General features: G+C 41.4%; 6 protein-coding genes and 1 long non-coding RNA gene across 15 annotated transcripts; 4 read left to right on the plus strand and 3 right to left on the minus strand.

Moving 5' to 3' along the window:
* The first annotated feature begins 3104 nt into the window (after nucleotides 1–3104).
* mvb12bb (multivesicular body subunit 12Bb) lies at nucleotides 3105–37319 on the plus strand. 3 transcript variants are annotated; one of them, XM_063896382.1, is made up of 10 exons: nucleotides 3105–3218; nucleotides 4982–5081; nucleotides 11750–11845; nucleotides 13600–13690; nucleotides 14674–14803; nucleotides 14921–15031; nucleotides 20922–20980; nucleotides 32363–32418; nucleotides 32975–33034; nucleotides 36921–37319. In XM_063896382.1, exons 1-10 carry the CDS (start codon nucleotides 3157–3159, stop codon nucleotides 36960–36962), a joined length of 807 nt encoding a protein of 268 aa, XP_063752452.1. In that variant the 5' UTR covers nucleotides 3105–3156; the 3' UTR covers nucleotides 36963–37319. The 3 variants fall into 3 exon arrangements, with proteins under 3 accessions (XP_063752452.1, XP_063752453.1, XP_063752454.1); XM_063896384.1 differs by lacking the exon at nucleotides 3105–3218 and adding an exon at nucleotides 3230–3487; XM_063896383.1 differs by lacking the exon at nucleotides 32975–33034.
* A 12431-nt stretch (nucleotides 37320–49750) lies between these two features.
* lmx1bb (LIM homeobox transcription factor 1, beta b) lies at nucleotides 49751–93681 on the plus strand. Of its 2 annotated transcripts, XM_063897744.1 has the most exons (9): nucleotides 49751–49952; nucleotides 50267–50389; nucleotides 50852–51038; nucleotides 86617–86849; nucleotides 89123–89295; nucleotides 89788–89865; nucleotides 90207–90273; nucleotides 91262–91420; nucleotides 92521–93681. In XM_063897744.1, the coding sequence occupies exons 2-9, from the start codon at nucleotides 50320–50322 to the stop codon at nucleotides 92676–92678; spliced, it is 1125 nt and encodes a 374-aa protein (XP_063753814.1). In that variant the 5' UTR covers nucleotides 49751–49952; nucleotides 50267–50319; the 3' UTR covers nucleotides 92679–93681. The 2 variants fall into 2 exon arrangements, with proteins under 2 accessions (XP_063753814.1, XP_063753813.1); XM_063897743.1 differs by having other exon boundaries at nucleotides 49756–50389.
* A 27028-nt stretch (nucleotides 93682–120709) lies between these two features.
* zbtb34 (zinc finger and BTB domain containing 34) lies at nucleotides 120710–134721 on the plus strand. 2 transcript variants are annotated; one of them, XM_063897443.1, is made up of 3 exons: nucleotides 120710–120888; nucleotides 126489–126633; nucleotides 127666–134721. In XM_063897443.1, the coding sequence occupies exons 2-3, from the start codon at nucleotides 126610–126612 to the stop codon at nucleotides 129223–129225; spliced, it is 1584 nt and encodes a 527-aa protein (XP_063753513.1). In that variant the 5' UTR covers nucleotides 120710–120888; nucleotides 126489–126609; the 3' UTR covers nucleotides 129226–134721. The 2 variants fall into 2 exon arrangements, with proteins under 2 accessions (XP_063753513.1, XP_063753514.1); XM_063897444.1 differs by lacking the exon at nucleotides 126489–126633 and having other exon boundaries at nucleotides 120774–120888.
* Nucleotides 134722–138147: 3426 nt separating this feature from the next.
* Nucleotides 138148–187141, plus strand: LOC134873646 (uncharacterized). Its single transcript, XR_010166974.1, has 3 exons — nucleotides 138148–138223; nucleotides 184737–185008; nucleotides 186243–187141. It is a non-coding gene; the product is annotated as an uncharacterized LOC134873646 (long non-coding RNA).
* On the minus strand, nucleotides 144520–154968 carry angptl2b (angiopoietin-like 2b). The gene is made up of 5 exons (XM_063896299.1): nucleotides 154456–154968; nucleotides 149178–150079; nucleotides 146889–147082; nucleotides 145713–145983; nucleotides 144520–145578 (listed from the first exon to the last, which is right to left on the minus strand). Exons 2-5 carry the CDS (start codon nucleotides 150058–150060, stop codon nucleotides 145379–145381), a joined length of 1548 nt encoding a protein of 515 aa, XP_063752369.1. The 5' UTR covers nucleotides 150061–150079; nucleotides 154456–154968; the 3' UTR covers nucleotides 144520–145378.
* Nucleotides 181440–226742, minus strand: hmcn2 (hemicentin 2). The gene is made up of 81 exons (XM_063897429.1): nucleotides 226484–226742; nucleotides 224814–224884; nucleotides 224136–224294; nucleotides 223525–223647; nucleotides 219811–219982; nucleotides 219600–219706; nucleotides 219394–219514; nucleotides 219037–219300; nucleotides 218782–218926; nucleotides 218252–218373; nucleotides 217727–217999; nucleotides 217174–217315; nucleotides 216758–216885; nucleotides 215895–216008; nucleotides 215654–215812; nucleotides 215365–215559; nucleotides 214823–214918; nucleotides 214531–214658; nucleotides 214297–214441; nucleotides 213247–213359; nucleotides 211534–211693; nucleotides 210819–210978; nucleotides 208020–208147; nucleotides 207571–207822; nucleotides 206407–206490; nucleotides 204406–204597; nucleotides 203959–204089; nucleotides 203660–203804; nucleotides 203146–203272; nucleotides 202904–203061; nucleotides 202181–202459; nucleotides 201962–202104; nucleotides 200991–201141; nucleotides 200666–200881; nucleotides 200460–200573; nucleotides 200177–200364; nucleotides 199989–200085; nucleotides 199715–199876; nucleotides 199488–199601; nucleotides 199090–199286; nucleotides 198287–198368; nucleotides 198074–198205; nucleotides 197845–197988; nucleotides 197572–197731; nucleotides 196879–197003; nucleotides 196611–196794; nucleotides 196413–196510; nucleotides 196032–196310; nucleotides 195753–195943; nucleotides 195328–195409; nucleotides 194518–194654; nucleotides 194276–194417; nucleotides 194039–194183; nucleotides 193522–193649; nucleotides 193222–193378; nucleotides 193004–193125; nucleotides 192758–192922; nucleotides 192518–192625; nucleotides 192261–192395; nucleotides 191912–192046; nucleotides 191490–191759; nucleotides 191206–191396; nucleotides 190900–191113; nucleotides 190583–190717; nucleotides 190307–190497; nucleotides 189587–189668; nucleotides 189161–189331; nucleotides 188771–188923; nucleotides 188161–188298; nucleotides 187662–187783; nucleotides 187307–187547; nucleotides 187145–187204; nucleotides 186931–187050; nucleotides 186671–186805; nucleotides 186336–186455; nucleotides 185762–185887; nucleotides 185088–185216; nucleotides 184708–185001; nucleotides 184501–184620; nucleotides 184052–184178; nucleotides 181440–183957 (listed from the first exon to the last, which is right to left on the minus strand). Exons 1-81 carry the CDS (start codon nucleotides 226740–226742, stop codon nucleotides 183579–183581), a joined length of 12603 nt encoding a protein of 4200 aa, XP_063753499.1. The 3' UTR covers nucleotides 181440–183578.
* A 1418-nt stretch (nucleotides 226743–228160) lies between these two features.
* Nucleotides 228161–241922, minus strand: ncs1b (neuronal calcium sensor 1b). 5 transcript variants are annotated; one of them, XM_063897432.1, is made up of 11 exons: nucleotides 241690–241922; nucleotides 240887–241007; nucleotides 240035–240174; nucleotides 239768–239908; nucleotides 236583–236607; nucleotides 233601–233739; nucleotides 231315–231393; nucleotides 230747–230835; nucleotides 230589–230666; nucleotides 229861–229968; nucleotides 228161–229388 (listed from the first exon to the last, which is right to left on the minus strand). In XM_063897432.1, exons 4-10 carry the CDS (start codon nucleotides 239829–239831, stop codon nucleotides 229870–229872), a joined length of 573 nt encoding a protein of 190 aa, XP_063753502.1. In that variant the 5' UTR covers nucleotides 239832–239908; nucleotides 240035–240174; nucleotides 240887–241007; nucleotides 241690–241922; the 3' UTR covers nucleotides 228161–229388; nucleotides 229861–229869. The 5 variants fall into 5 exon arrangements, with proteins under 5 accessions (XP_063753502.1, XP_063753501.1, XP_063753504.1 ...); XM_063897431.1 differs by lacking the exon at nucleotides 240035–240174; XM_063897434.1 differs by lacking the exons at nucleotides 240035–240174; nucleotides 240887–241007 and having other exon boundaries at nucleotides 241690–241873.
* Between the last annotated feature and the right edge of the window lie 1871 nt (nucleotides 241923–243793).

Below are 243793 nucleotides of genomic sequence, written 5' to 3' on the forward strand. Positions count from 1 at the left end.
ACATTTGGCAAAGCCATTATGTTTCAGGAGATTTTTCAGGCAAGGCAACAATAAGACTGGACCAAACTGACCTTTAATTAGAAAAAAAGTATGATATTATAGAGCCTTGCAAGGGCGTATCCTATGGGGGCACTAAGGGTATAGCTTCTTAAGCTTGTTATTATAAGCTATTCAGGAGACACAGGGATTTCTTTATGTGTAGACAGAAAAGGGAGGAGGAGGGGGACGAGGGTCATATATGAAATGAGACCTGCAGATTTCTACACAGCCCATAATGGGTTCATACGGGTGACGGGGACATTGGGGCGCAGTAGATTTCCCAAGTTGAGATAGGGATATTATTACTCTCGGGGTGGCAACACAGAAATCTCCATCTTCGGTCCCTAGACTAGTGTCAGCAAATTACCGAACACAGTGAATGACCTTTACACACAAAAAGAAAACCTTTGCTGTTTTTTTCTATCATTTGGGTGCAAAGTCGTCACTAAGGTATCATTTTGGTCCAGGGGCTCTTCTGTCATCCACTGATTACCAATCACAACTACAACACTGTTACCAGAATAGGTGTGTGATATTTTGTATGTGATCCGATGATCCAGTGTTTATGGGGTCGACTTTAACTGAGATGTGTCATAAAGCATGCATGAAACAATGCGTGAACAAAGAAATCACAGTTTTAATGAACCTTTTCCAAATGCCAGCTGTAATGCTATGCATCCCACACTGGCTGCTCCCCCACAGAAATCTGCCACAGCCATCATTCATCTTTCCCCACAATCCTCATTGTGCAATGTGCCGCACATTAAAACACTGTAATAGCTGATGGCTTTCACAGTTAGCATGTGTTGCTGATATCTCCAGACTCTCCACGAGTGTTTCATCACCTATTCCATAATTAGACCATTACTTTAGCAGGTGTGCTCCTTCTCAGCTGGAGCATGTGTGTGTGTTTTTCTTTTTTTTTTTAACTTCTTCATCATTTCTTTCCACTGACACCTTAGATTTTATCTGATCAACTTCAGCACTGCCTCAAATTCAACACAAAATGAGCATGCATGTTTTAGTAGGTTGTCAACACCTTGATGTAGAAGCATGTGTTTGTAGAAGTGTGTGTTTGAGGTGGGTGTTAGTGATGAGGGGGTGTTACACTATCCAAAAACAACAAAGTCTACTATCGTGCAAAACATTTTTATTTCACGTTTGCTTCAATAATTTGTAACTGATATGGAAACACATCATACATCCTGTGCTGCTATGTTACAATCTGAATATCACTGTTTAGTGGCAGGTTATGTGTCGTCATAGTTGTTCTGTTAATCATATTTAATAATCCTTGGTTTCAATAATTAGACTGACAATGCACATAAAAGCTAAAGAAGCTTGTAAAGCTGTAAGCTATCACTATCTAATAAGAAAGTCCTAAATCCAAAAAAGCTTCTTCCTATTCTTCAACTAGATACCGATGAGAGAGATATATTGAAATGAGGTTTTACAAAGGACAAACATTCATAATCACAGCAGGAAGGTACCGTATACTCCAGTTACTGATGCAGCTTGTTTCATGAAGGCCTGATGTTTAAACTGCATAGATATACTGTAGCTGTGAGACAACCAACACATCTGAATATAACATACAAAGGCTGTTAAAACAAGCAGTGCCATGTTTGCCTACTCAGACTCTCCAAATAAAAATGAGAAACCAACACTTGTCTGCAATAACAGGCATATTTTGCCTTTTTAATTAACAACAGTAAGTGTGGAGGTGGTGAAAGTTGCCGATCATAGAAGGTGGCGATTTCCATCTGAACGTCTCCTCCCTTATTAAGGAGTGTTACAAAAATGTAAAAAAGGAAAAACTGATCACATCATGGCAGCCATGTTAGCCCATAAATACATTTCACAGTGTGTGGCCCCAATGAAGACGCCTGCTGGCATATGGCACCATGTCACAAAAGAGAGCAACAAGTCTTTGATTAGAATAAATTAGGTTAATACTAGCACAATGAAATAATTTATTTGATTAGTTTGATAGGGGTAGAAATAATAACTCGCCAATGGGAAAGCATCTGTCGCCCCTTGGTGTTTTGGACGGTCTACAAAGAGGCATTCAAGTTTTTTGCTCGGAGAGATGGACATCCTAATGTTACAGCTAAGCTAATACATTGCTCTTTATCTTACATTTATCTGATTACAGTAATGACATGTGATGATTAGAGAGACAACTAACTGTCAGAAGGCGTGACCCATAGATACATCTACGTAATGATAGTCATTCAGTGAAGCACAACCTTAATTTAGTTACCATAGCCAAATTGGATCTCAAAAGTTATTGCAAAGAAATACACCCACGAGTCAATGTGGCATTGAGGGCCCAGGCCTTTATTCTGTGTGTGCATAATTCACACTGACAAAGTAAATTGTCACATTTAGCATTCATATAGCTATCTGATGATGCTTTCATAAGATGTTCTCGTCTGTTGCATTAGACATCAGGAATCCAGTGTTGCTGTGCTGCACTCATTGAGCAGCATGTTGCGATTTTTTATCAGCGACATGTTCTAGCTATAAGCGAAAGCATTACAATTATATTCAAAAACCAACTACAGTGATTACATTAAAATAAAGAATTTACTGAAAGGCATGGCAATTTTCAACAATACAGACACAAATGAGGGTCAGTTGTGGACAAGTGCCAATACTTTACTTAAGAAAAGTAATTTTAAACATACTCTGACCTGAGTTCAAATGCTACTTAAGTAAAAGTACAGACGTATTATCAGCTAAATACTCAAGTATCAAACAGTTGAAGTAGTCATTCTGAAGAACGTACGGCTCTTATAAATGTGTTGTATTATCATACAATGTTATATTCTTCTGTTTTAATCATTAGAAAACACAATATTTCCCTCTGAAATGTAGTGGAGTAGAAGTACAAATAAGCAGAAAATGGAAAATGGAAAGTAGAAGAACCTCAGAACTATACTTAATTCCAGTACTTGAGCAAATGTACTTAATAACATGCCACCACTGGTGAGGTTCCACTGTAGTAAGTAAACTAGCTAATACAGATGTTTCTTTCTTTCACGACAGAAGGTGACTCCACCTGTGGTTAATCATTTATTATCAGTAATACCCGGATGTACTTACTTCCGGTCGATGGGCGGGGGGGTGAAGAGGTCCAAAGTTGAAAAGTTAACAGCAGGAGTCCTTTCAATCAGGTAAACAAATGCCAAAGGATTAATTTTGTGGGTTTTGGATGATCTTGTCAACAGATCTTTCTAGAGGTCTTACGTAAATAATTTGTCATTGGTTTACTCAAACAAACATTTTTATTAACGATAATGCTACAAAGGGGGACCTCCGTGAAACATATCTCACAGTAATACAGAGTAATGTCATGTCACTACCGTACCTGTAATGAAGAGGTTTTCTGACCGGTTGACAAAGCTTTGCGAACATTTCATGATGTTGGAAATAAAACATAAAGGTAAGCCATATGGTTCCTTCCGCAGATCTCAACGTTAGTTACCACGCAACGCAATTGAGAGCCTTGCTGCTTATTAATGAATTAGAATTAGCATTAGCTAAGGCTAACTCAGTGGCAATATGGAAACACATTCAGTTTAATATCAGTTAATGTGTAGACCGCTCCTGTTTAACAGCATATTATTATATGTGTATTGGTAGAAATAGTTAAAGATGAATGTAATTATAATAAGTACATTTTGAGTTATGCTCCGAGCTTGTGTATATTATATAGCCATAGTAGATGTAGATAGCTACCTACTAAACAGATATTGTGCCTAAGTGTAGCTCAAATACTCACAAATGACATGATCACTGCTTTACTTCCACCAACATGCATTTATGCCATATTTTCATCACGATGGCAAGGTTAGGGTTAAGGTTGATGAACACATTTGTTGTTCTAAATCTATAGGCTTACATTCTTGTACTATCCTATAGATTTTTAGATAAAGTGACATGGTGTAGTCATCCTTTACCCAGAATGAAGTATTATAGACATACCATTAATGTTTGTAAACCATGTAGGAAACACAGTTTTACTTGGGAGCTGGAAATAAGTTTGGATGGATTTTTCTTTGGTCTGCCTGGATGAGCCTTGATGTTGTGCTGGAAAACAAAGCTCATTTTGAACAAATTAATGTTACAAAGAGATCCTTCATTCTATTAGCTAATTTGCTATCCTGTTTCATTTGAATAAGTACGGCTATCTAGCATTTGTTAAAGAGACAGCTGTTTCTGGAGTAAATCCTCTAATTTGATCAGCTTAATTGCAATAGATTTCGTAAACATCAAGATTGAATGCAGCAACTTTGTCAGTTAGTACAAGAATGCTTTAAACCTAATCTAATAAAATTGCATAAGGGAACCATTGCAAAGCCACTTACCCTGTAAAAGCCTTGCATACCCATTAGGGAAAAATTCCCTTGGACAGGAATAGATAGCAATTGATTGGGACTTCCTTGAAAATATGTGATCACTCCCCCTAATTTGTGATTTGGTGAAGCCATTGGGTGGTCTCCAAATGCTGCTTTTGTCATTGGTCTCACTTGTCATTTGATCCCGGATTAAGGGGCCACTTTTTCTTCTAGATCCTAATAAGCCTCATCAAGAAGTCAATAATGTGGTCATTTTAGCCAAGAAAAACCTTGTCCGTTCTCCTTTTAATGACCCTGAAGGGTGCATCCTAATTGTGTTTCACTATCTGCATTTTGTGATTTATTTTAAAAGTTTATATATTTAAAATACTCCCTGTACTTTATGTCGTAGAGTGCAGTCTATTCGTCCAAATTTCCTTTGAGTATTTATGAAAATCACGAGGTGTCTGTTACTACTGTATGGTATGGATCATTCTAAAGTGTTTATGTAAATGTCCTCTTTGTGGGACGAATAAAGGTATTCTGATTCTGGTTAAATTCAAAACATGTGATAAGGCTCTTCTGTTTCTCAAACACAGCTTTGACATGTCTGAGGTGAGCAACCAGCTGCCCAAATACCCCATTTCTGCAGTTGGAGTAATCACTTCCCTCAATAAGGCCCCTGACGGTTACTATGTTGTGAGTATTCAGTTTTATAAGTGTGGATGTGCGTAGTTTGATTTAATGTGCTTGGATTAGGCTTCTTGAGTGTTTGCATCTCCTTTACTGTAAAAGCCAAAGGTAAAAGAAAACATCTGAGCTGTATATATTATTTTTATCATACTTTTTGCCATCATTTTTACATCAAAATCAAAAGTCTAATCTGAAATTCCTTGTTTCTTTATGAGCTTATTTGTTTTGTTTCATTGTTGCAACTGATTTTAGGCTAAAGCATAACTCAGTCAGGATGTTGGCAGCCTTCCAAGGTGTTTTTGTTAGAGCTGTTGGATGACTTATTCATAAAGATTACTTTGATGATTATCAAGATTCCCTTCCTGCCATCGTTGCTATTTGCCACCAGAATTATAGACACACCAGAGGCAAAGATTTAATGATAGTTGGTTAATGCCAATAAGAGTCATCTAAGTGTACCCCCATTTTTCCATTTTAACCAAGTGATAGCAATATGCAAGGATGTGGTACAGAATCAGCTGCTCTATTCAAACATTTCTTGTTTGTGAAAAAGTTAGTGAGGGGTTAGAATTAGACGTTAAACAAAGCACAAAACAACGTCAAGGGCATATCTTTCTTTCTCTCTCCTGCTTCCTGTTCAGACTTCTTCTTCTAGCTTTCACTCCTCGCCCATAACCCCCCCGTCTTCCCCCAGTGTTTATCTCTTCCTGCTCCACCCTACATACCTAGCTTGTTCTAATCTCAGGCAGATGATGGTGGGTTGGCATCAGAAGGGAGCCACTGGCAGGGATGCTGCGTACACACCACACAGTAGTGACAAAGGGAGATAAACCCCATCAGACTTCCTCCGCTGCTGCTCCAGTGCGCCAATATATTTCAGCTGATGTGCAAATACTGTGCATGCTCTGCAGGGCTAAAAGCTAGTCAGTGGCTGTTAATGACACTGGTTTATCTCAGCATTAGATGCTCAGCAAATGTGATTACTTTTTTTTGTTAACCCAGGCAGTACACTAGCGGTTTGAAATTTGGAAATAATGTGTGCTCAAGATAATGAATTTAAGACAAGTGAAGGCAATCAAATGCAAAGGAATGAAATGCCTCATTTGTATCACCTTGTGTCACCATGTACATCAACTTCATTATGTTTTTTGGATCATGATTTTGGATTTAGATTAACTGCTACAAAAACATAGACGATTAGTGCATAGCTTACACAAGTGTACATACAGTGGGGCAAAAAAGTATTTAGTCAGCCACCAATTGTGCAAGTTCTCCCATTTAAAAAGATGAGAGAGGCCTGTAATTTTTATCATAGGTACACTTCAACTATGAGAGACAAAATGAGGAAAAAAAATCCAGGAAATCACATTGTAGGATTTTTAATGAATTAATTGGTAAATTCCTCGGTAAAATAAGTATTTGGTCAATAACAAACAAGCAAGATTTCTGGCTCTCACAGACCTGTAACTTCTTCTTTAAGAGGCTCCTTTGTCCTCCACTCGTTACCTGTATTAATGGCACCTTTTTGAAGTCGTTATCAGTATAAAAGACACCTGTCCACAACCTCAAACAGTCATACTCCAAACTCCACTATGGCCAAGACCAAAGAGCTGTCAAAGGAGACCAGAGACAACATTGTAGACCTGCACCAGGCTGGGAAAACTGAATCTGCAATAGGTAAGCAGCTTGGTGTGAAGGAATCAACTGTGGGAGCAATTATTAGAAAATGGAAGACATACAAGACCACTGCTCATCTCCCTCCATCTGGGGCTCCACGCAAGATCTCACCCCGTGGGGTCAAAATGATCACAAGAACGGTGAGCAAGAATCCCAGAACCACACGGGGGGACCTAGTGAATGACCTGCGGAGAGCTGGGACCAAAGTAACAGAGGCTACCATCAGTAACACACTACGCCGCCAGGGACTTAATCCTGCAGTTCCAGACGTGTCGCCCTGCTTAAGCCAGTACATGTCCAGGCCCGTCTGAAGTTTGCTAGAGGGCATTTGGATGATCCAGAAGAGGATTGGGAGAATGTCATATGGTCAGATGAAACCAAAATAGAACTTTTTGGTAAAGACTCAACTCGTTGTGTTTGGAGGAGAAAGAATGCAGAGTTGCATCCAAAGAACACCATACCTACTGTGAAGCATGGGGGTGGCAACATCATGCTTTGGGGCTGTTTTTCTGCAAAGGGACCAGGACGACTGATCCGTGTAAAGGAAAGAATGAATGGAGCCATGTATCGTGAGATTTTGAGTGAAAACCTCCTTCCATCATCAAGGGCACTGAAGATGAAGCATGGCTGGGTCTTTCAGCATGACAATGATCCCAAACACACCGCCAGGGCAACGAAGGAGTGGCTTCGTAAGAAGCATTTCAAGGTCCTGGAGTGGCCTAGCCAGTCTCCAGATCTCAACCCCATAGAAAATCTTTGGAGGGAGTTGAAAGTCCGTGTTGCCCAGCGACAGCCCCAAAACATCACTGCTTTAGAGGATATCTGCATGGAGGAATGGGCCAAAATACCAGCAACAGTGTGTGAAAACCTTGTGAAGACTTACAGAAAACGTTTGACCTCTGTCATTGCCAACAAAGGGTATATAACAAAGTATTGAGATGAACTTTTGTTATTGACCAAATACTTATTTTCCACAATCATTTGAAAATTAATTCATTAAAAATCCTACAATGTGATTTCTTGGATTTTTTTTTCTCATTCTGTCTCTCATAGTTGAGGTATACCTGTGATAAAAATTACAGGCCTCTCTCATCTTTTTAAATGGGAGAACCTGCACAATTGGTGGCTGACTAAATACTTTTTTGCCCCACTGTATATCTGATGATCCCAAAGCAAAAATACCAATGCTGTTGTTTGCTAAAATAGATCCAAAATGTTTTAAAGCTTGGCAGTTTTTTTGCAATAACTTTAACAATACTGGTGGTGTGACTTTAAGGATGTTAAGTTTAGTTATGTCCAGGACAGTCAGTTATACCTCGGATTGAGATGTGAGTACCTCTTCATCTTTCTGCTAAATTGATCACTTGACTTCTTCTCTTGTGCCTCCCATGAAGTTGATATTTAGTTTCAAGCCAAGTCAATTGTGTCAACAGATTTTAAGGCAAATCGGTGCTATTGGGCTATAGCCCAATATATCACAGATTTGCCTTAAAATCTGTTGACAATGTGATACTCTGTTTTTGTACTCTTGATTTGGATAAGGAAAAAAATCCCCTACAAAATATAGGGGGATTATATATAACAAAACATTGGATGGTTTTCCATGACATTTGATACAAATATGCTTTTGGCCCAGGATATGAATATGTGAATACCTTCAGCTGTAAGCTACTTTGTGTAACTCCTAACAAGCAAATGTTTGCATACTCACAATCCTAAACTATTGATAATTATGGTCAACATGCTACACATTAACAAAGCCTCACAAAGCCTTTCACACAGACATAAACCTTAGACTGTGTTTTGTGTGATAGTAATGTTGCATTGCTTCTTGTCTGTGACAAAACAGGTTGACACTGCAGATAGCTTAAAGCCTTTACTGGATACTATCACATATTGTGATATATTCATGTCTGTTTTAGATTTCCTTTTATAAATTATAAGAAAAGAAAAGAAAATGTCCTTCAATGTTATAAAACGTCTTAGTCTTATCCAGGAATGAAAAGTCAAGTACAAGTTAGCCTCCAAGAAAAAACCCAAGGCCTTTCAGACTCTGAAGCACTCTTTCAAATGCATTTGTCCCAGCTTCAAGAACATCTTTTGAACACCACTACATGGTCTTTCATCTGCACACTCGAGATACAAACAAAAATATCAACAGTCGGCATCAGTGTGCTAATGTAGCGCTGAGCAGGGGAAGTCTCAGCATATTAAGCTGTATTGATCCCCCCCCCCCTGCTTTCTCACTAGACTTCTTTTAGAAATCCTCCTTAAGACTGCTTACCATTCTTAGCATACTTTTTATACAGCAGATCAAAGGGCTGATTAACTCTTTTGCTCTTACTTGAGCAGGTTGTTCCAACACAAGAGAGCACAGGCCCAGATCAAACACTGCTCCACTGGGATCAGGAGCTGTGCTGAAGCACCAGCAGCCACCCAACATCAAACACCATGAGTAGATTCACACATTCTCCCACTCTGTGCGAGAGGGTTGCAAATGGGATGTGTGTGCATTTCAGATTCACCTCAGAGTTTGACATGTTACCCATCAAAAAATCATTTAATTAGGGTTCATTTAAAGAAGCCTATACTAGCTGATGATTAGCTTGAAGGCCCAGGCATACAAACCCAGTAGCTGCTTGTCTGTTTTTGAGTGAGAATATTTACTTTAAAGGTATAGTTTGCCATAAGCTCATTCGCTTTCTTGCTTTCTTGCGAAGAGTTAGTAAAATAGATTCCACTCTCAAGTCTGTACTTATAGTCCAGAGCTTTGGCAAAACCACTCTAAGATTATCATGAAGGAAAAGCAGCTAGTCTAGACCTAACAAAAAAAAAGTTGTTTTATTCAACAATATACAGAAGTGCTAGACAGCACACAAACAGATAACAATATTCAAGTCCCAAGTGATAATAGGTGAGTTTTAGAGTTACTTTTAGCCATATGGAGAGAACCAGAGTTAGCTCTCTCTCTCAGCGTCCAGTCTTTAGCTAAGCTAAGCTAATAGAGCCTCAACTCTAGTGTTAGCTTCTTACTTAATGCACAGGCTTTTCATCTAAATCACAGAGATTAAGCCAATAAGCACTTTTCTGCAGATCTAAAAACTGTAACTCAAAGTCAAGGAACTTTTTCCACAGTAGCTGCTGTTGTTCTTTCATATATAGTGAGTGTATCTATTCCCAGTTTAGAGAAATTAACCATAACTGTTTTTCCTCTTCAGTTTCCCGTTCTCTTTGAAAGAACTAGCATATTTCCCTCTTATGTCTTCCCCACCTGCTCTCACTCCCCAGAGGTTTTTGATTGTAGGCCTTTTATATCTTTTTATTCACAGCTGTGCCTCTCAGTGCATCGTAGTAACTTGCTGGCGGTGTCTGTCTCCAGAGATTCTTCATAGGATTCTTCAGCAGCCCCTGAAGACTTGTTTCATAGGTGGGCTTTTAGATCACTGCCAGCTTTAGATTTGAATAAGTGGCAGTTCAATCTGTCATAGCATTTTAAATCAAATAATACAACCATTTTTCAATATCAGAGCCATGACATTTCTTATCATACGTGTGGCATCCTTTTATTTGTATTCTGTTTAATGGTGGAGCCATACAGTGCCAGTTGCATTTATTAATGAGGCGCCATAGGAACTTTACACTGTTTTCGTGCCGTGGCTCAGCAGTTGCCATTTCACATTCAACCTGCGTCTCATCCTTGTTGCCGGCGGCTGTGGCAGGATGATGCCTGAGGTGCCTCCGAGGAGGACCGTGCCCTCGTTACTCCTCAACTTGACTTTGGGTTTCACAAAGCGAGCCCTTTGTTTACGCTGACAGGATGCGCTGGCTACTGACCTGGAAAAAGTGGCCAAGACGGCTTGTCTTGTAAAGAAAAGAGGGAGGCTGGTGATGTATAGGCTCCTTCTGGGACCTTTCATGGAACTGCTGTTGGAGACGCCCCGCAATCCCTCTCTCCCCTCATCTTCTGCTCTTTCTCTCTGTCTCATCCCACTATCTATCTGTGTTCCCCACTCTAGCCGCCGCTCTCATCCCAGCTAGTCACTGGTGGTTTTTCATGAATCTCCCCATGCCATGTTTCCCCCACCCAGTCACCGGGGTCATTCATCATTATTGTCAAGGGGGTAATGTGTGTGGGTGGGTGCAGAGATCTATGACTTCTTCATTTGAATGAACCTCATTAGATTGACTCTTCTTTGTAAAGGATCCATTTAGAAAATAACCCTGGCAGTTATTTAGGTGATTCTCACATGATAGCCAATGGAACATGACGCTTCAGCCGAGCATATTTGCCGGAACGATGGAAGAGGTTATGTTTTGCTTTATCATTCTGCCCTGCATATCTACATTAACATAGCAATGTGCTGTTGGACCTTGAGCTTGAATTGTGGTGCCTACATGCTGTCAATATGATGCAATCTTTTGATTTTCACTGATCCTTTACATCCATGAGTGAATCCATTGCACAAGGCTGAACAGCTTAGGATTTTTACTTATTAGTCATACACATGAAGTAGCTTTAAATCCTCTGTAATTTTTTCTTAGAAGACTTGTCTGATTAAATGATAGAAAGAATCCACACAGGGAGTAGAGCAACTCAACTATTTACGGTGCGTGTGCAGTGTTATCAGTTTACCTGTGTGTTGCTTAATGTAAGCTTTAAAATAAAATACATTAATAATAATATCCCGGCTGTTTCCCACAAAAGAACATTGAAGTTAGGTTTCCTTATTAGAGCAGATCCTTCTCAGGGTATCTTTAATCAGCCTGGTCCCGAGGGATGATATTTTTAGCCATCTTTTTGGAGGCTAAGACTTCTTTACCCACGCAGAGCACTAATGAGATGTAGCGCTAGTGTAGGCAAGCGTTAATTAAGGCAAGTATGCAAGGGAAGAGGCAAAAGCAACACGCTCATGGCATACATACATTAACTTTATCCCACCTCCTGCATGTTTTTTTCTCTCCTTGTTTTTTCTTTGCTCCTTTTTTTTTCCACGTAGGTTGCACAAACACCAGATGGCTCTGACGCCGACCTGTGGAAGGACGGCTTATTCAAATCCAAGGTCACTCGCTACCTCTGTTTCACCAGAAAAACTGTAAGTGTAAATATAAACTTCTCCCTTGCGCTGTGCATTCTGCACCAACACATCGTCTGCAGCACCTTTTCTGTTTGCCAGCAATTATCAGCAGCACTTTCTGCCGCCTGAATATCTAAATGCACTTTGCACTTTGATCAGTGAAAGTCCTCTTTTAAAAGGCCAACGCTGGCAGTGCAGTTTTGAACTTTTACATATAATGGATTTGCATGCATATTCCAGATGAATAATACCTCTGTGAGATATTTTTCATGTTGCGTGTCCTCCTGAGGATATTATTTATGTTTATTCATGAAATAACAATGAGGTTTTTTTGAACTATTCCAATTTATTCTATCAACATTGTCCCTGTAGAGAAAATGCTAACCACCAATCAGTGATTCCTGAAAGCGGATGCAAATATAACTGTGAATATGAAAACACTCTTTATTTATGTAAGAAATTCAACCACATAAAGCACTTATTGCTGTTCTATATATAGCATCATTTACTTGTCTGTCTCTGATTTGATCTTTGAATGTTACTTACAATACTGTTGGGTCAATTTGTTTGGAAAGCTGATGTGTTGTTGCCTGGCTGTCAGCTGCTCCTTGCCATAAATACACCTTCCTGTTTAGCTCATGCAGCTTACTATTGGCTGTCTATTCATTTCCATGGTTCTGCGGGAAGACAATGCAGAAGGTGCAAACAAGACCTGCATTTTGTTATCATTTTGCATCAGCTCAATTTTAGGACTTAATCAAGTCTTTTTTTTTTTCCTTATAGAATGTCCTCTAAATGCCAGGTATCTTGGCAGCGGCTGCCTCGTCCCCGAGTTCAATCTGGTCTTCAGTTTAGTATACAGCATACAAATAGCCTTCCCAGAGTTCCTGTATATTATCTTAAAATGCGTGTCCACATTGTTTTAAGGACTTTGACACAAATAAAACATGACAGAGCCATCAACAAAGGCTATTTTGTCTGCCACTCAATGGAGCTCCTGCTGTAATTGTCTATGACAAAAACAGATTCTGTAAAATTAGCCCCTGAATTATGCGGGGGGAAGTAAATAGTTTGTGATTTATCATACTCTAGGCTGGGGGTGGAAATCCTCTTTTGTCAAGCCCTGATGGAAGAAATCTCTCCAGTAAAAGAGGAAAACACACCAAAAAAGAAGCGTCCATGCATAGTAATAACATTCATCCATATTCCTCCTTAAGTCAGTATAAAAACTATGAATAAAAAATGTGTAATGGTAATGACTGTCGGGCAACAGTAGCAGTGAAATCCAGCCTTTTCGGACGCATCAAGTCACGCCTGGCTCGCCCCACTCTCTACTGCCGCTGTGTATTATTGCAATTTATTATGGCAAAAAATGAAAATGTAATGGGAGGCAGGGAAGAGTCATGCTTGAAAATGTCAACTACACAGTCCCTGATTGTTTTTAACCAGTCCCATTCTGTTGATTAGACTGCCTGCTCTGTCTCCCATCATCCCACTGCTTCTCGCCAAAAGGTTGAGAATGATTACAAGTTCACAGATGCATTCTCTCATTGCAAGAAAAAAAAAGCTATTAGAGAGTAATTACTTCAGCTATCTTGTCAACCCTTCTCTTTAGAGACTTCTCAAGCTTTTAGTAAATCATTGACTCTATTATCTCCACATTTTCTCTCCCCAAAAAATGAATAACCTTTTCTTTTTCGAGCTCTCTGTCCTTTTAAGAGTTGGATTTGCATACATAACTTTAAATGTCCTGCCTGCGCTCTATGTTTTAGGGGGCTGACGTTGTTGTGGACATGAAGCTGATTGACATTAAGGACGTGTTGCCAGAGGGCTTCACGCCTGTGGAAGAAACATTGGACACAAGTAAGTAAACAGTCAATACCGGCTGCAGACCCGCTCCCCTCCTCTTGTTTTTTCACTCTCCGACCAGCTTATGTGGAGGTCCTCGGGGGCAGCTTTGCTTGAGATAGTGAATGTTTTATGGGTGCAGGTTAGCTTAATTTATGGCAGACTGTGGGAATAAAATAAACATTTTGCCCTGGAGGTACAAGAGAAGAGAATCATGAGTCATTGTTTATCTCAGCTGGAGCTGTGCTTTTCTTTATGAGGGGCTTATTTATTTATGTATTTATTTGGGGAGAGGACGAGTGGATGGGGGTTATCTAATATTAATGAAATGCATTCCCCAATGCTTTAGTGCTTTTTGAGTGCTATGTATTTCCCCCTCACTATCCATGCCTTGAAATGTAATAATATTTTGGTGTGGGGAGTGAGGACAGCTTGTTTATTATTTTTATTATCATTGCATTTACACTGCACTTTCTAGTGTTGCAGGGGAAATAAATGAGCCAGGCACAGATGCAATATAGGAAAGCATGGCAATGTTTTGTTTTTTTGCCAGAATGAAGAAAAGAGATTATGTTTTGTTTGGCTGCGGTGTAATTTAATGTTTTATTACTTTATGTGAATCCATGTTTAATGTATACATGTGACATTATGTATGAGGTTCTATCTAGAATATCCTGTTTAAATCCCTGTTGTGCACTAAAGCTGATGGAGGATTCACTTGCCTCTGTCATTTTACCTACTAAAATGATAAAAATTATAATAACGCATGTGATATTGTGGCTTTCTGCTGTCCAGTTATTTCCCTTTAAGCACAGCAAGTCACCCAGGAGCTGATATTAGCTCATCTCTTATTCTAAGACTGGGGAGGTTGTGAATATATGTTTATTCCTCTTAAGGTTCAAAATGTGTACAGATTTCATCTTTTGGCATGGAACTAATACATGATTACGCAACCAGCAATTCCTGTCTGACATCCTCATGTGTTCCTGACTCATCAGAGGAAACTGCCATGAGAAAAAGGAGGCTCTGCGTGAAAATCATCCCTCGTGCGGCAGCTGTGACGGCTGTGTGTGACATCCAGATCGTTGCCAAGTCCAAGTACCATCTTGTTAACTACACCAGTATAGGGTGAGCTGTTTGGCACTGGACATAAATACATTCATGATGTTTTGTATCTTCTTGCAGGATTACTTGCTGTTTAAAAGTGGAACACTATCAGTGTGTCTCTTCTTCATCTTTACACAGTGAGATCAACAGTATGGTGATGTGGTACCGAATGGGTGACGCTCCTCAGCATCAGTCGTCCCAGGAACCGTCCAGTGAAACCTACAGCGCCGCGCCAGACAACACAGTAAGGTAACATCAGGCCACTATATTCTGCTGTGCCACCTGAAGTTCAACTTTCCTCCTTCCTTCCTCTCTTTTTTTATTTCTTGTTGCGCTTCTGTACCACATGTACGACAAAGAAGACACACGCAATTGATCACTGCCGGGCAATCTGCCGTAAAAGGTTGTGGCTGGACAACGAGGTAGCGAGAGTGAACAGGAGAGACAGGCTAACTAGACAGGAACCCCTGAACAAGAACATGAGTTCAATGAGGGCTAAACTCCTGCTATTTGCGGGTCGTCCCGGGAGGCGGAGGCAGGTCGCTCCTCTGACTGCGGTGACAGGAGTGTTGCTCTGTGCAGACAGAGAGGAGGAGATGTAGCCCGGAGAGCGAGCGACAGCTGCAGCGGAAGGGAGGAGAGCTCCAAGATCTCCGCCATGCTGGAGCGCGTGCGTCCCCTTCCTCTGCTTATGCTGCTCAGGCTTCCTCCGCCTCAGGCCTCAGAGTGAACGCAGCAACCTCTTTGTACTGTGTCCAGATCAAACAGCTCAATTATTCATCGCATTGAAGAGCTGGGGATTTCCACAGCAAATTGTAAATAAACAATCGAGACTCCTTCAGCGTGGCGGCGCTGCGGAGAGCGGAGCTTGGCACGGGGCGCTGATGGGTTTGCCAGCTTGAAATGCGATGCTTTGCCATCCTGTGCTGGGCTGAGTAAAAGCCACTTAAAAGCCACAACAGGCCGGAGTGGTGCTTGCCAGCAGGCATATTCAAAGCAGAGCTTCTGTTCACACGGCCACTCAGCAGGATGAGAACATTAAAATGGACAGCCGTGAATCCAGAACCAAAAGTTAAAACCGAGCAGAGTTGTGTGAATCGTCCATATTTTGGAAATTGATGGTCAATAATCTTTGATGTGTCAAAGCGATGGTGAGCTCTCAGGCCCATGTGTACGCCTTAGCGACTCTTACCGGTAATCCTCCGTCCTTTTGAAGCCCACTTTCAAGTTGGCGAGGCTCAGAGGTTGGAATAAATTGCACCTCGAAGCGACTCACACCCCCTCCTGATGCCTGCTGAGATCACAGGCGGCTGTTTTTGTATTAACATTAAAATTCATTCCACAGTCAGAGAGTCTTCTTTTGAGAGTATTTCCATCCATAATGCACTGACACATAAGGACAGGACTGTGGGCAATTTAGACAGCGGCAGTGCTTTGACTATTTATCTGGCATCCTCTCCGTGTACTTACATGCACTTTAGACAACCATACACACAGATATAAATACATCGGTAGGTTCTTTAAAGTCACAGATTAGATAGTTTGACACAGTGATTTATAAGCAGCTCCTTAACACTCCCTGATTGCTCAAATAAGTACAGTATTGTAACTGTGTGTGTGGTATCACGCCACTATACTTTATTCATATTCAGCAAAAGAAAATTCTCTCCTCCATGCCTCCTTCAGGCTATCTATAACAACTTTATGGCCTTTGGAGAATAGCACCTCTTAAATTTAACTGCTCTTTACAGTCAGTGGAAAAGATGTTTTAAATACAGTCAATAATGTGTACATTTTTAATGACCCTTATCATTTTGAAAGCTGCAGTGATCCCTCTCAAATGTTACGTTGCCTCAGGCAGCGAGAGCTTGTTAGAGTTGTGTACAAACGTTCACCGCAAATCAGCTTTTTTCAGGAGTGCAGAGCTGCAGAACACAGCTCACTGCAGGCTGTTGCATCATTATGGGATGCACAGATTCTTTGCATCAAGGCTCAGGTGTTGTCTTTTAATTGTTTTTGTATTGTTTTGTCAGCTGAAAAGAGGGTCCCTGTAGCTCTGTAGGAAAGTTTTTAAAAAAGTAAACTATTTCCCAAAAAGGCTTAGTAGTGCATAAGATAAAGAGTCAAGGATTTGATTTACAAAAGCCTGAAATATATTCTTGATCTGGAACAACTATAGTGTGTAAAGTGAAAAGTAGGATCGTGACAACAACTTGAAGCAACTATTGTCACTACTGCTAGCTACTGAACGTAAGCAAAAATATAAATTAACTTCAAAGAACTATGTCTGCAACTACGAATAACTTTCCCTGTAGATTAATCTATTTATCATAAGTCAAATACGGCCAGGTGAAAAGCCAGCGGTCAAGGTGATATCATCAATTTGCTTATTTGGTCCATCTAACACTCAAAGGAACCAGCTGATCATTTTATAACCAGCAATGTTTGCTTTAATAGAGGCTAACATGAACATGTCCTATTTTCTTTCAGTAGACGGATTGATTGATTGACTAATTGATTAATTAGTTTAATTGGCTGATCTGTCTGTCCCTCTATCCATCTATTGCCAGCGTTTTTCCAGATCCAAGTAATTGAATTGATTCAATCATAAAGTAATTACTGTAATATACTGCTGGGAAGTACTTAAAAATAATATTGATATAATAATAAAGAATTCTTGACCCTAACGTCCCCACTAGTTTTCCATCATACTTTTATGCTTTGACTGGTATCAATGGGAAAATGGTAATGGACCTAATGCTGTGTGTTATTAGAAGTGTCTGAGGGCGTTTTAAACTCAAATTGGTAGACGCTGGAACCTTGCATACAGAATTAAAACAGGAATGATTATTTTATCAAGTAGGATCGAGGATAAAAACTACACAGACAATACTTATTTCTTATTGGCTCCTGCTGTCTCCCCTTTTTGAGCCACTAAAGCTGTTAGGGCAGATGAATTTGAACCTTGTGTGTTTAATGTCCCTTTATCAAGTTTGTGTAAAGCGCCTCAACCAGCGAGCGCATTCTGTTTTGATTCATAGCTGCAGCTTGATGTCAACCACTTTGGCTTGTTCTCTGTCAAGACGGAGCGTATCAGCCGACTTTATAATGTGGGAAACCTGCGCCATCCGGTCAGCCTTTTAATATGTCCAGTAAAGTATCCCCCTCCTTCCTTCTCCTGGCCAACGCTGCCATTTGTTCTCCTGATAAACCTGTCATTGCTGAGGCTGATATCTGACCTCTACAGTGACTGCTAGCATAAATTAGCCTCGTCCTAATATTGCAATTCCTTTTGCTTCACTCAGAATCAAGGTTTTTGACATTTCTCTTAGAATAATAGGCTATTGTACACACGGACACTTTTTAAATCAAACTGTACAGCGATAAAAATGTCAAGGCTGAGTATCTCTCTTCTTTTTTTTTTATCATTGCATACTTTAGTTGGCTTTTCCTTGAAGCATAGAGAGTCATCAGTGTCAGAATTGGCATGCATATCAATATGTTTCAGATAGTGCTGTCTTTTACCTGTGACACTCTGCTGGAGGATTGTATCAGCTTTCATTGCTTGCTGGTTAACCAAGACTTCCCACTGAACACGACTGTTGCGGAGAAAGAGACACCGCGACTGTCAGTGTGCGCCTGACACATCTCAGAAGTGTTGAAGAACAATCACTCCCCCTTCAATCTTACTCATTACTTTATTCTGTTCAGAAAAAGTTGTAGAAAAAGTAGCGTACATCAAGCGAACGGATGTGACGCGGTGCCAAGAATGATCGAATGATCAGCTGAGATCTGATGGGTGATGTTCAGTGATTTGCCACCAAATTCAGAGAGATCCTCTTTTCAACACCTGACACAGAGCTTAAAGGAGGATAATGATGGGTGAGAAAGCGGCTCCCACAAAGCAGCACTGTCGGCACATAGAGGAAGGTGTGGAGATGTTGTCACGGGAAAGGCTGGATGTGTGTCAAAACAAGAGCTCCCAGCTTTCTGTATCGCTGCGCCGATATTACTCTCATCCTCATCTTACCTCTGCGCTGACTACCGCTCGTCTGTCCCCGCTGACTCTCCCACTTCCTCTTCCCCTTTTTTTTTTGTAACAGAGACAACTCTTTTCCTTATCCCGCATGGAACAACTTAAAGAACAAAAAATCTGTTGAACTGTAATTCATGTTGTCAAGTAATCCTTGGTGTCAAGGTTTGCTTTGCAGAGCTAATATGATTTTAACTGCGGCAGATTTCATGGGAACATAAGACTCTTGATCTGCGTCGTAATTGTGTAAATCTTTCAGGCCGTGTTCCCAGTTTTACTATAATTTGATGAGGAACTACTCTATAATTGAATATTCAAATTAGGAATATGTGTCAATATGGCTCTCCTTGCCTGAAATGAGGATTAATTGTTGTCAAAACTCCAGTGGCCGACATAATACGAGCCCCGACACTGCTGTTGATTAGCAAATGCACTTGCCATGTTTTTGTTTTAAGAATTAGATGTCTAATTGATTTGCCATATGTTACCCTCTCCAATGCACCTAAAATTGTATTTAGAAATCAGCAATTTGGATTGAGACAGTTTTGTGTTTCAAACAGATGGGAAAAGAAACCCTAGAGGTTGCCTGTAGAAATTCATTTCATGAACACAATTCCCCGGTTTTACATCAAGTCTTTGGGGCTTTAAGTACCACTTTTTTTCCCCCGGATGCATAGATAAATCGCTAGACGTATACTTCCTCTGTTCTCTTTGTTTATTCTGGGTACTAATTTAACAAAACAGACCAAAAGGACATTTAACCCCCCCCCACACACACACACACACTGTGTCAGTCAATGGGATGTCTCTGTACTTTGAAAGATGCGTACCTTTCTTCCTGAGCAGTGGAATCAACCTTTTGAAAGGTAAAAGAAGTCTGCGTTGAATATGGCAATCGTTCCCACAAGATTGATGCCAACCTTTTAAAAATTCACCATTGGCCTGGATTTAACATGGCCAAATGCTGATGTAAATGAGGAGGGGAAAAGTCGACCCTTTCATTGCAAATAAATCTGAGTTGCAGGCTTCAGCTCATAAATACCACTGCCTGTCAGAAGTCTTGTTTTATTGCTCTTGATGGAAATTATTGCATTTATTTATCTCATGCGAAGAGATAAGGCCACACAACTCATGCATGGCACTCGTGGAATATGCAGATCTGTCTTTAGTTTTACATTTCAAGAATTTTGCACCCCCCTGTAAGAGTTATTATGTTTTCCATAAACCGACCAAATACAGAACATGATACAGTACACAAAACACGGCTCATTATTCCTAACTCCACACCTGCTCACTCCCAAAATCTGTTGTGTCTTCTCATAATTCAACACCGTCTTATTCTTGTTCTCTGTCTTCAACAACAATCCCTTACGCCTGCATGTCCTCCAATCAAAGCAATTCCCTTTTTAATGATATTGCCAACTACTTTGCATTATCATTATAAGATCATTTGTTTTCTAATGCCATCCCGGAGCTCATTTTTACCTCCAGAGCATGTCATGTTATGCAGCTCTCTCCAAGCTGTGAATAATTTTTTTTTTTCCTGCTTGCTGTGGATTTATCGATCCGTAGGGGTGAGTCACAGGGTGTAATTCATGATAGCTTGATTGATGAGGATTTCAATCTTATATGGTTTGTTAACTTCAACTGCCCACAAAGTGCATTCTGTGCTGTTTTCTGTAATACAAGGCCATGAAACGTAAAGAAAAAAACACACTTCCCTTGAATAATGGAATCTCTCAGTTCCTCCAGAATTTACAAGATCCTGCTCAAATCCCCCCGCTAAAGGTCTGTTCAAGCCCTTGGGCAGCTGAGGCACGCTTTAACTTTTACCATATTTCTCTTCTTTAGATTCATCCTGGTATTTCAGTGCTCTGTTTTGATTTTAGATATAAAAAAAAGCCTTTGTGTAAGGAGGGAGTTCAAGGCTTCCATACTGAGTACAGCCTCTTGCATTATATTTTATTGCATGGGCAGTATGTCTGGGAACTTAATAATGCTCATTAAATTGAAAGTTTACATACATTGTGTATGTTTTAACAAAATGGCTGGTAAAATAACGCTGATCTGTTTATTGAAACAGTGTTGTTTTCTTTCTGGCAACAGGAACACCCCGAACCGGCCTGAGTATGAGCACCAGAGCAGTGGGAACTACACCATGACTGGTAAATACTTCACACTCTTAATGTATTTAGACAGTGTTTAGAGAATTGTATATTTAGGTATATTGAAGTTTAAAAATGAAAACACGTTCCAGGGTAACAAAAGCTCTCTCTATTTAATAACATTAAAAAGTCCAAATGAAAATGATTGCTTAAAAACTAGCAGATGTCACTTTGTGTCTGTTCATTTGACCACAAATAGGTTGAGATCTTTAGTTCAACTTTAAAAACATTGGTTGTTAAAATGCTGACTTTTGGCCACTGGGCTGAAAACAAATGCTTTGTTTTTGAAAAAAAAAAAAAGATTCAACTCTTGTGCTTTCATTGTACACTGAATGGCATCTCCACGTGAACATAAAGGCTGCTCCTCTGGCGCTTTATCTACAAACGCTTTATGTCTAGATCTCCTCACTGATGGATACTGTACAGAGCTTTGCTTATCTGAACGAACGTGACTTCCCAAAGCAGCTCGGCATTACACTCAAGAGAACATTTAACAGATGTCAAAGATGATCCATCACATGCCATACTTACATATGTACCGTGCATTGCACTGGACGAATTTCCTTCTCTTTGTCAAGGAGAGAAACTCAACTAAAGCACAATGCTGCAGGACTAAGAGAGAGGAGAGACTAATTTGTTAGGAAGCAGAGATTTAGCCCCGGCCGCTCAGAGCCACAGAGTCAGAGCCGGCTGAGATGCTCTCGCCTTAAAAGAGCGTGTGATCTACATGAGGTGAACGAGGCAGGCAGCTTTTTATCCAGCTGGAGAGAGACACCATGTGGTGAAGATTCCTCCTGCTGCTCAGGCAGAGGCACACCCAGGCTATGGCCATGTTACACCCTGCCTTATTAACAAAAGCCTAGGTGTTAAACAATAGCTGAAGTGCACATAATTGAACTGCTAAATAAATGTTGTTTTTTTATATATATATAAAAATACATAAGAATTTCAAATGATCTCTAAACATTTTTTTTTTTTCTTTCTGCTCTTTAATGTTGTATGCGGCCATGCGAAAAGTGCGTTAAAAAATGATTAATACATCATTTTGTTGCTGTGACAGTCATAGTATAAGTTAGTCAAGACAAGTGTGCAAAGTGTGGCCCTGAAGGAGCACACATTACCACACAGCTGAGTGCTTTGTGGCATCGGGTGTGCGATCCATCCACAGGGACGGGGTTTGAGTGACAGTGGGGAACATGCACATACTGTACAGTGTGTTGCCAGCAGTCATCATTTACTTCCAGAAAACTGTCCTTTGCAGCTGCTTCCTTTACCTTCATGTGTCCCTGCATGATTTAAAAGAAGAGAGGATAATGGAGTTAGCCTGAGATGGTTCTTGGCTTGAATTTTTTAAGACGCTGTACTCGTCAGCCTCACAGCATCACACTGCGAATGTGAGAGAACACAACTTCCCTTCATTAACAATGTGATAGCCTGCGGACCAAGTGTGAGGTCGTACCCGACAGCCTATGTGTGTTAATTGTTAGAGCTGGTAGCTGTAGTGTGTGTGTGTGTGTGTGTGTGTGTGGATGGGGTTGGGGGGGTGCGTGGGTGTCTGTGTGTGCACGCGTGTGGGCTGACAGCTGGCCAGGTTCGAGTTGGTCTAAAACCATGTGCGCTCTGTCAGGGTTGTACAGGCGCCTTCTTTAGGATTGATGAATTGCCTGCTTTCTTGATTAAACCCTCCGTCACTTCCCAACAAAACAAAAACCCCAACAGAAAAAAAAGAGAGTTGAGGGGAGGAGAGGTAACATGTCTGGGAAATCTGTCATCCGCAGTCACATCATGTACAGATGTGATGTGCAGGCGCTTTGACATTTATTACCAGAATATTAAAAACTAATTCACATTTATTTTGCAGCCCTTTTTCACTTGACAGTTCAAGCTCATTTGAAAAGTTATCAACTTTTCAGAGCCGCTCCAACCTTTTGCTTTTCCCCACCACGTTGCTTTGATCCATGCCAAGTCCCTCTGCCAATTAGGTCTGTTATTTATACATTGGCAGAAAAACAGGATAGTTTAAAGGTAATTAAACGTGCGTCATGGAATGTGTCTGAAAGGCATATGTTTGATAAAAATAAATGTGATAGTGTTGAACAAATTCTGAACCTCTAAAATAAACCTATGTGACGCGCTGCTTTGCAGTCTCACGCCATTACCTGCAAAACAACATATAGTATTCAGCAGACATCCACCTGATAAGAAGGTAAACGTAATAAAAAGTAATACATTTACATATCTATTGCATTAATCAAAAATAAATCCTGACATTGGCCCTGATCTAACGTAATATGGAGAGCAATTATTTCCATATCCATTAGAGGAACTTCAATTAACAGACACTAGACAGTTCATCCTTCAGAGGGAAGGAGGCGGAGGAAAAAAATAGCAGGCTCAAAATTAACTTGGGTTTGCAAAATATCTTGGCAGGATGACAGTGATTTTTTGATTTTCAGGAAACAATATTAGAATTCTTATTAAACTATGTGCATCTGCTTTTAATTTGCTGCAAATAATTGGAAAATGCAATGGAGCTTTCCAATTAAAGCTCCACTTTATGCTGTTTAATAATACCCTCATAATATTATAGCTTATGAAATGACAGGTGAGTTGGTGTATGAATAAAACATAAAGCCCTGTAATAAGAGACAGGAAAAAACGGGACAGTTGTTGGGGGGCTTTTAAATGCTCGACATAATTTGCATATATTAATCTCCTCTTTTCAGCCTTATCAAGTATTCCACTGTATTTGAAGTTAAAATAGTCGTGACAGGCAGGGGTACGCTTAGTTTTTCCAAGGATTTATTACTTGTATAAATCTGGATCTTTAATAAGCCAATATGACTGATCCTCTGAGTTCTGTGGAATTTGGTTAATTGTTCCAGATGGTGCTCACTGATTATGCAAAATTACTTTCTTTCTCCTCTTTTTCCCCCCAACTACACCAGTTCTTGATTGACTAACATGGAGAAAAAAGATTATTTTTGGCGACGCACTTTCATTAAGAGGGTTCTCATCAGGTTTCAAACAAAAGTTCCATCTTATCTCCCTGTGTAGTTCTGGGCGAGGCTGTGCAGAGGGAGGCGATCCGCCGGCTCTTATCTCACACCGTGATGGATCTCAACTGCTTCTGCACCGCTGGGGTTATATTTTAGAATAACACAATTCTTTAGGCTGAGGGATTAAAAAACACGACCTCTGAATAGTGACACAAAAGTTATTATTAGTGTACGCCGTTCTCTTCTTTCTCCTTTCTCCTCTCTTTTTCTCCCAGAGATTGATGAATTTACTAAGCAGCGGGGTTGGTCCTGCTCTCGCAGCTCAGGCTCCATCCACAACTCACTAACATTCTGTTTTGCATCAGCTAAACCGAGCTGAATGAATCATTTATGGAAGTGTTATGGGGGAGTATCGGCAGATTTACTGCCGAGCTTTTACTTTAGATGGAATGGGATTTCTATGAAACCGATCTTGATGTCTGAAGTAATGCCAAAGCTTACATCAAGACATGAAAGGAACGCTCTTAAAACCCACGTTTTGCTTCTTAATTCCCCTGGTCAGCAAAAGGCGAAACACAGAGAGGGGGGGGGGGGGAGGGTCTGAAGGAGAATAGTATTTACACCTAATGTAAACTGATGTACACACACCAACACAAACTGGTCCTCACACAGTTTACTACTCGCCTCAGCTAATGCTATGAAGGAGGAGGGCTGAATTTCTTCTTCTTAATATTTTGATGGCTTTGAGATTTTGCAGTGTTTGAATTTACCCTAATTTAGATTTAGGTTTGGGCTGCTTATGCATTATCCCAATTTAAATAGCAGCTTATTGTCCTTTTTTTTTTTTACAGCAAAACTGAATCAAAGGATTGACAAAAAACCACACCAGATGTGATTGGTCAGAAGAAAACACAAAAAATTGAGGAAGGCGTTAGGAGAGTTATTAGCAGTGTCATTCAGTGAAATTCTCTCAAAGGTCTTATTGTGCAAAACATTAATGCTCATTCTTGACTGTTAAGATTTGATCGGATCAAAAACAGACTCAAGACAAACTTTTTTTTCTTGTTAATTTGGGAGAGATTGTTAAAACAAACGTGTTTTTTGTAATTCTGGATTCTGTGTGTTTTCCGGATAACTTGAGTAGTTGAAAGGAGAACATCTGATTTGTAACTAAAGTACCTACCTGTTTACTTGTGTTATTCGTCTATGTCTCCTCAGTCAAAAAGCACTTTCAGATTCAACACATTTAACACCCTTACAAAAAAGTCCAGTTGGCATTCACCCCGCCAATATTTCAGAAATCCGATTAGACTATCCAGGTTATTTTGGAAACATGATCGATCCTAGTGTGACGGTGCCATTAAGTATTTGGGGATCAATCCTGAATGAATCGTAATGGAATTTTTGACTGGAGCCTTGAGGCCTTTAGGCATTTTTTGAGCCTTTATTACAGTCAAATAAGAGACTTTAAATGAGTGCATTTGCAGGCCGGACTGGACTCTGGAGTCTCATCCCTCATTGCTTTCTATCCATCCCTGAGATAGAAGCAGTGCTCCATTAGTTTCAGTGTCCAGACGTGGACAGCCTCAATGGATGAGCCTGTCATGGCTCCCTCATTTGCCCCATGTACAGCAGGGTTTGTTATCACATGTCTAATTAGAACTTGATAAAAAATATTTCACAAAAATCCAGTCATTAAATATAGTTTAAGGAGATTTATGGTCAAATATGCCTTAAAGATCTTTTAATGGCTCTGCTGACTTGTTAAGTTTGTAATTAATGATCTTCTAATACATACTGTGGTATGATTTAGAAAGCACAATGAGATTCTGGGAATGAAGTCGTTTTGGAAAAGGGCATCTGGGGCTTTCAGAAGCTATATTAAATAGTTCTGCTCAGGCTGGTCTGCTTAGAGCCATGAAGTCTGCTGTGAAAAAGTTCACACACATCAGTGTCTACATATTGTTGGGATCTCTTTTATGTTCAGGTGCAAGGAGTAATGCATGATTATTAGATAGTATCTATGTCATTTTATCATACTCCATTAGTGTGTTCAGAAAGGTCTCGGCCTCCGTGGAGTTCTGCTTGAATATTTTAGGGGATAGGTGTAAGGTTTTTTTTGTTTAAGTAATGCAAAATGTCTCTCTTCCACTAATCCACACAATAAGCAAATGCATATGTATCAAACTGTAAATGCATTATACTAATAACAGTGGCCTGTTTCATCAGGAGAGTAATGGTGTCCTTATTAGCATAATTAATGACAAATGGCAGCGCAGCATTGGTGGATTGGTTCTAGGGGATGATAAATTGGTGGATGCCCAGGTTAGTGGCTGCCAAGGAGGCCTCTTTGGCTGTCATCCCTCCTGCTTCCACTCTGGCACAGTTCATTACTCACCGTGTGAGATGCCACTTTACATTGCCTGGTACTGTGAGCATGGAGAACTTAATAATGCCACCACAACCACATAGGGCCTGCTGCTTTACCCACAGTCCAGAGGGCAAGCAGCTCAGCGAGGGCTAGGGGTGGAGGGGAGCGGGCGGACATGGGAATCCTCTCCTGCAGCTGCGCTGATCAAAACAGATCACAAGTCAGTCGCAACTTGAGGGGAACCGGGGCCATATGACCCAGTCTCCAGTGCTGGTGAGTGTTTCTTGTTAGGATTTCTGGGGCTCGCCACATCCCTCGCATCATTACGGGTTAGTTTGCCCACAGAACCGCTAATTAAGAGGGGATTTGTGTAATTGTGCCTTCTGCTGTGTCCCATCCGGCACATGCAATTTACTGTCAGCCCTCTGCCAGCTTTTACACTTGTCCAGAGAGGCGTACCCCATTTATACACACATTCTGCTGCACATTTACCAGCAGCCACAGCTGGGGATCAATGCCAGTGCCATGGCAATGTCTTAAAAGACACTGTGCTGCTGATTACAGTCTGATTGTCCATTTAATTCCACGGGAGCGCTCAATAGCTAGCCAGTGAGAAGCCCTATCCAGCACAGGCCACTTAAAAAAACAAGGTAATTTGGGTTTGGTATTTATACCAGATCACTGAAGACTTTTGGTTTTGAAATTAACAAGTGGCATATCTTGCATATTTGCATGACATATACACTGCTTGTTTTAGAGAAGTAAGCAAACACCTCCTCGGAGCATTCTGTGTTATGCAGCAGTGTTTGTGGCCAGCTCACCATAGGTGCTGCTGGCTCTGCCCACTTTCTGGAAGACTGATGGAGCAGCGCCCGACTGGGGCTGCCTCCTGGCTCCCTACCCACTACCACATTTCAAGGAATGCTTGTCACAGATGGAAAAGTAAGTGGGTCATTCTACATAAGCTTGCCATTTTGCTTCCCTCTGTGAAGAAGTTTTTTTCTATGTTGGATTTTGTTTTTACTGTTATTGCCATCTATTGTTTTTTCGTTGAGATTTTATGTTGAGATTAGGGTTACCTGTAATATACAACGGAACTTTTTGTTTTGTTCTGCTCCTGGTAGTGCACAATAAAATAAAAAAAACAGATTCAGAGTAAACTATTTACCCACCACTGAAATGTAGCAAAGCGCAGAAAAAATCTCATCTTGGCTGACAGATACGCAAAACCTACATAAACCATATAAATAGATGGTTTGACAAAAACAGTTTCTTAACATGTAACATAAGAAAGAAAATGAATCCAGAGTCGTGCACAACTACAATTCTAGCTAATTTAAATGTACAGATTACTGCAGCTTCATAATTGAAAAATAATTAAAACCTTTTAAATCATCATGTAGACAATTCCTCAGTTTGACGCCAACCAGTGAAACGCACATCTGCTTTAAAAGTAGTCTCTGAACACTACTGCTTACAATCTAATTCCCTTTGTCCTCTGACCTAAAGGCAAACATTGTTTGTTCACTTTGTGGTAACACTCTGCTTTTGCCCTGCAGTTCAAACTAGACTGTAGAGAACATTTGATATGGCTATTGTTTTTTCCGCAATGGTGATGCATCTGTAACATTTCCAAAACAAAGTGAGTTAATATCTCTTAAGAACTTACAGCACCTTTTCTTTTGAAAAATATTCAAAGTGGACAAACGGCAAGCTTGTGTAAAATGGTTCAACCTCTTTCTAGTCCCTTGGTGCTGCTTTTTCTGTTTTCGGTCCTCAGTTTCTCTCTGTAAACATGAGTGTGTAGATGTCCCAGCCTGCAGTTTGTAAATAAACCCACATCCATCCGCTAGATGTCTTGCATACTACTCTTGGCATTAGAAACATTTAGATTTGTTTACATTTGGATGAGATGAAATTAATATTTAAGTATGAACCAACTGACTCGCTGTCAGGAGAATTTCAACAGAAGCTTGCACACACCACAGAGTCAGACCGAGAAAACAAGCTGCGCACACCCGGCAGAAACAAATAAAAATAGATGATCAGAAACCCTCAACATCATTTCAGTGCAAGATTTATTTTAGTATCAACGTATTGCGCTTTTTAGAATGTTAATTGACTCGCCAGTAAACATTTAAATAATTCAAAAGTTACATTTCCACTTTTGCAAGTGAGAGTTTTAATGCATTGAAAAGTTTTTTGTTTTTTTCATTTCCCTCTCGTCTGTCGAGAGGGCTTGAAAAAGCAGGGAAAAAGATAAAAGAAAAAGAATGGGTTTCATAGAGCCATAGTCATTAAAAGAATCTGAAAATAGCAACTCGCTATCATCTGTTCTCATAGCACGGGTCAGGAGCTCTGACACCTCCAAAATTCCTCCTGTCAGGGTAGGGGGCCATTTGTATTCTCTCTCATTAGGCAATTTGACTAATGACCTGCCGTGGCTGCAGAGCTACTGAGGGACCCGGAGCCTCGCGCCCTCTCTCTTGCAGCAGCCTGAACACACACCCTCTATTGGAATGGCACAGATGGCATGCCCGGGCGACAAAATAAACTACAATATGTCTCCGAGATGCTGTCAGGCCTGGGCACTATTTCTCATGTCAGAGAGGGGCTAAGGGCTGTGAGTGGGCAGAGGGGGTCCTCCTCCAGCTCTCTGTTCATCTACTCACCATTATCTGCCGAGGTGACAGAGAGCAGGGTCTGCAACTAGAATAGCATTTCCATGGTCTGCATAAAGAATCCGCCTCAAATTGAGAGTCACGCCGACAGGAAAGGTATGGCAATGTCTAGCCTGGCTACACAAAGAGAGGAGACAACATCCAATTGTTTGGAATATAAAATACACCAGGTTCCTGATAGAGCTTGAACCAGTTGCTTTACAAATTATTTCTTATTATTTTATCGTACTTAACAATAGGAATCAGCTCTTCATGAGATACACGTAAAAGAGGCTCATTCGCCTGGCCGTGGCTTTCTCACTTATCTCAGGTGCGAGTCAGATACGCCCTAGTAATCAAAGTAGACAGAGATCAATGCCATTTTGCTGAATTAGTGAAGCGTACAATAAAAGTTCATCAACATTCCTAAAGTGTCACTCTTGAGTTCAGGTAAAATGGGGTACGCTTGGTCACCCGTGCATACTTTCAATAAGTCATCAGTGTCGGGAGCGCACCTCGGTGTAGTTTGTGTGTGTGTGTGTGTGTTTTGTATGTACGCCTGTGTGCGCGGCCATGTCTGGTAGAACCCTGGAAATGCAATGTATGGCGCTGCTGAAGTCCTGGGTGACAGTGCATCCAACAATGGAAGAGTGAGGGATTAGTGCTCAGCCCAGCGTACGAGGGAGCCCTTCCCGCCCTGAAACAGCCATTCATCTGTGCCCAGGGGCTGGAGATGACAATGCAGCCATTGCTCATCGCACCTGACGGAGCCATTAATAAGGCAATGATCCACACGGGGCCTGTGCTGACTCCGTTCTTTACACTACAATCACTCAAGCCACAGGGTCCTCCTTACTTAACGCCACCTCTGCGTTCGCCGCCGCCACCATCATCATCATCATCATGATAGTCATTGTACCAAAATTCCTGCCAGATGTTTTCATATTCTCTGCGCTCACATACTCCAAACCACCCAATTCCCTACACTGCAATACAGTCATGAGTTAATGGACTGTAGCCTGGCCATTTGAGCAGCTCGAACATGCTTCATAGTGGGATTCCTGGTCAGAAGATTGGATTTACATTATTTTTGCCCTTTGCACCTCCGGATTTCACCATGGTATCCATTTCTTACCACCAAGTCATCACCTGCGCCTCTCCATTTATCTGGATGTAAGATAGCCTCTCTAGTATAGATGGTGGTGGAATACAAAGTGAGATCTGGTTTTAAATGTAATCCTTGAGCAATAAAGAAACTCTGTGGCCTTCAGCTCTGCATTCATCTGTCGGCGCCACGCAGATCCATCAGCAGCTACAATCTCGGCTTCCCATTGCTGGCTATTGATTTAAATGTATTCTCCCTGCCTGCCTCTGCCTGGCTGTGGTGCTCACAGCGACACGGTAGTGCGTATTTGTTCACTTGTTTTTATGACCTTAAACAAGTCATTGGACCCACCTTGGTTTGCTTGCTGCTTTAGATAGCCACATATCCAAAGGCTTTACAGGGATGTGGTTGTCAAGACTGGGGCATTGAACAGCCTTTGGTGGGGAAAACAGGAGGCTAAACATTTCACTACTAGCATTTTTTTAACCATGCTAGTAGCTATAAGGATGGGAATGTCAGTCTGTTGGTTGGTCCACCTCTCCGACCCAGACTGAATTTTTTCAACAGCCTTTCTATTGATTGCCATTAAATGTCCTGCAGGCATCAATTGTTCCAAGTCGATTAATTGTAATGATTTCGGTGATCCCCTGCCCTCGGGTTCAACCATGATGTTGATATTTGTGTTTTTTATGTGAAATATCTTATTTACTATTTGATGGATTGCCTTTAAATTTGGTACAAGCTGACTTTTCCCCCTTTGGATGAATTGTGATAGCTTTGGTGATCCCTTATTTGTCATGTAGCGCCATCATCAGGTCAACATTAAGATTGGTTCAATACTTTAGTAGTCATAAATACCTGCAAAACTAAAGACATTCTCATAGGTATGAGCTGTCCTTTCTTGGGGCTAATTATCAAATAGTAACAACCTTAAGTGACACGGTAAACATGGTTATAATCATGCAACCTGCTTAACATGTTAGCATTGTTGTTATTGACATTTTCATTAGCTCAAAGCACAAGTGTAGCCTGTTAGAACGTGGCTGTAGACTCCTGTTACGACTATCTGTGGGAGATGAGTGGAAGCCAAGAAACTAGACAAGCTTTCCTGTGGTCATGAGGGTGAGGGTCATGCTTTGATTACAAAGATCACATTGTACTACACTTGTGTGGAAAGTACCAAACCATGGATCTGTGTAATAACCAAGAAAGGAAAGCAAGTCACATACGTGTCAAAGTGAGGGATATTTTAGAATGTCATACTTTGGAATATTTCTTTGAACAGGAAAGGCCAAAAGGAGTGTCGGCTCCCAAACGATGACTCATGAACAGCTTCGGCTTACATTTATGTGTTCCTTTTCCTGTGCCAGCGGCCTGATGGACTGTGGGTAAAAGAACACCAGTTGGAAGCTTGGCCTCTTGATATTTGGGGCTCCTGTCGAAGCCAACGGCAGCAAGTTTTGTGCCTCCAGATTTGGGAGTTTTATAATGAAGCCAAGCAGCTGCAGTTTTCCCTTCAGTCTGGAAACGGGAGGCTTTGTGTCCCTTGTCACCCTGTGTTAATTTGGGCCCTAATGTATTTTATAAACAAAGGGCTGCTCTCTAGCCTGACAGTCGTGACACCTTGATTCCAGTGCAGGATGCATGCAGTACGGGGTTACACCATTAATAATCTACTGGCAGCCATCACACCATTTTAACCACGATCATTATGATAAAGGGCATACACTTAATTACAGGCCTGCTTAATTATAGCTCTGTTGAAGCTCGTTTGTTTGGTCAAATGCTAATTATACCACCACGCTCTTGGCAAGTCCTCATTTCAATCCACTTTTTGCCGGCTGAACAGTGTGGCTTATTTTCATGCAAATTTGATATCTGGTGAATGTTTTGTCTCTCTTCTTTCCGCTTTTCTCTGCCTTGTGTGAGTGTGTCTTTGTTTCCGAGGTGAACATCTCTTAGACAAGACAGAATCAGGAATAATCAAGAGTAATTGAAGTGGAGGAGGGTTGGGAAAGGGCTGGGTTGGAGGAGAGAGTGGAGGTACTCAAATACAGCACAGAATTAAAAAAAAAGGCTTTCATCTTCTCTCTGTAGACGGAGGGAGGGGAGGTGACGGGTGGATGGGGCTGTTAATGGCTTTGCTGTTTTATAAACCTGTGCTTACTTTTGTGGAATAACTAAAGAATATGAGTAATATATATACATTATCTCGACCTTAAACTCTGTTTTCTTACATTTTTGCAGCTCTGGACAACGTGCCCTTTGTGATCGCTGAGAAGTTTTGTGAAAATCCCAAACAGGTAAAGATTATTTGAGGAACAAAATGCCAAACGATTGCTGTATTCATATAATATGAGAGGGGTCATGAGAGTCACTGTGCGACTACTTGTTCTGCAACCTGTTGTGTATTATGGTCATGATACAGTATGTGCTCCTTGCTTACAGTATATAGCCCTTAATTCTTTCCTTTCCTGTCCTCCCCTTTTGCTTCCTTTCCACTCCTTTCCTTCCAATTCCTCTCTTTCCCTTTCCTTTCTTTTGCAGTGCTTCTTTTTCCTTTCCTATTCTTTCCTCTCCATCCTTTCCTTTCCTTTGCTCTCCGTCCTTTCCTCTCTGTTCCTCCAGACTGAGTGATGAATGTGTGCAGTCAGGCAGAGCTGGCTCAATGCAGTCCATTTGGCTGGCTGGCGGCGGTTGTCACTATAGCCCCGTTTGTATTGACACGGAGAGGGAGAGGATTAAAGATTTTAAGCATGCTTACTTAGCCATGAGCCTAACCGCCATGTTTCTTGTGTGTGTTTTTTTTTCCCTTCTTCTTCTTCCTCTCCCTCCTCCTCTCCCTGCTTTTGATTTCAGATGCAGCAAGTCAATTTAATGGGCATTACGATCAAATCCCTGGCAGAGATCGAGGAGGAAGTGAGTAGAGGCTGCAACGCTCGGCTGCCACTGACGCCGCTGGCCCAGAATGCAAAGCAAACGGTCTTGGGGTTGTAATTAAGTGTCTGAGACAGCGAGGCCCTGTTGGCTCCACTAAGCCCCAATTGAATAAAAGCATGGCCAGGCGAGGCAGCCATTCTCTCCTAAAAGCTTTGTCTCCCGTTCCAAAAACACTTGACTTTTATTCCCCAATTCTTCTTTCAAACAGCTCAATCTAGCACCTCGCACAGTGCTGTAGGTCTTAGGGAGCTTTTTCCCGGTCAGATTTAGCATGTTTCACTTTTCAAGTTTCCAATCGGCTTCATTTTCAATAGCGGAAAAGTCCATGCAGAGCAAATAAAAGCTCCACAACGTCCTGCCCATTTCTGATGAAACACTGTAGCCTGCAGGCATCCGTAGGAAGAAAATCTGTGTGCAGCCCGTGTGTTTGGGAGAGCAAGAGAAAGAAAGGGGGTGCGTGTGTGTGTGTGTGTGTGTGTGTGTGTGTGTGTGTGTGTGTGTGTGTGTGTGTGTGTGTGTGTGTGTGTGTGTGTGTGGTGTGTGTGTGTGTGTGTGTGTGTGTGTGTGTGTGTGTGTGTGTGTGTGTGTGTGTGTGTGTGTGTGTGTGTGTGTGTGTGTGTGTGTGTGTGTGTGTGTGTGTGTGTGTGTGTGTGTGTGTGTGTGTGTGTGTGCTTTAAAGAGTGACAACCCCCCCTTCTCTCTCATTAGCACGGTATCTTGGTATCAGAACTGCCAGGAAGTGACAGACCACTGTAAAAGAACAGGTGCTGTTGGGTTTGAGATGTGTTACAGAGCAAACACTCCCTCATCAAACCGGGTGTCTGTTCTGCACTCTGCCTCTGTCTTCTGTCACATACTATCCAAATCACACAGAGTCGCCATCTTGTCATATGGTCATCTGAATGAAGCTCATTGTCAGTGAAGGTATTAATGGCGTGTACGTGTTTGAGTGTGTGTTCCAGGGTGGGAGACAGCCAGGCTGCTCATCCTATATGCTCTTGCCTTTTCTCTTTTTTCCCTCCTTCTTCCTCTCCTCTCCTTCTCAGGGAGTGTGATTAGCAGGAGGACACATGGTGAGCTGAGCTGGGGAAGGGAAGGGAAGGGGCATGAGAAATCATTAATTACAGCCGCGCTGGAGCTGATGAAGTAAATGTGAGATAGTGTAACACACAGGATTTAGTGAAGTGGACGACAGCACAAGATTAATGGTGGGGCCAGGCTGATGAGGATGAAGTCACAGCTTAGCTTGATAATTAGTTTCCAAGTGGAAGCATCCCTCACCATTGTGTTATTTTTACTTCTCTCCCCTTGTTATTATCCCTCGATGATATCTGCAGAACAAGAGGCGAAATATAGTCAGGGATATTGTAGCAAACACGTTGGACAGCAGAGGTTTTTCTTGTCTGGATTCTTTTTTCCTGTTCTTTGTTTAGTTTTGCTTGTTTTTCTCAATCAAATTCACACTGTAAACATAGTATACACACTTCTCTCTATTATCAAGGCCTCTGCAGAAGTAGCACCACATGTTTTAATGTAAAACCACAAGATAGAATATCAGTTAAAGCTGTTTGAGTGTGAAACTCTACTGTACCCTTATTTCTAAATATTGTTGAGCATTTTCTTCTCCTGTTGTCCAGAAGAGGTCACTGTCCGTGCTCAAACTGTGGAGCTCTTTTCCTCCTCTTCAGAAACCGTAGGCACTTTAGGCACAGAACTTAATTGCCTCTTTCCAAACCCATTAAAAAATATAGATTCATGAAAGAGATGTACTTTCAAGAATTATACATATGCACATGTAATTGAGGAAAACTGTTGTAATCACAGCCCCAGTTGCAGATAAGACCATTTCCTAACAGGCATCACTTAAGCCATGTCTCAGATGATGTTGGTTCCAGCAATTAGGCATTCTTTTCATTTCCCAAATGACTCACAAAACTTGCGGATATTATAATTGCTTTTAGCCACGCATATCTAATTTGTGTCTTTTTAAGTGTTAATTAGTACGCGATTTAAAGTGACATCTTTATGTAGTTTGCTCTGCTGAAAAATGTTGTTGGCGGCTGGCTAATGATTTTCCGAGGGAGCATGCTAGGGTGGAAAGAAGTGCGTATGCACACATGACAAGATTTTCATTAGCACCTATGTATGATGGGCCTTCAGTGTTTGTAGGGAGTGTGTACAGTGTGTGTGAATGTATGGAGGGGCAGTGGTGTACAGGGCTGTGTGAGAGGTGTGAGTGGGAGAGCTCCAAATAGAGGTGGAATTAATGAAGACAACATGTCACATATTTTTGGCAGTGGAGCAGGGACAGGAAATGAAGCTGGGCTCGTCTGGGTGACTGCCGCCCATGTTCTTCTGTGTCACTGTCCTGTCAGCCTGTGTATAAAACTGGCAGACATTGATACATGCTCTCCCTGATAACACCCCATTCCCCCATCCATCATCAGCACACACACAACCACGTGCACATAGGATTATTTATTTACCGTGCCAGATGTTGAGACGGAATTTTTGCATGGTGGGGGCAAAATCTGTTATCAGCTAAAGGTCTTGTGATACCTGACAGGCTCCTGGGTAACTTGCAGCTTCCGCTAGAGTAGATGAGAATCAGGATGGTGGTAGTGTGATCGAAAGAGCCCGGTCCGAGATTTTGTGGCTCCATGGCTTCTGTTGGAGATTTGGAAACTTATTTCAGTGATCATACAGCATCACCTAGTGCTGTGTTGCAGTAATACAACTTTTTAAGTTGGTGAAGTTTGCACTACTTTGTTTCACAAAACCTCACTGTTCAGCAAGTGGAACTACACCCACATCAAAGTCATTAATGTGAAGAGTGAATAGAGTTTGATAAACATGTAATCAAACATTATACTGTTAGTTATTGTCAAGCATTCAATTTCCTAAGTCACTTGCATAATAAACTGGTCTTTTTTCAATCTTTCTAATTTAATTCATAAAGTAGATTTGTATAATTTACAATATATCAGATAAAGGTCTGAGTACTTATTGGAACTGCTAATAATGTTGGGCAATCACTGATACTGCTTTCTCTTTGGATTCTGATTGTAATACATCATTTATGATATATGAAGTACCAATCCACTACCATTTCTCTAATTTTCCCAAATGTAACATCTCCGTTGTCGTCACTGTTTAAAACTTGAGAATATTTCCATTGTGATGAAACTTGAGGCAAGCAAAGGCTTTGGATCCAAAGTGAGTTCTGCTGAGGCAAAGCCCTGCACTTTGTTAAAACATTTTTTTTTAAAATACAATTATCTGTCACACAGAAGCGTGTTTCATATACACTGTAGATCTGTTTCAGGACTAAGAGCAATTGTGCGTCATTTGAATAATATCAACAACATTTGTTATAGAGTAATTGGGTTAATGACAAAATATACTTCTGACACCAAAGTTTATCATTTAAATGTAGATAAGTAAAATAATGATTTATAGAATCCACTATACACCTTTGTGCTGTTAATGCCACATCAGTCAAGCATTGTAGTTTGAAACCCTCCTGTTTATTGGAGAGTAATGCCCATGCTACGCCAGAGGGGGGCAGTGTTTGTCAGTTTTGTCATGTAAATTCTGGACGACCCTCTCACGATCATTCTGCTGTAGGTATAATTGTTGACCAATAAGAGAGTAATATTTAATCATACATATTCAAGCTACAGTTCAACTTAATATCAGTTAGGATGATTCACAGAGTGTTTTAAATGATTGTGCTCTCTTGAATTTTTAAGCATTCTCTAAACATATATACTTTTATTTATTTGGTATTAAGATGGTGCAGGTAAATTCTGTTTTATGCTTTTTTACCATGTTTTATTGATCACGTTTTCTTCTTCTCCTACAGTTTTACTACAACTTCAGTACAGAGCGAAGTATCGCTGTGTGACCTTCCACGATGTGTTCACCCCCTGACACACAACGACTGAAACACCACTGACTGAAAGGATCATGCGTACTTGTAAAATACTGTGTAATTCAAAAGAAAAAAAAACAGCTATATTATGTAATTTAAGACAAAAAGGTAGTTTTATCTTAATGGATTTTATTTAAATATGATTCAGTACTAAATGTATTTTTTATAATGAGGAATGACTTTGAAAATTACATTTTAGAGGATTTTATTATTTATCTTGAAATGTATTTTTTTCTTTATTTGTGTTTTGTTTAAATTTACTGAAATAGTGTCAGGCCTAAAACAAATAAAGCTAATAAATGTCCCTAAACAGATTAATTCACAAAAGTCTGTTGGCTGTGACTCACATTTTGCTTATCATTAAAACAGGACCGTGCAGACAGTGAGACGCAGACATGCAAGACAAAAAGAGCAGCCTCATCACTCGCAAACAGGTCCCTCTGATGTTCATTTTCCAATAGAAGCATCCTTCCATCACAAAGTTCGTCATGAGCAGCGTGTGGCATCAACGAGCAGAGCTTTGAGACGCAGGAGCCTTTTCCCCCCGACGCACGCCCACATCAGAAGTGACTGCTCTCCTGAGTCAGGTCTTTAAGAGTAGAACAGATCAGCTCTGTGAACATGTTATTAGTGACTATTGCATTTGTTATTTTACACCGGTATACAGAATTGTTTTTGAAGGAACAGCAGAAAAAGTTACCCTTTCCTGGAGTTGTTTCTCACTATTTAACATTCACAACCCTTCATTTACTAATTACCCAAAATTACGTGCACATATTTCTTTAATTAGGTGATTTTTTTTTAACAAACCAAACGACACTTTGCTGCCACTTTGCTGCCAGACTCAGAAGCAGAATTTACACTTGGATACCAAAACATCACTTTCTTCTCACTCCAGCTCACATGTGTCATTTGCAACTAATTAAATTGTCAGAATCCATTTGCACATTTTCGCAGGTGTAATTAGTATTAGAAACTCATTAATGGATTAATGTCCCCGTTGTTAATTACGCTCTCCTCCTGCTCAGTTTGTGAACTTATGGATTCTGCTAACAATGCAGGTATTTGTTTTCCTCCTGACCAACATTCCTAATGGCGTTTGGTATTCACAGGTGTTTAATGAAGCGTAGAGCAGATGACAAGCCTCCAGGAGCGCTCGCGTTAACTCCTCTGTTCTGCCGCTGAAATCAGAGCGACGGTCTGAGGAATCCTGTGCAGAGGGAACAGCTTTCACGCTCCTTCGTGAAGGTGACACTCATGTCAGTGATGCCCTAGAGCACAGTGACAGCCTCCGACAGGCCTCCTCCCCGCTGCGCATAAAGTGCATATATACAGTACGCCATATGTATCCAGATACACACCCAGGCTGCACAAGCAAAAATGCATATTTCACCTTGGCTCCAGAAAAACTTTGCAAAAACTGAAAATATCACTATTATACTAGAAGTTAAATCCCTTTTAAATGTGTTTAGATTATAGTTTCACATCTCGAAGTGTTACAACTGGGTGAATTCATAGCATACAGTATATCATTTTCAGTTAAAACAATATTTAGAAAAGGTGCACAACTGTATCATGAAGGATGAGACAATATTCAATTGTTATTTTATTATTAAAAAATCCCTCGGAAAGTCTAAAACTAACAATGGAGGGATCTTAATACCACATATTTTCTAGCCATAGTGTGATACAGAGTGGCTTATTCCTCTGTGTGAGCTCCATTGTTGTCCCAACAGTATTAAAAGCTCACCAATAAGAGGGAGTTTCCTGTGTAATTTCACAAACTTATTCCTCTGTATTCCTACAGCAAATTTGCAGCTCATAATAGTTCCCCACAAATATACAAATATATATTTTATTTTTTTGTATTATTTTATTTTTTTTTGTGTAATGTTTGTTTAAACTGAAATGACCAGTTTAGAAATCATTTGTGTAAGAATATATTCCTGGTCCCTTTTTTAAAAGATTTACGTCCTCAGTAGGAAAAAATGGTCTTGGGGTTGAGTGCTACCTACAAGTGCAGGTTGAAATGTATTTAGATACGGACAACCACATTGTTGATTTTGGTCTTTTCATGAGAAGTGTTGACAATTAAAAAAATATAGAATATTCCCTGCTTCACCCTGAACATTTTTCCGCAGAACCTACTCCATAACCTTAGTATTGTGTTCAATGTGAGCAGCGTTGAAGGTATTTTTGCTTGTTAGCTCTGCAGGTCAGATGTTTACATAAAGCTAATCACCGGTTTTGCCTTAATGCTCAGAGAGGCAGTGTAGCCAAAGTCTCCAGATGGGCAAAGAGCTTTGTGAACCACAACTCCCTCATGAGCCCTGCCCAGCATCACCCTTCAAAAAGCTGCCTCACATGGTTTCACTTTCACTCCACTTTACGATATGGAAAATAATAATGATTTTCAGAGACTACATTTTAAAATTAAAATGGAAACAACAATTTTTTTGTCTCTAAGCTTTGTTGCAGTTTAGAGGCTAGAGGAGTTGTTAAATGCTGTTGTGTGTCTCTCAGCGTTACCCATATGTTGAATCTGTTAAGGCATGTTTTAAACTCCCTTGCTATCTCTAAGCTATCAGGCTCTTCAGTCAGCAGAACTGCGTTACTCAACAAAGTTGAGCTGAACTGTAGAGCAACACATCAAAGCCCCACCCTCTGTGAGTCGGCCAGATGTCCCGTGGTCATTTTTAAACTCACACCCCGGCACATGACATGGAGCAGTGTGTAAGCATGTAGACAGAGGTGGATGGGCCGCTTGGAAATTGGAAAAGGAAGCCTGTATTTATGAGGTGGTTTGAGGTGCTGTGTTAAGACAGGCTTAGCCTGCCACTCTCCCTCTGACAGCCCTGTTTCCCCCTGAGCAGGGGTGACCAGAGAGAGAGAGAGGTGAAGGAGTGAATGCAGGAAACCTGTCAAACAGACCAGACCTGGACCCGTGGTGAACAGACTCACAGGCAGGTGATGCAGCAAATCACATTGACAGAAGATGTAAAGCCTAATGTTCACATTATTCCTATTTTCATAACAAGAAAAAACAGGAAACGTATTGTGATTCCTTCAGCCAAGTGCATGCTGGGACAGGGTAAACCTTCCATGACCTTAAACAGGAAAAGTTTTGTATGAAATATCAATATTCAAAGACCTGAGACACAGGCTGAGAAACATGTACTCTGCCTTTTACCAGTTACCTCCTACAGTATGTTGTTCTACGCTGACATCATCAAATGTCGGAGCGCCCCGTTGAGATTTAAAAGCGGGAGGTTGGACGTGTGGTCTTCTCCGTACCCTCCACCTTAACCCCCCCTGCTGCGCTCCAAGGGGAGCCTCACATCAAATCTGTCTTTGTGTACCACGGCTAGTAAGGTAATATCAGTGATCTCCTAGAGCAGGGATCCCCTCTCCTCCCCCACACAGCGGCTCTCCTCCCCTCTCTTTCCGCCATGGCGGCCTGCCCATGTGAGTCAAATTATTGTAATTGAGCAAGGATGGAGTCGGGTGTGAGGTGATCTCTCTCTTCATCCCCTCCCTCCCTTCCCCTCTCTTTCTCTGTCAGATATTCCTGCACATGTTGTGAAATGACCAGCAACCATCTCTCTTTTTTTTTCTTCCCCTGTAACACAAAAATCAATTAACTCCTTTCAAGTCAGATCAAAGGCCCAATACACCGTCCAGGTCTCGCCACAACCTGCGGGACAATTAACTCTCCCTTTGGACAGCGGGCAGGCGGGGCAGATGAAGGGAGGCTGCTGCCACTGTTCACATACGTGTGAAGTAGTCGTAAACAAAAGGGAAGTGATTGGGCATAATTACAACTAGCATCCCCCTAATTTACCAGTTAGCTGTGCATTTATTCAACAGGATGAAAGGTTTGGAATTAATTAGATGGGGACCTCATGACAACAGGAAAATTGCCTTTAACTTCTGTACATGTTTAAGAACATATTTGTGCTCATGGCAATGGACAGATTTTGAGACAATGGGCCCCTGGGAATAGACAAAGCCCCCCAGCCCACCTACAGCAAGGCATCGGGACAAAAAAGAATTGCCAAACAACTACAAACATGGCTAACGCTTGCTTGTAGTTTTTTGTGTCTTGAGTAGTATATTTTTCTGTTTCTGCATTCAAGTTTTTTTTGTGATAGATTGTTATTGTCTCTCTGACTTTGCAGCCTTTTGCCTCTTTTCTGGTCATTTTGTGACTTTTTGTGATGGTTTTGCATCAGGGTTGGGTCAGTTTTTGTCTCCTTTTGGTTGTTTTGCATGTCATTGTAGTACTTTTGTCTCGCTTAGTATATCCTTCAAGTCCTTTTGTCTTCTTTGCTATGGTATTGGGTCTCTTTGCAGCAATTTGTGCCTGTTTTGAATCTGTTTTTGGTTGTTTTTATATATTGTTTTGGTCAGTATGCATCTCTACGTGATTGCTTTGGCTCTGGCTTAGTCCCTCATTGGCCCCTTTGCCTGCGGCCATTAGGCCTGTTCAGTAATGCTTCCTTGGGCATGATTGTGGCACAACACAGTGCAAATTGTGACATCAAACTGATTGGACAAGAGGGAGCGAGGGCAGCTTTCGTCCACAGACAGGTGCACTGACCCTGTCCACCCCCGAAGGTGCCACTTGCATTTTATTGGACATTTAGGGCCGGCTAGATTTTTTTTAACAGCCACCTGGATGCAATAAAGGGCCAGCTCCTGAGTTCTGGCTGCCCAGAGGATTTCCCAGCAGCTCCCGTGGGACCTCTGGCTAGTTAAGATGTTTATTAAGCTGAAAGTGGTCCAGTGGGAAAACACAGCACTTCTGAGAGATTCGGGCCAGCAGTTTTCTTGTTAGTTGGAGCGCTCCCCGGAGGGTTGGGTTTCTTTTTCTTTCAAACCTCGGAGGGAGGACAGGGTCAGTTCACAGGGCACGAGGTTGACCAACTGGTAACTAGGCACATGAACCCAGGAAGGGGGATATTTAGAGACCATCAAGGTCAGCTGGGAGTGATTCCCACAGTTGCCTAACTGAGAAAGTCAGCTTAACACATCCAAGGTTACTCTGAAACGCAGCAGTAAAGCAATGTTTCAAAACTAAACTTCCAAATGTTTAAGGAGTAGCTTGTGGAAGCAGTAACAGCTATTACTAAATATGGAGTGACTTTATTAGGTTGCATCTTGTGTAAACAGGTTTGATATTTTCAAAGTAAAAGTCTGTAGTCGGTCCTTACATGTTGAAGCTATGATATAAATAGGAGTGCGAACGGTAGCTCCAATACATATTGTTTCTTTTTATTTAATGCACAGCTAAATTTCTTTGAAGAAAACACCCGTCCAGAGCAGTGAGATGTTAGTTCTGCTTGCTGTGTGACAGATCTTGACCTCACTAAGCTCTGCTGGACCTCCAGTTCAAAGCGCTGGTCTTTAGCCTCAGGCACTCTGCCCTAATAACTTCAGTTAGCCCTCGCTTAGCGTTCTAAACGTTTGGCAGCCGCACTCAGGAGAAGAGTTTAGAAGAAGTACAGAGGAATAGTTAGAAATTATTCTTTACTTCATATTTTTTATAAATATTTATTTATATTTACTTTTTTTTTGTTTCATTGTTCACTTTCTTGGGGCCAAACTGCAGAGCCAGTGGGTAGCACATTGTGAACTGAGCGGCACATGCGGCCGGTGATGTTTTTTAGTGCTCTCTGCCTAATGTTCAGGACAGATTAGAAATGTTGGCCTGTGACAGATGCTGTCTAGATCTTCACTACCAGATCCACCCAGCTGCAGAACATCTGGCTGGATTTCTACCTTTTTCTCTGAAGTGCAGCCGATTAATGACACACAAGCATACTCACGCGTTCAGTACACACAAAACACATCCAACGTGTTTGACGGAGGACAAAAATCACACATATACAGATGTTTGATTATATTGAGTTTTTTTATTGCTTCATATTTCTTTTTATTATCCGTGTCATTGTTCATGCAGCACATGGATTGATGCTGGAACCAGGTTTTATTGATTCTCCACATTTTGTTTGCGATGAAAACCATTCAATTTCAGCTCATAATCAGCCAGTATATGCATGGATGTATTTAGAAAATCTTTCACTACTTCATCGGCAATAGTCTGCGAGCACATGCGATTTATTCAGCAGCCACAGAACTTATACATTCCACATGAGGAGCGGCGAGCGAAGGCCTACGCTTGTTGTTAATGGCACGCATCCTAAAATCATGCTCATGGCCTCCTGAAGCCTCCACTTTCCCTTCCGTCAGAGGAAACATTAGTTTTGCGGAGACAAATCCTCTGAATAACATTCATCTGATGAAAGGAGCTGCAAATCTTGCAAGTCACTTTTCCTAATGATGGAAGCAGTCATTTAACAACAAATGCCACGTATCCGCTGTGACATGACGCTGTTATGTCAGTCGCTTTTACACACTCAAACCAAAATTGCTTTAAATCCTTTTCTCAGAGGCCAGACTATTGTTTTGTGTCTGTGTCGCTCGTCCGCTCAGCACCTCTGTAATGGACATTGAATAGTGCGTGTTGGGAAAGATTTAATATTATTTTGCGGCTCATTGAAGAGATAGAGAAAGTTGCAAATTCATGTGGGTGAGTGACATTTGAAGAGCATGGTTTAATTTACTTTAAAATTCCCATGCAATAAGTTGTTCCTCATGTGTCTAAAGAACTTAGGCACTCATGCAGACTTGTCGGGCCATCGTCTGTGTGAAGTGAAACAGAAGGGAAGGGGAGATCCCCACATCACAGGATCAACAGATTGTGTTATTTCTGGCTTTCATAAAGTATCATCTGTTGCCATCTGCAATCCAACTTTGAACCACTTTCTTTAAATGTTTTGAAGATAATCCCTTGGAAAAAGAAAAGTCTTCAATGGGTTTTAAGAAAAACATTTTATATTTGTTTGGTTTTTTTATTTGAATGACACAATTTAGAAAATACCCTCATTTACATTTTAGTTTTCATTACTTAACCACAAGAAGCTGTGGTGGAAAAAAATGTAATTAACTGCAAGTCCTAGCCAATGAAATATGATAAGGAGACAGTAAGGTTAATGTTGACATTCGTCTCATAATATGAAAATATTGAATAAACACAAACAGTTATTACAATAATAGGATTTAACATATAATGATGATATGAAAATAAATGTCTTGTAGTTATTTATTTCGTCAAGATGAAAAATAAATGAAAAATAAAATAAAGTTTATGTTTTTTAATCATTAATTTATTCTTTTTTTATTGCAAATGTAGGTATATTATTTTCTAAAGATGGTTGTAATGACCGATTTTAGAATACCGAACCAAAAGTGAAAAGGCGTTGAAAGATATTGCAGAAAAATTGTCATCTCATCTACAGTCTAATATGAGAGGATTATACACGTATATTTAAACTATGATATGTACTTGTTTTTTAAATCACAGAACAAAAATGGCACAATGCAACTCATGATAAGCTGGACAGATAACAAGTAATTGCAAACAAATAACACTATCACACAACATGAGAGGAAAAATACCTCTAACTATAAATGCAAATACTCTGATGAGCAACATATGGTAGTCGTACATCGATTATTACACTGTGTAAAGACGTTTTCTTTTCTTTTCAATGTAAGAGATGTCTAACAGGTTTAAGAAAAAAATAAGTGCGTTCATAATAAGTAGGAAAATGTTCTGACTGATACATAATTTAAAAAAAATGTTGGATGACTTCTTATAACAGCAAATACAAGTCAGGAGTGGAAATCCAAGACATAGTGTTTCCATTATTATCAACATAAAAAATGTGTTGCGTAATAATTAAGCGCAGAAGTTAATTTGTGTAATACAAATGATCTGAATTTCTTCATGCAAATGTTACGGTGTTTGTATAAATAAACAACAATCCTAAAATGATATGAATTGAATCATAGAGTAATTGTTTATAAATATGTGTACATAATTTAGTAGTACATCTCTCCCTTTTTCACACAATTGTATATCTTCGTTTTGTTGTATTTTTAAGTTATAATAGAAGTTTTTGGAGTTATGTGTACTGCCTGTTTCTTTCCAGCAGGGGGTGGTCTTGTAATTCAGATAGTGGTTTTCTCTGTTTCGGGTATCATCCGCAAACAACTCTGAAGTAATGTGTTTAGACTGAGTCAGGGGAGCAGGAGCATTAATCTGGCTGCATTCCGGATTAGTGTTTCTCAGGAAAGTGTGTTGTTGTTAAGAGTATGTGGATGATGATCTTTACCAAAATGGCCAGAAAATGTTTAACAAAAAATGCCTTTTAACCAGTTTACTTTTGACCAGATTTTAGTTAAATTATGATTTATTTATTTTTTAAATAAGCACTTAAAACAATTGAGGGATTTTTTTAAATTCCTTGATATCACCCTAAAATATATAGATTACATAAACAGGAGAGAGAGAGAGAGAGTGCTAAACATGTGCTCTCTTTTGTGATACTCAGGGATTAAGGTAATTTCTTGTAATACAATAGGAAAAAACCCACTAAGAAGTCAATTAAATCTATGAGATTAAATGTATTATCATACTATGTATTATGTATCAACTTTCAATGAATAACATTCATTTCATTTCTTTAAGTCATTTATTTTAGTAAATGTAGATGGTTTTCAATTTAAAATTATTGATTGTTCATACTTATTTAAATTACATTAGTGGTGAACATAGGCTACTACAGTTTAAGGCTGGATTGTAAATGTTTTCTTTTTAAATTAGTGTTATATAGTCTAGGCTCTATTATTAAATCTCTTGTAAATTAGATTACAGTTCAGTCTTGCTTTGCTGTGTCTTTAAAGAAAACTCCACAAATAGGTAAACAGAGTTCTCAGACTCACATTTCAAACCTGTATGTCAGCTTGCTGTCACACAGGGCTCTGTCAGGCTATCTGTCAGGAACTCAATAAATTTGTCAGTGGGGGAAAAAAGGGGGAGCTGAATCCAATAAATCATAACATAAACAAATCTAGCCATGGGTTGACAGTGCTGTATTATACTTTGGCCTAATCCTGGGGGAGTTGGGATTATCCTGAAGTATCATTTTTTTTGGCTGTCTCAGTAAAATGGGCCGTGTGGTCCAGGCGAATAAAAGCAAAAGTGTGAGTGCAAAGAAGAGGATGAGATTTCCCCAAAAAATGTTTATCTTGTGTGCATCTGTGCATTCAAGATCATTCAAATATATAAATAACGCTTAAAAATGTACATAATAAGATGGACCAAACTTGTGATTTAAATTAAAAATCCAAACCAGTTGTTGTAGGCTACTTTAGTATTCAGGGCCCCTTAGGCCTGTGGGGCCCTGCATCTCATCCCATATTTGTTATTACAGCAGTGCACCGCCTGTTTGCTTCCTGTCTGAAATCACAGTTTGTATAGCAATATTCGGTTTTAAATATAGGACAGCAACTGTGCGGAAAACACATTAGCACTTAGTAAAAGAAAAAGAAAAAGAATATAACATTACAGTTAATTTCTCGCAAATAGCCGACGTTCAAACCTTCAATGAGCGTCACTGCTGATCCCGGATCGGTTAGCGGCTCCGATGACTTCACGAGGAAATCTCTTTTTACACAAACGTCCATATGTGCAGGCTAAGAGCGGAATAATAAACAATACTTCCCCTGCATTCGTTAAATGTAGCATGAGAAACTGCTCTCTGTTTTTTAAGATGCTCAAGTGCAACTCGGCAAACCAATGAAAGGAGCCTGTGTTTTTCCTTTCTTTCATTCGAGCTTTAAAACATCAGCATGGAGAGCTTAGAAACACTCATTAAAAGATCAAAGTCAGTTAACTATCAAAGTCCTCTACCCATGCAATTTAGGGAGCCATTATGTCTTTGCTTTGCTCAGTTTCTCCTTTGAGGATTTCAAGAGTTCTTCCCATTTTAAGGTATATTTAAAAAATGCTTATATTTTCGCTCTTTTAAAAGAAAACGCTTATTTCAGCTCAAGCATCAACACAGAAAGTAATGGCATCAATTCAGTGATTATTAAATCCCACGTATTTAATCTGAAATATTATGGCTTTACGTTGAGAATGATTATTATTCTGTGATTTGTAGTTATTTATTGTTGCAATGCATTGATTATATATAGCCTGCGGGCGTGTTTGAGGCCTGACAGTGTGAGTTGTTCTCTGGGTTGGAAAATGAATGGATCCTGCGTGGCGTATACACAGCGTGATGTTAATGTAATTAAAGTTGAAAGATTGTCTATATGTTTATACACATAATTCAATTTGATTGATTCGTATGTTCGGTTGAGATTTAAAGTAACGAATCCACTAAACAAATTGGATGTATTTATCGTATTAATATATTTAGTTTCAGTTGTATAATTATTTATTTTTTCACAACAGGCCTACATTTATTAATAATGACGAACTACTCTAAATAGGTGTTTTAATATAAACAGCTCTGAGGATCACTGATAGTAGATTCCTTCGTTTTCTTTTTGCAATTTCTCTTAAACTTATGCCTCCTTAAGTAAAATCCGACATTTTTGCAGGGAAAACTGTGCGTAAATGTTCTCAATTATAATGTCCGCTCAAATGCAGGACCATATTCTCGCTTTTTCGAAATAAATTAACTTTGTTGCATTTAAAGCCTCATATTTCTGTCCTAATATCTCGAGTAAACACACTCACTATGGAAACTAATCTAAATCACAGCCTGTTGCAGGAATGTGCATTGCCATAATGGCGCATTATAATGGTCTCTTACCTTTCCGATGGATGCAACAGTTCTGGTTACTTTAAAGTAAATTGGTTAACTTTAGGAGACCATTGCTTTCTGTACTGCACACCTGCTGCAACGTTTGTCAGGCGAGGGAGGGCCTGTCATGTAGAGGCTCATTAAAACACCGCCGGCTAAAAGTTGGCGGATTGATTTATTGAATGAATGTTTGATGTCCTCATTCACATCAGTGACCCGGCCGAAAACTGCAGAATGAACGGGGGAAGGGAGGAGAACAGGGGGGGATACGAGCTTCATAATATGTTTATGAAAGTTTATTGATTATTTTGTATTGATAGTGTTCAGCTCGTAATGCTTCTTAGTGGGAAGATAATCCAATATAGTGCGAGGCGGAGGTAATTGACCCCATGCTGATAGAAGTGCTGGAAATAGAAGAAAAACAGCTAAACGGGGGTGGATGACTTCATGACTGGCAGGTATGGACTGATTTAAACAGACCAATGTTTCTTTTACTGAAGCAAAACTATTATTATAACTGACTATTTATAAAGCTTTAAGGGCGTTTACGTGATAGTAATATCATTCTAAAAAGGTGAGTTGAAAATGTCTATGTGGCCCCTATTTATCTGTTAGATACCCTCAGCTATTCTCTGAGTGAACGGCAGAGGGCAACGCCAACAGTCTGCTGTGTGTTTTCCAAACTGGGCTACAGGTCATCGCCTGGATGCTCCACAAAGGACATCAAAAACAACAGAAAGGCCTTTGGATTGGAGTTAAACGCTGCGCAGAGCGATTTGGATATTTCTGCAGGGAAATTGTATTAAACGTAATGTTGTATTACTTTCAAAAATCTTACAAGAATGTAAAACTATAGGAATTTCCTTAATATCGTTTCCAGTAACTTGTTATAATATTTAATATTGATATTATTTGTGTTTATTGTTGTGATAATTACTGTTGATGTCGTCTCTGTCTTTACCTGGCCAGCAGGTATAACTATTGTATTAGAATTAAAAGGAAGGCTAGCATGAAGTTATCTGGTCATACTGCTTCATGTGTTCATGTCCCGTGTTATTAGGTGGCCATCCCTCAGTCTTTAGCTTTTTATATACATTTTAATAGCAATGTGTCTCTCATGCAGCAGTGCACAGTGCCATTAGCAGCTCTGTGATATCAGACAGGCCTCAGCAGTCCCCTGCACCTTTGCAAACATCTAGAACATGTATTTATTAAACCTCCAAAGCCGATAAATGATGTATAACCATTTTAAATGTTGTTTGTGTATTTATATCTTACATAAATTATTATTATTTTTTTGTATTGGGTTTATTTTACAATCCCAACATAATAAAATATATAGCTGCTGCTAATTAAATACAGCAACACCTGTAAATATAATTATTTTGTTGTATGACTATAATATTTTGTCATACTATTATTGATGCTTCCTCCTGCCCTAAAGATGGATGGCCCTGACTCGTGCTGTTATCACCGCTGATCGCCAGGTGCACCTTCTGAAAGGGACAGCAGCGTTCACAGGACACAATACACAAAAGAGCAAGCAGGGCATGTGATGCCGATCTGTATCCGTCACAATGTGGCGGAAATATAACCATTAATTCCTGATTAATATATAAGGTTTATCCCCTTAATTCAAATTTAGTTGTAAGTGAATTGTTGGCTAGAAAATCACATCACCTTCCTACAGACGAAGAATGGCAGAGTTCGCTTAATAAATCCTACTATGTGGGTTATTATTAGTTGTTGCTTTTTCTTATTTTTATTGTCATGTTTAATTGTTTTGCGGCTTTGATGTGTAGCCAAAACCTCTGTTATATATACATGTGCTGTCTCTGTTCTTTTTTTTTACTCTTCTCTGCATGTGTGTGTTGTTATTGGACTGTGTGCAGCGCACTGTACTCTTCTCCAATAGCATCCCAATGGCAGCGAAAGGGGGAATGAAAAAAGTGTAGCCATGCATGCAGGAGTGGGAGGATCCACTCGCTTCAATCTCGATCTCAGACTTTTGAAGCGACAGGGCACAACCAGCCAACCGCCTCTGTTACTTCCAAAGAGTTACAGCCGGGACATCTACATACACACACTGTCCTATTTTTGGATTTGTTGTCAAGTTTGGGTGCTTCTTCTTTTTGCCTTGAACCAAACTATTATTCCGTGAAGACATTGTGCAGCTTTCTTTCTCCCGTCGGCTCGAGGGTGAGCAAATAAAGCTTCCTCAGTCCTCTGATCATAACAGGTGACTGTCGAGAGTTTTTATCCACGTTAATTGTGTCCTTTCTCTCTCTCCACGGTTCTTTTGACACATCGAGGATTTCTGTGCGCTTCCTTTACATTTTTAACTAATGCGAGCATCTCAGTCGAGATTTTGCATTTCATCTAGTTAGGCTCATTTTCTAGTTTTTCCTCCTCCGAGCTGAGTGTCACACGGAAACTCAGACGGTTTCAACAAGTTTCAGCCCTCCCGTCTTCTCTGTTCCTGCAGACAGCTTTGTGTTCCCGGGATTTCTCTTGTCAGGTCTGACCGTATTCTTATGGATCATATTGCAACAGGTCTGGTGTCATTGGAGCGCCTCTCCGCGCGACAACCGCCCGAGACGTGCATCATGCTGGACGGCATAAAAATTGAAGATCATCCCCTGCGATCGGGACAAGCCACGCTCGGAGTCATGCTCGGTGAGTCTTCGTTTTACTGAATACACTCCATCAAATCACTGTGAATTATGCAGTCAAAAAGGCAACACTGTTATTCCTGTCTGGATGCCATTACGATGAATGCCTACTGCTGTTTTATTTCCTGACATCATGCAAAGTTAATTTCTACGCATACAAAGGGATCAAACTACAGATAATGATGACAGTTATAGTTTTATTTACTTTTTATTTTTATTTTCAAGTGAATTGGGATGAGCATCTAAAGGCTGGAGTAGTGTTGTGATCTGCACCTTTATTGGAAAGAAAATCCAAATGCGTCCAATAAATCCTGCTTTTTGATTTGATTAAACACCTACCTACACATACATCCCGGTTTATTTCTATACTACGCAGTCCTTTCAGAGTTTTTCAAGGAATAACAGTCCTTGACTCAGGCCTTCTCTGTTTTCTGACGGGCCCCAAACTCCTCTTCCGTTTTTCCAGGGACTGACTGTCACCATCCCTCCATGTGTGAAGGATGCCAGCGTCCCATCTCCGACCGCTTCCTGATGAGAGTCAACGACTCCTCATGGCACGAGGAGTGTTTGCAGTGCACCGTGTGTCAACAGCCCCTCACCACCAGCTGTTACTTCAGAGAAAGGAAACTTTACTGCAAACACGACTACCAACAGTAAGCACAATCTCATTGCTGTCCCTGTCTGCATTTCTTCAGATTGCTTTGGTTGTTGTGCAGTGATTTAAAAAAAAATAAGAAATCCCCCAAAACATCGTGATTTGGTTATCCTGGAGGCCTTGTGTGTCATTCACATTGCAAAAAATGCAATGTGAAGGCATGTTTTCATTTTACAAGGTTTAAGCTGGTTTCAAAAAAATATATCTACCAATATAGAGGTATGATAAAAAATAACCTGTTGACATGCTTCTCGAGCCGGAGTTAAAGATTAGTTGTACAATTCTAAAAATAATTGAAAGAGCAACAGGAATAGGTGAAATTAAATCTGGGTTTTTTATTATTTCACTTTGTTCTACCCTTGGTATAATAATTGTGAATAATGGAAATGTCTGCCGCACACTGGCTGGAGGACGCTTGACATTACCGGTCATGAACTAACGTCATAATGCTTTGTTATTGTCACGTTGGCCCACGATATTTCCACGTTGGTGTCCCCGCAAAGAGCATATTTCTGACAGAAAGTTGTCATTCCACTCAGGCCCGAGAATGTGCAGGCGTTCATTCTCGGGTCTGTATTTTTTTATTCCGCCCTCTGTCCGGTATTTCCTGGTTTCATTAGCCTATGTGGCCTTTCCCCATCACCATCATCCGATTTCGATTCTTTCAAAATATGGAAACTTAATTTTTTTTGAGTTTTTTTTTTTTCATGGTGCTTTTAGCGCATTTTAGATTTATTTACCTATCAGCCAAAAATAATAAAAAATCCGTTGCCTCTATTTGCCTTAAATGTTTAGAGTTGGCTAAACCTATTTTACCGTTATCATTTTCTCGCGTTTTTCATTTTTGTTTTGGGCTTTTTTAATTTCGTTTGATGCTATTTTGTGTTTCAGGATTTTTTATTTTATGGGTCAAGAGATGGTTTTGCGTGCGGCATAAAAGACATGGCAACAATTGAATGGCTCAATGAAAAACAATTTGCGCTTTTTACTTCCTTTGAGTTAAATGTACCTGCGAGCAAAATACGCAAACGCGGATTTATTTACAATAAAAAGAAGAAAAAAACAACAGATTATTTATTAGAAGTTAAGGAATTTGCACACGCGACTGACCTAAACACACACACACACACACACACACACACACACACACACACACACACTCCAACCATTTCAAAGGCATCAATAATTAAAATTAAAATTTTAGTTTCACAGTTTGAAAACATTTAAAGAAAATTAAATTTATTTTGGGTTAAATGGCTGGAGTGTATTTGCGATGAGTTTAGGTGAATATTGTTAATTTGATCCTTTGTTCTATTTCAACACAATACATACAATATTATTATTAATACAGTCACTAAAATAATAATCCCGTAAATTATAGATAAACAACAATGAAGTAGAAAGAAAAATAAGGGCCCTTGTGATTTTTGCTTGATAGTAAATTACAACATTGTTTTAAATTCAATATTAGGCATGCAGAAGCATTGCAGGAATTAGCCGTGGAGCAACATAAATTAGTAAATTGAATTAGTAAATTATCACATAAAACCTGGAGAGATGGCAGGGTGAGGCAAATGTTGAGGCTAAGTAAAAGAACAACAATGCTGAGGGTTGATGTTCGGGCCCTTGAGGGACCCTGGGGTGCCTTGTGTTTTTCATTGCATGAGCGCTTTTCATGCTTGTCACTACATTTTCAGCTTTTTGTGTCCGGGCTTTTAAACAATTCTACTTCGATTAACGGGACATTATGGCTCTCTGCTAGATACCTTGCACGCAACAAAGAGTTACATCTATTGCCATGCGTGCCATTCATCCAGCTTTGTGACGGGAATGTAGTCGGCTGATAACAATGGAAAATTCATAGCAGTAACTATGGGATACCAGAGCCTCGGCGTCATGGCTCAGAGGTGGCTGGAAGTTGACACAGTCCGGCACAGGGAAGGATCTCTTCCTCATGCATGTTACTGCACTCTCCATTTGTAGGTTTCTTTTTTAATGTGTGCAAAGAGAAGACATAAAAATACAGAGATCTTTTTTTCTTCTACTCTTTCCTGGCATTTCTGATGTGCTTTTACAGTGCCATATTTGGCATATTACTGAACAGTTTCTCTGCTTTATTTTAAATGCTGTGAGCTTGTGTGTGGCAAGTGCGATCAGGCCAGCCAAACACAACAACCTGCTGGGCGACGTCCTGCTTCACACACTGTTATTCATCACATCTTTTAATTCTTCACCCTCCTTCCCCCTACTCGTTTTTTTTTTCTACCCCTCCCAGGTTAAATGCTAGCTGCAGGGTTTCTCCATCACACAGACACAAGTATCCCCTTTTTTCTTGTTTATTCCATTTGCATTGATGGGATACTTAAAGATGTAATTGGCACCTTTTTGACTTTTATGACACCTATTTAAGATGCATTTGTCAGCCCACAAACTGCTCTGGGCTGTGAGGAGAGCTCCAACCCTTACAGAGGTCTCCGTGCCTAATTACATTCCTACAGCAACTGATTCATGCCCCGTAATCAGCTCTCACTAGCTATAATAAATCAAGGAATTGGCAAGCAGTGTTTTTTCTCACCTTTGGAACAGGTTTAAGTGCAGACAGGGGAAACAATTGTGTACTGTGTTATTAAAACTCCCACCAACACAGTTTAACGCATCTCGCTCCATACAGTGCAATTATATAGTAACAAGATTGGATTATAGTGGCTTCTTTTTTCCCCCCATGCAGCTGACCTTTGTTTATCATCCCTGTCGTTATCTGAATTTGCAATAAGGAATAATTTACATGGTTTAAAGATTCAGGGACAAAAAAAATGTGATACATTTCTTTTAGAGGGGGAAATAAAATGTAATAAAGTTTAGAAGAGGGGGAATACACAAATATCAAGCTGCATTTGCATGAATATTTGAGAACAAGTCTTATAGATTTGAAGGCAAGTAGACAGAGCTGTCAGTTGGACGGGAGCCATAGCCGTAGAGGAGGAACAAGCTTGAACGAGACGGGCGGTATGTAAAAGGTAGAGTGGAATTACACCACCCTGAGAGAGTTTGTTGTGCCCTGGTGTTGGGAGGTCAATTATACATCATTAGGAGGAGTGAGATCTTTTCCCCGGGGAGACCTTTCCTCTAACCAAGCAGATGCTTTGAAAGGAGCTATGTAGTAAAGCCTCTCATTGGACCGAAGTGTTCGACAACACCCCTGTAATGGACTGCTGGTTAGAAAATGCCATGGGCTCCATCTACAAAACATAACATTAACTAAACTACATTACGCACCACACTGTCTACTTTTGGGTCCTGCTGATGCATAAAAACCTCACATTCCACACCTGTTTTTTTCCTCAATGCTTTACAAATCTTTATTGTCTTGTAAAATGCTATTTTATAATCCAAATAAGTCAGCATGGAGATTGTTCTAAATTTCTTAAATCACATGCCGTAAGCAAAATTCAAATTCAGGTCACGGTAGTGTGAGTAGCAGAAAAAATGCCAGCAATGATGAAGCCATAAAAAGCCGAGCTCCCAGAACCTGTCTCACCTCCCATGTATGCGGGTCGATCCCCCGGTGTGCTGAGAGGTGCTTTTTAGAACTGTTTGGAGTGCCCTCCTGTGAAATTGTTGTTTTTTAATTAGCTGTGCTTGGGACTCTGCAGCAGTGTGTGCCGGATAGATGCTGACGGCTGGGTTTCTGTGTTAGCTCACCGAGTGTGTGTTTTACTCTCTCTAGGGCACTCCCGTGTGGCCTGGTACTTTGTGAACGCTCATACGCACACCAAAAAATAAAAAAAGGATGTACTTTGTGTTGTCAATGCACCCGAGTAGTTTTGCAGTTAATTAAAGAGTGTCCTCAGTCCTGCTAAAGTATTCAGAAGCAGCTCTGAACTCAGGGTGTACGTTCCTCTCTGCAATACTTTCAGCTATCCTTTATTTTTTTTCCCTAAAAAGGATAAAAATGTGTCTTTAGCCACTTCTCTAGGGTAAATAAAAGAAGGACCTCTACAGAGAGACACATCTAATGTTAGAAACACTAAGCCGGATAATATTGCTTCAGCTTGCTGGGATTTTTAGTGCTCGGCAAGGAGCTAGCTGAAGCTGGCCCCGTTCCTCGGTAAGGAAGTATTGGGTTTTATGTCAACATGGCTCGGCCTGTCCCAGCAGCGTACTAGGATGCATCATCTGTCATCTCATGGTTTGCTAACTGTCCCCCCTCCCTAGCATATTTAGACCCTTAACGGAGCTGTTGGAGTGGTATTTATTTGCATCACTAGCCACATCTTGGATTCTCAGTTTTTTGTCATTTCCGGTGCCTACAAATAGCTCTTTGAGTAATAAATATTTGATTTAAACATATCGTTTTACACCAATGCTTGTATGTATGAATGGTGCCGTTATAAATTGTACACCATCTACATCTATACACGTTTCAAAAGCCTTCAGTTTGCATTCACATAATGATTTTTGTTAAAGTGAAATATCATGGTATGGTATCAGCTGATTTCATCATGTTTTATATTATTAAAACATTTCTGCTGTGTGTTTTAGTAGAAATTAATGGTTTGTTTGTTTGTGTGTGTGTGGGGGGTGGGGGGGGGAGTAAGTATGGTAGTGTGTCTTCGATGTAGCAGCAGTTGAACACAAAGCACTTTGCAGGATGCTCAGGGAAGCCACTGAGGCTCAGCCACGGTAATGCCCATCACCACTTTAGAGGCCGGACTGGTGGCGAGGGATGTGGAAAGAGGTCTCTGTGGCTTTGTGTGGGGGGGCTGTAGTGCATGGGAGGAGAAGGAGCTGCACAGGGATCTGCCTGGTGTGCTCACATTACACTGGATGATAGCAGAGGGGTGCAGAGGAACTCAAGCATGCAATTTGTTGGTAGCCACAATTTAACCTCATCTCCTAAAGCCGGCTGTTAGGCAGCCAGTGGGACTTGTCAGTCAATGGGGAATGCTAATCAGTGACGGTGGAGAGAAAGCCCTCGGCTCGGCAATGTAGTGATTTTCATTACTGGCACCAAGTCCACGGGCCTTCAGGTTTATTTTCACAACATGACAACTCTTCATAACAAAAAAGGGAAGGCAACCACAAGCCATTAAATGCAATTTGCAAATTAGATTTTGGCTAAATCTGTGAAATACTGTAAAAGCTTTCCTAAAGTAGCCAGCTGAGGAATACACACACTCAGCAAATGTTTTCAATTTCAATTTGCCAAATTACATGTTTAAATCACATTTCTTTTACTGGTTGGATTTCTGCTGCGCTGTAATTATTCATTCCGAATATCATTTACGGTGTGTCCAATAAAACATTTGAATAATAATTGCACATATTCCCAGGATTTTGATCACATTTCATATCTTTTTCTTCTTATTCTACTTCTATGGTTTGGAAACAGCCCACACTTGTTCCTCCAGGCAGCCTGGTCGAACGTGCATGAGAAATTGAGACATGGCCTCTACTGCTGGCTCGCAGTATCGCTGCTGGCCCCCACTGTGTATATGTGATCCCACTCTGGAATGTTTTTCCAACACGTAGGCTTTTCACAGATACACTAGAGAGGACTGGCATCATAGTGGCAAGTGCTGCATTCAGACTGTTGTGTGCCCAAGGCTTACTCTCTCACTCACGTCACACATTCTAGCTGTACATGGGAATGGGCAGAGCTGTGCTGTTTGTCTACATACACCCCAGCTTTTTGTGAGGGTGTGGGCGCATGTGTATGTGTGCGTGTGTGTACACTTGCTTCCTCTCTCTGCTCCTTTCTTTCTTTGTCTCTAATAAAAGCCTTTTTTCCAAAGCCTCATTTTAATGATACATTTCAGCACCTCATCTTAGTTGCTGCATGTCTGCATTTCAGCAGTATAGATTCTTGTACAGATAAGTCAAAACACAATTCTTTGTCTCTTTTTTACCCCTTTTAATCTTCATCAAATGAGATTAGCCCCCAAATACCGGTATTCCTGCCCAAAGTGACTGACAGAGATTTGCACTTTTATCATTAAGTGTGACACTAAGCTGGTCAGAGCTTTGTCTTCAATGGAGGGTCTGACGGAAACGGGGGCTCCTAATCCTTTTATTTGTGTCAGGCCCAGAAAAAGGGAAGAATAGGGCCAGGGTGGGATGGGGCTGCAGAATGCCACGGCCCTTAGTCCCCTCCAGACTCGGCCTCCACAGCCAAGTGAGCATGAGACTCAGCCTATGTGGTCTATACACTCGAGCGGACCCATACACACTCATGCGCACACAGACCCACATTTGTGCATCTACAGTATGTTGAAATGTTTGCTCAAGCAAATGCACACAATCATGACTACACCGTCTCATGTACAAATACATATGTTCTGCCACTTTGCGCCCAACCACACACACATGCACATTTCAGAGTGAGTACCTGCCCACAGCAGAGCAGGTCTGCGAGTGCATGGGACTGCAATAGCAGGAGGTTCAGTCTAGGATGAGATTAATAAAGTTTGCCGGTTCCCTGGTCGAGGTCCAACGCTAGGCTTTTGTCCGCGGCTCACATCGGGTTGTGGGACTTCAGCTCCTTTTGTGTGTGCACCCTTGTGGTAATCCATCTCCAGCGGGAGTCCCCTGGGGCACTTTATTTACTCATTCAACTGTTTGGAAGTCTGTTAGACTGCAGATCAGATGCAGTGAAACCAATGTGATTACTTTAACCAGCGCTTGCAGATTCCTGCCCAGCATTCTCCTCTCACCCTGAGCTGGTGTGCTCTGCAGGTGGGAGGGAGGGAGGGAAGGTCTTCAGTGGCTCATCCCGTTCTGTCTGTCCTGTTTACCGGCCTGGTTGGAGGGCTTATGAACATTCTGCATTAGTTATTGAACCTCCTGTGCCCACACACTGTAGAGCTGACTTGAGTCTTTTATTATCCTCGTGTATTTGAGTTTGTTATTATTCATCTGAAATATACAAGCTCCAAAACTGGTGACTGGCTGAATTTTGTCGCTGATCGTAATTCCGCACCATGGCAAGTGTGGCTGCACAGTGTAAAAACTAACATCTATGTTTTATTGCAAACAATGAGATGGATTTGGTTATCCATCCATCAACATAAACCCAGAGCTATGTATTTGGGGCTAACCCCCATGTTAAACCGTTGCAGGCTGTCAGGCTCTCTGAATTTACTCTCTGTCTCTTCCCCCTGGCGTGGCTAGGGAATATGGTTGAAATCAGCTGCCAGGACCAGCATCCACAGCGAGAGCTCCCTAAACTCGCTGTTAGAAACCCGCCGCTGATTGGTGATGGCTGTCTTGGCAAGAAAAATAACCCCGAATGAAAACAGTACGGATTGGGTTTCTATGCGTTGGACTCACTCTCCTCCTCTCTGACCGGCCCCCCCACGGCAAGCCAGCGTGATTTGTGCATGAGGTCCCGTGACCTATGGAAGCTTCAAAAAGCAGTGAGGGGAAATATTTGGATGATCCTGATGGGGGAGTGGAGACGTGGGAGGGAGGCAGAGATGATGGGGGCTTGGTAAGTGCAGAGCTGAGAGCTGAGAGGTGTAAGGCAAGGCAGATGTGGAGAATGTGCAGTGCAGCCGTGATGACAGGGGAGTGTGTGCAGAGAAGATGACTGTCCATCCCAGGGTCTTATCCAGACACCCACCACTAAAGTCCCACAGGACAGCTGTAACACACACGTCATGTTCTGCATAAACCGGTGGCAAACAGCAAAGGATTTTTTCATCAGGTACCGTGCCCTGATACTGATCGTCTGTAGCTCACCCCCCCTGCTGTACACCCCTGATCCCCTTCTCCTCTGCCTTTGCCTTTCCTCTGCACGTTGGATATTAATGTTTCCCAGAAAGCTGCTACAATACGTCTTCTTGGGAAATTCCACGACTCAAAATGATCAGGTATCTTTGAAAGCGGTTAAAACATAAATATGTTTTGCAGTTTCGGTGCATTTCACAGCGCTCTCAGAATGTAGATTTCTATTTGGTTGCTTTGATAAGAAAAATGTGTTGCTGCAGGTGAGGCTCAGTTGTTCGCCCCATTCATGTAAATGTTCTCCTTGAGTGTAGTATTGTTTGATTTAACCTCATGGCCTCATAGCACATCATTCATGCACAGAATCTGCCTCTTGGGCCAGTTGGCTGGAAACCCCATTGAACAGAAATAGCTGCAGCACGACTGAGGCTTCATGCAAACCCAAACTCAGCGGTTAAAACAGCAAAGCTTTGGTCAATCAGTCTTTGCTCGCCTCTGTGCTTGTCGCTGCCTCCTCCTGAGAGTTGGTGGGTTGACTGACCCCTAGCGTGTCTGTCTGCCTGAACGTTGGCCCTGCATGCCCAGCCTCACAGGGGAGCGCCAGCCCCGGGCCGGAGTCGTGCTCTGAAACCAGAGCTCCAACATTGTGTTGTGATCCCAGCTGGAGAGACAGCCCTGGCTCTGAGCGGAGCCCTCTCGCAGCGTGCAGCCGGGGTCACTGGTGGCCTCTCAACCTTCATCACTCCTCTGTGCTCCTGCACAGCACGGCCTAGGACTACATTATTTATTGACCTGCAGTCTTCGGTTCTTCTAAGACTCGCAACAAATATCAGAGAGCTGAAGTTTTGATGGGGTCATGTTATCAATTACATCTCGAGAGGCTAAACTACACGGAATCTTAGGTCTGCCTCCGCAATTTTACTAGATGAATGTTTAAGATGACTGGTGCTGTCAGTAATAGCGCTCTGTGAAATGCAATGTCATATGTTATGTCTGAGTTGAATCGTCTCACTTTTTAGTAACCACAAAATCTGGTTTTAGGAAAAATGTCCCTTTGATTGTTTGTGGTGTGAAAGTGTCCTCATGGCTTTGTTGTTTTTGCAGTTTCTCAATACAATTTATCGACTTGAATCTTATAGCACCGCTAAGCATTCAATCGTGTTTTTGTTGCGTTCCTGTGTGAATGTGCTTCTATGTGCAGCCATATGTGTGTGTAGCATGCCCGCCTGCATGTGTCTAGTGGGTCTGTCACTCAGCCAAGCATTGGACATGCTGTTGGCAGGCGACGCAGTCTGTGGATTCTCCTCTTGGTCGTGCTGCTCTGGAGGCAGAAAGCAGTGCGTGCCACCCAAACCACCAGCCGCCCCCTCTTTCTATCATCAGCAGACCGGCCTTCTCCCTGCTCTCCGTGCTCTCCTTTTCCTGGGCCCCAGAGCTTGGGCTGTGGCCTGTGGATGAGTGCTACATCCTGGCTGTCAGCACAGGGGTTAGCTGGGGATTGGCCTGTGGTGGAAGTGCAGTATCAGACCCTGTCTGTCAGCTCCTCGTTCTACTTCCACCCGCCCCTCCGCGCAGACTGCAGTCAGTGGCACAAACATACGGCGAGCTGTGACTGACTCAGATCCCTTGTCTGAATATGAAAGGATCACTCTCAGAATAGGCATATTCATAACCATGCCAATGAAAAGGGGCTCTTTAAAACCCTTAAGTGCTCGGGTGTTGTGTTTTTAAACAGACCGCGAAGGCTTTGACAGATGGTTTACTATTACACCCAGTATTTCATTTCAGGTACTTTTAACTGTCGCTTTCCGACTTCCGAGGAGCGGCTACTCAGCCACAGCGCGTCTTTGCATTCAGTTACAGCTCCCTTGCAACCATTTCTTACTGGAAATTCCAATTGCCATTTATCATACTGATGAATGTTTGAAAACGTCACTCAGGTCAATTTTTAAATCTTGTGGGTGATATATTTTCTGCCAACATTCTGATTGTGAGCATATACATGGAGCCATACCTTCATTCTCCATCTGTGGATCACATTATCTGATACACACACAGGTACAAACATGCTTACACACACATGGACACACATCTGTACTGCACATGGTTGCAGACAAGCTTACACATGTCGGAGGATTTGTGACTATAATCAGATTAATTGGTCCATCTCTCCATGGAAACTTCACATACACACATGAAGGCCTCTGGTAGCTTTCAGATGGATGCTGCTTACACTAACCAGAGGCCAGGCAGCAGGCGCAAGGTCAGCAGGGTCAAAGCACGTTCTCTGGCATCACCCTCTTCTTTATGGCATACATGTTTGAAAATTATTAAAGCACTTTCAGCCTCATTCTGTCTGACAGAGAAGGAATTTCTATCTGTGCCCGGTTCCCGACTTTTTTAAGCAGCACTTTCTTTTAGTTTTAAATTTGACACAGAGAATATTTTTTTCACAACATAAACATGAAAGTTGGTGTTGCTTGGCAGAAGCTCTGACCTCATCAAAGACAGTGGCAAAATACCCTTGGCCTTTGAGAAGTATATTATAAGTACATTAGCCATAATCCTTATTAACATTCTCCTAGCTGCATGCAGGTTTTGCGCCTCAGTACGCACTGTATGTTTTTCTTATTACCCACAAGTATGTCTATGTGAGGGACTATCTACACACACTCTGCCATTCATGATTTTATTATAGGTTTTAGCCTCGCCACAACTCATACATAGGAAAGAGTTATGCTTTCTCTCTTTCTTTTCAAATTGTGTAATCTCCATTTAACTACATATACTTTGATTTGCTTGTGTAATAGTGATTATGTGTATAGGGCTTCTAAAGAGTCATATATTATTATATATTATTGGCGGTAAACAGTGTTAAGTGTTATGTCTTGGTGCTTTAGATCAGTGATTCCCAACCCAGGGGGTACTTCAACAGCTAACAGAGGGTATGTGGAAAAATGAGTTGCTCAATGCAATTTAAAAAAAGAAATATAGAAATCACAATTTCTATTTCCGCATATTAAGAAGCTTCCACATGTTAACACCACATTTTGTAAAAACTAGTTGCAGAAAAGCTGAAACAGTTATCTAAACGTAATAGTTGAACAATTAATATCTATAAGCATTACAAAAACAGTGGGAAAAGTTGGCTTAAAGTAGTTGAAAAAGCTAGCTTATTGTAAACAGTTGAAGTAGTTAGCTAACAATAATGTATAAACTGTTGGGAAAAAAGCTAAAAATACTGTATAAACTAGTACAATTGTTGGCTAAAAAGTAATGTAGTAAAAACTTCCTGCCTACTTCATGCCAATCACAAAACAGCTCAGTAATGTGAAAAATAAAGTACCGCCAATTTTATATCCACTCTATCATTAATAGTTTGATAATATAGCATTTAAAATGTATTCATAAGAACACATTTGAAGCATGATGGCTAATGTCACTGACGGGGTACAGAAGTTCATCTGAAGGGGCTGAGCGAGTTTTAAGAACTGCTGATTTAGGGGTTAGTAATATGATAGCCTTACACACAAGCACCAACTTCCTCCCCAGAATAATGGTTGTATCAAGTTTGTTTAGTGTCATTTATTGTATCCAATCCAAATAGCGGTGTGATGTGGTTTACCAGAACAGAAAAATGAAGATACGTTTAGGTAAGCTGTCGATCACAAAAAAAAAACCTTCTTTGTAATTGTCCAAAATGTTCTGCCTCATGTGGTAAACCCCGGGCTGCTGACACTTAAGACCAACGAAACAACCCATAAAAACCTATTTCGCAAATAGCGTTTCGCCCAGCTCTGGTTTTTTCACACATTCTGGCGCTAATAAGCTCTGACACACCCTAAACAACCCGCCTCTCAAAGACTACATCCAGTGTGGAGCGGCGGTTTGGTGTCCAGGGGAATCCTGTGGTTCTGGAGCCAGAGAAGGAGTCGTGCCCTGCCGTCCCACTGAGATGACAGGAAGATAAGAAAGAGAAGTGGCCTCTCCTCACAAAAACATCCCACCAGGAACTAACCTAACCTGGGGGAGAATTGAAGGGCTTCAGTACTCTTGTCAAACTCTATCCTTACTGGAAGAAAATACAGAGGAAAAATAAAAACTGTTTCTGGATCAGAATGAGGATTCGCTGATCAACGTTGACTAGGAACGTTAGTCATGCAGTAGCCTTCAGAACCCACTGTAAGCTGCTCTTGCGGTATCACAAATATCCATATCAAGTTTATACTACAACAGCATGCCTCTGTATGTCACAACTTTGGCTTTGGGACATGGCTTCTCTTCACCAGCAGCCACAGAAATAAGGAAGGGTGGGAGTGGGGGCGACAGACTCTTGGCAGACACATCCCCTGCAGTTATAACTTAGAGAACCGCTTATACTTTGCAATATTCAAGAAGGCAAAGAGAAAAGGTAGCCATTTCTCCCAGACGATGCGTAATGAGGGAACTGTAGGGAAAGAGAAACAGCGAGCGGTTTCTGGAAGCGGCACTAACACAGGGATCAGCAGCATAAAAAAAGATTTACACCCCCAGCTCTTAAACAGTTTTCTTTTGCTCAATGGTTCCTCTTTTACAGATATTTCAAGGAAGTAATAAACTGCAATGACAAGCGTTCGAGTGGCTTTGAAACATCCCTCATGGGTAACAGAGGTCCATCACTTCTATCACAGTGCTTTGGCTGTGTGTCGTTAGTTCTGTGGAAGTCAGTATGTGTGTCTCTGTTAACAGCACTTAGCTTGTCTGGATATTATGATTAGCTTGTTGTTGTTTTTATCAAAGAAATCTTGCAGACAAACTGTAATACATCAACCTTCTCCCCGAGGCTAAGTCAGTTTACCTTCATTTTGTTGTGAGTTGTGCTTTTTGCTGTGTGGTTATGTCCTATTGACTGTTTCTCCTGACAGTGAAGTTCTTTTGAAGCTGTCTGCATGGTCCAGAATGAGGCCCTGCACAGTGTAAGATGTCATACTCCCACTGTGCTGACCAACATGCTCTGTGGGCCTTCATGAGCCCATAACATTTAATGGTACTTTGGCAAATGCTAATGGAAACTCTTACTTTGCCTAGCAATCACATTGCGTTCCCTTAGCTCTTTTTTTTTTTATTTCCCCCTAATTATTCGTTTATGTCTTTGATATACCTAAGTTTGAACTCCGGATTAATAAACCAGAACGAAAGGGAACATTTGTCTTGAGTAAGGCACGGTTGCCTGGGTTCTACTACCCCACAGCATGGATGTTTGTAGTCTTGCTGGGATAGCAGAACATCACAAAGTGTCCTTTTGGATATGAGGCTGGGTATGGAGAGGTTCTCAGGAGGAGGAGGAGGAGGAGAAGAGGGGTAGGTCATGCCGTGGCACGTACGTCTCTCAGTGTGGGATGAGGAAACATCTCGACCTCGAACAGGTTCAAGAAGAAAAGCCTGCTTCTGATTAGTCACTCTGATCCACAGTGATAAACAATTCCTGTGGTCTCCGGCTCAAAGAAACATCACTGGCAGCGATCTAGTGTTCACGGGTGGTAAATGTGTTTGTGTGCTCAGACATGCAGGGTTTGTATGCTTTTCTGTTTAAATATTAGATATTGATAATCAGTATCTTACCAAAAATAGCATGCATTTGGATTTATCTGGTTGGACATAATTTCCATTTGAAGCTTGAAATGGAATAATGTGATGTTCTTATGGTCTAGGATGACATCAGAGTGGTAATTTGCAATCCAAAACATTGGGTTTTATTAACTATGTTTAAATAGCAGAATAGATAAAAAGCCATGCATGATGTCTCTTCATGCTAAATCTACAGACCGCAATAGTCCAAAGCCATAACCAGAGGGTGATGGAGGAGTCTAAAAACATTCCTCCTAAGAGTCTGTTGTACTCTTTGCCCTTGCTGGTAACTGGCAAGTTTTATCTATTGCTGAACTTCCGCGCAGATGCCTGGCATCGAGCTCTGGGGTGATAAAAATGTCTTCGGAAGGTAAGTGTTTATGGTGAGGATCCTTAAGGTTAGCAGGATCAAAGCTCTGTTGAAAGGACGTTAGGCAAAGCAACAGGAATAATAAACAAAAGAGCCAGTTAGTCATACAATTAGATATATGAGATCTAGAAATCATGTCAGGGAGAGGTGGGTTTCTGTTGGGCTGCTCTTTATCGCTGTGAAAAACAGCCTCCAACTAAAGAAAAAAGACCAGTTCAGTGAAAAGAACAATGCCTGTGAAAAAGATAGAGAAGCATTTCACATTACAAATGTAAAGTGTATATTTTATGAGCCCTCTATTTGTCCTTTTGTTATCTTCCCACTGATAAAGAAAGATGTACTTTTATTAATCCCCGTGGGGAAATTTGAGAATTCTGCATTTGACCCATCCTAGTGTTAGGAGTAGTGGGCCCGGGGAGCAGTGTAGGGAACGGTGCCTTGCTCAGGGACACCACGGTAGCACTTGGTCTTTTGGGGACTGGTGACCTTCCAGTTCCCAGGTCGAACCCCTAACCACTTTGACACCACCACCCTACAGAATGCGTAAATACTTTTCACTGTCAGACCTTAGGGAAGTCAAATCATGTTTGATTGTGTTTTCTTATGTGGTCACATTCAAATAAGGTTTAAGGAGCAACTTTATGGGCACCTTCGAAAGTGGTAAAACATCTTTTCTTTTCCAGTGTAGGGGTGGGAGTGGTGTACCAACCGGGCCAGTCCTGTCCAGCCATATAGTAGAGGCTACAGCTTTAAGTTGGAATTATTACTATGATAAGTATCAAGATAAGTTGGTCCTTGCCTGCTAAGATGTATGAGGTGTGTGGACACCGAGTGAGGTGCCTGACCTGGAAATGAATGGCGTGAAGGTACAAGTGCAGAGCAAGAGCCTCCTTCTCATGCGGTCATTCATGACAAGTTTTAGAAAGTGCAGAAAGATGTGTTTGTGATTATAAGATTGTATCTGGTTTAGGTCGAAACATAAGTATTTGTCTATTGTAGCACAACAAATGGATTGTATACAAGTAATTGGTTTGCAGATGAAGGTTGAGCCTTTTGTTTCACTCTTTAAATAAGAAATAAAGGCGTTTTTTATTTTTATTCGGACCTCAGTCTTGATTTGAAATGGCAATAATGTCCCTGTAATAAAGTATTTGTACATCTGGACAAACAACTAAAAACCAAGAATTACGATATTAGGAATCAGTGACATAACCCTAACATTTAACCTTAATATTTTTAATAAGAGTAATAAAGAAATATGAAAAATATAAATAAAATTGCAGTTCAAAAAAAAGTTCAACTGTAATTATATCAACAAAAATAAATAAATAAATAAATGCAAAAAAAATAATAATAATAATTTCTGTGAGGTCTATTCGACCTATTTTCTTAAAAGTGAAATATAAACATTCAGGAAATTTGCTCAATGCACATGGAATTCAATGCTACGGTCTCAAAACTAGATTTTCTTCAGGTGAATTGCAAAGAAATACGGAGTAAAGGAATTTGAGACTTTCTTCTCTTTTTTCTTTTAGAAAACAAAAGTGATTAGGTTGCTCTTCTGTAAGTTGTGTGGGAGACACATTCCTCCTGCTTGGTATGTTAATTCCCAGCTCCAGGGCCTGTACCAGCCGTCATGCTTTGAAGTTCCTCTTTGCGTTGCTTTCTCCCCATCAGGTGAACTTGTGGCCTCTTAGCATTTTTATTTATTAGACAATCCCTCACATGTAAAAGATGATAAAGTTGACATGTTACAGGCAGTTGACACTTTCACACGTTGAGGGAAGTGCTTTGTCTAACACCCCAACAAATTTGAGCTTTAAGTTCAGTGACACCTACCTGCCGGAGGAGTTTTTTCATTGGAAGGCTGCCAAGACACTCAAAAGAAGGCAGACCAGATCATTATGACTCACAGTGAAAGCAAAGTACGTACATGATCATTTTGTATTTGCCTATCTTTATCAATTTTTTCATTTACAAATCCCTTCAATCCATTTGATTTGTTATTTGTTAAATGTTGTGTGTCAGTGATCACATTTCTGCTGGTTAGCTAATTGGAACATTTCCTCTCATCTGCCAATATTGCTTTTTTCTCCTCTTCTCTATTAAGAATCATTGTCAGGCAGCCAGCTTATGTCCAAAAAGGTCACCTGCTGTTATGAATGAAGCCAGCACTGGTGGTTTGACCCAACGCACAAAGAGTTATAGGTGGCCGGTCAGCTTGTCAGTCAGGTTGGGTGGTTTTTTAATCATTTCATCTTTGCTGGGGGGCTCTCCTGAGACCCCTGCAACGTTTAGCAGTCTGCGGCTCAGGACCCCGGGGCTCGTCTAAGCCCTGCCTGTATCCGTGCTGCCATTATTAGCTCTGCTCTCCAGAGCACGCCGCTCATCTCTCCCCTGAGAAAGCGGCTGAGAAATGAAGCGAGCTGGCTGGGCGCGGCAGCAGAGGGCCAATAGCCCGACATGGAACAGTAATTACTCCATTGATATTCCTCACACAATAACACTGTCATCTCTCATTTGCATAACCTCGGCTCGGCTCGCCAGATGAATGCATATGATCTTGTCGGGAGGCTGCAGGAGTTTAGATGGCATGTGAGTGGAGGGGATTTTCAACTCCTTCTAGGTGCCACTTTTGTTTCAAACATGCGGGATAAACTGTGATTAAGTTAGCAGAATGAAAGAGGAAACCACCTTCATACTGTTCTATGTATACAGCTTTACGGCTTTCTGGCTCAGCTGTCTTTGTGGTATTAGAACATAAACAACAAAATGGAGAGAGCAGGCTGTGATGTATCAGGTTTGTAGCAGTGTGTGTGCACGTGTGAGAGAATGAGAGTGTGTTGAGGGGGTGGGGTGTCAGCGGATGTCATAGGGCCCTGTCTCAGTCCTTGCTTAATGGCCATTGGTCATAGGCTGTCTACCCTTTATTTCTTTTGCTCTCCTGCTCTATCCTTCCAGGTCTCCCACTGGAGCAGCGCCCTCAGGCACCGCATCATTTATTGCTGTCAGGAGTCACAGGGGAAAGGAGGGGGAAGAATAGGGGGGGGAGAGACAGGGAGAAGATGTGCTGCAGAGAGAAGCCAATGGAGGCGATGGGGAGAGGCAGGCACGCTAGACTGTCAAATCTCAGCCGTTGAATATTTAATGGAGCCTGGAGTGTTTATTTAGTTAGCCTGTCGATTTTTACCGCTCTGTCAATAGCGGCTCCCGTGTAGCTTGCTGATGATCTTTAGTGTCTCTTCCCCCAGGAGAGGCCAGGCACTAAATGCAATTATGGATTTTCCTGCACCGCAATGTGTTTGATATTTTTACTGATCTAATTTGCAATCTGGTAGTTTATTGTTTGGCATTTTAGTGGCGCTCAAGTGGCGAGGCAAATTTGATTTCCCCTCATAATTCTTTATAACTTCATTAATGCTGTTAGCACATTGGCACAGATCTTAAATAAAGCTAGAGAATCATTGCATGGATGAATGCATTCCTCATTTTATTGTCTCCGTGCCCCATTCTTTTTACTGATTCTGGTTCTAATTAAAAATCATCCTAGTGGTGTACTGTCTTAGTGAAATATGAAATCATAATCGGATTTGAATGGCTCCCTTCACAGAGGCATGCATATTCTCACCATACACCCAGATATGTTGTGGGCAGGATGAAACCTGAATCAAAACAACTTTCTTTCAGTGGCATTCAGCGTCTTCAGAGACGAATGAGCGTATTAGCAGCAAAGGAAGAAAAGTAACAGAGGGAAAATAATGCGGCCGATTGTCTCGGAGAGAGGCTCCACGTGTTTCTGTAGAGCCGTAGGATTTCTAGCCCTATGACGGATGTGTTAGTTAGAGGGGCAGCATTAGCCGTAATGCTGTTAGCATGTAGCCGTGTGAGTGATGTGCTAGTTAGATGCCCAGCAGTAGAGCTAATGGTGTTAGCGTGTTGAGCCTTCAGAGGGATGCAATCGGTTAGGCTGTGATGGATGAGTGTCGTGCCGCCGAGGCCTGCAAGCCTCCTCATTCGCCAAGCTGTCAGCTTCTTAAGTGGACGTGCACAATTAGTACTGAAATCAGAAACTGCTTAATCTGATGGTAGGCTTAACATTCAGTAGGAATAACGGCTCATCTAGCCGGTGATGAGTGAATGATGGCCGCTATAAAATAAGAGTCAAAGCAGTGTGAGAGAGAAGATACACATCTCTCTCATTCAGTGTACAGTGGGTAGTACTTGATGCTGAAACCTGGTCATGGTTGAGAAAGCACTGATAGAGGAGAGCTTTCTTTTAAGAACTTTATCCCACGACTTTACTATCCATTTCAGATTGAATTATCTTTAAACGGATTAAATGATCCGTCGTCACTACGGTTCTCTGTGGCTGAGCGACAGACAGATGCTGTCATGTGTCACAGAAAGTAGAACACACATTCCGCTCCAGAGGTAAAGCACAGGGCACGTCTCACACTCAAACACCTGCAAACACGCGACACATTCACACATGATTGAGGTTCCAAAACAAACACCGACAAACTTCAAACACAAAAGTAGTGTCGCGTACTTACTGATTGCATTTGGCCCTGCGCTCTCAGGCACATGCCTGGCATTACTAGCCAGATTATCAGCTTTACTCGTCTGTTGGTGTGATTAGAGCATAACATTTTTGTGTGTTTGTAATACCACTTGTATTTTTTTTTAATATTGGTTTATCTAACTGTCAATTGACTAATTCATTTGGTGTTTTTCCAAACAATGAATGATACGTTTTGGGAATTTAGATAATGATTTATTTGTTTGGGCAGATTTGAATGAGAGGTCTAAATAGAGATTTGAAAGTTATAGTATCAGTCAAGTTTAAGATTGCCTCTATAGAATAGTAGGATTTATCTCAAGCCATCCGATGATGCTCCATACATAAACTCTGCATTTATTCTGTCTCTATTTGCTATAAATCACGAGCGTTGTAATGCAGACACAGTTACGATTTCTGATTCACTCAGGAAAAATCATTGCATATAGGATTGCCATTTGTACTTTACAGCAGAAAACATATTGCTTTTATTTTCACTAATCCCAGCAATTGCTACTTTGAGTGCCCATTTCAACACAAGCTTTTATTTTGTATTTTTGATTTTGATTTTTCATGACAGCTAACATCCCCCCTCTAATTGACAGACTGTCTCCAAATCAATCGACTTGCGCCCCTTCCCTTCTTGCATTACTTGTGGTTTCAGTACAACGCAGACCCTCTGGGCCAAATGAATAATATGAGCAGAGCTGAGAGATGTTTTCACTCCAGCCGTGTTTGAAATTCATTGTCCTTATCAGCTGGGATGAGAGTGGGAGTGAGACTGAGGAGGATTTCTCTTGGAGCAGGAAATGTCATTTCTCTGTAATAGTTTATGATTCATCCCTCCACCTTTGACTAAATAATGAGGGATGACAATTAGAGAGGGCCATGGGAGTAGGAATCAAAGGGGTTGAGATTCCCCTTGGCAGAGTCAGGCCTGTGTGAGTGTGCTCCCTGCAAACTGGATCCAGATGTGGAGCTCTGTGCTGCCACAGGCTGCTGATTCTGCTGCTGCTGCCACACAACAGGCTCTTTCTGCCAGCCAGCAGCTAGCCAACCGATCTCTCAACCTCCATGCTTGCAAACATGACAGGAGACTCTCCCGGTGAGAGCCTGGGACAGAGGCCCCCGCTCCAAATAAAAAAATTCCAGCTCTTGCAAAGCCGAGGGCTGCAAAGTATCATTTCTCTGCATGCTGTGATTTATCTAACCCTCGCTCTGTCTCTATCCTCTCTTTGTCTTCCCTCGTTCTTTAGTTTGTGTCTCTTACTGCTTATTATTCATTTGGGCTGGGAAAAAAGTTGTAGTTTTAGTAGGTAGTATCTCTGCAGATTGGCATGACATGGTTCCAAGTGTAACAACAGATATTAAATTGAATTATTTTTCTGTGCTTTGATTATCTTCTAACTTTTTTTTCTTGACAAAACAATAGTACAGCTTATAGATCGCTAGTGATTTGATGTGTGTGTAGGCGGAGAGGAAGAGACGGTGAAGTCAAAGGGAGGTCGGGGGTTGTCACTCAGTGCGGCTGCTGAATCAATGGTCCGGTGTGGCAGAGAAAAGACCAGCAGAGCGCTATTGATATGTTTAACAAATTAGCTCTGATGACGGCAGGTGTGATTGTGGAGCGCGGCTCCGGGGTCAGCTCGTCATATGGTGGCTAACAGACACGATATTGCTGCGTGTCCTGATCTCTCCATTCCCTCACAATGGCATTAGGGGCACCCCAGGGAAATAAAGAGTCCCACTCCCCGATCCCCAGTGCTCTTCAAATTAACTCCCCAGAAGGTTAAGCTCCCTGATTCATAATTATTCAAGCCCACCACCACCACCCTCTCCACAGCCACTTCCCAAACCCCTCTCTCTCCCTGCCACTTCTCCTGAGTGGCACTTGGCTTTTTGTGGGAAAGCCCAGGAATTAGATTATTTAAGCCTGACCTGTGAACGTACAGCCAGATGACGGGAGCGGGATTGGACTTGATCTCTGCCTGTCTAGCTGTCTCTCTATTCAATCTAGCTGTCTGTCTCTCATATGGTGTGTTATTGCTTGTGAGCGTCCCTATGGATGAGACATTTTCTAGCCGCAGCTTTCCTGCAATTGCATATATCGCTCTCCAAGGAGCGGCCAGTGTCAGGAGTACATCTCACTTGCATGGACATAATTTGAATGATGCGAGGTGCTATCGGCCTTCAGTTCTCCCTTGGTGGGCTTGTGACAGTCTAAGCCCTGGCCTACTCATTAAATAAATGCCAACATCGAAGAAAATATCGTGACTGTTAAACTAAGAGAGAGAGAAAGTATATTCTACAAGCTCTTGATGCAACCAACACATTGAGAGTGTGCAGAGTGTGCAGTTTGAGGTTATATTGAGTATTATTTTTTTTAATATCTATAATCTGAAGAGGAATGTTGGCAGTTAAAAGCAATACAATCTTTTGCTTTTACAATAAATGGCATTTGATATAAAATGCTCCAGGATTATTTATGATTTTAAGGTATTTTGCGTTTTTTCTTAGCCCACTTTCACTCTTTTGATGTAAACGCAGCGTGGTTATAATTAAGATAATAATGAATACAAGTGTCAATCAAATTCAATTCAATCAAGCTGAGAGTGTGCAGAGTGACTGCCAAATCAGCAGCAAAAATGGCTTTCAACCTTAAGGGTTTGGTTCTCACCTGCGTGTATTTCGTTAGAGTTCAACCTTTAATAGTTGTCACACTTCTCAATCAGTGTAGGTCTTACATGGAGGAGCCGTGTGCCTCCGAAGTCAATTGGTAGCCTCTGGAGGCCCGCGGTAATGTAATGAGGGACCACTCCAACTGAGGGCCCAGCTCCTTTCCACACAATCACATAATTAATCTCCTGATTCCACCACTCACCATGTCATGACAGATACGTTTGTGTTTGGTGCATAATGGTGAAGTGTTCTGTGCTTCCCCCATGCCTTTGTTTTGGAAAAACGGTTATAGAGCCTATTTCTTTACAGCCTGCTGAGGGTAACATTCAAAACAACACTCCCTTTGGGCCCTATTAGGAGACAAAGAGAAACACACACACTTCTGAAGCAGGTACCCTAATAATATGTCGGCAATTTAGATAATGACTGGGACTGAGATAAACTGAAGTGTGTATTACAGGTAATTGGATCTGCAGTGTTGTTGGTCTACCTAAGCATCTATGGGGTTGTGTGTTGTGAGCTGCTTCTTCAGCTTACAGGGGGCATTAGGAGATGGACTGTTAATGATAAGTATTGCAAAGATTTCCAGTATACGCAAATGGTCTTTAAATATTTTACAGGGGGATATTATCCTCCCACAACCATTGACATCATCGAAGCCAGAAGCGAATCAGATTTGGCTTCTGGTATTTGGACTTGGTAGACTTTTACATCATTTCTCCTCAGATCCCCGGCTCTCGCGGGCACGTCCAGTTAGTCGGAGGATGACAAATACAACACCCGGGGCTGTCAGAATGATCAAGTTGAGAGAGTTTTGTTTTTTTTTTCTCCAAGGTGAAGCCTAGAAAAGTTGGAACCATAATGAGAGTTGTCAAGCCTGTGAGGTGAAACGCAGAATATAGCAGGCGGTGGGAGCAACTCCAGGGAGCCTTTGGGGGCCTGGTGGGCGGGATCTCCTTGGCCTTTAAAGAGATTACCTTGGCAGTGTAAGGAGCAGGTCTACCCAGAGGGTTTAGGGGGAGATAGGCCAAGCAGCCCATTACCAATACTGCGGAGGACCCTCACCAGCTTCATTAATAATCTGATGATGAATCACTACTTTAATTGGACCTTTATAGCTGTTGCCTAATCCCTAGTAACATCTTCTCAACTCCATTCTTAATTGGCTGGTAGTTTGTTTTTATTTCACACAATAATCATATTTTTTAATTTACTATGTTGTGATACTTATTTCATAATGGATGGGTTGGATAAATAGTAATGTTGCTAATGTGATGACTCTCTAACAAAGCTTTTTCCTTTTTTTTAAAACGTTGAATTTGCACCGATAATGTCCATATGGTTGGAAGAATTGCCCGTTTTAAGACTACACACAGGGTCAGATTTCTCCCACTCTTAATTAGATGAGGGATGGTCTAATTAAATCAAATTCATTATCCACAGCTCTAGAAATCAAGAGGCTCTATTGGAAATAAGGTTAGGCTCCCCCTCATCCATCATGCCTTAACTAACCAATTTACAGGCCAGCCTTTTGCATGAGGCATTATTACCTTGTCATAAACACTTACCTTTAAAATCCTCGAATCAAGCCGTGATATGCTAAGCTTTTATCACATTAGTTTGTGCTACTGTGTCAGCCTCTTTCTGCCTAAGATAAAGTAGGCTCCCAATAATTATATTAGCCACATAAGGCGGAGACAGTGCAAACGACTGCTATTTAAAGCTGGCTGATAATTCTGTGTAATTAAGACATAGTGCAGGTTCTCACACAGAAGTGGGATCGAGGGCTTTTCTGTGGTGAAACAATGGAAAACAAAACAAACAGGGTTTTTTTTCAAAGCAAAAGAGGTTCTACAGACTGAAAAATCACACCAAGGTCACATTTATCTGTAAAGATTTTCACTCTACGTCTTAATACCGTTCACTATACACTTGGCCACAATTTATCATTCCTGCAGCTGTGAGTCCCTCCATGTCCATTGTCTTGGAAACACAAAAAGCTACCGTCACGATTATTCTGCTGATCATTCATCAAACAGCTCTTCTTTGATATTACTGATGCCAAAAGTGATTAAAATGCTGTGTTTTAATAAACTCTCACTGCACTGTTTCGCTGTTTGGATCTTTTCATATTTGTGTCTGAATAGGTTTAGCATGTGAATAGTCTAGTTCAGATGTGTGAATGCTGTTTTTTTAGAATTTATAACTGCCCACCATAGGGTCACAAGCCCCTTTAAATGCCACACGGTGGTGGAGCCATATTCTGCAACACATGAGGCCTGTCCTCTGATCTGTGTTGGAAAGTGAATTAGTAAGCTCCATTCTAAAGCCAGTGATAGCAATGGGCACAGAGCAGTGATTTGTTGGCAGTGTATATTACAGCCCACGGTCAGGGAGGGAGGGATCAGAGAAGCGTGTGTGTGTGTATGTGTGAGGGATAGGACAGGGGGCCTTATCGCTCAGTGTTTACTCACAGTAAATTGAGTTGAAATAATAGTCTTTCTCTGAGGCCAAACAATGGAGCAGGCTGCAGGCTGAGGGCCCAGGCTGGTGCAGAGCTGGCCTGCGCCACTTCAAAATGAAAGGCTGAGCCCGGGGCTATGGGGAGGAGGCACGGTGGGAGGAGGAGGTGGGGGAAGTGGGGGGGGGGGCCTTTATCTGAACGGGAACACCAGTCACGGAGCAGACACCCCTCTGACAGGCACCTGGGTAGGACAACGGGGAGAGAGGAGCGTGGAGCAGGGGGTGGAGTGATGAGGCCTGCAGGCTCTGTCATTAGGTTGGTGGTGGAGAGGAAGATGACTGCCCCAAGGCCAGAGGAGCGACAGGTCCCGGTGGGACGGGGACCACAACCTCTCTGTCCCCTGGGTCTGACTGGGACTGGTGGGACGTGTCAGTCTGTTAGCCCCCCCTGTTTCAACACGCTTGCATAACCTCTAGCTATGAGTTAGCTCCAGGAGTCCAACCTACAGACACTGTGTGTGTGTGTGTGTGTGTGTGTGTGTGTGTGTGTGTGTGTGTGTGTGTGTGTGTGTGTGTGTGTGTGTGTGTGTGTGTGTGTGTGTGTGTGTGTGTGTGTGTGTGTGTGTGTGTGTGTGTGTGTGTGTGTGTGTGTGTGTGTGTGTGTGTGTCGCCTGAAAGAAAGAGGCGTTAGAGAGCATATCCATGTAGTGCACAGGACCTCCTATGCCATTGTTTCTGCGTGTGTGCGCTTCAGCTGCACCTCAGCTCTGCCTCTTCCCCTTCATTTATCATTCTGCAACATAAAGTGCTGCCACAGCATTATAGAAACAGCTGCTTTTTCAGACAGCCACAGAGAATGGGGCTGCTCCCCGCCACACAAAGACACTCCATGAGCTAAAGAGAGTGTAAAATTGGAGGGTGAATACAAACCTTTTTCCTTTTTCTGAAGGGGCTGACCACCGGTCTCACTGCGGCGAGGGACATTGTCATCACATCCAAAGACAAATACGCATCCATATCGGCCCGATTCATGTGCACAATGAGTGGCAGGGGCACCAATGAGATAGGCAAAATATGCATAATTACAGCTGCATCACGCTCTCTGGAGAATTCATATCATGCCGGTTAACCAGGCTTTATATGTATGAATTATCCGAGTCGAGGCACCTGTATCTCTGCGGGCTTCACTACAATGTCAATTAATTGTGTCCAGAGCTTTAGAAAGCAAAGGGAAAACAAACCCTGTCAGTGCTCTGTTAGGGGTCATAATGCAGTCACTAAAGGGTTCGAGTTGTCTGGAGGTTAGCGCCGCGGGGCCATGCAGATAATGTCGGTTGGGTCTGTGGAGAGACCAGACGTGCCGTGCCATGCTCCTCCGTTCTGTGCCTTAAAGGCTTTACGCAGAGAAAAGGTAATTTTGCCGAACCTGTTCCCTTCCAGTTGGAGAGATACGATTTTACACTCCACCAACCACATGACAGAGACATGCGGTGTGATTGGCTGTGTGGAAATTAGAGAGAAAGAGCAAAAAATGTTACAGACGACTCTGCCAGACCTCCCGGGCAAAAGACATGAAAAAAATAGTTCCACTGTAACATTAGCTGCTGCAATGGTGAGAGAATTTCCCTTTCAAGATTAAACACACAAACACCCACATACACAACACAGGTTGCAGCAAGTCCACACAATTCTTTTATTGTTCTTAAAGGGTTTTTTGCACCGAGGGTGGAATGTATATTGGAGATAACAATGTTGAAATCATCAACAGATTCATTGCTGCAGGTGTTTCTTTAAAGATAACACGAGGGGAAAAACAAAGCAAGTTTATGATTTTAATCTGTGAATATGCATAACCATAAAAAAAACTAATATTGCTAAATATAAATGATAAGTAGCAACAGAAATATAAAAGCAGATGAGTCTGCAGTTTATGTATTAAGTAAACCTTTATTCTATTTGTCTGCTAGGGCCAGTGATACAAATATTTAAATACTATACTTAAGCAAAAGTAGCGATACTGAAAATTAAATAATAATTCCCCTGGACTAAACGTGCCACTTGAGTACAATTGAAAAAGCTTAATGTATTTTAAAACAAATAAAAGTACTTGTATTCCTAGATAGTATGATCTTATTATATTGTTATAATATAATAAGATCATACTCTAATATTCTGATATATATATATATATATATAATTTTCTGATGATTAGAAGCATTTATTCTACTTACGAGATAAATATATATGCAACTTGGTAGTTTAAATAATAATTTCTTTAAATATATGTATTTCAGATATCACAAATATTGTTTGTATTTGTTAGTCTATCTAAATAAATGAAAAAGAAAACCAACCATTATCCATAAATGAATGCATAAACCTTTTACTTTTAAATAGAAATACATTAGTATAAATTGTTATACCATACATTAAACAGAATGTCAAATAAATGTAATTGGATAAACATATTTACAGAAGGAGAGCTGGTGGATATTTCTCTTGTTTCCACTTTATTACACATTTGTACTTTAATTTAATTGAGTCAGAAGTAACTAAGTGAGATAAGGTAGATACAAAGAGGAGAAGTTGGCATTTTGTTGAGCACAATGAGATTCTTTAGTCGAGCTTTATCATTTTTTTTCATCTAATAGACATTCATTACTTTTATGTTTCACTCCCTCAGCCAGGCACTCTTAAATCATACCAAGTAGAAAAGCCTATATTAAAAAAGAAACAATAATACTGACGTAAAATAACCTTTCTCTCCCGGCCGACCCAAAGATCCCTGGAATTTGTAGGTGGTCTCAAATAATGTAGCGGATGGTCTTTAGTGAAACAGCAGGTTTTTGGTTTGCTCTGCGGCGTCTGTGCGCCCCTCTGTCTGTTTGACACATTCCAACACTGCACCCTCTCCAAGGCTCCTAACTACCAGTCCGTCGCCATGGTTACAGCCATACATCCATGCCAGCCCCCTCGCACTGAAAGACATATTTGTTTGGCTAGTGTAGCTACGTTCCTGACAAAAAAACACAGCTTTTTAGCATAACACCTGCTAATCTTGGGATTTAGCTCTTTGAAGAGGACGGCTAATCAGAAATTCAAATATATTATTTGAATGCTAATCTGAATGTTAATCCCTGGCCCCCGGGTCTTAAAGCATCCTGTCTTTCAATAACAATGTTTATTTTTCATTTGCTTTCCCTTTTTCATTTCACCCCCACCATCCCCATCCCTTATTTAGCTCTGTAGTCTATTCCCTCAGGGATATCGAAGATGGACTCATCTTTTAAAGTATGTGGCAATTCAAGAGCTTCAATTATTTGGATGCTCCTATAGACGATGATTATTATCATTTGTTTTAATGAGGATTTAAGTTTAACGTAAAGATGGGCATAGGTAAAATGCTCAGTATTGATCCCGCTCAATTGATGCAGTCTTTCAAAATCATCTTATTTTAAAGATCTGATGTCTGATTTTTAAACTTTTCCTCATTATTTCCCTGAAAATTGCGATATTGTCATCAAAAGTGTGTTTTTTTTGCACCATTTTCATTATAGGTCTTCTCTATTTTCCTCTAAAATTCTTTGCTATTTTCCTAGATGTTATCTGCATCACTATATATCTGTGTGGCTGATTGTCCGCAACTAAAGGAGAAGAGTTGGTGTTCATTAAAAAATGTTGTAGTGTGGATAAATAAATGTAAAGAACAAAAAAGGAACAGATAATGAAAGACATACCAGACCAAAACATATACATCCTTATAAAAACGACCACTGTTTATTGGCCTATGTGAGTAGTTAACATGGTGTACATTACTCTATAATTGCTCACTGTATATCCTCATCCAGTCGGCAGACTTCAGCCGGGTCTTCTTTCTTTTGTCTCTGTTAAGACGCAGAGACAGAGAATCAAGGGGAGCGGGATCACAGACACATGAATCCGGATCTTGTGAACATCGTCTAATTCCCGGTCGCCTCTCATTCTCTTCCCCCTGCAAACTAATTTTGGGCTTAGACTGAATCTCTGTTAAATAAATAGAGCCCTCTCATACAACCAGGCTCCATCACAATGATCTCCAGATCATCTCTCGCCCATTAAAACCTGGGCAAACACTTTACTTCACACCAATATACTAAAGATTGGAGGAAGAGAAGAAGGGGGAAACACACAAGGGCTTTTTTTTTTTTCAGTCTTTCCCAGATTGTCTCTCTTTCTCCTTTGCTACCTATTAATCCAGTATCTTTCAGCCCTGGTAAACTCCTCAAGATGGACATTGCTTGGTTCAGGGTGGAAAGGGGTCAAGCTCCATTGGCCTCTGCACAGAGCTGTGGAATTTTTCATTAGTGCACAGCTGGGTCACAAGTGGCTCCAAAGCCGTCTTAATATTGTGTAGGCCCACAGATTAGGAGCGGAGAAAAGAAGCCAAAGCGTGATGCTCTCCACCAGACCCTGTCTTTGCATATTTGCAGACTTGTGCTTTAGAACACCTCATATTACTGTTTGTTTTATTTCTTAGACCCAGAACCTCTGGGTCAATAGTAATTATAAAGCCCTCCAATCCAAATGTTGTTTTTTAACCGTTCCAGCTCTGAATCTAGTAAGATGAGTCCATTTATTTTCTTACGATAAAGAAAGTAAAGTATCTTAGCGTTACTTATTTCACAATTTACTCTTTGAGAACGTGTTATTTAGACATGAGATCATAATTGTTTTAATATCCTCAAGAGAAATTTTAGTCCTGAGTCCCATTAGGAAAAATAAGGATAAATCTTGTGTATCTGTGGGCAGTTACAGTCAGCCTTAGCTCTATAACATGTGATAGCCATTACACTTATTGTAGCCATCACTCTCTCAGCTCTCCCAGTTCTTTCTGAAGCGGCAATCACTTGCGGTGGTTTGTCGATGTTGGGCTCTGCTTCACCTCATGCAGATTAGCTGGGAAAGGGCAAAGCAAAGGGAGGCCCAGCGATAAAATTGTAAAGAAATATATAAAATGGGTGCAGATGATTTTACAGAAGAATTTACGGGTGCTTTACGGGGGATTTTTTTAGTTTGGTTCTTGGCGTCTTGCTTTTTAGAGGCACCGCATTGTATACATGTCACGTCTCCAGCGGTGATGGCCCTTACAAACTGCTTCACTTACTGGAGTGACAAAAGGCAGAGCTGAGCACTTTATAACAGCCTGGTAATTCCCAGTCCTGTCATTTATTTGTTTAGGGATCACCTCCACTTGGGGAACAGGTAAAAAAAAATAAGCAGAATGCAGAAAAACATACATCTTCCCAGTGAATTACGCTGTTTCTCTGAGTATTGTTTGTTGTGAGCTCTAAAAGCTGAGCCTAAATGCGATGTTGCACCCATTTTACATACTCAGGAACAGCAGCTGTCCAAACAGCATCATGTGTGCCTGCCTGCTTACTCTTGTATTTAGATGTGTACTTAGCCTCCTCTGCTGCCCAATACACTGTCCTTTTCACTCCATGAGCTTTGTTCTACCTGTGTGGCTTGGGAGGATTATTTTCATGCTGTTTTCCTAGTGACTCATTAGCAGATACATGTAAAGGAGAAGCGTTCTGGTCGCTTGAAGCTGCAAGACAATTCTCGGCATACCGCTGTCGCTCCTGGAGTTTTGCATGAACATGCAGTTTTGACTCTATGTATTGTTATGGGTAGCATTATCATATACAGTATATTCCCAATGTTTAATTTAGTTGGACAGCTTCACACATTTGCTTTATTCAGATTCTGAGATAAATACACACTATTTGCATAAGTTTTAGGCTCTTGCAGTCAGTTAGGATACTCACGATCACCTCATCCTCTCCAAACTGTATTTCAAGTGTTGAGTAATCTGGGAAACACAGCCTCCTGGAATGAGATCATTTGAATAGCGACTTAAGGGTTAGGATTTCTTTTTGCAGCTGTGTGGTATGGCGTTATGTACAGATATGCCTGGGATGTCTGTCTGGCCGGGGACTCGTCTGAGGAGCCGCACATTCCAGCGCATAGGAGCTCATGCTGCCATAGAAATAAAGTGGCCATATTTATTTTCACAATAGCGGACGTGTGGGATAGACGATCCTGGAAACACCTCGCTCCAGTCCAACTGTAACCCAGTGTTCACGATAACTCTGCTCAGCAGCTTGTACTAACTGCACTCCCTCTGAGATGTAGGGCAGGTGTGTATGCATACACTAACACATCTAACACGTCTCCGCTATTATCTTTGCTATGCCAAGTGCAATCTGCTCATCTCATTCCTCCCCTGTGAGCTCACAGGCAGCCGGTTGCTGTGCTTCAGTGCGGGGAACAAGCAGAACCCTGTGGCCAGAGCCGTGTGATGAAGAAGGCACCTTTGGGCCATTAGCGGTGTACACATCTCCCGTTAATGTGTTTTACTTTTACCTGCTGGGAGTTTAATTAAAAAACAAAGAGCCTCAATTTAAAGGCCATTATTATGCTAATGTAGTAAGCACGGGATGGTGATTAAGCAGCTTTTAGAGCTGACTGGAGCTGGCCCTTGGGAGCAGAAGGATGGCACTTTTTATTTGGCTTCATTACTCTCCATGAATCTTTGCTCCAAAAAGAAATGCTGATACTATGAAACAAGGTCATCTTCTGAGATCACTTACAGAGACAGCATTATCTGCTCCACTTTTCCGTACTGGGCTTTTCAGAAAGACTGAGAGTTCATTTAGAAAAAAGAATGAACGCTTTTAGTGACACGTGCACACCCATTGTGTTGAAATAAAACTTTCGGAGTGTACTGTTATCATCTGTCCCTCTGCAAGCAATCAAACACTTGTATTAGCTAAATTCAGGTTGCTATTTTTAGACCAGTGTGGTCAACATCTATAGTGTTGGCTGCTTTTAGAGGACAACAGGACCATACATAACAAAGTAATTTTCCTGATGTTAGAGTTGAAAAGGTTTGCCTCCAACATCTGGGCATCAAATGTTTCCCTCTTGAGCTGAAGCTCTTGATGCTGATTCTAAGAACCATTTTCACACACCAAGGCATGTCTCACGAGGAGCTGAGAAGTGGCTGTTTAACAATTCAGAGACCTTTTCTGCCTCTTTGAGATGGATTTGTTTGTTGTCTTTCCAGAGAACAAGATCCCTCCTGAAATGTTGGAATGAAAAATACACTATTCATTAAAGGTATCTGAATATTTGGGACCTTAAGAAATAGGTATTGTTGCCTTAAAATAGAGGAGAATATCAATACCACTCTTACATCTGTTTGGAATGTATAAAGCTACAGACAGCAGACACTTAGCTTAGCTTGTGGCTGGTTCCCCTACACAAATACAGTAACACAATCCTCTAACCAGCACCTCCAAAGATCTTTTAAAAGGAGCTTTATCTTGTTTGTTTAATCTGGAGAAAAAAACTAAGTGTAAAAAGTGCCAATGGCGATAATTTGCCATGCTTTTCATGGTTATTTAGTTAGCCTGCGCTTATCTTTTTCACTCTTTATGCTAAGCTAAGCTAAGCTAACTGACTATCGAATAAATACGCATGGTTACAAACTTCTAATTATAAATCCCGGCAAAAAAGCATATTGACCACTGTAAGGTTTTCAAACACAATATAAATGCAAACAATGTGAATCAACTAATTTCCTCCAACTTCCAACTATTATGTAAAGATTTCAAAACAAGCTATGTTTAGATACCAGGAAAGACCTGATTCAAAAACGTTTTCAGGAAGTATCAGGCGTGCGCGGTTGACCGAGTGCTCCACATGCCCTTCGGCCTGCCCAGAGGCCCTCGTCTGACCTGCCTCCAAGGCCTCATCTCTCACCTTGGCCGTGATTGGCATGGCCACAGGTTTCCTGCTCAAACACCAGAGCCTATCTTCAAAGTAATAGCTTACAGCTGCTGCCGGGATAATCCTCATCCCCTCTTTCTTTGAAGGGATGCGGTGACATAATAGCCCGAGCTATTCTTCCCTTAATTGTTATAGTGTTTCTCCGAGTGTTGTTCAATAGCAAAAGGGGAGTAGGTGAGACTGTTGCATGTGTTGCTAAATGTAGCATGATTATCAAGAGCCATAAGCAGCTCCATACTCTCCCCCCTCCTCCCCCCTTCTTCTTCCCTCTTATTCTTCTGGGTTTCTTTTATCCCGCCCAGTCCTCCTGATGCTTATCACTGCGGCAGAAGCATTAAATGTAATGTCTGTAGAAGGGAAATCATTGGCAACATGTGGTGAGAGCTTAAGATGTTGTCACACTTTAAGTTGCCCATAATCTGTTCAAAGGGAGTGTGCATAGTTCTCAAAAGTGCCTGAAAAAGAGAGGAAAGAAGAGGAGCAGCAGAGGCCAAATTCTCTCAGCTGCACTTGGCCCGGGTGAAGTGTTCATCAGACGAAATAACTGTCGGTCTCTGTTGGCTTTTGTCTTCTTCGAAATGCGTTTTTATTCCTTTTCGTCTGTGTTTTTTTTTTGGTGCATTTGCTAAAAACACAGCTTGTAGCTTTACGAGCCTCAACAGTGTGACAATCTGTCACTGAGAGGAAGAGAGAACTATAGATAACGTAAGAAAGAACAGCAAGGGATTACAGGTATGTGGACACAGGATTAAAAAGACGGACGTAATGATTCCTCTGGGAGGGAGGTATGTGCTGAGGTGGGCTTTTTTTTCTACATTTATGAGTCCAGTTGTGGGGAGGCCCTGAGTAAATATTGACATTTCTCTCTGCTTGAGATGCGGCCATTGATCCACACAGGAGGAGTCTCATCACTTGATCTGTGCGCTCAGGTGTGGGAGGAGGAAAAAGCGAGAGCCGGGGACGTGGGTTGTCCCGCTGGTGGTCTTCTTTGTGGTGTCTTTGAGCCTGCCTCTGCGACACCGGGAGTCATGTTACCTAAACAGCTGAATGTCCAGAATGTGGATTTTAGGTGAATACAGGTCTTAGTGTGATGGGTCACTGGGATCAAGTAGAGTCAGAACGTGGTAAAGGATCACCTAAATCACTTTAAGTCTATTCCTCTCACACCTACAGCACTTTGATATCTGTAATATCCCAGTGGAGCTTTACAGAGGGCTGTGAAGTCTCCTTTTCCACTAACCTTATGTTTTTCTATATATAAAATAATCATTTACATCTTCTACGCACAGACCCAGTGCTCAAACCACTAATCAGGTAATGTTGGGGAGGCTGAATGGCTTGCCTCCCCCTGGTCAACCTTCACTGCTCACACAGTGGTGTTGTTTTAAAGAGCATTCTTTAGCAGCTGAACTTGGAAAGGTATTAAAGTGGGATTAGGCTCCTCCACAATCCACTGCTTGTGTCATTCAGGGAGTTTGTGTTCTCCTCTCCCCACTGCCACCTCCCCACTCCTCCTCTGTTTGATTGTGGCTAGCCGCAGGAGTGGGACTGACTGTGCCTTTCAAAGGAGAGGGGTAGGGTTAAATCCCTAGTCCACTGCTCCCTGCTAATTCTCCTTGTTCCTTAGAGAAGGATTTACTTCTGCTGCCAGCTTCTCAAAGGCCTTCTCTGCCCATCCGAAAAGTCGCCGTTGCCTTCCTGTGGAGGTGTGGTTGCCATAGAAGGGGCGTCATGCATGGCTATTCCATCTGAACCCCGCTGAGAATGGGGACCGGGGACTGAAAACAGGCAAAAGTCCGGATTAGACCAGAGGACAAAGCAGGACAGGAAGATTCCAGAAGGGACGAATAGGAATTACAGCAGCAAAAATAATGCAAAGTGACAGAGAGGGGAAATAGAAAAATAATGGCTTACAAGATTAGACGCGGCGAGGAGAAAGAAGAAAGGAAAGAGGGCTGAATGAGAATGTTTTCATCTAGATGAGAAGATTTGAGAGAGCGGTCGTAGGTGAATGCGGAGCCTTGGACGTATCAAACCCGCGCTAACAAGTCATTTCCTCAACTTTTGCTCTCTTTCTTAGCCCTAAGCCGGCAATCATGAGCTAAACATAAGAGTTAGAGCTGGGAACTCGTCTTGACAGATTCATCACCTCTCTCCCCTGATCCCTGCATGGAGCACACTAATCCCTCTAAAAACTAGAAACAAGTCCCTGAATATTATCTTTACAAGAGTGTGTCCATGTATGATTTCCTTTTTTGAATTTTGGTCAGATTAATTGTATGAGTAAGTGTTGTTCTTGCCTTTTGTTTTTTGGCGTCCAAACTTGGAAGTTTGTTTAGAAGACAGATCCAGGTTGGCAGGTCACTTAAACTAGAACCCTGCTTGTTTGAGAAACATGCCAAATTTTCTTTTTTCAAGGGATTATCCTTGAGGTTTTTCCATAGTTAATAATAATAATCGTCTTAACTTATTGTAATAAATGAAAGATTAAAGGATTGTGGGAACCCTGAGGGTGCTAGCTTTTGATATCTCTGTTATTATGCAGCTTTGTGATGGTTAAAGAGAAGTAAATCAGAGGCTATAACTGCGGCAGATACAGGTAGTGATCATAAAATATGAAACTAGTTAATAACCTATCAATTGATGTGACGTAATTCAGATAACATAACATTACTTGCTGATCGGATGAGGAATTATTTTAAAAAGCATAGATGTCAACAAGAGCCACACTGTCTTGTTTCCAGCATGCATACAGCTGCTCATACACACATGTGTGAACACACATGCACACACCGTATCAGTACTCAATCAGCACTTATAACAACATTACCATAACAAAACCAACCTTTGGTTTCCCTCCGCTCATATTTACACATTATATTCATCACTATCGCTCATCCCTGTCCCAAACCAGCACATGATGTCAATTGCTCCTCTCGCTGGCTGCCTGCCTTGCACAATGAAATAGATGTTCACCACAAATAGATAGGCGGTTGCCAGCTGTCTTCCAGACCAGGGCAAACAAAGAGGCCGCTAATAAATCCAGCTTTACGGCTGGACAAGATCAACCACACTCCCTGCCTTCTTGCTCCACTTAATGTGGCTTCTTCTGAACAACACAGAACAAATTAAATGCCTCTCAGTCGCCAATAAAACAATGCAAACATCTTCCTGAAAGGATATAAAAGAAGATGGAGGTGTTGTCTAGGAAATGGTGATAAAGGCAGTGTTGCGCCATGGGGGCACGATATTAGACAGTCAGGTGAAATATGAACAGAGGCCAGGGCAGCCCAGTAGTCAGCAATGAATCTCCGATATGATATCTGATGCATATAGAGTGTTGTAGAGATGAAAGAAACGTGTAAATTGTCAGCTGAAGCTTGATTGGGATCATCAGGTTTCAGTGATTACTGCGCTTAAACACTATCCAGCCTCTTTTTTATATTTGTGACGGGGGTTTGGGTGCCCATGATTGAGCTCTCTTGGAATGACGTGGTTTCGGGCCCACCCTAGAAATTTTAACAGATGAGCTGCTGCCAAAAGGAGTCACCTCCCTCCCACGGGTTAGGCGAGCCAAATTGACTCTTTGTCAAAAACCCTCGATGGGTAACTCATAATAAAGCCACAGCATCATATGGCTTTTCATTTCTGCTCTGTGTCGTGATATACCAGATAGTTAATAACTGGGATATTTAAAAAGTATATATTTATATAATGTTAAGATACACTTGTGAAAATTTCATGTATATTTAAGCTTGTTTATTTTCTGTGTCTTTTCATTTTAGCTTTGTCTCCCTCCCCCCCAACGCCCCATGTCGCAAAAGCGACAACAAAGTTAACGATACATTTGATAAATTCAATTGAATTCCTCATTTTTTAGAGATATTGCAGAAGTATAGTTGTAGTGAATTATGTGGGCCACAATATAATTTACTGAAATTGTTCAATTGTTACATCATCTAACTAAAGCAATTCTTTGTTACTTTAGCTGAACAGCAGCCATTTTGGCCTCATTCAGCAATGTAGGGTAGTGAAAAATGCTAAAATACTGTGGTAGAAGCACATGAAGAGAGGAATTTCAGTAGCTGCACTCTACCTGTATTGTCTACATACAATTTTCCAACATTAGACACCATAAGCCACTAGTCAAAACATACCAAGTAAAGCTGTAGCAACAAAGCCTGAATGTACTGAACTGAGCAACAGTGCATTTTATTTCTTGAACCTAACTGATTAAGGCTCTATTTCTTCTTCCAGCACTTAAATAATGTTGTTTCAAACAACTTAATGTCTCTGTGATCTACAGCACTCCTACAATCATCTTTTTTTCTTGTTCTATAGGTTGTTTGCGACGAAGTGCAGCGGCTGCTTGGAGAAAATCGCCCCCACAGAGTTTGTGATGCGCGCCCTGGAGTGTGTGTACCACCTGAACTGCTTCTGCTGCTGCGTGTGCGACCGGCAGCTGAGGAAGGGCGATGAGTTTGTCCTGAAGGAGGGCCAGCTGCTGTGCAAGATCGACTACGAGAGGGAGAAGGACTTACTCAGCTCGGTTAGCCCCGATGACTCAGACTCAGGTGAGCGTTCTGCACCCTCTTACACCAGAGTGAGAACAACACCGGGGTGCCACCATCATTTGGCACCCAGGTGTTGTATTCTGTATTCTCTGCTCCATCACAGTGGTAGCCAACATAGACATGTACCATCATGTATCTAAACTGTGAGTGATTTTAGTCAGTAATACTTCAAGAGGGGAAACATTTATTTTCCCATAAACTACATTATTCATAGATCTCACATTTATTTAATTTGATTAAAATAGGATTCATACAGCTTTGATATGATTAGTATTGGATTTTTTTAAAATAATTTTGATTTATTGTAATAATTATTTGGGCTTGTTTTGTTTAAATATATATATTTTTTAATAAATTGAAAACTGATTTTAGATTTAAGGCATATGATAAGGCATGTTTCTTAGTTTTAGTTGATTTAATCTGTAGGTACAAAACATTTTTTAATATTTATTTTGAGCAAAGTGCATGTGTTGACAAAGGTCAATAAATAATAATAATTTTAAAAAGTATATTATTATTATTATAAGTTAAAGTAAGAGTTCTCCCAGGCAGACCAAGCAGTTCAAAACTTCTAAAACATGACTCCATCTGCAGCTCTTCAATGGCTGATTTTGTAGCATTCTAATTCAAGCGGGGAGCGTGGGTTTATGATACAGTAGGAAGTGGAAACAGGACAGAGCCAAGCCACCCTGTATTAATGGCTCTCCATGCGTGGGCAGGATCTGGTGCTGGAAAGAATTAAATCACTGTATCACGGTGAGTGACAGAGGGATTTGGGGCCTTTCTGCAGCAAGCCTGCGCCTCGGCTCTTATCAGCTCTAGTGTTCCTCGCCTATAGCCTCCACACACAATGAGGCATCTCGCCAAGCCTCACTGTTCACTACCATCTGGCTCACATTTAAACATGAACAAAAGCGGGGGGGGAATTTGTCAAATACATCTGTGCCTGTGTCAACTTTTGTCAACTTGTGGGAATATTTGCTCTGCGTCTTGTTCGTTATGTTGTGTCTCGGTGCATCGCACAGGCATGTCTTTTGTGCATGTCTCCAGATTTGAAGATGGAGAAAATGTTGACATGAACAGTGGTTAACCCCGGCATGCCGCAGACAAAATGTAGGTTTTGGACGAGAAATGTAGATAGTTATCAGAAACAGATAACTGGAGACACTGAGCCATCATGTGTGCCTCTCCTTACAGCCCCCAGACCCCATGGATCATTAGGATTCATCAACAACACTGCTGGGTTAGATTTTGAGACCCCTTTTTTATGGATATCTGAATATTTTTCATGTTATGTTTACATAACTTTGTGGCTTTTGTGGCTGACACTGTGATGCATTTGCCCACTGTTGAAATGGAACTAAGTGATGTATTTGAAACTATATGTCATGTCACAAACAATTGAATTGGAAGCAAAGATAATTAAGAATTTACTAATTAATAATCTAATCTTTGAAAATGCAGTGTGTAACAAGTAAGATATTGTTTTCATACTCTTTCATACTCTTAATCAAAACACAGAACCAGTGTGTTCAATTTAAGAATAGCTCTTAAATTAACGAGTCGTTCTGGGAGAGTATTACACCTATATGTATTAGATGTAATAGCTGCAGTGAAGCAAGCTGACTTTAATGTAAACAAATAAACTAACAGGCATTTTTTTAACAACAGAAATCTAACAACACCAAGTTATTATTACGTTTTAATGACACATTGTAGGATAGCGGCATAAAAATGACACAGATTTAAGATTACGATTTTTTACTGCCCAAAACTGTAATATCCTGCTGCTGACAGTAAAAATCTAACCATTGAGAGTTGTCATTATTTTAATGTCTGAAATAGAATTAACAAATGGCTTTTCTTGCTGTTTCATGGGAGATACATTTCCCACATGTACTCGCATTGCCTTTTTCATGTTCCACTTGATGTAGTATTCTTATCAGAGATTGATTTAGTGTAAATCAGACAAAGCTGAGGGCAATAAATTACACATGGCGCGCAGTCCGGTTCAGTGACAAATGAGCATATTTCACTTTGCTCTCCAAGACTTCTGTAAGGTTAATCGTACATACAGCTTTTTCCTTTTGTAATAAATTGATAACAAAGTATCAAAAACACATGTGTCTCCTTTGATTATGCACTTGCGGTGTGTGAATCTCCCGGAATAGCGAATAAGCGAGAATATATTCATCAGCAAACTGTCATTGACTAAAAGGGTGTAGTCTGTTCCAGCGTGTGCTCATGACACGAAAAAATGACTCTTTCTGCAGAGAAAAGTGATGATGAGGAGTTGGACATCAAGCCGGAGAAAGGCATAGGAAGCCAGGGCAAGGATGATGGGAAGGATCCCAGGAGGCCCAAAAGACCAAGAACCATCCTGACCACTCAACAGAGACGGGCCTTCAAGGCTTCCTTTGAGGTGTCCTCAAAACCCTGCAGAAAGGTACGAAAAAGCTAAAATAATCCATCATGAACATAAGAAAACATGCATGGTCTGAATTTGGGGTAATGGAGGTTTAGATGCCGACCACGAGCCCTACAGTAGTTTCATAAATAAAATTCTCAAATTAAAAAAATTTCCCCCACCTCAGGAGTGCTTTGAAGTGGCGAGCAGCATTCTGTTCTGTGTTAGCCGAGGCAGGCTGGTGTAACGCAGACCGCCTGCACCAAATGTCATACTGAGATAGGAGAGCTGCCTCCAAAGCCCGGGCCCTGAAACAGGCGCTGCACCCGGTCCAAGGCTTTGAAGAGGCAATAACCAAGAGGTCCATAAGACCACTGCGTTCATTCAACATTCAATTAAATCAAAGCAAATCAAAGAGGCCGATCGGGAAATGTGGAATAGATGTTAAGGAGGCAAAGTATTTCAGTGTGCTGGGGAGGGTTTTGTTTTTTCTCGTGTGATGCTGGAAATATTTTCTCTTGATGCTTTCAGGTGAGGGAGACGCTGGCTGCAGAGACAGGACTCAGCGTTCGGGTGGTTCAGGTGTGGTTTCAGAACCAGAGAGCTAAGGTGAGAGCTGCTAACACGGGAGGAATTAAACAGCCTTGTTCCATCTCAGAGCCCCAGCTAATAAATCACCACAACTATGTGTGTTAAACTTATCACTGCATTCCTTTCACAAATTTAAAAAAAGGAGTTGCAAATCTCGCTCGCTCTCGCATTAAATGTCTACGCCCTCCTCTTTTCTGATTATTATCTTGTGAAAACCTTTGATACTTGACAATGAAGTGCACTCAGATACCGATTTGGTGCGGTTCATTCGAGGGTGAACAGAGAGGAGCATCCTTTTTAAATTAAAGAGCGCATGTTAGTTTTGGGGGTTCCTCACAACTCTAACTCCTCCGTTTCAGATGAAGAAGTTGGCCAGAAGACAGCAGCAACAACAAGAACAACAGAATTCGCAGAGACTTGGCCAAGGTACAACACTGTACTTATCCTGCACACACAACGGAGGCTCATTGTCTCAAAGCTCCTTCTCTGGGAAACTTTTTAGTTTTTCACAATTTTAACATTTTAAAGTACCCCTTGTACTTGTTTGTTTGATTATTGTTGGGAAGAAAGTTTATCTGATTGAGTTTGAACACATTTTGGGATGTCACAAGTGGAAGCCAATGGTGGTCAAGTAGGCAATGTAATGTGGAAACACACTATTCATGAATTATGGCATTAAGCATTTGTGCCCAGAATGCTGAACTATTTAGCAAGAATTAAACATTTTAGACTCAAATTTAATGTAAAGCATAGCATTTTAATATGTCATAAAACATGTTTTAAGGTGCTCTTTGACTGCTAAACAGCATTACTTCCAAAACACTGTTCTTCGAATGTGTTGTGAGAGAAGACAGCGCTAAAATTGAATAATTGCACTGAATCACAAATTACAAATATGTCACTGTGTAAACAAGAACACTTTATATCAAATGCAAGTCATAAATTCTTTCCAGAGGCCAAATAAATAAATGGCAGACGTCATTTTGCAAAGCCACTGCAAAGGAACTTGCAGGGCGGGGGATGGGCTCCAGTGATGAAGCCACAAGAGTTTGGTGTCCTTCTCACAAGTCAGTTGGCCAAGAGCTGTGTTTGTTAAAGGAATTGTGGGAGAAGCCACAGGAAAGACTACTGTAGGTTTCCATGGAAATACTAACAGACACAGGCAAACAAGCCAGGTATTTGAAAGGGTATTTTGGCTATCTCAGACCAGAAAAGAGCAAAACAGAAACTCAGATTTAGGTGAATTTGAAGATATTAAATTCCCAGGCATGAAGAAAAAAATATGTCCAGGCTGAAAATGCTGTCATCAAGTTTTCCCTCTTGTTTTTCTGCTCGTTGTTCGTAGCTGCATTTACATTTTGGCAGACTCATCCAAAGTGTCTTTTCTAATGTTTTCTCCATCTTCGCCTTGCAGAGGTAATGTCCAATCGAATGGAGGGGATGATGAACTCCTTCACACCGCTGGCTCCGCAGCAGCAGCTGGTTGCCATGGATCAGAACGGTTACAGCACAGACCCGTTCCAACAGGGGCTCACCCCCCCCCAGATGCCCGGGGACCACATGAACCCATATGGTGAGCATCCAACCAACTCTGACCCCCCTCTACCAAAAAAAAGAAAGAAACACCCACTCCTGCTCTAAAAATCACACACACGCCTGTCCCTTGATCAACCTCATAGCTCCCCAGTGTTGGACATGTGTTCAGGCCGCAGCTCCCCTGATTTAAGCCGCTCCCAGAGACGTATGAGCAGCTTCTCCTCCCACATGAGATAACACAAGCAAACTCATAAGCTAGCGGGTTTTGAAGTTCATTTTCCAATATGTTTAATATGGTTTTAACTCCCCGCCTCCACTTCTGAGACATGCCCTGTTACTGCTGATGTTTTCCAATGGTGGTAAAAACATGTGGTCAGTGTGGACAGCTTGAGATAAAGTGCAATCCAGATGATGATTAAGGGTTGTGTGAGCTAATGGGACGACAACAACAAGTCTCTGATTTCTGTGAAATAATTAAAATGCAAAGGAGGCGAGGGAGAATCAGTCAATCGAAGTGTTAGTCCACAGGATGTAACTGGAATAACACATTTCTGAGCGATGTCCTCAACAAGCCCCAGAGGGACCATTTCCTGAAGTTCATAACTTCCTTATAATTTGCCTCCATTTAGTTCATCTCGGTAGTAAGAGCCCAAATCCCCAGTCTCATCACTCCTTTGGTTTGGGGAAAAGAACAATATTGGCAAGGCATTAAAAGATATGTCTCAAAACACTGTCCCCATTTTGTGCAACACTATCATTAAGATCCAGAGTGTAATAAAGTTAACTATTCCCTCCAGAGAAATAACATGTTGAGGTTTTATGAAAGGCGGAAGCAGTTGCTATTAACCAGATCTTTTAGGAGGATGCCCCTTGTTTACATGCTCCCTCATAGACAGCAATTGTCCCATCGAGGGCAGCAAAAAGTGAGCTTTGATATCGAACAAAACCGCACTCCAAATTGTGATGACACACAACAGCCATTTCTCAAAGTGACTATTAGTAATTATAATTTCCCAACACTGCTATAAATCTGAAACACAAGATTGCATTGATTTTACAGTGAGAGCGGGGTGTTGTTGTGTTTCTTTGAATGACGCCTCTGCCACCATCCTGACAGTTATCTGTGTGTCTCCGCAGGTAATGATTCTGCATTCCATGACATAGACAGCGACACGTCTTTAACCAGCCTCAGTGACTGCTTCATGGCTTCGTCGGACGTCAATTCCATGCAGGCCCGCGTGGGGAACCCCATCGACCGCCTCTACTCCATGCAGAACTCTTACTTTGCCTCATGAAATAGAAGAGTGAAACCCATCAGCACAGAATAAACTGCCCATCTCAACCCTGAAGCGCGATGGCCAGGAGTTTCTACACCAACATGGACACGACAGAAAAAACCCTGCAGTAGCTCCTGGTTATGTGCTGAAGCTTACTCAAAGATAGTAAAACCACTTGTTGTAGGACGGTGACGATTCCCGGGGAAAAAGACTAAAAATATTGTTGATTGATTATTCGGTAGGAGTGCTTATCCGTCACATGAGGTATTTTCTTTGTTCACTTAAAGAAAACAAGTAGATATTGAAGCCACTGATTACACACTCTCAAAACCAAATAACACAGTGAATTTATACAGTGCATGATCAGTTGTAAACTAAAACATTTTGTAAGCCCTCGGTAAAGATGTGGTATTTGGACTGTTTCTTCTTTACACTACATGGATTCCCATGTTCACTGTTAGCATTTTGATCACTTTCAATAGGCTTAGATATTGTGTTAATAGTAAATAGGTGCAGCATGTCTGCAAGAGTGACTGTACATTTGTGTATGTATGAGAGTTTGTGGAGAGGAAGAATTGTTTAGAGGAGAAAAAAGGTGGAGAATTGGTTGGACATGTAGGATCAGTGAAGTGTAAATACTTTCCCCAGGCAAATTGGATGTGCATGTTACAAAATGGAAAGCATTCTATTTATTTAACTATAACAGGCTCTTGAAGGTGCATATTAAAACTGAAAAGCTTTATTTAAAAAGGAGAGCATTTTTTTGTTGAGCAATTAGTGAGTTCATGAGTGTTACAACTCATCTGTATGACTTTTTAATATGAAGATTAACCTTTTTGTTTTGTTTTTTCTTCAGCCAAGCTGTAAATGAGCAATGTTGCTATTTATTTCGTACAGACCATAAACCTTTTGTTGTCACTGTCATATGTGCATTCTCAAAATGTTAAAGTTGCTAATTGACCAAAGTTGACTGGTTTGATGAATAAACAATGTCTTTCTCCTGATAACATTAAATATGGCATTCAGTGGTTCATTCATCATTCACATGGGAACATATTTATCCATGACAATGAAACGTGTTTTTCCTAAAACAAGTTTGATACCATATGTGCAGTACTTTTGGCTTCTACAGGAGCATATCCCACAATTTCACAATCTTATTGTTTATGGCAAATCTACCTCAATGATTATGACACAATGGCCTTATTCAAAATATTTGATTCAGAGTGTTTTTCACTCCTGGACTCTCATTGTTGAGCACTAATAGCAAGTAGTGTCATGCTAACAAGCTAGATTGTAAAGATATTTCAATACAAAGGTGCATTCTAGCATCGTCGTTGTTAGTATTTAGCTGTGCCAAAGTTCATGCTTAAACTGTGAACATTTTAGCATGGTAGCACTGTTGTTTTTAGCCTTGCGGAGCCATTAGCATGAAGCACATTTTGTTATATAACTGCAAAAGTTCTAAAAAAATATCTAATAATCATTGTAACCATTCCAAGGTATGACTAGTGTGTAAGAGAAAGAGAACACCAAGGCAGGAACATGTACATGTAGTGAGGGTGAGGTCGTAGAGAAGTTCAGGTGACATACCAATACAGCTGCACGACTACAGAGCAAAACCCCTCCTATAACCCGAGGGCCTGTCGGTCGGCTGCTTGGAAGTACCATCTGGGTGCTCCTTCATCTTTCTGACAGCTCCTAAATGTGGCCAGGCAAGCTTCCACCCACTGTCTGCGTAGTCACATGACCATGCAGATAAACAGTGCATTTAGTGTTACTATGAATCAGTATAGTCCTAATGTCAGTCTCATGAAAGGTTTTAATAACCTTGGCTGCACTGCCGGAGCAGAAAGAGCGCAGTAAATTGTCATATCTATGAGCACAGTCTGGGACATATACATATATCTCTGCTATCAAGTCTTCAATCTGACAGCCAGGTGTTGGACTTGTTGGCAGGGTTACACTGCCATTTGTCTTAACTTGTCACACCAGTAGGCGAATATCCCCAGAGACACTGCGCAATGACATCATTTTAGTCTGTAAATTTAATTTGTTTTAGTTTGCAAAAGAATACAAAAAATGGATCAAACTCAACAATGATAAAAAAGGTGCGACTGTCATTATCTTGCCCTTATTACCTCATGTCACCCCGTTGGAGGTGTAAGAAAAGCATTTTGTGGTGAACACTCACTATCAGTCTGCCATATGTGTGTAACTTTAATGTGGATAATGAATGGTTTTGCACCAGGTTTCTAGTATACATTTGGATTAAAGTTTGAAAGACAGAGTAAACAGATATGACAAAGGCTCCCATTTACAGTAAACATGGATGGGGCTGCTACACACGCATTGTGTTTGCACGGAATAGACAGTACAATTGGTTTGAACCCCTCCCTTTTCCCTGCAGGCCAGGTGAGCTTACAGAGAGGTTTTAAGGTGTATACGAGGACAGAAGGTGCTGCTGCTGGTATCGTTGTGGATATGTGACAATTAACACTGAAAACTATAAATCTTCCCATATGATGCTATGGTGTTGTTTGTAATACAATGGGTACAGTAAAAACAAGTGTACAGTCACCAAGTTGAGATAATATTAACAGGTTAGAACGGGTCACATATCATCAAGTCAGACAACACAAAGTGCAAATACAAAACATATTCTGATCATTTATTAACCACCTCTTTACCAGTAATTAGTTATGATAATGATTTGATAGCCATGGAAACCTAACTCTAAAGTGAATTAGAGTGGCACAAGGGGGCACAGATCTCCTCGAAGGCCATTCCAATGATGAAAAATGATTTTTATGAAAACTGTATCAGTAGTTTTAGAGTTTAACAAAGTGAGACAAACAAACCAAGGTTACAACATATTGACATTGTCATGCTGCATAATTATAAAGATGTCTGATACGATAAAAAAAAAACTTCACACACATCATTTGGGGAAAAATGTAGTCATTAGAGGAATACATTTGTGGTGCCATCAACATAATATGTTTTCCAAATTTTGAGCTCTTGAATTATTTATAATACATGTTTGGTTTAATTTCAGAGTGTACCAACATGTTCCCAACATATCCATGCTTTTACTCAGCTCCACTCTGGGTACACCGCGTCACATGGAGTAGACATTGTAAAAAATAATTGTCCTGGATGCATTTTACTCACCATTTATAGCCTACCACACTCTACACCCTTGTGCCCTCTCTGTCTTTTTCTTACCTCCTGCTCACTTTTTCTGATTCAAACTTTCAATTTGTCAAAGTGAAAGGAGGCAATAAGTGAATATAACCTATGTCACTGCTTGTTCCCTGGCACTTGGAAGTGGATCGGCCAAAAGCGACGAGGTTGAGGTAAGTGTGGCCTCGGTATGAAAACAGTCGTGTTGAAACCCGAGCCGAAGACACACACCCACAAACTCACAGCGAGTCGACCTTCAGTAAACTGTTCACACATTTACTCTTCTGCCGTTCTGGCACAGCATAGGAAATGAGTCTAGTGACAATATTTTCATTAGATAACCAAAATCCTGAAATTTTCCACCTGAGACACAATTGGAGGTTTGTGATTCATTTTCTCTCTTAACTGTTCGCTTCTCCTGCCCTGCCCATGAAAAACATAGGGAGTCTGATTTGTTATTCAAGGTAATTTAAAGCAAAATTCTCACCAGACGCCTCATAAAAGCACAGCATGACCTAAAAGAATAATCTTAGACAGTAGCAGAAGAGAAAGCAACATCACTCAACACTAAATCTGTCAGGGAATGATTCATTAAAGGTCTCCTATTATGTTATATTTGAACAATATATTGCAGGGCAATATCTATACAATGCATCCATATGTGATGTGACCAAGTGTTTTGCTCAAAATACCAAACAGATCCCCCATTGTAGCATGCCTCATACCCCTCTATGTCAGCCCTGTTCCTGAAGTGCTGACCATGTGACTGTCGCTTTAAATTTTAGCTGACCTGAAGCTGGCCACGCCCCTTTGGAGCGCATGCATGATCTCTCTCTGAAGAGTTCCTAACGGAGATACTCAGCTAAACGCTGCCGGGATTAAACCCCATATTATGTTCCAAACCACATCAAGCATTATTTCTGAAACACTTCTCATTGTTTACCACTAGAACAGTGACATTATATGTATTACAACGACTAAGTCCCTCCTGCAGACATCCTGCTGAATACACAGACAGAGCTGCTCGAAGGAATTCAGCTCGCGGCTGAATATTGCGGAGGATAGGTTGGGACGTGTCACGTGGGGGGGGACGTTGCCAGGAATTCAATGTAAAGCCGGCCCACATTTCCGATATGACGTCATATCGGAAGCAAATCTGGATCAGCTCGTTTGTACCCCCGTTTTTAGAGATGTGGGTAAGGAGGAAAAGAGAGAGGGTTGTATTTTCTAGCACTTTGTGAGTCTCCCTATACACCGGGGACACATATTTATGTATAAAGACAGCAAAAAGTGCATTTTGCACAATAGGGGACCTTTAAGAAACACACTTTTATTTTGAAATACTCCTGTTTTGAATTTACTGTTCATGTAATTGCCATTCCCAATAGTCATTTCTCAACATCACATTTACGACAGACCAATATTATATTTTTTAACAAACCAAGCCCAATTCATTGCTGCATGGCAGGGCCAAAGACACTCAGACGTTTGTGGGTTCAGTACAGTCTAGATTTCTTCTCATGATTTCACAAAGTTCACAGGAGTTCACAGCTAGTCCCCAGTGGGAGCGGGGGGAGCGTTTTGGGTGTTTTCGTTGGGCATTTTCCATGGTGTGTGGTTAATTGTTAAGGGAGACGTTTAACCAACGTCTGACACATATTCTTTGAGCCTTGAGAGCTTGTGCATAATGAAATGACAGACTATGCTGCGGTTTCGACCATAGAGAGGGTTCATGGCCAAATATCCAAGCATGTCCTCACAGCACTGCACCGCTTTATTGTGTCAGCAGCACAAAACACGGCTGCCATGGTATGAAGCATTGTTTTTCCAACATGGAGTAACAGGTTAATTGTTACATTATTGATCCCACAGAAGGAAACTATGTTCATGAAATACCACAATTAAACCAGACTTTTGGACACTGCTTATAGAGTGGAATAGTAACAAACTAAATCTTGTATGGTACATATAAACATATTGCTGCAACTGTTTTTTCCTCATCCTACCTCTGTTCCTGTGCTGAGAAAAAGACGGTATGGGATTCACCTTTCAGTGCCCAGGGGTGCAGATAGAGCCCTGGATAGGGCTCAGTAATCCCTTCCACTATTGGAACCCATCTGTTTTGGTTTTCATTTTTCTGCATTATTAGTGCTTATTGGTACATGGTCTAGGAATGTGGCCAGGGTGTTTGAAGTCAAGAAAGAAGGTGATGCCAGGGGCATTAGTCGAAGGAATGATGACCTTAAGGTCTAACACAAGCCAGCACTCCTAACCTCCAGGAGCCTCTCCCTTGATGTTGGAATCCAAGACCCGCACTCTTTTCTACCTAAGATGCCGTGGATTTTGAATTTGCCATTTCATCTGGCAATTTAGTAATGTCATGATATGTTATCATATGTAGGTATAACCAACCGTATGCTAAACATTTTAAGTCTCATAATCAAATCAAAGAGGAAAAAATATCACAGGTATAATACTGTATCTTTCCAAGAACAATAATTTGCTAAAATTCCCTTTTTTCTCCTGTAACTTCCTAAAATAAAACAACTTTATGTTTTGTTAGTTTGATGGTTTGAGGTTTTAACACACATTACCTGTTTCCTCCAATTGCCAATAAAATGCAACAATAGCATCTGCAAAATCATTGATTTAAGTAAAATATCCTGAAAGCTCTGCTAGGCTTTGCTTTTCAGCTGAACAATCATTTAGCTAAATGCTAATATTAGCATGCCAACATGCTGATGTTTAGCCATAATGTTGCATGTTGAACATCTTAGTTAAGCTTGTCAGCATGCTAATGTTAATAAATAAGGATCAGACATAATGCACAACTGAAGCTAATGGGAGAGTGAGTATTGCGCTATATGTTAATATCATCTTTTATCACTCAGTCTGAGGGGGGCAAGAATGTTTTGCCACATTTTAATGACAAGCCAGCCCATATTTATGGAGAAATCACATTCAAAACCACAAATGTGAACGTCATGGCAGCGATGGAGGAAAAGTCAGGGGATAAATTATCTGGGAACTATTAATGTCTGTAGGAAGCTTTATGGAAATCTATCCCATAATTCTTAAGATATTTCAGTGTGGACCAAAGTGGTGGTCTGACATACTGACATGTCATCCAAGTATGGCATAAAACACTTGGAAAATAAAAACGTTGTAAGGATGATGTTTATTTGATCAGGCCTTGGTCAGGAATTTTAATATCAAAGAGATATTAGCTCCTATAACGCTCACAAGCACGTATTTTGCTTGTATGACCGGTATATCAGCTTTAAGTCGTGCAGTGGTGTAATACTGTAGACTCTGTCATCATGTATGCTCACATGTAATTCCTCTTTTTAAACTGGACTCAATGACAGCGTAGAGCAATTAGCTCATATAAAGGGTGATTTGTAATTAGTACTGACATGTGTACACTTCATGACATGCAAAGTAAACTAATACCTGCTGGTTTAAAACTACTCCTTGACTTAAGTTACCTCCTGGCAAATAAATAACACCAGCACTGAATAATCTAACTTTTGTTCATCAGTGTGTAGCATGGGTGTGCAAATGTCAAACCTGAGGAAAGAATTCAATCTGTCACTGAGGCAGATAAAAGCAGCGATCATATTATTAACAAGAGCTGGACGAGAGTGTGCAATGCAGTTCAGGTTACTCAGCAATTTAATCGTGTCAATAAAGATCCGCATTTATGTTACACTCCTCTCTGCCCAAAACATTTGTGAATGTAAAAGAGAATTTTATCAGTATAATCTGTAAGCTTGTTTGAATTCACAGTAACTCCTTCTTTCTCTTTCTGGATGAACTTGAAGAGGAGAGGAGGCAGTCTGTTCTGGCTCACACAAGGCTTAAAAACATTAGCTCTGGATGTGGGAAACGGTGCAGGACAAGGTGAGCCCTGAGCTGTACATTTAAGCCCTGGATGTTTCGACAGAACTCACCTGTGAGGCTATAAATCACCGGCAGTGTACACCGAGGGTTCAGCGTGGACAGTAAATCTGAAAGTCAACAACCAGTGAGGGCTTAACCAAACTGCTAGGAATTCTGTATTTGGCACATTTCCTGTCATGTATGCCCTATTTATTATATTCCTCTAATGACTCAAATGAGAGGCTTTCTGAGGGCCATCAATGACTTATAAGACATTTGCTCTGAAAATAAAGCTTCAGGTTGCATTTTATAAAAGAAGTCCAAACCTTTTCTTTGTTTATATAAATTAGATCCAATTTAGTGATTCCCAATCCCAGCAATCTTTATAAAACTGTAAATCAGTATCTGGTGAGTGCTATTGCACAGAGATCATCTAATGACCGCTGGGCCACATTCGACCTCCTGCATGACCCGTGATAATGTGATAATAAGTATTTTCAGAAGACAGAGGTCTGTGCTATTCTGCCCTAGTGTGACCTTTTTTATTGTAGCAAGAACCAACATGATTATCAGTTCATCACAACAATTATAATCCATAATGTTACATATGAATCTCATTTGTCAGTCGTGTGTTTCTGTCCAATCCCCCCCAAGAGACACGGAGCTCCCTTAATAGAGCTTTGATTTGGAGTGCATTGATTAGCCTCATGCTTTCCTCCAGTTAACAGCAGACAATCATCCTTTGTCCAACAGACCGGCCTTTTGGTGTGGTTTTGACAGTTTTATTATAAGGACTAAAACGACCCAAATAAACCTGCAGATGAACAGCCTCCTCTGGCTAGCTTTTTCAAAAGGTTAGTAAATTTCACCATATGGATTTTTTCGTGTCTCTCCCAAATGTCACGGCTTAATTATTAACTGTGGGGCCGTTTGGAGAGAGATTTGCACTTTTACAATATTGTTGTGCCTGGTGAGGTTAAGTGTTGAAAGTGCAAGGAAGGCCATTGTCCCTGCTCTGTGTTTAATGAAGATGGATTTAGAGATGAATTGTAGGGTGTAATAAAGACAGCATGACCTTTAAGGCCTTGCAACCAGTAGAAGAACACACTGACAGTTTGAACAGATAAATAAAATGCAAACAGGTTTTCACTGATTGTGAATTTAAGTGAGTGGAGCTGAGATCTATCTTATCAGAAATATATATTTGTTATTGTTGTCATTAAACGGCCTATTGTTATTGTACAGAGAGAGTAATGTTTTTCTTCTCTTCGATAGATCTATGAGCTCTAACTCAAGATTACAACCAGTCACGAACATCAAAAGGTCGTGACCTCCCAGTGTGGCCGTTATGAGTAAATATTGATTACACTGCAGTCAGTCAGCTAAGTGGAGCCATCAGAGCTGAACACAGCCGTGTACTGTGGAGTTTTTTTAAAAGAGTAATATCTGGCCTAATCCCAGCTTCAGCCCTGCCCTCACCACAGCCGGTGCATTTCTCTCTGCTGTGCATATCAGCATGTGCGTCTCTGCGCTGGGCTCGGGTTTCTCAGAGCTCCTGCTTGGTGCAGCCAGACGTCGGCTGTGGCGTGTCTGAATAGGCTTCTGAATCTCAGGGTCCTCATGCTCGGGGCTTCTTCGTTGCTTCCTCGGGGCACCGACTGACGACTCCCGTGATGGTATGGCAGTATCTGACTTCACATGTTCCTTGCACCCACCTTCATACATGTCATCAGATCAACGGTGCCTGCCTCAATGAAGCCTCTCTGTTGACTTCCTCTGCTGACAAGCGAGACTTGACCAGCTCTATGGCGTTGAGCGCTAACCTCTGAGCAGGGCATTGAAATAGAATGAGTACGACTCTGTTATGAAATACTTTCATTGCCAAATTCATTGCTTAGTACTGTGGCTTTCTGTATCAAAAAAGCGACTAGTGTTGTTGGATTTATATTCTTATGAGCATTAATCATTTATTGAGCATGTTTAAAATAATATTTCAACATAATTAGAAATAACCTTGTTTTGGTACTTGCCAAAAGTTAAACAATAGGATTACCACGTTTCTTTAAGCTACGTAAAAGGTAAATGCCAACAGCCAGTAAGCATAGCTTAGCATAAAGACTGAAAACAGTAGCAAGGTAACAAAAACCTCTTTCCAGAACATCTAAATCTTAGGTATTAAAGCAATATTTCTAGTTAAATCTGCAGTGTAATCTTTGCAGTGGCATTAAAGTTAACGAAAACACGTGAGAAGCATCAATCTACGTCAAGTAACTCTACAAGAAAGTGAATAGGCCCTACCTCAAAATGACAGAATATCGCTTTAAGTTGTTGTTCTGAATGTCCATAAATGTTGATAAAATGGTTTCATTATTTAATAACTCCAAACTCAAAAAGAGCATTTTGAGCCATGTAGCAGTGGTGTCAGGCGTCAGATTGACGGATTGACCCTGATTTTCTTCTTCGGCTGTTTTGGAACTGGAGGCTCAGGAGGAGGAAGCAAGCCCTGACAGAGAGCTGCCATTGTACACAGCAGAAACCTACCCACAAACCCTTGCCTGTGGCTTGCCCTTTGAAGGTATACGTGTCTCTTCTTGACATTTCTCATCAACTTGCCTTGGGTTCATTGGATTCCATCCTCTTGGTCCACACTTTGTGTTCAAAACTGTCTGGGATGATGCAGGAGATATAAACCACTTCAATGTCATTCAAGGGAGGTGCGAAGTGATTCATCTTCAAAGTCAATATTAACCATTCCAAAAAAACGGTATGGCTTCTCCACATTCTGGTTTGACGTCTTGAGGTGAGCCTATGATTTACATTTCACACGGGTATTATTTATTTTAACACTGCAAGGCACACGTGAGTTTTTATTTATTCCGATTTGCAGAATAGCACAACAGCCTTTTACATTTTCATTTCTATGCTGCATGCCTGAGCAAACACGCCAGAGCTGACGGAAAACATGGCATATTTGTGTCACTCCAGCAATTGGAACAGAACAACATTAATAGACCATGCGGGTTGTAATACAATTAAAACATAAATATGCAAAGTACACGTGGGGTGCCGCTGCAGTGGCTGCATCTGCAGAGACAGGTGCCAGCCATCTTTAGTGTGCATGACAAAGATCCTCTAGCAAATGGCATCACAGTGATCAAACTGGATTAATACATGATGCCTGGGAGCTTGAATTTCAGCATGACTTCTGCAGAAAACAATCCAAAACAGTAAATGATCTCAGCAGGAGGAGCCCGGTCTATACCAATAAAGTAATCTGAGTGGATATGTAGGAGTGCTCACGTGTCTAGATCAGTAAGACTATTGTAAACTGTCAAAACTTAGCCATGTTTTTATGAGGTTTCCTAATTTGTATGGTAGAATTGGACACGAGAACATTGTCCTTAATTGTCTTCTTACAAATCAAAGGAGTTAATGATCATTGTCTGTTAAGTGTATTTGTTATGAAAGGAGGTGCGAAAAACCTTCTGCATGTCTGAACAGAAAGCTTTGTGTTTGCTCCGAGGCAACTGAAAGCCAGCCTGTTCCAGATAGTGATAGCTGACAGAGTCATGTCTGTTGAACTGATTCTGGCCTTCTGACATGTCTTCTTGCGAGGCATTTACTGTCTCTTTCATCAGTCTCATTCTTTGCGGTCCTGTGTTCAATTTGGCTGATTGAGCGAACCGTTCAAGTTGCCGCTTGGCAATTTCTTCAGCTGTACACAAATTGTCAGTCAAGAAGTGACTGTTCAATAATATAGCTTTAAAGTCAATGCCCAAGGACCTGTAGGCCATTACAGGGCCATTACCAGCGAAATCCTTGTCTGGACAAGTGGAGGGAAACTAATGTGTTACTGTGACGAAGGGTTCTCATTGTGAGGGTTGCAGCAAGAGCCGAACAGGGGAGATACGATCAATTGCATATTAAGAAAGCGGCTAAGAGTGTAGCGCATGTGTAGCTACAGCCTGTATTGTCAGCATTAAAAAATTGGAAAGTTGTTTTTCAGGTGCGTTCCAATTGGTTAATAAATTAAATCTAAAATGCTGCAGTAGTTTCACCGGTATTATGTCGACTGCTGTACTTTTGTCCAAGTCTTACACAAATATGGAGCTGCAGAAACATCTACAATGCTAATGAACATGATGCAGAGATTTGATTTACATTTGATTTGTTGATGAATGTGTTTTAGAATAAAGATTTAAACAGTAGCAACAATCAGCCTTGTGTTGACAGCTTAACCTTGAGCTTAATTAGGAATAAAAAGTTAAACAAAACGAAAGGTTAAAATACTGCAGGATTTTTGCAATTTGACAAATTGGGGTGAACTTGGTTTTATTCACTTTGTACAGTGGACAGTTTTTGTATCATAAAAATTAGCCGTCTAGACAACTTCATTGCAGCCACTGTTTCTGACAAACCTAATTCTTAACTTCCACATCTGTCTTTATTTTTCAGTGGGGTTTTTAACTGTCTATCACAATGTGGTTTTCCCAAAATGTGCTGGGTGTTACTCAATGTACCCACACAAATCTTTCCAACTCAGATGATACATTTACTTTTTTTTTGTGGTTAACCTTATGTACTTTAGTCTTTCTTTCAGATATTCTTTTATTCAATATCTATATACAAATATGTTTCCTTTCTTTTAGTGAAACCAGTGATGATCAGCTAATAATGTGATTACTTTAAAGCTTATTTTCAATCTGGCACAATCAAAGTTGAACAGCATGGGCTAGGAAATTTCTTCAAGTTAAGTGACCATTACATAAAGTGTGTTAGCATTCACTCCTCTGTTGAGTAAAGCAAAAATATTTGTTTGGTTGTGGGGGGGGGTTGTGTCTTGGATTAATTAAGCTGAGGAACTCCCAGTTTGGGGAGCTTAGCATGTGCAGGGTGATGTTTTCTTCTGAGTGTTTTCCACAGGGATAGGTTTGCACTCATCTTTGATAGTTAACCCCGTGTGACCCTCCCCTAGAGCCAGTCCCACTCCCACCTCACTGCTCCTGCTTCTCATTAGAGCCTGTCCACTAGTCTGACTTGGGTCTAAATAGGCCGCCACCCAGGCCACTGACGCACTGCCCCTCCAAAAAAAAGAAAAAGAAAAACGTATAAAATACTTTGTGTGTGCATGTGTTCAGAATCACTGTCTGCCTGTGGGAGTTTCCAAGCAAGTTTATCAGTGAAGATGTCAGTGTTTAATTCAAATAAAAAATAAATCTCAAGTTACTGACAGATTATTATGCATACATGCATATTTTACTGAAATTACAATTCCTCTAATTAAACAGTTTGGCATGTGGCAACATTACAGTGAAGTCATATTTTACTGGTTCCCTAAAAAAATATCAATTTTTTAATTCAATTGACCAAACAGAGCAGCAATTTGAATTGAATTGATTCGAACAACTCAAATTACATTTAAAAATATCACATGTAAGACACATTGTCATATATTATATGTGTTTGGTAAAGAGATACAAAGATATTGCTGGTGATTTCAACTCGTATTAAAAACATGCAAATAAGGTCATCTAAAATACATAAGAATGTTTATTTAAGAAAAAATCCATAAGCTGTTCACACATCAGATAAGCTGTTTTGATGAATATTTTCTACTGCTGAGGCGACAGGGTTGAAATTGCAGCTGAGTCATTACCCTGTATCATTGCTATCTCTGTGTATGATGAGACGTGAATTTGTCTGACCTCCCTGGGGCAGCACAAAGGGCTGAATTCAAAGCGGGGCACCCAGGGGCCAAGCTGGCGGCAGGCCCAGCTGAGGAGCACCAGCCAGCCACCACCTGCATACTGCTGCTCGCCCAGTCTCCCTCCCACTTCAACTACCACCCCCGCTCTGACAAGCCTCATCTGCATCCCAGTCATATCCTACTCCCACTCCTAATATCTGCCTAGTCCATCTGATCTGTCCATCAGGCAGCCTAAAGTCTGTGTGGCGGCAACACTATGGCCTCAGCTGTGGGCTCTCCTTTCATGGTGTCACCGAGCTGCCGCTGAGCTGATTTTTTAAGATGCAGCAGTGACAATGATTTGTGCAATCTTCTATCTTTCCTCAGATTTTTATTTAAACAGGTTTTTCCAGCAAGGCCAATTTTAATGTCCCCTAGACAAAAACTACAATTTGCTGTCTAATTTTGTTGTTGTGTTTTTATTTTCGTTCATGTAATATATTATAAAAGCTCCATCGCATCACCCCCCCACCCCCTGCACTTTTTTAACCAAATGCAACTTCAAATGGTAGAGATGTCAAATCATTTATAGCTCCTCCAAAAATTAATCTTTAAGAGATTTGTCATGCTTGTCAAAGGAATAATTATGTTATTAAGCTTAAGCAACAATTTGGCGTGACTTTATTGTGTTATGATGATATGATGTGTTCTTGATCTGATCAGTGCTCGCATATACATACAGTCGCACCCAACCGTTTTATTTATTACACTTTTTCACACTGCTTTATGAAATAAAGCAAAGTTTATATTTCAACAAAGTTGTTTTAGTGAAATGATGAAGGCTATGATGTGACTTATTGAGTTCTGACACTTATTTCAGCAGCTGAAATAGTATAAATGTTTAAAATATATATATCCAAGCTGAAACATATCAATAGGGGTTTGATTATTTGCGTTTAACCTTCCATGTGTTCAGCCTTCTTAAGTGTTTCTTTCTGGCTCATGTGTCTCTCTTAGCTCAATAGTGCCCCCTGGAAAACATCACGTGTACTGCCTTGAACAAAGCTGGATCAGGATGTAAAAGATGGCAGCCCCCTGGACTGATCACTTAGTTCTCCCAAGGCCTCCAGGGACGTTCTGGCCATGCAATGTAAGTAGATTTTAGGAAACAGTGATGCTATAACTGCTGCTTAACTGCACATTAAAATCCAACCTAATGAGGTGGTAATTGTTAGGAGTGTCTTCAATAAAAGGAGTGGTGATATCATTATGATTAGCACACTTGCTAATCACAGAGTTTCCTTTCATCCCTTTGTTTGTCAGACAGTTTTTTTAAATTATCATGATCAGTGTTTGCATATCCCGTCGAACTCAGATGTTACACATGACCGCTGCCCTTGAGCAAAAACCATATCAAAACACTGCTCTGGGAGGACAACAAAGCCAGACAGGGAACACTGGGATGCCAGTGACAGACAATAAGAAGGCCAAAACGGAGGATGGTAGAAATTCTCCTCCCAGCTGTAGACCTTGTCGGATCCCTCTCCTTGAATTCCTGAGCTGTCTGGAGGAGCCCTCGGGCTGGCAGAATGGCAGGGTGCGTTGTGGGAGTCTGTCCTGTTTCTGTAAGCCCAGGCAGGGGGTCAGAGGAAAGTGGGGGTTGTTTGATAACGCTGCATTTTTGACCCCCTGACTCTCCCGCAGTCTCATGCCGCAGCGTCTGATTCACGTGGAGGCCCAGGCAGGCCTTTGGAGCTGTCTCTTAGATTCATGCCAAGACTAATTCAGCGTCTTGTTGTGGGCGACAGTGTTTGACACCGTGCATCGGCTTCCAAGATGAACTAATGGGAGAGTTCACAGAAGGTTAAAGGGTTAGTGTGCTCTACCACTGCTCTAACCTTGATCACCAAAGTAATTATGAGGGAGGGAGGGACTGAGAACATGCCTGAGGCTATGGACGTGTCAGAATAGAGGAAAACAAGGTGTCACCCAAGCATACCACTTAATTATTTAACATTTAAACCCAGATCAAACAGAAAAACTATGACTAATGTCACAAGTTATCCAAGTAAAAAAAAATTCAAGTAGAACTAGTTAGGTAACATTCGGCATAATGACACAAAGTGATACCACATTCAACCTTTGGAACAATTTGCTGACTTACTAAATGAAATAAAGAAGATTTCAAAGAACTGAGCGGTCACATATGTGTGGATTTTTTTCTAGCAAGTGGAAAGAATAGCTCGGACAGAAGCCAAATTCTGTGCATTGCTGCTTTAGCATAAATATGACAACTTGGCAATTGTTCTTTATCTTTGAAGTACTATAATAACCACAGAGTTGTAGCTAAAACGTGTTTAGAATGAATCATGATGGAAGAAATCTGATTCACACACGTTGAGATCTAAGAGTCACATTCTTTAGACGGTGAAGAGAAAGAAAAACTTCGCTTTGCTCCCGGTCTGTTTGAGGCTGTCATAGTGCATGAAAGTTGACAAGTCATATCATGTGTGTTCATCAATGTGCTCGCCTCTGAGTGCCGACCGCAGCTCCGTGTGCTGGACCAGTTCGGCCTCTGAGGGGGCGGTTCTGGAGGCGATCCATTATCAGTAATGGGTCAGGGTCACACAATGGGGGCACTTTGTCAGATCTGTTGGGGATGCACTGCGGTAGGCAAAGAGGTTGCTTTGATCTCAGTGCGTATGTTCACCGGAGTGTGCCGTGTCTGTAAACTGATCCGCTCTCTGACATTTCCCCTCGCATAACCATCTCATGATCTCCTTCTTTTTGTTATATTATAAAAAATATAAGATGGATATAGCCAAAACTGACTTCCACTCTCAGGGCCAACATACCAACCCATGCTGCTAACAGCCGATGCAGATAATATCTTTGTCTTTGCTATTGTCTCTCCATTGTATCTAAGATAAATAGGCTGTTACCAGTTGGTGTGTGTGTGTGTGTGTGTGTGTGTGTGTGTGTGTGTGTGTGTGTGTGTGTGTGTGTGTGTGTGTGTGTGTGTGTGTGTGTGTGTGTGTGTGTGTGTGTGTGTGTGTGTGTGTGTGTGTGTGTGTGTGTGTGTGTGTGTGTGTGTGTGTGTGTGCGTGTGTGCATGCAAGTGTGCATCTGTGTGCCTTAGATAGGAGCCTGGACAGCCCAGTGTTTGTAGTTTTTGTAGTCCTTAGGGCCCCTGGTGGGTGTGTTCACTTTAAAGGGCCCAGTGAACTGTGAGGACTTGAGACATGAGACTGTGCCGCCCAACTGGCCCCGGGACACGGGTTCACCCGGAGAATGTGAGCTGAGCAAGAGAACTGGGCCGAGACGGGCTCCCACAAACCTCCAATCCATTCTTCAAGCCATCTCCGCTCCCGCTTGTCAGGGGGAAACTCTACCTTGCTGTGGTTTCTGACTGGGACCTGATTTACATTCAAATCTACTATCTTGTAACGATTGGTGCACATAAAATCTGCACTTATAAAATCAGCTGAATCGGTCCTGACTTGGTAGTGTTTGTATATTTTAGGTAAAGTATATTTATTCCCCAAAAAAACATTAAATGTCTAAGTTGGAAAGAATTTGCCGTCAATCTTTTGATTGTACAACAGCTGGTCCTGGATTAAAGCTTGCCAGTTGTTATTTGGTATTGTTGGTTTAAGTATTGTGACATTCTTTTTCTGTATTTTTTTTTAAATGACATAATGGCCATCAACTTGTGCATTTCTGCAGTACATTCTATTGTGTTGAATACTATTACGCACTATAGGTAGCATGCCTCTTCATTTATAAAGAACAACTATAATATATCTGTAGAGGCCTCAGATAGTGTGTTTTAATATTCCCCAACAAATGCATAATATTCTCCGATTTGTTTACTGTTTCAAAACACTTAGGTACCCAGCTGTTAAACGACATTACTCAGCATGTTGTAAAAATTAGGCTATATCTGTATTTGACAGGGTAGGTATTTAGAAAATAAATGAGACACAGAGTTATGCTTTGTTGTCTCTTGGTATTGTGATGGGATTTTTCTACAATAACAAAAATGTGCATTATTACCAGACTTATCCTTTAAGACTGATAAGTGGCATATGTGACCACCAAGTTGAAATTGACTAGTTTATACAGCCATAAATAAAAGTTGATAATATCTTGACTATAATGTAATATTATTATAGATGTCACAGAGGGCTGACATTGTGGGACATTTGCTTTAAAGGCAATATTTACAGTGAGCTGACTTTGCCACACTTACATTGAATGTTTTTAGGTTAGATATTGCCCTTTGCGTTACTTAATAGATACTGAGAAGAAAATAGGTATTCTTTCTCACTGAAATCTGAAAAACATGGATATATATTTTTATCGGATCACCTTTAAAACCTCCTGACAGCACCTATACTGTATGTCTGATTTATTTCTAGCCATGGAGATAGTTTAAGGAAGCCCTTATAGATAGATTGCACCCTCCCAGGAGAGATAAACAGAGACTTCAGAAGTAAAGCGGACCCCAGCTGAGTGTCGATATAAGGTTATGATGTTTGCTGTTTTAACATGAGTCTCTTTTCTCTTTGCTCCTGTTGTTTCTCCTCCTCTCAAGAGTAGACAGGCAGACAGAGCCCGGGGGCCGCATCTCCCCAGCTGAGACCTTAGGTTAAGCTCAGAAGAGAAAAATATCACAATGTTGTCTTTTTTGGTGCGTTTCCTTCATTGCAACTCTATTTCACATTACCCACTGGACGATTCCCATCACATGGTTTTGTTGTTGTAATTTGCACTGAGGTTCCTTTAATTAAAGACATTTTTGACGTCAGTTCATTCTAAGGTCGGGGGTTATAAAAACACTGTGGATGCAAGCTGCTTAGCTGCAGTCAGTGTCATTCAGAGGTAAGGAAATCGACCTGTTTGAGTGAAAACAAGCTCACTTTTCTTCCTGCTGCCATTTAAAAAACTATTGCCTCAAAGAGAAGACAGAAACACTGCAACAAAATCAACACGTAAATTTGAAGTGATCATTTGTCGCTTTGGTTATTTGATTTGTGATCTTGGGGAAAAACAGGAATATAATCTACTCTTTAAATCACCAGCATTTTCATTTATGTTCACAGAGCTCCTATGAGGCTGGAACTCTGGGTGAGGTCCGACGGATGTCAATTAAAGGGCTATTTAAATATTTAAGCAACAAAGTTTGCAAGTCGTCCCTCGGGTGCAGTTATTGGAGTGGGGGTTAATGCTGCCTCAGCTCTCCAAGGAGCAGCTGAATGCCAGGCAGGCAGCGTGGATAGTTGGGAGGCATCTCGGCTAAGGTTACAGTGTGAATTAAAGCTGACACTAAGAAGCGCTCCTCACAATGACCTGCAGAAAACAGCAGACAAAAGAGCCTATTTTAAGGCAGGACAAAGGAGAGGTTAGTGGAGATACCTGAGCCCAGGCTGGCCTAGTCAGCGTGTCTGTGGAAGGACGAATGGCTGGTGCCGCGGGACCGCCGCAGCTAGACCCGGCAGGAGAAGAAACACACTGAGAAGCACATTCCTGCACAGCCATAACACCCCAAAGACATATGAGATGCACACACATGCATACACACAAGAATATCCTGAGCACAAGCTGTAATTTGTAAGACATCATTTTTGGTATTAATATCAGTGTTGTCAGTGGTTGTGACTGGTGGAGTTCCTGGTTTCTGGTCCCACACACTCACTCACACACGCACACACACACACACACACACACACACACACACACACACACACACACACACACACACACACACACACACACACACACACACACACACACACACACACACACACACACACACACACTGTGCATTTCATAACAGTTCAAAAAAGAGTGGGATTGTCAACAATCTGTTATGCTCCCTGGAGGACTTTGTCAATCGGAAAACCATATTTAACCTTTCAGATCTTTTCCAAAATGTAATTTTCTCTGCAGCGAAAACTTACTCAATCATTACCATTGACATTTTGTGATGAAATTTACGGTACCTCAAATGCTCCGGCTCTCTCGTAGCAACCGCTCAAGCCCCCCCAACCCCCAAACTCTGCCTATGAATGCTTGTGAATTCCACGAGAGTTTGTGCTATCTCCCTTCATCTGCTGTCACCATGGTCCTCAGCATGCTTTCACCTCCATCCTAATCCCCCACTTCATCTGAAAGTCAGGATGACAGCTCTGGCTCTTGTCCTCTCGCTGTGTGTTTGTGTTCACTCTTTGCGATTTTCAACAGTATCCACCTGTTCGTGGATGAAGTGGGGGGGCTGCAGATAGACAGGTACAACTAATTGATGGAGTTACTAATCTTCACGCTCAGTTCTTCCAATCATTTAGTCTGTTGATACACATATCAATAATCTCCATATTATCAGACTAAGTTCTTCTAACATTTGATAGATAGTTAATCAAATGACCAGTAAATAATTTCCTTCGTGCCAAGCTGACAGCGACTTGGTTAAAGTAATTACTTTGTGCAGACATCTCCTAGGGGTGCAAAGTGTCCAGACACATTCTTAAACCTGCACTCTGCGGGTCACAGCTCACTCTGGTACCACACTGTTTAAGATACCTTATGAAACAGTATCTTCATATTTTCTGTGTCACTGTCTCTCTTGAGGCACATTCTTGCCGTTTTCTGAGATGCCGAGGAGGAGCTGCAGTCTTTAAGATTGTTGACAATGAATGCCAAATGCTATCGAGCTAACCACTTAATAGTAAAGATTGCCTTGACATTGTAAAGTTATCAAGGCTCTGAATGGTGATGGGAGGACCTTTTCTTTACAGAGAAACCGTTTCTCACAAATTAATACATAGATGTGCAGAAAGACCTGGATGTGGCATCGTTGCTCAACCTTGCTTCCAATTTGGTCCAATAAAGCAACAGAAATTGTCTGGCGGCCCAAATACTTCTAAATAATCCTGTTGACAAACTGCAGACAAGAGCTGTACTATAAATGTTTGATCCACGGAAAAGATTGGATATAAAACAATAACTCACATACAGGTGTAAAACCTTTTGGTTGCTTTACTTCTTCTTACAGGTTAGAATTAGGTAGGACATGACCAGTAATGAAAAAAATGGTTTCAGTAACCAATGACTGTTTCAACAGGGTAATGTGAATATTGTTTCTTAGACAGACTTAAAGAAAAAAATAGTATTATAAAACATTTTAAATAACTGAATAATGTAATCCATATTTTTTACATTTTCTATTTAAAGACAATAATAAAATACATGTGAGGAAGATGTCCTACATTTGAGCATTTCAGTCTACTATACAATGCCAAAACAATTTTTCAAAACATCAGAAAACTTATTCATTTCATAATTGACACCCACACTTTTCATGTGACCTTAAATGTATTACTATTTTATTTTTTTTTAAAGAATTTTTTGGGCAACCAGTGCCTTTAATACAGTGACAGTGCAGGTCAGAAACAGGGAGACAGAGGGGAGGACGCGCGGCAAAGGGACCCAGGCCGGATTCGAATGCGGTCCACCGCATGGGAATCAAACCCCAGTATATGGCTGCCTGCTCTACCCACTGAGCTATACGAAGGCCAAATGTATTATTATTTTAAAAGTGCATTTAGTATATGATTCAAAATTCCTTATTCATATATTCTTCAATTCTGTCCTTAGTAAATAGTAAATATGGCCAAGCTGCTACTTCTTCACATTTTTCAGTCCTAATGACGTGCATTTTAATAAGGAGTTTATATAGAGACAACTCTTAATATTAGATGCAAAGCCTGCTCACAGTGCACAGTCAGACAGAGTAGCCCCAGCAGGAAACCAGCAGCTTATATGTCTCCGGTCTCTACTGATTAACATGGATAACTTTGACCCACAGAACGGGTGAGGATTCCTGTCTAATTGAATTACTGTCAGTCTCATGGCCTCCAAATGTTGTCTTGAACTTATACCCCTCTCTGTTGCCAGAAACTATTTACATTCTATATGTTGGAGGGTTTTTTTTCTTTTGACTTAACTGCAATTTAAGTTAAGGTCTGGTACAGAGTGGCTGGCTACAAAGGATGGCTGTTTTACTTTGCCAACAACTAGACAATCAAGCAGTATATGTTCACGAACCATACGTCTGATACATACAAAATGTAATGACTTTGTATAGTTGTCCTGAATTAAAGCCGTGTGATACAATCCTTCATAAACCCCTTGGATAGAAACACATGCTGCTTTTGAGAAAGAAAATCAAGTTCTGAAGAAAAAGTAAGCTTTACATGATTATACAGAACTAAACACCTGCTGTGTTTTTGCCTCTATATACACTTAAATGGCTATTACATTCAATGAAGCTTAACCCATGAGGGCTTACAATACGTAATCACAGCTGTAATCTAGAAGAGGACTGACAGAGGTTGAAGAGGAAAACTCGTTGTTGAGTGTGAGTCTCATTCTTACGCTACGGTCAAAGTTACGTCACTTATTGCATTGCTCTGGAATGAGGTGCAAAAACATGGCTGCCAGCTCACTTCCCCCTCAGGCCCTTCAAAAAATCAAAAGGCAGGACTAACATGGCGTCTCATGCATGTTATTCATTCTGCATCATAGAAAAACTCAATATAAAGACTTCTCAGCAAGACGTGTCCCCAGCGGATGAACGTTGTTTCACTTGTTAGCATCTCGCAACAGATCCCTTATAGAAACTGCATTTGACTTTTCAAGTCCTGCAGCCATGAACATTGTATTAAATATGCATATCTCAAGTGTCCACGTCTGATTCCAAAGTGGGCAGTCTAAGATTTATGGCGCCATTGACCCTCATTGCTTTGCTGCTTCCTCAAGAGAACCTGCCACAGGCTGTGTGCCAAATGCTTTAAAATTTTAAAGAGGTGATGAAGAAACTGTCCAGAGGAGAGACTTCCTTCCTTCCTTCCTTCCTTCCTTCCTTCCTTCCTTCCTTCCTTCCTTCCTTCCTTCCTTCCATCCTTCCTTCCTTCCTTCCTTCCTTCCATCCTTCCTTCCTTCCTTCCTTCCTTCCTTCCTTCCTTCCTTCCTTCCTTCCTTCCTTCCTTCCTTCCTTCCTTCCTTCCTTCCTTCCTTCCTTCCTTCCTTCCTTCCTTCCTTTTTTTCCTTTTTCCATTTTTATTTTAAGACAACTCGCCATTCAAATGTATTTGTGGTTATGTATATATGGAAATTTAGGGAACATTAGATAAGCTTTTCTCTGTAATATCCCTATAGGACCACCAGTTTGGATGAAATGAAGAAATCCTTGGCTAAGCTTGCAATATATAGTTCTCTGATACAATGATGTGCAAATGACCAATAATCTCTGCAGTACATGCCAAGACTGCAACCCGAGATATTGGAAACTCCATCATTGCGATTGCCATGTGAGCAGCTTTGCCTGCGCCTTTTTTTCACAGACCACAGGATAAAGGAGGCTCAGGGATGGTGAGGGGTGATTTTTTTTCTCTAGGCTGCTTGCTGCAAGCCAAACACCTGCATTCTTTCCAGGCTCTCTGGAGGACTCTGACTTTGACCTCGGCCTACGAGTAAAAGGGTATCTAACTTCTTCAAAATGTCAGAATGCCACCTAACTCTATTGTTCCTGACATGTTGCCTCCACAGAGGCTCGGATAAAGAAACACCTTTCTAAAATCGGCTTGGCTACCACTTCTTTCGAAGAGCAATGGAGGAAACAAGAACTCCCATATTCTCACAGCAGCTCTCTGATTTGTCCACACTTACTGGTAAACTGATAAAGTACTGTGCCAATACCTCTGGAGTGTCTCATAAATGTTTTGTATTGACCTTAAAGCTTTTGCTGACCACAAACAGGCGGGGGGGCATGTCTCTTGTGAGTAGGAGATGATTTTCTCCGGCAGGCACACAGGATCACTGTCTTGCTACTAAGCTGACCTTCCACAGACGGCAGCACCTTCCATTGCTCCAGGCCTTCAGCCTGAAAATCTCTCCTCGGGAAGATGGATTGGGTTCCAGGACCCTGTCCTCTCCTGGGACTGACCCAACCGGGGGAACAGGGGGCTTTCATGGGAGATCACAGGTGCTTATATCCAAAATGGCAATTTTCTTCTTCCATAATTCCATGTTACTGCATTACCAGATCTTATCGTGAGGCCAGTATCTCATTCCTGAGGTTTTAGACGTTAATGAAAGATGCTTTGCCTCCGGCCACTGGGGGCTAAATCAACAAGCCTAGGATTCCTGTTGGCCTTTGTAGGAGAATACCAAAGGCAGAGAGTGGACTGAGCTGAGGTCAGAGACAAAGCATGGAGCTGAGGATGGAAATGCTGCGCCCAAAAGCTTGTATGCAATCTATTGTAGTGGTTCCCAACCTTTTTTTGTCAGACATACTCGAACAGCCCTGTCAAATGCACTCAATCAGTGACACCACCTGTCGTGTTCCAAAAGCGTTCATTTCAATTGGTTTTAAACAGGATGCTAATACTTTAAATTATTTATACAATAATGGTTTTATATAATTGAACTGCTTTTGTACTACTCCCACTTGGACAAGCTGGACGTTTGCTAGAAAAACATTTACCCATTAGGTTGAGTTATTTCAACTATTTACCAATTAGCAATCTATTTTAACCATCCGATGGCTAATTGTGTAAACCACTTATCCATTAGCCTGATGTATTTCAATTTAACCTAACTGTTTCAACCCCATATAAGCCTAATTAAAGATGTTCAAACATTAACTTTAGCCAACAGTTTTAAACAGTTATTAGTCTCCTTGAATTATTTCAGTAAGTGGATATTTAATGCATAACACGTTGTTGAATAAGAAATAGTTTTAAATGGTATAAATACATAGCCTTTATATTCCACAGATCTATTATTTAACCTTCTAGCATAAGGCTCGAAATTAACTTTATGGCCTTCTCAGCTCAATAAATTCTTACAATTTTTTGTAGGTGTATCAGCCATTTTAGGCCTTTATTTTTTTCATGTAGTTTTTTTACCAATATTATTCAGGTTATTTTTCTCCCCAATCTTCCCATGTAGCCGAATCCACACACCTGCAAAAGTACAAGTAGGGGGATACTTAATCTAGTGCTCACTAGTAAGCCGTTTTTAAGATTATTACCCTGTTTATCTTTCCCATGTCACACAAGGTAATTGTCCATAGCGTTCATACTATACATTTAAATTAACAGCTAAATATTAAAATAAATGTACTGGATTTGTCCACCATGTTATCATAATACAAAATGATTTCCATATTATTACGTTCATTGGAGAATTTAAACATTTTACCGTTTATGTCCTTTGTGAGGGTTGGAATAAGACTTGAATGACCTCAACAATATGTGTTGAGGATATGTAATTTCAGCCACTTAGGATCATTAAAAAGAGATCATATTGAATATCACTTCTAGAGAGGGAAAGAGAAAGCGAGAAAGAAATAAAGAGGAGATTTGTTTGTCAGTCAATTCCGACCCACTCAATCTCCTTAGCCTTGTGAAAGAGGGGGAGAGAAAGGGTCGGGGTCAGCTTTCTGTAAATCTTCTGATGAAATGTTGACAAAACAGCCAATTTTCTGTAATTCTGCCGCAGCCGTCTTTCAGCAGCTTACTCACTCAGAACCCCTTCATTTCAAACAGCAGCACACTGCGACCTCTGACATGTATCTCGTCCCTGACTCCTTTGGCCTGGCAGAAAGACAGTAACAGTTGTGCCTTTTAGGTCAGGTGGATGCCGTTTAAGGAGCCAGCTTCATAAAGGACGCCTTTGTCTCTCAAACAGGCTCTCCTGGGCCCCAGTAAAAGGATAAGAAATGTAGTTAATAGCTCAGGAGTGGCCTAATCATCAGCTGCCATTACTGCTCCAATATCAGCAGAGATGACAGACTTATCAATAACAAAGGCCCAGCTGAAGCCTGCACCGCTCTGTCATTTTGATCTTTGCTCCACTAATCAGAGCTTTCATTTGAGCTAAGCACCGGGCAGCACACCTCTCATTCTCTTCATGCTGTGCCAGATATCACTCATCTTTACAAGCCACTCTGTATTCCCTCAACCCCAGGCCACCATTTCCACAAATTGCCTTAATTTCTCAGGCAAATATATATGACACATCTGAGAGCTCATTACGCTTGCAATGCAAGTGATTATTTAACTTACTGGTAAAACTATCTTAGCTTTTTAGGTTCTTTCTTAAATGGCTTTGGTTGGAGTCCAACTGATTCTTAAAATTAAATGAAGATAAGTCAAACTGACTATCATTGTGGAATACGTTTAAATACATATTTTATAAGCTTTTGCTGCATTTGCTATGATTCCAAAATCGCAAAAAGATTTTACGCATGTTGTTTATACTGTTTGTGTAATACAAGCGTCAACGGAGAAGTTACACTGTCATAAACATTTTGAGAACAAGACAAATAGTAATAAAGGGCAATCATCTATTTATAAAGTAGATAACGGTCTGTGTTATTATTTTCTCAGAAAGCAAATTGTCCCAATGCAGAATATTGCATTATGATAAAGGGGATGATGTATTTGCTTTTAATAGTGATATACATAGTTTAATGTCAATATTTCTATTGTTCATTCTTCCACGAAAAGCTCCTCCATCAAGGAGAAACCTGAGAGGGCCAAAGAGGTGCTCCCGCACCTGGACGAGCTGGCCCTTTCATTTACAGTCATGGTGAGGATCAGGCACTGACTGACTCAGACACCTGCTATTGGGAAATATGTTCTCCATCAGTGAGCTATAGACTATTTCTGGACAGGAGCACTGGGAGACCATTGTTCTCCCCGGCTCTGACAGCCAAGGTATTCTTGGACTGTTGGCACACATAGAAAACAGTGTGTTATTCATGTTAAGCCTAAAAATTGGGCTACTTATTCAACATTACCATACCAACTCCGGTTTGAGTGGTATTTGTTGACTGCAGCTGAATTGTTTGAATGCTTTTAATGTTGCAAAAACTGCCCACAAATACAAAACATCTTAAGAGACTACATTTAATGGAATCAAATCTGTGAGAAATGGGAAATCAAATCAGTATTGTAAAACGTGCTAGAGTTTATTAAACAAATGTCACCAATGTTCTTTCCAGACAAAGAATAAATACCTATCTTGCATATTAAGCATAACCTATGATCTGAAGCTAAACATACAACAGTGGAGCTCCTTATTCCCTCAGTTTGATACATGATATGCACTCTTTAAACAAATCATCTGGTCCCTGCTCCTATACAGTCTTATACAGGGGCAGGGGGTTTGGGGATTTTGCAATGTCATCTGGGATTAAAAAGGAGCAGCACATCAGAGCCCAAGGCCACACCACCTGGAGCCCCTATACGATCCCTGGCGCTGCACCACTCAGAACCAGCCCCATTAGCTTACCGTCAAATAATTCCTGGTCAACCAAATGACACTGAGCTAACAAAGCCCCATTTCAGAAAAGATTACAACTTCAACAGGAAACCCTTTGATTATGAGTTTGTTTGAAATGTTATCAATACCATGATCATTCCTGCGGATCAACAAAACCATCTCTAATCACCATGCCTTGGCTGCACTTTCAGTTGTGCATCCATCTCCAGAAAAGAAAAAAAAAGAAGCAAATTACGGTCGAGAATAGAGGAGTGACTTGTTTAACAAGAAGCACGTGCAATGACAAAGCGATTCCTTTCTCTACGTTGATCACCCACCTGCACACAGATTAGGTCAGATATTCACCTGAGCTGCCAACCTGTCACTCACACTCAGAAAAAAAAGAAACACACACAGAACACATTCATTTCATGTTAGTGCTTATAACAGACAAGACTTTTCCTGTCTCTTTTGCTAAGAGAAAACATACAACATATACACATTGGTGGCAAGAAGAATGTTAATGTAATACAATTAATTAAAGAACTATAGTCATCAACCTTTAATTGGGGTCAACAACACAATTAAATCTACCATTTACATACTGTACATGAAAGTGGATTCCATTTTTTTCTTAAAGATAAATTAACATACATGAATACCAATACACAGATTTGTATAAACAATTGTACTTACTGTTCTTGATTATTATATTAAAGTTCTACAGTTAAAAGGGACATCTCTTTGCATTAGTAGCATCAAAATAAAGCTAACTGTAACTGTTTTATCATAATTCTGCTTGAAGGTTACCTAGAGTAATTCTTATTGTGATCCTTGTTTTTTGATGTTCATTCTTGACTGTTTCTTAAAAGTTATTAATATTCAACAGTGTTGATAAAATACTTTGATCTTTTTCATAAAATGTCTTATTATAGTCTGCTTTTTCCGACAATTCCTTATTTGCAAACGTTGTTAATGTATTTATAATCCAGAATTTAATAATTATTGTATTGTATAATGGCATCTGATTGGTTGAATATTTTCAATGAAACGCTGATCCACTGGCCTCCACCTTTCGGAGAGTTGTGCATTATAATGAAAGGTACAATTAGGAGAGAAGGCGCTTATCAAGTTAGTCTCTGGCGCCCCTTTGTGGTGTTTATGCAGAACTGAATACATTCGTTTTCATTTCATAAAATCGGATTATGCAACTCATTCGAAAACACTTTAAAATAACACAGCAAATGGTTGAACAAATGAACTAGAAATATGCTTTGCAAAGCTGAAACGTTTGAAATTGTAGGAGACAACTTCACCGAATCAAACAGTATCTTAAAGGGTGCAGACCTTTTATATATTTAGTCAAATAGGTTAAACGACTTTCTTTTTTTTTCTTCTTTTTTAAAGTTTCCATCCTTAAATAAAGTTTGGTTGATTTAAGAATAAAGCCTAACTCTTTCTGTCCCTCAATGAATCTCGCCGTTTGTGTGTGTGTGTGTGTGTGTGTGTGTGTGTGTGTGTGTGTGTGTGTGTGTGTGTGTGCGCGCGCGCGCGCGCGCGTGTGTCTGTGTGTGTCTGTGTGTGTGACTAGGGGTTCAGCTGCACAGGTGCACAACTACATCGGTATAACCCAGACTTATGTCATCTTGGATTTTCATTAAAAAAAACTTAAATTATAAAATGTGTAGGCCTACAATATTTACAAGACCGGACGATGCACTAAATACAGATGCATTTAGTGTTCCCTTGTAGTGAAAGTTTTGCAATACAATCTACCACAAAAGCATGGAGGTAGTCAGTATACGAGTATGGCGGTAGCCACGCTATCTGTTGAAAACTATTTGGAGATCGGCTAAAGGCTGCTTTACATTATTTTTTTTGCGTATTCATATTATTATCCATAACGTCGGATATTCAGAACTTGATGTCTCAATACATAGGCTAAGACTGACATAAGCAAGGGAGGGGCTGCTGCAAAACACACTGATAGAATGAATGCAAAGAGCCAAAAGAACACTTCCTGTTGATGCAAAAATTGCAGCAGCAACTGTCTGACACATCTGGACTGGAGAGGGGGGGAGGCCTGGCTGTTAGCGAACTACTGAGGGGAATGGACAACGTTTAATGCTCATCTGCAAAACGGTGAGTAAAATGGACTTGAACGTTGAATTGAACTGGTGACACTAGGGCGCAGGCAATGTCCGTGCATTTTTGCTATGACAAGAAAAGTAATAGGGAAATAATTGCCTACGACCGTGCGGTACGAACTAGATGCTAGCTAGCGTTAGCCGCTACTTAGCACTACATGGGATGGTTGCTAGCTAAACTAGTCCAAATGGTAGCATAAGCAAGCTAGCACTGTAGCATGACAGCCAACATAGTTTGTACCCCCGTTCGACGTTGTAACTTAAGATACTAACCTATGAAATGTTGTCAAGCGTTTTCATAATCACAGAAAGCGTGTCCAAGCAATAAGACAACCCGGCACGAGTCGAAGTGTTAAGTCTGTTGGAAAGTTGGGCTGTTTTCTGAGATAATTGCTCGATTCTAGTCTAGCTAATGTAGCTAACGCTGTGGCAGTTAGCTTGTATCCTGCTTGATAGTTGGGTGGGTCGGCCCTTTTGAGTCGATGCAAAACATATTTCAAACAAATGTTGACTTAAGTTGGCGTAGATATGTAAAATGTTAGAGACGACGACAAAAAGTAAGTGGATGCCAAGCTAACGTTATTATTAGCTGCTTCGCTAGTTGACTTAGTATAGACCCCCCCCACCCCCCATCAATAGCTAACTAACTAACTACTAACAGAATGGTTTGTAGTAAAGTTTGAGACACCCCAATTTGCAATGTATCAGCACTGAATTTATGCTCAATAATAATACGATTTGTACTTATACACACCTTTCCTGCAAGAATTGCAGTCCAAAGTGTTTCACAGTTGAGAATTGACATCTCATAAAATAGTCACGGGAAAATGATATCACATAGAATACAGTTACCAATAAAAGACACGAGCATAGATAGAATATAATATAAAACAGATTACAATATAATATAAATTAATAGTGCATTAAAAGGAGGATATTGCAAATGCACATTGTGATCACAACTTGAAATAATGGCAGTGATGTCATGATATTAATGATTATAACACAAAATAAGGTGAATAAGGTTTAAGATGCATCAGTGCATTGAAAACGTGCAGTAGAGAGAAAGTGGCATGAACAGTACATGCTCAGTGTCCACTCCAATTTGGAAATGAGATACTTAATGTATTCACCTTAAACAATATTTAAACTCACTGTGTTGTCATAAACTAACAGGTAGCACTCACATTATCTACCTTTTTTGCAGAATATATGTCAAGCTAAAATGCTAAAGGGGTAGCAGTAGAAGCAAATTAGTCACATTAAATGTATTAATAAACGTAATGGTACGAAAAAAGTACAATGTGCAGACACAGCAGCTTATTCTGTATACCTTGCTTCATCTATTCTAGATCACCAAGGGCTAGGCCTATATATGACCATTTCTGTGACTTTAATTTGTCATGAAAGGCCCTTATCTGTTTAAGCGTTTGAAGCACTGTTTGGAAACAACAGCATGCTATATTCCAGAATAACCAGATATGTTAACTACAAAGCATGTCAGAACACAGTGGAGCCATACCAATTACGACGTATGCATAAGTAACCATTATGGCTCTGCACGCATTGAACCCTGTGTTTTATAGTCCCGTTTCTGTTTGGCATAAGCAGTAAAACTGTATTGGTCTGAACCACCAACTGAAATAAGTATTGTGCAATAATATGCAGCAATGTCTGGTGAAAACAGGACTCTGTGGTGGATCCTGGTAGTCTGAAAAATCTGCAATTGCTGCAGCATTCTCGGCTATATTTTTTCACCAATTGCATAATATTCCATGATTTAAAAAAAAAAAAAATGTTGTTAATGCCCATTATTTATTTCATATTTATTGTTATAGACATCAGGTTATTTTTTATCTAACACAACAGGTCAACTTATTTAGTTAGTCTAAATATTCTCAAGTAGTGTGGTATGCTTTATCATTTTAATACTATTTAGAGTAAAACTGACACTACATGCAGACATTTGCAGGGGTTTCCGCAGCAAACAATGGCTGACTTGGTTAAAGTATTTTCTACCATTTAGCAGTAATAAAACAAGGTTTAAGGGCATTGCATCAAATGTATTATTGCCATCTGTAATTGCAACAGCGGAATCACTGCAGGGTGGCTCTAGGTGAAAAGACAATGTGGCAGGATGATATCCTCGCTAATTACTGCAGGTCATTAAAACACTGTTTACGCTACAATTAAGACGTGCATTTGTCAAGGTTGATAGCACACAAAATGCTGAACATATTTTATTTTACGGCAATAAAGTGAACGTTTTGAAATCAACAGCGGCTCTTTCTCCTCACCTCCATGGTGCCGAAAGACACACAGCACTATGGCGGTGTGGCAAATAGGCGGCTATACTTTTCGTTCTTATTCCTTTCTTTCATACTCTTACTAGTTAAAAGCGTAATCAAGTTATGGCTGCCCCAATTAATCAGTGTCAAACATGAGACCCACAACAATATTCAAACCAATGCATGTTTATAAAAAGCAAGTTTACTGCTTGCAGAAGGCTACATGAAGACACCAGTCCTCCACCTGTGACTGTTCCATCCTTCACCCATCCTCAAACCAAAAGTTAACAGATTATTATATGTTAACAGTTCACTGGGTTAAAATCCAAAATACATTGACAACAAATCCTTTGCCATTGTCTTGACCTTCAACTCTGTTGACTCTCGCACTGTGAAGACTGAAATCCCACCTTTAGTGTATAATTGTAGCTCTGTCTTCTTCTAGAATTGCTAACACACCTTGCTTTGGGCTTCTTAATTAAATATGTTTAAGATTGCACTGTTTTAGAGGGTTCCTTGTACATTCATTCTTTAAGATTTTATACAAATACTAGCACTATTGTAAATATAGGAAATATCACTGTCAAATCAAGTTGTGATTTTGTCAAATCAAATTAATTTCAGTTGGTTAATCAGCCCTAGTACTGCGTCAGTTTTTAATGAATATGTTGTTTGGAAAGTATAGATAATGAGGAGGGGCTCGAGTAACTTTAATGTATCAACTTGTTAACAGGCTGAAATAAAAGTTATTTGTTATTCAGTACAAATCAAATGAGAGCACACCTTAAGGCTAAGTATACAATATTCAGCTCTGCATACTGAGCTCCCCCTATGCCTTAATAATATCTGCACTGCATGTTTTTCACCTCACATCACACCTTGAGTGTATGAGGATCTAGTCTATTTTTATCTTGCTTTTTACTATCTGTTTGAAATTGCTCTCCCAACCTTTGCTTGTTAAGCAATTCTGTAGTGGGTCTGCTGTGCCCCACAAGCTGTTTTTCAAAGTACGTGAAATGCTGCTGATGTTGAAGAAAGCAAACAATGCTTGCTGACTTAGATTTTTCTTCTTTTCCCTCCTTACTTGAGTGACGTGTCTAAGTTACTCGTTTTAGCGGATGTCCTACCACCAGAGTTATGCTGACCTTATAGTCATCCAAACTATTACAATGTACTCGGCATCCTTTAAACCTACCTACATAAAGCAGCTGTGTCATAAATGTTTATTACTAAAGGCAACTTGAGCCACATACAGAATTTTTGAGCTGAGTTAAAACATTTTCAGTTTTCCCCACTTGAGCCAAGCATGTGACCCTTACCCAGCATGTGCATCTCAACTACTGAGCATACATTCTTTGGCTGCCCTTCAACTTGGCTCCATTCAGTAGCAAGCTTTTGGCAGACATTACTGGTATGTTTAACTGTATGAACATGCTGAATTTGAAGGCTGGTAATGGGGGAGTGGAAATAATATACATTAGACCTTCTTAGTATTCTCTCCGTTTCGCTACGTCTTTCGCTCTCCTATGCCAGGAGGAGGGCATATGGCTTGTTTGACAGGTGTTTTGGCAAGCTTTGGCAACTAGAGAAAGTGTTTACTTTCCCAAAGTGCTGATACGGACTCAATGCGCAGAATATCTTGCTGAATTGCCAGCGAGGGGCAGAGAAGGAGGGAGGAGGAGGTGCAAAGGGAGAGAAGGGCAGATGGAGTGGGGGGAGAGGAAGGTTGAGCTGGAGAACTGTCGCATACTAAGGGTTTTGAATTATTTGCTCATACAAACATTAAACGACACAGTTGGTAGGGTAGCATTTAACGGTTAGGTGTAACCTGTTTCTGCTGAAAAGATTTGTTTAGTCAGATAAGCTCAGGCTGACTCAATTATTTTGAAGCAGACATTGCCATGGTCCAAATCAAAAATCAAAAAGCTTCTGTATTATTATTTTTTTAGCCCATGGCTGGTGGGTTGCTAATAGACTTGATGAATAATTGTTGTTGAATAAACAAGGCTGCTAATTACATTTCATTTAGGCCACGTCATTTTGAAATTTAAAAACGTTTATAATAAAATGGAAAAATCTGAAAATACTGGGATCTCATCAGCAAAGAGTTAGCAAATACTCTGAATATGAACATGAAACTCCTAAAATAAAAGCAAATATCTGAAACTGCAAACAGGAGAGAATCCACAGAGAAGTAAACTCAAACTAAAGTGCACAAACAATAGGCTTTCTCTCACTGGTGGACATTGTACCCAAAAAACTGTATATAAAAATATTGTTTACATCTCAAATGGACAATGAAAAGGGAATAGTAATATATACATCATTAACATACTTTTTGATATGTTTTCTCAAAAGAGAGCGCACTGTGTCCCCTTTGAAGCATCAACACTGTTCCAGGGAGGGTCTGATGTATCACTGTGTGAAAATGGTGAAGCTGAAGCGTGATTGTAATGGCTTAAATCTAATTCAATAAGAGGCTGTTACGTTCACTAGGTAGAATAATAGGAGCAAGCTAACCACAGTTTGGCAGAAGCCTTCAAAAAGGTTCTGCTTCGTAGGATAGCAGCAACAGGCAAAACAACTTTTCTTCTTTCGCTGCCAAATGGTTCACATACCTTTTATCTTCATCCAGTCGCAGTCGTTTGATCTTCATTCTGATCGTGTCTTTGGATGACTTCTTTCGTTGTTGTGACACTCCCTTATGTACTTGCAATACTTCATGGGAACGTGGTGCCACTTCCAGAAAACAACCAGTATTTACAGCCCTTCTATTGCTCTTCCTATATGTTGCTCTAAGAAAAACACCTTTTAAAGATTATTTTTATGGTTATTTTAGTTGTTGGGGTTGGGGGGGGTGTAGTCGCTGGTGAGTGCCTTTTAGTCTTGTGTTTATTAAATAAACCTGTAGAGTCACAACTAACTTACGGGTTTATGTTAGGGATCTTCATCTCCAGTTTTTATGCCACCGGTCTTACTCATTTAATATAAAGTATCTAATGATATTGAGGCCTAAATCAGCAGAAGTCATTACATTTTATTAAAATAAATTATGCTTCACAAATGAATAACTGCGCAAAACATGCCTGCATGGAAAGGGTTATTTTGTATTTATCATTTATAAAATAAATATTAAGGTATGACAGAAACACCTGTAATCTTTTTCTTCCAATGTTGGTTTCTCTAGTGCAGCATATGTGTGAGTTACCTGACTGTACTCTGCTGAATGCATATTTGTGTTGTCTGTACATATACGTTTACTGGTGATTACACTCATATATTACTCTTATTGGCTCTTTGCTCGCAGGGCCTTTGTTGCACTTGCCGTGGCGTTTGTGATTGAGAGCGGTCCGTCTTCTCTGGGCGGGGGCTGGGCTCTGCCCGCGGTGAAGCACCATACATGACAGCAAACCTCACACTGAGCTGAAATGAAACGAGTCCACATAAATGAGGTAAATAACATCAACAACCTTAAAAGTCTCATGCTGCTCGCTGCTGTTGTTTATGGTGTGTGGTGCTTGGCAGTGCAGGGCTCAGCCTTCCTAATCTCAGCGAGCTCAACAGAGTGGAGGAGGAGCAGTATCCGGTAGGTTAGTAGTCTGTTGGCCATCCCGGGATGCTGTTGTTCTCTCAGATATATGAAAAAAATACTGAAATGTGTATCCAAATACACTTGAGTGACAGTTCGTATACCTGGGCGGCCTGCCCAAGTATATCTTACATGCGGGAAACACTGGCATTGAGCTTAAATTGAAAAGGTTTTCATGAGAGATAGTGACGAAGAATGCTGTCTGTCAACATGACACATTAGGACAGAGTGATCTACTGTGGAACTTTAACTAATTCGCAGGGCCTTGTAGAGCTACAAAGTGGAGTTTTCGGAGTGCATCTTCTCTAATCTCTCATTGTGTATGAGAAAGGGCACATGTTGCAGGCTTTCCTGCTAGTAAAGCAGTACTCGCAAGATTGGAAATCCAGAAATCAGACTTTTGCTAACTTCTGATCACCTCCCTGAGAGAAACATTCCCTGAGCTCACAGCTTTGCATGAAATGACTCTGTGTTGCTGGTAATTCCAGTCCCCGCTGTTGCAGTAAAGGAACGAGTAATTCCAGTAAATCATTTTTGCAAAATGTGCGTCTCACCCAAGCAATTATGATTCAATCTTTGTCCTTCAGATATAAGAATTTGTACTCGCCTGAATCAAGATCTCAATATTTAAGCACACGTTGTGCAGTCCCACTCTATAGTACATTTATAAATGTGGCTGTGGAGTTCTTTAAAGATTGCCCCTGCCCTCCTGAACAATAGAGGCTGCCCAGTGCTGGATTATTGGGGATGAGGCTGTCAACAAATAGGAACATCTGATACAGCAGTCAATGCTGGCTGCAATTCCTTCAGTGTTGTTTAAAAAGAAGCCTGTCCTCTTCAAACAAGTTTAAACTAATACTTTTCTGTCTTTTCTTTTTTCTCCTTTTCCCATCAGGCAGCCGACAAACTGGAGAAACATATCCAAGAGATGGACGACGGCAGTTACATCGAGTTCGATGTGCCGGAGTTCAGTAACACGGTTCTGGACCAGCTCAATCAGCTGCGGCTGCAGGGGAAGCTGTGTGACATCATCGTTCACATCCAGGGCCAGCCGTTTCGAGCCCACAAGGCCGTGCTGGCAGCGAGTTCACCCTATTTCCGGGATCACTCGGCACTCAGCACCATGAGTGGCCTTTCCATCTCGGTCATCAAAAGCCCTGAGGTGTTTGAGCAGCTTCTTGCATTCTGCTATACGGGTCACATGTCCTTGCAGCTCAAGGACATTATCAGTTTCCTCACTGCGGCCAGCTTTTTGCAGATGCAAGCCATCATTGACAAGTGTACCCAAATCTTGGAGAGCATCCACTCCAAGATTAGCATCCCAGTCAGTGTCTGCAGCCCAGAGAAAGATGACTCCCAGACCAGCGGCAACGGAGTTAACGACAGCAACCTCTTTGTAAACCCTACCCAGATCTCCCCCCCTTACTACTCCCGGCAGAGTCAGGCAGGACATGAGGTGCGCTTTGAGCTGCCAGGAAAAACCCACGGCCGAGGCCGACAGCAACAAGAGGAAGGCCAGTCGGACCGAGGCAGCAGTGATAGTGTGTCAGAGCATGATGCTCCCATGGAAGGAGAAATGGAGCAAGTGGAACTGATCGGCAAAGATGGGCAGGTAACCGACGTGCACGTGAAGATTGAGAAGACCGAGAGGCCCACTTACTCAGATAGTTCCTCAGCCGGTGATGATGGGTACCACACAGAGTTGGTAGACGGAGAGCAGGTACTGGCTGTAAGTGTGGGATCTTATGGTCCAGTCATCCAGTCTGCTGCCTATTCCTACTCAGGGCTGTCCACCCCCTGCTTCGTCAATCTCAGCAACTCCAGTCCCTCCCGCTCCATTCTCAGTGGCTACAGAGGTGGGCGAGCCCGAGCGAAGCGTCCCCTGGGCATCCCAGCAGGAATGCTGAGTCATATCAAACCAGGCTCGGATGACAGCGAATCAGTCGTGGGACCCACAGGCCTGGAGAATGATGTTCGAGAGCGCAGCCTGCGGAGCCAGTGGTACCCCTACAACGAGAGACTTATCTGCATCTACTGTGGTAAGACCTTCAATCAGAAAGGGAGCCTGGATCGCCACATGCGCCTGCACATGGGAATCACCCCCTTCGTTTGTAAATTCTGCGGCAAGAAGTACACAAGGAAAGACCAGCTGGAGTACCACATCCGTGGCCACACGGACAACAAGCCCTTCCACTGTCAGATCTGTGGCAAATGCTTCCCGTTTCAGGGCACCCTTAACCAGCACCTGAGAAAGAAGCACATGGGAGCGTCAGAGGGCAGTAATCATATAGACTCTCCAGAGACCACAGAGGGAAGCTCAGGTCAGAAGGACCAGGAGGAGACGCCTGAGGGGATCGCCTTTGAGGCACAATATGCAGAGGAGGCACCGGCCAATGAGGAGGAGAGTTCAAAATGCAGTCCAGAGGAGGCTCAAGCCTCAAGATGTGATTTTTAGGTCCTGCTTCAGGTTAAGGAAGCTTTAAGAAATGTTTATCTTAACTCAACTTAAAGGACTTTTTTCTTTTTGAATCAGCTCCCTCTACTATAGACATTTCTTGCGTCAAGGGGTTTCTGTCCGTTTGTGAAAGTTAGATGTTGAATGCAGAGAGGAAATGGGTGCTTTATAGAAATTTGATTCTTTCAAGCAAAGGGAGTAACAACTTACTATTTTTGAGGAGGTCCCAATAATCAAGACCCCTTAATTGATTTATCTTTTTATCTTTCCATGTTTTTTAAAACATATTTACAGAGTTATATAGGCATGTTGCAATAATTGATAATGTGAAAGCTCTGGTAAGATGCTTGTCATATCACCTTTTTACCTGACCTGTTTTTGCACATGTGGCCACAGGAGGTCACTTACTCACAAGGAATGATTTTTCTGCCAGTGCAAAGCTTCGTGTGACATATCCGTTCAATACCTCATGATACAACTACATACTCATAACAGACAGTATTTTAACTTAATGAACTCACCAGGTTCTACCTCATAGCCAAGAACCTACCAGGCACAGACGTGTTCACCGTTTGAAATCCGTTTATAGGTTGTATGTACAGTATCTTTATTGCCAAACCCTGTACAGAATACCCTCTCAACACAAAGCCTTGATACTTATGTGAAATATTCCTTGCTGATTGTATGGATGCGGGACACAGTCCTTGTCAAATGTTTCTCGGTCAGCCAGGTTTAAATGATGTTTAAGAAGGTGCTATGTTAGCAGTACAGTACATTTGCTAGCTTTGTTATTTGTTTCTGCAGACAGAAAGACAAATGGCCCTGCATATTGTCAACATATGAGTTTGCTGTCTTATAACGTTTGATCTTCAAAACACTTAAGAATTTTATCTCTCATCACTACTGCAGATCTCACCCGGCCGTGGTTTCAGACGCTGTCACCCATGTAACGGGTGAAATACGTCCACACAGTGAAGTCATTTCTATTTCTCTATACTCTGCAGACTTTCACTGAATTATTGTATTCGTAAATTGTTTTGTCCTGAGACAGGCTTCTAGGTTAATACTCAGCATCCGACAGAGGCAGGAGTTGTCATTGTCAGCTCAGCACAGTAGGAACAGCTCCGGATCTGTTCCCATAAATCAACATAGTATACTCTTCTGAATTATATGCAAACAGAATGAACAAAGGAATCTCAGCCATTTTGTCATGGTTATTTATTCCATTATTTCAAAGAGCTCTTGCTTTGCTTCCTTCTTCTTTTTTTTTTGCTTCTGTCCCACCTTTCTACGATGGGACGATTGATCTGTGATCGTTTTCCTCTGCAGTGGTTGGGGTCAGACGCAGACTTGCAACATGTTTTCCTCATTTGTCAATCCTCCTTTATGGTGTTGACATTGGGGTGGCACAGCTAGATTAAGGCTAAGAGTTAATGTTAGAAGTAGCTGGTGATCCAAAGTATGATGCACTTTGCAGAGTTGGGGGGAGGGACGGGGGTTGTGCCATTGAGAAAATGTGCTCATTTCTGTCTTAATTGTGATGTGGCAGGGTAGGACAGCTAGATGGACAGCAGTGCTTCTGCCTATAAGTAAATGTATAATAATCTTTAAAGAGACTCTGCTATCTCATGAATACTAGCGTCATGCATATGGCTGCATATTATATCCAGTTTGAAACACGGGATCAGGGATCGGGGTGTTGTTGATATATACAGACTTGGGTTTTATTTCCATTCTGATTTAGGGTAATCTGTATTTTACAGTTAATGCATTAACGGCACTTAAAGGCCTGATTGATTATCCTGTTATATTTAGGACATTTAAAGCTCAGCTGGTTGGTCACTTTTGTGCTGTCATGCTTTTCCTTTTTTTTTTTTTTTACCATCCAGCTGTTAAACACCTTTTTTGAAGTGCACCTGCTATATGCTTTTATTTTGTCCAATCCAGTCCATGCTGAATTTGTGTCAATGAATTGGGTTTGATTCTTTTTTTTCTTCACAGTTTACATATAATTTTCTACTCTGTGTGTGTGTGTGTGTGTGTGTGTGCAGTCGGTGGGAGAATATTGTGTTTTGTTTCTCATGTCTGACGTCAAGCGTGCAGTCCGTTTTTTATTCCAGTGAATGTGCGGTCATTGTCTTCACTCGTTCACAGTTAAGATAGCGAACCAAAATGTAGGGAATTTGGCAAAGGTCGGTATAGCTAGCTTTTTCATTATCTTTGTGCGCCAGGGTTCATCACAAATACTTTTGTTTATCACACCCACAGTCTGTCATCTTGGACAGTCCTTTTTAGATGAATGTGGAGTGTTTTTCTGTCGGCCGCTGATGTGCAGGTTTGACAGCTGATAGGACCTCACCAAAATCAGTCGCTGACTCGTTTGAATCTGCCTATGCCGATTACACCTCAACCAGAAAGAAATTAGGAAATGTTCAAACATCTTTGTCAGTAACGCTTTGTGAGTTAAAGGTACAAAATGCTAAAATAATTTTGTGCCATAAGTTCACACCAAAGACTAAAGGGGGATTTTTAACTTTTGACTATCACATGATTGAATGCTCATTTAAAGAAGAATACGTTTTTAGTTTAACGTAGGACTAGTCCATTGCTATTTGCAAGGAATGCACATTTCCCAGCTTATAACAATCACTTGTGTACAATTTGAACAATTTGCTAAGAAGACATTAAGCAGCGAAGTCATAAAAAACACAATATATTAAGCCATACAGAAGCTGACGATATAAAAGTTGTGCAATAGGTATTGTAATTGTTCAAAGCCAATGTAAACAAAAGAGAGACTTCACACATAGTGGCATCTTTAACTTAGTGCCTTGCCACAAGCTTTACTTTTAAGATACTGGCACTTCCTGTGCCTCTTTCATTTTCTAACGGATTGAATAGAGCGATTATAGAGCACGGCCACAGCGTTAATTTAAAGTGGTATCAAGAATGAATACAAAGGAATTCATTTCATCTTTGTCCTGTTGTTTTCCAGCTCAAGTCCTGTGCCCTGATCTTGATCTTTATTTTATAGTTTTTGCAATCATGGAACGGATTTAAATTTTAATCTGATTTTGTAGCAATTAATTACAATCAAATGAGGCGGTCTTGTTCCCTGCGAGCCATGTCCCATGTTCGGAGGCTTTACTGTATCCCTCCTCTCTAACCACTCTGGACAATCTTAACAATGTACTGTATTTTGGCATTTCAATGCAGGAAGGAGATGCATGACAAACACTTGTCTACTTCCGCTCTGTTCACTCGGAGCATCTGGCAGGGGAACAGCTGCTTGGCTATTTAGCCGATTATAAACTTAATATTTGTGGAGAAAAAAAAAAGCTTACCCTTATATATTGTAGCTGAATTGCACGTTGCTCAATCACAAAATTGTATGAAATTGCCAATGGATCATTTTTTTTACTTGTATTTGTGTCATCAATTGTGCACTTACAGTTTTTTTTTTATAGTAAATACCAATTCCATCCGGGAAGTCTAGTTTATCTCTGTAGTTTCCCTTAAGGGACTGAGCTAAAATGCCCTCAATCACTTTGGAAGGGACCTTTCCCCCTTAAATGGTGCTTTACAAGAGTCAGATTTGTTCCTGTTTTTTTTTTTTGTCCATATAATCATCATAGGTGAAGGAGGGCAAATTGTTTTATTGCTTTTCATGAACTCTAGTTACTAAATGTGATACACACTTATAAACCAACTTAACTTGACACTCAAATCAACTCCAAACCTCGGAGAGGAGCAGGAGACGCATTATGGGCCACAAGTAATCAAATGGAGGTGTTTACAGGGAAGGCTGTCAGACTACTTTTTGAAATTGCAGCTCGTCCTATTCTTTTTATAATAAACTCACTTCAGGTAGTTTACAAACACTGATATAGGCTTAGAAAAAAATCTTAAGTCTTCCATAGCTTTTCTGTCAGTTTCTGTCCACTGTGTATTTTAAGAAAAAGCAATAACCTTTTTAAAAGCGGTGTATCGGGATCATCAAGCCTATTGAAATATTGACCTGTCGTATATCAAACAGACTTAATGTCAGGGAGCTAGTGAATTGAAGTAAGACCAGGGCAATTTGATATTGATGGATCTTTTTATATATATTTTCTGAAACTTGGACAGGTTGACTTTCCTCTTCAGAAGAAATATATTTAAATGAAAAAGCGATGTTGCTTGCTGGTGTTATAAATGCTCATCAAAAGCCAGTGGTAGACAGTAAACTGCAACACAAGAAAGGAGTGCTTGGTTCTCAAACTCAGTGGAACTGTTCAGAGTTGCACCTCCAGCTGTGTCAAATATTGAAAGGGATTTTGGGCTATAAAGCCACTGTTAGGGAGCGGGCTGTCTGTTATCATGGGGAGGTTCAGTGGTCTCCTTCAGCTCCTCGGGCGCTGAGACTGCAGCTGTGGTTGTTTAGGACAAGGGGGGAGATTTCAAGTCAATATATTGTTCCTTCTCCCTTTACAACTCCCTAAACTCTACACTGCACTGTCTCTGGCTCATATGTATTTGGTGACAAGGCAAAAAAAAATCTTAGAACTCAGGGTATATAATGTTAAAAGTGGTCTAATTGGACATATGTGTGTCCATAGTATAATTGTGCACTTCTCTTCAGGTGGGGAAACAAGTCCTCAGTCAGTGGTTCCCAAACATTCTGCCTCAACGAGCCCATATTTTCCACAGAGCTGAAGCTCGGGGAGCGCTGGAGACCACGTACCGAACCATTATTGCAGACATGCCCTAACTCCTGTTTTGTCCACTCTACACACAACCTCACAACCCAACTGTGAACCTCATAACTCTACTGTTTTGTACAACTATGAAGTAAATGAAGCTAGCTAGAGCTGATGTATCTATTGCCATTTATGAATTTTATTTTATAGCATGAAATAAAATATATTTATTCAAATTATATATTTTACTCATAATCATTCTGTGCTGCTTTGTTTTGGTTCTTAAGCTTGTAAATTGCTTTTTTATTATATAAAATATGTCAATAGAATAATGCGTTTGTAAAATAAAGACGCTCATTTGGCTCTGATTTGTCTTCTGTGTCTCCTGAAGTTGATTTATTCACTTGTCTATGTGCATGCGAACTAAAATGACCCAAAACAAGCAACTTGTAATCTCTAAGCCTCCTTAAGTAGTCTTGTTTACAATGTGTACAACAAGGCATCCAGTATATGTTCAAAATGTGTTGCTGGCATGAATGGAATCCACATGCTGCTGCAGTAAAACTATATCTGAAGGCCATCTGGAGGAATATCTGGTGTATGTGTAACTTTAGCCCTCCAGAGGGAGCTATTGATCAACAAATACACATCAAGCCGTTGTTTCTTTTGAGCCACGAAGTACGGTTTAATGAACACAAGATAAATATCTAAAAAATGATTGGCCTGTGATTTTAACACTTCTGTTCAATGTCTTTACTAAAATGTTATTTATACAAGCTGTCTTGATTAAACGTTTGGCCACTTTTTTTAACATTAAGTTGTACATGTTTCTGTTATGATAATTTACAAACCAGATGTCTGAAAAATACTTCTTCCTCTTGTGAGTTCTCTTGAGAGTTCAATATTTTTTGTTTTTCTTTGCTACTATCGGTGCTTGTGGAAATAGCCTATTCACAAATGTCACAGAAGCCAAGTTGTAGATTAAAAAACAATAAATTGCTTTAGTCTCTGATGGCTGGTAATAAAATTAATTTATCACCCTACTCCTTTTCCTGCAGGATCTCCAGATATACGCTCTGCCCAATCCTCAGCACTGCTATAGCTCTTGTCCTGTCCTAAAAAAAAATGCACCCAAAGGGAGAAATATATTCATGAAGTGGCACAGCTGTGGACCAGCCTCCCACAGTGTTACCACTGTCTGTGGGTTTTACAGAAAGTGAGACCATAAGGGAGCCAAATGACTAATAAATTACCAAATTGGCCACCTATGTGCTTTTCAACTGTTCTTTTAGGCAGCACGTTGCAGCCAACATATCCAGTGTTCTTTACCTACAAATATTGTCAAATATATTTTAACTTTCTGATCAGTAAATGACACTTCTTGGCAAGATGTGATGTCTAATAAGCATCACTCTATGCCTAAATGTTCAAATAAACTGGATGCATTGTTTGAATGGCAGTATTATAGGGCTGCACTGACACTTGATACTAAAATAATAGGCTAAATTGCCCTGTTCAGTGGAATAAGAGAATAAAATAAGAACCACAGAAAACAAGGCCAGGAAACCCGGGGTAGTCTTGTTTCCACAAGAGTTTTTAACTGCATTCTATGGTTATGATGTATTGTGGCTTTCTGTAACACAAACTCTACCAGTTGGACTGGAGTGAATAATTGGTAGGTATAGTTGTTTTCACACATTTGTTAATATCTACTTTCAGGGTGATCTTAAGTTTTGTATGGTACATGACTCGTGGGTATTCAATTCCCTTCAATTTTGTTGCACTTTGGCTCAAACTGTTTTGGCTTGAGCTGCAGCTTTCTAACCTTAGACTGTATATGCTTTTTACACATTTCACAGTCAAAATGGGTAATATAAGACATGCATAACTTGGTGCATTAAAATGTATGTGCTTTGTAGTTGAATAATATTTCCCTTTAATTAATTCAATAAAAATGGTAGTAGTATTTCATACCTGATGCTATTTGGACTATGGGTCATTTGGAGTGGCATAGATGGATCGTTTACATTTATTGGCATAGTTTTTTTAGGAGTGATCAAGCTAATGATAAAATGATGTCTGCCAAAAAGTCAAATAATTGTTTGTGAGACAATTGAGCCTAATGGAGCTTGTTGCCAGGCCTCCGCTATTCCATTCTGTCATAATGTTGTTAGCTCTCTGAATGAGATAATGTTACAAGGGGTTTAGGAGTCAGGAGTGCAGCTTGTAGGGTAAACTAGGAAAACAGGTGAGAGTCCCCAACTACAAAAGAAGAAATATAATACTCTATGGCTAACACGTTTTTCTTTCTAGGTAAGAAGCCACAGGAAACTGCTGGTCAACCTCAACCATAATGTCGCTCAATAGGAAATATGTAAAGTGATCCTTTAGGGAGTTAACCTCTGACCTGTTGGCCTGACTCAAACAACTCGTGTAATGTCTGCAGGGCACCAGGTGTGCTCCACATTATGGGAACACTATGAAAATGACAACATGGAAAAAACTACACTACAGCAGCTGACAGCTAATGTTTATTTTTCTTTTAGAAGTCAAATATTCTCGCTGTTTTGTTTGTTTTAAGCAATGTGAAGAGATTGTGAATGCAGCTTTGGTCAGCTAACGTTAGCTGCGCTAGCTAAATAACAGTATATCAGACTTTGTCATTTCATTACTTGCAGTTTGAATAGTTTGTGAACACTTTTGTTGCTGTGTTTATACATTCCCTTCTTGTACTCACAAAGGAGCAGGTGATATTGTGTCCATATCCCTGTATTATTACTGAAAATGCCAGGTGTGCTTTTTGAAAAAGTTGCACGTAGGGAAAGCACAGGTGTTAATTATAAGGTTAATGAGCTGGCATTAATGCACTGTTATGGTCCATTCTGCCTACACTTGAATGTATTAAGTGTAAGATGTTGCCAAAATATTACTTTAAACCCCTCAAACAATACCCAACATTTCTAAAAGAACTGGAAGAAGAAGTCACCAGGGAACTTTTCAATATATTTCTTCAACCTTTCTTATATACGGACACACAGGACAGGACAAAAAAACCACACAGTCTCAAAGGGTAAGATCATGTTACACACGAAGGAAACATAAGGGTGATCACATACCATTCAAAGATGCTGTTGATACACAGCATCAGTAGGCTAAAAACACATGATAAAAAAACAAGCTTCAGCTTCAGAATCAGACTTAATACACATTAACGCATATTTGCTTTATCATTTTTAAGAAGCTTGATACCCAAGCCCCAAAATGTGCTTCTTCCTTCCAGCCGAAAGAAGTTTAAGTTTTAATGTCTATGTATTGTGATTCAGAGATTTACTGATCAAAAATGCTAACAAGCTAGCTCTAGCCAGTCTCTCCTTTTACTTTAGCTATAATGCCACCATTCCAATGCTTGTATTTTAGCTATTAGCGTCTCCTAGCATAGAATATTGTGACAAATGATATGTGTGTTTTCACAAGCTAATTGTAAGTCTGTCCACACTGTGACACTTACAATTATGCTATACTTCTAACAAGTGACATGTGTTGTAATGTACTTATTCGGATGAGGAACAACATTTATCGAGTTGGGGTAAGCGTGCCTTGCTTAGTTGGCAAAACATATTAACCACAACCCAGGAACATCTGTAAGTTTCCGAGAAACCATTCCTTTTCCAAATATAAGCCTTTTCATGTTGTTCATATTTTCCTTTATTACAACTGAGTCAATCTGTTATACTGGAGTTGATCCATGCTGCAAGAATGTTGACTCACAGTCAAATAATAGTTTGGAGAATTGTTCTGTACAACTGTTTCTTTTAAGCTGTTCGACCAGAGCATGTTTCCTACAGAGCAAGCATTTACTGTAAATCATGTAATTATGGAGCAGTAAGAAGCAAGCGACTTTTTTAAAAAAACATTCTTTTAAACTTTTGGCTTATTTATTACAGTTGACACCTTACACTTAAAGTTATTTTCATTTGTATCTTTTAAAAGAGACTTTGAGGTGTCGATGAAGGTGAATATTTTGTTTTATACAGTAAGGGATGTGTTGCCTCTAAGGCATTTATACCATTATCTGTATTGTGTAATAATTCATTTATATCCATTGTAGTTAATAATAACAACAGTAAAAAGGTTATTAAGATTATTTTATTTTGATAGTTGAGTTACTCATGACATCACTTCCTGATAAGGTCACCTGTGTACTCGCGACTTCCTGTTTGTGTTACCTGCTTGTGTGGACTGAGAGTGAGGCAGACATGCTAGGTGTGTTCTGAAGCCATCCGAAGCCATCCACTAAGAAATATTGTACAGGCAACGCCGTAAGTACACAGAACATGTGTTAAATGTTAGTAATTCATATTTTGGGTGTTTAAAATGTAATATCTGTTGCTTGTTTGCAGTTTTCACCAAATGTCATGAAGACTTCAGAGTAAAAGGTCAACTCCACTACGACTCATGTTTTCATTGGACACGGTTTAACTTGGTGTTGAATCAGAGTTGTTACACTCGTGTGAGAACACTACAGTGAAAAGGTGGCACTCGATGTTTCATAGTGTCCGAGATGGCAGCTAGCAACAAGTCAGGAGCAGCAAGTGCTAAGAGCAACATGACATCATCATCATCATCAAGCGCAGCTCGTGCCAGAGCTAAAGCAGAAGCTGCTAAGGTAAGAGCTTCATATGATGGCCAGGAGGCTAAATTAAAACTGGGAAAGGCTGCTAAAAAGCAGAAAGGAAAACAAAAGAGGCTCAAAATGAGTTAGAAGCAGCTAGAATTGATACAGAGTTGGAAATGCTAACGCTACAGCGTGAAGCAGATGCAGCCGTTGCGGAAGAAAGGAAAATGCTTCAAGTGTTGTTCTTCAACTTCCCATGTAGCCAAAGACTGCAAATCTTCTGTGAGGTGCTTAGAGTGTGAAAGCACCAATCATGACGCAGCCATGCACCCTAGCCCATTATTTCAACCCACCAAGGCTCCTCCGCTGCCACAAGAGAACGGCGGGGAGGGAGAAGATTCTAATAAGACTGATGTTAGAACAAGTTGCACAGAGGTTTGTGGCCTAGGTCAGTGGGGTCGTTCCTGTTCGAAGATTTGCCTTGCAAAGGTTTACCCCAAACATTCAAAGGACAAAGCCATTAGAGCCTGTGTGATCCTGGATGACCAGAGCAATCGCTCTTTAGCCAGACCAGAGTTCTTTAAGCTGTTTCAGTGTGGAAAACAAACCACTTTCGTACCATCTCAGAACATGCTCCGGCATCATGGAAACTTATGGCAGGAAGGCTGAAGGATTCCAGATAGAGTCGCTGGATGGAGAGGTGCTCATCTCTACCATCAGTCCTCGAGTGTCTTGAAATCCCAAACAATCGAGTTGAGATCCCAACACCAAGTGCAGTTTTGCATCAGCCTCATCTCCATCACATCGCCAAACATATTCCTGAACTGGACCCAGAAGCGGAGATACTCCTCCTACTCGGAAGAGACGTGCTTAGAGCACACAAGGTCAGACAACAAGTAAATGGGCCACATAACGCTCCCTTTGCACAACGTCTCGATCTAGGCTGGGTGGTGATAGGAGAAGTGTGCTTAGGTAATGTGCACAAGCCAACAGTTGACACATTCAAGACCCATGTGTTAGATGGTGGTCGCCAGTCCATTTTTCAGCCTTGTACACGTTTCATGCATGTCAAGGAAACACAACCAAACTTCAGCAAGCCTAGCAGACTGCCAGAGAGGATGCTAGGACACACAGTGTTTGACCAAACTGAACATGATAACAAACCTGCTCCGTCAATAGACGATGTCTTCTTTGTAAAGATCATGGACACCAATGTCCACAGAAATGACGCTCACAATTGGGTTGCCCCATTGCCCTTCAAGGAACCACGTCAGCGCTTGCCAAATAACAGAGTGCAGGCAGTCAAACGGTTTGAGTCCCTGCAACGACAATTCAAGAGGAATCCTGAGATGCCGGATCAATATGTGGCATTCATGGAAAAGATCTTTGCCAACGGTCATGCAGAAGTAGCACCGCCATTGGAGGCAGACGAAGAGTGCTGGTATCTTCCGTCGTTTGGGGTATACCACCCGCAAAAGCCCAACCAAATCAGGGTCGTTTTCGATTCCAGCGCACAGTACTCCGTGGTCTCCCTCAACGAAGTGCTTCTGACAGGTCCCGACCTGAACAATTCTCTCCTAGGCGTCCTTCTACGCTTTCGGAAGGACAGAGTTGCTGTCTCAGCCGACATCCAACAAATGTTTCACTGTTTTTTGGTACATGAAAATCTTCGCAACTTCCTTCGTTTTTTGTGGCACAAGGATAATGACCTAAGTAAGTCGGTTGTCGACTACCGCATGAGAGTTCATGTCTTTGGCAATTCGCCATCTCCTGCTGTAGCCATTTATGGCCTGCGGCCCATCGCTGAAGGCGCCCAGAAGTATGGGCCCGACACAGTGAAGTTTGTGGAAAGACACTTCTACGTAGATGATGGCTTGGTGTCTCTGCCATATGAAGCAGAGGCAATCGACCTCCGACAAACTCAAGCTTCACTCGCTGAATCAAACCTCCGCTTACATAAGTTTGTGTCGAACAGTCCAGCAGTCATTGGAGCTTTCCTGCCTGAGGATTGCGTTCCAGTCACCAAGGATCTAGATTTGAGTGGAGAAACAACACCCATGCAGCGTAGCTTGGGACTGCTATGGGAGATCAGGTCAGATACATTCACCTTCTCTGCATCTACTGTTGTCAAACCTTACCCGACGTTGAGTCCTGTCCACTGTCAACAGTGTTTTTGATCCCCTGGGTTTGTTGGCACCCGTCACGATCCAGGGAAGAGCCCTTCTTAGGGAACTTACCTCAGAGCTGTCTGACTGGGATACACCCCTCTAAGAAGACAAGCTGAAGAAATGGGAAACTTAGAGAGATTCTCTTCAGGTCTTAAAGGAGCTTCATGTGCCACGCACATACACACCACCCTCGCTCAGCAAAGCTGTGCAGACGCAACTGTGTGTATTCTCCAATGCCTCGATCAAGGCCATTGGAGCTGTCGCTCATCTAAGAACAGTTCAGGAGGATGGAAAAGCTGAAGTAGGACTTGTTATGGGCAAAGCCAAATTAGCACCTCAGTCCGAACCTACGATCCCACGGCTTGAGCTCTGCGCCGCCGTCCTTGCTGTAGAGGTGGCAGATCTCATCAGAGAGGAGCTAGATCTGAAACTGGATGCTATCAGGTTCTACACGGACAGCAAGGTGGTACTCGGGTACATTTATAATGTGAAAAAACGTTTTTACACATTACCTTGTACTGTGGATGAAATGGCTCAAGCAAAAGATGTTATTCTTAAAGCGGCACAAAGGTCAGTCTTTGCAGAAGAGCTGTCAGCCCTTCAAGCAAACAAAATGGTGCCCACAAACAGCCCTTTGCATAAGCTCAGTCTCATCTGCGTTGGAGGCAGACTGAAACATTCTCAGCTAACATGTGAGAAAGGTTGAGATAAAAACTACTAACCAAGGGGATGCAAGAACCTTCCTAAGGCCAGTTGCAGAGGTAGTCCTACTTCTGCCTAAGGACTGATCTAAAGACTGATGTTTCAGACTCCCACAAGTTCATAGTGGCCTCACATAGGCCAGACGGGGAGTGTGTTGCCTCTAAGGCATTTATACCATTTATCTGTAATGTGTAATAATTCATTTATATCCATTGTAGTTAATAATAACAGTAAAAAGGTTATTAAGATTATTTTATTTTGATAGTTGAGTTACTCATGACATCACTTCCTGATAAGGTCACCTGTGTACTCGCGACTTCCTGTTTATGTTCCCTGCTTGTGTGGACTGAGAGTGAGGCAGATATGCTAGGTGTGTTCTGAAGCCATCCGAAGCCATCCACTAAGAAATATTGTACAGGCAACGCCGTAAGTACACAGAACATGTGTTAAATGTTAGTAATTCATATTTTGGGTGTTTAAAATGTAATATCTGTTGCTTGTTTGCAGTTTTCACCAAATGTCATGAAGACTTCAGAGTAAAAGGTCAACTCCACTACGACTCATGTTTTCATTGGACACGGTTTAACTTGGTGTTGAATCAGAGTTGTTACACTCTGAGTGAGAACACTACAAGGGATCTTTGAAAGTTGTCGCCAGACAACAATGAAGTTTTATGTGTTGAGTCTCCGTCCTCTGTCTGTGTGCAATTATTGATAAAGTGAGCTCTTGGATGAAAAAAGCCACAGAGTACTACGTAACAGTTATAGACTGTTGATGTTATAGACTCTCAAGGATTTTGTAAATATGAGTTATCCAGAGGTCACATATTGTTTTTGAATGAGATTGACTTGTTTTTAGGCATATCATCGCTACCAGCAATGATTTCTTATTTGCTACAGTGTTTAGTAATTGCCAAATAATTCTAAGTTATATGGCATGTCTTGTCCCTTTGCAAATGCTGCATTTAGTTGGAGTAAAAGCATGTGTGTGTGTGGTTAAAGTCCCCAGTGAACCGTTTGTGCAGTAGTTTCTCCTGTTATGATATCGACTCACAATGTCAAAGGGTCTGCCGGAGCACAGGAGAGTAAAATATGAATCTAATAGAAGTACAGGGACTTGGAATTTTATAGACGTGAAATAACAATACAGGACAGTTTGAAGTTTCAGGTTTGAAGGCCCAGGAAATGCGGTTATTTTTGTGCTGAGTGAGCACTGTGTCAGCTTATGGTTTTCCATGTTGGTTGGAGAGTGGGGGCTACACAGGCCACCCTTACTGAAGGTTTTCCATCGTGGTGAGTCTTCAGACATACACGGCATCCAAAGAGTCTGTCGTCTGTGTTTATGGAGACGATGAAACACCGTCTTCAGGCTGACCCCAAGAAGGTTAATTGACTAAGCAGACTTTAAACCGGTTTTAAGTTGAAAAGTTGGGAAGAGCGCTTTTTTAGCTTTTGACTTATGAGCTATTTTTAGCTGTCAGTGTTTGTCGGTTTAATGTAAGACAAGTGTTTTGGCTGCTATCAGATAATCATCCATCTTGACTTTTGCAGCTCATAACTCTAACATGGTAAGTTAGGTTTTATTTGGAACAAGGGACTTTAAATACACACGTCACTTTTTTCTCTGTTGATAATTGGTCTCTTTAGAGGTTTTCACCTTTTTTTTTTATATAGGTGTCAGTCATTGGAATTTCTATCAAATTGATTCCAAATGCACTCTAAACTGTCTTTACTGTCCCCTGCTCAAGCCTGTTCACAAAATATGACATTCATGGAGATTGGTTCATTGCAGTGTAAAGTCATTCTTGCTTCATTTTCCAGTTGCCTTTGGAAATCTCATTGGCACCTAGTAAAATAAAGGTGGTTTTTGCTCTCAGTGGAGGGGACTGCTGGATGCATCAGTTTTACAAGCCTGTCACAATTAATTTGTCATTCCCCTGTGCACTGACTGTATATGCAACCACTGTGCCTAATAGTGTTTCAGACAACATGCTTTACTGCAACCACTACTCATAACTAACTGGAATAAGTTTTCAAAAATGACATGTCAATTGTTGCTCTACCGTAACAATCTTATTCAGTTTAAATTGAACACATCGTTGACTTGTAGTGTAGAATAAAGCAAGCAAATGAAGGACATAGGACATCATTAAAAGCAAATGTACCAACAGCTGTGGTTGTAGCCTGGTGAAGGCATACTGAAGGCTGTATATTTCAGCATTACCAAAGCAGTAATATTTAAAACTATTATTCACATTCCTCTAAACTTTTGGGGCAGAAAAGCAGAACAAACAAAAAAATACGGTGTAAAAAATGTGATATTCACTGTCTTATATTGGGGGCATACAACACCATTTTTTAACCGGATAATCTATTCCTTGGACGTCTGGATTTTAAGTTATCAGAGAAGCAGTCTGAGCAATGTCCGCCTCAATGGTTTTTATCACTTGGTCCCTCTGTTTGGGAGAGGAGGAGTCCTCTGTGTATTACTCATCTTCCATCAAAAACCTCCCAAATGTACCTCCCTCCCAATCTGCCAAAGCTTTTTGGGGAACTTATTTATTCAACGTGAAACTGCTTTATTCAGCGATTTCTTCAGACAGTCTCTGTTTTGTTTTTGAAAGGAGGCGACCTTTTCAAATAATTCGGCTCCCCGTAAAAAACCTCTGCAACTGTACATCCATGATCCCAGACAACTTCAGCAAAAGTACATCTCTATGTTATAGATATTGTGCATTTAAGTTATTTGTATTTATACCATGAGATGCAAAAAATAATAATAATAATAATGACTTGGATTTATATAGCGCCTTTCATAATACCCAAGGTCGCTTCGCAAAGTGGGAGGAGGGAGGTAGAGGGAGGTAGAGGGAGGGGTGGGGGGTTAGGGAGGATAGGCAAGAGAGAAGAGGTGTGTTTTGAGGTGCTTTTGGAACTGTGTAAGAGACGTGGCAGAACGGATATGAGGGGGCAGAGTGTTCCAGAGGGTAGGGGCAAGTACACAGAAAGCCCTATCTCCAAAGGTTCTGAGTCTGGTGCGAGGAGTGGAGAAGGTCGGTGATGTACTGGGGTGCCAATGAGTGAAGTGGTTTGTAGGTGAGGAGGAGGATAAGAAAAAAGAGAGGAAGACACAAGCTGTACATATTTTATTGCAACGTAATAATAACATAACAGGTTTTATTACATTATATTACAAATATCTTATGTACAAACGCAATGTGCTGCATCTATTGACATCAACATACCACTAAATGTATACAGTAAATACAGTGCTTGATTCATACAAGCAATTTGGTGGTGCTGTTCAAGCAATTCAAGAGAACTTTGAAGTGAGTGTACCTCCACAAATTCTGGTGGAGTTTTGTTATTCATTCTATTAGATGCATAAGCAGACCATTGATAGAGTCACGTATTGCTATCAACAGTTTTTATTTGTATGTAAGAAAAGTAAATGGTACTGTTTTTATAGTACATGTATTTGTAATTTACAATACTGGCCAGAATATCGACTTTGTATAACAAGTCAATAAATGCTACTGTTCCTATAAATAACACTTTTGAAAAATGCATTTAGAAGGAAATTAAAGTCACTGGATACATTTCCTGTGTCAACCTCATTTGCTCTTTACTGCAAAAAACAACTTTTAGTATACATATTTAACATATAACGTAGGGTTCCTATCTCAAGGCTTTAAAACTGAATTATTGTAATGTTTCCATGTCAATTTAGGTTTGTGATGTTTTGTCACAGTTTTTCTAAAATCAAAGACATCTCCTGAGCGACAATTGCGTCTTAAAAGGGAATACTACAGACGGAATAACATTGCACCACGTGTGCACAAATTTGACATCATCCTGATGCTTTGATATTGCACTTTCAACATCGTCTGTTTCTATGTAGTGTGGTGTGCTGCCACTCCTTTACACAAAAAAGATTTAACGTTTTAGTTTAATGAAAGATACAGTACAGTTTGTGTGCTCATTGAATGCTTAGTGGAAGGTGTTTGCGTTTGGACGGATCATCATGACCACTTTCTTTAGTGAATAGGCTCCTCCTCTGAACTCTGCCCAATAGACTCCATCTTGGTAGCGGCTCCGGTAGTGTCCCCCTCTGTACCAAACTCCATTCAAGTTTGAATGGGCACAAGAGTTGTACCACCAGCCTCCCTTTTGGTAGTGGGCGCAATTGCCTAGAAAAATAGGAAAGAATAACCAAACTGTGAGGCTGCGTGGATAAACAAATGATGCATTTAACACATTTTTCATCATTGGCTTTAAGCTGCCAGTGTGTCCAGTTTAATTCTTTCAAACATGTTATTTTTACCTGTGTATGCATCATGGTCTCTGTCCAGTGTTGTGAACTGTTTGCCATTATGCCAAGTGAGGGAATCTCCAGCGTTGCCATGATAACGGCCCACCCTGAGCTTGTAGAAGTCGGCCTCAGGCTCCACTCTGAAGCTGGCGTACTCTGCAAAAGTCTTCCTGCCAGACCAGTCCTCCAGCGTGACCAGCAGTTTGTAGTTTGCCTGGTTAGTCAGCCAGTATATGTTCTCCAGACCCAGCCAGTACTCGCCATCAATATTGCCAAAGCCTTGCTGTGAAATTCAGAGAAAAGAGTAACACAAGCAGATAGATTAGGCAATACTTTCTGAATGCTCTTTGAAAAGCTTAGCTTGGATGTCATGAGGATATTTCAGGGTCGCTGCCCATGTTCTGGACATAGTTAAGAGATTAGTTCTCATACAGGGTTGTTTATTGTCAAGGAACATTATTATAAATGGTCCTTGTGAGTCAAGTTTATAGCTAGCATCGGGTGTCCAGTTTTTCACTGTTATTTTGTTATTGGAAACAGCGGGAAATAGTGTTTAAAATATAAGGTCTGACACACTTGATCCTGCCTCATTGCTTTGTTCTGCCTTTTGTCATACTGTCAGTGGATGTGTGGTATCCCCTGCCCTGCACATGCTTTGAATTATGGAAACACCCCTTCTGATGAGTGTATGAATACATCTTAAGATCTCGTGTGGTTTTAAGATTGCCGTAACAGTTTTGGAAAGTTTTCAATTGTTGACCTTAGCTGAGATTTAATCAAGACGCTTGTGAATTTATGGCCAACAAACACATGTTAACCGGTGAACTGCTCCCCACTGTGTGAGGGTTTTATCTGGTAACCGGTGATGCATATCCAGAAAATAAGGTTATTTTTCCAGAACATCAAGAATGCTGACACAGCCAACTAAGGTGACATTCAAGTCCATTTTGCCCACACTTTTTTGATTTACTGTGAACTCATTCACAAAGACCAACTGATGCTGCTGGAACTAATGAGTCATGGCTGTGGTGGCAGTGCCTGAGGCCTTTACCACATTAAACACTTTGAGAGCTCAACAATTACCTATTCATCACTGTTTCACATCTGGATAGTGGCACAACGACCTATATACGCCACCTGCTTCCCTCCAAACTATTAGGTTCTTGATGTGGTGTGAAGTTGTCGCACCTTGTATGTCTCCCAGTTCCTGAAAAAGTTGACAGAGCCGTCCACCCTCCGCTGGATCACAGTCCAGCCACCTGGATCATGTCTCTGGTCACACCACACCTGCATAAGTCGGTTAGCATTCTCTGGCTTCACCAGATACATGCCGCTGGTTGTGTGGCCGTCTTCTAGAGCCTGCAGACAATCCTTAAAGGGCCCTAAATAAAACAATTACAACAAGACATTTATAGCATGCAAATCCATTTAGTTACAAATTAATCCTTAAAGTTAAGAAAAAGGAAATGCAGGAAAGCCATAGTGACACAAAGAGTTATAGGGAATCCCATTTGTCAGCAGAGGCTCCTTTAACAGTGGAATTGACTTTGGCTGATCCTCTCAAAAGGGAAATGGCTGCCGTCTATCCAGCCAAAAGAAACACTGGCATGAGGGCAAAGGGAATCCTGACTACTGAATGTTGAAAAACTTGCAACAACGTTTAATCATAAGGGATGCAGTGCAGGATTATTATTATTATTATTTTACTTTCACTTAGGTTTTTGTACTTTATAATACTTAGACACATCATTTTTGTTGGACGAGTGCATATTAAGGCTTCAACTCCTGTTTTGTACAGAGGATTTCCTGGATTTAAGTTACTTATGACAGCTTGTAAATCCGTTCCTAATCTCCACTTTTCTGCCTGAACTTTCAAGATTGTGATAAGGTGTGTCAAGTAACAGGATTTCATTTTGGCACTATGAAGATATATTTCCCAAGAACTTTCAAAGAAAAATGTTATTCACAGCATCAGCCTGTGCTCTGCTGCAGAGCAATCGTCCATGCTACAAATCTCTTTTTTTATTTGACTTTGCAGGTCAAGTCTGTTAAATCTAATTTGCCGGTGCCATTATGATTTTACCCTGAAAACCAGACGTAGTTGATATGGAAAAACACTTATGGCACTACTGGCTCCACTGCTTCAATTGGCTGTGAAAGTGTTTAAGTTCTCAAGATTTCACACTTGTGTGGTTTGCCAACTGGCCTGGAATTCAAAGTGTTTAAATACAATGAAAAGAAATGAAAAGAGACCAGGGGGTCAAACAAAGTGGTAGAGGTGAGGGGTGCATCAACAGTTTGCAAGAGATAAAGAAAGAGGAGGTTTATGAAAAAAGAAACAAAGCACATCATTTATAATATGTCAGTAGCTCCCGCTCAACTGAGATGCCAAACAAAGGAATCGTAAAAGTGTTCCCATAATGTTAAAAGGTAACAGTTTCAAGTCTGTTTTTTTTATTATAAATCGCTGTGGATGGTATCTGTCTCTCTGCCATCCATTTGCTCTCAGGAATGTCTGTTGAGCAGATACAAGCCAGAGAGCTGCCCTGCCCTGCCCTGCTCTGTTCTGCCTGATAAAGTCTGCAGCCTTGGTGGAACATATGACTGTTTCTAGCCTGGTGCAACTGGAACAAATGACATCATTGACTCTCGGTAGCCTATCTTTTTCTTTTCATACTAAACCCCCCTCGCATATTTTCTTCACTCTTCATCCCTAGCTCTTTCAGGTCTCTCTCTTTCTCCCTCTATTCCTACATTGTTTGCAGCTCTCTGTTCGTGTCAAGGGTTTATGAAACTTTTCGGGTGTTAGTTGCAAGGCTGAGGGCAGGAAATGACTTGCCTCCTTTTAAAGATTCCATACAAAGGCTACCGTTCACATACAGTCTTTTGAAAATGGCAAGCAGTAGCTCAAAATGTCAATGGAAAAAGCTCCCACTAGTCAATTTGGGAATGTTTTCTTTTTTCTTTTTTCCACCATTTTAAAACGAGTCTCAACTAAAAGGGAACAACAACAGACCAGTCACTGCAAATTATACCAAAACAACCGTCACATACATTCTAAAGCATTATCGTCCACAAACATGTGTTTAGGTGTCCCACGGGCTTAGATCCAGCTATCCATTCAGACACATGTATTTAACCTGCTAATATGCTCTGTGTTATTGTGTGGGTTGAATCGTGGCAATTAGATGATATGCATCTCAAAAGGTTTCAGACAACAGCGTTTCTGTTCTCACTAAAAGCCCTTTGCCCTGGGAATGTGTGGGATATATTTAAATTGGCAGAAATGAATGGAAGAATGGGTACTTGGTCTTGCCTCGTGATTAATGATTAGTAGCTTCATAACAACGTTATACCAGACACACAATACCTGGTTTGTTTTCACAGTTTGTGGTGGCAACTAGTAGCTTATTGAGAACATCAAAAATAGAATTTGGAAATGAAGTGTCTTTATTTCGAAGTAAATATTAGACTTACCAGAGGGCTTGTCAGTGGTGGACGGGCTGTGTGTGCCAGTGGGCATTGTTGGAAGAACCGGTTGAGATTTTTGGTCACTCTGGATCTCGTTGCTGATTGGTTTGGTGCTTCTTGGTGCAACAGGTGGCTGATAAGGCTTGTTTAGAGGTGGTGATGGTTGAGGTGGCTGAGGCCGTGGCTGGGGCTGGGGGACGGGCACATGACGAGGGGGAGGGCGACTCTGGCACTGCTCCTCCAACAGGGCAATAAGAGTTGATTGGTTGTTGGCCAAAGAAGCCAAATGTTGGTACTTGTGCTCAAGATCTTTGTATCGACTGGTGAGCTGTGTCATCTCAGAGGTTTGGTTCAGGATCTTGTTCTCCATCTGAGCCAACTCAAGAGCATTGTCTCTCTTCCTGATGATCTCATGGAGCAGCTGCATGTACAGCTGAGTGACTCTGGAGTTCATGTTTCGGCTCTCCTTCCTAAGAAGCTTTACCTCATTGACAATACCTCCGTCCACCTCAACCAATTGCTGCAGGGTCTCGATTTGCCTCTTCTGTTTCTGTAGCTCCACATTCAGCAGCTCTAACTCCTGTTTGTTGACTCGATTCTCCAACATGGCCTCCGGCTCCTTGGAGTTGACACAGATGGCGCCGGTCACTTTTTGCTGAGGTACAATGAAAGTGTAGGAGCACTTGTCCTGTGGCAGCTCAACTGGAGCCCGCTTGCTCCTTCCAGCATACAGAAACTCTCTCTCTAAATCATCCTCACTACTCTGAAACTCTTGGGTTTTCCCCCCGCCATTCTTAGTGTCCGACGGACTTCCCTGAATTTCCTGGGCACCACAAGCTAGTCCATAAACAAGAAGGAGCCCCAGCAGGACCATTGAAGGGGGCTCCATGGGTCCAACTCACCAAAACCTAAGGAGAATGTGGAAAACATGGTTGGATTGTTACAGAAAAAAAATGTTGTTGCTTGTTTGCAATCAGAACACTGTATGAACATAGCTTTTCAAAAAAATGTTTCCGTTATTAGAATTTAAAGCCTTCGGGTTTTGGCTGCATGCTCATTTTAACAGGGCATCAATGGGGTCCTTCACAGCAAGGCTGATTGGGACCAGAAGAAGGCTGCCCATCAGGTTTCACTGGTCCTATACTTCATTACCTGTCAGGAGCTGACAGGCACAGAAGCCCTAAACATACACACCTCAACCTAGACAGGGCTGGAGGTCATTATGTTCCAAAAATATGGGCTACCGAAAAAGATCTGAAAGAGAAATGCTCACTTGCTGAGCGCTCCAGTGACTGCTATGACTTTCCATGACAGGAAACACGTTATTTCATGTGTAATATATAAATCAACCTCATGCTTGCTACACCGTAAGCATCACTTCTGGCATAAAACATACACTGCTGTTTTCCCCATGGCCTTAAAGTGTAATTCATTGAATACATCTGGTCTTCATTTTGGATTGTTTAAATCAGTTTTCCACTATCAAGAGTATACAGTACATGTTGTTTGAAAGTTACTAATCACCCCACTGCTCCTAAACAAAATATTTCTTCTGTCCAATGATGTGCTGATCTCTTCAGTCAGTTAGATTGCTGTTAGGGGGGAATGTGTTTAGCTTAGTTTGTTGGCTCCGATTTTCTTTGGGCAAATGCCACTGCTTGTCGTTGACATACAGAAATGCTCCTATCTGCTCCCTTCTGCAGGCCTGGACATCTTTGCTTATGGAAAATGTGAGAGACTACTAGACGATGCTATTCGTGGAACTGTTTTCTAAATATTGATCCTGTTGCATCAGGCTTGTCGGTAGCCTTTTCCAAAAGAGGGAACATTTTTTTTGTTTAGACCCTGAAAGGCAATCCTATTTAATCTATCCCCTTTGAAAATGGGTTTTTCTGTTTAACCGGTACTAAGAGACCAATATCTTACCTTAACCATCTAGCAAGCTGCAGAATCTAAATAGGGATGTTACATCATTATCCTTATCTGTCACAGTATTCTGATCAAAGATTTGTCTCTCAAGTGATGTAACCTACATAGCTCAAAGTTAATGAGTATGAGATACTTAACGTTTACCCACAGAATGCAAAGTGTAGACATTTTTATTAGAAAAATAAGTGCAGGGAGTTTTTTGTAGATGATGTGGTGTTATTACGGGATGCCACTGAGTGCCGAGGAGAATGTAACTCCTGTGTAAGGATAACAAGTCCTTGAACTCCTGGGGCACCTTAATTGAAAGCTGCTGCATATTGGATTACAGAGGGGTCTGGTGGAACACCTCCCCAGAGTCAGAAGGGGCCTGTCTAATATTCAGTCATATTGACTTGGTTTTGAAGACCCATGTCAGGAGTGCCAGTCTTAAACATTTGTTATGGCCTATCTCAGTGTGAAAGATAATCTGCCATATAATCATCAGCACAAATTTGGTAAGAGAGCACAAATGTTTTTGTCTTGTTAATCCGGGCGTGCTGCCAGCCCATTAGGTTGGACACATGGAGAAGAGAAATGCAGCGCTCTCCAAGAACATGAACCTTGGCTCAGTCGACCCTTTTGACTTTATCTGTCTAGAGCAGAATGTGTAAACACTTTACCTTACCGGGAAAAAAACTTGCTTTTGTCTTTTTGATATTGTAGTTTACCTAACCAAATAAAATCACCTTCAGTACAGAACAGCATTCAGTCCCATTCTCCCATAAAAGTAGTCCTCAGTTGGACGATACGTGGTACAGTATTAATTAGAAAATAAAATCAGATTCTGTTTTGAATTTACCATTTAACTTTCTTAGTAGGTCTTTAACACTGATCATTGTAACAAAGCCCAGCTTAGTAAATACTGATAGCTTCAGAAATTGTCCTGTCCTAAATAGTTTTTGCACTATGCGGAGAGATCAATTGTCATTTAAATGATCTTCAAGACCTCAAGAAATCCCTAATAATAGCTCACAAGTAAGCCCATACAAAGATAAAAGAGCAGTCCAGAGCCTGTCCCTTGTAATGTGCTGATGACTGTATTTGGCTAGTGGCTCCTGCGGTTTCTCCCCCTGGAACATGAGCTCTGTCTCTGAGAAATGCCGTGTGATTTGCCCCTGCTGCGGAAGAGTCCCATGTTGGACGTCGTTAGCACGGAATCTCCCGCTCTAGGCTTCACTACACTTCAAAGCTGAGGGGAAAATGTCAGGGGTTTGTGGTGAAATGTGTGTTTATATGCAGGTGAACAAATGAGGCATGTGCGTGTCTGCATTTTCCGATAATGTGTTTTTCAAAAAACAACAGTCACTGAGCTCAGTATCCCAGGGACCTGAGAGAGTCCCATCTGCCCCGGCAGACAGCCTGTTATTAACTCATCCCCAGACTGCCACAGGGAACAACAGACAGTCTCCTCCTCCTTTTTCACTGCTAACAGCCCCCACAGCTCATCATTGTGCTAACATCAGTTCATTTTAACAAGCTGCCATTGACTGGCAAATGGCTGCAATGATTAACTGGTGTTGAGAAGTTTCACATATGTTCACTCTCCCGGGCCCGAAGACAAATGAGAGTAGTGTGCAGTGAAAAACCACTCTGTGTGATTTGATTGGCAGCCACTATTGGTTGATTTCTTCAAGTCTGCTTCACACCAAAATGTTTTGGTTTTACTGTCTTCAGGTGGTCAGTCTGTGTTTACACGACTCCTCCTCCTCCTCCTGGATTTTACTCTCTGTTAAATCATGTGCGATAGGCGAGTGCAGCGCGTAGGTCAGTGTGTCTCTGACCAGCACTTTTTGGTCATGCTCAGCACATATTAATTAGAAGGTGGGCAGCCTCGCTCAGACTGGCTGATGTCTCTCACCCCAGCCCCTCTCATTTCAGCGTGAGCATGGCATTCCTCACATTCTTCGTCACCTCATTAGAGTGAGCTGCCATACACACATGGTGTGGTGGCAGACGGAGAGCTAGACCCTCTACACTCAGGACCATTACTCCCCTTATCCCCTCCGTACCTGTAAGACATACATCAACTGACCCAATTCATTCCCAGTGTCATACTTTGTGTGTGAATAACTCATAATCACTTCATCATCCACATCAGGGAATCACAATTCAACCACACAGCACCTGATTTGTCAGTTGCCGAAAAGCATCGGACACTTTACTCTGCATGGTCAAATTAGCCGAAACATCACCGAGGACTGGCAGTCTCCGGTATGACACCCAATATGTGTTGGATCAGAGTCAAATCCAATTTGCTCATGGTAATCTGCACTATTACATTACCTTGAGGGTGATTTCATTCTTTCCTCAAGCATGTAATCCTTGTAAGCGTGTAACATGACATTTTGAGCATGATTAAGCTCAACTACCACCACATCAGTTAGGTAATGGATAGTATTTGTTTTGATTCTCCGTGGAATAGAAGAGTTTATATTTTTGTTCAAATTTTTGGTTTTGTTCTGTGTCTCACACTGTTTGGTGCCTTCTTCCATACCTCACTTGTGGTCTTAGTCAGACAGGGGAGGCAGGGGGTCTCTGGGATTGTTTCGATAAGTTCCAGCATTGTACCTCAAAGCCCCCTTATCCAAACACTACCCTGGCAACAGAAACAAAGACGGGATTCAGCTGCCTGCTTCCCTGTCCTCCTGAGCCCAGGGGAACATCCTGAAGCTGCAGACTGCTTGAAATGGTTATTCTGGGTTTTTTTAAGAAGTGAATGGGGATACTTCTAGATACATCTCCATATCAGCATGCACCATACAAAGCTCCTGCATCCTCTAAACACCCTCTTCATTACCAAAGCATTTATAGTACCCCTTTAGGATCCTGTGTTTTGACAAGCCTTGAGTGTTTTTTCAGTAGCGAAGAAGCACTTAGCCCAGAGAGCCCGCTCTCCAGCATCCCCCTGCGCTGAGTTAACCCCCCCTCCACAAAGTCCATCAGTAGGTCATCAGAAAGTAGAATTACCCCTTGGCATCAAGCAGTGACTCAGATAACAGATGCTGCATGCAACTGCTGAATTTAAGATCAAACAAAATCATTATGCAGAGTTCAGCAGCTTGAGAGTGAACAGTCAGAGTCTGACTTCAATCAATTTAACAGAATGATTGCTTCATCATTGTGTTACAAATTTCACCAAGCTCATTGATTCTGATCTCACTTACAACAACAAGAAAGGTCATTCTTTTGACTTGTTACACACAATTTATCAATGCAGTAATAAAAGTAGTGTCTGATTTAATGCAATTAACATGTCTCTGTTTAAGCAATAAATACAATTACTGTATAAATAATTCAAAGGTTGCACATTGCTCACGAGATAACTGTAGAGTATGGATGGGGCTCCCTCAGTTGCCTTGCCCTCCTGGCAGCGTTGATTGAAGTTTCTCCTGGTAGAAAGTCATCCCTAGTGTGAAAGCAACCTGCGTCCTCCTCTCTTCCTTTTTGCACTCTGCCTGTGTAGTTACTCACTCTCCGTCACCTCTGTCCATTCCAGCCGTGGAGGGAAGTGGTGTTGTAAAGTGTATTATTAAAACACCGGCATTAGCTCAACTTGCCAGGAACCCTTCAGCAAACATTGAGCAGATTGTTCCAAAATCCACTTGAAAAAGTTGGAGCACTTTCAAGAGACAACTTTAGTTGGCTGGTGGAAGTAGTTTCCTGATAAATGGTGAGAGTCCAGGGCAGGTTGTGTACTGCCTGTGGCCCGTTAGGAGAAGACTGTCACTTTCCTGTGGGCTGAATCCATCACTTCTGCCTCACGGCTCTCTCTCAACTGCACCTCTCTCTCCCACTCCCTCTCCCTCCGTGGTGCTTTTAAATGATGAAAAATCTTCTTGCAGTGTTTCACCAGGCAGACAAATTGAGCTCAGAGCCTCCCCCTCTCCCTTAAAAATGAACACATTCTTGTTTAAAGCAACAGCCTCCTTTCTTCACCCCTCCTCCTCCCCATGGCACAACAGAGATCCACAAGCATGCACAACACCAGCCACACACACACACACACACACACACACACACACACACACACACACACACACACACTACTCAGATTTCCAACCCCCTGCCCCCTGGTCGCTGGTTTTACCACTACCACTATTTCTGGCTTGGGGCAGCGTGGCTCTTGTGGTGGTGGACTGCCGCGTTGTTACACTGATCAGATCTTAATTGGCCATGAATGAAAGCTTCCCCCAAGAGATATGGGAAGCGGCTGACAGATAGGAAGCAGATCCAAGTGGTTTGACCTACTCTGGGCGTGTGACTGCTGTCCTTGGTTTATAGCCTGGAGGTGAGAAATCTGAAACGGGCTGGACATGTGTACAAAGCAGCACACTTGAACGAAAAAAAGGGGATAACTACGTAATGACTTAGAGAGCAGAGCCGTGCTTACTTTTCCACGTATTGGTAGACAAAAGGATATGAAACACGTTGTCATGTCTGAATATGGACAGTCCTGCCAATGTTCAATACATTTCTCATGCATAAACCTGGATTTGGATACAGTTGCCTTGGCTGTCATTTGTTGTTTTTGTGATGTCTTCAATGGCATCTGAAGTTTATGACAAGCCAATAATGTTGTCATTTGGTTTCCTGTTTCTGCTAGGATAATTATAATGTTATGTTTTCTGTTCAGTACACATACAGTAGAAGCTTTGGAGTAGTATTTTCCTAAGAGCCTCTTTTACACTTTCCTAGCAGCTACTGAGATGATTTCCTAATCTGATATTAACTACTTTGTCAGCTATTGAAATGTTTATTGTCCGAAACCCAGATGGGCAACCATAATCATCAGTTATTGTGTTGTTTATGCCCCTGAGCTGCTTCAGTGTTTTATTGTAGCTTTGTGTTGAATAAAATGTCTATGTTTGTCAGTGGAGTGTGTTTAACAATGCATTAGATATGTGATTCTCCCCTTTGGAGTATAAACTTTAAATGTATTACAGATGGTGACTAACTTGTATGTGTGCCAACTACAAACTCTGAAAGTGTTTTGATGCATATCAAATAGGATATTAAGGGGTTAGGGTTATTAAAACCATTAAAAATGGTGTGTCAAAGCAAAATGAATACAAATAAGGGCAGAACATTGTGCATTAATCAATAGATTAAACCAGTTATTATGAATTTATTCTTCACAACCCCTTTCTACCATGTGTGCAACCATTCAAGTTCTCCCTCTTATGGTTTAGTGTACGATCAGCGTTTTCCATGGTGTTGTTTTAAATTTCCATTTACCATTCCCTCTAAGCCTATAGATTTATATACTAGCCTCAGTGCATCCCTGAAATCGGGCTGTTGTACAGTTTGCATTCATGTGTTTTCTATCAAGGAATGTCATAAAACAGGCAAACTGCAGCTTTGGGGCAATGTTCCCATGCACTATTAACCAAATGTTGTAAGACTGGAAAAGCTATTTGCAATAGGTAGCATTTAAGCGTTGTGAAGTCAGATGCTGTAACATCCTTGGGGCATCATTTAGTAGCAAGTTGAGAAAAATGTAAACCTCAAAGATGCAACCATTTTAAGTGGAAGCAACAGCTTAGTGTTATTTTGAAGAATAAACTATTTATGGAAGGACTATCCTTAGCAATGATGAGTCTCTTCCTCCTCATCAGAGGTGAAGATGGTCCTTCCTTGTGTATATTACATAACGGATTACATCACTTTTAGATTCATGTATAATTTCTATGATTGATCATGTGTGGTGCAGTGTTTAAAGGCAGATGGCCATTGATTTCTTCCACAGTAGATTCAGTTTCTAAATGAATGGAAGCATTTAAATGTTTCCCCCGATGACACAGTGAAAATGTACAACTGGCTTTATGAGACAAAGTTCCTGGCTGAAGATGTTGGACTAGCAGGAGGAAGACAAATTCATTTCCTATCGTCCAACATTGAGCCAGAAGGACCAGTCACACGTGATTCAACTTTGGCTTTCATGCGTCACAAGCTAAATTGAACTGGTACTATTCAATTGTTTACTCATCTTCTTTCTTTCCTTCTACTAAATGACAACTGCAGCTGAGTTTGCGGTTAACTGGTGAATGGTGGTCTGACTCAGCGGCTGGGAAGCTGAGCTGCTTTTCAATGTTGAGTGAATCATTGGATCTCTTCCAAAACCCAATGTTGGTTGGTGCAGTGATTAGTTTTCTTTCCATCTCTAATCCTCGGCAGGTGGAGGAACACCGGATCATAAAAATGTCAGGGGGAAAATGTTAGTCCCATATTGAAATAGTAACCAATCAATGCATTTTAAAGCTGCGAGGAACACATGGGAGAGGATCATGGAAAGTGGCTTCACGTTGGAAATGTTTCACAGATGGGCTTCAATGGTAGTGAATGAATGAGCATGTTGAGAAAGTTCTCTGGTTGCTCGCAGGTCATCTGGGATTAGCAGGAGGAAAGCTTCTGTTATGAGTACAATTTGTGACCATTAAAATAAAAAAATGTAGAGCTTAAGATGGCATAACAGATTATTAATGTTGTGATTTCTTTTTCTCTTTCCTTGCTGTTATCCATTAAATGGTGAAACTGGCCAATTTGCCAAGTACAGAAAGGTTTAAAAGAAAAGTAATATTCAACAGAAATTAAAGTCACGCACAGGCAACAACTGCCAAAATACTGAATTGTATTTTGTGTTTCCCAAGATTTACTTGCATGGAAGTTTAAACAAAACAGGGACATGCAGATATGAGGGAGTGAAGAAACAGCAGTGACCCTGTAGCAATTTTGATATGGAAAACACAGCTTTGTTCGATCAGTCCAGCATTTTAGATTTGTATTCAAATGTTTTGAATATAAAACTATAAAAAAGCAGTGTAACCTGCAACTTATCAACTGTCCTGATGTCCATGTTGTTCATTATATCCTTGGGTGGTTGAAAACATACTTGCCATACTAGAATATAAATAATATTTAGAAGAAAACAAATGTTATGTAAGAAAGTAAGAGCAATTCAGAATGACAGAGTTACATTATGTAGAATTTATCCAGTGAGCTCAAGTGGATATAGACAATATTCTACAATCAACAACTCCAGTGACCCCTGTTTTGTTTCACTACTAATGGAAAGATTTTAAGTAAGCCTGATTCTTAAAACTTTGAAATCTGCAATAGTTTGCATGGACTTTTTTAGTTTAGAAAACCCAAATAAAGAAGAGTTGCTGAGTGCAATATACTCAAATTGAAATGTTCTTACCACTGTTAAAGACTAAGCATATGTGTAGGAGGTGGGTAGAGATAAAATGATAGATACATTAATTCATAAAACATTATTAATTACTTATTTAGGTAAAATCCTTAAATTATGAATAACTGTAAAAAAAACGTACTAGCTAGCTTTATTCACAAAAGTGTAAGATGATGCACATTGATTGTTTTTATTGGTAAGTTACCTAATGTGCTTTGTTCACTGATTGGCCATCCTTGTCAGAAGGCGCAACGTTTCTGAATTAAACTAAGAGACATGAATGCAGTTGGTTGCTTCCTATCTTGGTTTACATTGCTATAAACATGGTTATACATGCCAAACAACACAGCTCCTATTGGTCCATAGTTCGAAACAACATTAATGTTCACCCTTTTATAGAATATCTTCCATAATATTCAGTGTGTCCATGTTATAATTTGTATGACTGGGACACATGTAATGAGGTTGTGTTTTTCTCAGTGTATTTACCCAATATGAGTGGCTTGCTGTGTGAGGCCACCATAGTGAGCTTTGTTTAAACATGGGTCTGTACAAGGCCAGCATGTGTTCCTGTCTGCCAGCCATGATGGATGGTTTTCTGGTGACCTGTATCGACCTTGTCACCCCCCGCTCTACTGTTGCTTCATGTTTGTTGTGCATTTTTGATCGACAAGCCTATTACAACTGTGAAATCAGTTTAGTAAATTGTTGATGTAATAGGCCTTTTTTTTCTTCCCATGTTTATACTCTGTAGCTAGATAACGGATTGCATATTTATGTAAGTTATTTATCAAAATACGAATATTAATGTTTTCCTCTGTGATGTTGCATGGAAAACATTTGCTTAATTATTCCAAGGCCTTGCTGAGTAGGACTCTATGTGCCTGGTGGCTGGACCTACAAGGATCGTTCTGTTGGGAGGAAAATGTTCAGTTTTATGATCCGAGTGGAAAGAATGGGACTGGCTCAGGATTGTGTCAAGCTCACTCCAACTGATTCAGAACGAGACCAGTAAATATGGAACGTGTGAGAATTCAGAGGGACAGGATTTCATTCAGACTTCATTAGTCGGATGTTGAAAGCATGGGCAGCCTGTGTGGCCCTGTCTGCAATTCACTCAACATAACTCAGGCTGGATTTTAACAATATGTCACTAACAATACTGAAGCTGCAAATACCATTAGTAGAGCTGGCCACATATGCAGAAAGTGACCAACTTGTGCTTGGGTTAAATACAGGTGTACTTTATTTCAAAGCCGTTTTCTCAACAAGCATTAAACCTTTACAAAGCTTTGTGTCTCATATATTCAGTTTAACATCATGCCTTGCAGCGTGGAACACAAAAATCAGGGTTACATTACCTGTTGATGATAACGAGGGCTTAAGATTCAACGTATGATTCCAGACATGTTTTAAACAAGGTCCGTCTTTACATCATTTGGAAAGAATCCAAATGAACAAAGTAGGTAAAGGCTTTTCAACAGGTGTTGTGATTTTGGGATCCATGGGAGCAGTACAGAACAACAAATAAAGAGCTTTGCCAACTAAGAGCAACTTGAAAATATAATGATGTGTTACCTTATGTACTGCTGAAAGGCAATGGCAGTTGGTCTATATGGGTAGTATATCTGAGGGAATTCCAAGGGAGCAGTCTAATGGCCTGTCATAGAAACTGAGTTGTAATATAGGAGAGCCCCAAAGTTTTCATGGTAAACACACATAGTTCTATCATCAGGGGAGGTTGTCACTCGTAGGCTTTAGGTTTCAGAAAGGTCAACTCTCAGGGAGGTTTATGGCTGTATGGAGTATGTCAGCTGAATATTTGACCTACTTTCACAGCTCAATGAGTGTTGCATTTGCAAATAAGAATTCCCTACAAATTGCTAGAAAAATACAGTATATTACACGTTCAATATAAACACTGTATGATTCGCAGTTGTAAAATGCATTCATTTAAGTCTTCATCTTCAAGTAATACTTGGAGAAAATCATGAATTTTGGTTCCCAGTTATTTTAAGGTCATCCCACATGTTAATTTGACAGGTTTGTTACAGAGCAGCAGTGATCACTCTTTAATTGTCATCTTCTTGGCTCTGACAAATCTAATTGGACATTTATTTGGCAACAGTATCTTTTTTTTTGTACAAGCCAGGTATGGAATAAACCCAAGTTAACACAGGAATAAAGCTTATTTCTCTTTATTTGAAGCTGCTGGACTGCAGAAAACAGCATTCTGTAGCTGTGTATTTAGGTTAAGGTCTGATAGTTTTAATGACTGCTGTCTGGGGGAAAGGACGGTCTTGGGAATGAATGGAACAGCACCCTGGCTCAAGATAGACCGTAGCTCATTTCTCTAACGTTTATGGTATAACTGATGGCAGCAGTGACACCCCCAAACCCCCAACTCGGCCTGACATAAAACACTGTTCGAATTTTGCTTGACATAAGTAGCATTTGAATTATGTGGAAGAAATCATCAATAGCTGTAAAAGTTGAAAGGTGTTTATGGAGACATCCCAAACTGAGAAATGTAAATGCAAAAATTCTCATCATAGACTGTTTATTTATTCCTTATACAGAGTCTTGGGCTTGTCAGAGAAGTTGATGTTTGATCATTTCCTGGTCAGGAAACTGCTAAAATAATACCTCTTTTATGCCAAGGACTCATGTTTGAGTGTTAAGGACCATTTAGAAAATCCTGTACTTGCTGTTGTGCAGTGACCACATTTTGCAATACAGTATGACTTTTGTCATTTGTGAAGTTTACATGTGGGCATATAAAAGTGTAACCACCACGTAAGCGTACGTAGTATGTCTTAACTTCGCCCTCAGGAGTCAAAGAAGCGGAATTGAAAACCAATGTGTCTTGACAAACCCTTGGTTTGCCTATATGTTGGACTGACAGAGAAACTGCTATTGAACCTAACCCAACTGATTGACAATATTGCTGTGTCAGGGCCAGACGTAGATACTGGGTTAAACAAAGGTCAAACAGTATTTCATATGGTTGTTTGTTCTTTTGCCAGCCAACAATTACTTGTCCTTTGTCAACCCTTTTTCACTAAGCATCTGGCATTTTTCAAGGTAGGCTACTGGAATGCACCTAATATCTAGTCTGACCCTGATCTTGAGTTTGGTCCTTGTGGTTTGTAGGACAAAAAAACAACACATTTCTTTGTTTGGAAAGTGTTAGGACTAGGGCTGTCACTTTACGTCCGAGAATCGATTGTACAGTCGATTGGACCGACCAACACACGTTTCGAAAACGAAAAGAGGGAATCGATTTTTACCAAATAACTTATTTTTTAACGAATTGAACAAATAAAAAATATTTTATTTCATTATGATTATTATTAACATAACTCACAAACAAGCAGAAAAGAAAAGAATTCCGAAAGTGCAGTAGGCATTGCGAGGGCTAAAAAGTAAATTCCCACCAATTTTACGCACCGGAAACAGCCTGATAGTGTCAATCGGCTGCGGCGGCTTAGTGTTTTGCCAAAAAATGGAGGGCAACGGCGATCAACCTGCGTGACATGAGAGACGAGTGATAACCCCTAATCACATGAGGAGTTCGATATGGAAGCACTTCGGATTTTGGGCAGAAGGCAAAACTATGGAGAAGGACAAAGTGGTATGCAAACTGTGCAATCGTGAGTTCCCATATCACAGCAGCACTACAACTATGAGGAGGCATATGCAGACTCAGTATGTTCTAGTCCACTGTCTGTTGTGGGGAATGTAACGATCCTGCGTGTTGGCATTTTCAACATATTTTTATGTTAGCTAGTCCTCAAGTGAATTTTAAGTTTTAGTTCAAACTATTTAACAATCGCCTGCCTATGCGAAATGTGTTTCATATTTATAATGATAACCACAGCCAGAAGCCTGCAGTAATGTTTTTTCGTCATTGATGTTATGGCATTCCGTTCTGCTTATTGTTTTTCGAGAATCCATCCATCCATCTTCTCCCGCTTTTCCGTCAGGGTCGCGGAGGTAACAGCTCCAGCAGAGAGCCCCAAACTTTCCTTTCCCTGGCCACATCAACCAGCTCTGACTGGGGGATTCCAAGGCGCTCCCAGGCCAGTGAAGAGATATAATCCCTCCACCTGGTCCTAGGTCTACCCCTCGGTCTCTTCCCAGCTGGACGTGCCTGGAACACCTCCCTAGGGAGGCGCCCAGGTGGCATCCTCACTAGGTGCCCGAACCACCTCAACTGGCTCCTTTCAACGCGAAGGAGCAGCGGTTCTACTCCGAGTCCCTCCCGGATGACTGAACTTCTCACCTTATCCCTAAGGGAGGTGCCAGCCACCCTGCGGAGAAATCCCATTTCGGCCGCTTGTATCCGCGATCTCGTTCTTTCGGTCATGACCCATCCTTCATGACCATAGGTGAGGGTAGGAACGAAGATGGCCCGGTAGACAGAGAGCTTTGCCTTCTGGCTCAGCTCTCTTTTCGTCACAACGGTGCGGCAAAGCGACTGCAGTACCGCTCCCGCTGCTCCGATTCTCCGGCCCATCTCACGCTCCATTGTTCCCTCACTAGAGAACAAGACCCCGAGATACTTGAACTCCTTCACTTGGGGTAAGGCTTCATTCCCTACCTGGAGTGGACAATCCATCGGTTTCCTGCTGAGAACCATGGCCTCAGATTTGGAGGTGCTGATCCTCATCCCAGCCGCTTCACACTCGGCCGCGAACCGATCCAGTGAGTGCTGAAGGTCACAGACCGATGAAGCCATTAGGACCACATCATCTGCAAAAAGCAGTGGTGCAATCCTTAGCCCACCGAACTGCAAACCCCCTCCCCCACGACTACGCCTCGAAATCCTGTCCATGAATATCACAAACAGGATTGGTGACAAAGCGCAGCCCTGGCGGAGGCCAACCCTCACCGGAAAACGGTCCAACGTGCTGCCGAGGACCCGGACACAGCTCTCGCTTTGGGAGTACAGAGATTGGATGGCCCTGAGCAAAGACCCCCTCACCCCATACTCCCGCAGCACCTCCCACAGTATCTCCCTGGGAACCCGGTCATACGCCTTCTCCAAATCCACAAAGCACATGTAGACCGGATGAGCGTACTCCCAGGCCCCCTCCAGGATCCTTGCGAGAGTGAAAAGCTGGTCCGTCGTTCCACGACCAGGACGAAAACCGCATTGTTCCTCTTCAATCTGAGGTTCGACAATCGGCCGGACCCTCCTTTCCAGCACCTTAGAGTAAACTTTCCCGGGGAGGCTGAGTAATGTGATGCCTCTGTAATTGGCACACACCCTCTGATCCCCCTTTTTAAAGAGAGGAACCACCACCCCGGTCTGCCACTCCTTCGGTACTGTTTCCGACTTCCACGCAATGTTGACGAGACGTGTCAACCATGACAGTCCCTCAACACCCAGAGCCTTCAGCATTTCTGGGCGGATCTCATCCACCCCCGGGGCTTTGCCACTGTGGAGCTGTTTAACTACCTCAGTGACTTCCCTCCGTGAGATTGGAATTGATCCCCCTTCATACTCCAGCTCCGCCTCTAACATAGAGTGCGGAGTTGTCGGATTCAGGAGTTCCTCAAAGTGTTCCTTCCACCGCCCTAACACACTATCAGTTGAGGTCAACAACGCCCCATCCTTACTGTACACAGCTTGGATGGTACCCTGCTTCCCCCTCCTGAGGTGCCGGACGGTTTTCCAGAACAACTTTGGTGCCGACCGAAAGTCCTTCTCCATGGCTTCTCCGAACTTCTCCCACACCCGCTGCTTTGCGTCGGCCACGGCTGAGGCTGCTGCCCTTCGGGCCTGTCGATACCTTGCAACTGCGTCAGGAGTACCCAGGGATAACATATCCCGGAAGGCCTCCTTCTTCAGTCGGACGGCTTCCCTAACCACCGGTGTCCACCACGAGGTTCGAGGGTTACCGCCCCTTGAGGCACCTAAGACCTTGAGACCACAGCTCCCCCGCCGCAGCTTCGGCAATAGAAGCTTTGAACACCGCCCACTCTGGTTCAATGTCCCCAGCCTCCACAGGGATGCCTGAAAAGCTCCGCCGGAGGTGTGAGTTGAAGGCTTCCTGGACATGGGACTCTTCCAGACGTTCCCAGTTCACCCGCACTACACGTTTGGGCTTACCAGGTCTGTCCAGAGGCTTCCCCCGCCACTCGACCCAACTCACCACCAGATGGTGATCAGTTGACAACTCCGCCCCTCTCTTCACCCGAGTGTCCAAAACATGCGGCCTCAGATCTGATGATACGATTACAAAATCGATCATGGACCTTCTGCCTAGGGTGCTCTGGTACCACGTACACTTATGAGCATCCTTATATTCGAACATGGTGTTTGTTATGGCCAATCCATGACTAGCACAGAAGTCCAGTAACAAACCACCACTCCGGTTCAGATCAGGGGGGCCGTTCCTCCCAATCACGCCCCTCCAAGTGTCTCCATCATTGCCCACGTGTGCGTTGAAGTCTCCCAGCAAGACTAAGGAGTCCCCTTCAGGAGCCCCATACAGGACTTCTTTCAGGGTCTCCAAGAAGGCCGAATACTCTGAACTGCTGTTTGGTGCATAAGCACACACAACAGTCAGAGTTTTCCCCCTCATGACCCGCAGGCGTAGGGAGGCGACCCTCTCGTCCACTGGGGTAAACTCCAACAAAGCGGCACTCAACCGGGGGCTTGTGAGTATCCCCACACCCGCTCGGCGCCTCACACCTTGGGCAACTCCGGAGAAGAATAGAGTCCAACCCTTATCCAGAAGTAAGGTTCCAGAGCCGACGCTGTGTGTAGAAGTGAGCCCCACCAGATCCAACTGGTAACGCTCCACCTCCCGCACAAGCTCCGGCTCCTTCCCCCCCAGAGAGGTGACATTCCACGTCCCCAAAGCCAGCTTCTGTCGCCTGAGTCTGGTCCGTCGAGACCCTCTGCTTTCACTGCCACCCTTCTGGCAGCGCACCCGACCCCATCGTTGTTTCCCGTAGGTGGTGGGCCCGCGGGACGGAGAAGCGGAGGTGTTGCCCACGTTGCTTTTTCGGGCTGTGCCCGGCCGGGCTCCGTGGCAAGCCCGGCCACCAGACGCTCGCTGACGAGTCCTCCTTCTGGGCCTGGCTCCAGAAGGGGACCCCGGGCTTCCTCCGGGCCGGGTATCCTCGCTTCCAATGATGTTCATTCATGAAGTCTTTTTGAACCAATCTTAGTCTGGCCCCTTACCTGAGACCAATTTGCCATGGGAGACCCTACCAGGAACACAAGGTTCCAGACAACACAGCCCCCAGGTTCATCGGGGCACACAAACCTCTCCACCACGATAAGGTGCTGGTTCTCGGAAAGGCATCGGAATTTTCGAGAATGCTCCGTTTAAACTTCACACAATAAATAATCAGAAATGCTGACCTGTACGTCTCTTGCGCCCTCTTTACGTTAGTCCTAATGGCAGTGTGTTGGCCTTTATTTTGAAAATTGAAACGTAGACGTGGATAATCGATTCTACAATCGATTCAATGAAAATTTAAGCCTAAAAAATCGATTGTGATTTTTCTTTTCAAAAAGTGAAAGCCCTAGTTAGGACTGTTGATTGGAAGTGTAATAGAACTCCAGTATTAAAAGAAAACACACTGAAAGCCTTCTTAAAGTGTCCAAGATTACACTTAGATCTGTATTCTTTTAGATTCAAAGATTCAAACCTTTTGAAATTAAGCCACTGTTAAGATTGACAGGCAACCCCCAATGTCAAAGAATTAAAGCAATTAAACTGCAAAATGGCAACTTAAAGCAGGTCAATCGCCATAGACCCCAATATTAATATTCCCGCTAACATAACCAAAATAATCTGATCTCTTTAGTTTAGTTCTGTATCTGTAGAGCCTTAACGCTTACTGTGAGGCTGGTGATTCTTTCACTAACCCCTGTAACATCTTATTAAGGCTTAAAGTAATGCATAGTTAAGTGCACAGCCACTTTGGGTGACAGGTGGGCAGTTGTAAGCATCCCATAAAAAGGACTTAATTCCTATGTGCACCAATTTGCCCCATTTAGTTTAGGCCTACCTGTTTTAAATGAAAACTTTAGTACCCTTGTGACTGTGACTTGTAATGAACAGCATGGTGGAATGCATCTTTTGTGTGGCCTTCGTCAATTTCTTTTACTGATTTACAAGAGTGTTTTATAAAATGCACAAGCAAAACAACACAATCAAAATGTATCCAGGGACTGTGTCTTGGGCTCCAAACCACAACATACCTTTTTATGTGTCTCTTTCCGATGCCTCCAGATATTCCATTTCTCAAAATGAAAACCTTAAGTAGACTAAGTGAGAACTGAAATATTACTCTGTTCTCAAATAAAATGGTCTACAGAGTATTTACCATCACTGTGAACTCCGGCCTCCTAGAAACCAGGACAAGCGTTGCATTTCGTGCCTTGACACCTTGTAACAATTGTGGATTGTTGATGTTGAACAGCTTGAAATAGCAAAATACCAGCGGTAAATTTCATGTACACAATAAATATGTGACAATATTATCATTATAAAAGGCCTCCATTGCACATAAGAATGACAATTTCTTAAACTAATACAAAGAAATCAAAAAGTATAACTTGCGTTTCAAATACTTCAGTTTAAAACAAAGTATTATGTGTGTTGAGGCCGCTAACAACAGTAAACAACATATTTTATGCCTGGCATCCATCATTTACACCTTGCTGTGTTTTTTATTGGCCCATTTCATCTCTGTATATACCAGTGATGGCTGACCACCTGAATGCAAGCACCTGGCAAATATAAAATGGCCACATGATATTTTCAGAATCAAAAGGTTGATGGGGATCACATAAACACACCATTAAAAATGTAACTGGCAAGCTGTGGATTTCAGAAAGAGCTCCAAAGGATTTCCAGGTGATCTTTTTAAGACTTCTTGGCTTTTGTGCTGATTGAACAAACGAGATGCAAAATGTTATTATGCCGCTGGAATGTGGAAAACCAGAGGTATTCTGTATTTGGTCCACATAGCTTTATTGATGGAATCCTTTGGAAAGGACAACCTGTGAAATAGTTGGAACGTCCCCCTGGCTTAAGGTAGACCAGAGCGCATTTTTAAAAACTTTTTATGGAATAACTGATGGCAGCAGGGACACCTCTTTATCCCCGGGTCAGTCTGAGTTTATATATTGTTACTACACTGCTATAAAACATTGCCTAACACTGAAGTAGTTATGGAAATAGAAAGTACACTACATTGATGCTGAAATAATACTTCTATATTTGTTTATGTTAAGTGCTTGGTATATTCTTTTTACAATACTTTTTGTGCAATTATTACATTTTGCTGTATAACTTTATTTCCTTGGTAAAGTTAGACTTGATATTTGTTGAAACCTAATATTTAACCCACATTCTTTCTGTGTCACGGCTACATGGATGCCTTCATGATGTGTGGATCAGACAGTACAGTATTTTATGTTGTCAGTAGTTCTGTGGGCACTCACTCACTAAGTGGTTACTCATAATAAGCGAGCTTGAGTGTGATTTGTGGTTGTACCATTAATATATAGGCTTGTCAGTTGAAATGTTGTCCTTTGTCTTCAGTATACATTTGAAGGTTTGGGCGAGACTCTTTACGAGTACAATATGGAAACGGACCACACAGGGAGCATCGCTTTACTTCAAAGCTGCAGACTGTTTGTCTTGGATCATCATAGGTCAAATAAGCAGCCAAAAATGTGTTTGATGACTTTTTTTGACACCTTACAGTACACAGTAGCTTCGGAAAACAGGCTAGCTAAAACCAGACCGCAATACGTATTATCACTTTCCACACAGACAGGTTTGAAGCTTGAATCAGCTCTATTAAATCCTGTATTCCTTCATAATAGCACCCTATCCACAGATATTCCATCTATCAATCCACAGTCCATAATGTACCTGTTGTTATAACTGTCTTGGTTTTCAGATGCTTTCTGTTGCACTTTATTTTCTCTCAGTAGCTTAACGTTTAATGAGGTATTTCCACAACTTAACACAGCAGGAAGCAAATGTAGATAAGATTTTCCATTTACTGTCCCTTTGGTGTTTTTTTTAGACAACAGCTTACAAATCATTTGTTATTGTTTCCTCTGTGAAAACAGTTGTTAATCAGTAGCCGGAAGCCTTGGCTTCGCAATGTCAAAAACAGAAGGGAATCATACTGCTTTCAAGGAAGACATACTTGCTCCATTTGACTCCATGTTTTGATTACTTCTCCATGTGTGAAAAGATGGTCCTTGACTGAACACGGAAAGCTTTCCAGCAGGACAACAAGACGTCATATCAAACCAGTTTCATCTATTATGAATACAAGGGGGGAAGGTAGAGTCGTCTGAAAGCTCAAAACTGAGTGAACAATCATCTGTAATGATGTGGAGTGAGTCCAACTAATTGTTATGCAGACTAACTACCTAAACTGTTGTTTGAGGGTTTTGGTTTCTTCCTGAGCTGCTCACTGCTCGCTGCTTGCCAATCATTGTATTCACGGACCAGCCAAGACAAAAGCCCACCTAAAAAGGAAGGTGGAAAAAGAGTAGCAAAGAAATGGGCCAAGCGGGTAGTTGCGGTGAGCTAAAATTGCAGACTATAGCATATCTCTAAATCACAGAGCCTGGAGGATGGAAGAGGAATCCTCCTAGTGTTATTGTTTCCCATGTTCTTCCACCCCCAGTAATATTTTCCAGATTAAAGCATGCTCCCTGCCCCTACTCGAAAGACAGACCTCAATTTCACAGGAGAAAACCAAAGGAAACCACAGAACGGGAATTGCTTTTTCCACTGCACATGAGATAATGTGTTGCGAATTGCATTGTGCTTGGGTTCAGCTGCCAAACTAAAGCATTATGTCCATTTTTCAAAGGTCTGTTATTTAGAGAAGAAATGTCTGTTCAGACATAAATAATAGTTTCATATCATTAAGCTCTCAAAAATACAGTGGGGCAAAAAAGTATTTAGTCAGCCACCAATTGTGCAAGTTCTCCCATTTAAAAAGATGAGAGAGGCCTGTAATTTTTATCATAGGTATACCTCAACTATGAGAGACAAAATGAGAAAAAGAAATCCAGAAAATCACATTGTAGGATTTTTAAAGAATTTATTTCAAATGATTGTGGAAAATAAGTATTTGGTCAATAACAAAAGTTCATCTCAATACTTTGTTATATACCCTTTGTTGGCAATGACAGAGGTCAAACGTTTTCTGTAAGTCTTCACAAGGTTTCCACACACTGTTGCTGGTATTTTGGCCCATTCCTCCATGCAGATCTCCTCTAAAGCAGTGATGTTTTGGGGCTGTCGCTGGGCAACACGGACTTTCAACTCCCTCCAAAGATTTTCTATGGGGTTGAGATCTGGAGACTGGCTAGGCCACTCCAGGACCTTGAAATGCTTCTTACGAAGCCACTCCTTCGTTGCCCTGGCGGTGTGTTTGGGATCATTGTCATGCTGAAAGACCCAGCCACGCTTCATCTTCAGTGCCCTTGCTGATGGAAGGAGGTTTTCACTCAAAATCTCACGATACATGGCCCCATTCATTCTTTCCTTTACACGGATCAGTCGTCCTGGTCCCTTTGCAGAAAAACAGCCCCAAAGCATGATGTTTCCACCCCCATGCTTCACAGTAGGTATGGTGTTCTTTGGATGCAACTCTGCATTCTTTCTCCTCCAAACACGACGAGTTGAGTTTTTACCAAAAAGTTCTATTTTGGTTTCATCTGACCATATGACATTCTCCCAATCCTCTTCTGGATCATCCAAATGCCCTCTAGCAAACTTCAGACGGGCCTGGACATGTACTGGCTTAAGCAGGGGGACAGGTCTGGAACTGCAGGATTTAAGTCCCTGGCGGCGTAGTGTGTTACTGATGGTAGCCTCTGTTACTTTGGTCCCAGCTCTCTGCAGGTCATTCACTAGGTCCCCCCATGTGGTTCTGGGATTTTTGCTCACCGTTCTTGTGATCATTCTGACCCCACGGGGTGAGATCTTGCGTGGAGCCCCAGATCGAGGGAGATTAGCAGTGGTCTTGTATGTCTTCCATTTTCTAATAATTGCTCCCATAGTTGATTTCTTCACACCAAGCTGCTTACCTATTGCAGATTCAGTTTTCCCAGCCTGGTGCAGGTCTACAATTTTGTCTCTGGTCTCCTTTGACAGCTCTTTGGTCTTGGCCATAGTGGAGTTTGGAGTATGACTGTTTGAGGTTGTGGACAGGTGTCTTTTATACTGATAACGAGTTCAAAAAGGTGCCATTAATACAGGTAACGAGTGGAGGACAGAGGAGCCTCTTAAAGAAGTTACAGGTCTGTGAGAGCCAGAAATCTTGCTTGTTTGTAGGTGACCAAATACTTATTTTACCGAGGAATTTACCAATTAATTCATTAAAAATCCTACAATGTGATTTCCTGGATTTTTTTTTCTCATTTTGTCTCTCATAGTTGAAGTGTACCTATGATAAAAATTACAGGCCTCTCTCATCTTTTTAAATGGGAGAACTTGCACAATTGGTGGCTGACTAAATACTTTTTTGCCCCACTGTAAGTTATTGAGGGAAAAATTGTGAAACCCTTTGCTATCGTTTATTGGATTCAACAGCTTGCAGTGACGTAATGTGAACGTTTCATAGTTAAATATTTGCCGTAGGTCCCAATAAGGGTCTTATACCATGGGTCTTATAGTGTGGAGGATTCCGGCAACAAAATGTTTACTACTGTAACCCAAACATTGCTTTGGTGGGAGCAGTGAGCCTCTTCCTGAACCACATCAGAAAACGAGACAAGCTTTATAACTACACACTGAACAAACACATGTATACACTTAGTATCCTCTCAGTGCAGGCTGCTTTCAGAGGCAGCTGATGAGCTCATGATTTGGCTCAAAGTCATAAGGCTCTTTGTACTGCACGGTCAGACTAAAACAGACAACCAATCCTGCACTCATACTTTTGACACCAGCAATCTTTTAGTGTTTAGTTTGGAAACTTACCTTGGAAACATTTCTGAACATGTTAGCTCAGTTATTTAGTTCTTCCACTTCTTCGGTTGCAGCAATGTTTATTAAATAGATGACCCTAAGGTCTTGTTTTAGTTAGAGCATTTAAACTGAACTGAGACCCGTGATGAAACATTTTTTTTTTTGTAATTTATTACAACAGTTACTGATCAAATGGCCCAACTTAAATCAATTCCTGGGAAACATATCTTGATTGTCCCCCACCCTCCCTGTGGAAGCCCCAGGCCAGAGCACATTCATCATTATAAAGTTAAACCGGGGTCACTGTTCACTATAGAAATGCTACCCTTGTGCAACTGGCTTCCTGCTGATGAATGGGTACAGTGCACATTTAGTGTGTCAAGCGGTTAATTTCCTCAAAGTGGCAGAACAAATAGCCATAATTATCGTCCATTTCACAGATATTAGTAAATGTCATATGTCATTGCCAAGGATTTGACGAAAAAATGCCTCCTGATACTCCAGAAATCCATCGGTAAAAAGCAATCAAATGAAACATTTTATTAGTTACCCTTTGCAAAACTGGCATCCAGTTTCCCTTTGGAACAATATGGAGCCTGTCATTTGAATTCTCTCATAAGTAAAACTTTATTACATTAGCTGTGCCTCCAGAGCAATGCGGCATCCTTTCTTTCCAAGAGCCCTGTTCTTGTACCCTGCCTTGATGATATTGCGCTAACAATTTGCTTAATATTCTGTGAAAAGCTGGATTGTTCTGTACAGATTTAGCTATTTTCTTTTGTCAGTTAATCCAACCTGAGCTCTTATTGTGCAGCTATTTATGGTAGATCCCATACTTGATTACAGCCCTTTTTGTAGATAATAAGAAAGCGATATACTATATATAGTATGTGGTTACTGCATTACAGAAAATAACCTGGTGACCTTTTTCTTCAACGGATTATTTTAAATGCAAAGCATTATGCTTGTATTATGTTAGCTCTCTGTCTAAATATCCTAAATTAAAGGAGACGAACCACAGTTACCTAATTGTTCGTTGGTCATAGCTTCCATTTAGTTTGAGCCAAAATTTGGTCCTTACAATTTTGCCAATTTTAAGTCAGCTATTTCCACTGGCCAGACGAAGAATTGCCATTTAAAAGGCCAGAGCCCCAGACATTATTACACAACTCTGTCCAGTTAATGTTCCAAGATGATGTAAAGTCTGTGTGGTACAGTGTTACGTCAACATATAACCTTGATTATTTATATTCAGTCTGAAGATAGGCTCAAGGCTAGTTTGGCTAATTTACTGACTGTCTGAATCCTCTCTGCGACTGTATATCACACAGGTAATGTTGGACATGAGCCATAAAACCGATGATGAGCTTCTACACTGAATATCCCCATTGTGACATAAATGAATTATAGAACACTGTTTTTATTATAGCTGCCTGACAAAAACACCCTTAGTGTATTAACAGACTTTAAATACATTTTGATGGTAGCATTCAACTGATTTATTAAATGTTCTTAATCCAAGTTCCACCTTCTGCCTTTAAAGGTAAGGTAGCAGTTCAAACTGACAGCCAGTTTCAGTTTTGCCAACCATCACTGGTAGTTTTTCCAGTGTGTACAGTACCATGGGTCATAGACGGCAGCTATCAATGACCGTTAAACCACTTCAGCATGTTGAGTCGGGGGAAGTCTTTGAGACAGAGTTGTTTGAGTGGCCGTTCAGCCAAGTTATTATATGATTTCATCCTTGTATTTAAATGTTTCCTTCATTTTTGCACGCACATTTTCTTTGCTTCTTCCACAAGCAAACCACCATGTGCTGACACCACCAGTGCAAGGCAAAGCAAACCTTGGTAAGGAAACTTTGTAGACACACTTGGGGAAGAAGAAAAACACCACCTGTGGTGGAAAAAAAATATTTCTTCTTTCCACTCCATGTCTTTGGTTAAATGTTGGTGATCATTTGTGATTAACATGTTTTCAATAAAGGATTATGTCAGTAAACACTGTCTTAGTCAAAGAAAGTGTTTCAACATTCAACGTACAAGGATTTCATTTGAGTCAAACCAAACCCCTTTCAAACTTGAGTTGTGACCCAGGTGTTTGTTTCAGGTTGAATAAAGGAATTATCACTCAATGTATTTGCTAAACTAACATTGTTACCTGCATTTCATTATGTATATATATTGTGCACTGTATTGTATGTGTGTGTATAAGTCCTGTGTATACACTTTAGGAGCGGCTGTTTATGAAAACGTATTTTTGTGTTTTAGGAATAAACAAACATGCTAAAAACTATTCTGTGATTTCAGAATTTACATGTTTGAGAGAAGGAAGAAAAATAAGTGCTCCATGCTTTAGGATATTCCTTTTGGCCATGTCAGTGTCTACACTGTAGATTTCAAAGATATACAAACATTTGTGTCTAACAAATGCTTACAAATGAAAGGGTGGAATGTTTACATCGGTCTTTGCAAAGTTAATAGTATTCAACAAAAGCTGGTCCAAGAAATGTTCTCTGGGATGGACTTTGCTGTGTCACAGAAAAGTAAGCCTCTAGTAATCGACCTATAGCTATTAATAGTTATAAAGTAAGCCTGTCGTGACTTTAACAGAGTTTAAGTTTTAGATACAAGAGTTTATACCTGCGTAGTTCAAGTTGTAACAACCTATTCCACTTACCCTTGAAGCTGCCACAGGGGGTCCCAGACTGCAGGTTCGAACTTGGGACCTGAACAATGAGGGTTGAGGAGCTGATGGAAAAGCCATCTCCACTCAGACAGATTTTATTGCTTTCCAAGCCTATGAGGTCATTTTTGAGGAATGTCCCAGAGAGTAAAGTAAAAGTCAGGTCAGAGTACTTGACTTGTTTGTTTTGAGCCTTATACTCTAAACTTTCCATTTCTTTTAACATACAAAAAAGCAGCTTGGATTTCTTCAATCTCAGCCTTACTGGAGCTGAGACTCAGTTCTAACCGGCATCGAGCTTGTAAAAGAACAGAGCTTGTTTCATCACCCACAGTGAATATTAAATTACTGTAGAAAACATAGCTTCAGGGAAGCCTTCATTGCAAAAGTAAAAAAGCAGTTTGAGTAGTAAAATTCAGTCATAGAGTTGTAGCGGAGCCTTGGCTGAAACAGCTCTGTATCAGGTTTTACAAACTGATCTCACTCAGCCAGTTTTCATGTTTCTTCTGAATATAGCTCATTAACTAATCTATTTAGTCATGAGGCCATTTGGATTACATGTTTTGTTTTTCTAAGTAATGAGTAAAATATAAAACAGTGTTACTCAAGGATAGCTGCCCTTGTACCTGTGATCATGAGGTTCTCCTATAAGAAACACAGGCAATTTGCACTGAACTGACTGAATTTGTTATCATTTACAGTTGTGGTGTGACAATATATTTGCCAACAGCAAAAAAAGAATGAATATGTTTCTTGATCAGTATCTTATTGTAGCCCTCTGCTAATCTTATTTAGTGGTAAATAGTAAAACCCTAAAGGAGGAAAATAAGACGTCCTTTGACAGTGTTTACACCAAACCTTGCTGCAAGTTTGTAATATAATCTATAATCATTGAACATATTTAAAAGTGTTGTTAATGATGGTGAGCCGTCTGAATCAAGCTAAGAAGGCTGTGTTGATAGAATTGTATTTATGAATGGTTGTGTACAATTATTCTTACAGCTTGTGCCTGACATGTGGCTGAACCAAGCTCAATGTGCTAATGCTTACGGCTCGTGCTTAATGTTACCTAAACCTTACATTGTGTTTCCCTGAATGATTTGTGCCTAAACCTGGACTGCAGCTCATTTGTGATAATTGCTGTTTCCGATGGATGCTGCTGACCCAAGTTTAGGTTTTATCGGTACACAAGAAGAGGGATAAATCAAACACAGGTCATGCCAAATTCTCAACTGTTTTTGGGGTGTGATTCATTTCAGCTGCTCCAGTTGCTACTCAATGGTTATACTGGGAACATGTCTTGATGCACATTTATTGCGTGTTGCTTAAAAAAGAAGGCATAGACATACAGTGAGCTTCTCTGTTTTCAACACATACCGGTACTATAGTGCTTACAACTGGTGTGCTGACCTTGATATATGATAGTGGATGAAAGGTTCTAGGCACAAGCTATATTAACTCGTTCTTTCAAATATAAAATTCCAACATCATTACCCGAGTGTATTGATTTATTATCTACAGCTGACTTTCATTATTATTCTTTTTTTAAGTTGTTCATCTCTGGTCACCAAACATGCCAGTGTGTATCAAAAACAAAGAAAGCAGTTACAGTTTGTTGCCATGGACTAGGTTTTCGCAAACAAACTTTTATGTCTCATACTAAAGTCGGGGGCATTTTGTTGGCCCTGTCAGTGTTGTAAAATGTGGAGAGGACAAGCTAAATATAAGTGTGTATTGGATTTCAAGAAGCATGAAGTGGTCAGTGCTGAGAGCAAAGCCGCAGAGCACGCTGTGGCTCCACTGAGTGTCCCAGGGCACTGGCTGTGATGGATGGCTGTCAGCCCCTCCAGTACCAGCCCATTTCCTAAGGTCACACCGCTGGAGGTCAACTCTCTCTGGAAGTCAGCCACCAGCACTTTCAGTTCCAGGAAGCAAAACTCTGATCCAATACATCCTAGACACTCATAAACTTTCAAATGGAGCCAATGCAGAAAATGTGAATGTTGGACAGGCGATAAAATTATAATTCTGCCAAGACTAACAGGGCTCATAATGTGGGATGGAAACCAAACGTTTTCTGCTTAAAAACAAACCCTACAGCAACTTCTGGCTCTTAGAAGTGGTAGAACATGCCTTTATAGGACTATTTTACTTTCACAATAAAAGGCTCATTCTTTTCTTGTGAGGTAGTTCTGTGTTTGCAATTATAATGGGGGAGGTCTTCAGTGATGTCACCCTGCAAAGGTTTCTTCACTGATTTGTCTATGATCTGTGTATTGTCTCACTTCTTATCAAAGGTAGAAAATACGGTCACAGCTACAACTGTTTCTGCTCTAGGAGAGTTGTTGGAGATTTATTCGGATTTCTGCTAAATCATTATCAGTTCTTGCTTTTGGAAATAAATACGTCTAATGATTAAAAGATGGGTTCCTAAATGTGTCTAAAATGCTAGCTTCGCATAATAGGTCATTCAAAGTCATGCCGACAGTTACTCCATAGCTGCAGGGTGGGAGTATCAAGATAGTTCAGGGCTGTTTTTGGCTTTCACTTCACCGCTGCGTTGCAAAAGTATTTATGACCATGATATTTCCATCTCATCCCATTCCAGGCCTGTGAATGAAGGCCTGTGAAGTGTTGCTCCAAGCTAGTTGTGACTTGCTGGTTCTAATGTACAAACGGTATTTTCCTATTAAGGATTATTTCAAAGTTGGGAAACACTAGGCACGCAAACGTGTGAAGATTGGAGAACAGCTGTCGAAAACACCCAAAACCAACAACTTGAACTTTTAAAAAGTCATTTTACAACTGTGTGATTACAGACAGGGGCTCGAGGGGCATCTGGTTGAAATAGAAACACAAGTGTTGTTTAATGTCCCTGTTTTCAAGGACTTGCTTCCATGTTTTAAAGACAAGGTCTTACAGACTTTTAAAGCAGCATATAGTAGGCCTATATAAGAATCAGAAATATACATAATATTTACAAAAAGTTAGTGATCCTTCATTCCTTTTTCTTTTTTAGAAACTACACTTCAAATCATTTTCATTGAATGGAAATGTTATTCAGTAGCAACAATTTCCTTCTAGAGAACATTATTTGATCTTGCAGTGTAGTTACTTTCCACAGTGGTGTTTTTCTAGATAGCCTAAGGTGCTGTAGCTTTGGCGTGAGAAAGTACTTCTTTACCACCAGTCCTACACAGCATGGGATGTGTCTGAGAGTAATAACTGGAGCAGCATTGACAATTACCTGTCCAACGGGGCAATAAATCTCAGCAGAGTAATTAGTGAACAACTGTGTGTCTGGAAAATGGAGACGTTGGCCTCTCTAATGGAGCAGACACCAAATATCCTGAGGGGGCAGAAAACGTGCTTCCTCCTTCAAATGTTAAGCAGGGTGATGAGGGCCAAGTTTCTGAGTTACTGATGCAGTAGTTATATTATTAGGAGCGTATCATTTATTTAGACCTGCATTGAGGTCTTTTGGGCATGTGGAGACAGCGGAAAGAATCTATAAACATATGGTAAGCGTGTTACTTATTTACACATCTATGGGGCATCATTAGCTTTCATTTTCAGGCCAGGTCCAATATTCACTTTCCTTCTAGCTATCCACCTCCTAAGGGGATACATCTGGCTCTTTAGGTGCTAAGTGCTCCACTATGTTGTTTGGTGCAGAGCAGGTCAGTAGGCAGTTTCTTCCCGATTGTTGGATAGTGATCTGACACTTTGATGTTATCATGTTAATTTCTAGGGGGGAGGAAATGCCAGACAAATATTCGTACAAATGGACAGTAATGTTTTATCCTATTTTCTTGGTTTTAAGAACTTGTTCTGTTGCTGCTGCTGAATGAGAGCAGTCAGGGCAAAGTAATTATTGATTTAAGTAGCTCAGTAGTTTTTATAGTTCCATGTAGCATCACGTTTCAGTTTTCAGTGTGCATACTAGTTAGTGAATTATTCAAGCGTACAGCACTTTCCAATATTTGCACTTACCCACTGCTACCACAATACAATACTTGTCTCAATGGCCTCCGTGGCAATACAATCTGGATCTGGAGGCATTTTGTTTTTAGGTTGTCTGCTTGTCGGTTCATACCATTCTTGTAAATGTGATATCTCAGGAAGACCTGAAGTGAATTTCTTTACATTTGGACAAAACATGTCTCTGGACTCAAGAAGGAACTGATTGCATTTTGGTGGTCAACTGTCAAGATCACTGTTTCCAGAAAATGGTATTTGCCATAACCCTAGAATTCATTTATGCTTAAGATTAAAAAGCTACGCATAAATCTAAAAGGATAAGTGATGACATTTTGGATAGAACTTACTTTACTGGTTTGGCAAAGGAAAAAAAACATGTGGCCAGATTTTTTGTTTGATGCTTATAAAATACTTTTTATCCATTTGAGCCTGGAAAGTAATTCTGCTTGGAAAATGTGTGAGAGGAACAAGAAAATCTGGCGTCTGCAGTTGTGCTGTAATGCCTGGGCAGAATCGACCCCAAAACGGTAGCTTTGAGACTTTGTGTGGAATGCAACCGAAGAACTGTGCGGGCTATTTTCTCTTTCAGCATGAGGTGGTCTTTTTTACTTCTTTCCATCCGTAGCTACAAAATGTTAGCATTTGATACTAGACCTTTCCCCCTCATGCTGTCCCAGGGAGTTATGGTAGGAAGCGGGGCTTGACTGGCGGTTAGGGAAGCGGGATGGATGGAACTACTGTGGTAAGCGTTGTGGCGATGAAGTCAGCGTCTGGCCCACATTAAAAGTCAAGCAGGCGAAGGCACTCACACAACAGCTCCACTACCGCCAACATGTTTAGAACACATGCAAGTGTTATCCTAGATACTGTCAGGCTGGTGTCTTCCTGCATTTCCTCAAGGCAATTAATATTGGGATGGCGTTGTGGGTGGTTGACAGAGCATGATTGTCCCATCAACATTTAGTGATGATATCACTGGCTGCAGATTCTGCAGACATGTGCCATATGAAGGCTTATACAGGCCTGTAAAAGGTAAACACTGGTCCAAAACTCATTGATGTTCTTGGCAAGCTGCTCCCTTACGTGTGCAGGAAATAACGTAAGGCTGGCTGAAAAGAATGATGTCAAAGAGGATACCACACAGTGAGCTTGTTTTTATTGCTCTGTTGAGAGAGATGATAGCGTTGATTCATTCATTTAAGCAGTATTTCATATTAGTAATGCAAATCTCTATGAGCTCACGCATACTCTGACACTGCTGACCCTCAAAGAAAGCCTCGACAGAAAACCTTTCTCTTCAAAACTAAGTCAGATGAAATATTGCAACACAGAAAACAAAGTTATACAATGTTTGCACAATCATCATGAACAGTCTCGCTTTTTAACACACATTAACGTAACTTATCGTTTGTGTGCAATGTCTTCATTATTTCCATACATTTCTTTTAACTGGCCTGTGTTTTAAAGATTTATATAGGTATATTTGACTGCTGCCATGGTGACGAGTAAATATTACCAGCCCATCCTTTTCATCTCACACGTTTTTTTCCAGCAGGGCAAAGGGTAATGATCTGGGTAAGAACGTGCTGCATACATATGTTGATTATCACGTTTACTAGCGGTGCAACCATATGAAGCGTGAAACTTAATATGTCATCTGGAAAATACTTTCGTAAATTTGTTTCCACACTTGAGATCTATGTTGACGAAGTGTGTGATAAAGTTTTACTAATGGTTTTTAGAACACGTTGCCAACATCTTTATATTCATGTACAAATCAATTTAGTGTGCACTCTGATTGCATTTGCATCTTTGGCATTAGGCAACCCTTATAGGTGGGGCATGAGACTTTAACACAGCCTGTGTAATAAATACTAAAAGGTCACTTCTGAAGTTGAAACTGATATTTCTAACAATGTGGCAATGAAGAAAAACACTAATCATGCAAACACAGGTGCACTTACTATGTTGTGCAACACCGTCGGAAGCTTTACCCTTGACCTTGCTCATTGACTCGGTACAGGCCTTCTGCATCCCACACTTTATTTTTAAAATAATAATTAGTTCTCAGTCACCACATCATTTAAACATCTGACAGACGCAACACACATTTGGTTTCTGACCAAAACGTAAGTTCAATATTTATGTATGGCTCTTTAACAGCTAAATAATTGACGTTCTTAATGTGTTGTTCAGAGGACATGGTGCTGGACAGGTAATGTGCAGTATGTTTATCAGAGCCTTTTGCTTTTGAAAGCAGCTCCATACATCTGGATACAATGCTGGTGAGAGCTGTGAGACTCAACAAAAGTGCTAAAGTTCCCATACAACTGCTGAAAGGTGCTAAACCCCACTATTCTACCATTAGCTTCACTTTTCATTTTACTCATCACACTAATTCTTCATGTAATAAAGATTTAGAATTGTGTGATGCTTTGAAAACGTTGCTGTCAATTAATGCTTGATTTGGCATATACAGTAAAGGGGCAAATTAGATCTCCGGCAGAAACTAGGGCAACCATAACCCAAATAATTATTTTGTTTGAAGGTTTAATTTTGAAATAAAAGTTGCACTATGACCGCCATTGCTTATACTTATATACTTATAATGGGCAGCAGTCTTGTGCTCATTAGTGAATGGAGCACAGTAAGTCCCCATTTCTCCTGACATCCTGACTGAGTTAAGCAGTAGAGGTGATGTTACTGGTAGCCATATCTCTGTCTTAAGCATTCATTTCTACTACTTGTGTTCTATTGAGAAGAGGAAAAGGCCTCTGGTCTGCCTCACAGTTCACCAACATGTGTTACAGGGCATTTGTGAAGCTTTATGAAACCTTAATGAATGACTTGCTTCCAGTTTGGTGTGCATTCCTGCTGTGTTTCTCAGTCTTGGTTGTTACCATATTTAATTATTTGCAGCTAAAGCTTCGATTCCATTTGCATGATCCGTAAAGTTATATTGGTTCTGCTGCTTTAGTTACTGGCCATGGTTCTGATATAAAACGAGGACTTGGCACAGATTGTTTTAATTAGTTTTACATAAACCAAAGTCAGAAATAATTATGCTTAAGGCTGTTTGTCTAGAATCACAGTTATTTGAAAGAATCTTAGAGATCCTTTCCATGTTTGTCACTTACAAGGAAAATATGGATCACATTCATTTAGGGACCAGTTTTTCTGCACATTTTTGGGAAAGTGAGTGAAAACCAAGTAGGCTGAATATTATAAAAACTTGCAGTGACAAGTTTTAAAGCCACACGCAGTATATAAACTGTTCTTTCACAATCCCTTGTTATTCATAGGATCCAGGCTAAACTAATGACCATATCACAGAAACCTCAAAAATCAAAACAACCACAGGCTACCTCTCCCCCACACACATATACACACACACACAGCACTGAAGCATCAACAAACACACCCCCTCATCTTTGTTCAGGTCAGCTTTCCCCTGACCCTCTTTATTAGTCATTTCAGGGAAAAGAACAGCGAAGAAAAGGAGAAATCTGAATTGCAGATGCAAACTGTACAATCGCTACAGAAATGAATACAGAAATAATTTAATCCTGTATAACTGTGAACAGTTTGTCAGGTAACCACGGGTGTGTTCATAATTACAGTGATGTTAAAATTCCCCCCGTGTAGGGATTGATTTTCTCAGTGTTGTCAGTTATTACAAACAGCAGCTCAACATATGACAGTGATGACAGCTAAGAGAGCAACAATGCACCCCGAGCACTGAGGGCCCCGACAGTTGATCTTACTGTCAGTTTGAACACTTTGAGAACAATCCAAACGCTGCTCCATCTACTGAGCGGCTTAGGTATTACCTGAGACCCTTTACTACAGATGTTTCCAAAGGGAACACTAGTCAAAGAGTAATACCGATTCCTGGCTGAATATATGTGTTAAATACTATTGATTTAAAGGACATTATAATATCAGAAGTCAATCCTCTCAACATTGAGGTTAGGCAGTATTTCTATCTGATTTGTGGGGAAAGAAATGTGTCAACCACATCAGATTTTGCATAGATTAAGAACTGAGCTTTTTTACATATTTTTCCAATGCAGACAGTAATTGCATTACTTCTTTTCTAGGAATAATCATTGCAGAGTATGAGAGCAATTATTTTAGGTTTACTGAAGGTTTGGGTCATGATCTAAATGCCAGATTGTCATCTGTTCTCAGGGCTAACACGTCATCCCTTACCATTGGGGCCAAATGGATTTTCCTGAGTAGGTTCTGCGTACGCTACACTTTGGTTGATACATGTTTGGAATAATATAGTTTGTCAGTTGCAATTTGCTGTTTGTAAAATTTTAGTCTACAATCTTCAAAGGGATATAACCAAGACTGACTGAAGCTATGGTTTTGTAATAAGAGACAATAACAAGTGTTATCCATTTTATTTCTACAAATATTTGACACTCATTTAAAGCAACAGGGAGATATGACTTTATTCTACATGAGTAGCAACTGTTTACTGCAATTGTGGGCATTTGTGTTTTCTTTGGCTAACTCAGATTTGTACATTGCTGGCACATGTTTGATTACTGAACACCAATTATGTTCAATGTTGAAATGACATCTAAAATGTCATGTACGTGTACCATTTGTATGTATCTAATGCCACAACGCAGAAACTAAGTGCATTTCAACTCTGATCAGTATTTAAATGTAAAAAAAATACATTCAGATTAGCACCTTTGAACTATGTCACTTAATTAAAATGTTATAAAAGAGTACAAAAACACATACGATAAATGAAACAAGTTTGCAAGCTAGATAGCTACAACTACAAGCCACAAGGCACTGTTAAAATGTGCCGTTCAAGGTTTGATGCTAGAAAGGGTTTGTGTGGATCTTTAAAAAGCATTGATTAATTTATCTAAAAATAAGAACTTAGTTGGTAATTAAATGTCATTCTTTTAAAACTCTTAAAAATGCTAAGGCATGAGATGTAGGATTTTATGACATTGCAATAAAACATATGTTTGGGTAATTGTTGAGTTGAGTAGCATTAAAAAAAGGTATTAAATCTAACTTACCCTAAGTGGTGTGTTTTAATGACATGAAATAAATTAAAATAGGGGAAAGGACTTGTATTGTGGACTGCAAACATATGTGTGTGCCAGAATACACATTGTAAAGTAAACAGTAAATACAAATTCCTGATGGATACTAAATACTTCAGTGCTTGGTTGACATTACATTTTTTTAACTTGCTGCATTTTCAGATATTCAAATTTCTCCCCCAGAATTGGGCATCACGTGAATAAATGAACAAAATATTTTGCTCATCCAGCAAGTCAGTTCAAATTTCTTCAACAGGGTTCTGCTCTATAAATAATTTAACAGAGCCAAGTGAACACTTAAAAACACAGAATGGTCTTTCCTCTTACAGGACCTTTTCAACTATGACATTTCAGTCACAGATGGGGGTACACATCTTCATGAGATCCACTTCCTCCTTCTCTTATGTTAGAGCTTCTTGCATGGCCTTATGTGTCCGAGGCACAGGGTTTTGGGGGAATTGCCTTGTGGGTAAGAGGCTTCCAGAGGCCACAGGGAGGCAGAGTCATCTTTAAAGCAGCACAGTGCTCAGTAGGGGTACGTGGAGATGGAGATGTAGATGATGAAGATGCTCTGGTAGGTAATGCGTCCTTGCAGGGAGATGGTAGTGGCCTGCACCTTGAGGCGCACTAGACCCGGTCCGTTCAGAGCCCGCAGTGTGAAGATGATCCCCCTGCCCGCCTCGTCTCTGATGCCAAACACACGGCCCATCGCACCTGTCACTGATTCCTGCTCAAGTACGGTGAAAGATGTACGTTCCTGCAGGATGCCTGACTCGGAGAAAGCCGACAGTCGTACGACGTTGTGATTGGCTGGAATACCAGAGGGGAGAGTGAGCAGCTTGTACTGCAGGAGCAAAGTGGAGCCTCCTGCAGCGCAGTCCAGAGAACAGGGCCTGTAGCACGTCCTGTGAAGGTCAAGAGGAAAGAGGAAAGTGTCACTAACGCATAAAGATAATATAAAACACAACATAAAAAACAGAAGCATTTTATGCAATTTACCCGGGGCTCCTTCCACTCTGGTAGGATGCAGGGCAGGGTGTATCCAGGCACTGGTATCCTCCTCGGGTGTTGAAACACATCTGATTCTGTCCACACTGGATGCCTTGTTCTGCACATTCATCGATGTCTAGAAGTAGAGAAAGGGATAAGCTGTGATCATTTGTATCTTAAATGGACTATTATATAGCGCTTTAAACACAGATCACAGAGGCTGTGAACAAGGTGCCACCTGCTGCTCATCAAGAGCAATAAACATTCACACTCACAAGCTCTTGGCAATGCCATCGGGAGCAATTTGGGGTTCAGTATTTTGGTCAAGGACACTTTGATTTGTTGACCGACCGCAGAGGCCTGGGGATCAAACCATTTACTTTTCAAGTGGTGGACATCCTACCTTCTGAGCTACCCCTAAAGGTAGCAAGAAGCTTACAGTTAAATAAAACTCTTACCTTTACAGCTCTTGCCATTGGGTAAGAGCTGGTAACCAGAAGGACACAGGCACTGGAAGCTGCCAATGGTGTTTCGGCACTCGTGTTGACATGGCTTTCTGAGCAGACACTCATCTACATCTGTACAGAGAATAATTAAGTGTGACAATCAAGAAGTTGACATACTTTATTTGAAAGTGTGTTTTTGAATGCTACATTCACACTCACCAACACATGTGCCATCCCTGTTGCTGTAGCCCACAGGACAGCTCTGCCTGGTGATGCGAGACACTCCGTGGGTACGGGACAGGATCGGCCTGCCGAGAGACGACACCAGCTGTGGGCGGAGCCTTGCCCTGACTCTGGTGCCGTTGGTGAAGGTCGTCCCCCTCTCCAGCCCCGCACAGGAGCGCCCGTCTCCAAGCAGCACAGTACCGAGAGGACACTGGCACCTGAAGCTGCCAGGCACATTACGGCACTGGAAGGCACAGGGGTTTGGTGTCTGCTGGCACTCATCAACGTCTGAAAGGTAGAACAAGGCTCGAATTATTCATTTGTGTGAGTCAATGCTGAGTTGTGTAATAAAACAGACACAGCAGATGTCATACCTAGACATGGCATGCCTACTCCCTGGGATCGGTAACCTCTGGGACACACACAACCATAACCTCCGATTGTGTTCTGACAGACCTGAGTGTAGCGACACATGTGACTTCCATCCTGGCACTCGTCGACATCTGAAAAACATGCAATAAATCAGCATGACATTTGCACATCCTTTCATCATTCTGAAATGTAGAGTATTTAAATGTATCCCATGATTAGATGACTGGCAGCCACTGTCTTGTACCACTGATTAGTTTCTTAAAAAGGTTATCACAGCCATAAACTTTATATCTATATCCTGTTATAAAGAGGATCTTTGTGTCTTTAGTCAAAGGCTTTTTACCAATCAACAGACTTAAGAGACTAAAAATGCTTAGCTTTCTTCATTAAGGACAAGCGGCCACCTCTTGTTGTGTTAGACAACATAAAATGCAGTGTAGAGGTCTGCAGAATTTTTCAATACTCTATCACCAGACATTATGTTGACTTCCATTGATTGTACTTTTGCAAACAAGATCCCATTATTTGACCCGCTGTCTCATGTTCATACTCCAAATTCATCACAGGTATTTTTCTCTATGAGCTCAGAGCACAAATGAGATGATGCTCTGTCACTGAACTGAGGAAAACATGCTACATTTAGAAAGATCAAATATCAAATATAATTGCCACTGACCCACACAGGCTCCATTCTCTGATTTGGTCATGCCAGCTGGGCAGCTGTCGAAACACTGGTATCCTCCCTCTGTGTTACGGCACTCCTTGTTACCCGGACAAACAGTCCTCATGCACTCATTGATGTCTGTGAAAAAGCAACCATTACAACACATCCGTTAGACATCATATTAAAACCTGATTTATTTGATATAAGTAAGGCTCTCACAATATCAGATTTCTATTACTCAACTCTCAAGCACAAAGGGATTCATGTTTCATTGCAATAACTGGAGAACATGGGGAAATAGAATGTTAATAATGCCAAATGCCATTTTAAACTTTGATGATTTTTGATGTGTTTTGTTTCTTTGCAAGGAAATTAATTACAATTAGAAAACACCACTTTAGGTTGAAGTCGGTACAAACCATGAAATAAATGTATTTACTACATCATCACTTATGCACCATTAAAACCATATCAATTTTTTGTCTGTCCATAGCGGTCAACCCAACACCCAGTACTTTACACTTCTTAAGTTCCATGACTTCCTAAGCTGTCGATAACCCGGGGACCCTGAGTTAAAACCACTGACCGATGCAGCGATGTCCTGACAGCTGGTATCCTTGGTGACAGATGCAGCGGAAGGAGCCCAGAGTGTTGAGACACTGATGTTGGCACGGGGAGAGGGAAGACTCCTGGCACTCATCCAAATCTGAAACACACAATCGACACATCTGGCTTTATACATCTAATGCCCACACCAGTATAATATATGTGAAAACTGTATGGGAAGCGGTGAGAGTTGTCGTAATGAATTATCGCAGGAACGACTATAAGTGATTAAACAAAGAAAGGAAACACGCACAACTACAGTAGAGGATAAGTTGTTCTGAAATGTTGTGCAGACAGTGATTAGCAGTGACTTGCCTTCACAGCTGGTTCCTGTGATGCTGGGCTTAAATCCTGGTCCGCACTTGGCCTGGCAGCGATATGTGCCCACTGTGTTGACACACTGCTGGTTGTAGTGGCACATGTGTGAGCCCTGGGAACACTCATCAATATCTGGTATAAAGCGAAACACAAGTAAGTGCTGAGGGGAACATGAATAAGATCATTTTTAATTAGCTTAACTAGGACATTACCAATTTATATCTGGTAATTAATCACAAAACTTGTTTGTGTCTTACCCTGGCATGTGTTGGTCTCAGTAGACATGGTGAAGCCGGAGGGACAGGCACAGGAGAAGCCTCCCATGATGTTGTTACATGAGTGAGAGCAGGGGGACTGGAGAGCACACTCATCTTCATCTAATAAGGACACATTGAATCATTAAAAGAAACGGGGACAGAGACATGTGTTCAAGATAAAGCAGGTTAAAAAAAAGAAAATAAATCAGCATACCAGCACAGTAGGAGGCTGTGTCAAGAGTGAAACCTTTAGGGCATGTGTCTTCAAAACCGTCTGCAAACAGAACAAGTTTGGTTCATAGCTGTCTTAATCAGATCCAGTATTTCATGTTATGTAATGATAGGTTTTAAATCATTTTAATTTCCCCCCCCAGACCTGGTGTGAGAAGGCTGGCAGTGATGTGGAAGTCCAGAGAGAGAGTAAACATGTTGTAGACGCTGTTGGTCCCGGAGACCTTGAGCAGCTGGAGCAGAGGGCCCTGGCGCTCCTCCTGGCCCTCATAAATAATGGTGTGATTGCAGCGCAGCACCATGGGCTTTCCTGCTCTCTGGTGGGTCTGCGATGACCACGAGTACAGCTGCCCCTGGCCAGTCTGCAGATATGACTCATCGTACTCCTGCGGGACACAAAAGAAATCCGGTGAGGGAAATGGAGGAGGGTATGTCAACAAATTCTCTAGTGACATTTTTGAGAACTGTAAATAAACACTGTAATGACAACAGTGACTCACTTGTAGGCTCAGGTGAGACGATGATAATGAAGGAGGCACAAATCCATTAATTACGATGTCAATTAGTAAAACTCCCTCAGAATCCAGACCTCTGGCCACATGGGTCAAACGAAGGACTTCCCCTGTTTAAAGAGATTAAAAAACAGTCAAAGGACCACTCATTTACATACACAGGAGTGCATGATGAAACAGTTTAGATTGAATAGCCTTGATGTGTAAACTCAGGAATGTCAGAGGAAGTGAGTGGCACCATCTGCTGGTTGTTGTTTAAACTACAAAATAACATTTGAAGTCACAGATAAAAAGCATAATGCATAAGAGATACAACAACAAAGCCTGCATAGTTTTAATGCAATGGAAACAAACGATTTAGAAATTGGCCAAGCTCCTTTAAAAAAAATATATATATATTACCAAAAGGAACCAAAAGCTTGAAATATGAATTGGTTAACATTAATTATTAACATGGATGTGTATAGGTGATTGGGGCAGTTCTTACCAGTCTCAAACTCCAGCTGAGACTCCTGTCTGAACTGCCCCTCAGTGAAGGAGTAGCCGTTTCTGGCAGCTCCGCTCTGCTGCACAGTGGTCCAGTAGATGGGAGCGAACGCAGACACCAGCACCCGCAACAAGGGACCTACAAGGAAACAGCATGAGCTCATGGCATCTTACACAACCTCTGAAATACAGTGAGCCTACAGTACACATGCTGAGGAGCACATCATAAACATCAGCTCTCCTGATTTCACTGTGAAAACCAGAACAGAACACACTCAGCTCTGCTTTTCCATGAAACTGAAGCCATTCATTAACAGAGTAAATGAACAGGATATTTATTCTCGAGAAATCAATATAAAAAAATCCATTTAAGGTTGCATTTTAAGATCTTAAAGATAAAAAACGTTGTCTTTTAAAGCATGCTACACCCATACTGTGCCATATACGTTTCGTAATTTATAACCTACAATGTTTTTAGTTGTGTTTATACATGTGTTTCCAACCTGAGACGGTTGTTTATACACTATAGTGCAAAGACTGATGCAACATTGAGCATCAGTGTTTCAGACACCTTTCTCTCTAGACGTGTGTTATATTGTGCGATCACTCACCCACGCTTGGCGGGATGTTGTCCAGGCGTGCCTGCACAGAGCTGCTCCCGTCTACCTCATTGTCGGTGATGTTGGCCTCCAGGAAAGACACGCCAAACTCTCTCTCGTTCACCATGCCTATTAGGCTGCCTCTGGTCTTGCGAGGAGACTCTCCTTTAATCATAAAAAGACATGTAATTATTCCCAAACACACAATGTAAAAATACCCAAAGCTCACAGTCGCACATACCTTGTTGAATATTTAAAATTCATAATAAACTGCTGGTGCACACAGCTTGAACAATATATGAGATAACATCGGAAAAAATGCAATGTGGCATGAAACCAAAAAAATGAGAATAGGAATTACTGTATAAAGTAAAGGAAGACAAACAGAGCAATTATCCGTACCTGGACAGAGACCGGCTTGACATTTCCTAGAGTCGATACTGGGACCGCTGCAGGACCGGCCACCGTTAACTGGTTCAGGGTTGTTGCATAATCTGATTCGTTCTTGGAAGCCTTGCCCACAGGTGCTGCTACATGGACCCCATTCCTCCCAGTTGGAGTAGCCTCCATTGACTGTTAAACCGAGAGAAAAGAAGAGGCGTCAGTAGAGTTTTGAGTCTTATTTAATAAAATAACAACCAATAACCTCATGGAATGCTCCTGAAGTTCAGGAAGACACAAAAAAAAGACACTATTGAATATGCAATACATCGAATTAAACGTATATCTGAAAATGGATGAAGATAGACACAAAATGTACTCTCCATTGTGTGTTTTTTTAATTTCACATTGCATGACAATGTGTGTAATTTGGGGCAGAGAACTCACTCTGAACCTTGAGGGTAATGGTCCTCTCAGCTGTTCCAGCTTCACTCTCAGCCACACATTGGTACTCCCCTTCATCAGCAGCCTGTAGATCAAACAGGAGGAGAGTTTGGCTAAATTGACACTCTGAGGAACAATTTCCCTCTGATGGGTCTACAAACCTGCAGGACAAAACTGTTTGTTGGATCCCATATAGTTTTAGGGTGAAACAAAGCTGGCATTTTCTACAGGGTAGTTAAGACCATTGCATTATTTGTCATAATAAATATTATTGGACCAGAGAAAGGAAATTTCAAATTAGAGGGCTCCATTGGAAGGACAGTCATCTGTCTGTGAGAAAGTCTCAACTGCAGGCTGTGCAGTTAGAGATCTAACAAGGTTACGGGCCGAGGGGACAGCAGCAGAGTCTGGGAACATCCCGCTCTCTGTTCATCTCCTCTCTCTGTTGCTAATGCTGTTAGCCTCTCTGACTGTGCTGAATCTGATTTAGGTGGGAACAGGACGCTGCAGGACAGCCACATGCTGTTCCTACATCCGAGGGGACTGCAGATGGAGCCTGGGCTGGGTAGATAATGCTACATTGTTTTCCAAGACAAAATGTATTGATGTAAATAGTTTGTTCAAGGGAGCTTACTCATTCAAAATTAGTTTAATACTACTAAGAGACAATTGCTCTTAAATAATGGAAGTACAGGACAAATATAAAGGGAATATGGTATTTACAGTGATGCTGTAAATGACCAAGGATCCGTTGTGCAGCGCTTGCATTCGGATGGAGCGGAGCATTGGTTTTTCATCCCGGAGCCAGTGGAGGATCGGGCTGGGGTCTCCGTGGACCGGACAGTCGAGCATAGCAGAGCCCCCCTGGATGACCATCTGAGACGTGTGGGCTTCACCCTTCAACACCGGAGGCTCTGGAGGGACATATTTTTATTAGGTAAATAAGGTGATATCTTTAAGAAATAAGATATATTGTTGAGTTGTTGACAGGAAGCTCACCTCTGATGCGGACGAATGAGAGCGCTCGGATGGAGCCCACACTGTTGTCTGCTATGCAGACGTAGGTCCCAGCTTCGGTCATGGTCACATTCTCAATTATCAAGGAACTCCTGCCAGCCTCGTCTACAGTGGCACCTGAAACATGCAGAACATGGTTAAACTTTAACTTAAAGACACTGTATTGAGTAACTAACATTGGTTGCTATTCATGTTACAAAATCAACAGGTGCTGCCATCCTAATTTGGTTTTGTCACTACACTGGGATACTTTGTGTAGGTAGAAGTGCTCTGCAGCTCACTGTAAATGAAGAGAATACCTGTGTAAGGACTGTTGTTGACGGTCCAGGAGATGACAGGTGATGGTGTTCCCTGAGCGTGGCAAGACAAGGCCAGACTCTGCCCTTTGTTCAGTGTCACATCACCCGGCAGCTCCTTGAAGGCGGGCCTCATGTTGACAGACAGACGGATGTCTTGTCTTGCAGAGCCTGCTGCATTTGTGGCTACGCATGTAAACACACCAGCATCCCCCGACTGTGTAGAAGAGGCAGAACTGATTAATATGCCCAGAACTATACAAAAATGTGGTTTATAACACAGTGAGGAATATTGCTCTTAAGGCTAACCTCGGCCCTCTCTATGATCAGCTCTCCTGATCGCAGGACAGTGAATTTGCCTGGAAGTCTGGGCACAATGGCACCATCCTTCTCCCACGTCACTTTGGGCTCTGGGGACCCCTGAGCAGCACAGGGCAGCAGCGCCTGAAATCCTTGAATGACTGACAGGTCTGTCTGTGCAGGAGGAATCATGGGCGGGACTGAAACGCAACACATTTTTTATTAATATAGCTTTTAAACATAAACCTGCTATTTTCAGTCTTCACATGTTTTAAATGGCACTCTTAGCTCACCTTGTATAATCAGCCTCATGTCATGGCTGGCTCTGCCGGCCAGGTTTATGGCAGTACATGTGTACAGGCCTGCGTCACTGCGCTGGGTAGAAATAATTGCCAAGGTTCCATTGGCAAAGATGTGGATATGAGCGCCGTCAACCACAGCTCGCCTCTCCTTATGCCAAGAAACCTCAGGCTGAGGCTGCCCATCAGCAACACACTCCAGACTGACTGGCTGGCCAAGCACTGCTGTGTACTCCACACGGGGCACACTCAGCACGGGGGGGACTGGAGGAACATTAAATGAACAAAAATGAATTTATAAACTTTTTTCGCCATTATACACTTTCAAAATAGTTTCCGTTTTGTAAAAAGGAGTGTGACTTTGGTAACAATAGAGAAACCAGCATTTTCCTCCCATATGTCAGATAGAAGGTTACCTTGAAGGACAAGTTTGGTCCTGCCCACAGCTACACCAGCTTCGTTCTTTGCCAGACACTGGTATGTCCCCGCATCACCAAGCGTGACCCGAGAAAACTTGAGAGCTCCATTAGAGAGCAGAGCAAGCCTGTGACCTGTAATCGAGAATGCAGTATGATCAAATTAGAGTGAACCTCAAACCATGTTGCATGACCGCCAGTGGGGTTAGATATATCTGACTGATGGAATTGCTTCTGTCTACTCTTAAACAAGATACCAAGTCCATGTTTAAGCACCAGAGCCAACGTCTTTACCGTTACATTAAAATGTGTTTATATAATGAGTGTTGTATTTTATATATATCATTACCTGCTGCTATGGGGACTCCCTCTCTCTGCCAGGTGATGGATGGTCTGGGGAAACCTTGAACCTCACAGGGCAGAACGGTCCCATGATGTAACACCACTTGTACTTCCTCTGCCATTGGCCTGATCTCTGGGGGCTCTTAAGTGCATGGGGAAAAAAGATTCGTGTTTTATTTACAGTACCTACTATATTTAAAGGTTTTACCATATGTGTTCTAACAGGTATTTTCACAGCAACATGCAGCCGGTCTGACAGCCTACCTTGCACAGAGAGGGTGATGTGTTTGTGAGCCACTCCAGCTGGGTTGCGTGCTGAGCATGTGTACCTGCCAGCATGGCTCGGCACAGCAGATGTAATCTCCAAAACTCCTGCATTTAAATGAAGACAAAAATATGTCTTGTGTATGAGCCAAGAAGTTATTCCTTGCTCTCTGGTATTATCGTTTTCTGAATAACCATGATGTGTATTAATATAAAGAGCATTAGGATATGTTGTCGTACCAGTGGGTAGCACCCGATAACTTCCTCCTCTGGCGCCCAGTTTGGCTCCACCCTTGGTCCAAGTGACAGTGGGCTGAGGGCGTCCTTGTACGTGACATGGCAACACCACCGGAGACATTTTCACAGCCGTGACAGTCGTGACATCATCTTCAATAGATGGTGGGACTGAAAGAGCAAATTCATTCATTAAACCATCTGAAATTACTAAATACTGTCTGCTTCTTGTATAGAACTGAAAAACAATACCTATCAGGATGACCTCAATGACTTTGCGCTCCTCCCCAACGTCATTCACAGCAGTGCACTCAAAGTATCCCTCATCCTCAGTGGACGGTGTCAAAAGAACCAGGGACCCAGAGGACAGTAACCTGGACAGAGTTGGGTCATCTGTTAAATGGCTGTTTGTGTTGTAATGTAAGCATGTTGTTTATTCAAAGGGAGTACAACCCTAATGTTGTCTTTACCTGTATGCACCAGGCTGCTGGCTGATATCGAGTGGAGTCCCGTTCCTCTTCCAGGATATTTCAGGTTGGGGTATACCTGAGGTCTCACAGCCCAGCACAGCTCGGACCCCTGTGGTCACCGTCACATTGAAGGGACCTGAACTGATGGAAGGACCCACTGATAAGAGAGGAGGAGAGTTTCACATGTTAAAAGATATCCTAAAAAGTATTTTAACATGACAAGGCAAAAATGCATGCATTATGGAAAAAATGCAGAAAAAGAGTTATGTAGTAACTTTATTTTATTATTTGCTTTATTACCAAACACCCGTAAATCCAGACCCCGGTGATCAGAGCCAGCCTGGTTGGACACAGTGCAGTAGTATCGACCAGCATCACTCAATTGAACCCCATGTACACGCAATGAGCCCTCTGATAACACGGTGTACCTGAAACAAATACACAAAGAAAATATTCATACCTAGATACCATAGTGTGTGTTTTTGGTACATGCCGGGTTCTTGGAGCTTTTTAAAAGTAAGATACAAGCAGTTTCAAGGGACCTAAATCAATTATTTCAAATGATCATATGTTAAGTGGTTACGATTACGAAAAATAAAGTCAACAAAATTGCTTTATACACACAGTAATCAACGTTAGATATAACATCAGGTTATGCTGAAGCATTGTTTCCAAGGAGTATATTCAATTCAAGAATATTCCTTACCTTGCGAACATCACAGGTAAAACAAAGTTCCAAACAGTGTACATATGGAAAAGTTAAATATAACAAGTGCAGATTGCACAAGAGTTTGGTCAAAACAAAGTAGGGACCTACTTATTATTATCTTTAGTTATAGGGAAGCCATCTTTCCTCCACATGACCGTAGCTGAAGTGTCTCCTTCAACTTCACAAGGTAAAACTGCATTCTCGCCAACATGTGCGGTCAACTCTGAGCTGCTCTTCTTTATAACTGGCGGTACTAGAGAAACAAAAGTGATGGAACACATTGGGTAAATGATAACTTTTGCGAAGCTGTATTTTTATCAGCTCTCTGTTGATAGGCCGACTTACAGAGAATCTCCACCGTGAAAAACAAGCTGTTGCTTCCTGCTATGTTGGTGACCACACAGCTGTAATGGCCGCTGTCCTCAGGCCTCACTTCCTGTATCTCCAGGTACTGACCCCCGGCCAACCGCTGTATACGACTGCCCATCTGATGTGCACCAGGGAGAGGTAGGGGAGAGAAACAGTCTGTGAGAGGAGTAGGGGTTGGATATAAGTTCAATACCTGTTTGTTGTTTTTCAAAGCGTACCTGCAGTTTGGCCTCATCCTTGTACCACTCTATTTCTGGAGCAGGGTCACTGTCAGCCAGGCACTCTAAGGTCAGATGTCCATTAACAGGCACCGTTAATGTCCTCACATCACCAGAGCCAACGAGGGTCGGGGGGACTGAAACACATCCACTGGTTATTAAGAGGTGGATTACAGAAAGTTTCCAGGGAACAATGCCTGAAGCACTGCTTTGAATAAGGACATGCTTTGTAAGAACATGTGGCCATGTGGAACGGATCAACTCAGAAGGTAGATCAGGGGCCAGATGTCAACATCACGTGTTTGCACTAAAATAAAAAACATGCTTCGTTTTCCCTAGCACAGCATTAATAAAGAAGGGTGTGCTGTGAGAATGTGTTTCATCACACACAATTTACTGTCAGGCAATCTGGGTATTTCAAAATAATCGAAAGAAATACGTAACTATTGGGAATTTGGGAATTTAAACAGCATTACGTGTTATATGTACAAAACATCTTTTTATTCCAGTATGAATAAAACGGTAGGAAAACTGTGAAATGGGAGAAGGATGCTGCACAATCTATCATAAAACACACTTCATTTATCTTTCACATAGATAAAAATGCTCTTATCCTGTATATCCCTCATATTGAGTGAATTACTGCATTGCCTGAGACAGAAAGTGTCATGCCAGCCCAAGTCTTTTTCAGTGCAAACACTGTTAATGACTCCAGAATGTAAGAGACTGTGTGTGTGTGTGTGTGTGTGTGGTGGGGGGGGGAATTATATATTTCTTCCAAGTAAAACATCAAGGAACAGCTTTTTTCACCTTGGACTCGGACCCAGTGGTTCTTTCCATCCTCTCCAGCTGGGCTGCTGGCCAAGCAGGTGTACAGACCTGCATCCTCGACCTTTAAAGAGACAACATTAATCAACAAGGAGTGGTTCTCGCAGGACATTGCATCAAATTACTTTTGATTTATTTTTTGCTGCATGCTCATGCTGTTTCGGTGCTTTTGTATATCCATGATATACAGAAAAACAATCTATTGAAAAGGATGAGTTACAATCAAAGCTTCAGCTTCTATTATATTGGTTATGGTATGAAAACACGTATTAAACACAATATTCACTTTTTTCAAAAACTTCAGTATATTACATCTTCCAGAAAAAAAAGTGACACCATGATCAAAGCTCTCTAAATCGTGCTTGTGCTTGGATGCTATGATCAGATATTTTCTATTTGTAAGCTACCTGAACTTTGCTAATCCTGATAAAGTGTCCATCCTGCTGAACAATGTCACGTCCTTCCAAGGGACGACCATCTTTGAGCCAGCTGAGGGTGGGAGGGGGGACTCCCACAGCAGAGCACTCCAGTTCCAGTGGACTGTCCACTGCGATGGTCAGCTCTTCTGGAGAGCTGGAGTCAGTTATCTTTGGAGGCTCTGGAGTAAAAGGCATAATGTTTTTGCTCAATTGTTCAAGGATTTTACACAGACTTTAATTTCAATATACAGATTGTGTTAGGATTACCGTGCACAGTGAGGTTGAAGCTCTTTGTGCTGCTTCCTGCCTGGTTACTAGCCACACAGCTGTAAAGGCCCGCATCTCCAGGGGCTACATCAGGCAGCTGCAGCCGTGTCTCCTGTCCATCCAGCAGCAGGTTGCGGTGAAGGGACAGCGGCTGGCCGTCCTTCATCCAGGTCAGCGTCGGAGGGGGAACGCCTCGTGCCTCACAGGTTAACGTCACCAAAGATCCTTGGACTACTGTGACCGGCTCCACTGGTTCAACATGATCTACACCAGGTGGCACTGTAGACCACACACACACATCACATCTGCATGAAACCCTAAGATCCGAAAAATCAGTTCAAGGTAAAATACTGCAAGTGGGTGGTTTTGTTATGACTGTACCTTGGACCTGGACATTATAACTGAGCTCGGCAAGACCAGCGCGACTGCGAGCCACGCATGTGTAGAGTCCCGAGTCAGACAGCTGTACTGGAGAAATCCTTTTTCATAAAGAGAGGGAAGAATTTGCATGAGCTCATTTATAAACATGTAATCTGTTTCAAAGTGATTATGTTTGTCAGAAAACTGGTCTAAACTAACCTCAGCACAGAGTCAGCAGATAGGAGGCGTGTACGAGGAGAGAGGAGCAGAGGCCGGCCATTCTTCAGCCAGCTGATCTGAGGTGGAGGGTTTCCTGCTGTCTGACACTCCAGAGTCACAACACTGTCCTGTGTGACCTGCACCTCTCTGGGAGTAGCGGTTTCACCAGAGATGGATGGCGGGACTGTGACAAGTGAAGCCAAATCAAATGAAAACAAACCCCTCAGCAACGTCAACACAAATACACAGATTAAATGATCAAACTGACCTAGCACGAAGAGGGTGTAGATCTTGCTCTCCTGGCCAGCAGGACTGACAGCCAAACAGGTGTATGTCCCAGAATCCTCAGTGCTAAGTCTCAGTAAAGTTAGCGTGCTGCCTTCAGGGGTCACCCTGCCAGATTTCAAATACACATTGTGGTTATTTTCAGCTGTTTCTAGCTTGAAGTATTTATGGACACTTCATGTTTTCTGCTAGTTACTGAATCTATTTTCTACTGAATGAAATATGTGTTCACCTCACCTCTGAAACTCACAATTACTTTCCCATTATCATTATTATCATCATCCCACGACTTTCTCACAGTCGCACACACGCACACAGACACACACACGTTTGCTTTCTCTGGCTGATGCATTTGCAATGACCGAATAATCTGCTGACCAGCTGTTAAACAGCTGCTCTTACTGTTCCTCATGATGAAAATAAATGAAGGAACATAACGGCTCCATTTGTCTGTTCACACATCCCTCTGTCATGCACATAATTGCTGAAGATGATTTGTATTATATTTTAAGTCCATTAGGGAAGGGTGTTGATCGATTCTTGTGCTGCTTGTTAAAGTAATTCAGCAGCTTTGAGAGCAAAATGTATTCCATAATGTGTGATTAATACTGTTACTTCCTATCACTCGGTGTGCTTCTAAAGATATGGCAATAAGTGGGAAACATAAACGACTTACGAAATATGACGAGCGTCTGATCCCTCTAAAGTCACTCCGTCTTTCAGCCAGCTGAGACGTGGTGTTGGGATTCCCGTAGCTCTGCACTCCAAGGTCAGCTCCTCTCCCATGGGTGCACTCACATCAGATGGGTGTTCAAAGTCCAGGATGGTAGGCGATACTGAGTAGGACATAGATGACAGCTAAATGCTACTGAAAGCAATTCTTCTCTGAGTAAGATGTTTCATGTTCTAGAGCGATAGTGTCTGATCTTCCACTGATTTTCTGGTTTACCCTGCACCGTGAGTGTGTAGTCTTTCTGTGTGTGTCCCCCTCCGTTCTTGGCCACGCAGGTGTATGTCCCAGCGTGAGACAGAGTGAGAGGCCCCAGCTCCAGCCTGTTCCCTCGCACGGACCACTGCCAATGCAGACTGCTCTCTAGAAAGCAAACACATTCACTTTAACTAAATTTCACACATCACACAAACTATTCCCATTCCCCTATCATTGCCTCCCTTCATACCAATAGGAGTTCCATCCTTGAGCCATGTGATGCTGGGCACAGGTACCCCCGAGGCCTCACACAGCAGAGACACATGGGAGCCCAGCGTGTGATTGATTGTCTCCGACAGAGGCCCATCCAGGACAGGTGGAACTGTGGACACATATTTGTGAAATAAAAACTCTTCCTTTGGTTAAAAGTGTTACTTTGAGAACAAAGCAGGGGTATTCTCACCATGAACAGTCAGTCTGAAAGTTCTGTCCACCTGTCCAGCCACATTGGATACTCTGCAGGTGTAGGTGCCACCATCTGCTATCTAAGACCCAAAAAAAGGTTATTAAAAGGAGGGAGCAATTTGAGCACAGGCTTTAGGCAAATAATTGACTAGGATGCTTCCTGCTATGCTAGCTAGTGCAATCCTTCTGAAGGACGTAAATTAAGTAACAACAGAGACTTAGATAGATAGATAGAATCGGAGGATGAAACCCTCTTTATTGGTCACATACATGCACACAGCAGAGCACACACAGTGAAATTGGTCCTCTGCATTTAACCCATCCTAGTACTAGGAGCAGTGGGCAGCTATCGTGCAGCGCCCGGGGAGTAATGGGGAGGGGGGATTGGAGGTGTCCGGTACCTTGCTCAAGGGCACCACAGCAGGGCATAGGAGGTGAACTGGGACCTCTCCAAGTAGCAGTCCACTTTCCATATTTCAAGTCTGTTCGGGGACTTGAACCGCCGACCCTACAATTCCCAGTCCAAGCCCCTACTTACTGAGCCACTGCTGGACGTACTTGAGTGCTGCGTTCTGTCACATATGCAATCATGTCTCCAGTTTATCTTGTCTTTTGTATATTTTTTTATGCAATGATTGTTTGAAAGCTACATATGTACGCCCTAAACATTCAATATGTTAGCATGGAATGTCTGGAAATCATTTTAATGCCTGTCAAAACCCACTTGGAGTCCTTAAAATACTTTAGGTTTTGTTTGCAGCCTCAAGCGAATGACGTAAAAAATGAAAAATAAATCCTAACCTGAACTCCTATGATCTCCAGCTGCTGAGGATCCATCTTCAGACCGTTCCCCGCGGCCAGTTGCAGCCCATTCTTGTACCATGTGACCTCGGGCGCAGGAACACCATGTGCTTCGCATCTCAGGGTGACCGAGGATCCAACTTGCCGGGTGATCGAGTCAGACTCCGCATCTTGACGGGGCTTCAGGGTGGGCAGGACTGATGGTGTGCACAAAAAGACAGGGCCATGATCTCATTTTGATTCATTCAGATTCACTGATGATTCACTTCTGAACTGTGCTCGGTCACAGCTGGCTTGCGGTAAACAGATTTTTTCAGCCGACACAGTGTTTTGAGATTTGATTATCTGTATATGTAGCTGAACTGCGCAGATGGGTCACCATGTGTGTGTGTGCTCACCGTAAACACTGAGGAGTATGCTCTTCTGGTCCTGGCCTGCCGGGTTGGTGGCTGTGCATACATACTGCCCGGCATCTTCTAGCCTTGCTCGGGGCAACTGCAGCATCTGGCCGCCTATAATATAAATATAAAATTATATGAAATCTAATTTATGGGCCGTTATTAGATTCAAACACAGGAAATGTCCTGATTTGAGTATTATTCGGGTATTGTGGCCGAGGTCTGACCTGGTAGAATACGGATGCCGGTGCTGAAGTGGAGGACCTGCCCGTCCCTGGTCCAGGTGATCTCAGGAGGAGGGTACGACTGGACGTCACACAGCAATGAGACCATGTGGCCCTCAATCACACTAACATCCTCTTCTTTAAGGCCCGTTATTCTTGGAGGCACTGAAAGAGATAAAATAGTTGTGTTGTACACAGAAAAGAACATCCATTATAAAATACCTGCAGGAAATGTTATATACAGAGTTGGTGAAGCTGAGTTATGGACATTTCCTACCTTGCACTGTCAGACTGAACAGCTTCTCAACTGTTCCAACCTTGTTCTCAGCGACACACAAATACCCAGCCATGTCTGAGACCTGGACACTGAGGAGCTGAAAGATGGGATAGAAGTGTTATTCCTCAAAGGTCACAGCTGATTCTGCTTACATGCTGGATCTTGTCTAAAAGCCCACAATGACTAACCTGGAGTTTAGATCCATCCTCACTGATGTGGTGCTGAGCGTCAGTGTGCAGCGGCTGCCCGTCTCTCAGCCAGGAGATGACAGGAGCCGGGTGTCCGGTTACATCGCAGTGGAGGACAACAGAGCTGTTCACCACCGCACCCATCTCCTCCATAAACTGCTCTGATGCCCCCAAGATCACAGGTGGGACTGAAGAGGCAAACACAACAGAATCCCTTTTAGAAATCCACACTTTATTGCATGCATTTCAATTTACAGTTATTGTATGTGCATGTGTTGTTTACCAAGGATCTCCAGCTCAAAGTTCATGTGGTCCTCTCCAGCCTCATTAACAGCCTGACATGTATACTTTCCAGCATCTTCTTTCTGCACTCGGGTGATTTGAAGCACCTGTCCACCTAAAAAAAAAACATATATATGAAGCCTCAATCATCATACATAACCATACTACTGCTTTTTACAGAAATCACACAGGATGGGTTTTCCTGACCTGGCAGCAGTACCACTCCATCGGCAGAGGTGAGTTTCCGTCCATCCTTGTACCAACTGAGCTTGGGAGGGGGGATGGCGTTACTCTCACAGGTCAGGCTAATCGTATGGCCCAGCACCACCTCCTTCTTCTCCACCATGTCCTCATTATTGTCACCCTCGTGTCCCAGACCCCAGGCTGCTTCTCTGTTAGCCACCCGGTGGAAAATCGGAGGAACTGGCAAGACGAGCAGTTTGGGTCACTTTCTATGATTTTATTATGCGAAAAAGTGTAACTTGACCAGTACTGTGAATACCACATTATACACAGATTTAACCTTACGCACCCTGAATAGTGACATCAAAGTCTCTCTTGTCCTCTCCTGCAGAGTTGGTGACCACACAGGTGTACTGCCCCTCATGGGACAGCATGGCGTTTTCTATGAGGAGGGTGTAGACACCCTCCTTAATGCCAGCATGTAGGTTTCCAGTCAGTAACTAAACACAAATGAAATATATTAAATGGTTGAGCCAAGGTGGAATATTTCCCCTAGCCACATGTGGAAACTCCATAAAAGGAACACCAATGATTTCATAAATCCTGATCTGTTTACAGGATGTTGGGAGTACGATCAAATACATTTCTGCTACACATGTGATTTGATGTTGAATTTGGATATGTAGGAGCTAGATTTAAAACATAATGCAGGTAATATAAAGATAATTGATCAGTCTCTGCAGCATTATTATATTTTAGTTAAGGTACTGGTCAAGGGTTGGATATAACATGCACTACTGACTCGAAAAACATTTGGCAGGTGTTTAACATATTTGGCTTTTAATCCACAATTTCTCAGCCTGTATTGAGTTTCACAAAACAGAAAAACACCCCCACCCTCATTTAAAAACCATCCAACCTAAATTCACGTAATCCTCTCTGCATTTTACTGCTCCCTGTTGTGGGCTCTTTAGAACATTGACAGAAGCCCACATGCATGCTACACAGTAGATATTGCACACACACAGAAATCAAGGCTCACATTAAAATACTGTAAATCACACAAGGCGCCACAGTATTATAACAGTATTTTACGTCAGCGTATTTAATCCCTGGATTCTTTGTCTACATCTTTGCTATAATTAACTCGCTTACTCATAGCACAGAGTCTAGAGAGTGGAGGTGGCTTGTGCAAGAGGATGTCAAATCTGTAGAGGCTGTTGCAAGGCCTACTGGTTGCCGGTAGAGGCTGCTGGAGGTCCCTTTTGAAGCACATGTTATTGTTTTAAGAAATGCAGAGCTTAAAGGCATGACACCAACCTGTCCGTCTTTGAACCAGTTAACCTTGGGCTCAGGGAAACCTTTGGTCAGGCAGGAAAGAATTAAACTCCCGTTGATCCGTACTTTCTCCTCCTGCCGCCCAAACTTCAAGGATGTAGAGTCGCCTTCTATCTGTGGTGGGACTGATGAGAGGTGGGGGAAGTCATTAAAGTTTTGTCTTGGCCTGTTTGATGTGAAAGCAGCGTAGATATCTCTTACCCAGAACACTGAGAGAGTAATGTTTGGTGGCGGTGCCGGCTGGATTTGTGGCCCTGCAGGTGTAAAGGCCGGTGCTGTCTCCCCGTGCTGAGCCCAGGCGCAGCGCCTGCCCGCCCTGGGTGTATGTCGTCTGGGGACTGGACACGATGGGCTGGTTGTCCTTCAGCCAGGTGATGCTGGGCGTGGGTGAGCCCTCGACATCACAGGGGAGGACTTTGGGGAAACCCAGCACCACCGACACCTCTGATGTCTCACTGGGACCCTTGATGGTGGGGGGAGCTAGAGAGAAAGGTCGACAAAACGTTAATGTTTAACAGCCAGTAAGGGTTTTACTGGCCCACAGCCCAGGCTAAATAGATCCTCAGGGAATTGGCTGTTATAGCAGGAGACCCTTAAAACAGAAATGCAGTGTGTGATTCTTTAGGTAACACAGAAATCCCCAAAGTCCTGCATAAAGAGAATTAGGTCTGTGCTAATAGTACAGGCCATGTTGAGTCAATTCATACACCTGAAGAGGCGAGGTCAACACATTAAATAAATATTAAGTTCAGTTGTTTTCTTTCTCAAGCAACACTGCTACCACAGCATATGCCATTCAACTCAACTTATTATCCTAGTTACTTTTAAACGATTTTATGTCTTCTATGTAACATATCTTTAGAGGTTTAGTTGATTTTGTTCTGGTGTGGTGGTGTGTGTATGTGTCTTAGATAAAGTAAACACCTTGCACTGTGAGTCTGAACTGCCGCATCTGAGTTCCTGCGTTGTTACTGGCCAGACACTGGTAAAGCCCCTGGTCCCTCAGTCTGACCGACTTCACCTTCAACACTTGGCCATCTTCCAGAAACTCCACATGGGGGTCTCCATCGCGGGACAGAACCCTTGAGAGAGGAAGGAATCAAATCAATGCTATGGACGTGTGATGCTGGATGTTACATCAACATAATGTCAGAAGTGATGCTTACTCTCCGTCACGACTCCATTCCACTCTCGGTGCTGGTTTTCCACTAACGCGACACTGAAACTCCACCTCCTGATCCAGTACCACAGTTAAATCCTGCAGTCGGGATGTTCCTGAGATCACTGGCGGAGCTGTACACATACACCAGAAATACATCGGTTAATTCACGTGTTTATAAGTATGTATGAGACCAAAGGTAAAAATACCTTAAATTTCAGAATCGCTGTTCTTTAGAGGGATGTAAAACTCATCTAAGTAAAAGTGAAAGAGGTCATTTGCATTGACTTTTACACTTAGTCTTTGAGGGTGTGGACGGAAATGATAAGTTTAAGGATTTATGCTACATCAAGTGAAGAATTAAAGTTTAATTAAACAGCTTTAGGTACTCTGGGGACTTTAAAACACTGCTCCGGGTGATGTTAAATCCAGGCAAAATATCCCTTCTTCACACCTGTCTTTCCCCAACTTTATTCTTCTATATACGAGCTGCCAGTGTGACAGCTGTTTTATGAGCTCACCTTGAACCACAATGTGATATTCCCTGCGGGACTCCCCAGCTGAGTTTTGAGCTGTGCAGCAAAATCTTCCGGCATGCTCTGACTGAACTCTGTAGATTCTCAGCAGCCGGTTCCCATTCTGCAGATACACCCCAGGACTGTCCACCTGGACACACAGAAATCAGCTTAGTCCATCTTTAGTATGAAATTGTAATAAGTAGCATGACCACTTGGTGGCATTGCACAGCTAGATATTAACAAAGTTGCCACCAAAGTTTTGCTTAAACTCTAAACTGTAAATCCAGATTGAAAGAACTCACAGGATGACCGTCTTTAGTCCAGGTGATTGTTGGGGAGGGGATCCCGAAGGCATCGCAGCTCAGAGTGAGAGGCTGCTTCAAAGTGACAGTGAGGTTCAGAGGCTGCCCATCATCCTGGATCTCTGGGGGAACTGCAATAGTACAACAAATAAAGGTGAGATTTGTATTTAGTCCTATTATTTTAAGCCTACAACATCTGAAGAAAATGAAGTTGCATATTTAAGTGGGCATACAATAAAATGTAGGATGGACCAAAGTGGCTTTTTATGGTGAATACAGTAATGTGTTAAAATGATATGTATAGCTGCCTATTTCGCAATTATGGATAGGTGCCACAGTTTGCACTAGTGTTCATGATTTATTTTCACTAATAGGATTTATGATCTTTGTTAAAGAAGCATGGTTTAAGGTAGTTTGTAAGGAGTGATAGGGGTCACTTATTCTTACCATTTACTTTCAGCCTTGTCTTTCTCTCCACAGAGCCGGCCTCATTGGTCGCCACACATTTGAAGTCCCCGCTGTGGCTGGCAGACGCTGCGCTAATTATGAGTGCTCCATCCCTCGCCACAGAAAGCTCTGATTGTTCGGTGTGTATCTCCAGGCCATTCTTGAACCAGCGCACCTTGGGATGAGGTGAACCTGCAGGTGCAGAGACAAGCAAAGGATTGTGAGTGGGTATAAACTGAGCTTTATTGATCACACCTGACAGAAAGAAAAGCTACTTCCATTTCTCTGCTTCTCTACGGGGGGAACTTAATGGGCAAGCGGCCCAGACTAGAAAAAGCCAGCTCTAGATTTATCTGTTGGACAGCAGGGGAGGCATTGCCAAAATGGGTCATTGGGGCCTACAAGCTTATGATTTCAAGGTCACATAAAAAAGTAAGACACAGTAAACAAGTAGGAGACTGTATGCTAGAGAGATGTCTGGTTTGAAATACAAGCATCAAGATTTATTACCTCACTGAGGTGAGAGTCCTGAACAGTAAGAATAGAAATGGTCGGACTAGCAGTTCAAAGGCACTACTGTGTACAATCAGAAGCCTGAAACAGGTGTGGGCTCTGGATTACTGGGTGCGAAAGAGGTGGAAATTATCAAGAAGAGAAAGGTGGAATGGGGAAAAGGTGGGGTTTTCTGAACCCAACACAACATACTCCCCGGGACAGACCAGCAAGCCTTGATGAAAGAGCGGTGCGGTGGAGTGATCCAAATGGCACTGCTCTGTCTATTTACAGAGGTGTTACATATACAACCACCACGGAGCAGGAATCAAACACTGCCCCCTTCCTAAATCCAAAATAATACTAATGACAGACGACGCAGCAACAGCAAAGATGGTGTACAGCAAACACATGTTTACAGTTAAGCAGCTCTAAGAAAAATCATTATCTCACTGCTGAGAGGAAATGCAAACAGATGTTCTGTTTAAGTTGTTAACAGATGTCATTAGTACACTCTGAATTAACACATTTTGAGATCATGTCTTCCTTGTGTTTCACCAATTATTACCTCCATCTTATGCAATGCGTAAGTAGGGGAATTAATAATATCCTTCTGGCACAGGATGTGCTTTATCTCCCTCATACAGAGAGATCTCAAGAGTACAGTGAGGGGGATACTGCCTGCTCCCGGCTACTCTCTTGGGTGTCAAGAGCGTCAAGCATTTCAAGTGTGAGCCCTCGAAGGCCTGGTACATTTTTCCTGCCTGCCGGTAAGACTTGGATAAGAGGAGAGCTGATGTAGCTTCATCTTCCTCTTCCTGTGCTTCACGATGTACCTCAGACATCTCTGTCCTTCATCTGCAAGCAGCAGCCTGTAATTAGGATTCCTCTCCCAGCAGGGCCAAACGCAGAGGAAAGCAGATGTGGCTCACTGAGGAGCAGGCAGACTGATGTTCCAGCTGTTGCTCCACATTGGACACAGTCCTCACCTCCTCTCTCCGTGCTGGTAACCATGACACAGCGCCACACAAACAATACCTGTTAGCGCGAGCTGTCAGAGGTTAAGTATCCATCAGTGGATCCGCAGACTCGCACAGACGCCTGCTGTGTTTCGATAAAATAGCGAGCTCTCCACACCCTGCGGGATAATACCTTGTTCGCACAGAGATGTTAAATTATAGAGACAACTGCGGGCCTCTGGGTGCTGCGATAAAAAGAGGATGCACCTTTTAAGATGGCAAGGATCTTTTTTATGACAACTAAAAGTCTACGTCGACAGCAAAACATCCCTTTGATGGTGTAGAAATAAACACATCTGTCCTACATTTCAACTAGAATTTCTTCTTATGTCATCAAAACAAACTAAAAAAAGGTACATCTATTTTAGGCTATGAAACTTTAGTCCCACAATGTCACACAGGAGGTGTGACATTGTCTCCTCTTTTAAACCCTAGACTGTGCTTACCATATTCTTTTCAGTCCTGCACTCGTTTGTGAATAAAATCCTACCTTTAGCAGGGCAGGGGATGATGACCTTGCTGTTGGCTACTTTCTCCATGATGGCATCTCCTGGTTCTGCAAAGGACGGGGCCTCTGTGAGGACAGGAAAACATGTTAAGCTTGTTTAAAATGCACAGGGATTCTGATGAGTTCACCTTTAATCCAATGTGTAATGAGTTTTGGTTTGATTATTATTGAAGGTGCCAGTGTAGGTAAATAAGCAAGTGATAAGATGCCTTTGAAGCATTCCAGGGACCGAAGTGGGATTAAGATTTGATCTCACAGGAACTCTCTGGCCAATGAAGGGGCAAACAGAACAAATAAAAGTAATTCCAAGACTCATTGAAAAAAATCAGATGATAAAGCTATTAGATCTTCTAGGGAAATAAAAAAATCCAATTTGATTGCAGCTTTAGTGCCAGTGCCAGGGTTAATACATACACATGTTCTTGGTGTTATCTGCATTTTGCTGAAGGAATATTAAAAAATACATCAAAGCAAACTGAAGAGGAGAAGGAGCTGGGGTTGTAGTGGAAGCAGGGCTTAGGATATATTGTTTGGTGTTGAAGTATTAGTAAGAAGAATAATTAACAAATGTGTAATGTAAATAGTAATGGAGAAATAGACCCCTGCTGTTCCCCATTACTGATGACCAGAAGGCCTGATTCAGCCTTCACAAGTTGATAGACCCTGCTCTGAAAATGTATAAATACAATATTAAAAGGCTATAACATATCCCCTTTTTTTCTACTGTACCTTAAAGTGTAGCTATTTGGAACAACTACAATCAAATTCCCAGCATTTATTTTTCAAGTACACCCAGGGGACTTCATTGTCTTGCATCATGGAACTATTGTGCCTTAAAGAATGCACCTCTCAAGACATGGAGAGCCTGAAAATGGGACACTGTCAGTGTATATAAATATTTTATTTCGCCAGTGCTAGGAAATGGTTATTATCTGAGACTGGCTACTCTATACAGTAGTTTGCAGTGTTGCTTTTTCTAAAGAACGTGTGGATGCATGTGCCTACGTGATTGGATTTGCTCTTCTTTGAATAGACTTTACATGAATCTCATCATACAGTATATACTGCAGAGATTGACTTATTTCTGCTTATTATCAATATAAAAAAACAGGGTTTTGACAATCTGAACCGTAGATAGATATTCACCAAGAATTTCCAGTTTGATCTCCAAGATCTCTTGTCCAGCACTGTTCCTGGCCACACACTGGTAAGTGCCCTGATCAGCCAGGCTGACCTTCTCGATCCTGAGAGGCGTAGTATTCTTGACCCCAACAGGAAGTCCATTGTGTAACCAACTGACCTCAGGGCTTGGCTCTCCCTGGACCACACATGGCAGAATAACTCTTTGGCCTAGCAGGGCTTTCAGGAGGGAAGGTGCTGGCTGAATTCTGGGCTTAGCTGGGGACAAAAACAAAGATTGTAAATGCATGTCTCTCCATGTTTGTTACACACCTATTTCTTTACATATCTCACATACTTGACACATTTTAGAAGTGATGTGTTGACATGGAATGTATCAACTTCTCAGCATAATTAAAACGCAGGTTTTATCGTTTCAAAAAGTTACACTTTCTAATGAAATGGTGTCGAGTTACCTTGGATGTTTAAATTGTAGCTCAGGGACACGTTGCCTGCTGGGTTTTCTGCAGTGCAGGTGTAAAGTTTACTATCAATCAGGCGCACATCAGTGATCCTCAGAGAGCCTGAAGGCAAAACAGTGAACCTGGGAAGTGGTTAGGGGTCAAGGGCAAAGGGATGGAGAAAACACAACACTTAATAAGTCAGTGAAGATCTACAGCCGCTGTGTTTTGGGAGAAGAGGTATTTTGGTTTTCCTTGAAGCAATATTTTCCACAAGTAACTTATTAACATTATGGAGCAGGCAAACATCTGAATAAATTAAATGTGTTACCTGCCTTTATAGTATTGGTAAATCTTGATAGGGTGTGAGGACAATTTAAGAATGCATGTAGTGTTGTCTTTGTTGCTACAGTATTTGAAATAAAAGATGTGGTGATAAAAATGTGTTCCCGTAAAAAGACAGAGAAAGAGAATTCCCACTACAGCTACTGCCAGAGGCACATTGGCAGAGTTTTGTCATTATTAGTATGCAAATCAATTAGATAATATGTGAACATGTTAAGCAATTTGTTCAAGTAATGTAGCATTACACTACATTGTCCATTATAATATATTTTCTTTACTTTAAAGGTGATTTGTTGAGCTTTGAATACAGAGCTTGAGGGAGTAATTATACTACAGGAATCTATTTAAAAAGTATTTAAAGTAAAAGTAATCTAGAGTTAAAAAAACATTGTAAAGCAGTAAATGGCTTCTTTGCATTAATGTTGTTTGTCGGAAAGAAAAATGGATCTAGTGATAAATGTACAAGAAAGCACTAAGTAGAGTCAGGCTCTAGTGAGCTCCCTAGTGAGTTGTAACTTTCATGATCACCATTATCCAGGGTAATTACAGTGTATTGTAAAAGGGTAGCCAAAGTTTCACATGGTGATGTCGCCATGGAAAAGGTCAAAGCCTCCTAAAAATAAATGAATTTCTTCCTGTTGGAAACATTGTTGTGCCCAGCAACTATTGTGTGTTCATCATCAGTAAGAGGTGTGGAAATACAGATCATCAACAGCTATAGTGGTTCTACAGATAGGATATGTTTCTGTCTCCTGAGAACAACCATGTGAGCAAAAGTTTATGTGAAACCATCCCATTTATTTTACAGATGTTTGACACAGACAGACAAGTGCACAGATGGTTGTGATCACATGACCTGCCCTCCACTTTAAAAACATGCTTTTCAGCAAAAACAAAAGCAGCGGTTCGATGCGGGTTTAAAGTACTTAAATGTAGGTCAGCCACTAAAGGAGTGTGGCAACCTGAATTGCACCAGAAACTACCCAGCTGTATAAATGTATAATGTGTACAAATGTAAACACACCTCTATGATTTATCTTAGATAAGTGTGTCTGCTAAGCAACTGAATTACAACACAAACATGTTCATGAAAGTGGAAATGAGCTTGAAGCACAAAGAGCTCTCTATTTCAGCTGCACATATGGTGTAATGTGGCTCACCCACCTCCTCACTCAGCCTGAGGAGAGGCAGCAGCATCTAACATTGGAATCAAATGACTGCCTCTCTGTGGTTGCTGCAGCTCCGTTATGCCGGAATGAAGGCTGATACAAGCTCAAGCTGAAAAGGCATGAACCACCCCTCTCATCCCTCCATCACTCCCCACACTAGTGTCAGGTCATCTGTGTACACAGTCTGACACACAAAGACTAACTGGGACAAAGTGGCTTCTTGAGGATTAGATTCACACCAACTCAGTGTTAAATAGATGTGTGTCTTGACCCACCCTCCATCTGTCCTTCCGCTTATTACTATTTCATCACCACTGCACAATTTGCACATATATTAAACTTACACTCAACTTTATTGCATTTCAAATTGAATAAAAAAACTACAACTATCTGCACACATTGTATAATATATCTAGTATCATATGTTCATATGGTAGCAGTAGTAGTTTGGTGTTTATCATTACATATTGTAGTGTATTCTCACTTATATGTCTGAAAGTTTTCCGCCACCGATTTAAGTTTGTCCAACAATCTGGCCCCCAGGTAATTTCCTCTGACCCCACAGCGTGTATCTGGAGGGAATGAATCTCCCTCTTTCACAGCATGCTTGTTTCCGCAGGTCCTGCATATGCAAAGCGCGGGCGTGGGGGTTGTTCACAACGGTGTGTTATTCTCATCAGACAAGACCAGTAAAGAGTCAGCATGTTGTTTTACTGCTGAAGCACCCCAGGGAATCCGAACATCAGGCAGACAGGGCTTGTATCTCTTCCTGTGTCAGTTCGTTTTCCTCCCCTCTTCCTGGCACCCCCCACTCCACCCCCACCTATTCCTTTTCCCTGGTTCCACACAAGTCCTACTGTAACTGAGTCACCACAGCTTTCAACCCACTCTCCGTCATTCTTCTATCTATCCCAAAACCATTCGGTGTGGTGTCTGGCCCGGGGAGTCTGTCTGTCATCTCTCTAGTCTGTTTTCCCCAGTCAACCAGCCTGTCTGCACCCAGGGTGACCACACATGAGAGCCGGGAGTCTGCGGACCATGTTGGACCAGATGTTCCTCTTCAGGCGATGAGGGAAGCCTGAACACAGCCCTCTGGCAGGCTGTTGCAGTCTCTGCATAGTTGCCTTCCAAAAGTTATCATTAAATAAACTCAGAACATTAGCTGCAGCTTTGAATGGCTTTAAAAGCTGAGTCAGACGTTAGCTAGGTCAGAAGTAAGGCTATGGTGCCAAGCTGGGTTACGTGATTTTTCACTAATTTCACAGCATCATTTCCAGAGTGAGGTAATACTTCCTCTTACCCAGCTGTGACGGGGGGGATGGGATGCCCATTTCTGCTCCATGTGATGAGTGGAGAGGGACTGCCCTGGGCTTCACAGGGGAGAACAACCTCTGCCCCCACCTCTGCAGCCATCTTCACAAGGTTGTCACGGCCACTTACACCCACTATTTTAGGCATGGCTGGAAAAGCGGGAAAGAAGTTCTCAGAATACCAAAACAATTCTCACACAGTTAAACAGGGATGGGGTTTATAAAAATAAGTTTGGGTGAATTAAAATAAGGTGAATATACTCATGAGTGATGTGAAAACCTAACTATCATGACAAGTGAAATATTGAATCTGGTTTAAAAAGTAAATCCTTTATTAGTATAATGGAATTACTGCAGTATGTGTAGCACCCATGATCCTTACCTTTTTTAAGATGATCTGTTTTACACTAAAAATGATGTTCAATTAAAAAATCTGTAATGCAATAAAATGAATGTGTTTTGTGAAAAGGTAAGGTGAAGTTACTCCAGTAGGTGCTAGTGACATTAGAGTTTTAGGAATATATTTATGATTATAGAGAAAATAATGTGAACCGCATTTATTTGGCCAGGATAATATTGACATAAAATGTTCATATGGCCCCATGCCTACAGGGAAACATCATGCAGTCTAGACAGAGCTGGGGCTTTGCTATATTAAATACTGCTGTGTTTTGGCGACTGTGTTGGGACATGTGTTTGCCTTACAGTTGACACTGAGTTGGATCTCTCGGCTAGCGTAGCCCACAGGACTGGTGGCGGTGCAGATGTAGATGCCTGCGTCCTCAGCATTGGGGTGGAGGATTTGGAGGTATCCATCAGGGTCCGACTGAAGAGAAGAGCGACCCCTTGGCAGAGACTGCCGTCCCTGGAGGAACAGCAGGCATAAGAGCAGACAGAATATACTGCAGATAAAAGCTTTCGGCACAACAGCGTAGGGACACAGAGCTCGCTTTAAGGTTTACATGCAAACCTTTGATGTCTAATGTAATTACAAAGCACCCCTTTAACTCACTCTCTATCCCCAATACACGCATACTCAGCCTACTGCACACGCTCTTGCTTTGAACATGAAATTGCTTTTACAGATTCATTTTTATCTGACAAGAAGAGAAATTTACTCCACTCTAGAGAACTCTTCGAATGATGTTTTAGAGACAGCTAGGAAAAATCAGGTTCAGTTCAACAACATGCATGTTGACCTCAGTAAAACGATCAGTCATCAATCAGTTATGGACCATTTAGTATACAGTTGTGGGGAAATAACATATTGATACAATTAAGTGTTGCTGTATGATGTTTTTTGATACCGTATTAATTGGAGAAAAAAAATTGGTAAGAGTTTGCATTCGAAGGTGTGTGGCAGATTCAGATTGCAGAAGATGTTACAGGGAACAGGATTTTGCAGATCTCACTGTTATGATTTTTGACAGTTTCCCTGAAATTAGATTTTGTTTTTGAGATCTTAATCTATATCGCTTTGCTTGTATCACAATATATTAAATCATAACCCTGCTTCATGATATGTTGGTCTTTCCTATTTTGCCAAAACACAACACGAGTAGAAATGCTCTCAGATTGTGCGTTTGTGATCATATGTTAGTCACAGGCAACACAGCAGTAGTGTCTTCTGTATGACACATGTAGTGATAATGTTTTATGATCAGGTTAATTCTTTTGGCATTCTGGGTAAGCATGTGGGCTCTGCAACGGTTACACTTGGTTGCATATAACCTTTGAGGTTTTGTCCTCATAATACGATTATATTTTTAACCGACTGCTGGAGGAAAGGTTTTAAATAGATTCCTGTGGTATAATAAAATCCTGAGTTATTTTTCACAGTCAAGGAGCAATATGGTAAAGTTGCCATGGTTACATCCTCCCTGGTCAGGTTAATCAAATCTTGATTGCAATGCAAACTGTTATTGTTGACGGCATATTCAGAGTGTTTCCACAAATCAGAGAAAAATAACCCCAGCGGTAAATACTGTGTTGTAAGACAATGATGTCAATCATAAGTAAATCATTACAGTTTAAACATGTTTTAATTCAAGTATTTATTCTTAAGAGAAAGCATTATATCATAAGGATATGACGGCTTTTGTTACCACTTTCATTGTTCTAGTGCTGATTACATTAATAATAACTGATGACTTTGGTATTTAAAAATGAAGCTCCCATCACCATTGCGAGACTGGATATTGAAGTGGTGTTTGATTGTTACATGATTGATTTAGCTTTTACTTTAAACATTATTTATTAATGATAAGTAATATTAAGACGACCTATTGCCAAATGTTCTTCTCACTAGATAATGTTTTGGGAATAAGAAGTAGTCAATTATTCATGCATAAGTTTATGGGATGCAGACAAATTGATCATTAACAAAAGCAGATCTTGACAGTGAGTGTGACGTCCTACCTTGGACCAGACAATATTTGGCTTGGGAACTCCTCTGGCCTCGCATGATAGTGTGATGGCGACGCCTTCGTTGGCTATGTAGTGGTATGGACCAGCGTTAATCTCAGGGGGCACTGTGGAAAAAGCAGGTCACAAAACACAGCTGTCTCACTAGCTGGGAAGAATCGGGTCCTGGGCATTATCACTGGCCTTTGCAAACCTGCAGTGTCGGCACTCGAGGCATTTCTTCATTACAAACCGATGATTAACAGTAATCTGGCCTGTCTGTCATTATGAGCCTATGAACCAAATTACCCTTTCATCGTAGCATGCAATAAATGAACCCTCTCACTATGATGACAGCAGGTGGTAAAGTCATATATATTCTTGTTTTCCATGCTGAGTCAGCACATTGTTGACATGACTGTCCAAAACAATTATCTTAGGTCCGAAACCTGCCAGTGTCTCTAGCATTCAGAAACGTTATACAGGAACGGGCATTTAGCTTAGCTTATCATAGATAATGAAAGCGGGGCCTGCCTTGGTCTGAAGACCAAAACAAGACTTAAATCTACAGCTAGCAGATCTGTTCAGTTTTATTGAGGTAAATGGGTGTATGTTTAGCCAGATGATAACCAATGCTCCAGCATGCTGTCATCACAATCAGCAAGGATAACGTTTACGTTTGCTAACCACTTTGGTTTAGCGTGTTAGCATGGTAATATTAATTTATTAGCAATAACTAAACAAAGTATAACAAATCAAATAGCAGCTCTAAATCTCACTAATCTGCTCATTTGTTTAATGGGTATGCAAAATGAAATGTAAAAACAACAATTTAAAGATTTAAAGGGGGTTTTGTACTGGAACTATTTCTTGGCGGGTCATTTGCTTTTTGTAGTTACCTTTGAACAGAGCCTGGCCAGCCATATCTCTCCGCCTCCAGCCTTAAAGATAAGCTAATGATCTGCTGGCTCTAGCTTCAATCTTTGGTAACATATTGATCTAATCTAACTTTTGGCAAGAAAGCGAATTTGAATGTATGGTAATCATTTTAATGTTGGCTCTTACCCTGGACCTCCAGACTGACTGTGATGTTCATGGACCCTGCTACATTCACCGCAGTGCAGACATATGTCCCAGCATCCTCTGGGGCAGCTCGTTCAATGTACAAACTGCCATCACTCCTCAGAAACATCTTCCCATTCAGCTGAACCTGTACAGGGGAGAAACAACTTCTGTCACACAGAAACAGATTGTCTTTATGTTCTTTAGCCTTGGCTATTGGAAAGAAGTCAGTCTTACAGGTTTGCCATTTTGGGACCAGTGTCTTTCTGGAAGAGGTATTCCATCCAACAGCATGCAAGGAATACTCAGGGACTGGCCGATGCCAGTAGTGATTATAGGGGCACCTTGCGCCAAGAGAGGAGGCTCTGCAGAAGAAGGAGGTGTAAGGTCAAAAATACTTTACAAGAGCAGGAAACCGCCAAAGTATTTTAAGGCCACAATCAGTTGTGCTGTTGCTACCATTGTATATTGTGCCTTTGTGGCAGTGCTGAGAGATAAGAGAGCTTAGATAATCGAGTCAATGGCCTACCTAGTCCAGTGACTCCAACTCTGGCCTCAGTTTTAATGGTTCCAAACTGGTTCTTGGCCTCACAGATATACAACCCTTCATCATCCAGCCAGACACCTGTAGTCGAGCACACAGTAAACCAGCGCTGAGCAATTTAAATCAACATATTGAAAAACACAGCACATTCTACACATCAGAGATAAGCAGCCTCTCCACACTTGCTGAGAGAAAACGATTTATTTAGAAAAATAAGTCCATGATAACAGCAGATAAGTCCTCTAGTCCATAACAAGTGGTATTAATGGTCCAACTGTGATGTTATTAGGAGTTTAAAAATAGAAAATAACAGGATTAATGGGTTTGCCTCAGCTGCCAGACTGCTGACACAAATTGCATTCAGCAAAATTCTCTGGAGATCACATGCTGGAACATCAAAGTGATTCACTTCTTGTGTTTAGATAGTCAGGCCGATGTTTAAATAGTAGATGACAAGACATAAAGTATTAAAGTAAAAAGTCAGGAGAAGCTGCGATAGCTTCGAACGTGTTTCATGAATAACTCACTCTGGATTAGAAGATGTCCGCTCTCCAGCTGCATTTTTCTACTGTGGCTGTCTGCCCTTGTGAGAATCTGTCTGCCGTCCTCTCTGCGCCAGGTCACCGATGGCTGCGGGGCACCTCGGGCAGTGCAGGGGAGGGTGATATTCTCCCCTACGCTAGCTGTCACATCAATCGGTGCCTCCGAGAACAATGGGCCCACTGTGGTCGAGGGGATAGTGAATTTTCCTTTGTATACATTTTAGATTTTTTGAGAAAACTAAGCTTTATGCAGGAAACCAAAGTGTAAACTCACCTCCAACCTCAAGAATGACTGTGCCAGCAGTTGTGCCAGCAGGGCTGCTGGCAACACAGCTGTACTGACCTGCATCGACCTCCTGCACCCCTCTAATGTGCAGGGTGCCACGGTGTACATCCTGCTCAACGAAAAGAGCAGAGCCCACCTCAAGCTCACCTGGAAAAGAAAAACAAGCCCATTCGTAACTCACATTTTCTCATATGCGTTTCTGTAAACACTGTTTCTGATCTTAACTTACCTTTGAACCAGTGGACCAGGGGAGGGGGAACGCCTGTGGCCTGACACTCAAGAGTCGCGTTGCCTCCGACAGATACAAGCACAACCTGCTGTGCCACTGTTATTCTAGGCACCTCTGGAGGAAAGGAAATAAAAAGGTTACGAAGCAGTTTGATTGTGCATTCTTGAAGCTTTTTCAATTTATAGATTTGATTGGAAAATAATATTAAAGCAATTTAGTGTGAAGAAAAATGTTGGCCTGAATAAGAAAAGGCTGCTGTAGCTGACCTGAGGTAAATATAAAAACTGAGCTCATATTTCACACTATTTCTTTGCCACCAAAGCAAGGATACATGTTTTTGGAAAAATGCAGACAGTCACCCTGAAGCATGAGATGATCTATCTCACAAATCTCTGGCTTGACAAATCAATGCTGTTAAAAATGTGAATGTATGTATGTTGGGTGAGTGTGTATAACACCAGCACGCCCTAGGAAGAGGCTGCCACAGTCTATCAGGATCGAGGTTTCTGTCGACTACTAACTGACAGGCCACGGCTGAAACTTCAGGCATTCAACTGTCAGCGATCACAAAACTAGAAGAGAAATATGCTATTGTGTGAGACAGAGCAGCATGTGGCCACATCGCTTGTGCTCGACTCGTATATCACTCAGATTTATTCGAAACGAATGCTGTTGAAAAATACAGCAACACAGATAAAAGAAATATGTTTCCTTATTTGAAGTATGAAAAATAATGTTAGCAGAACTTATTATTCGGAACAAAAAGAAAAAACGACGACACTCCATATGGTAGAAAGATAATGCCAGGAACAGCATGTCTTCACATTGTTACCCTTAACATTGGAAGTGATATCTTGACTTACCTGCAAAAGTAAGAGACACAGTCTGAGAGGCAGTCCCAGCCTCATTGGTTGCTAAACATGTGTAGTTCCCAGCATCCTCTGGGAGGGCCCCTCTGATGGTCAGGACTCCATGTTGGGTTAGGCTCAACCTGTATCACACAATCATAGAAGTCATGTTTGTTGACTCTTCATGATTACATGTGCAGATGTAAAATGGCAATTCATCTCTAACCCTTCCTGCTATTCTTGGATATCAAGAGAGATTTTTTTCTTTGAATATGTATTTTACACAGGCATATACATTTGTGGTTTGGAAAAAAGATGTAACATCAGTACAAAAAGTTAAGCTACACGATGTGGCAATCAGGCATGTAGTTTAAGTGGAATGTAATGACTACGAGCCCCGGAGGTGTTGAGTGGGCTAAGAGTTCCCTTACCTCGGCCGATTAGTAAGAAACATGTTTCCATGACTCCAGAAGAGCTGGGGAGGGGGGGAGCCGGACGCCGAGCAGACGAGGCGGATCTCTTCCCCTTGGGAGAAACCCTTGCCCTGGGGGTGAATTTCTACAGAAGGAGCCTCTACGAATGGAGTCAAACAGAGGCAAAATGCTGACGGTGAGTCAAGGCCTTCGCCGCTGCATGAGGTCATTCACAACTTTCCTCTCACAAGTTTCACAATAGTAAACTCCTGATGGTGGGCTTTAATGCAATTACCAGCACTTAACCATGTCTGACATCATTGTTACACAAGTTTCACATTTACTTGCTATTTTTGAATCAATTACAACCATCTGTGCGTATGCCAACTCTTTTCAACATGCATCAATTCTGGCTGATGAGGAACATTTTCTGACGAGAAAGTGACTCAATCTGACTGTGAGGAAGCTAAGCCTATAATGGAAAACAGATGACGGGGCCTCAGGAGCCAAGAGGCCCTCAGTGTGTTAAGTGTTTAAGCAGATGACCTGTGGGGTATCATTTCTGCCGTACCTGGGACAAGAAGCCATGCCGTGATTTTGATATCTCCGTGAGCATTGGTGGCCACACAGTGGTACTCCCCAGCATCCAGAGTCCGCACCCCGCTGATCTGCAGGGACGAGTCAGACAGCAGCCTAACCCTCCCTGCGTGGGCTTGGATGGTACGACCCGCTCTGTACCAGGTCAAATTGTGTCGCATGGATCCTTCCACCTGGCAGGACAGCACAGCCACGCCTCCCACAGAGGAAGTAACATTTACTGCAGGCTTGAGGACGGGAGGAGGATCTGTTTTAGTGGAAACACAACCAAAACATCAAACTTCTGTTATCAGCAGTGGACAAACAGTGCAAAAATAGTTTACTCTTTCAAAAAGATGTTTGTCCCGGCATGCTTTGAATCAAGTTGATGTTTAAGCCATAAGTCTGAGATAACAAATGGATGGAACTTATTTCAAAGCCTTGCTGTGACTGTGATGCATGCAGCAGGATGACTGAGTAAGTGTTTGCTTGCATTGTTGTTTGTGTGTGTGGGACATACCTCGCACGGTCAACTGTGTTAAGGCACGCCCCTGTCCTGCGCTGCTCTGTGCTATGCACTCATACAGGCCTTCATCCTCAGCGGATGCATGGCCGATCTCCCATGATGCAATGTCAGAATTCCTGACACAAAGACATGCTTGGTTGATGAATGGAGTATGACAATAGCAATATCAGCCCATTTTACACATTCAATTAGTCTATCTGGCACATACACACTGGGAGTAGTTTTCACCACAAGTCAGTCTGTCTTCATGAATTTAACTCAAAGCAGAGCGTGAATGAGACAATACGCTTTGTAATTTCTTCAAGATGACACAATCGAATATGTAATGTTCACAAATTTGATTAAAGATTTCCTGCCAATAAAAATCAAGCAGCCAAGCAGCACTTATTCTTTACAGATGTGCCCTCTGGTTATAGTAGCGACTGACCTAATTTAAGTTTTCTACAGCAGGTAATGAGACAATTAAGCTTTAGCATCTGAATCGGGAAGGAAAGCCAAATGTTACAGAGTGCTGATCGACTCACTGAAAGAACTTCTCGTCGCCCAGTGTGATCCCACTTCTGGTGAATCGCAGTCTGTAGGGAACGTCACTTTCCACCGAACATCCAATCACAACAGGCTGCATGTAGAAGCCCTTCACCACATCAGGCATGCTCACTGCTGGGGGAGCTACACAAGGGATGAAACCAGGATTAAAGGTCACCAGAGAGATTGATGAGGTGTGAGAGACACTGGAGTGGCCTTGGTGAGATGTTTCTTCAGGTAGGGGGTGGTCTTGCCTGGAACAATGTTGGTGTAGGAGACACTGGACAGCCTCTGGAAGCGGTAACCCTCTTCGTCTTTGCCCGTTCCCTTGATGAAGAAGCTCTGGGAGGGGGTGCGAAACTCCGGGAGGCGCCACAGTCCTTGTTGTCCGAGGTCAGAGGGCAGAGGCACAGGGATTGTGCGTAAGGAGCGGCCTGAGCCTGACACCAGCTCCACATGGCTGAGCTGACCTGGAGGCTTCAGGCCTGTACACTTTAACAAAACATGGGCTGGAAGTCCTGAGAGACAAAGAAAGGTCATCATGAAGTCATCTCCTGCAAGTGTTCTCACTCAAATAAAACTCAAGAAGCTAACAGTAACATATCCGGCACCTTTTATTGGCCTCTCTCTGGTTTGGTTGAACTCTGAAACAGGTACACTGGAAAAACCGGCCCTGAAGTCTAAATTGCTGACCCCTGTGACCCTCAGAGTATGGCGCCCACTGCAGCTCACCTTTGGTAGGGAAGCAATAGTATTCAATAAGACAATTGTCATAAACAAATCATGGAAAACATATTCATATATTGTTTACAAGTACCTTCAGTTTCCAAGCCCCAGGTCTGGGAAACTTCAGGTTGACTACCCGAGCAGAGTTAGGGATGTTCAGCAGCTCTTTCAGGCCCTGCGCTTCACCAACTACACGACCTAGAACACAAGAACAGCAACGTTTCAAAGACCTCCCTTGTTTTGTGTGCCATGAAAATAAAGTTTATTAAGATAACAGGAAAGAAGATCAACATGTTGTCTACCATAGGGATCGCTGAGCTCAATCTCTGGAGCTGGTCCACTGAGTGACACGGTGACCTCGCGAAGACTGGGGTCAAAGGGCACTTCCCAATTGTTCTCCTGCGCACTGTCATGGTTGGATGACAGCAGGTGGACCTTCATGGACTGAACTGTTTCCTCTACCCACTTTAAAACCTGGGAGGAGGGAGGAAAAAACCGAGACAGCATGTCATGATGGAGGACAGACATTGGTTGGTGGATGAGCCTGGGATCCGTCAAACTGTCAAGGATCCCCTCTCAACATACAGACAGGATGAAGACAGGAAGGACACGATTGTAGACCCCACCCTCCACCAATTCCTTTCCTGCTGAAGCAGTCGGCTGCTCTTTGTCTTGGGACAATTTTTCATCACAAAAGGATTCCTTATGGGGATTTTTTGCCTAAACAAAGTAAAAGTGAAACAGCTCAACTGTCAGACTGATAACATGCAGTTTTCTGCACTCTCAAGCATGTATTCCCAGAGGAGCGTCTCTCGCTGCTGAAGTCTGTCAGGCAGCAGTCCCCCTCCTGCAGCACAGCTCTCATGAATCATGAGGCTTGTTCTGCAGAATAGAAAGCAGTGGTGCCTTTGTTGTAGGAATACACTCAAACTATATCTTATTCAGTATCAGCATTACTGATGTGCAGGTTCATTATGGACGGAAACATCTGGGTGTTTCTCATTTTTCTGTTGAATCAGTTAAGCTAATGGAGCAAGATGAGGCAAGACAGCCACACATAAGGATTGCAGAACGCTTTTATAAGAGTCATTATAGCACTCAGGGCAAAGATTGTCCAAAGCCTGAAATAAGGTTGGACAGTTTGATTATATTTAAGTGCAACACAATCATATGATACAGACTATAATGGCCCTCTGAGAGGCTTTCCAGACAATTATCTGACATTATAGATTTGCAGTTTTGACAGCTGCTTGACCTTCTAGCTGTAATCATTATCATGAGTAAGAATACAGTTTTCCTTTGGTTTTCTCTAAAAGGAAAACAGAAGCAGAAAAACCCCACGGATATCTTGCAGAGTCTTATTTCAGTGGCCACAATGGACCAAAAGTCTCTCATCTTCTAAATACTTAGCAAGAAACTGCTGTCTAGTATTTGTGTTGACCTCATAGGGGGTGGTATTATGTGTCTGTAATGAAACAAACTGAAAACATTTCTTCAGCGGGCCCTTGGAGACGGACCCAACAGCAACACATTTTACCATAGACATTTATCAGAAAACGAACAAAAACTGAAACAAGCAAAAGCCTTTGATAATTTAATCAGACCTCCGCTTTGACTATCGGGTCCTCTGGGTGCTGACAGCAGCTGGTTCCTCTCGCCGTTTTACAACTAGAAACAGCTGTAATGTCTGCCACATGTGCAGCCATCACCAGCAGAGCAGGAAGCTGCGAAGAAGTGACCTTCATCTGCCCCATTTCTTATTTCTTATGCAAGAGAGCAGAGAAGAGTGGGCATTACTCTGTTTTAAGATAAAAGGAATTGGAGTGCAGAGATGGGACCACTCGATTTCTAGGCCGTGGTAGGTCTGCAGGAGCACGCTGAGTTCTGCAGCCACTCCTTGTCTCAACCTCTGGGAATGCAGAGGATCTTAAGTCCTGTGAAACCTCATCTGGCATGTCTCAGTTGAACGGGCTTACGGTGCTGTTACAGGAAGAACCCCCCTCTGCTATTCATAGAAGCATGGCAGATGGGCCAGAGAAGAAGGGTGAGCTAAGGCTGGGGTGATGACCGCTCTCTAGTCCAGGTGCATTATACCTGCTAATGAAAAAACTATGCCATGCAGCTTGACTCCAGATCATCTCCCAATGAGGAGGGGTCAGCTTAGTCCTTACCAAGGCTTAAACCCTATAACTACTGACATTTGCAGGAAGATGTCCCACTACAAATCAAGGCTATTAGAGTGAATCAGTCCCAGATGGCTCTTTTCCCAGTGGGAGATCTGAGACACCTGCCGATGCTTTGCCTGTCACAAGTGACCTGTGTTTGAGAGAGGCTGCTACACTATAAACGATGCCTTTGTTCAGCGCACTCAGGAAGACAAGGATAAATCTTACCTGGGTTTCATTTTATGTCTGACAACCATTGCAGGTCGCTTAACTAAGCCCACTGCATCCCCGTAATGAGAAAACCACAAGAGCAATGTTATAAAGTACTCCGCAAGGCACTTTAGTTAAGTGTCTGCGCAGCTTGCTAGGTAGAAACATTCAAAACACTAGCATCTTCATTTCAACGTTATTAAAAACCCTGTTACCATGGGCAAAGCAGGCATTATCTGGAAACTAAAACATCACAGCCCTCATTTTCGATCAGCACTTCAGGCTACTGATGACTAAACATGGCATCATTATCTTGAGGAGCACAGATCGTGGTCCAAATTTGACAGCACATTAACGAGGTGTTCTAGTCCACGCTCTTGTTAGCGGATCATCACAGCGATCAAAATCAGTCAAATTTTTTAAAAAGAGCGTTGACACTGCAATAGCTAACAATGAGTTGTTGTGTGGGGACTTGGAGCCCACTCCACTGGGCAGCTGTGTTGGAAGCAGGGAAGCCGTGACAGACCACATCCTGGGATTAGAAAGGAAAATAAATAGTCTGCTTTCCCTCCACTTTTCCCCCGGAGATGACCATACCATTTTGTATATTTTGATTTAAACCCACTTAATAAACTGCCATTAAGAGGGAATATTTTGGTTAAAGTTTAAGTATTTCTGAGGTTTTTAAAGATTAAAGGATTTGCATTAATTTGATAATAGCATGCCACCCAAGAGCTATACATACAGTTTTTCAACGTAGTCCAGAAAAATGTGCTCATAAGTATGCAAATATTTACATGTAACAAGACATGTTAAAAGCTACTTTAGCACAGAGCTATGTGGGGTTTAGGTGTGAGGGCTGGAGTGAGTTTGGCCTCCTATTCCCTTCATACTGCAGCACAAAAATCACATTCAAACACTCCTGAACAGCTGGCAGGATTATGGAGTGATAATGAACCAAGCTGCCCCACACTCAGACATTGTGTGTTTAGCTACAAGCAAGCACGGCTTGACAGGAAACAGACCCACGCACACACAAACACACACATCTGAGTTCAGAGGTTCAGTGGGCCACCAGTGTGCAGAGCTGCCGGCTCCAACTCAGCACTGCCCAGCCATCTCCTGTGTTGACATGCAGGATACCAGTGTCTCTTCCAGAGGAAACTCTGGCTTCTTTTACGTCTGCCGGGGAAGGGAGCCCTGCTGTCTTTGGCTTCTCAGACAGGGCTTCTGTTACATGCTGCCTCTGATATAAAAGACTCACTCACTGTTATCATATGAACAGGAACCCTAATATCAGCCTTGGAATCATTTGATTTCACTAAATAAATGTTGAATTGTTTAAGTGTTTTATTGCATCAGTGCTTCTCTCTTGCTCCTGTGCCTCAAATACACAACTCAAGGTTTCAAGGCTTTATTGGTCATATGCACAGCATATACAACGTATATGTTGGCAATGAAAATCTTATGTTGCGTGCTCCTCCAACAACTCAACATACATGGTGCAAATAAGATAAATATATACAACTGAATATACACCTTCTACTTTATATGAGCAGAACAATTTTATATAAAATAATTTATTATGTGTGTATAGATTTTTATAATAGTTTAGAGAAAATAAGTCTGTCATGCTCTCACCTCATTGACTTGCTGTTTGTCCAGGTGAAAGATTTGTCCAGAGGAAGTGGCAGCAATCTCCTCATACGCCCTGTAGCCAGGCTGAGAGCGGTCCCCACAGTCCCCGGTCAACACAAATACCACCTGGGAACAAGAGGGGCGGGGGGCAGGAAGAGTTAAGGGGATTACTACTGTTCAGTGTTTGCTTTACGGACTCGCTTTTAAGTGGCCTCCAAAGTGAAGCTAATGCCCATTGTCATGCCTCACGTAGAGGCTGGGACTGGAGGAACTTTGAAGAGACTCTCCTTTGCTCAGCTGAGAGTCAGGGCTTTGTATTGTGATGTAGATCTTTCACAGCATGCAACTGTATTCCTTTTGTTATAGCGTGTGATGAATGCAAAGATACTCAAAAGTCTGTAAGCAATGAATTCCTGCTAACAGCATCATCATGGGAGAGAACAACAAATGAAATGCGTGCTACATGTTTTCTGTACAGCTTTCATACACTGCAGCTGTATTAAAGGAAGAACCTTATCATACTGTGCAAAGAATTAACGTAAAATCGACTGATACATTTACAGTATGTCCTTGCCTTCAACCTCCTCACACCCTTGTCCACTTTGGGGCCGTACCTGTGACTGGCGGAGCTGCACCAGCTGAAGAACGTCTCTCTTCAGGCGGTAGTCTTTGGCTCTGGCGTCAGTGAACACGTAAATGAAGGATCCAGGCAGAGAAACCTCTAAGGCTTTCTTTATGGCTCCTATGCTCATCTCGGGACAGTCGCCCCCGCCCTAAGTGACAGAATAAAAAATGATCAATTACTCCCAGAGGAAATAAATAAACTCTAAATATCATATTCTAAACTGCATTCATACTGATTTCAGCTTTCACAATCGTGTCCATTTTAAAAGGGGAAAATGATGGCAAATATTTCCTATAAACATTCATTTAAACACAAAGTCACTTTTAAATAAGAAAATATGCCTTTTAGAAATTAAAACATACATTTAGATACAAAATACACATATAAACACACAGCTCAACAAAATACTCTCAGTCTATCCTGATCTGTAGTGACCAGTGTGCCATGCTGGCTCATTTTTACAAACTGTAGATGCATATTGCTATGAAATTGATCTTCCTTTGTCAGATAAATATGTTTCCAGTCTCTACTATGTTTCACCATCATGACATTGTTCACAGTAGCTGCTGTTTGGTAGAGGTTACATAAGCTCACTTTCGCTTGGATTAGTGTGGATGAACACATAAATCCCACTGCTATAGAACAATTATTTCATGCTGGCTCACACCTGGACAAACAGCTCTTGCAGATCCTGCTGGAACTTCTTTGGGTCAGTGGTGATGGAAACAGGGCCGATATCTGTGAAGACGGAAATGTTTATCATAACAGAGACTTTTAAAGTGAACTAAATTAAAATTAAGTCGGCCTAATAACACATGTTCTGGTTGCTACACAATAGCGTATACCTACAGTAAATGTATTTATCCCAAGCAAATAAGGGCTTAACTTTTGTGAATTACTCTTCAAACTAAAACAGCCAAATCAGAACAAAGGATTTAGTTGTTCCTTCAGCAAGTCTGCCTCAGAAAATAATACATATTTTAAAAGCCCAAACAAGCCAAACTTATCAGGACCAGAGTGATGCCCTGTAGCTTTTGTAAAAGACATGAGTTTTCAACCACAAACACCACACGGAGCAGGAGTGGGTAGATGGATGCACTGACAAAATTGCAATGTTTGGGCTTTGCTTAACACATCAATCTGGTTAAATCTCGGATAACTATAATTTTCTGCAGCTGGAGTTAGCATTTTCTACTGTTCTTCAAGCAGCAGCAGCAGCAGCAGTACACTCCAGTGTGATGGATAAGAACCTGTCAGGGCCTGACACTTTCTTGGATGCCTTGTGGGGCCAATTGCAGGAATAAGTAAACATTAACCAATACACAGAGAACACATTGTTTTTGCTATAGAACACTACTGGCTATAAACACAGGACTTTCATTATAGTTGCTTTAGAGAAGACCCTTATCAGGTAGGGTGGAGCTTCATGATTTCTGTGTGTCTGTGCTTGTTTTTACGACTGTCAAATAACATTTTCAAGCCTCTCTGCAAGACTAATGATATTGAGTTTGCAGACATGTGTCAAAAGGATGACATTTCTTACTCATTACCAATCCATTTTGCTACAGCCACGTCTTTCAAGTCCTTGTCTCCTTCTCATGAGTGACTGTAAAACACTGACAGAACTGTCACGCCTCTTCGTCAGCCACCGCTGCAATCTTGGAAGTTTACAAGGTCCCCAAGGGCAGGGCACATTAAACACAGACAAAATGTGTGGTGTTAGTGTTGCAAACCATCCCCCCCCTGACTGGCTAAACTAGGGGCTACGAGTGTTTTCCGGAGTCTTGGATGAAGGTGGGTTGGGTGGGGGTGAGTGGGGTAATTACATACAAGCAGACAGCATATGCTTCTCATCAGTACTCAAACACCCTCCCCCATTAGAGCACTCTTATTTTCAAGTTGCAGCTTTCCCATATAGGAGGACAGATGCCGGGGTGAAGAGCCTTACCTGTCCCACACACTCCTCACTCTTAAACACACATATTCCTGCTGATGTCTTGTATCAGTTTGAGTTCAATGTGCTGCTCTTTGTTCCAATGGTCTTCTACTGAAACAGATATGGGCTACATGTGCAACAGGTTCTGAGCTGTGTTGCAGTTTGCTGTGATCTTTACAGATGTCATAATCAGTGGCAATGTGAACTAGATGTTTAGATTGACATTGGAAAAAGAGGCTACATGCTGCTGTGTTGCTGAAAAATTTGACAATTTTGGCTGATTTGTTAACAGCTGCAGTAAATCCTAATTATAATACAAGAACATTGAAATTATATATAACACATTCACAATAAAATAGTTTTTTTTAAAGAAAAAAAAAAAGAGTATGGTCAAGGAGTACCTGGGTCGTGGAAGGGGACCAGCACAAAGTTTTTGATTGGTCTGGTTATTCTGTTTAGGGTCTTCTCCAGGATCCGCGAGGCGCCTTCTATCACCTGTTTCAGATCGTCGTACATGGAGCCGGTAACATCGAACACAAAGGCCAGGGTCGAGGCGCTGTCACCGGAACCATCATCCTCCCCAGCCCGGGGGACTGCCAAGAGCCTGTGCGCGCCGATACACAGCGCCAAGACTAGGCACTTTAATAAGACACCGGTCATGTTTATTTAGATTGACTGCATCTGTCGGCTGGAATGAGGCGAATCACATAAAAAAGTTGAAGAAAGTTATTGTAAAGTTCAGATTTCAAAGCAATACAAAGTCTGGAAGCGCTTCCAATCGGCAGAAAAAGGTATCTGGAACAACAAGGCTCAGCTGAAAGACATCAAAATCCAGAGTAAAATATTTCCACAGGAGTACATCCGTGCGTAAAGTTTGGAGGAGCGTGCGGACTGGCTCTGTGCTGGAGAGACCCTGGAGAGCTGGTGCTCTGACGCTTCAAACGGGGGCGGAGATGGGTATTAAAAGGTTCCCGAGACCCAACCTGATTTGTGTGTGTGTACCTCGACCCCACTGTGACTTCCAGGCTTTAACCCTATCCGACACTCCCCCCACCCAACTTTCTATTCAATTTTCTCGGTAATCGAGGTGGGCCCCAGAGACCCGTTTTTTTTTAACAGCTTTGCGCACATTACCAGCAGAGTTTGGAGCCTGTATTCTGGACATGCCGAGAACATTGTCTCAGTAACAGCCTCGTTATTATAAATAGCCTTCGTTTATATTCAACTGACACCAATCTAATTTTATACATAGCACACGCTGAGATCTTCCCTTGACATATGAATGGGTGGAATAGCTCAAGGTGCCACTCAGAAATGACACTTTTCTTTTTTTTATTGCATACATTAGCTGATCTGGATAGTTATTGATTATTAAATATCATCATAAGCTTTTTGTGTATTTATTTTCAAAGGAGATCAGACCTCACAAAGCAAGCTAGCTCTAGTCTTATAAATGTAAATAATTCAGTGTCTTCCTTCAAAGTTGTAGGGACCCAAAGTATTTCTGAGGCAACAGGCTGATTGCTCTCTTCATTTAGTTACTGATGCTTTTAAAACTCCTATAAAATACAAAGAGAAATAAAGATGTACATACAGCACAGACCAGCTGGTGATCAAAGCTCCAGACCCTCCTGACCTCCTCCTCCTCCTCCTCCTCTTGATATCTCTTTGCATAGTGTCCTTGTTGATAAGAAACAGAAAGCAGCTCTGAGCAGGCCCAACAGCTTCTAAAGCCAAAGAGACTCATTAACTCATATTTATGCAGCTCATTGTTTTTTACACAACCAAACAGTGAGGACTTTCATCACAGAACGATTAGGAATGTGCAATTCTGTGTTTCAAAAAAAGACACTCACTGAAAATGATATTATTCTCCAGTAGAGAAGAGGCTCATATTTCAATTTTGGATACAATGCAATAAGTAAAAGTTGAAGTAATTCATTGTGGATCACAAAGAAAGTTGTTTAAAATACACATTTGATCAACAGTCTTTATCCACTACCTGTACATAAGAAATACACATTTTTTCGATATTTAAATGAAGTACAAACACTAAGAATGAAGCAATAGAAAAGTCAGCCACTTAAATGCATTTTATTCTGTGCTCTTATACCGTTAATCAACAGGTAAATGACATTTATCATTTAGTAAATTATCATTTGCATAAGGCATAAAATCAGTCAAGCTGATAAACATCTTAATGCTGTAAATAAAACAATCCAACAATGGAAAAAAGGCATCATCACATGCTCTGGCCTCGCACAGGACAAATACAAGTGGACAATTGCAACCACAGAGCTCGCAAAAATCTTTACAACCAGAATTGATGTCTGTTTGTGCCTGTTTCTCAATGACCAGGGCTGTGTGTGTGCTGAGGGTGGAGTAGGATGCTCTCAAAAGGAATAATGAGCCTCAGTTCAGATGTAAGCTGTGAGAATTGGCTGTGTTGCCTGGTCATGTCGTTCAGGATGTGGCTGTGTAACACTGCAGACACTAGTGCTAACGGGGAAATAAAAACACAATAGGATGCAAAGACTGCAAACACAGTAAAATAATCCAGAGTAAACTCTGGCAACTTCAACGCTCTTCTTCAAATAAAAGTCCCATTCTCTCAGGAAAAAGGAAACGTTTGAATGTTTGAGAAAATAAATCCCCCAATAATGAGAAATACAGGGCAATACATTTCAACACATTTGATAAAAAATAAAACTTCATTCCATACTTATGAGGAAATTCCCATAAACGCAGCAAAGCAGAAAATAAATTACCATTCTATTTACATTATACAATGTACACTATACTGCTTTGTAACTTTTAGTAAGTGCTCAAATGATCACCAAGTAACACGTTTGGCCAGATTCTCCCAGGTTTCAAGTCTCTCCATGTGGTGGTGAAGCAGCAGCACAGTTCCTCTGAGCGCTTCACATGCATCCTCAGCATGTGAACATACAACACACTAACATCTCAGAAGGGGAATTTTGTTCCTTGAACTGTGCATTGGGAAATCACAACACTGCCCTTGCAGAAATGCTTGCAGTCCACAACACTCAAGGGTGTACGCGGTGCAACATATCTTTAGAAGCACGGATAAATGACTGAGGGATTTGCTGATGTTTTGCTAAGTTCTCTGTCACATCAGAGGATATACTTGTTTACAATCCGAACTGGAAATGTAGGCGAACAGCTACTGCCACAAAGAGTTTGCAGTCCACTTCTTGGTGAGCGAAGTTTAAAGTGGCTTCTTCTCGTTGCAGGTGTGATGGCGCTGGATTGGCGTGTGGATGCTGAGTCGGATCCATCTGAGTTCTGAGATGATCATCAGTGAGTAGATGACAGTAAATTATGACATCAAACATGGGTATGTTCTGGGCATGCAGGAGAAATCACTAAACAGAGCTACTGTCTCAAAATATGTCTTCAAGAGCTCCCTTCGCAGTTGACAAAACGCTGAGCAGGATGTCAGCAACAATTGGCAGCGGTCGGTGCATTACATTAAGCAGTGAGAGCAGAGGGCTGTCTCGCTCTTCACTCAGCACTACAAGACTATTTGATTGCCAGCAAACAAGTGGGCCATTTGAATAATTCATAGGAACAAACTGAGAGCTGAAAGTGGCTTCTTCACTTTGGTTACAGCCCACAGAATGAATTCCCTTTTCTTTTTGTAATCTTTGCTCTGCTGAATAAAGAAAATATTATCCTGGTGTTAAAGCACAACATGGGATTGTTAATCAGCCATGCACAGACGAATGCAGGTACTCGCTCAATAAAACCCACTCACCTTACATTCCTACACAAGCCCATCATAGAGAGACAATGCCTGAACAATAGAAGGATCTGCCTTTGAACCCTCCTGAAACTCCTGCAGAGTCAGCTTCCCGTCTGCATTCTGAAAGAGAAACATAAGAAAAAGATAAAACTGAAGCCCCTTAAATGCTTTAACATGCTTTTACCAGCAGGGGGCAAAACAGCCTCTTAAGCTAATGTTGCTTCTTTCTATGCTGTTGGACTGATCTTTGGTTCAGTGCTCCTGGATGGTAGTCACTCTCTGCCAATACAAATCACTATAAGTGCTGCTGTGCTGCGCTGCTAGTCCAATTGGCTGATCTTGGCAGTAGTGGGCTGAAAGACACACACATACATACCCATGCAGGCTGAGTCTCATCTTTCACTAAAGCTGAGTAGATTCTTGGGGCTGAGGGAATGGGCATTAGCACCAAGGGCTAGTGGTGGCGGAGACTATATATGATGTTTATAGACTGCAGGCGGTGTTAGTGACGCTGTGATGGCTACAGCTAACCGCTCTAAACTTAACAGTATCCATGTAGGATCCCCGAGGGTGGCAACAAAGGCAGATTCAGTCCTTTTTATAGTAAACGTATAATCTTTAACAGGCCAAGATTTACGTAACACTACAGAAAGTAACATCAAATGACACACCAATGCGCATTATCGCTATATATAACTTCAGTCTTCTGTGAATAGATATTTAAATATAAAGGTACTAACCTTGTCCATCATTGCAAAAATACGGTCAACTCGTTTTTCTGGTGTGTTTTCTTCTTCTGGCAGCTCCACAGTGTTCCCCTAAAGATATTCAATTATTACATGTTGTACCATTCAAAACATGTAAATGTGAAGCTCTGAAATCTGGTGGACCATCTTACCACCATCTGATATATGGCATCTACAATGTTTAACATCTCGTCTCGGGTGATGTAGCCATCGTTATCAAGGTCGTAGAGTTTAAAAGCCCCTGTATAGAGAAAGGTGTTAAATATACTGTATATATGTTAGCAAGTGAGGCCTTACTAGAATTAGAACCCCCCCCCTGTGACTTCTAATGTCAAACAAAAGATTAAACTTAGATTTTTCATGGAATTAAAAGCACACAGTGTTTTGTTTATCTTTGGAAGTGGTGAGAACAGACAGGCAGCAGCTTTTCATGTTTGCTTTTCAGTACAATGGTTGACAGTAGTAATGGTGCACATAATAATGATCACCCAAAACGTACAGTTACTCAGAGGTTTTTTTTTTTCTACAGTGTTTGCTTTTCCAAAAAGGACATCAACCTATTGGGTCCTGACCCCCAGGTTCACGTGCCTCCCTTATCTTGTTAATAATCCCCTATTTGCTTTTCTCTAAGTAACGTCATACATATTCATGCAGGGAAGTCAGCCTTAAATCCTGTCATTTAAATATCAAAAAACAGGGGAGGAGACTGCATCTTCTTACATCTCAACTTCTCATCAAGAGTCCCCCGGGAGGTCACTGACAAGGCCTGGATGAACTCAGAGAACTCGATGCGTCCATCCTACATGGTGGCCAGAGAGAGAGAACATTAAAGAGGAAATGGCCCAAAGACAAGATGAGCATCTTGCTTCACACTAGCCGTCCTTTCATGAGCTCCTTGCTGTTCTTTCATGATGCCCTTGCTGTGTTCTGCTGAAAAACGGGGCCAGACGCTTGCTCCAAGTCAGCTTCTATTTTTGCCCTGAACCTGGCTGTGTCCTGAGGCAGAAATATGTCACCTGTGGTCATTAGTAAGATGGATGCAACTGGCTCAATGTCCAAAGAGTTACAGCACAAAACCAACCGCTGGATATTTGGGACAAAGAAATTTCCCATTTTTTCAATGACTCTGCATTGTGAAGGGACATGGCCGATAATTATGTTGGACGAGGTAGAGAATATACCGTCACTTAATCCCTCTGAGCTTTATTTGAATCCTATGCTCTGAATTGTACCACAGAAGCTTGAAATTCGAATTAACCTCCCGAAATTGTGGCCTAAAGCGTTCTTCAGCAAGGGCACTCTGCAGCGGAGAGAAACGTCTGCTAACATGGATAATAATCAGATGTAAAACGAGAGCTTAAAGTGGCTAATTCAGAACGACTCACTGAAGTTCTGACCCCAGCTTCAAGCAACTGCATTAGACATACTCAATTTAAATGCTTAAAAAGGCACAAAAAGACATCCCATTCACACAAGTTAAAAGCCATCTTGCATATACATTCAGTGGGGGACAGTTACTCAGTACAATACTTAAGTACAATTTTGTATATTAGTATATAACTTTCCAATTCTTTATACTTGGTACTTCTGCTCCACTAAAATTAAGTGGCAGGTATTGCATTTTAACTTCAGTTACATTGAGGATTCTAATATAAGTAGAAAAAACGTGTATGTATTATGCGATAACTTTATCTTTCCCTTGGTGAAATGCACGAGCTAAATGGCATTCTCTATAAAACAAATTCTTTAGCAGTTGCAACATAAAAGTGATGACCACTATGATGCATCAATACGTATAATACCATAAATGTGTATTTAATATTCTCCAGAATTACTTGTTTTTGCAGGTTAAGGAAATGTGGATGCTTATATTTCTTCACTTTTAATTAAGTATTATTTTGAATGCAGGATATCACTTGTAATGGTATTTCTTCACCAATGTACAAATCCATGTTGTGTTAGTGTAGCCTTTGGACTTCATGTTCTCCCCAGATCTTAAAGGACTGGTTACAACAAAAAATCATTTCTGACTTTCTGCTACAACAACTTTCTACCTGCAACAGAGTTCAGCTAACGGTTGTTCTCTTCATGACCCAGGGGTCTGCTCACTATCTCCACCAGACATCTGTCCAGCCAGACAATGCTGCAGTCATGCATTGCTGATTACATAAGTCATAAACACTGTTAAGATCAATGCATACTTTAACTATGGGGAGCAGAACACTAATGAAGGTCACAGATAAACATCAGACGGACGGGTTGTCTGATCTTCCTGACACAAAGACTCTTAACTCAGTCAATAAACCTCCAGGGGCTTGCCAGCATCCCAGGAGATGCTCATCGACAGTTTGCCTTCCTGAACACCATTTAAATAATCTACAGCTGTGTTTAGGTGGAATACTCTAGACAAATGTTGTTGTTTTTTAAGGGTTTGGCCTTGTTAAAATGTGCTTCCTCATCACAACATCAAATCCTTAGAGAATGCTCCCACGGAAGAGACAAGAGTTTTATTCAAAATAACACGAAAAAACAGGCACCTCCTGAAAAATAAATTGTCTCTCTAGGAAACTGATTTCTGCCACGACATGAAGGGTTACGTTTATGTGTTACTATTGATGCATTGACAGAATCCACTGTGCTTTTAAAAAAAGATAGTGACTAAAAAATAAAGCAAATAAAAAGACAAAGAGCAGAAAAATGTCAATCATTTCATACTGAGATAGCTAAACATGTCCTTTAAACCTTCTGTTTAAAACTGAACCGGCAGTTCTCCAAAATAAAGTCAGCAAAATAGCAGCACAGTGAATTCCTCTTCTTCTTTTTACCTTTAGATTAGCTTTATCCTCAGACACTGTCACTTTGTATCACGTTCCTTCTCTAGCAGCAGCCCAGGACAAACAGCCACTGTCAAACTAATTCTTTGTCATCGTGAAGAAACAAAAAAGGTAGATGATTTTTTTCCTGGCTTACAATAGCACAATAAAACATAAGAAATTGTTCACCAACCTTATTTTCATCAAATACATTGAAGACAAAGGAGGCAAACTTTGTAGGGTCTCCGAAAGGAAAGAACTGCTTGTATATCTTCTGAAATCCCAAAGCATCCAGCTGCCCGCTTGGACAGTCTTTAATAAATCCTTTGTACCTGAGAAATAAATAACAGAAAGACATAACACTTAAAGAGTTAACATGTGCGGTATAATGTGATGAAAATATAAAAATTAGACAGGATTATGCAACAATGACAACACACAGGAGTCACCTCCTCATCCCTGCAGCAGGTATTACTGATTCAGTTTAAAAGAGATGGTGCAAGATCAAACAGGTAAAGTGCCAAGCCATTTGTTTCATTCACAGATAAGATGATCGCCCTAATCCAATAGCAAGCCCAGAGTGGTGCACTGTAATGAAATTACTCCATAGACCTCTTTTGATAATATGCGTGGCTGATAGATAAGTCTGAGAGCTTCCTCTCGCTGCTGGAAATGACATATCTAGGAGAGAAACTTAATATCTCTATTCGTCTATATATAGAAGCATCTCATAAGCAATTTCAAGGGCAGTCACTCAGAAGTAGGTGGTTTCCTAGTATGGTTTTATTAAAGGAAAATCGCGGCGTCAAAGTATAGCTCCATTGTAACAGGTTGAGGAACCAGGAAGAGAGCGTTAGCCTACAAACATAAAGGCTTGATGTAAACTAGGAGAACAAGGGAAATAATAACAGTCTATAAAAATAATTGCAAAAAGCTTTTGCTCTTGATCAGCAGCGAAAAATGACGCACAAGGGAGCACTGCATGTTCGTCTCTGAGAGGAAGGCTGGGCTGTAATTACGGCCAGAGAGAGAGTTCTTCTGAAGAATGGAGGCCAGTACACATCTTTTCCACTCTCTTTCTTCACTCCTCTTAAACTCTTTACTTTTAATCTGCCTTGGAGATAATGGAGCCAGCTCCAAATAGCCAAAGACAGGGAGAGATGCTTTGAGGAGCAGCTGAGAAAAAGTTCAGCAAGATGAGAGCGCAACCATGTAATTCTCACATTGGAACTCTTTGGAGATATGTGGGGAAATTAAAGCTTTCTAACATATAAGGCATAATACAATCTAATTAGTATTCAGCGCAAATCACAAAATAAATGATGCAAAGGCTTCAGTATGCATCTTTACTGAATTCTTTAGTCTTTTTTATAGTGAGACTATGCAATAATATATCTAGCAACCAAATAAAAAGTGGTACTGTAACATTTAAAATACTAAAACATGTATTCACACACTATTCTAAAGTTAATACAGTGGATTCATTCGTACTATAATACTACACTATATTAGGGTTGTTAAGTGCCAGGTGTCATTATTTTTGGGTTAGGGTTAGGGTGAGTTATTAAGTGATCAAAAATCTTCAATCTTCAACGACTAACTGAAGGCTTACAAGAAGTGGTTTATCGCTCTTATTTTCACTGGGGTCAAATATCAGCCAATTTTACTTTATATCACAGATATATATATTGGTATTGTTATCAGAGTATACATTTAGTGATAAGTAACATTAAGTAACCGTAAAGATTTCAACTTAAACATTCCTGTGTCCTGCATGCTCTTCGTTTAAATTATAAAATAAAAGCTACAATTAAATAATTGATATCTTGCCCCCTTATGAAATTACATTAAAGGAAATTGTTGTCAAATCAAGTCTTTAAGTTTAAAACCCGATATATTTTTAGATATAGTTTTTTATCCACTTATTTATTCATTACAATTTAAACATATTGATTGAGCTATTGTCATTGTTTTACAATGCACTTTGAGTTTCATTCATCAAATAATTATGTTGTATCTTCAGCCTGTTGATTATCACACAACTTCAAAGGAAACATCTACAGTACATGGGTAAACTAGAAAGGCACTGTACCAGTGTTAACATGTTTGCCTGGTGTCAGCTATCTGTCAGAGTCATAATCAGAATCACCTTCATTTGCCAATAACACATCATGTACAAGAAATGTGACTTGGTGGCACGGGTGCTAAGACAAATACACAGCCAGAATGTACTTGAAGCAGTGAAATAGTGCAACCAGGCACTGCACTTGCAGGGACATAGCAGACGTGACATTGTGCATTGGACCACCCTGGGGGGCCAGCATGAAGATTAAGTATTTATCACTGGCATTGGCTTCTTCTCCGTGGCATGTAACATGGTGGGTTTGCTATAGAATTGCGCAGGAGAGCTGGCAGGAGCATCACTGCGCTATAGCATTTTGTTATTGATTTCAGGTGAGCATGGACCATACTAATGCTGTCCCTTAGAGGAGAATTAGGAAGGGGAACACATTTAATGCACGACACAGGCATTTATCTAACCCATCTAATTCTTTTATGTCTGCGCCTGTGCTCTAATTACACGCCATCTGGCATTTCCCCTGGTAAAATTCCCTCTCATCCCTCACACTCAGCCGTGTTGATTGCCGCTGATCTTCAAGTGAGGACTCATGCAAACTTTGCTGTGAAAGACAGGGAGAGTGATGCTGAGCTAGCTGGCTGCACAGCCTGGGGGGTGGGGGGGTATGTAATTAAATGCCTGAAAATGAAACAACCTTATGGTCCAGCAATTCTTCTGCTATCAGTCATCCTTTTGCTAATAGAGCAAAAATGTTTGTTGAGGAATGCATCATGGAAATATTTGTATCAGTGTTATCAGCCTTCAAAGTCATTCAATCTCAGCAAGGCTTCAAAGTCATTCTATTTAAAGAACACATCTGTCTTCAGGGCAGAGTGAGGGAGATTGCTTCAAATCAGCTATCAAAATAAATGCAAATACACCATCCATGGACACACAAAATAAAAATCCTTGATCTAAGTGGGTTTTGCAAGTCGGTCAAGAGAAGACCCCTCCAGATTACAGAGAGCTATGCCAGTAAAAACACAATTGCTAATATATGACTAGCTTCACATCAGGAATGTTAAAATGTCATTATAAATGAATGCACACACTTACCACTGCTGCACCTCTTTCTCTGTGACTGTAAGAGAAAAAAGAGAGTGACATTAGGAAAAGTTTGGTTGGCCTAGAAAAAAAAGAGCTTGCTTTTAGATACAGAGGAGCCAAGTGGCAGCATTGTTAATCATTTTGCTCCAATCCTTTCACATTACATCATCTAAACTACTCAAAGGCAAAACAAACAAGCTTGGTAAGTTGAGTGTAGAATTAGTACTATAAGAGGAGATGAATAATATTTTTTGCTGGCCAGGGTAGTAGAGGACAAGTGGGAGTTAACCCTGGGGAGCCACAAAACACAAACAAGACTAAAGGGAATGATGGTCAGACACATATTTAAGAAAGAGAATAGTTTGCCCACACAAACACCATTATCTGCCAGTATCTAATCAACCAATCCCCGATGGCTTTCCCTTGTCTCTTCACTTTCTGTCAAGGAAAGACAGCAATATGGGCCTCTTGGGCCCTGGATTTGCTAATGAAAACAAGATCTGTAAATCAATAGCATTATGTTGACCAGGTGGTCCTTTGAGAGAGACTTTCTGACAGCATGCCGCACCGCAAGTATGCAAATTAAATATTGTCTACTGTTGTAACACTTACGCTAATCCAGGGGCAAAGCTATAGCAAAGAGTTAGTTAGTTAATCAACAATATCTTCTACAGTAATGTTTAGCCTTAAGCAACTAATAGTCATGGTTACTGCAATGGTACATACGGGTAAACAAAGAGTCTCATTCCAAGGCATCTGCTCATAACAAATAAGACATTTATAGGGAATTGTATTATCCAATACCCCTATAAAAAAAGGAAATAAATGTTTATAATGACATGTATATTCTATATTTCACCATGAGATTTCCTTACACACTTAATGTATATATAATATCCTGCTTTTTATTTTGTTTTTGTTTATATTATGTGTACATTTTTAGTCGGACATGTAAATATATATATATATATATATATTTTTTTTTGTAACGCTATTTTATTTCTATTGTAATGTACAATGCCTTGTCTTTATGTTGCTGCAACACATACATTTTACCAAATTGGGATCAATAAAGTACTAATCTATCTATCTTTTCTAGATCACTTCTTACGTATTCCATAATGTGACTACTCTCTAATCCAGCAATGGAACAGAATCATACAGAGGCTATCGTAAGGGAAGCCAGCTAGCCTTCAGCTGCCTGTGTCTCGGCATCAATTTTCTACTCAGAATTTCACCAGGAAACCAGCCACGTGACCCTTTCCTGCACAATAAATGTCACGGTCAATCTCACGACTGTCATCAAAGCCAAGCTACTGTAAAATTGGCCAAAAAAAGTCAGAAGTGAGGCAATTTACCATGGCTACAATTTGATAGTACATTTTATTACATAGTTCCAGTCCGAGGCAAAGGGGTAATAATGAAATCAACCCATTGCAGGAAAGTGCAGGGCCCATACAGATGTTTGACCCTGCAGGCTCTACGAGAATCCAGCTTGCACTCTGTCAATGTGAGTCTCTTCATGGCTTTGACAACTTACAAAATCATCCTACCATTACATGGGCCTAGCCTACATCCTTCAGAAATTTCAATAGGACTGCTGGTATTTCCAGTTAATGTAGTCATTTGGAAGCTCTCTTAAAGTACATGTGAGGTTCCTGCAACCACTTCCCACACTTTTCTCTAATAACAGGAAAAACCCTGGCTAGCCAGAGCCCAGACACAGCTCAATGAAGTGTTTCATTTAAAGGGCAAGGTCATCAACATGTTCCTAAGAAGATGCAAACATTTTTAAACCTTTCAAAAAAGGGGGATAGATATCTTCTTTCAAACTAAACAGTCTTATTTTTGGACTGGCCTTGTTAGTTCCCTGTCAAAACAGAGGGCATTACTTGCTGGAAAAAAAACACACTACCTCTTTTAACACTTTAAGAAAAACTCATAGGCTCTGAGAAATTCACTAAGGCCCAAATCTGTCAAAGAACCAACAGCAGAATACACTAAAATGGCAGACAAAGCTTCTCATGCGAGAGTAAGAGAAAGAGGCAACAGAATGAAGGAAAACTGAAATGACAGAGTCTCAAGTCAGGCAACAACAGAGAAAGGGAGAATGATCACACTGGGCGAGAAAGCTTGGTGCCCCTCTCAGCGATGCTAACCAGATAAGATCCTAATTATACTATTCCATTCCCAGCTCAAAGAGGGCAATTAGGGGAAAAAGCGATGGAGACAGGGCGAAAGGGTAAGAGGGAAAGAGAAAGAGAGGGAGTAGAGGACAGCAGCTAACAGCCCAGCCCAGCACGAAGCCCAATCTTCCTCCACAGCAATTTCCTGCCACAACAGCCAGCCATAGTTCTGCTGGAGAGACCCACCACACAAACAGCACTGTCATTAAGCAGGCAATGGATGTAAACTCCCACCACCACCTGCACACTCTACTGCTTTAATAATAAGAATAAGAATAATAAAAATACCAATGCTGTGCTCCTGAAATAACATTCAAATTAGGAATATAGTGTTTGCAGGACTAATTATAAATGTCAAATCTGCTTAAATTTGATTGAAAAATCAGCTCTTCTGTTCAGCAGATCGTCAATAAACAACGAAGTGCCAGAATTTAGAGAAGAATCATATGCTGCTAATTTGTAATGATTCATAACTCAGCATGAGGAACACAAACCTGTGTACTTGAGGACCCAATACATGCAGTTTTTAATTTCCACTCTTAATATTTATTTCTTCCATTATAGGAAAATATACAGATGGTCCATGACCTGCATTTAAAACCATAATCTAGAACCCCCCTGCTCGACAGCGGATACAAGCTCAGAATATCCATATTCATAGATCCCTTCAGCGTGATTTAAAGATGCTGATGCAACTTTTGCAAGACCCTCACCAATCACAATTTGCTACACAACATTTAAATGTAAATTTAAATCAAACAGGGAGCCAATTCCCTGCTGACATTTAGTTGTAGCTCTGCTTTGTCGATAACGAGAAACGGGTGTAGAATCCCAATACATCCCAGCAGGCAGGGCTATTAACTGTACAGCATGTATAAAAACAGTGGGGGGTGGGGGGGGATTTGATTTCCCATACTGTATTGTGTTTTACTCTAGGACTGAAGGTTTAATTTTTCTCATACAGGCCAACTGAAAAGGCAACAAAGAAAAAGACGTGAAGGTACTCACAGTAGGTTTTCCTTGTCAACTCCTCCACCACCTCTGGCTTGAGCTTGCTGTTTGATTTACCCATGATCTTCAGCTCTCCTCCACACTTCCAAATCCACCTTGGCGCACAGAACCTGTTACTCCCTCCTCTCCAGTCTGATTCTGTGCCAAAAACATACACAAATGTGGGCCAGTTTAGGTGCAATGACACCGGTAAATAAGAGAAACTCACTTTTGTTTTGGAGGAAAAGAAAAGAAAAGGAAACTCCTATTCAAGCTGAGGCTAACATTCTGTGTAGTTCACTTAAGCTGCAGTCATGATTTGCTCAGTCATCAGCCCTGGTACTCCAGACATGGGCCTTGGGAAAAAGGACCTGTAGGTTGTTGAGTCTATATGAGCGACTATCTCCTCATTTCTTCATAGCAGCCTGTGGGCAAAGAGTGACGTTAGGATGCGTTGCTACCTTCGTCCTTGGATACAAGAGTCACTCAGTGGCTGGGTTAAGCACGCTCACTCCCTCACAGTCATTCTCTGTTCTTCTCACTCCTCCCACCACTCCTTTCCCACAACTATCTCTCTCGCTCTGAGTAAGTTACTGTAGAAAAGAATCCTCCCTCTTGACAGCTGAGATAAGGAGGTGTGTGCAAACTAAAGCACAATGAACAGAGCTCGTCTTGGATGCACCCTGCTGCACTTCGCACTCACTTAAAGCGTCGACTCTAAACCCTGGGATTTATAGAGACATAAAAGTTTAAGAAAAAGTAAAAGGTTTCAGCAATAATTTATGGATAGCAAAAACAAGCAATGGCTCTGCATGGTTCCATGGTTCTAGATGCCAGCTGAAAAAAGATCTGGTCTTGCTCTTAAAATAAGTGTGCAAGCTGTCTACCAAGCTTAAAGGCGAATTTGAGGAGTGACAGGTTTCCTTTCTTCTTTTTTCTGACTCATTATTTCCCCTCCTTCCTCTCTTCACGACAGCATGGAATAGTGATGTCCTCCTCTGTCACAGCAGACAGGAGACGAAGCATAATGGAATGTCTTTGTATCACAGGCCTTGCGTTGGCATGCACCGATGCCTAACTACAGCAGCTGTCTAGCTGCCTCTGAATAGGAAACTACTGTATGTATGCAATAGGCACCTTTACTGCAAACATCTGGTCTTCATGTCCATGGCCAGTGATGTATATCTGATGAATGCCATGCTGGTAAACACCATCTTTTGTTAGGTCAAGCTTTGTCGTCCTAGGTGTTACTTAGACACTATGGAAATAAACAGACAAACATAGGTTACAAAAGGGAAGCATGTGTTGCCTTGGGTTATCACCTTAAGCAACAGACATGTGTGCACTTGACTGGAAAAACACTCAAAACAGGCAACAACCTTTCTACTGTCTGCCAAAGCTGCAGGCAACGCTCATTGTGGAGCAAGACCAGAGTTAGAAATGGAAGTGCAGAGGCTATAATAAAGGCAATTGTTTCAAATTAGGATAATTTAATTGCCTGTAACATCTTCTAGGTCTAAGAAATGATCGATCCTATCCAAGTCTTGTGAAAACAGCTCAACTCAAACACACACGCACTTAAATTCACAATGAATGGCCGAATCAACACGTATGAGAAAGCGTTTTGTTTCCATTTATTTGTTTGTTTTGGTTGAAAGGAGTGAGAAACACGGCAGCAGCAGCAGCAGGTGGGACGTTGCCTGGCACTTCCATAGCAACACACAGTTTATGGCGACAGTACAACAGATCCTGTGCGGGAAGCTTGCTAGTCGTTGTACTCGCAACGTTCGGTACAAAAACGCAGTTCCTCGTTGCGAGTACACACACAAACACACACACACACACACACACACACACACACACACACACACACACACACACACACACACACACACACACACACACACACACACACACACACACGCGCGCATTAAACTCACCCTGAAATGAATGAAAGCGTTTCCATGTAATGCAACTTCAGGGTTTAGCTGACTAACAAAAGCGGGAAGTCAGTCCCGAAGCAGAGAGCTGTGTTCCTCCGCCGAGTTCTGAAGCGACTCGCTGCTGCGTGGATGGCCGCCCGTGCTGCTCTGATGCCGGCGTCAGAGGGTGACGTTGCTGCTGCTGCTGCTGCTGCTGGCTCCGACCAACCGAGCTCAGTGCCAGAGAGACACTGACGTCGCAGTACCACTGGTCATACAGGGACTCTTTGTATGCATCTTTAAGAGCCTTTACACGTGCCATCTCATAATGGTTATATATACCCAAACTCACTTTTTAACGCACAATCTCATTTTCGTTACAGAATAAGAGGCAGATTAGGTACTTTTAGGTGCATGGTGTGCTCAACATTAATGAAGTGAGTTTAGAGTTTTGATGTGGGTTCACATGGTTCATGATCGGAGGCACTTGGATGTATTATCATTTAGCTGATCATTGCACGGTGTGTGTGTGTGTGTGTGTGTGTGTGTGTGTGTGTGTGTGTGTGTGTGTGTGTGTGTGTGTGTGTGTGTGTGTGTGTGTGTGTGTGTGTGTGTGTGTGTGTGTGTGTGTGTGTGCGTGTTGTTATTATTATTCATTTAAAACCTAGTTTATTTTACAAAGTGGTCATTATTTTAGGCTATATGTTAAGGGCTGTATCATTATTAATAATGTCAGAACTCAAAAGTTATAATGTTACATTTACAAAGCTGGACTCAATGCTTTTAGTATCTATTATTGAACTATTACGTAGGATGTTATATAGCTACATCTATATCTCAGACTATAAGGGGATTATGTGGAAGTTAAGCATACACTTTTATTGTTGGTGGAATCAAAAGAGATTAAAATAAATAGTCAAAATGAATTCAGAAGGATTAGCTGAGATTTGAGATTTTCTGAGAGTTGTTTACTTAGTAAGGACCAAGCTCACTACACTACAATTCCCGCAATGCAACTCAAGAGAATATAAAGTTAAACCTCATTTGTTAAATGCCTATGTCTTTTTAACTTTACTCAAAAGCTCTTAACAAAGACTGTCTATTAAATGTTAAATGTGAACTCTCAAGCTGAAGTGTTATGGCTCTGATCAGATCAGTATCACAACATGATGCCATTATCAGGATCATTTTCTCCGACTTTCAAAAGCTCCCTTCAGAGCTACAAAATACACAGGCTAAACATTACAATTAAACTGTTAAGGATTTAAGAATGTTATATAATAATAAGTTATTTCAAAGGACTTCTGTATTAGTTATTCTGATAGTCATAATAAAAATCTGTCGGTATCTTGCAAGACTAGAGTCTAAAGAAGAGAGTGGGATGTCAAATTCAGAGAGCAAAATAATTCAGGTTGAGGTAATCTAAACATAGCCAACTATAATTACTGATTTAGAGAGCACAAGGCCAGCTGAGTGAATGAGAAAGCTAGCTATAGTAGGGCATTTGCTAAAAGGAGAAGGAAATACAGTCAGATTTTTAAAGCTAACTATTAATGTTCTGCAGTCTTCACACATATAAAGTCGCAAGGGCATGACATTTTTCCCCACGAGTCTCAATGTATCACTTTGGTTACTCATTCTTGTTTTTCCACTTATTCATGGTTTGGTCCAAACTTTGCAATTAGACTTCATGTTCAGCTTGATATAATTCTGGTCTCATCAGCTGCACGTTGACAGATGTTTAGTTATAGCATTTGTCTATTAACAACAGCTACACTACCATTCCACAGACCACAGCCCAATAGGAGCTTTCTACCCATTCATGGGAGAATAAGGTCTAATAGGCTGTGTGACTTGGCCATCTTAGTATTCAATGCCCTTCCTTGCAGTCCTTTATTGCAGTCGACTACAGTTACAGTAGTCCCATAGAGATAGGGAAAAGGCTGAGGACAGGAGAAAGAGAACATGGCAACGCATATTTTGTAATCTTTTTTTGCTGTATACCCGAGACCAGGTGCAATTATTTTTAGGAGATCCCTTTTCTTCAACTCCATATTTCTCACATACATGAAGAACTGGTTCTTAATTGGGCACTAGCTCCGAACTGGCCAAGGAATCACTT

This window comes from Eleginops maclovinus, chromosome 12 (assembly GCF_036324505.1).
Source record: "Eleginops maclovinus isolate JMC-PN-2008 ecotype Puerto Natales chromosome 12, JC_Emac_rtc_rv5, whole genome shotgun sequence".
In the NCBI taxonomy this organism is placed as follows: Eukaryota; Metazoa; Chordata; class Actinopteri; order Perciformes; family Eleginopidae; genus Eleginops; species Eleginops maclovinus.

Excerpts from the sequence above, each read along its gene's own strand:
- mvb12bb (XM_063896382.1), top strand. The coding sequence starts at position 3,157 with ATGGGCGGGGGGGTGAAGAGGTCCAAAGTTGAAAAGTTAACAGCAGGA. Across the intron at positions 11,846-13,599 it reads TCTGTTTCACCAGAAAAACT|GGGGCTGACGTTGTTGTGGA; the intron begins GTAAGTGTAAAT and ends TCTATGTTTTAG. Across the intron at positions 13,691-14,673 it reads GGAAGAAACATTGGACACAA|AGGAAACTGCCATGAGAAAA; the intron begins GTAAGTAAACAG and ends CTGACTCATCAG.
- lmx1bb (XM_063897743.1), top strand. The coding sequence starts at position 50,248 with ATGGATCATATTGCAACAGGTCTGGTGTCATTGGAGCGCCTCTCCGCG. Across the intron at positions 50,390-50,851 it reads CACGCTCGGAGTCATGCTCG|GGACTGACTGTCACCATCCC; the intron begins GTGAGTCTTCGT and ends CCGTTTTTCCAG. Across the intron at positions 90,274-91,261 it reads TTCGCAGAGACTTGGCCAAG|AGGTAATGTCCAATCGAATG; the intron begins GTACAACACTGT and ends TTCGCCTTGCAG.
- zbtb34 (XM_063897443.1), top strand. The coding sequence starts at position 126,610 with ATGAAACGAGTCCACATAAATGAG. Across the intron at positions 126,634-127,665 it reads AACGAGTCCACATAAATGAG|GCAGCCGACAAACTGGAGAA; the intron begins GTAAATAACATC and ends TTTTCCCATCAG.
- angptl2b (XM_063896299.1), bottom strand. The coding sequence starts at position 150,060 with ATGGAGCCCCCTTCAATGGTCCTGCTGGGGCTCCTTCTTGTTTATGGA. Across the intron at positions 145,984-146,888 it reads GGAACTGGGAGACATACAAG|CAAGGCTTTGGCAATATTGA; the intron begins GTGCGACAACTT and ends TGAATTTCACAG. Across the intron at positions 145,579-145,712 it reads AGACCATGATGCATACACAG|GCAATTGCGCCCACTACCAA; the intron begins GTAAAAATAACA and ends CTATTTTTCTAG.
- hmcn2 (XM_063897429.1), bottom strand. The coding sequence starts at position 226,742 with ATGACCGGTGTCTTATTAAAGTGCCTAGTCTTGGCGCTGTGTATCGGC. Across the intron at positions 219,983-223,524 it reads ACAAACAGCAAGTCAATGAG|GTTTTAAAGTGGGTAGAGGA; the intron begins GTGAGAGCATGA and ends CCCTCCTCCCAG. Across the intron at positions 214,919-215,364 it reads CGGACATCTTCTAATCCAGA|GTGTCTGGCTGGATGATGAA; the intron begins GTGAGTTATTCA and ends GCTCGACTACAG.
- ncs1b (XM_063897431.1), bottom strand. The coding sequence starts at position 239,831 with ATGGGTAAATCAAACAGCAAGCTCAAGCCAGAGGTGGTGGAGGAGTTG. Across the intron at positions 230,667-230,746 it reads ATGCCATATATCAGATGGTG|GGGAACACTGTGGAGCTGCC; the intron begins GTAAGATGGTCC and ends GAATATCTTTAG. Across the intron at positions 229,969-230,588 it reads TTTTTGCAATGATGGACAAG|AATGCAGACGGGAAGCTGAC; the intron begins GTTAGTACCTTT and ends TTTCTCTTTCAG.